At 37.8% G+C, this 208,983-nt stretch overlaps 4 protein-coding genes and 2 pseudogenes across 7 annotated transcripts; 1 reads left to right on the top strand and 5 right to left on the bottom strand.

Moving 5' to 3' along the window:
• Positions 1–12,362: 12,362 nt before the first annotated feature.
• PIGY (phosphatidylinositol glycan anchor biosynthesis class Y) lies at positions 12,363–13,078 on the bottom strand (the record flags this gene model as incomplete). The annotated part of the gene is made up of 1 exon (XM_081304742.1): positions 12,363–13,078. The coding sequence occupies one exon, from the start codon at positions 13,076–13,078 to the stop codon at positions 12,863–12,865; it is 216 nt and encodes a 71-aa protein (XP_081160868.1). The 3' UTR covers positions 12,363–12,862.
• An 85-nt stretch (positions 13,079–13,163) lies between these two features.
• On the bottom strand, positions 13,164–15,265 carry PYURF (PIGY upstream open reading frame; the record flags this gene model as incomplete). The annotated part of the gene is made up of 2 exons (XM_081304741.1): positions 14,947–15,265; positions 13,164–13,305 (listed from the first exon to the last, which is right to left on the bottom strand). Exons 1-2 carry the CDS (start codon positions 15,147–15,149, stop codon positions 13,164–13,166), a joined length of 345 nt encoding a protein of 114 aa, XP_081160867.1. The 5' UTR covers positions 15,150–15,265.
• A 28,555-nt stretch (positions 15,266–43,820) lies between these two features.
• Positions 43,821–44,930, bottom strand: LOC308654425 (heterogeneous nuclear ribonucleoprotein A1-like; annotated as a pseudogene). The gene has a single exon. The product of its transcript is annotated as a heterogeneous nuclear ribonucleoprotein A1-like (transcript).
• Positions 44,931–72,851: 27,921 nt separating this feature from the next.
• Positions 72,852–208,638, top strand: HERC3 (HECT and RLD domain containing E3 ubiquitin protein ligase 3). 2 transcript variants are annotated; one of them, XM_081303807.1, is made up of 26 exons: positions 72,852–72,987; positions 75,333–75,393; positions 87,407–87,660; positions 124,124–124,283; positions 131,498–131,574; positions 132,340–132,561; positions 133,880–133,971; positions 135,324–135,454; positions 136,035–136,195; positions 137,756–137,832; positions 148,603–148,727; positions 150,230–150,289; positions 153,418–153,529; positions 154,791–154,980; positions 156,791–156,954; positions 157,079–157,192; positions 164,954–164,977; positions 165,070–165,159; positions 166,406–166,576; positions 168,384–168,527; positions 169,499–169,665; positions 173,734–173,800; positions 174,656–174,738; positions 204,256–204,439; positions 204,639–204,741; positions 206,883–208,638. In XM_081303807.1, the coding sequence occupies exons 3-26, from the start codon at positions 87,435–87,437 to the stop codon at positions 207,089–207,091; spliced, it is 3,153 nt and encodes a 1,050-aa protein (XP_081159933.1). In that variant the 5' UTR covers positions 72,852–72,987; positions 75,333–75,393; positions 87,407–87,434; the 3' UTR covers positions 207,092–208,638. The 2 variants fall into 2 exon arrangements, with proteins under 2 accessions (XP_081159933.1, XP_081159934.1); XM_081303808.1 differs by lacking the exon at positions 87,407–87,660.
• Positions 84,057–85,152, bottom strand: LOC308654428 (S-phase kinase-associated protein 1-like; annotated as a pseudogene). Its single transcript has one exon. The product of its transcript is annotated as an S-phase kinase-associated protein 1-like (transcript).
• On the bottom strand, positions 186,756–188,856 carry NAP1L5 (nucleosome assembly protein 1 like 5). The gene has a single exon (XM_081303809.1). The coding sequence runs from the start codon at positions 188,800–188,802 to the stop codon at positions 188,035–188,037; it is 768 nt and encodes a 255-aa protein (XP_081159935.1). The 5' UTR covers positions 188,803–188,856; the 3' UTR covers positions 186,756–188,034.
• Positions 208,639–208,983: the final 345 nt, after the last annotated feature.

Genomic DNA, 208,983 nt, shown 5'->3' with positions numbered 1-208,983 from the left:
CGCTGGAATGGATCCTCAATAAATCCCCTTCTGCAATTGCATGAGTCAGTCTCTTGGTGGTCTCTTCCTCCGACGTTTCGCCGGACCCTTACATTTGGTGCGTTGGCCAGGAATCGCGCATCACCAGACAAGGAGACCCCCAACGGACTCCTTTAGCGGGTAAGCAAGGCGCCTCTTCCTTTTTTTTTCTTTGCGATCACTCAGAGCTTTTTGTTCAGGTTCGGTTTTTCAGTTTGGGTTGGCAGAGTGCCTGCCAGCAGAGAGCATGAGTTCTCCCTGGCAGTGGTGGACAGGCGTGTCCTGAAGCCACAGGCCACGTTCTCCAAGGGACATGGATTGGGTTTTCAGAAAGGGCCACTGAGACAATCAAAATTACTTGGAAATCAGAAAGACCAGTGTGGGTTCCTCAGTGGCCCCTGACTAAAGAAAAGATACAAGTAGCCCATGACCTGGTCAAACAACAATTAGCGGAGGGACATATACAACCTTCCGTATCTCCCCATAATACTCCCATTTTTGTCATTAAAAAGAAATCTGGTAAATGGAGATTATTGCAAGATTTAAGAGCCATTAATAATGAGATGGTTATTATGGGACCTGCTCAATCAGGGATTCCCCGATTGTCTGCTTTACCAAAAACCTGGTATGTTTTAGCTACAGATATTAAAGATTGTTTTTTTTTTCAATTCCAATTCATCCCAAGGATAGTCCATATTTTGCATTTACTATCCCTGCACTAAATCATGAAGGTCCTGATCAGAGATATGAATGGAAAGTACTCCCTCAAGGGATGGCTAACAGCCCAACTATGTGTCAAATTTATGTTAACAAAGCAATCCAGCCACTTATAAATCAAAATCCTGAACTACAAATATTTCACTATATGGATGATGTGTTATTGGCACATAAAGATAAAAACACATTGCTAGAATGTTATGCCACACTTACAAATTTATTAGAAACTTATAATCTAGAGATAGCAATAGATAAAGTACAATTAAATCTTCCAATTAATTATTTAGGAGTTCTATTATCCTCAACCATGGTCCGTCCACCAAAAATTCAAATACGAGTAGATCAACTCAAATCACTTAACGACTTTCAAAAGTTATTGGGAGACATAAATTGGATAAGGCCTTATCTAGGCATACCAACAGGAGAGTTGGGACCTTTATTTGATATTCTAAAAGGTCCATCAGATCCTAATTCACCCCACATGTTAATGCCTGAAGCAAGAAAAGCATTAAAAATCATTGAAACATATATGGAAAATATGCATTTGGATAGAATTGATATAAGTTTGCCTTTATTATTTATTGTACTACCAAAAAAAAATATTCCTACAGGAGTATTTTTGCAAGAAGGTCCATTATTGTGGATACATTTATCTTATTCTCCTAACACTATTCTTACTAGATATCCTGAGGCTGTAGGACAATTAATACTCAAAGGAATAAAAGCAGCAAAGGGAGTGTTTGGGATTTCTCCCAATAAAATTATTACTCCATATACTATGGATCAAATTGATGAGTTAGCTAATGAGTTAAATACTTGGGCAATAATCATGTGTAAATCTAGTGTTTCATTTGATAATCACTTACCATCTAATCCTTTGTTGTCTTTTTGGTCTAAGCATCCTGTAGTTTTTCCAAAAATGACAAGAAAAACCCCTATCATGAATGCTCCAAATATATTCACTGATGGGTCAAACAATGGTACAGCAGCAGTAGTTACTCCTGATCAAACTTTTACATTTTTAGTACCCAAACAATCAGCTCAAAAGGTAGAGCTTAATGCAGTATTATAAGCTTTTATGATGTTTAAAGATTCTGTATTTAATTTATTTTCTGATAGTCAGTATGTAGTTAATGCTATAGTATCCCTTGAAGATGCTGGTAGGATTTCCCCTTCTTCTACTGTTTTCCCTTTGTTTTCTGCTATACAAAGTCTAATCTGGGACAGAAAAGATCCATTCTTTATAGGACATATCAGGGCACATACAGGATTTCCTAGAGCCCTTAGTTTGGGCAATGAACTAGCAGATAAATCTACACATGACATACATATTTTCTCCACAATAGAAGAAGCTATAAATTTTCATAAAAGGTTCCATGTCAATGCTAATACTTTACAAAAGCATTTTAAAATAACTAAAGAACAAGCCAGACATTTAATAAAACAATGTCAAAATTGTGTGACATTTTTACCACAAGTTAATCTTGGAGTCAATCCTAGAGGACTGATACCTAACCATATTTGGCAGATGGACGTCACACACTTGCCAGAATTTGGAAAATTAAAATATTTGCATGTTACAGTTGATACTTCTTCCGGATTTTTGATGGGCTCCCTTCATGCCGGAGAAAAAACTAAAGATGTTATAGCTCATTGCTTACAAAATTTTGCCACTGTGGGCGTTCCAAACCAGTTAAAAACGGATAATGGTCCGGGTTATGCTTCTACCTCTTTTAAACAATTTTGCTCATCATCTGGCATTACTCACATAACAGAAATTCCATACAATCCACAAGGACAAGGCATAGTTGAAAGAGCTCATCAAACTATTAAAATGTACTTATTAAAACAAAAGGAGGGAATTGGAAAGGGGTATATATCCCCCAAAGATAAACTTAAAATAACCCTTTTTACTCTAAACTTTTTAAATTTGGATTCATCAGGGCTTAGTGCTGCGGAAAGACATTTGTATCCAAAAAATGTACATAAGCCTAAGGTACTTTGGAAGGATATTCTAACAGGACAATGGAAAGGTCCGGACCCAGTGATAGTCTGGAGTCGGGGCTCTGTCTGTGTTTTTCCACAGGAGGAACAGCAGCCGATTTGGATTCCAGAGAGGTTAACCAAAACAATTTCTACAGACCAAAAGGAAGATGATTTGACTCAAGTCCATAACAGCTGATATCCAGAACTCCAGCTTGGCTATTCCTACATCTGTGACAGTGATTAACCAGGATGCTTTTTTCAATATCTATTTTATTATTGCTTTTTCCCACATCATAAAGTTCCATTTTATTTTTGAGCTCATACAGACATAGATTAATGTTTTTCTGATCAGTTTTATTTTTTGACTATGGAGTTTTTAAACATTGCAATAGAGATTTCACCTAGGTAAAACTACAAGGCCTTTACTATTGTTTTATGTGTTATATGTTACGTGTGCACATTTCTGTTTTGTGTTGTATGTCTGTATGTGCGTATGTCCATATATCATATATGAGGAGCACTCATAAAAATATGGATCCAAAATTTTTTTTATTATTCACGTGATTTTAATGGTTTAATTTGATTTGGGTAAACAGCTGTTGAAGACTGTTTTAATATGTGTACAAATAAGCAGGTTAACAGATCTGTTTGTTTATTTTCACCTTTCCTTTTCATTATATTTAATAATTCTGTTCAGGATAATATAAATTGTTCTAAATATTGTTTTCTTAATACCTGTTGAAATGTTACATTTTTTTTCCTTAACATCATTGTCAAAATCCCTATTTTCACCCCAGTGCCAGTGAAGACAAAGATGAAACCAAACTACAACTTCTTCAATAATTATCACAACAAACTGTATAAACTGATGCATCAATGAATAATAACTCAACAAGTAATGCTCAATCACTGAGTCGATTTATTTTGGGAGGAAATGGACATATTGATAGATTCCTCCGCTTTGAACTGCTTACAAAACTTGCCTGGACTATGTATCACTTGTATGCGCTGTGATCTATCTGTTGATGCAGTGAATTATGGTAATGCTGGCGTATCTTTGCTGATGTGTCACCAGTGATGCAATTTTTCCTCAAGAGCCGTCTGTTGACTTGATGTCGTGGCATTTCTGTATCCTCCTCCCTTCTACTAGTGATGGTCTAATTTTGGGGGCCAACTGAGGTGAGGCAAAGAACCTCACCCCCTCACCGGCACCAAGGCCAAATTTGGGGACCAAGAGAGGTGAGGCAAAGAACCTCGCCCCCCCCCCCACTGGTGCATAGGCCTATCCACAGGTATGGCTATATACTGGACTGGTAGTCAGTGACGGGTATGATTCAATTGCAGTGGTATCAACCTAAGACAGGAGGCTGATGCCTAGAGGTCAGTTTTCCGATGACGGGTAAGAACCATATGTTGAATTGGACAAACCTAACAGGCACGGTCCCTAGCCACATTGCCTGTTGCTTAATTAAAAAGAAGGGGGCAGATGCTAAGAGCCACAGCCAAGTAATATGATGCATGGCACTTTTGGTTGAAAAGTGATGCCAGCTAGCCATTGAGATGATATGATTATGTTAAGATTTGCATTCATATGGATATTGGACTCCTGCTGTTCACCTCCGCCGGCTACGGGACTCCTGGAGAGTTCCCATTGGTTGGGGAAGTACAGTAGGAGGGAATTCCGGGGGGAGGAACTTGTTCTGGGGTTCCGGTAGAACACCACTGCGTGTGTGGACCGGCTTGTTCCCGGACGTGTCGGGGTATTGGCGGCATTTTCAAAAATAAAGTTTGTTCCTGCTTGAGTGGCTCGTGATTCTGTGCCCAGCCAGACTGCGGCAGGCTGCAAAAGAGATTCTTAGGTAGAAATGCCTGATAACTATCAAAAGGAACTACCAGAGTAGTTTTAGCTTAAGGCCTTTATTTCTAACCAACGCAGGTAGGCTTAATGTTTGCTAGTATGGTTATCCAGCCCTAAGTAACAGAATTAAAGATTTCTATATTAGACACACAGGTACTAGTAAAAGGATTTTACAAGATCAGATGACATTAAATTATTAGACTATATCTTAAGGGAAAGGACATCTGTAAACCTAAATGTTAATTGTTATGTTTACATCCCTGACATTTCTGGCAAGGTGACAAATATCCTTAAAGATTTACATGCTCAGATAAAAAGCCATGTCCTCAGCAACTTTGTCATGGAAACAATATCTTAGCTCCTAGTTCTTGGTACTGCCTGGTGGAAAACATTGTTAGTCTTTGTCTTTGTCATCATACTCATTGGCATATTCCTGTGCTATGGGATTTATTGCTGCATCAATATGGTTCCAGTACTAATGAATTCTTGTTTCTCTTATAGACCACCCATCACTCAAATGGCCCTCCAGCCTATTACTTCTCAACCAGACTTTTATCATGGACCACTCAATAGACCCGATTTTAAAGGGGGACTCCAAACTGCTTGCCCCACGCCGTCCCTTTTCAGCCTGAAGAAGCCAGAAAGATCCTCTACGCCCCCCCTTCCTTACAGCAGTAAGGAGTTCCCAAATTAGAGGGGGGAATGAAGCCAGATTTAAAGTTAGGTAGTCAGTGTAGTTAGATAAATCGGGGTCTAATACGGAGTGAAATCTAAAATGGAGGCCATGCTAAAAATGATTCCAGGAAACGCAACTCATGGTAATCAGACAGCAATATGCTCCACTGACAGAGATGAAAAATGAGACTCCCCAATAATTACGATTCATCACTTTTAAGATTAAAAGTAGTCAGAAAAAGGAGTGGGGAATGTAAGAGTAAAAGAAATTGAAGTTAAAATGTAAAAGACCAGGCATTGTAAAGCTGCTTCTAAACTGCAAAGCCTGGGTTAAAAAGTAAAGGACTAGGTATTGTAGAGTTTCTGAACTGCATACAGAACCTAAAATTCCTGAGGCAGTTAAGACAATGCCCTATGACCATTTAGTTGATTAATAGCCTAGGACCCTGTGCAGCTTGTCACGTAGGCATTCAGGGCCCAAACCAATCAGTTTGAATGTAACCCCCTCCTTAGGAATGACCTATCACTCCAGCCCAACCTGTTCCCGCCAATGAATGTACTAATCAAGTCTAAGAATTGTTGTTTGATTTTCCCACGGTGTATGGTGATTTGTTAAAGGAGACTGTGATGTGTGTAAAGTCCCCGCCCTCCCCCAAAAGTGTATTTACGCACTGTTCAACCCCTGCCCGGAGCTCTGGGCTGCTCTCCCTTCTTGAGTGAGCCTGGAGACCCAGCGCGCTGGAATGGATCCTCAATAAATCCCCTTCTGCAATTGCATGAGTCAGTCTCTTGGTGGTCTCTTCCTCCGACGTTTCGCCGGACCCTTACATTGTGCATTCCAAAAATAACCTGAGCTACTGGAGGACGACCTGAGGTGGGTCTCCAGCCAGTTCTCTCACCAGCTCCCAAAGTCTGTGTGTTGATTCCATGTCTCTACACCCCCCTACCCCCCCACCCCCCAGTGACAAGGTAGCCGAGTGACCATAGATCACAAAGGGACTAGGAACACATTCACCCTGGTTTTGTGAAGTCCTCCAATTATTGCAGAGGAGGAATGGAGATGAGTTCCATTTAGTGAAGGAGTACCCTTATGGTGGGTTCAGTGCAACAATTGAAGATAATGAAGTCTATGTCTGTCACCAAGAAACTTGGTTTAGAACTCTAGAAACAAGTTGAAAAAATCTAAGAAAGGGTATCATATCTGAGAGGGTCACAAGAAGTAGCACAATGGAAACAAATCTAGAAGGTTCAAAAACTGCATTGGGCTGGGAATGTGGCTCAAGTGGTAACGTGCTCGCCTGGCATGCATGGGGCACTGGGTTTGATCCTCAGCACCACATAAAAAAAATAAAATAAAGATGTTGTGTCCACCGAAAACTCAAAAATAAATATTAAAAAATTCTCTCTCTCTCTTAAAAAAAACTGCATATCACTTTTGAACATGTCTCTAATTAGCAGATGTCTTGAAAAAACACAGACTTAGATATTGCACTTTTTAAATAATAGGTTTATTGAATTGAGTGCGATGGTTCATGCCTGTAATCCCAGCAGTTCAGGAGGCTGAAGAAGGAGGATAGAAAGTTCAAAGCCAGCCTCAGCAAAAGCAAGACACTAAGCAATTCAGTGCAACCCTGTTTCTAAATAAAATACAAAATAGATGTGCTTCAGTTGTCTGGTGCCCTTGAGTTCAATCCCCAGTACTGGTAACCCCCTCAAAAAGAAAAATAATAATGGTTTTTTGATATATAATCCTTGTAGCATATATTTACATACATTAGTCTCCCTTTATCCCCGGTTTCACTCGCCATGGTTTTGGTTACTTGTGATTGACCCCATCCAAAAATATTCTTTGTTTTGACTCTTCCATGCGAGAACAAACTCACTTAACTTTTATTATAGTATATATAGTATATTTTATTATTTTGGTTAATCTCTTACTAAGCTTAACTTATAAACAATTTTTTCATACATATGTGTGTATAGGGAAAAAAAAAGTAAGTGTATACTATCCCTATACTAGAGTTCAGTAGTCTTCGTGGTTTCGGGCATCCATGAGAGGTCTTGGAATGTACCTACAAGGGAAGCTACTGTCATCCAGACATGTAAAGTGTGCAACTCAGCGGTTTTTAGTATATCTATGGCATTATGCAACATTAGCTGGGCGTGGTGGCTCATGCCTGTAATCCAGCACATCGGGAGGGGGAGACTGAGGCAGGAAGATAGCATGCAGGTTCAAAGAAAGCTTCAGCAACTTAATGAGACTGTAAGCAACCTAGTGAGAACCTATCTCAAAATAAAAATAAAAAAGTCTTGGGATGTGACTATGTGGTTAAGTGGCTTAGGTTCAATCCCTGTACACACACACAACACACACACACACACACACACACACACACAGAATTATGCAACATCATCACGATCAAATTTTAAACCTTTTCATTTCTCTAAAGAGAAGCCCTACTACACCTCTGAGTTTAACCCCATAACCTCCTCTCACCCTAGATAATCACTACTGTCTGTTTCTGTAGATTTACCTCTTTAGTCAATTTTTTCGCTGCTGTGACCAAAATACCTGACAAGAACAACATAGAGAAGGAAAAGTTTATTTGGGAGCTCACAGTTTCAGAGGTCTTGAAGTACATCAGATACCCCCTCCCAGAAGACCCTTGTCATAACTAAGCTTCTTCAGAGACCCTCAAACATTCTATTTAGCATAATTGTTCTTAGACTATCAGCAAGAACTTTTATAACAGAGTTTTCAAGTGGAGGGTGTGTTTGCAGAGACAGAGTGGGACTCAAGGCCTCCAGCCTGGGTCTGGAGCATACACAGAGGTGTTTGCCTCTCACAGGACTATTGTGAGGTCCTTCAGAGCCAGCTGGTGGGAAGAAAGTGGAGGGGACTCTCCATTTCCTAGAGTCCTTGGCTTAAATTGGGTGCCCAGAACAGTGAAAAAGCTGCTTTTATGTGAATTTCTACAGATTGTGAGCCTTTGAGTCCCTCCACTTACACACTGGGTATAAAGTTCTAAAACTTTCTGAACTCGGGGCTTAGAGGGGTGATTTGATGGAAGCAAAAATCCCCACTTTGAACCTGGTTGTAGCCAATAAACCTGCTTCCTGCTATTCCTCCATGTCCAGCCTTGTCTGTCCTACTACAGCCTTAGTTCATAAATGGCCAACTCCATTCCTCAGGGCCTGAAGTGAGGAAAGGATATCATGAAGGAAAGGTGCATTGAAGGAAAACAGCTCAGGACATTACCAGGAAGCAGAGAAAGAGAACACCTCACCAGGGACAAAATATATAACCCAAAAATATACCCCCAAAGCCCCACCTCCTCCAGTTACACCCTACCTGCCTATAGTCACATTCAGTTAATCCCCATCAGGGATTAATGTACTGATTAGGTTAAGGCTCTCATCCCAATCATTTCACCTCTAAGCTTTCTTGCATTGTCTCACACATGAGCTTTTGGGAGACACTTAATATTTAAACCATAACACCTGTTATGGACATTTCATATAAATGATCAAATAATGTTATCTTTTATAACTGGCTTTATTTAGCATGTTTTCAAAAATTCATGTTATAATGAGAATTATTATTTTTTGTATTGGGGACTCAACTCAGAGGTACTTGACCATTGAGCCACATCCCAAATCCTATTTTGTATTTTTATATAGAGACAGGGTCTCACTGAGTTGCTTAGCACCTACCTTGCTTTAGCTGAGGCTGGCTTTGAACTCATGCTCCTCCCTCGTGAACCGCTGGGATTACAGGCATGCACTAAGGTGCCCAGCACTTCAGTCCTTCTTATTGCCAAATAATACTTCATTGTTTTCATACCACATTTCATCTATCCATTCATCAGTTTATGGACATTGGGTTGTTTCTATTTTAAGGCTATATGAATGATGCTGTTGAGAACCTCTGCATATAAGTTTTTGTGTGAAAACAGGTTTCATTTCTCTTGAGTAAACACCAAGGAGTGAAATTGCAGACCCAGACTCTATATTTAACCTTGTATAGACAGCTAACCATTTTCCTAATAAGTTGCAGTGTTTTATATTCTCACCAGCCTATGAGGACTGTTTGAGGTTTATTAAAACTGCAAATCCATTCCTAAGAGTGCAAGTGGGATATAAAAACATGTTATATTCTTTTTTCCCTCATTCTGTACTGTTGTTATCCATACTACGTTATAAATCCAACAATATTATAATTATTTCATATAATTTGATGTATCTTAGAGAAAAGGAAAGCAAGTATATATTTATAGCATTAGTTACGTTGTTTTCTGGTTTTCTTCATGTATTCCTAAGAATTCAAATTACCAACTGGTGTCATTTCCTTACTCCAAATATACTTTGCTCACATTTATTTCCTATAGACTATTAATATCGTGTTATATGTTATAGACCTTTAGTAAAATTGTATACTTACTGTTTTCTACAGTTTCTCTGCAAATCAGTTAAGAAGAAATATGGCCAGACATGGCAACATTCACTTGTGATCCGAGTGACTCAGGAGATTGAGGTAGGAAGACCCCAAATTTGAGGCTTGCCTTTAGCAACTTAGTGAGATTCCGTTCCAAAATCAAACTAGAATAAAAAGGTCTGGGGATGTAGCTCTGTGGTAAAGCACCCCTGGGTTCAATCCCCAGTATGGGGGAAAAAAAAAAGTTTACTGTCCAGATAGACAAAATATAGACACAGTACAAAAAAACTAAAATAAACCATGTAGTGTTTGACATGTTATACATATTTGGGGTCCAAGTATAATTCAACACATAAGTACAGTGTGATTATATGGGGTAATTAACATTTCCTTCTCAAACAGTTTGTTAGGGAGCTTCAGATTTCTATCCTAATTTTTTTTGTTGTTTTTAATATTTTTTAAATTGTTGATAGACCTTTATTTATATGTAGTGCTGAGAATCAAACCCAATGCCTCACACATGCCAGGCAAGTATGCTACTGCTGAGCCACAGCCACAGCCATAGATTTTTTTTACAAAACATAAATTATTATGAACTATAGTCACATTATTGTGCTGTTGAACATCAGAACTTACTTCTCGTAACTGAAGTATTTGCTACTTAGATAATAGAGGTCCAGTTTTGAGTAAGAATTAGAATCAAAGCATACGGTTCCTATTTTTCTCAACAGAAAAGTCCGTTCAAAATAAAGATGCACATTACAGAGTAGTTAATAGTAAAGCCGGATTCCTAGATGGTTGCAAGCTCTTATCTTGGTAAGTCATCTATACTCCAGATTTCTCTTCTGTACAGAAATGTTAATATTACCTACACTTTAGGTTATAAGATTAAAGCATACAGTATAATATGCCTAGAACTGAATCCAGTGGAGCTTGTATAAGTGAGTGCTAAATTGATTCTATTACTGAGACAATGGATAAATAATGAACTCTCTCAGGAGAATCATGTCAGTTTCCCCAGTTAAAATGCTTAACTTCCAAAAAGTAGAAATTGACTTCTCAAGATACAATGTTTATTAGCAAAACTGTAAAATTGTTCATATAATTTGAGGTCTCTTAGAGAAAAAGAAAGCAAGTACATATTTATAGCATTAGTTATATTAACTTTATAACAGTATAACATTTATACTGAGTTCTAAGGTGGTTAAATTTGAGATTTAATAAAATAATTTGTTAGGAAATGACCAAGAACTTCTAATCTTCCAGGTTCTTTAAATATTGTGTGATTTTAAAATGACTTGTGGGCTGGGGTTATAGCTCAGTGGTAGAACATTTGTCTAGCTAGCATGTATGAGGCACTGGGTTTGATCTTTAACACCTCATAAAAATAAAGGTCCATCAACTAAAAAATATTTTTAAAAAATTAATGTGATTTGGGGCTGGGGCTGAGTGGTAGAGCACTTGCCTGGCACATGTGAGGCCCTTAGCACTACATAAAAAATAAAGGTGTGTGCCCATTTACAACGAAAAAAAAAAGTGATTTGTACTATTCATTTACATTGAATTAATGCAATAGAAAACATATTTTAGGGTTTTTTGTTTTTTTGATACCAGGGGTTGAACTCAGGTGCTCTCAAATACGAAGCTACATACCCAGCCCCTTTTTTCAAATTTTGAGGCAGGGTCTCACTAAGTTGCTGAGGTTGGCTTTGAACTTGCTTATCCTCCTGCCTCAGCCTCCAGAACTACTGGAATTATAGGCATGCACACTATGCTTAGCAATCTAACATATTTTAATGTTCTCTTGATGGGGAAGGGGAAATCACTGTCTAAATTTTTCTAAGATGCTAATGAAGAATCATTAGGCTAGGACTGTAGCCTAGTGGTAAAGTGTTCGCTTAGCATGCAAGAGGCCCTGGGTTCAATTCTAAGCACAGTAAAAAAAAAAAAAAAAAAAAAAATTATATTCAATTAAGTTTTTCTTCTTCTTTTTTTTAATTCAGCCACTTTTATTTTTATCTTTTTGAGAGAGAGAATTTTTTTAGTATTTATTAGTTTTTGGTGGACACAACATCTTTGTTTGTATGTGGTGCCAGGCGAGCAAGCTACTGCTTGAGCCATATCCCCAGCCCTCAATTAAGTTTCTTAAGATAACTACTGGAACATTATTTATGCTATGCTTCTGAAATGTTTTGTACCATGCTCTTAATCAGTCCTGTTCAAAAGTCTAGAAAACTCAAGGCTCAAGCCCTTTGTGCCAAATAGACTTACTAAAGCAGGAAAAAAATAAGTATGCCTCAAAACACACTGTTAAATTCAACAGGACACAATCAACTATATCAAGTCTTCCCTCCCATCCCTAGCCTTACTTGCCAAAGGTACCCACTTTCCTGAGAAAATGAGTCTACTTTAGATTTTAAGTGCCTTTCTAAGCATAGCGTTTTTTTTGTTGTTTTTTGTACCAGGGATTGAACCCAGGGGCACTCTACCACTGGGCCACCCAGCTCTTTTTTATATTTTACTATTTACATAGTTTTTAATTTACAATATTTTCACAATTTCCCTTCTTTAGTACCATACTCATTACCAAAAACAAAACAAAAAAGAAACCCAAACCAAAACCCACTTTTTTATGTCAACTTCTTATTATATTTGAAACCAAAGAGATTAAGGTAATTTCATGAACTCAGAATTTTTTTTAAGTACATGAAATTTCCATTTTATTATACAGTTTTATATCACACTAGTTCAAATGCATTTCTCTAAAAACTCTTCCAAAACTTCTTTGGGATTAACTGAGTCATCTCTAACATGGCTGTGGCTTTACCACTGATGCTGAAGTTAAACAAATAAAATTCCAAATGATTGAATTTTTACATTAATAAGCTAAGAAATGGCTTCAGATTAATAGGGGTGTTAATCTCCATCAAGAAATGTTGTTGAAATGTTTCTTCTGATTCAGCAGTTATAAGTCAGAATCTTCAAGAAACAAGGGCAGAACAAAAGTACCAAGAAGCTTATGCAGCTTATACCTCCCACAGTCCTAAGCCCAAGAGAAGCAAGGCAAAGCAACTTTCCTGCAAGCTAAATGGGTCTCCAGTACTTGCATCTAATTGAGCTTTCAGAGATATATACCTATCATCAATAGGTTTATCATCTAGGCTATGGTTGCACTAATTATGTCTAAATAGTTTAATACCCATCCAAGTCCAAAGGTGAAAAAACACATACACTGGTATGGTAATCGGCAAGAGCAAACTATAAAAGCAAAGGCTAGCAGTACTGGTACAGCCCTGTGGGAAGTTTTCTTCCACAGACGCAGAGTAGAACAATCCTGCTAAAGAGATGAGTGGAATCAGAACAGTCAACGTTGGCAGAGACAGAAACATTCTTCTTTCCCACTTATTACCCGCCACCTTGTCTGAAAAGGTATATAGTATTAAGAAAATTTAATTGTTTTTAAAAAATTATGAGTTAGTGTTGCTCTGTTTCTTCTTGTTTCTTATTTTGCTGTGTCGTCCTAGCTGCTTGTGGTATCATATTAGGAATCCCATCAATGATTGGATAGGCTATTCCCAATTCTTCATTAATCAATTCATTTGTTGAGGCTTCATATCTGAGGGGGGGGAAAAAGAACAAAATGAACTGTGGAAACAAAATGCTTCTGAGCTTAATGTTCAATAAAAACCATTTATCCAATTTTTGATACTGTCAATTCCAAAGAGTATTAATTACAAAAGCAGCAGTAGCCAATTCAAGCATTTCTCTTAAGAATTTGTAATTATTTCCATTAGTTATTGCTCATATTATTTTTTCAGTTTATTCCCAAGTTTAGCCTTAATTCCTTTTTTTTTTTTTGGTACCAGGAATGGAACTCAGGGGCACTCAACCACTGAGCCACATCCCCAGCCCTATTTTGTATTTTATTTAGAGACAGGGTCTCACTGAGTTGCTTAGTACCTGGATAGGTTGGCCTCTGGAGCCACTGGGATTACAGGCATGCGAAACGACCTTAATTCTTAATTCTTTTCCATACCAGTTAGAAAATATCTCCCCCTTTTATCCAAATATTCCTTCATTATCTAGTCAATCCCAAAATCATCCCAGTTGATTTACTACTGGTACAAAAACTAGAGAAAGATTGAACTTCCTCCTTTTAGAGTAAATGCTAAATAGAGAATCTTAATTATACATTAGATGGAAACCACAGAAAAATCAAAATATGTAAAATAAAAGCTTGAGAAAATGTGAAGGCAGAAATGAGGAAACTTTGGAAAGCAGTGAGTCTCTAACAGTGGTCCACTTCATCATTTGAATGTAACCCTGAGGGACATATTTTCCTTTTCCTCTTCTCCCTCTCACTCTCCCTAATCTGGGGGTGGGGAACAGGATTACCTTGAGTTATCTACCATATTCTTATTATTGAATTGGCATGGGGAGAAGGACCAAGCTTTCGGTTACAAATCTTCAGTGAGCCAGTTATATAATTAGCTAAAAGGTAAATCAAATGATAATTTCGAAGTTTAAGAAAATGGGATAATACGTTGGAAAAAGCTAGAAAAATATGAAAATAAAAAACTGCTAACCATCTACCACCCAAAGATAACCACGGGTAACCTTTGGTGTTTGTGCAATTTGTAAGTGGTACCAATCAATATGCAGTGTTAGTAGCCTGGAACATGTAGAGCTATTGTCGCAACAACTAGGTTAGAGGTTAAAGACGCTTTTACAAAAACCAGCTAGCCCTCAACTATGTAGGCAGAACTATTAAAATTGTCAGCTATCAGTCTGTACGGAGTACTTTCACAAGAATCTGGAGATTACTGCAATTATTTATGCTTTGGCCCTGTCCTGAATCTCAATGACTCATAAACTTGGCTGTTCAGAATGTACCAATGCCGGGACCCTGTCGCCCAAGGGTACCATTCAGTAAGCCCGCGGCGCCGCCGGAGGGAATGGGGTCCTGTCTGGGAATCGGCGTTTTTAAAAAGGGCTGGGCTGATAAGAAAGCGCTGCCAAACAGAAAGCGAACCTCAAAACGCGAAGACCCACTTCCGCGGATGGGCGACTGGTCTCGGGATGTCTGAGGTTATCCTCGGGTCTACTCTCGCCCTGGACGCCGCAGCTGAGGTGCTAGGGAGCCCGGCCAGGCCAGAGTCTGGGAAACCACAGCGGATACGGGACAGACCGGAACGCCACCCCCCCCCCCCCAACGTATCCCTTCCGCCAACGTAAACCCGGGGCTGGCGAGTCGCACCTGAGCGGCTTCTTGGAGAGAGGACACACTAGGAATTCCAGCAGTGCCTGATCGAAAGTGCTGGACGGTTCTTTCGCCCTCTCGCTCCGATCTGCTAAGGACAGCGACCTTGTCGCGCGGAGGCACCTACGAGTGACCGCGGATGGCGGCGCTCGTGTCCTCCACAGCGTCGAGGCGAGCCTGCAGCGTACTCCGTTCAGCATGATCCGCCGCCGGCAAACTCGCCTCCCTGCACCCTACACCAGCCGGGTAGCGTCCCTTTTCTCCGCGCCGTCTCCTCACGCACCGTCGACCAGGCCCCGCCTCTGGTGCATCGAAAAATGCTGCCCCGGAGCACGCGGGCACTGGTACTTTGGTTCCGAGGGAGTACTTGACCCGACTGCTTTTCGCAGGGTTATGATCTCTGCCTGGGGTTGGAGGACTCTGGTGCTGCGCCCTCCTGTGTACAAAACTACAAACAAAACCTAGGCAAGGTGTATTTAGCACTACACCCACAGCCCCATTCAGTAGATTTGTGATCCCAAATTTACCTCTGACTTCCCAAGGAACCAAATTTGCCTCTGACTCTCCAAGGAATTGATGTCTGTTTGACCTTTTCTTATTGTGTAGTATAGAATACAACAATATAGGCTGTGAGGCCCATCAGCTTGGTTCCATATCCACAGTTTAACTAGATGGCTGAATTTTCTTGTGTGTATAATAAGATTATAATTGTACCCACCTCGTGAATTCCTTCATAATTACGGGGTTAAATGTAATAGTGCATGCACCAGCATTTAGAAAGGTTCTTAGCATAAATTCATGTCCAATTAATATTATCTATTTTATTCTCAGTGTTACCCATTGTTATTTTTATATCATCTAGTCTTTCCAGTTCAATACACTAGAATATTCCATTTTTTTTCCTTTTGTTGTGCTGAATATTCACTTAAATCTTTTTTGGATTATTAGGTTTTATCATTTCAGCATTGAGTTCCTGGGGGTTAAAGGTTAGTAAAGGTTAGTAAAGAATTTACAGATATAAATACAAGTTTATATTTTCAAACTTCTTTTGCGTTCAGCAATACAAATATAAACTGAGAAAAATATATTACTTGTTCATCTTATTTTAAAAACCCACCACATTATTTGATGCTCTTCCATCTCTATTTTTTTTTTAAAGAGAGAGAGGGGGAGAGAGAATTTTAATATTTATTTTTAGTTTTTGGCAGACACAGCATCCTTGTTTATGTGGTGCTGAGGATCGAACCTGGGCCGCACGCATGACAGGTGAGCGCTACCGCTTGAGCCACATCCCCAGCCCATCTCTAAACCTTAAAAGATCTCCAAATGCTAAGATATCTTATAGGATACAGAAAAGGAAACTCTTCTCTGTGTGAATACATATTTAAGAGATAATGAATCTTTGTCATTGCCAAGCCCGTCTCGTCTACAAAGAAATCTTTCACAGTCAGAACTTTCTGTTATTAGAGATGCTATTGGAATAGAGTCTGGGGACAATCATTACAGAAATATTCTGAAGAGGGACTGTTGTAAAGTTCCTAGTGTACCTTCACATTATTTCCTGTGAGGGCAGTAGCAGGAATTAATTTTTCAGTTGAAGTTAGTTGATACTTTGGGCTCAGGGGAGGTAGGAAACTATAGGAAAGATATATTTCAGCAGGGTGTGGTGAAGCAGAACTTGATTTCTGCCAGCACTGTGTGGGCCCAGCCTTTGGTCCCTTGTCCCTGGGACAAGCACTCAGGCTTAAAGGCCATCTTAGTTAGCTTTTCTGGCCTGACCAACAGATCCCTATCACCTGGGTTTTCTAACCAGTTATAAATAAATTAGTTTCACTTTACCTCCACATAGGTTTGAGGCAGATCATTTTACTTTAATTTGTTTTAGTTGGGGGAAGAATGGAGAGTGCCAACAAAGTATTGAAAAAATCCTTGAATCCACAGTATTAAAAAGCAACAACAAATATTTAAGGACTGGTTGAGTATATGACTATATTAGTCCAAACTATGTGAAAAATGTCAAAGCAAAATGTCCCTAAACAGCCCTTTATAATAAAGGAAGGTAACTGATTTCTGCATGTGGTAAAACTAAGCTGAATGTAAGTGACAGTAGAGAATCATGGGCCTGAAACAGTCTCTTTTATACTTTTTGCATGACTATGAATTTTCCATCACATAGACATGGGCATGTGTAATCACTTGATGGGTCTGAGCTCAGTTACAGTATTAGCTATATCATCTTGGAGAAGTTACTTAAACCCACTGCCTCTATCTTCTCATTTATAAAATAGGATAATAATATCTATCTTACAGTTTTTTATTTTGTTGTTGGTTTCATTTTTTTTGTGTGTGTGGGGGGGTGCTGGTATTAGGGATTAAATACAGGGGTGCTTAACCATTGAGCTACATCCACAGCCCCCCTTTTTTTTCCTGAGGCAGGAGTGGGGGGGGGTTGAGGGAAGATGGGGATTGAACTCAGGGGCACTCAGGCCACTGAGCTACATCCCCAAACCTATTTTGTAATTTTTATTGAGAGACAGGGTCCCAGTGATTTGCTTAGCCCCTCGTCCTTGCTGAGGTTGGCGTTGAATTCATGATTCTCCTGTCTCAGCCTCCTGAACCACTGGGATTACGGTGTGTGCTACCCTGCCTGGCCCTCAGTCCTTTTTATTTTTCATTTTGAGAACTCGTTGAGTTGCTTAGGGCCTTGCTAAATTGCTAAAGCTGGCCTCAAACTTGAAATCCTTCTGCCTCAGCCTCCTGAGCACTGAGAGGTATACCACCCCACCCAGCTGCCTCACAGTTTTTGAGTGGATTAAAAAGGACAATCACAAGTAAAGGAATTAGCACAGGGGCTGGTCCAATCTACCCATTTAAGGAATGTTATCAGCAACAAAATTGCTTCTTATGGTGAAGTTGTGAAAATTGTGATGAAAAGGGAAAGAACAATGTACCTCTGTTATACCTTCCTTTGAACCGAAATGGAATTTTTGTACTTTCCGGTATGGATATTATCAAAACCACCATTTCTGGACCATGTCATAAAGTGAGTTAGAAACCTCCAGGCAAAGGAGGAACCAGACTACATATTTTAGCAAAGTTCCATAGGTTCCAAATTTGTGAGCACTGAAATTTGGGAAACTCTAATCCTGAAAGGTAAGTCAGAATAAATTTTCCTCTAGATGGCACCATTCAATATTTGAACTAACACTTATCTATGCTTGCTCTTTTCTCTCTGTGATTACAGAGATTTACTCTCATTTTCCTAGTTGTTGTCCCAATTTAGTGACATTTACTTCGGGCACAAAAATTTCTAAAATCTTATTAATAAATTGAAATTATAAAGAGTTAATTGAAATCAACATTTAGTAGATAAAAGGACAAAATGTTTGAAAAGAAAAATGTACAAAATAGAAATGTATTCAATCAATAAACATATAAAATATTCATCCTCAGTACTGAAGTATGCAAATTTTGAAACAAAAAAGCTTCTGTTTTTCACCTACTGGACTAGTAAATATTTTTTTAAATGTAATTCTTAGTATCAGTCATTCACTTATCAGTTTAATGAATGCCCACTGTGTAGCAGGCAGGCACCATTTGTATGTATGATATTTACAATTAGTTATTTTTTAATATTTAAATATTTAATAGTTATTTTTTAGTTATAGATGGACATGGTATTTTTATTTTATTTTTATGTGGTGCTGAGGATTGAACCCAGTGCCTCACACTTGTTAAGCAAGCACTCTACCTCTGAGCCACAACCCCAGCCCACAACTATTATTTTTAACAGAGTATTTTTTATTGATTACAATTATTTTAAACCAAAAATATAGGCATGGAGAGAGAGAAATGAATAAAAACTAAAATATTGGATGTCTTTAGCTTTTTGGAATATTGCTGAATTATTCTTTCAATGTTTCTCTATTAAAATTTTTTTCCTCTACTGGGATTAAATGTAGAGGTACATTACCACTGAGATACATTCCCAGCCCTTTTTATTTTCTACTTTGATACAGTGTTTCACTAAGTTGTTGAGGCTGACAGTATGATACCAGTCATACTGAATCAGAGTTAGGTTTTAACAAGACTTCCAGGTGATTCATATGCACATTCAAGTTTGAAAATCATTGTCAAGAGAATTTGGATCATATTTATCTATTAGCAGAAGGAAAGTGGAGGAAGAAAGAAAAATAGGAGGTGAAAAGAGGGAGAAAGGGAGTAAAAGAGATTTAAAAATGTTAAAATTGAAGACATGCAGAACTTTAAAGTCAAGCATAACTTATCATTCTTTTAGTGAAAATTGTGACAAATTTACTAATGAGAAAGGTAAAGAAGAAACTTTTATTATTGGGATTGTATTCATTTAAAAATTTTTCTGGGTACTAGGAATTGAACCCAGGGAAAATCTACCACTGAGCTACATCCCCAGCCCTTTTTAGTTTTTATTTTGAGACAGGGTCTCGCTAAGTTGCTTAGGGCCCTGCTAAATTGCTGAGGCTGGCTTTGAATTCGCAGTCCTCCTGCCTCAGCCTCCTGAGCTCCTGGGATTACAGGCATGCCACCATGTCCAGATATTATTAGAATTTTAAAGGAGAAAAAAAAATGAAGATAAATTTAGGCTATATTAGGTTAGACATAACTTTAAATCATGAAGGCCTAAGAACAATGACTTTTAAGATGAAGGTAGGTAAAAGTCAAAAGACTTATGAAGAATCAAATTATAAGAAATGGCAGTCAGGTGGAAGGAAGAAAGAGATTATATAGACTTTCAGCATGCTGTTTCTCACATGGTCACCTTCCAAGCTAGGCTGTTATCCCAAGGAATACTTTGGAAAATGGAAGAGGAAGGCTAAGGATGAGTGATAGAGCCCATGCAAGCCTAACGCTCTGGGTTCAACTCCCAGCATCGCAAAAACAAAAAAGGAAAATGGTGGGGGACAGAACAATGAATACTACCAAATTACTTATTTAGATCTGAAGTAACATCATTTTGTCTCCTGTTGTCTGTTCAGTTTTATTAATAAAATCAGAATTTTGTATAGTATACCAACTTCTGTTTCCCCTTCTTTAAGCTCTACTTTGAACCCTTGCAGAAAGAAAATTTCCCAAACTGTTTTTCCTAAACATTACAATTTAGATCAAGAGGTTGTTTTGTTGTTGTTTTGTTTTTGGTTTTTTGTGGTGCTGGGATTGAACCCGGGGCCTCATGCTTGCTAACCAAGCACTCTACCACTAAACTAAATCCCCAACCCAAGAATGGTTGTTCTCATGAGTACTTCCTGGTACTCATACTCCCCACTGCCTTTCATAGTTCTGATGAGGGGTCAGCAGTTTTGTTCTGTAAAGGGTCAACACAGTGGTTAATTTTATGTGTCAACTTGACTGGACTAAGGTTCACCCAGATAGCTGGTAAAACATTATATCTGGGTATGTCTATGAGAGCATCTTTGGACTGAGTAAAGAAGGTCCACCCTCACCCATGAGGGCCAAAAGGCCGAAGAAGGGTGAATTTGCTTCCTGTTTGAGCTGGGAACATCTGACTTCTGCCCTTAGACAACAGCACTTCTTGTTTTCAGGGCTTTGGACTCAGGTGAATTATACCACCAGCTTTCCTCAGCCGATTCTCTAGCTACCTGATGGCAGATCATGGAACTCCCATCTGCTATAGTCATGTGAGCCAATTCCTATAATAAATCAATCTCTCTTTTTCTTTTTCTCCCATCCCTCACCCCAAGCTATCTCCTATTGGTTCTGTTTCTCCAAATAATCCTAACATAACTACATAATAAATACTTTAGGGTTTGTATTCCATTCAACCTTTGGTGCAACTATGTCCTTGTAGTGCAAAGGCAGCCTGAGATAACATGTAAACAAATAAGTGTTGCTGTGTTCCAGTAAAACTTTATTTAAAAAAAAACTTGCTGGATTTGACCTGCAAGCCATAGTTTTCAATCCCTGTTCTATATTGTTTTTTTTCCAGGTGAACCATCACCATAATAAAAATTTAAATAGTAACATGTATTAAGTAGAAAGTGCCAGGCATTGTTCTGAGTTATTTACATAAATTATTTTGTTTAATTCTCACAGCAACAGTTTATTCTCACAGACTAGTTTATCACTCAGGGTTCAGTGTAGGAAAAAGAAATTATGCTAGGTATTTCCAGCATAAAGGAATTTAAGCTAGAGAAGGGGAGCTTATAAATTCATTTAAAGGGCGAGAAGAGCAAAATCAGGGAACTTCCTCTGAGATTTGGTGTTAGGGTTATTCTCTCCTAGATCTGCCCCAGAGGACAGAAAACTACTGCTTCTACTACTGCTGTGGATGCTACCATGAACTCTTAAGAAGATGTGACAGCAGAGTGCAATGCTCACCCAGCTCACAGAAACTCATACAAACCTTGAGTCAGAACCAGCTTGTCAGCTTCCCATACTGCAGAAGTCTCACCTATACCTCCCTTTCAGTGTATGTAACTGGCTGAACCTACTCCATATGCAGAATACTAGCTGCAAGAGAGTCTGAAAATGTGCCTTTTAGCTTTCCAACTTCTCCAAATAGAAGGAGCAGGGAATGGAGGCTGAGAGAGCCACAGTAGCTGCCACAGAAGGGGATTAACGTTATCTCTATTTAAAAGTGAGTAGGAAAGACATTCTTGTGTTTCTTTTATTCAAAATAGATAAATTATTATCATGGGTAATTGTTACTCTAGATACTCCTTTGATATAGTTTTAATGAACTATTTTCTAATTTTTGAAATATTCCAAAATGTGTATGAATAGAACATTTAAAGAAAAAAATAGAGGGCTGGGGCTGGGGCATTGTGGTAGAGCGCTCACCTAGCATGCATGAGGCACTGGGTTCGATCCACAGTACCACATAAAAATGAAAGGGGGACTGGGGTTGTGGCTCAGTGGTAGAGTGCTCACTTAGCATGCATGAGGCACTGGGTTTGATACTCAGCACCACAAAATGTAAAATAAAGATATATACACACACACATACACACACACACACATATACACACCTCCTTTTAGGGTTTTACAGAGACTTCATTGCCTAGGCATAATTGCTCATAGACTATTGTCTATTTCTATAAATTGGGATTACCACAAACCTGTTCTTCAATTAATTTGCTTCAGTTTCTCACCAAAGAAATTTTTTTAAAAAATGAAATAAAGCTCTTGTATCCACCTACAAGTAAAAAAAAAAAAAGTTTAAAAAAAAGAACAAAATAGAGGTGATGAGTCCTTTATGAAACACTTTTCTTCTTTCCATATATGCATATGTTAGTTCTATTTAGCTTCTAAGCTTAATTTAAACCTAGTCATTTTTGTGATCAGTTTTGAAATCTGACAGTGTGACATTATGATCTATATATTTTGGTTTTCACCAGCAGTCCCTGGATTATAACTCCCTCCCCAAGGCAAGCCAGAGAAACTGGACTATCTCTTCCCCAGGCTGGTCACAGTAATTCTAATCTTCCCTTATCTTTCTGTCTTGAAGATGGCCATAAAGAAATTCCCAGACCTACCCTTATCCAACAGTAGGTCATAAAACCCTTTTCATTCCAGGGAGGCTCTGCTGCATGACCTGGAGGGAAAAATGATGCACAGAGAGTTCAAGAAGAATCAGAAATAAACAAGCTTTGCTGGGTTTCCTCAACCAGTCTATCAGCAATTATGTCTATGCAATGAAGTCTCTGTAAAACCCTAAAAGGAGAAGATTCAGGAGCTTCTGGATAGATGTACAAGAGGAGGTTTCTGGAGGGTGTGTCCAGAGAAGACATGGAATTCCATGCCCTTCTCCCATACCTCACCATCTGCATCTCTTTGTATCCTTTGTAACACCCTTTATAATAAACTGGTAAATGTGTTTCCCTGAATTTGGTGAGAAACTGAAGCAAATTAATTGAAGAACAGGTTTGTGGGAATCCCAATTTATATCCTATTAGTCAAAAACGCAGGTAAAGCAACATGGGGTTTGAAATTGTCATCTGAAGGTGGTGGTGGGGAGGAGTCAGAGACTGAGCATCATCAAAACTGAAGTGAATCAAAAGATACCCATTTACTGTCCACTGCAGCAGAATTGCTTGCTTGCTTGCTTGCTAATGGGGAGAAATCCCCAGACTTTTGAGGTCACAAAAGACTACTGTATTGATTGTATAAGAGTAGAGGGAAAACATACACTTTTTTTTTTACATTACTGATAGTTATACAGAAGCCATTTGAAATGTACATTTTAAATATTTATATTGTTAATATACAATAAGATGTTTATGAAGGTACAGCCCTACAACATCCACTCATGTCTATATTATTCTTCCTCTGAGCTCTTGTATAATTCTGGAGGTTTATCATTCTCATCTAAATTTTGTTCTTGAAGATGAAAAACTTTTGTAAAAGGAGATAAAATGGATGTCTCCTGAGGTCTCCGTAAACAATTTCCCGGTGCCACATGGCTCATACCAACACTCCCCCCAAACCTCCCTTAGCCACTGCCTTTATACTCCTCTTTGTGTGCCTGAGGCACAGTGTGAGTTCTGCAAATTTAAATGAACACATGAAATAATGTAGTATATGTAAGTCTGGATCACAAGTTCAAAGCCAGCTTCAGCAACTTAGCAAGGCCCTAAGCAACATAGAGATACCCTGCCTCAAAATAAATAATAAAAAGGGCTGGGGATGTAGCTCTGTGGTAGACGCCCCTGGGTTCAATCCCCAGTACCTAATTATTAAAAAAAAAAAAAAAGAAGAAAATCCCAAGAATAAGTTTCTTCTCTATCTTTCTCATTAGCAAATTTGTCACAAATTTCACTAAAAAAATAACTTATACTTAACTTTAAATTTTAAACATATTTTAACATATTTCTTGGTTTTTATTTTTTACTCCCTTCCTCTCTCTTTCCATCTCCCATACTTCTTTCTTCCCACTCTCCTCCTGCTAATAAGTAAATATGAGCCAAATAATCCGACAGTCTTTTCAAACTTGAATTGCATATGAATCACCAAAAATCTTGTTAAAATGCAACTGAGGGGCTGGGATTGTGGCTCAGTGGTCGAGCTTTCCTGTCATCTAGGGTATGTGAGGCCCTGGGTTCGATCCTCAGCACCACATAAAAATAAATGAACAAGATAAAGGTATTGTGTCCAGCTACTTCTAAAAAATAAATATTTTTTAAAAATGCAACTGATTTATCATGACTGGGATCATACTGCATAGGAGGCTTGAAATTCTCATTCCTAAAAGCTACCAGATGCTGCTGCTGAGTTGCAGGTCACAGTTTTAATTAGAAGACTCTAGAACAGTGTTTTTAAAGCTGAGATAATTTTGGCTCCCAAGGATATTTGACAACCTGTAGAGACATCTTTCTTTGTTATGACTGGGTGGTGCCACTAGGTAGAGACCAGGAATGCTACTAAGCACCTTTCATGCACAGGATAGTCTCTTACCACAAATAATTATCTGGCTCAAAATGTCCATAGTGCCAAGGCTGAGAAACCCTTCTGTAGAATGTTTTTGGTTTGTTTTATTTTGTTCTGGGTAACAGGGATTGAACCCAGAAGCGTTTAACACTGAGCCACATCCCCAGCTCTTTATATTTTTATTTTTATTTATTTTTTATTTTGAGACTAAATTGCTCACTAAATTGCTGAGGCTGGCTTTGAATTTGTAATCCTTCTCCTCAGATTCCTGGGATTACAGGCCTGCCCCAAGGATCAGGGCTCTAGAATGACCTTGAATATTAATTATAAACATCCAGTGGGTGTCTTCTATGAGCCTAAGTAAAAACTTTTCCTCTAAGGAAAAACTTCCCAGGAAGCTGCTACCAATTTTCTTACTTCTTAGCCGTACTGTGACTGAAAATGTTTTTTTGCTTGTACTGGCAAGACTTCTTTCTTTCAAAAGTCAACCATCCAGGCTGGGGTTGTGGCTCAGTGGTAGAGTGCTTGCCTAGCACATGTGAGGCCCTGGGTTCAATCCTCAGCACCACATAAAAATGAAGTAAAGGTATTGTGTTCATGTACAACTAAGAAAAATAAATGTTTTTTAAAAAAAGTCAACCATCCCTTAGGCATATCCTTTTCTAATTTATTAAATGAAAATTATGAATGGAATTTTTTAAACATTAATATGATTTTTAAAGCCTCATATTCTTAGAAAAAAATATAAATTTAAGGCAGAAAGTTTATAGCATTGAAATGTGTGATCCTAAGTGACTCGTATTATCCCATGTGGGCTCATGCATCATGAACCTTAGAAAATAACTGAAGCATTTCTCAAAATTATAATCTATTGGTGTTTTACATTATGCATGCTTTCAATAAGTCTTCAGGTTGTGTCAGTGTAAAAAGAAATGAGATTTCCATAGTGAAAAAAATGAGCCTCCAAATGGGGGCTCTTTAAAGGGTTTTTACGTTATTGTAGGAAGCTGTTTTTTTCCATAGTTGAAGAGATTTAGGAATTTGAGAACTCTAAATTGATTTGACTCTCCAGTGATGTAGTTTATACAAACATTATTACAATTCCAGCCAACTTGGGAGGATGAAAAAGGAGGATGGCAAGTTGAAGGATAGCCTTGGCAATTTAGCAAGACCCTATTTCAAAAAATAAAAAGGGCTGGGTATGGGGCTGGGATTGTGGCTCAGTGGCAGAGTGCTTGCCTCACACATGTGAGACACTGGATTCAATCCTCAGCACCACATGAAAATAACTAAACAAAGATATTGTGTCCCTGTATAACTAAAACAAAATATTTTTTAAAAAGAGGAGGATGGGTATGTAACTCAGAGCTAAAGCACCTTTGGGTTCAATTCCCAGCACCCCTCCCCTGCCTCTGTTGCATATGAAAAATAGAAAGATTTATTTTAAAAATTAGAATCATGATTACAGAAAAGTAAGGACTGTCCTGAGTAGTTTTCTTTAAACCGTGGTCACAATTTTATATTTTTGAAAGCTTGTTTTTTCTATTTTTCTAAGCCTGTCAGGCTGACTTACAGCCTAAAATTGGACTTACCTGGCCTGCCAGCACCTGGGGCACAGTCTTGGGAGTCACTCTGTCCTATTTTCTTGATTTCATTGCAAAACTACTGGATTTTTGAGTAGTTTGAGTTTGATCTAGCCACTGAGGACATTTTTTTAAATGTAAGGATCTCATTGAAACATACTTTATTCAACAACTTATAGAACTGATAAACTGAAAAATGTTTTATAAGGTGATTAAATTGGAGAGAATGATTCTCTTAAAATAAACACCCACCTCTCAACCCCACTCCCCACTACCAACTCTCTCTCTCCTTTTTTTTTTTTTTTACTGGAGATTGAATCCAAGGGTACTTAACCACTGAGCCACATCCCCAGCCCTTTTTTACATTTTATTTAGAGACAGGGTCTTACTGAATTACTGAGTGCCTTGCTAAATTGCTGAGGCTGGCTTTGAACTTGCAATCCTCCTGCCTCAGCCTCCCAAGCCTCTGGGATTACAGACATGTGCCACCATACCCATCTCTCTCTCCTCTTTTTTTTTTTTTTTTTTTTTTTTGTGTGTGTGTGTATGTGGTACTGGGGATTGAACCCAGGGCACTCTACCAACTGAGCTGTATCCCCAGTCCTTCTCTCTCCTCTTTACTAAGTAGAAGATACTGCTATCTACTGACTTGAAGGTCCCAAGTCTGAAGGTATCACAGAGTTTCCCTTTTCTCATCTCTCACATTTGATTTGTCACCAAGTCCTCTCATATGCATCCCCCATAGCTTCTGACTTATCTAAGCCCATGTAGTTTAGATATGAAGTGGCCCCCCAAAGCTCATGTGTGAGACAGTACAGGAAGGTTCAGAGGTAAAATGATTATGAAGACTGGAACATAACAGTGAATTAATCCATTTGATGGATTAATAATTTGAAAGAACTACTGGGTGATAACTATAGGCAGGTGGGGTGTAGCTGGAGGAAGTAGATCTCTTCTGGGGACATGTCCTTGAGGATTATATTTAATTCCTGTCTCTTCCAGCATTCATGTGTGATCTCTGATTTTCTCTCTCCCTCTTTCTGTCTCCCTAGCTCTTCTTCTCTCCCTTTCTCTCTCTCTTGCTTAGCTGCCATAACTGACAGCTTTTCTTTCTCTAGGGAGCAAAATTGCGACATATGCAGTCGAGGGGAGAAATAAAAAATGTCCACACTCTTCTGCCCCTTTCAATGCTTTATTCACTCAAATTACTCAATACAGTTCACTCTATAGGTACTTAAAAAAAAAAAATATATATATATATATATATATATATATATATATATATATATATATATTTAATACTTACAAAGAAGCCCACTTGATGGACACAACACAATGCCTTTATTTTCATGTGGTGCTGAGGCTCGAACCCAGGTCCCACCCATGCAAGGCGAGCGCTATCCCACTGAGCCACAATCCCAGCCCCCACTCTATAGGTTCTTAATCAAGAAAACTACAATCCTTAATGCTAGGCACTGCAATAGACATAGTCAATTCACAGCAAACAATTCTAGATTAATTCTAAGCACTGCAAAACACACTTAATCATGATAGGCTAATGACAGACATTCTCTCTGCATGCTAAGTTCAAAAGTCTTAAGGCTTAGCTTTATGTCCGGCAGATGCACACTCACTCAGACTGCGGTGATCAGGTCCAGAACCAAGGCAGGCCTTTCCTGGCGTGGAGTGGATGACCGGTTGAGGAGAGGGTCCTAGGGAGAAGTTGCAGCTCTCACCAGGGTCTAGACAAGGCAGTAGAGTTTGAGAGTGGTGAGGATAACGCAGAGGCTCAGGAATAAGGACAAGTGATGGGATGCCAGGTCCTCATCAGGCTCTCCAGCTCCCGTGCATCCTTGTTTTGTCTGGCTGAATCCCTGTTCATTTGCTCTATTATTTATACTAAATCTTGGAGCTTTTGACCCCTCTTTCAATCTTTATCAGCTACCACCAGATTTATCAGTGCCATCATTTACCCTGGGGTCAGAAACATCTGGTCTGGTGGTCTCCACCCTGATCTTCTTGCCTTTCCCTCTTATCAGGCGAGGACAGCCTGGCAGAGACTTCACTCTGTTTATTAGGGTGAGGGGAAGCAACTTGTTTGAGGCCATACTGGAGGGCTCTGTGAGTATGCTTGCAGGTTTCAAACTGGAGTTTTTAAAATGGAGTTGCTTAGGCTCAGGCCTAAGGCCATCCTAACATTTCCTCTGCCATGTCTTTCCACCATGATGTTCTGCTTTACCTCAGGCCCTGAGCAATAGAGTCAGCTGACCATGGACTGAACCTCTGAAACCATAAGCCAAAATAAACTTCTCCTCTAAGTTGTCTCGTCAGGTGTTTTGATCACAGTGATGAAAAGCTGACTCACACACAACCTTTATGACTTCCTTCCTACCCGTTAGTAGTCTTCTAACCAGTTCTGCCTCCAGTCCTGTCCTTTTCCAATTCTTCCCCTACAGCACTGACCAAATAATATTTTGAAGGGAAAATGAATCTGAAAACTCACCAACTAAAATCCTTTGCTTAAAACATAATGTCCAAACTCCTTAGTGGGGTTTCTTTAGAGAACTTTTTTACTTTAACCCCCCTGGTGGCCCCCAAATTTGTTTTTATATAATCATACATTTTTAATTAATAGTTTTGCCCCCAAATTTGTTTTTATATAATCATACATTTTTAATTAATAGGGTTTTTTTTTTTTTTTTTTGGTGCTAGGGATAGAACCCATGTAAGGCAAGCACTCTAGCAACTGAGCTATATCCCCAGCCTGAATTAATAGATTTTACTAACTTATGTTGTTATTATTATTATTATTTTCAAGTGCTGGGGATTGAACCCAGAGCTTTAGATATGCTGAATGAGTGTTTTACCATGGTAACTGAGCCTCACTCCCAAGTCTATTCCCACCCACATACTGCTCAGGTGGTGAAAGTGAGGTTCCTCTTCATGGAGCAGGCTGGCTGCGGAATAAAAGCTAAAAAAAAAGAAAATGGCAAAACAACCACCAGACACAGGAAGTAAATTTAAAAAGCAGGGGTTTCCACACTAGAGAGAGAGAGAGAATGGAACCCAAGCTTGCTTTATTTATATGGGGGAACATCAAAGGTTTTTCATGGAATGTTCTTTGCCAAATAAGGTAGGGGACTGTCCAGTTCCCAACGAGTTATGCCCAATTACACAGCGAGGATAGCTGTCTCCCTAGTAGAGGGAATTCAGAGATCTCATGCCTTGGGCAATCTGATGAGCACGGGAGAGCTGGGTTATTAGTTCCAAGGGAAAAACCTAAGTCTTCATGGCTCCATACCAAGTGAAGACCCTTCATGTAGCTTACTGGTGGCTCCCCACAGTCTAGTGTAGGGGACCGGCGAAACGTCGGAGGAAGAGACCACAAGAGACTGGCTTCATGCAATAAGCATAAGGGGATTTTTATTGAGGATCCTGATTCAGCGCGCTGAGGCTCCAGGCTCACTCAGGAAGAGAGAGCAGCCCAGAGCCCAGAGCAGGGGTTGAACAATGCTTAAGTACACTTTTTGGGGAGGACGGGGGCTTTGCATACATCACAGGCTCCTTTAACAAATCACCTTACACCTCGGGAAAATCAAACAATAATTCTTAGACTTGATTAGTACATTCATTGGCGGGAACAGGGTGAGCTGGAGTGATAGGTCATTCCTAAGGAGGGGGTTACATTTAAACTGATTGGTTTAGGCCCTGAGGTGTGTACGTGCTGGACTGCACAGGGTCTTGAATGCTTACGTGACAAGTTACATAGGGTCCTGGGCTATAAATCAACTAAATGGCCAGTAGGGCCTTGTCTTAACTGTCTCAGGAATTTAACCCAGGCTTTGCAGTTTAGAAGCAGGTTTACAATGCCTGGTCCTTTATATTTTAACTCAGGCTTTGCAGCTTAGAAACTTTACCCTTTCATCTAGCATAAGCTTTTAAGTTTCTTCCATGCTTTATTTATGTATTCATAGCTCATAATCCACTATATCTATATACCACAGTTTGTTTTCTCAAATATCTGTTGAAGGACATCTTGGTTGCTTCCAAGTTTTGGCAGTTATGAATAAAGCTGATACAGACCTTCATGTGGAGGTGTTTGTGAAGACACTGTTTTGAACTCATGGGTAAATACCAAGGAATCTGATTGCTGGATCTTATGGTAAGAGTATGTTTAGGTATGAAAGAAACTGTCCAGATGTGTTTTCGAGATTGTGTACCATTTTATGTTCCCCCAGCAATTAATGAGAGTTCCTTTTGCTTCACATCCTTGTCAGCATTTGGTATTGTCAGTAACTTGGATTTATCATTTGAATGGTATAAGTGGCATCTCTTTGCTTTAATTTGCAATTCTTTTTTTTTTGCAATTCTTAATGATGTATGATGTTGATCATCTTTTCATATGCTTAGTTGCTATCCATATATCTTCTTTATAAAATGTCTATTCAGATATTCTGCTCATTCTTAATTTTTTGTTTTTTTTGTTTTTTTTTTTTTGTTTTGTTTTTAGAACTGTGGGTTGAACCCAGGGGCGCTTAACCACTGAGCCACATCCCCAACCTTTTTTATTTTTGATTTGAGTCTGAAAAGGTCGGGCGAACATGGGAGGAAAAGACCACCAAGAGACTGTCTCATGCAACAGCAAAGGGTTTATTGGGGGTCCAGCATGCTGGGGCTCAGAGCTCACTTCAGAGGAGCAAAGAACAAAGAGCCCCAAGAACCACTTGAGCAGAGTTTTTATACATTCTTTAGAGAGGGTAGGGACTTTACATACATCATAGCTTCCTTCAGCAAATCAGCATACATCGTGGGAAAATCAAACAACAACTCTCAAACATGATTAGCACATTCATTGGTGGGAACAGGTTGGGCGGGGGTGATAGGTCAGTCCTAGGGCGGGGTATACATTCAAACTGATTGGTTTAGGCCCCGGGGTGCATACGTGCTGAGCTGCACGGTGTCCGGGTTGTTAAGCAACTAGGTAGTCATGGGGGGGTGGGGGATTTCAACACACATCTAATGGGCAGTTCCGGGAATTGTCTTAACTGCTACAGAAATTTCAGGCTTTGAATGCAGATTAGAAACTTTACAATACCTGGTCCTTTACATTTTAACTTCAGTTTCTTTTATCCTTTCAAGTCAGAGTCTCACTAAATTGTTTAGGGCTTAGCTAAATTGCTGATGCTGGCTTTGAACTTGCAATCCTTCTTCCTTAGCCTCCCACCCTGCTGGGATTATGGACACTCACCACTGCACCTGGATGCATGTGATAGTTTAACAAGTTTGATGCAAATAAGTGAGCAAGAAGTTCCAAACTGCTTTCACAGGCTTGTACAAAGATTCCTGGAACTATGGCTTATGAGGCCCTTAAGGAATTGCACCTTCTTCTCTCCAGCACTTTCTTTTATGGTGTCGACCTCCCATCTTAAATTCAGTCATTCTGAATTATTTGTTGTCGCACTAATACTCTAGGCTATTTCATAGTTCCATGTCTTTTGCTCACATCATTCTACCTACCCAGAATACCCTTTCCTCCTTTTGTTCATCTAAACTACTACTTATCTTTTAACTTCTAATTCAAACATAATCTCTTGTTTAAGGAGAGATTTAAGGAGATCCAACTCTCTCCTTTTCTCTGTTTTCTGTAAATTGGCCATTCATCCTTTGATAGTGGTAGATTGATATCTCTTTCTCTCTCACACACATACACACACAAATGCACACACTCACAAACACTTCAATGACTTTATTGCAATTACTCATTTATATATCTGTCTTCCCTACTGATCCATAAGATCTTTTAGGTCAAAAGACTACATGTATGTTTTATTTCTTTATCCCTAAATCTATCAGTTACTGGGTCAGAGCAGGTACTTCAAAATGTTTGTAAAATTAATGAAATATGTCCAATACCACATATTAGTTGTTCCTCTTGCCAACAGAAAAAAATATTACTGCTATGTTTTGAATATGGTTTGTCCCCCACAGGTTCAGATTCTGGAAGCTTGATCTCTAGAATGGCATGTTAGGAATTGGTGGATACTTTAAGAAGTGGGCCTAGTGGGAGGTAATTAGGCACTGTCTGCATGACCAGTTAATGCTGTTTTGTGGGAATTCTAGCTTTCATGGGATTAGATTAATATTACAAAATGGTTCCTATAAAGCAAGGCCACCCTACATGTTTGGTGCCTTCTGCATGTAGCCAATTCCCTTCTCTGTTACACAGTCAGAGGGCCTTCACCAGAGCCTAGAAGATAATAGTACCATACTCCATGCTCTTGACCTCCAGACCTGCAAACTAAATAAACCTCTCTTTTTTTAAGTATCCTACATTGTCAGCTTCTGCTAGTTTTTTAAAAATTGTTTGAGAATAACTTGTAGACATGAGGTTCACTTACACTTAACCACTTCAAAACAAAACAAAAAATATTTTTATATCACCAAGTATAATGATAAAAATCAAGAATTTTAATATCAGTGCACTGTTATTGTATCATTATTGGATTTAAATTTCATTGTCCCACTAAGCTAATGCTGTTGTTCTTTCCTTCCTTCCTGTCTTAGTCTCCTTCCTTCTTTCTTCCTATCTTTCTTTTTTTTTAATATTTACTTTTTAGGGCTGGGGATGTGGCTCAAGCGGTAGCACACTCGCCTGGCATGAGTGCGGCCCGGGTTCGATTCTCAGCACCACATACAAAGATGTTGTGTCTGCCGAAAACTAAAAAATAAATATTAAAAAATTCTCTCTCTCTCTCTCTCTCTCTCTCTCTCTCTCTCTACTTAAAAAAACAATTTACTTTTTAGTTGTACTTGGACACAATATCTTTCTTTCATTTATTTATTTTTATGCGGTGCTGAGGATCGAACCCAGGGCCTTGCACATGCTAGGTGAATGCTCTACCACTGAGCCACAATCTCAGCCCTCTTTTTTTTTTTTAATATTTATTTCTTAGTTGGACACAATATCTTTATTTGATTTATTTATTTTTATGTGGTGCTGAGGATCTAACCCAGGGCCTCACACATGTTAGGCAAGTGCCCTGCTGCTGAGCCACAACCCCAGTCTCTCTTCCTATCTTTCTTTCTTTGTCCCTATCTCCATTTCTCTTTTTCTCTTTATTTCTTCTTTTTTCTTTTTTGCTGTGTTTTAAACCCAGGTCCCCACTCATATGAGGCAAGCATTCTTCCACCCAGCTATACCTCTAGCCCCAATGTTTTTGTTCTTAATAGCTAAAGAAAAAAAATCCATATGTGGTCCAAGATCCAACCCAGGATCAACTACTGCACATTGCATTTCATTGTCTTGTCTCATTTGTCCTTTCAATGTGTAACAGTTCCTTGTTTTGTTTTTTCTTTTTCTTTCATGACCTTGTCATTCTAAAGCATACAAGAAGTCCATTTACAGCAAGTCAGTCCCTTGATTAGATGTGTCTGATGATATTTCTTATGATTAGGTTCAGGTTATTCATTTTTTGCCAGGAAAATCACAGAAGCAATGCTCTGTCCTCAGTGCATCGTTCTGTCTATACTAACTCTGGTTGTATTTTTGAAATGATGCCTGCAAGTTTTCTCCACTGTAAATTACTGTTTTCTTCTATGGAATGGGGATGAGTTTACACTTAAGGCTAAAAGAAAAAGCAAGAATCTCTAAGCAATCTAAATAAAAATTGTTTAGCTCTGTTATTTGGCCTTCCTAGAAATTTCACCAAAAAATTAGGAGGGTGTTTAATAAAATGATGATTTTCTGCTATTTCTAGTGTTTCTGTTGAAAAATTACTTACAAAACCAAGATGCAGCTCTGAATTCCACAGAGCTGAATATTAAAGCCTTCAGGAAATGGGAGTTCTGTGCCCATCAGTTCCTCAGCGAGCTTGAATACAAGAGAACTGTCGTTTCTATGATGCTCTGTGCATTTGGCTCACTGTTGGATCACTCTTCAAAAACCCTCTGACAAGAAGATAACGTCCTATGTTATTAGTCAGACTTTGCAGTCAAAAGAACAGGTTTATGTTGGTGTTAAAACCATGAGTCTGACTTCCAGCCTCTTTGTTTAAGCCACATATTCTTTAAGGAACTATATTGAAATTGCACCAGTGGTTAGAGGAATGTTTACTTAATTTCAGGAGCCATAAATCTAGCACAATAAATAGAATGTTCTTCAACTATTCTTTTAAATGTTTCTATGTCATAGGAAAGAAATCACTCAGTTCTACGGGCAGCATGTCTTTCCTTCTTAGCACCAGTTGCTGAAAGACCTCTTTCATGTTAGGATGCCCTTTGGGAGACCTTATACAACTTGGAAAGATCATGAGGGCTGAAGTCTGGGTGGACTAAACTACAGAATATCTGGAAGCCCAAGATCTAAGTGTCAGCATAAGGCTTTTTCCCCCTTGCCTTGCAAATGACCATCTTCTTCCATTGTCTTGTTGGTTTCCCAGACTCCTATTCTTCCAAGGACACAGTCATATTGGATTTGAGTGTATATCCATATTACCTCATTTTCCTTTAGTTACTTTTTTTTTTTTTTGGTACTAGGAATATAATCCAGCAGTGTTCTTAACACATCCTCAGCCCTTTTCATTTTTCATTTTAAGACAGGGTTTTACTAAGTTTCTTAGGTCCTTGTTCCGTTACAGAGGCTGGCTTGAACTGATGATCCTTCTGCCTTAGCCTCAGGAGGCACTGGAATTAGAGATGTGCACTACCGAGTTTAGGTAATTACCTCCTTAAAGGTCTTATCTACAAATATAGTCCAGCACATTTTGTGGCATTAGTGGGGGGGGACTTCAATAGATGAATTTTAGGGGAACAAAATTCACCCTGTAGTTATACTCTTCTAGTGTCATTGGCTTGGTATAAAAAGTTCATGATTATTCTACTGACTCTATATATCTGTAACTGATTTTGCATATTAAAATTTAATTCTTCAAAAGATGTAGTTCATTTGGAGAATTCTTAATGAATAAGGAATTATGGAAAACATTCAATTTTTTCTCTTTCCACATTTTTTAATTGGTGCATTATAGTTGTACATGATGATGGGATTTGTTGTTACATATTCTTACATGCAATACAACAATATAATTTGGCAAATATCACTCCCCAGCACTCCCCTGAAACATTCATTTTTGAAGTAATGATGGACCAAGAAAAGTATCTGTTTTCTCTTTTCATAATTGGATGTTAAATTGACTCTAAAGAACTTTTACAACTTGAGCTAAAAAAATTCAGGAAAGCAAGCTGGGATTGTGGCTCAGGGGCAGAACGCTTGCCTAGCATGTTTGAGGCACTGAGTTTTATCCTCAGCACCACATAAAAATAAATAAAATAAAGAACCATTGACAACTAAAAAAATATTTTTAAAAATTCAGAACTAAAACTAGATATATACAAATACATATATATACACACACACATATACACACATACAAACATAGGAAGTTTTCCTGATGTAAAGATGTACTCACTCAATTGCTCTTCTTATTTCATTACTCTATAATAATGGTATAAATGTGAATCTTGACCAAATAATTTAGAAGAGACTTTCCAGGGGCACTCTAACACTGATCTATATCCCCCAACTATTTTTCCTTTTTATTTTGAGACAGGGCTTACTAAATTGTTCAGGTCTCTCTACATTGCTGAGGCTGGCCTCTAATTTGTGATCCTACTGCTTCAGTCTCCTGAGTTGCTGGTATTACAGGCATATGCTACTGGGCCCACAGATAGCAATTTCTAAATTAGAGATACTTGAATTCATATGGATAAAAGGAGTCCATATCAGTTACGGATTAATTGCAATCTCTACCCCACATTATCCTTGAGAAGCATGATCTAACAGAGATTCTACCAGGTAGGATGCTGGTGGTTACCTTGGCAGAAGGAAAGGAACCTAAGAAAATAAGCACATGTCACTTAACACTCAACTTTTATTGGTCAAAAAAGTCACAGGACTCTAACTTCAATGGGGTGGGACAGTTCTGTACATGTACTTGGAAAGAAGTTATTGACTATCAAAGCTAGTGATATTTTTGTCAGTACTACTTAATAATGATTCTTTTATAGTTTTCTAGTTCTTTTATGTATTATGTAGCCAATTTAAAAGAAATCATGTGGCTTAATCATGCAAACAATTGTTAATACTTTTATTTGGTACACTAATCAAACTGAAATATCCTACGCATTGCATTGTTGATCTCAGATGTATCTGACGTTATTTAAAGAGGCTTTTTTATACAGTTTCAGAGATAGTTTTTGGATCTTATTATTCTTCAATAATGCATCACATTCCCCTGTAACATGTAATGCTGTTCCTATGCCAGCCTTTTTTGGGGTCTATAATTGAAATTCCACAGAAGTCACTAAAGAAATCATATTCCAATAGTTCCTTTATTTTATTTATTTCATCTCAAATTTGTAATATAATGATATAATTAGTGAAATATTTTAAACAATATTCATGTATAATGATAAAATAGCAGACATTTTGATAAAATTAATTGGTCTTATTAGTCAGATAAGAAGTTTCTAGTCTGGCGAACTTCCAGTTCTAATTTTATATTATTTCCTAGAGTAGTGTTATAAGAATTATCTTAGAATATATTCCATATATTTTTTGGATACAAGTCTCTTTCATATATGCAATTAGCAAATATTTTCTTTTATTCTATGGGTGGTCTTCTCTCTCTTTTTTATATATTTATTTATTTATTTTTGTGTGTAGTACTGGGGATTCAACCTAGACGTGCTCTACCAGTAACAGTGAACAGTGAACTACATCCCCAGCCCTGAATTTTTTTTAAGTTGTAGATGGACACATACATTTATTTTATTTATTTATTTTTATGTGATGCTGAGGATTGAGCCCAGTGCCTCACACATGCTAGTCAAGTGCTCTACCACTGAGCCACAACCACAGCACCCCGGAATTATTTTTTTTAATTTCCTTTTTTGGTTTGTTTCATTACCACTATATATAATTGATTTTTTTTTTTTGTACCAGGGATTGAATTCAGGGGCACTCAACCACTGAGCCGCATCCCCAACCCTATGTTGTATTTTATTTAGGGTTGGTCTCACTGAGTTGCCTACTGCCTTGCTTTTTTTGCTGAGGCTGGCTTTGAACTCCTGATCCTCCTGCCTCAGTCTCCCAAGCTACTGGAATTACAGGCATGCGCCACTGCACCCAGCTATAATTGATTTTTATAAATGGATCTCATGCCCTGAAACTTTGCAGAACTTACTTACTAATTCTGATCAGTTTTATAAATTTGATTCCTTGGAATTTTCTCTATGTAAGATCATATTATCTGGAATAAAGATAATTTTGTCTTTTTATTTTCAATCTAGATGTTTTTCATTTAATCTTCTCGCCTAATTGCCCTTTCTAGAACCTCTAGCGCAATGTTGAATAGAAATGGTAAAAACAGACATCTTTACTTTGTCCTTGAACTTAGGAGAAAAACATTCAGTCTTTCACCATTAAGTGTGATTTTAGCTATGGGTTTTTCACAGATGCTATAAATAATCTGAGATTTATAATTGTCATGTTCCTCTCTTATACAGCTTCATGACCAATACATGAAGGCAAAATGGAACTTGATGGAATTGGTATAAACATTAAGCAAGAAATAGGGTTACATCTTCTTGTTTCATCTGTAACTACTGGCCAGCTTTGTCTTTGTGCTTACCCTGTCCTTAAACTCCACCAAGGAAACTGACCTACCAAAGGACCCTATTGATTCAGGAGCCATAATTATTCTGCTGATATTTTCCTTCCTTCCTCACCTACAACTACCTCACCCACGAGCAACTCAACTTTAGGTGAGGCAGTCGTTTTCACTCTACAAGGCCAGATTTTAAAGGATTAATTTGACCAACTGAATGAATGATCTTTCTCAGAAATTGGATCTAAGGAAAAACAACAACAAAAATAATTTTTAAGTAACTAGTAGGAGCTTTAGCTGAAATTTTGTGAGAGAGTCAGGAGTTGGGAAACCATAATGGATCGAGTGCAAGCTAAAATTGTGGGGAAGCTGAAATGATACGTAAGCTGAAGTAGTTTATTAGAGCAGGAGAGAAAGAAGTAAATACACAGAACAGAGCTGAGTAACACTTAAGGAAAGATTCTAAACTCTTACCCCTAAGGTTTCTGGAATGAGCTTGAATCTAAAACAATTTCCAGTCCCAGTTCATAAACTCCCATGAAATCCTAATCTCCTTATTCCACCACATGCACTAAGAAGAGTCTCTTTTTGCTTGGGAACAAGTGAAATAACTAAGAACACCCAGCAAAAACTCATCACATTTGACAATGATTATTCTTTTCTTGAACTTTTAAGAGAAAGACATAGAAAAAGAGAATGAAAATTGTTTGGGATGAAATGCATGGAAATAATGAACAAAGAAAATAGGAAGACTTTAGGGTCCTTGCAGTTAAGAAGCCCACGGTATTAAAAATGTGGTTACCATTGCTGGGTACAGTGGCACAGGCCTATAATCCCAGAAACTCAGGAGGATGAAGCAGGAGAACCACAAGTTCCAGGCCAGCCTCAGCAATTTAGCAAGTCTTCAAGCAACTTAGCAAGACCCTATCTTTAAATAAGTACTGGGGATGTGGCTCAGGGGTAAAGTACCCCTGGATTAAATCCCCAGTAACCCCTCCCCACAAAATGTAATTCATATTTTGGAGAAATATTTGGTGTTATAAATTTAGATCTGGAATGTCCCCCCAAGGCTCATGTGTTGAAGCCTTGACGCAGAAATATTCAGATGCTCAATGTGGGGCTCACAGGAAGTGATTGGATCATGAAGCTGTGACTCATCAATGGATTAATCTATTGATGGATTCATAATCTGATGGCATTATTGGGAAGTGGGGGAAACTGTAGGAGGTGGGGCTTAGTTGAAGAAAGTAGGTCACCGGGGGTGTGCTTCTTGGCTGCCACCAGATAAACAGCTTTCCTCCTCCATGCCCTTCTACAATGATGTTCTGCCTTGCACCAGGCCCAAAGCAATGGAGCCAGCCAACCATGGACTTAAACCCATGAAACTGTGAGCCAAAATAAGTCTTTCCTCCTTTGAGTTGTTTTCTCAGGTATTTTGTAAATACTAACTAAAAACTGTCTAATGAAGCAGGGAGAGAATAATGAAATTATTAAAATAACAGTAGTATGTTGGATAAATTCTCAAGAATAAGGCAGTTAAAAAAAACTTTGTTAATGGCAAATATACCATAAGAATGTAAAATAGCATAGTGGCAATTCCAATTATAGATGAAATCAATGTCAAGAGGCTATATCTTGACAGCAGGCACAGACTTTTCAGTAAAGTAATCATGAAAATGAGGTAAATAAAACATTTGAGATTAATTAGTGTTGTGCTTTAAACAACAATGACTGCTATTTAGTCTTTGTAAACAACTGAGATATAGACTATAATTTTTTCTTGTTGAATTTAATTAAACCTTCTCATAGCTGCCAAATTGAATTAAGGGCTTTGCTAATGGAAACTAGGAGATAATGATGGGAAGAGTTAGTATGTAATTGAGATGGGGAGCAATTTTTGACATATTGGAAAAGTCTATGAAGAATTAAATGGGATGCCTTGGAATTTAATTGAAGTAGATGATGCCTAGCTCCATGAGTACGGTAAGAATTATGGTGATTAAGGTGTGGAGTTTACATTCCATTTATTGGCCTGATAATCAGGCCTTGTTAATTACAACAAATTACTAAACTGTACTGCTGCTTTTGTTGATTTTGGATGATGATTTTTACCTAAATGTTAACCTCAAGGCTTGTGCAAGTTAAGGTTTATGGAGAGATTATATCTAGAATTTAAATAAAACAATTATCATGCAGAGAAACTTTAGTAGAGAAATGATATGGTATTTGCCAACATTTCAGAGTGTGGGTCACCAGCTTAATTAACTGACTTCACTTAAATGTAGTGGGGTATGAGAGCAACCTTTTAATTCTCTCTTGTAGCTTTGAGTCCAAAATGTATTCCTTCAAAATAACTCTTGTTTTTCATATTTATGATTGCATATCAAGTTATTAGGAGACAGTTTGAGATATGTTAAAAATTTTGATTTAAGGTGGACATTAACATTTGATCATATTAATGTTAATTCATAACATTTAATTTGTTCAGAAGTGGTAATTGTGTTTGCTACAAGTAAGGATTTGTTTCAACTCGTGGAATTAGGGTATAGGTTTTATGTGACTAATTATGTTAATTGAGATGGGGTTAATATAAAGGCCCTTTAAAATAATATTTTGTAGGCTTATCAAAAATGATATTGCCATATTCTATTATTAAAACATTTCAAGTTCATAAGAAGATTTTTCTTTTTTTTTTTTTTTTGCTGTGGTACTAGGTATTAAACCCAGAGGTGCTCTGCCACTAAGATATACTACCCTACTCCTTTTTAAATTTTGTTTTGAGACAGACCTGATGACATACACCTGAAATCCCAGGGATTGGATAGGTGGAGGCAGGAGGATTGTTAATTTAACAACAGCTTCAACAATTTAGCAAAGTCCTCAGCAATTTAGCAAGGCTCTGTCTCAAAAAACAACTACAACAACAACAACAACAACAACAACAACAACAACAAAAAACTGGGGATCTCACTTAGTTGCCAAGGCTGGCCTTGAATTTGCAATCCTCTTGACTCTGCCTTCCAAATAACTGGCATTACAGGTGCATGTCACCATGCCTGGCAATATAAATCATTTTAAAAACATAATCTTAAATGTAAATTTACTTACTGCTCTAATATGATGATGGTGATTAAGGATGCATATAAATCCTAACATTATTAGAGACTGAGCAGGATTATTAGCTTGTTTGTTCTAACGACAATGAGGAGAGAAAATCATAGTGAATGTTACTCCACACGACTGTGTGTGTATTACTGGGAACTGAACCTAGGGACATTCTACCACTGAGTTATATCCCTAGCCCTTTTAATTTATTTTTAAAATTTATTTATTTATTTTAAAAATCTCTCTCAGTTGCCCAGGCTGGCCTCTAAGAATCTTCCTGCCTCAGCTTTCCAAGTAGCTGAGGTTACAGGTGTGCACCACCGCACCTGGCTACACCTCAGGAAAGTGGTGGTTTGTCATGCTCCAATGAGAAGCTCCTTTCCAAATGCCTGGCCGACTCCAGTAGGCCCATGCTTCAGGCCCATGTTAATGCCAGGGCAGTTCTTATAGCCCCAGGCTCTGATGGCCCTGTACACTATGTCTCTAAACCCATCCCAGTTCTACTTTGGCTTACACAAACTCAGTCCAGGGCTACTGCACTGCTAGGCAGTTTCTGTAGCCCTGCTCACTGGACTGGCATGTACAGACCCAACCCCTAGGTCCACTCTAGTGCCAGGGCAGCCTCTGTGGACTGAGGTACCAGGCCAGCCCCTGTGGATTTAAACTCCAGACTGGTACCCACAGACACAGGTTTCAGGCCTGTGCCCATAGTCCCATACTGCTGAGAGCCATAGCTGAGCCAGAATGGCATGGCATTTTTGCCAGAATGGAGTGGTTGAGAGGTGACGCCAGCAAGCCATTGAGATGATAATGGTTATGTTAAGCTGTGTATTCAATTGTATATTAGACCCCTGCTGTCCGCCTCGGCCTGCTACTTTGGAGTTCTAGCAGGGATTCCCGGAGAGTTTCCATTGGTTGGGGAAGTGCCGGAGGAGGGATTTCTGGAGGAGGGATTTCCGGTTGGTGTGTGGTGTGTCCCAGGAGAACGCTGCGTGCGTGCGTGGGGTTCGCAGGAGTGCAAAGAATAAAGGAGTTCCTGTTTTGAACCTACAAGGCTGTGTGGCGGCTCGGTTTTTTGTGCCCAGCCAGACTGCGGCACCATACTCCAGAAGACCCAAGGTCCAGGATAGTCCCAGAGGACCCAGACTCAAGAACATCTCTTGTGGATCTAGGCTCCAATGTAGCCTTCACAATCCCAGGACCTAGACCTACCCTTGCTGACTCAGCTATTAGGTCCATTCCAAAGCCAAGTAGGTCTCCAGGCCCCTGAGCTGCAGGCCAGTTCTCATGGATCTAGACACCAGATTAATATTCATAAAATAGGCTCTAGGCTGCCCCCCCTTCCCCCCCACAGACCCAGGCTGGTCCCTGTGGCCTCAGAAGCCATGGACCCAGGGTCTAGACCTGATTCAGTGAACCAGAGGTTCAAACCCACCCCAGTAGTCTCTGTGCCATGTTGGCCCTTATAGATTGAAGCTCCAGGATCATCCCAATGGACCCAGAATCCAAGCGAACCACATGAACTCAAGCTGTAGGCATGTCTCCTTGGGACCAAGTGCCAGTCTGACTCCTGTAGACTCAGCCTCAAGACTCATCCTCACAGAATGAACCTACCTTAATGGCCCTGGTATTAGGTCAGCCCTCAAGGACCCAAGATCCAGGTTCACCCACCTGCTTACCTAGAAGCCACACCTGCCTGCCTGAGATTCCAGTGGCAAGCCCATCCACAGACCACACCAGATGGCCTGTCCAAAATCTCTGTGTGGGACTGATTGCTGAGGGATTTCCCTGATGGAGCCAGACCAGAAAGACTGGAATAAGTAACTACTTCAAATGTACAGATATCCTCATGCCCAAAAGGATCATGATCAACCAGGAAAGCATTGCATCTTCCAAAGGAAAAGTAACTGACCCTAAAGAAATGGAGATTTATGGGGCTGGGTTTGTGGCGCAGCGGCTGGCTTAGCATGTGTGAGGCCCTGGGTTCAATCCTAGTACCACATAAAAATAAATAAAATAAAGGTATTATCTTCAACTACAATTAAAAAATAAATTTTAAAAAAAACTAATAAAAAAAAGAAATGGAGATTTATGTATTTCCTGATAAAGCACTCAAAAATAATCATCTTAAGTAGCCAAATATGGGTTGGAGATATAGCTTAGTAGTAGAGTGCATGCTTAGCATGCATGAGGTCCTGGATTTGATCCCAAAGACCTTAGGGAAACAAAACAAAACAAAACCCACTCAGGAAGCTGCAAGAGAATTATTGAGGTTTGGATATAAAGTGTCCCTCAAAACCTCCTGTGCTGATGCAAGAGGTAAATGATTTGATTATGAGAGCTGTCACCTCAACAGTCCATCCTAGTCTGAATGGACTATTTGGGTGGTAACTAAGCATGGGACTGAGTGGAGAAGGCATGCCACTGGAAGGGTTCATCTTCCTTGTAGCCCCTTCCTATGGATCTCACTAAGTTGCCCAAGCTGTCCTCAATGTGTGATCCTCCTATCTCAGACCCCCAAGTAGCTGGGATTACAAGCATACACCACCCCAGTCAGCGTGTTTTACCCTTTTAAAAATTGGGTTGTTTTTCCACTGTTGAGTTGTGTGAACTTTTATAAATTTTGGATATTGACCTCTTATTAGATATATGGACTGCAATTTTTCCCCCTTTCCCAAATGCTATCATTTCATTTCGTCAGTTGTTTCCTTTGCAGTGCAGAAGCTTTTTAGTTTGACATAGTTCTATTTATTTACTTATTTTTGGTACCTGGGATGGAACCTAGGGGTGCTCAACCACTGAACCACATCCCCAGCCCTTTTTTAAAAATATTTTATTTAGAGACAAGATCTCACTGAGTTGTGTAGGGCCTCATTAAGTTGCTGAGGCTGACTTTTTTTTTTTTAAAGACACATTTATTCAGCATCATGATCAGACTATTACACTTAGCAATCAACAGCATGGGTGCAAAACAAAACAAAACAAAACAAAAAAAACCCTACTTTAAAACCCTTTGTTGGAATGCTTTACACTTTCCACAGAACAGAAACTAAAATAACCTGTTGTACAATTAGTCACAAATACAGTCCTCGAGTTTTTTTGCCCATACACATGAGTATTGTCTAAACCATGTCTTCTTTGCAGCAGCTAGGCCCTGCCACCACTGTGCTTGGCTGAGTTCACAAATCTGTTGTAACCTGTAGCTTCCCTGTCACTTCTCTGGCTCTCCTCTCCTGCTAAGCTTTGTTTCCTGGCAGTATTAAAACCTCTGCCACTGCCAGAGCTACTGCTGCTGCTGCCATAGCCACCTTGGTTTCGTGGTTTGGCAAAATATTGGCCTCCACTACTGTAAGGTCCAGAGCTTCTGCCTCCAAAGTTTCCACCCTTTATGGGTCCAAAATTTGATGACTGATTGTTGTAACTGCCCAAATCATTGTAGCTTCCACCACCTCCAGAATTGCTTCCATCATTACCAAATCCATTGTAGCCATCCCTGCTGCCACCATATCCACCACCACCACGACTGCCACCAAAGCCACCACGACCACTGAAGTTCCCTCCACGACCGAAATTGTCATTTCCACCAAAACCACCTCCACGACCACCACCAAAGTTTCCAGAACCACTTCGACCCCTTTGGCTAGATGAGGCGCTAGCCATCTCTTGCTTTGACAGGGCTTTCCTCCCTTCACAGTTGTGGCCATTCACAGTATGGTATTTCTGAATGACAATCTTATCCACAGAGTCGTGGTCATCAAAAGTTACAAAAGCAAAGCCCCTTTTCTTCCCACGGCCTCGGTCAGTCATGATTTCAATAACTTCAATTTTCCCATACTGTTCAAAATAATCTCATAGGAGATGTTCTTCAGTGCCTTCTTTAATGCCACCAACAAAGATCTTTTTCACAGTTAAGTGGGCCCCTGGTCTTTGAGAATGTTCTCTTGAGACAGCTCTCTTTGGTTCCACAACTCTTCCATCCACTTTGTGTGGTCTTGCATTCATGGCTGCGTCCACTTCCTCCACAGTGGCATAAGTGACAAACCCAAAGCCTCTGGAGCACTTTGTGTTTGGGTCTCTCATTACCACACAGTTCAGTCGTGTGAGTGTTCCGCTTCTGACTCTCATCAGTTGTCTCAAAGCTCAGCCCGACGATGAATAGCTTCCGCAGCTGTTCGAGCTCTTTAGGGGACTCTGATTTAGACATGATAGCAGCAGGAAGAGAGACTTTAACGATGCTTTCTCTCGGGTGTCCATAGGCAGAAAGCTTTTTTTTTTTTTTAAATAGCTTCATTTATTTAATTTCTTATGTGGTGCTAAGGAATCAAACCCAGTGCCTCATACATGCTAGGCAAGTGTTCTAGCCTGAGCCACAACCCCAGCCCCTGAGGCTGACTTTGAATTCACAATCCTCTTGCCTCAGCCTCCCAAGCCACTGGGATTACAGGCAATCGCTATCACGCCCAGAACCCCATTTATTTTTGCTTTTGTGGCCTGTGCATTTGGTGTGATATTAAAAATAAATAAATAAACAAACAAACAAATAAATAAATAAATAAAAGAAATTATTGCCATCACCAATATTCAGTAGTTTTTCCTGTGTTCTCTTCCAGGGGTTGTATGGTTTTAGGTCTGACATTTGGGTCTTTTATCCATTTTGAGTAGATTTTTGTGTATATTATGAGAAATGGATCTATTTTCATTCTTTTGCATGTGGCTATCCAGTTTTCCCACCACCTTTTATTGAAGAGACTATCCTTTCACCATTGTGTCCTCTTGATGCTATCTATGGTCAAAAATTAGTCTATTAGACTGGGTGTGGTGGCACATGTTTGTGTTCTCAGTTACTCAGGAAGCTGAGGCAGGAGGATTGCAAGTTCAAAACCAGCCTCAGAAATTTAGTAAGATCCTTCCTCAAAATAAAAAATAAAAAGGACTCAGGATATAACTTAGTGGTAAAGTGTCCTAATACCATTAAAACAAAACCAAAACAATTTAGTTGATTGTATATGTTTGGATTTAGTTATGAGATCTCTATTTTATTCTATGGGTAAATGTGGTTTTGTGCAACCACCATACTGTTTTGATTACTATAGCTTTGTAATACAATTTTAAAACAAGAAATATGAAGCTTCCAAATTTGGTTTTCTATCTTAGATTCTTAGAATTGTTTTGGCTATTTGGTGTTTTTTAATGATTCCATTATTTTAAGATTATCCCATCCTAATGTGAAGAATATCATTGGAATTTAGATAGAGATCACTGATTGTAAGATTTTATGTGACAGCATTGACAATATTAAGATACTGAACTCAGTATTTTCTTTTCACTTCCTTCATTTCTCTCCCCTCCCCCGCCCCAGTCCTGGGAAGCTCAGTATTTTAAGATTTCTGTTTTTTTTTTTTTTTAAACTAATTGCCTTTGTTTTGATGATTGGTCATTCGTGGTCTTAAGTGCCTGGAGAATAATAGAACCTGAATGTTTGATAAATTGCAAATTTAATTTTCACTCAAGAAGTTGATGACTTGTCACTTCATATGTGTGTAATTTCTATCATTTCTTTTTTCTCCCTAAATACGCAATTTTGAAGGTTTTTTTTTAAATTTATTTGCCCCATTATACTACAGTCATCCATGTATCGATGAAAATCATTGTGTGTGCCCTAAACATTGAGCCTCTGTCCTCCAGGCCATGAACACCTATTCTTTCTGCCCTAAGGCTTTGACAGAAGATAAATTTTGATGTTTAAATAATGCCCTTTTGAACAAAAGGATCTATTTCAGAATAAAGTGTTATTTTTTTTAAAAAAAACTTTTAGTTGTAGATGGATACAATACTTTTCTTTTTATTTATTTGTTTTTATGTAGTGCCGAGGCTTGAACCCAGTGCCTCACACATTCTAGGCAAGTGCTCTACCACTGAGCTACAACCCCAGCCCAGAATCATGTTATTTTAGTTAGCATGTCTTTCTCTTTTTTTAGGGAGGTGGGTAAGTACTGGGACTTCAACTCAGGGACACTCAACCACTGAGGCACATCCTCAGCCCTATTTTGTATTTTATTTAGAAACAGGGTCTCACTGAGTTGCTGAGCACCTCGCCATTGCTGAGGCTGGCTTTGAACTTGTGATCCTCCTGTTTCAACTTCCAAAACTGCTAGGATTACAGGTGTGCTTCATTGCACCCCACTGGCATGTCTCTTTAGTCTCCTTCAGTCTTGTCTTAGTTCAGATGAGACAGCTGAAACAATAAACATTTATTTCTCACTGGAAACTAGGAAGTCCAAGATCAAGTGCCCACAGATGATGAGGTTATAGTTCTCATAATCCATTTGACCTATGAACATTTCTGCATTGCCTAACATGAGCTTTGTGTGGGATACCTCATATCCAAACCATAGGAACACTTTTAGTGCTTTTAAGAGGATGATTTTATAAATGATTTCCACCAGATATAACAACCTAAAAATTATAACAAAAATATTCATATTATAATAATAATTTTACAAATAGCAATTTGAATGTGTTAATATCAAGATGAAGAAATTTAGAAAACTATATTGAGAGCCTTAAGTAAGGGGAAAAAACACCTATCTATATACAAGAGGACAGTCTTTAAAAAATATTAATTTGTTCCGAATTAATATATAGTTAGTTATAATTACAATGTCAGAGAGATAAATTATTATTGTGTGGCTGATTGTTATGTATATGATTTTAAATTGTATTTATTTTTTTAAACAAGCAATGAAAGTGGTGGTATAGATTAGTGGCAGAGCACTTGCCTAGCATATGGAAAGCCCTATTTTCAATCCCTGGCACTGAAATAAAATTTTTTTCAGGCAAGGATAACCACAAAATTATGGAAGAGAAATAATAAATTAAAACATAAGCCTAATTCTGCCATATATAAATATATGGATGCCACCATAATAATAACATAGTCCTATGGGACAACAATCTAGGAAGCAGTATGATAGAGTGGGAAAAAATGGGACTGAGTTCAAATTATGATTCATTTCCTTTGTACTTAGCTTCTCTTTGTTCCTTTCCTATATATGAGAATTTACTCATATACTGTTGACTAATTACTGTTGCTAATAACACAATACCAAAGACTGAGCAAGGTGGTTTGCTCACCAATACTGGAGGTTGTTTGTCCTTCCAAATCTGACAGCTTCCGTTCACACAGGGCTGTGCATGCAGACAGGACTGCAAAGGGAGGTGAAGGGAGAGGGAATGCATATTCATTGAGTGCCTCCAGCTTCCCAGGAACTGGGTTCACCATAGTGACTGATCCAGATATGACTCCTGCCTTCATGGAGCTTAGTCAATATGTTGGCTAATATTTATTACATACTTTGTAGACAATTTAATACCATCATCTCATTTAATCCTCACATCAACCTTGTGATATAAGTACTATTATTATCCCTACTTAAGAGATAAGGAAGACCAGCCGTAGGGAAGTTAAGTATTATTGGGACAGGCTCCAAAATGGCTATCGTTAGGCTCCCTTGCTGAGACTTCCAGCAGGCTATGTTACATTTTTAGTGTGTAGCTAGGGCTGTAGACCAACTGTGTTAGGGTTAGTCAAGGCCAGAAACACTCTGATTCAGCATATATTTTCAAGGTCATAAACACTAACTTGTGAGCATGTGCCTCCTTATGTAACCTGTTGGCAGAGTGCCTTCTTCATTTGGCCTGCATATGGAAAGGGGCTAAATGGGGAGTTAAATGAATCGGCTGGAGGCTGAAGGTGAAGCCCAGGGTTGGCTAATAGATATGGCTGCCTTTGAATAAAGGATGACCAATATTCCACCGTGCCTCTCATCTTCTTCCACCTGCCAAACTTTGAATCTATTTCCTGGATCAGATGACATGACAAATATCATGACTAGTAAACAAGTTACTTGTGGGGATAAATAGATAATAGACAAATTAGTGAGGGGGAGTGTCCTATTAGTAAGTAAGTCCACATATTAGAGCAATGATAGCCTTTGTGGTCTTTGAACATCCATGCTTCTAAGCTAAGTAGCAGAAAAAGAAACTGGCCTTGGATTGGGGATTGTTAGACCACAACGCAAGAAAAGACCACTGACTCCAATTAAAATCAAATTAAAGCAAGCTTATTATTTCGACCGGCCGGGCTGCCTTGCCCCTCAAAATTGTGGGAGCCAAGGACAGCCCCGAGGCTTCTTTGTGGCCCAGTTTTATAGCCCAAAAAGTTACACAAAGGGGGGTTACAGATAACAACACTCTGAAGAGCATAACACAAGTTTACATTTTTGCTGGCCCCGGCATCAGAATTTATGGAGATCTTAGAGACTCAGAGAGGGTAGTTATCTGGCCAGGGAAGGCCAGAATTTATGAGGCGTCACTAAGGTTTAGGAAAGGGTTGTTATATGGTCAGGGAAAACCGGACCTGGGTGAGTTCAGGGCACGGGCAGGCATTCCAATCAGCTTCATAACATCAACTAATGGCCAGGCCATACAGACATCCTGATATTTTTACAGAAAACAGAAATGAATCCTTCATAACTTGTGACAAGCTGGCTTCTGATCTAACGAGATAACTAGGCTAGGTATATCAGGGATATTTCCAAGGATTTCTTCTGAATTCTCACTCACCCTTTCGTTTTTTCCTAGATCCTGAAAGGATGAACTTGATGAGCAAACTAGAGGGCCTAGGTACACCTTAGGTATACCTAATCCTGACCTTTACACTAGCATGTATTTAACTTCCTGGGACCCCATTATTCCTTGGAGGCTTTGATATCCTCAGGTTTGTGAGATTTGTTGAAACAAACATGTGCCATCCTTAAGAGTTACCATTTGGGAGCTTCCAAACAAAATTTGTATGTTAAAGTCTTAACCTCCAGTGTCTCAGAATGTGACTATATTTGTACATGGGGACTTTAAAGAGGTAATGGAGTTAAGATCATTAGAGTAGGCCTTGATCCAATATGACTGGTGTCCTTATAAGGAAGAAAAATTGGGACCCAGACGTATATACAGAAGGAAGAGCATGTGAAGTCACAGGAAGAAGATAGGTGCTCATCTACACACCAAGGAGAGAGGCCTCAGAAGAAACCAAACCTACCAACACTTATCCTCAGACTTCTAGCATACAGAATCATGAGAAAACAAATTCCTGTTGGTTGAGCCACTCCCTTTGAGGTACTTTATTCTGGCAGCCCTAACTAATACTTCTAAAAGGGTTTGACTTTTCAATTAGATATACTAAATGTAGATAATATAGTAGAAAAAAATAATAAATTTTCACAGTGTAATTTCTTGGTACTATCAATTATATTCCATTAAGGAGTAAGCATCCAGAAATTCAGCATCGTGGCCTTTGTACATTTGGTGGCAGTTGACAAAATGAATATGGCTTTGGGCCATCTTCTAATCAAAATCAATTTATCAATATGTAAAATGAATATAATTGCAGAGTTTTTCTTCATGAAACCCATAATAAAAGTTACATAAATGGAGAGATTTAATCATAAACTCAAAAGTCATAAATTCACAAAATCTGATTTTTTTTACCCAAAAAAACATTTTGGAGGTTCCTCTTCCTTGTGTATTAGATGCAGAAATTATGGAACAAGATTATATAGGGAAAAAAGAACAGGAAAAAGCATTCACTGGATTTTAATTAAGATGATATTTTTTGAGTGCTGCACTTTTCTAGAGGAAAACACAAGTATATGTTATAAAAACTAATTAAGACCACTTTTTGCTCACAAAGAGAAACATCTGGGTTTTAACACCTGGGTGTATTCAAGATCAGTGTTCACCGAGGAAAAGAAAATCCATAGCCATTTGGAGAATATTTAGCTTACTCATCAGCCATTAAAAAACATTCTCTATGTGCACATGGCACATAAAGCTCATCAAGTTTAAAATGTAGCCACTATTCCAGTTATTATGAAGCTTAATTTCTTGATTATATGCCATTTCAGCTGAGTAGCTTAAATTTGAAATTAGAAATTGGCACAGTGTAACTATTCATACTGCTACTGGGCAGGGTCACGGAGAACCCTTGAACCATGGATTGTTTTCCAACTCTGACTTCTGAAATCCTGAGGTAGGATGATAGGATAGTGAAACCTATCAGTGTATCCCTTCACCCCCCTCACCTCTTCACTGGTGTTTGAAATCTCATTGTAAACTTCTCTAAGAGTGAATCTGTGAAAAGTCAAATCTTCCTATGGCTTCACTGAGAATTCCAATGGAGATTCCCATGCCTTCGTCTGTCCTTTCCAAAATGAATCAGCAGAAAGAGTAGAGAAAAATTAATGATTTTAAACAGCACTTGGCCAGCATCCCTGACAGCTTTTCCTTTCCTAGCTGTTGGTAAGAAGACTTGTGATGTTCCAGAAAAGATGAGAAAAGATGGCTAGGATCTAAAATGCATTTTCATAATTCGTGAAGCAACAAAACGCAATTGGAAAAATGAGCACAGTTAACAAATCACCCATATTATGTTGCCAGAAACAAAATGACCCTTCCCAATTGGAGGTAGCTATAAAGACCCTTCATCCTCCCTCTCTGCCTTGCCTTGAATGTGCTGGCACTGCTCTCTGCAGCCAGACTGTAGGCTTACTTGGCCCTCCCTCCCTCCACTCCCCCAAATCAATCAATAACCATTTGGAAATTGCAACCTTCTGAAAGCAACTGGGAAATACTGAGGAAGAATCAAAGTGGCCTGCTACATTCCAGAATGTGTAAATCTCACCACACCCCCAACTCCAGAACACAATTAGAAGAAAGGACAAGGGTAGGAAGACTCCTTATGACAGTGTGCCCTGAGGTGACAGCTTTATGTACACATTTCATCTTTTCAGAGTAGGGCCCTAGAAAGTGAGGGAAGAAGAATGCACCACCCACCCTATTCCTTCAGAATTGTCAAAGATGGTTACTAGAAATGGGTCTAGGTCAGGATTTTTCAACCTCAGCACTAATGACATTTGGGGATGGATAATTCTTTGTTATGGAGGTACGGACATGTGAATCAGATGATGTTTGTCAGCATGTTTGCCCTCTCTCATTAGATGCCACTAGCACCTTCCTCACCAATTTATAATAATCAACAATGTCTCCAAATAATGTGAAATGTCCTTGGGGGCAAAGTCACTTCTGGTTAGAACTACTTATATAGCTGCAGAAAACCAAGACATAATTGAAGTACAGTTCATTGAGCAGAAAAAACTACATAGGTATATAAGTCAAAATGGATCACTGAGCTCTAGTCAAAATCTATAACTGCTGAACCAGGCAGGCTGGTGTGTGCCTGCAGTTCAGGGACTCACAAGGTAGGAGAATCACTTGAGTCCTGGAGGTCCCAGCCAGCCCAGACAATATAACAAGAACCTATTTTTTAAAAATGTAACTACTAATATTAATTGAGAGCTCTTTTTATGCCAGGTATGATTCTAAGTGCTTCATATTATCTCATTAACCTCAAATCACCCTCTGAGTTAAATACTACCACTATCTCTATTTTATATTTGAAGAAATGGGGGCTCAGAAAGGCAAGTCTCAATGTTAGGTGACAAGTCTGATTCATTCCCCTACAGTCTGACTCCAGAAGCAGCTTTCTAATCAGAAAACTATAACACACACACACACACACACACACACACACACACATACATACACATACACACACACACACACACTTGGGCTGGGGATGTAGCTCAGTGATACTCCATATATTAGGCATGTACTAGGCCCTGAGTTGGATGCCCAGCACCAAAAAACACAAAACAAAATAAACAAAAAAAACCCACCTGTATAAAAAACCCTTTATAAATTTCAGAGCATTTTCCTATTTCAGGTCTGTTTCCCAGAGATTTACTTACAAACCCTGATGGTTTCTTCCCACAGGTTTAACCTCAGGCATATAAGGAGCCTATTCTGACCAAGGCAGGCAGTACAATTGCAGCACCAGAACTATCAGCTGGAAACTGGTATTAATTTTAATGTTTTAAGTCTAAAATCTAAAAGGCCTAAGTAGAACCTTCCTCTGTCTCTTACTGTGTGGGTGTATATCCCTGGTCTCTGCCTCATTTTCTTCTTCTTTTTCTTTTTTCCCCTTTGCAGGGGAGGGGGGCTACTGGGGATTAAATCTAGGGCCATTCTACCTCTGAGCTATATGCCCAACCCTTATTATTTTTTTAAATTTTTAGACAGGATCTTGCTAAGTTGCTTAGGGCCTTACTAAATTGCTGATTCTGGCCTTCAACTTACAATGCCCATGCCTTGGCCTCCAGAGTCACTACTGCGCCTGGGTCTCCTTCTCAGGTGTTCCTGATAAACCTGAATCTATCCATTTGACTGATACCTCGACCACTCTAGGTCTTGCCAGCTGCCTGTTCTAGGCAATGCGTGAGAGTATATTCTGGAGGAATTGCTGCTGTCCTTGTGGGACTGAACCTTCATAGGTAGTACTCTGACCCTCATCAAGCCTGAAATTGTTAGGTCCTTGAACACACAATATTTGGGTTTTTTAACATTCCCTACCTGCTCAAGGGCAAGCTATACCACAGAGCCAGAGCCAGACTTCTGGTTCTTCTCAATTCAGGCATTTACTCACCCTCCCCAGGGCTTTTTCTCTTAAGGCTTATGTGTGACTTCTTGCCAACCAAGGTAGGGACATTGTTAGGCTTCTTGTTTTTTGTTTCTTGTTATTGTTTGTTTATGTTAAAATGCTATTTTGATCCTCCAAAGAACTTATGTAGCAGGAAGGGTTTATAAGACAATTCCATTTGAGCAAAGAAGCTAAGTGACTTCACCTAATGCCAAGTTGCTAAGTGGGCCAAGCCAAAACTTAAACCTAAGCAATGAAACCATAGATTTTCAGGACTTGAAAGGCTTTTAAAGAGTCATCCACTCCAACCTAGAAAACAAAGCTTGGCTCTGTTGCAAACATCTCCGCCAAGTAGTTAACTAGCCAGTGTTTGAATACCTTCTCCCAAGGGACAGCTCAGTTGTCTTTAGCCAGTATTGGCGGGCATTTGTTTAATCATTCTTGTACTCTTTAATTCGTTCAACAAATACTCCAGATCCCCATATGTGCTGTTTGGATGTTGAGGTAATTCCTGGGAGTAACTTGAGTTGAAGATAGAAAATGGAAAGTTCTGCAGGAAGGATACTGAGAAAATGCTATGGAAACTGTCAAAAAGTTCTGCTAATCCAAATCCTGCCTGTGTAGTTTTCAGTTTTTAATCTTAATTCTATTCCTGCCAGAAGAAACAAATTAACCTTTTTCATTGCAGCTAGTCTGTTGTCCTGTAGTTATTTTTCACAAAATGTTTCTCAGGTCTTTTTTGCCTCCTAATTGTGCCTCTAGGACCTGTTTCAGCCTAGCCATGTTTCTCCAAAAGGTGTCACTACAGCTGAACAGAATTCCGTGTGCACTGGTCAGCAAAGGAGGGGTGGACCACCTTTTCCTCATTCTAGATGATTCTAAGAGCACATTGAAACTACATTTGCTTTCAGGTGATTCCTTTTGTCCGTCTGGCTTACCATTAGCTAAAGCTCACTTGTGCCAGACCTTCAGAAGAGAGTGTTATAACCAGCACCCAAATCTTAATGCTTTATGCTGGCAGATTATTGCTGACATTGAGCTGGTGATGTAGCTCAGTAGTAGAGCACTGTCCTATATGGATGAAAGCCTTGGTTCAATCCCCAACACAATGGGGAGGCAGGGATAGGGCCAAAAGTACATGGGTTAACTCAAAGGGAAAATGGTTTATAATATTGCTGATATGTCAAATGAATTATTTCTTCATCAATATTTCTTTATTATTTTTAAAATTATGATAAAATAAAAAAACCTAAAATTTACCAGCTTAACCATTTCAAAATGTTATTAAGGACACTCACATGGTGTGACCATCACCAGCATCCATCTCCAGGATCTGGCAAAATTAAAACTCTACTCATTGGATAGCAACTGCCCATTCTGCTCTTCCTCCAGCTCTGGCAGCCACCATTCTATTCTATCTTCATACATTTATCTACTTTAGGTATTCCATACAATGGAATTGGACAGTATTTCTCCTGTGGTTGACTTCTTTCTCTTAGCATAATGATCTCAATGGTTTATCCATGTAGTAGCATGTGTCGGATGCTACCTTTCAAAGGCTGAATAATATTCCAGTGTATGTATATATACTACATTGTGTTTAGCCATTCTGGTGTATACTTAGGCTGCTTCCACCTTTTGGTCATTATGAGTTATGCTGCTATACATATACATGGGTATACAAATATCTCTTTGAGCTGGATGCAGAAGATTGCAACTTCAAAGCCAGCCTCAGCAATTTAGTAAAGCCCTGAGCATATTAGCAAGACCATAAGCAACTTAGGGAGACCCTGTCTCTAAATAAAAAATAAAAAAGGGCTGGAGATGTGACTTAGTGGTTAAGTGCCCCTGGGTTCAATCCCTGGTACCCAAGACAAAACAGAGCAAAACAGAAAAACAAACAAAAAGTATCTCTTTGAAACACACTGCTTTCAATTCTGGGCATACCCAGAAGTGGAATTGCTGGATTACATGAAATTAATAATTATTTTTAATACTTTCAGAATTAAAAAAATGTTTTGCTTGGTCATCCTGGAGTGTTTGTTTTTTAAAAACTCTCTCTCAGACGAGATATAAAATTTCAGTTCTGGGTATATTTAACTGAGCCTGAGTTCTCCTTGATCAAATTTCTAATTTTTCATTGGTAGTCAGTGCCAATTTTTGAAAAGTATTTCAAAATAGTAAAGACACTATATGCTAATTTCCTATTGAAAATTATTGAATCTGATAGTTTTTGGTGGAACACTAGCAAACATAGATTTTCAAATCCTTCTCTGTAGGATTTTTCCTTTTCGTACAATGATTATTCCATAATCTGGTAGAGTTGGGATATGCAAATAACAGGTTAATGTCATTATGCTAAAACAGTTTTGCTCTCAGAGGTTAAAAGCTGAATACCAATTTGGTCTTAATGTCAGTTCTAGAGCTCCTCTGTAGCCTGTCAAATCTGACAAGTGTCAACAGCTGACACAAAGATGATATCATTTGCTTTCTTATTTGCTTTGCCTTCTAATAAAAGCCAGTGGTAAAAGGCTGCAGTGCCTTTAAATGACCACTCTCTCAAACAAGAGAATTTAAAAACTTCAAGCAAAAACAAAAGAGTCTTTATCTATCGTGAAATTCTCAGGATTTTTTCCTTCCTGAAGTATCTGTTTACAGCATGAGACATTCTTTTTTTTAAAATATTTTTTAGTTGTCAATGGACCTTTATTAATTAAGTTATTTATATGTGGTGCTGAGAATCGAACCCAGGGCCTGTCCAGGCAGGAGGGTCACATGCAAAGGCTGTGAAGTCATCCCCACTGGACAGGAGGGCTTCAGGCTCGGTCCTAAGTGGAAATTCCTGTTCTCTCCCCAGTCTCTCTGGACTCCCACCCACGTGTTGCCGGTTTCTCTGCAACAAGTACAACTCAGTAAAGTTCTCTTTGTTCTTCAGGTGGCTTGGGTTCAGGCAACTAGGCAGATGTCCAATCTCTGTGAACTCTTCTATAGCAGCTCTTGATTTATATTCCAAACTTGTTTCTTTTCCCATCTACACGTCAGTAAAGGATGTCAGTACCTAACCAGCTGCTTAAGCAACTTAAAAGTTTCCATTTTCTATATATATTTGTGTGTGTGTGTATATATATATATATAGTATTTTATATATCATATATAATATATATATATATATATATATTGTATTTTATTCAGAGACAGGGCCTTACTGAGTTGCTTAGGGCCTCACTAAGTTGCTGAGGCTGGTTTTGAAGTCATGATCCTCCTGCCTCAGACTCCCAAGCCTCTGGTATTACAGGTGTGCACTACTGTATCCAGCTTCCCCATATTTTTTATTCGTGCTTTAAAACTACGCCTAATAATGGAATTTGTTTTGTATATTCATTCATAATGCACACAACATAACAATATGACTCAGTCAGTAATGGGATTCCCCAGTGGTTTCCCTTTCCCTCCTTCTTCCCTCCCTCTGGCCTCTTTCCTCTACTAATCTCTTTTCCATTCTCATGATTTCTCCCACCTCCATCTTTCTTTCCCTTTTTCCTAACTTCCACACATGAGAGAAAACATGACCTTTAACTTGGAGTTTGGTTTATTTCACTTAACATATGGTCTCACGTTCCATCCCTTTTCCTTCAAACGACATACTCTCATTTTTTATGACTGAATGGAACCATGTTGTGTATATATATCACATCTCTATCTGTTCATTTGTCTATGGACATCTAAGTTGCTTCCATAGTTTGGCTTTTGTGAATAATTCTGTTATAAACAGGGATACAGATGCATCACTATAGTATGATGTCTTTAATTTTTTAGACCAAGGAGTGGTGTAGCTGGCTCATTTGTTGGTTCCATGCCTCATCTTTGAGGAACTGCCATAGTGATTTCCATAGTGTTTGTAGTAATTTATAATTCCACCACCAGAGTAAAAGTATTCTTTTTATTTTATTTTTATTATTTTTCATATTCTTGATGGCTGCCATTCTAACTGGGGATGAAATCTCAATCTAGTTTTGATTTTTATTTTCCTGATTGCTAAAAATATTGAACATTTTTTTCATATATTTATTGGCCATTTGTATTTCTTCTTTTGAAAAGTATCTGTTTAGTTCATTTGCCCATTTATTGATAGGGTTATTTGTTTTTTTCATGGTATATTTGAGTTCTTTGTATATTCTGGATATTAATCTGTCTGAAGAGTACTGGGAAAGATTTTTCTCCCATTCTGTACACTCTCTTCTACACTTTTGTTTTCTTTTCTGTGCAGAAGCTTTTTAAATTTGATATCATCCCATTTATTAGCTCTTGGTATTATTTCCTTAGTTTTAGGAGTCCTATTAAGGAAGTCCTTTCCTGTATCTACCTATATGTTGGAGTATTGACCCTATATTTTCTTCTAAAAGTTGCAAAGTTTCTGATTTAATTCTTAATTCTAATATCCATTTTTAGCTGAGTTTTGTGCAGGGTAATAAGTGGGGATAGTCTCATTCTTATACACGTACCAGTTTTCCCAATACCATTTGTTAAACAGGCTTTCTTTTAACCAAAATATGTTTTTGGCACCTTTGTCAAGGATTAGATGACCGTATCTGTGTGGATTTATCTGTGTCTTCTATTCTGTTCCATTGGTGTATATATCTGTTTTTGTGCCAGTCCCATGCAGTTTTTATTTTTTTAACTGTAGCTCTGAAGTATAATTTGAAATCAGGTATTATGATGCCTCCTGCATTTTTTTTTTTGGCTTAGAATTGCTTTAGCTATTCTAGGCCTTTAATACTTCCAAATGACTTTTATCCATTTTGTTTTACAATGCAATATTGAAGCTTTAGAAAAAAAATAAGCTGTTTACTGATAACATCTACTAGTTGATGGAAATAAACACTTTGTTACTTTGTTTTGATTTTATGGATTCTACTATTTGGTTTATGAATATTGAAGTTTTTTAAAAATAAAAGTGTATCATGTCAAAATTTCCCTTTAATATAATAAGGCAATGGTCTAAGTCTGAATTTGATTAGTTTCGTATAAGTCTGATTGATTTGTCTGGGTCCTTGCCATAGAAATGAAGTTTTACCTTAATGTTCAGTCTTGAAAGTAAAATAATTACAAATATTTTTTCACCTTCTACTATTATAGTTAAATCAGAAAGGCTATCTGCTCTGCTGTAATATCAAGGCAAAGATAATGACTTGTCTTTGAAATGACTAGAATTTCATTAAGGTCAAGACTTACATAACTCCAGTCTTATAAATTTATATGCTTTCTAAGTGAAACGGGTATGGAGCTCTTATTTGACCAATACTATGACAAAATATCAGGTGGAGAGAAAGCACTATCATAAAACTGATTTGCTAACCTATATTTGCTTCCAAAGGATGTCGTGCTTGATGGAAAGCTTTTGCTAGAGAGTATATCCTGACTATGAATAGACTTCGTCAGTTTGGAAACAATTCTCTTTGATTGAAATGACACCTTGTGAAGAACACACATGGCACTCTCAGAGGAAGGGAACTGTGGACTAGGATGCCAGAGCAGTCAGTCAAGTCTGGCAATTAACCTGGTGACAGATGCTACAGCTGCTCTACATTAAAGCCTATAATAGATACTTTTTGTAACATTATCTCTTTTTTTTTGCACTGGGGATTAAACGCAGGGACTAGGCTTCATCTCCGTCCCTTTTTATTTTGAGACAGGGTCTCACTTAATTTCTTAGGCCCTCTCTAAATTGTCCTTGAACTTGAAATTCTCCTGTCTCAGCCTCCTGAGTTGCTAGGATTATAGGTGTGTATCACCACACCCGGCGTTGTAGCATCATTCTCACCTTCTCTATTAGTTTTCTAGGTCTGCTATATCAAAGGATCACAGTCTAGGTGGCTAAAACATCAGAATAGTATTTCACAATTCTATTGGCTAGAAGTCCACCATCATCAAAGTATTGGCAATGTTGTTTTCTGTTGAAGGCTCTTGAAGAATGTTTCATGTCTCTTTCTTAGCTTCTTCTGGTGGTGGTTTAGTGCTTTTTGGTTTGTAGATGCATCACTTATCTTAACTAATTATGTCTGGAAAGACCCTATTTCCAAATAGGTTCACATTCTGAGATTATATAGGTAGAGAAGAATTTGAGGGGGAAACCATTAACTGATCACACATTCTAAGTCATTTACCCATAGAAACATCAGCAAAACTCATGAGAACATAAAGCTAATAAGGCACAGGGTTCATGTTCTATTCCAGGTATTAGGCAAGTCATTCTAACTGGTTCTAGGCTGACAACGACATGGTACTAAGGTCTGAATGCTTTTCTTCTCCAAATCTCGTGTTGAAATTCAACTGCCAGTATCGGGGTGGGATCTTTGAGAGGTGATTAGACCATGAGGGCTTCACTCTTATGGGTGGTGTAAATGTTATTGAAAGGTGGATTTGGACTTCCCTTTGCCTCTTTGCTCTTCTGTCTTGTGAAGATACAGAGTTCTTTTCTTTTTGCCCTTCTGCCGTGTACTAACACAGCCAAGAAGGCCCTGGCCAGATGCCAGTACTCTGATATTGGACTTTTCAGCCTCCAGGGCTGTGAACCAATAATTTTCTAACCATCATAAATTACCCAGTCTGTGGTATTCTGCTGTAGCAGCAGAAAATGGACAAATACCTTCAACTTTTTTTCCCAGTCTGTCCAAAAGGGAGCTGGCAAGAACTTGGATGGAATAGTACAGTTCTGCCCCTAAAGGATATGTCTTAGTCTGCTTAGGCTGCTGTGACAAAATATCATACACTGGGGAGCTTATAAATAGACATTTGTTTCTCATAGTTCTGGAGGCTGTGAAGTCTAAGATCAAGGAACTGGGAGATATGATATCTGGTAAGGTCCTGTTTCCTAGTTCATAGTTGGTGACTTCTTGCTGTGTCCTTACATGGGGAGAGGAAATAACTAGCTTTTTTCACATCTCTTATAGAAATACTAATGCAAGTCATAAGGGATCTGAACTAATGACGAATTCATGTCTTAAACACCTCATCTTTTTAAAAAATTTTTTGTAGTTGTAGATGGACAGAATGCCTTTATTTTACTTGTTTATTTCTATGTGGTGCTGAGAATCGAACCCAGTGCCTCACGCATGCTAGGCGAGTGCTCTACCACTGAGCTACAGCCCCAGCCCCAACACCTCATCTTTTTAATATCATCACCCTGGGAGTTAGAATTTCAACATAGGACAGGGGGAAGGAACACAAACATTCACAAAGTCAAAGGCTACAAAATAAGTCTATCTTACAGTTGATAGTAAAGTGTTGTACCTTGTTAGGGTGTACATAGCAAGGTGATTGATGGTAAAGATGATTGGACCACAATGGATGTTATAAATGATACTACATTTGCTTTTTGAGAAATTGATGATAAAATGCCTTCTCTGGGGCTAAGGATATAGCTCAGTGGTAGTCTTTGTCTAGTAGAACTTGCCTCTGGGGTTCAATCCACAGCACAACACACACACACACACACACACACTCACACTCACACACACACACACACAAAAGGAAAAAAGCTTCTCTGGCAATTATTCTGTCAACGATGACACAAGTTCTTTTGTTTTTATTTTATTATTTCATGATTTATTTACAGTGTTGGATAACACAAATTCTGACACTGTCTGCTTTTCATTTTGCTAGGGAACTTGGTGAACCATCAACTCATTGTTATTGGCTTGTACAAGTGTACTGAAGATCAAAATGATTAACAACAGTTTGAGTTTGTACAGAACTTCCTTTCTGGAACCTTTATTTTTGGCAGGTATGTAGGAGGGCTGGGGAAAACACATGATATAAACAGAATTTTGGCAAAGGACCAACAATCCCAATCATAAATTTTTAGGCATTTAGGTAATTTTTGAAATGAATATTTAGAAACATTTTGCCTTAGCTAATTTTTTTTAAAAAATATATATTTTTTGTAGTTGTTGATAGATGACATACCTTTATTTTATTTGCTTATTTTTGTAGGTGTGCTAAAGATCAAACCCAGTGCCTCACACATGCTAGTCAAGCACTCTGCCACTGAGCCCCAGCCCCAGCCCTTAGGTAATGTTTAGATGTGTGCATGTTGCTCCTTATGGGAGATCTTATTTAATTTTTGTTTATGTTCCATATATTTCAGTAAAACTTCAAGTAACTTACAAAATTAATACAAAATATTAATAATTACTGGTTAGGAAGTGAGACAGAAGCCATTCATTCACATATTGGGTGTGTTTGGCTGCTACCACTCTTTATTAGGAAAATTTGCAAACTATAAAACCTTGAGGCTGTACCTGCCTGATCCAGCAATTCCACTTTTAGGAATTTATTTTGGGGAAATAATCAAGATTGAGGACAAACTTTTAGCTATATGCACTGTTTAACTATGTTGCAAAATTTTTTATAATAACACAAAATTAAAAACAATTTAACATGTGCCAGGGAAAAATAGATTAAATAAATAACAGTCTGTCCATTTTGTCAGATATCATGCAGTTGTTAAAAATGTTGATGTAGAAGCTGGGTGCAGTGATGCATGCCTGTAATCCAAGTTTCTCAGGACGCTAAGGCAGAAGGATCACAAGTTGGAGGCTGGCTTGGGCAATTTAGAGGAATCTTGTCTCAAAATTAGAAACAATAATAATAATAAAATAAAAAGGGCTGAGGATGTGGCTCAGTGGTAGAGTGCCCTTGGGTTTAAGCCCCTGTAACACACACACACACACACACACACACACACACACACACACACTCATTGTAGAATAGTATCTAATTCTAATTCTATTGAACATGTTCAAAGTATCTTGAAAACAGAAAAGATTATATATAGAATAAGATACTATTTTTTGTAGTTACTAAATATAAAATGATAGTATTTTGGTTTTGTTAACAAACAACATTCATTTGCATTTTCCAGTATGGTTTCCTAATAAATAAACCACTTTAAAAATTGAGTGTATTTGCATTGGGAAATGCCAAATTATTAAGAACTAAATGTGTTGGTGAAAGGATAGATTATTTCTTTTCTTTTTTTTCTTATAAATATATAAGATATAAATCCATATATTTGTTTTTTTTCTTTTTCTTTTTTTTATTGGTTGTTCAAAACATTACATAGTTCCTGATATATCATATTTCACACTTTGATTCAAGTGGGTTATGAACTCCCATTTTTACCCCATATACAGATTGCAGAATCACATCAGTTAAACTTCCATTGATTTACATATTGACATACTCATGTCTGTTGTATTCTGCTGCCTTTCCTATCCTCTACTATCCCCCCTCCCATCGCCTCCCCTCCCCTCCCCTCTCCTCTTCTCTCTCTACCCTCTCTACTGTAATTCATTTCTCCCCCTTGTATTATTTTTCCCTTTCCCCTCACTTCCTCTTGTATGTAATTTTGTATAACCCTGAGGGTCTCCTTCCATTTCCATGCAATTTCCCTTCTCTATCCCTTTCCCTCCCACCTCTTATCCCTGTTTAATGTTAGTCTTCTTCTCATGCTCTTCTTCCCTACTCTGTTCTTAGTTACTCTCCTTATATCAAAGAAGACATTTGGCATTTGTTTTTTAGGGATTGGCTGGCTTCACTTAGCATAATCTGCTCTAATGCCATCTATTTCCCTCCAAATTCTATGATTTTGTCATTTTTTAATGCAGAGTAATACTCCTTTGTGTATAAATGCCACATTTTTTTAATCCATTCGTCTATTGAAGGGCATCTAGGTTGGTTCCACAGTCTTGCTATTGTGAATTGTGCTGCTATGAACATCGATGTAGCAGTGTCCCTGTAGCATGCTCTTTTTAGGTCTTTAGGGAATAGACCGAGAAGGGGAATAGCTGGGTCAAATGGTGGTTCCATTCCCAGCTTTCCAAGAAATCTCCATACTGCTTTCCAAATTGGCTGCACCAATTTGCAGTCCCACCAACAATGTACAAGTGTACCCTTTTCCCCACATCCTCGCCAGCACTTGTTGTTGTTTGACTTCATAATGGCTGCCAATCTTACTGGAGTGAGATGGTATCTTAGGGTGGTTTTGATTTGCATTTCTCTGACTGCTAGAGATGGTGAGCATTTTTTCATGTAGTTGTTGATTGATTGTATGTCCTCCTCTGAGAAGTGTCTGTTCAGGTACTTGGCCCATTTGTTGATTGGGTTATTTGTTATCTTATTGTCTAATTTTTTGAGTTCTTTATATACTCTGGATATTAGGGCTCTATCTGAAGTGTGAGGAGTAAAGATTTGTTCCCAGGAGGTAGGCTCCCTATTTACCTCTCTTATTGTTTCTTTTGCTGAGAAAAAACTTTTTAGTTTGAGTAAGTCCCATTTGTTGATTCTAGATATTAACTCTTGTGCTATGGGTGTCCTATTGAGGAATTTGGAGCCCAACCCCACAGTATGTAGGTCGTAGCCAACTTTTTCTTCTATCAGATGCCGTGTCTCTGATTTGATATCAAACTCCTTGATCCATTTTGAGTTAACTTTTGTGCATGGGGAGAGAAAGGGATTCAGTTTCATTTTGTTGCATATGGATTTCCAGTTTTCCCAGCACCATTTGTTGAAGATGCTATCCTTCCTCCATTGCATGCTTTTAGCCCGTTTATCAAATATAAGAAAGTTGTAGTTTTGTGGGTTGGTTTCTGTGTCCTCTATTCTGTACCATTGGTCCACCCGCCTGTTTTGGTATCAGTACCATGCTGTTTTTGTTACTATTGCTCTGCAGTATAGTTTGAAGTCTGGTATCGCTATACCACCTGATTCACACTTCCTGCTTAGCATTGTTTTTGCTATTCTGGGTCTTTTATTTTTTCATATGAATTTCATGATTGCTTTCTCTATTTCTACAAGAAATGCCGTTGGGATTTTGATTGGCATTGCATTAAACCTATAGAGAACTTTTGGTAATATTGCCATTTTGATGATGTTAGTTCTGCCTATCCAAGAACAGGGTATATTTTTCCATCTTCTAAGATCTTCTTCTATTTCTCTCTTTAGGGTTCTGTAGTTTTCATTGTATAAGTCTTTCACCTCTTTTGTTAGGTTGATTCCCAAGTATTTTATTTTTTTGGAGGATATTGTGAATGGAGTGTTTTTCCTCATTTCCATTTCAGAGGATTTGTCGCTGATATACAGGAATGCCTTTGATTTATGCGTGTTGATTTTATATCCTGCCACTTTGCTGAATTCATTTATTAGCTCTAATAGTTTCTTTGTAGACCCTTTTGGGTCTGCTAGGTGTAGAATCATGTCATCTGCAAATAGTGATAATTTAAGTTCTTCTTTTCCTATTTTTATGCCTTTAATTTCTTTCGTCTGTCTAATTGCTCTGGCCAGTGTTTCAAGAACTATGTTGAACAGAAGTGGTGAGAGAGGGCATCCCTGTCTTGTTCCAGATTTTAGAGGGAATGCCTTCAATTTTTCTCCATTCAGAATGATGCTAGCCTGAGGCTTAGCATAAATTGCTTTTACAATGTTGAGGTATGTTCCTGTTATCCCTAGTTTTTCGAGAGTTTTGAACATAAAGGGATGATGTACTTTGTCGAATGCTTTTTCCGCATCTATCGAGATGATCATATGGTTCTTATTTTTAAGTCTATTGATGTGGTGAATAACATTTATTGATTTCCGTATATTGAACCAGCCTTGCATCCCAGGGATGAATCCTACTTGATCATGGTGCACAATTTTTTGATATGTTTTTGTATCCGATTCGCCACAATTTTATTGAGGATTTTTGCATCTAGGTTCATTAGAGATATTGGTCTGTAGTTTTCTTTCTTTGAAGTGTCTTTGTCTGGTTTAGGAATCAGGGTGATGAATTTGGAAGTTCTCCCTCTTTTTCTATATCCTGAAATAGCTTGAAAAGTATTGGTATTAGTTCCTCTTTAAAGGTTTTGTAAAACTCTGCTGTATACCCATCCGGTCCTGGGCTTTTCTTAGTTGGTAATCTTTTGATGGTTTCTTCTATTTCCTCAATTGATATTGGTCTGTTTAGGTTGTCTATATCCTCCTGACTCAATCTGGGCAGATCGTATGACTTAAGAAATTTATCGATGCCTTCACTATCTTCTATTTTATTGGAGTATAAGGATTCAAAATAATTTCTGATTTTCTTCTGTATTTCTGAAGTGTCTGTTGTGATATTGCCTTTTTCATCCTGTATGCTAGTAATTTGAGTTCTCTCTCTTCTTCTCTTCGTTAGCATGGCTAAGGGTCTGTCGATCTTATTTATTTTTTCAAAGAACCAACTTTTAGTTTTATCAATTTTTTCAATTGTTTCTTTTGTTTCGATTTCATTAATTTCAGCTCTGATTTTAATTATTTCTTGCCTTCTACTTCTTTTGCTGTTGTTTTGCTCTTCTTTTTCTAGGATTTTGAGATGAAGTATGAGATCATTTATTTGTTGGTTTTTTCTTTTTTTAAGGAATGAACTCCAAGCAATGAATTTTCCTCTTAGAACTGCTTTCAATGTGTCCCATAGTAAATCCATATATTTGTATAAAATGAATATTTATATTTCAAATTTTCTGCAGTGAATATACACTGTATCTGTAAAGAGAACAAGAAGTTGGTTTTATTTAAGAACATAAGTACTACAGGAAAATGACATGGGACAATTAAAATGAAACTTGAGGTTAGTTTTTCAAATGCATGCAACTGGATTCTGTATAAACCACTGACTTTGCTCTAGGCTTTTAGAGTCAATGGAAAGAGGGAAATAGAATCAACAGAATCAATATCTATAGTATCTGTAACATCAGAACAATCTGTTAATCAATAGCTTAAGAGTAAATATAATGACAGATTTCATTTGGCTTTTACTTACATGTAAGCTAAAAACAAAATGTTGAAGGCCAGTGGAAAATTAAATACCATTTTTTCAGTCCCCTTTTATGGTGAAGGGTAGCCACAAAGTCTGGAAAAGCAAGTGATATTTTATTTCTTATAGGTTTATATTAAGTATATTACATATACTATGTTAATTAGGTGATATATCAATTTTGCAGATTGAATCTCCTTCATTACTTACTTCTCTTAGGGTATATATTTATTCAGTAAAAATCAGAGGGAGAAATCTACTAAGGCAGCACATGGCAGCTGCTTTAGTTGGGATTGAGGGAAAGGAAGTGATAATATATCATGTTTGGGGCTGTGGCTATGGCTCAGAGGTAGAGTGCTTGCCTAGTAGGCATTAGGCACTGAGTTCGATCCTCAGCACCACATTAAAAAAATAAATACAGATATTGAAAGAACGAACAAGGCTTTTTGTCAGAGCAAATGCCCGTTTATTAAGGAACAGCTCTGCATATTTATAGAGCCAGGGGTGGTTCCACAATTGGCATGGGGTGCTTTTTGATTGGAGGGTAAGGATCAGGTGAGCCAGCAGGACTAGTCTGATTGGTGGGTAGGATCAGGTGAGCCAGCAGGTCTCTGATTGGTGGGTAAGGATCATGTGCGCCAGCAGGGCTCACCTTTGGACGGCTCTTCTTGGGGGATGGGGAAGTTAGTCTTTGGAGCCCTGGTGTCTGCTTTAGCTGGGATTGAGGAAAATGAAGTGATAATATAGCATGTTTGGGGGTGTGGCTGTGGCTCAGTGGTAGAGTGCTTGCCTAGTAGGCATTAGGCACTGAGTTCGATCCTCAGCACCACATTAAAAAAATAGAGATATTGTGTCCATCTACAACTAAAAAATTAAAAAATACATCATGTTTATTGTAATATGAACTGTGCATTGTTACAAGGGACAACACAGTTTGTGTAATAACAAACCATTTTTATATTGGCCTGTGTTTCCAGATTTTATGGCCAGCCTACAAAGCTGATTAGTTGTTGTAGGTATATAACATTTTCTCAGATCTAATAACATTCCTTAAATTTCATTTGGCCCAGATTTAGTAAAACTTCAAAGAAATGTTTTTTTTTTCCTTCTACTTTTTTTGATTTTACTTTCTTTAATCTAGAAGGATAAAACAGCTGCAGCTGCCTTCTCTTTGGCATTTAAAATATGCAAAAATAGCCAGGTGCAGTGGTGCACACCTGTAATCCCAGTAACTCTGAGGCAGGAGAATTGCAAGTTCTAGGCCAGCCTGGGCAAGTTAGCAATGCCCTGTCTCAAAATAAAAATAAAAGGATTGAGGATGTAGCTTGGTGGTAAAGTGCCTCTGGGTTAAATCCCTAGTAACAAAATATAAAATAAGTATTCGTGTATCTACACAGTGGAAACATGATCTTTGCTGCATTCCCCTGTGGAAGTAAAAATAAAGATGGCTGCAGTTTAGTCAAGAGTGAGCAGAATTTTTCTGTGAACCTTGGAGATCATATTTGACAGGCTGCAGTTTGCCTTGCAGCCAGAAGTCCCTCAAAATTTTGCCTCCAGATAGAGAATGTTGTTTGTAAAGAATGTGCTTGTAAGACCACAGATTTTGACAGTTTCTAATCATGGGACTTCTTGCTGTTTTAAAACTGATGATGCCTTCCAGATAGCCTCCTAGCAACCAATCATGTATATAGCTTAATGTGTGAACAGACTCCAGCACCAATCTACCAATCTAAATCATTCAAAACAACTTGTGTCATCATCAGGGCCAATAGAAAATTGTTCAGAACAAACTACTTCACCTTTTCCTATTGTTGCCCTGTTATCCCTTTAAAAATCTAGTCCTTATTACCCTTAATAGAACACTTACTTGGTTTCTAACTGAACCTGTTTCTTCTAATTTGCAAATCTATTTTGTACTTGAATAAAAACTGTCCTTACTTTTTAAAAAAAATCTTTATTCTCTCACTTCCTTTCTTTAGGCGTTTGAACCCAGGAGTACTTTACCATTGACCTACAACCCCAGTCCTTTTTGTTTTTTATTTTGAGACAGGGTCTGCTAAGTTGCTAAGGGTCTCACTAAATTGCTGAAGCTGGCCTCTGACTTGCAGTCCTGCCTCAGCCTTCAGAGTTGCTGGATTACAGGTGTGTACCACCATGCTTGGCTTTTTTTATGATTTCTTGGTTTGTACCCTCTAGTACTCATTTTGTTAGTTCTCGCATGGTGGATTTCTAGGAATGCATTTTTTGCAATATTTAGGAAAGAGAAAGCTTCACGGAAAATTTCACTTCCTAAAGCTCTATTGCATGAAATTGAATTTCAGAGACAAGCAGAAATGTTCATCCATCCAAATTCGGTAAACATTAATAAATTTTAACTTACATAATGACGAGTTTCTTATATTCAAGGTAAGGTTCTTGTGCTTCATCCAAATAGTTTAAGGGGAAAAAATGTGTAGGGAAAAAGGAGATACTTAAAATACGAAAGAAAGAAAAAAAAGCAAGAAGAAAAAATATTACTTAAACTTTATTAAATAGTTTCAAGGAAAATAAAGGAATAATCCTAATGGCTGCAAGCTCTTTGTAATCAGATATGATGCTTCTTATCTAGCACTACTACACATGGAACTTGTTCAACAGTATTTAGTGATTTTTTTGATGGATGGGAATATTGATTTACTGTGATGTTTTTCTATTTTTCACATTAATAAATTAAAGCTGTGTGTTATACAACAGTTTTTAAAAAGATTAGCTTGTTAGATGTAAACCTCTTGGATAGACTGTATTAACAATCAAAAACAGTGAAAAAAAGTTTTACAATTGGTTTTCCTTTCAAGTATTAACTATACTGAGAAAATCAGTACTTTTATTGAGGGGTGGCTAAGAAACACCTTTGTCAAAAGGTAGCCGTACAAAGTGTAAATAGTTTGCCTGTCGAATAGTGCCTTCCTCTCCTTTGAGCTGAAGAAAAATATTCTTCAAAAGTATATCTAGGGGGCTGGGGATGTAGCTCAGTTGGTAGAGTGCTTGTCTCACATGCACAAGGCCCTGGGCCCTGGGTTCAATCTCTAGCACCGAAACAAAAACAAAAAACAGAAGTGTATCTAGGAAGGGCTAGGGTTGTAGCTCAGTAGTAGAGTGCTTGCCTCACATGTGTGAGGCACTGGGTTCAATTATCAGCACCACATATAAATAAATGAGTAAAATAAAGGTCCATCAACAACTAAAAAAAAAAAAATTTTAAAAAGTGTATCTGGGGCTAGGGTATAGCTCAGTTGGTAGAGTGCTTCCCTCGCTCCAGCACACACACACACACACACACACACACACACACAAAGTGTATCCAAAGAGGGTAGTTTTAAATTGACAAATGGTGCATTTGACAAATGATAGCCAGGTACAGGGGTGGGGGCTCCTGCTTGTAATCCTGGTGCCTCCTGAGGCTAAGGCAGGAGGAGCACAAGTGCTAGGCCAACCTCAGCAATTTAGCGAGGTCCTAAGCAACTTAATGAGACCCTATCTTAAAATTAAAAATAAAAAGGGCTTGAACTGTAGCTCAATGGTAAAGCCCTCTACGTTCAATCCTAGTATAAAAAAAGTGTATTCGAGAGGCAGAATGTCATGATTGACCTATTTTTTCACATCAGTTTCAGCCATGATATCAGAAATCCATCTGTTCCTTTCTAAGTTTACTAAGTGAATATTTGATGTTTGTTTGCAGGACAAGCAAGATAAACAGAGTAGGAAGAAAAACAATTATCATTAAACAGTATTTGTACTCTACTAAAAATTTGCTTCAATTGAAAATAGGCTTATGCATTTTAAGAAGGGAGCTGTGAAGAATGGAACAAATCAGCACATATTCAGGTGGAAATGCAGCAGCCCTGGGCATCATTACTTTGTCAGGGGGATTCCTCACCTGTGTAGTTATGGAGATGGACCGTATGGTCCCTCCTCTATGTCAACAGTTATAGTTAGAATTCATTATCTTTCATTTAATAGGAATGCCTTTTTGGTTTTTGGTCCTAGAGATGGAATATCATGCTTCTCACATTGTAGGTAAGCACTCTACCACTGATTTATATCCCCACCCCTTTCTATTTAAGAATTTTAAATTTTGAGGTGGAGTCTCTCTGCTAAATTGTCTGTGCTGGTCTTCAATTTGTGATCCTCCTGCCTCAATCAACTGAGTAGCTGGGAATACAGGTATGTGTCACCATACCTTGTAAATGTCTTTTTTTTCCATAAAATTTATCATGGTTAACAACTACATACTTCTTGATGAAATTAGTAGGCTAATGTTAGCCTTCCCCATCTCCTTAATGGCAATAGGGACCGTGTGCCCTTTTGTTCACCAATGTATCTACAAGGAGGGATTTTAAAATAGATGCTCAACATGTATACAGTATGTATAGCAAGGGACTGGGGAAATAGTTCAGTTGGTAGAGCACTTGCCTTGCATGCACAAGGCCCTGGGTTAGATCCCCAGCAACACACACACACACACACACACACACACACACCCCATCAGAAAACACATGGAAAGGGCTAGGTTTGCAGCTCAGTGGTAGAGTGCTGCCTAGCACATGTGAGGCATTGGGTTTCATTCTCAGCACCACATATAAAATAAGTTAAAAGTAAAATCAAGGTATTGTGTCCATCTACAACTTGGCAAGTCAGCAAGATATGTATGGAAGATGGATCTATTGAAATGGAAAGAAAAATAAGTCATGCCCTCTTCAAACCAGTTTAAATATATGCTATTAAAACCATTGTTGGTGCTGGGACCATTTAAAACCATTTTGGTAAAGGGAGCGGGACTTGCTTACTGGGAAAATTGCCCTATTACAATGGTTCAAGTAGAAAAGAAAACGAGCCAGGTCCAGTGGTGCATACTCTAATCCAGCTAGTGAAGGCAGGAATTTAATTTAGTGAGACCCTGTCTCAAAAAAAAAAAAAAAAAAAAAAAAGGCCCCGGGTGATTTTCAGCAGTAGGGTTCAATCCCCAATATCAAAAGCTGTGGTATTGTCACCATTCTATGTGAGTATGTTCCCAGGGTTCCAGCAGACTGTTAGGTAAGGAAGCTTACAGTACCTGAGTGTTATTTAGACATCACTCCTACCCCACACCCAGGGTCTAATCTTTGATAACCAGCCTTTTTTGGGGGGGATACTGGGGATTGAACCCAGCAGGGCTTAACCGCTGAGCCACATTCCCAGTGGATTTTATTTTTTTATTTTGAGACAGGTTCTTGCTAAGTTGTTTAGAGACTTGCTAAATTCTTGAGGCTGACCCAATTGTAATAGACTGATCTTTTGTGGAACTTCCACACATCTGGAGCATAAGTGAAGTCTATTATTCTTGTCCCTGGGGTTTCTAAACATGGCCAATGTGAAATCAAATTTCAAAGGTTTGCATTCTTTTCTTTCTTAATAATTTTTAGTTGTAGATGGAACCAATAGCCTTATTTATGTTTATGTGGTGCTGAGAATCCAACCCAGTGGTTCACACATGTGAGCTACCCCTCCCCACCAGCTGCATTATTTTCTGAGATGATTTTAGCTACCTGATAATTGAGATGCTACTTTTTAAAAAATCTTTATTGTCTCAGGGGTATTTGACAGTTTGCCTTATTTCATTGAGGATTCACTTGAAGCCAACGTTGTCTCATCATCAGGATACACCACTCCTCAAAACTTTTTTTCTGCTGGGTCAATCTATTAGGTTCTCAGACCATGTGATTGCAGACCTGAGGTGATTGGTCCTTGAATTTTCCTGGTTCAAATGCCAGGGTATAAAAATTCTTCCACTAGGAAAGTCATCCCTTTGGGTTAAAGCAGTAATTTCTCAGTGTTCTGCATTTCATTCTCAGTGTTCTGCATTTCACATTTAAGAAGGGCTGACACATGAAGTCACCTCTGAGAATGTTTTCTTCAAAAGATTATCTGTGGATCAGATAAGGGCCTGGGAGAGTCTGAAAGCACTTGTGACCTTGGGGAGGAGGAGGAAGCTCTGAGATACAGTGCCAGAGAAAGTGAAGAAGGGCAAACTTCCGTTACTGAGTTTTAGGACACAGGGTATCTTTCAAATGACGATTTATGCTCAGGGACTCTGCTTTTCATGCTCTTTCAAGCTCTCTTTTCTTCAGCAGCACAGCTCTCCTCTCCGGTTTTCAACTCTCCAGAAGGGCGCTGGCAGCACTCTCCGCCGCAGCGGACCTCCTTCCCGCCTCTCTCACAGCGCAGCTCCAGATCCCACACGTTTCGGCTCTGCGCTTCCCGTGGTCCTCTGAAGACAAGTAAAACAGAATACTGCACTCACCCTCATTTATCACGCTCTAGCTTTTTTCACCCTGCTCCCAAGGCTTTCGGTTATCTCTGCAAAAATAAGAACCAGAACCTGAACCTAAATGAACCAACCGGCTGTCACTTCTTTCGCCTCCCCGCCAGGGGAAAACAGTCTTATTCCTGCTGAACGCTCTGTGTCTTGGAATCTGATCTCAGCTCACAAGCCCGCGGTGCTGTCCCTAGCTGGGTCGGCGGGTCCTGTCACCTCCAGCCGCCCGCGCCTCCTTCTCCGGCCTGGGCCTCTCCCCGCCTCCCTCCCGCGGCTCGCGTCGCCCCGCCCCAAGCCCGCGCTACCGCTACCATTATTGGTGCGCGTTCAGCCCAGAAGAACGTCCATTGGCCAGGTGCGAAGTCATTCACCCAGCGCATTCCGCCGCCCGCAGGCTTGCGGGGAAACTTCCTTATTATTGTGACGCCGAAAACGGAGAAACCCCGAGCCCGGCCAGAGGGGCTGTGACAGTCGGAATCCCGAGCTGCGGTTCGGCAGCTGCCGAGGTGCGCGGGGCGGGGGCCGGGGTTCTAGGGAGGAGGGCACCGTAGAGCTGCAGCCGTGCGGCCGCCGCATCTCGCCCGGCTCGGCTGTCGGCGCGCTGATCCCAGAGGGGCGGCTGCCGCTCTTCCCGCGGCTCTGGCGGCGCGGGCGGCTGCAGGACACCTAGCGCGACGATTTGAGACCCGGGCGCGGGCGGCGGGCCGCCTCCCTGCAGTTCTCGGGGGCTTGCCCTCTTGCTAAAGAGCCCAGCTCCGGGAAAGGATAGAAAATCCTTAAAAATGGGAGCGCCCCCTCCCCTCCCCGCCCCAATTCGGCTGCCCGCAGCCTGCGAGGAATTGCGACGCAGAAAGTCAAAAGGAGGCCCTTTTCCTTCCTCCTCCCCTGTCCCCATTTAAATTTTGGGCTCCAGCGACCTCCTTGCCGTGAGGGGCGAGGATGTTTCCTCGCGAAATGGGAGCCGGCGAGGCCTCGGCATTTCGGGGAACCTCGGCGGCCGCAAGGAGTTGGCGCTGAGGACGTGGGGCACAGCGTCCACGGTGACAGCGCCGGTGGGGCTGCGGCGGCCGGCACCACCCACCTGGCAGTGGCCGAGTCGGGCTCGCCTGGCCCCGGTCCGCCTCTTGGGCGGAGCCGGGCTGGAGGGTGTGTGTGGACACGTGTGCGCGCTTGTGTGTGTGTGTGTGTGTGCCGACACGTAAGTGCGGGGACCGGTACTGGGGTGTTGGCAGTCGGGACGGTTGGGGGCCAGTGGGACTTTGAGTCATTCGGAGTGGGCCAAACAGGACAACTAGATGGAGAATAGCATGAGCAACCTGAAACAAATGAACCTCTTAGAGACAGTACCTCCTGCAACTGTGCATTGATGCTGTGTATGCAGTGTGGGCTCTGGAGAATAAGTATTCGAACTTTGCTGGTGCTGTCTCTGTTTCTGGCTGTTTTTTGATTACATTTTAGATTTTAAATCAGTCCCATTAGAAAGTATCTTAAATTCTTAACTAAGCTTTCCAGGATTTTGCTTGCATTCCTCACACATGGAATGCGTTGGGAAAGAATATTCAAGCACTCTTCCATTTTGTGTGTGTGTGTGTGTGTGTGTGTGTGTGTGTGTGTGCGCGCGCGCGCGCGCGCCTTCTGGCTCCACAAATAGGAAACTATTTCTAGAACCTTCATTTGATGACTTGATAACATCAAGTGAGCTGATTTTTAACTCTAGACTGGGAAGAAAGAAAAATAAAATCAGAATTAACAGATAACTTTAAGTGCAATGATAAGAGACAGGGTATCATGTTTTAATAGATTACTGTGAAGTGTTCTCTCTTTTTTTTTTTTTTTTGTATTTTCCTTTACTGTGGAGGAGGAGGGAGTGACATTATGAATCAGAAAAGCAAAGTAGATAAATTACATATTTCTTGATCAAAATACATGAATTACAATTTCCACAGCATTGACCCCTATCCAGGCTGGAAACCTTCTGTAGAAGGTATAATGCAGAAATCAATGTTAGAAACCTCTTTGGCAAAACTCCATTGGCTAAGACGGTCTACTAGCATCCAGTTGTATTTGTTTTAGTGGGTAGTTGGGTTTTCTTTTTGAAAAAGAAGCAGGGATTCTAAAATGTTCCACATTCTGTGGTTAAAGCTTTTGGTTATAGCATTTCATTCTGAAGAACACATTTAAGTTGCTTAAGATTTGGATAGCCAATTAAAAACATTTCTAAACATAATGAGAGTAGCACCCCTAGTGGTGATACAAGATAGTTTTGCCCTCAGTTTCCGAATTAAAAGTAATCTGCAAACTGAATAGGATTTTCTATGTAAGAAGGTAGAAATAAAGTTATGACGCCTGTATGGGAAAACCATGCAGGACTTTTTCTTTTGAGAGACTTGAGGTGCCTCTTAGTCTCTTCTTTTTTGCATGATAGAGGGTATGGTAATGAGGAGGAATGAAAGGGGAAAAGTATTCATTTTCCCCCTACAGGGGCAAAGTAGTTATAATCTATGTGTTATACAGAAAAAGAAAACAGATGAAATTGAATTATTTTCCAGAAATTAACCTTCATAACCTAACCTAAATGGGTTAGGCTAATTAATAATGCTATTTTTACTACTCCCTATCAAATGGCAGGAATTTTATAAGGTGGTTTCTGTGGCTCAAGTTCACATTTATGTGATGTGAACTAATATCTTCAAGGTTGGTTTGAGGTTATCTGAACCAAATTACTGTCTTGAGACACAGTATTTGGGAAATATTCAAACTCAAATCATTGAAGATATCTTATTTTCAGAAGTTTACTCCTGCCTTTGTTGAGTTCTGTACAAATGTTAATTATTATTTCTTTAACTTGCAGCTCCCCAAGGTGAGGTGGAACAGTTCGGCTTCTAGTTCCAATGCCAAGCGTGTGATCTGTGGTGAGTTAACTTAATTTCTTTGAACCTCAGTTTTTCTTATCTTACAAGAGATAGTATCAAACTCAGAACTGATAAAAAGGATTAGACAAGATAATGAACGTAAAGGACTCAGGCAGATATAGCTGCCTAGAGAATAACCTTAAAAAATCTTAATGCCTTTCTTCTTCTGTGAGACAGTGCAAACAACAAGGTAAACCCAGGAGCTGGGAGACCTGGTTTCTGGTCTCTTCTTTAACCACTTACCTCTAGAAAACCAGTTACTTGGCCCATGAAGGCATCAGCTGCCATTAAAATGAGGTTAGGAATGTAAATCTCTTGCCTAGAGATTGGACCAAATGGACTGTTAAGGCCTCTTTAATAAGCTGATCTTTTTGATGATGTAACTTTGCTCCCTTTAACTTTTACTCCATTTAGAATTAATACCTCTTGGTGGCAGGGACACATGTTTCTGTGTTAGTGAACTAGTTTTATTGTGTCACAGTTAACCTAGAGGAAGGTCTGATTAACTCTGTTGAGATTGGGTCATCTAGGTCCTAGTTGTCTATAAAAACATCAACAGTGATTTAGTTAATATGAGCTTTCTGTTATGTACAACTTCCTCTTTAAAGTTTTATTTTCAAAATTAGAGACAGGGTATGGCTTGACCTCCTTTTATTTTAGAGTATAGTGCCACATTTAAGAGTATGGATTTTGAAGTCTAGTAGAAGAGATTTGAATTCTGCTTTTGATTTAGTAAGTTTCCATTTTGACTACTTATTTTATTTATTTATTTTTAAAATAGTTTTAGTTCTAGATGGACATAATACCTTTATTTATTTTTATGTGGTCCTGAGGATCGAACCCAGTGCATCACATATGCTAGGCAAGCACTCTGCCACTGAACCACAACCCCAGCCTTGGCTACTTATTTACATGTTTTTGAGTAAGTGACTTAATCTTGCTAATCCTGGGTGTTCCAAAGTGGTTATGTGAATTTTTACTCTTACCAGCAGTGTGTAAGAATTCTGGCTCTTTTCTATGTTTTGATTTGACAATGGGCAGATTAAATAATCTATATAAAATTTTTAGCACAGATCCAGGCACATAGTAGTATTGCTGTCATAGTATATGTTATTTTTCTTTATTCAGAAATTATTTATTAAGTCCTTACTGTGTGCTAGACACTAGTCTAACCTCTAGGGATAGAGAAAGGAACAAAAGAGGCTCAGTTCTTCCTTTTGGAGCTTTCATGGATAGCTAGAATTCCATCTCAATTTTAGCATGCTGGTGATTTTTTTTTCTTTCTTTTTTTAGCTAAGGATCACACCTCGGGCCTTCTTGAGTGCTAGGCAAGCACTTTGCTACTGAGCTACACTACCAGCCCATGCTGGTGATATTGGTCCACACCATTTAATGATAATTTCAGTTGTAAAAGGCATTCTATTTTTAGATCTGCTAAAATGTGGTGAGGCGTCAGTGCATTTCAGATGGAGGAAATACATTATTATTTTTTGTTACTGCATAGAGAGATTGTGGGAATTTGATTTTCTCAGATTGGCATTCAGCTCACTAGGTACCTGTCAAGCTTCTACTGTCCTCCTGCAGTCTGAGAACAGGAGATATAGAGGTGAATAAACCCCACCCCCACAAGCTTCCCATCTGCAAGGAGAGGGTATTAATGGAGAAAATGCAAGAAGTAGTGTTACTGTTTCAGCAATACTTTTCATTTTTTTATTTTGAAGTATTTGTAATTATAAAATAATGTATATGAAATATGCCTTAAGGAAAAAAAAAGACAGAAACAGAATATCAGCCTTGCTTTTGGAGCTCCTCTTTTTGTGCTCCTTCCAGTTTGTTCCCTCCATCCCTGCTGCCTCCATGATCATTGCCTTGTATTTTGTATTTATTTTTTTTCCATAGTTTTGGCATCATTAATGTATTTTTTGCCAAATAATGTTTGTTATATTTAAGGTTTGTAAAATACTCTGAATTCTGTGACTGTTTTTAAAATTTAAATATATTGATGCTTATAAATGGAGGGAATTTAATTTTTATTCATGTACAGTATTTTTTCTCTATATATACTGCAGTTATCTGTTTTTTTTATTGATGGTCATTTGGGTCTTTTAAATTTTTTCTATTTTAAATATGTTGAAATCAACATTCTCATATACATATATCTTGGTGTATATGTTCATGAGTTTTTCACTGCATGATATGGTAAGATAGCCACTTTCCATATGTGGGCACTTAACTTTAGAATTAAAAATAATTAAAATTAAGTATTATTAAAATTTTAGTTCTTTAGTTGTATTAGCCACATTTCAAGTGCTCAGTAGCCACATCTGGCTACTGACTACCATAGAGGACAAAATATATATATAAATATATAAAATTATATATAAAATATATAATATATATATATATATATATATATATATATATATATATAAATAAATAAAATTACTCTCATGGGCTGGGGTTGTAGCTCAATTTTATATATATATATATATATATATATATATACACACACACACACACACACACACACATATATACATATATACACACACACAAATAAATAAATAAATAACTTACCAGTTTTACTCATCTTTGTATTTCCACCTCTCAGGAAGTGCAGGAGCACCATAAGTTCTTAATAATTTGGATGGATTGGTTGTATGCCCACCAGTAAAATTACTATGCTATGTGGTATTCACATCTCCATCTTTACTAGATAATGCCTACTTGTTTTCCAAAGTTGTAATGACAGTTTGCACTCTCACCTGCTGTGCGTAAGAGTTCTAGCTGTTTATATCCTTGAGTTGCTGTTGTCAGACTTTACCATTGTTGCTAGGCTGTTTCAGTGTCTTTGAAGGCAGCCCATGGCTTACCCAAAATGCGAAGAGATCATTCTAGCTTCACAAAGCCCAACGCTATGTAGTGAAGAAGGTACAACCTATAAAGGGATGATCATGGGAGAGGCAGGATTGTTTGTGTTGGTTGAAAGGGTCAGAGGATCAAAGTCCAGCTAAGGTGAAGGAGAGGAGGAAACAGCAGGGAGTGGATTCACATTGTGGAAAAATTCTGTTTGCCTTTTATGTCACTTCTGCTGCTGGGAGTAAACAAAAAAAATTAAAAAAAAATTTAGTTACAGATGGACACAATGCCTTTATTTTGTATATTTATTTATATGTGATGCCGAGGATTGAACTTAGTACTTCACACATGCTAGGCAAGCACACCACCACTGAGCCACAACATCAGCCCTTGGGAGTGAAATTTGTGACAATAAAGCATGTTGTTAGAATGAATCTTTTTTGTAACTGGAGTTAATTCTGCATTGGCATTTTGGCTTCAGATTTATTTAAAGTTTAGATTTGGGGAGTACCTATAAAGTACTGAAGACTTTGACATTGTCTTTTCCTACAGTTGAAAAAAATCCCCTCCACACCTACCACCACTGAGGTATTTGCTTCTAAGCTTATTTGAAAGAAAGCTTATTTCTATTTTAAAAGAGATTAGAAGTCCTGCCTGAATGTTATTTAGGTTTCAGTGCCTTTCAAACAAAGGAATAAGAAATAGCTAGACTGTCATGTGCATATACTGATTATAAGAAAATGTTTAGGAGTTGAAGGTTCTCTTGTAGTATTCAACTTAGTAGGACTGGTAAAAAACTAGAACTACCTCCCTGTTTTTGCCCTCTTCAGAATTAAAAAGAAAATACATGCAAAAAACTTTCTCCTAGCAACCTCAAATCCCCTTCATGAAAATTATGGCAGATGGTGGAAAAGCTGTGGTGCAGATTTGGCGGAACATAGTTAATGCTAATTACTGTGAGGGAGAAAGGAGTCATATCCTCACCTTCTTTTGGGAACTGTCCTATCTGCTGAGATCTCAAAGCAGAGCACTAGGAGAGCAAGAGTAATAGTGATTACAACAGCTGACATTTATTGGTCACTTACTACTACATATCAAGTACCATACAAAGCGCTTTTTAAAAGTATGCATTTTCACATTATTTCCCACCCCATTCGCTATCATGCTTTTCTTCATTTTAGAGAAAGGGAACAGGCTTGCCCCAGGTTTTCAAGCTAGCATGTTAATTTGGGGCTTGAGCTTTAGTCCTTTTGGCCATTAAATGTATCTTGAATCTTTTGTCAAGAATAGATGAGGATGGGCTGGGGATAGAACTCAGTTGGTAGAGTGCTTGCTTCCAATGCACATGGCCCTGGGTTCAATCCCCAGCACCCCCAATAAATAGATGAGGAAAAGGATGAGAGAAATACCAAGTGTGATGTAAAGGGAAAGTCATCCTTCAAAAGTCATCTTTCATTTTGTTTTGTAATGGGAGAATAAGAGGCAGGAAATGGGGGCTGGGACTGAGGTGGTTTGGAACAGCTATGAGGAGTATAGTCCTATTAGAGTATAGTCCTAAGAAATCTGGGGCAGATTTCATAATTGTGTATTTTGAAAGAAAATAGAAGACTCTAGGAGCAAGGGAGAGAATAGTGAGTATGGGAAAGTAGATAAGAGAGACCAGGAGGTCAAGAATGCCCAGTGATATAGATCCTTGTTGAACTTAAATCTTTAATTTATGGACACCAGCAGCTACCAGATTTGTTTTGATTACAAGTGAAGGAAAGTCAATTTTTTGCAAACTTAAGCAACAAAGGTGGTTTATTTGACTCTTTCTCTCTCTCTCTCTCTCCACACACACAGTTGATTCTTATTATTTGCAGTTGTTATGTTCCATAAAGTTATTATGAACACTGCCTTAGTGATACAGGGCCATTGCTTCTTGACAGATACAGGGATAAATTGCTGCAAACCTCTGGTCACAACATTTTTGTCAACAATTAAAACATTACCTTGCTTTCTATGTGCCTTAGTCTAGGCACCTTATTCAGTATATGTTATTTACAAAATTGTATATTTCTTTAATAAAAAACGATTTGAGAAAGGTTTAACTTCTTCCTGACCCTGTATAAGTGACAATAAATCTTTTTAGCCTTTAGTTCATATCAGTGGTGTTTGCTGTGCTTTTTTTGTTTTTTATTGGCTCTGATCCATGAGTTCACAGATACAGCTGCTTTTCCATTTTTTCTTTAGCTTTTCTATAATTTCATCATGCCCTGTAGATGTTACTTTGGCACTTTCCTGAATGTCCTCATGTACATGTGGGCAGATTTCCCCTTCCTTTTTTGGATGTACCCATTACTTATTCATTAACATTGAGCTCACAGCCAATGCTATAATTCATGCATGAAGGAAATTTATCTAACACACATTTTCTCTTTAAGGCATATCAGCCTTCTTGCACCTAAGAACATTAGAGAACACTGTACTTGGGGTCCATTTTTTTAATTTAAAAATCAGCAAAACAGAAACACAGAAATAATTTAAAAAATGCAGCACTATTTAAATAGCCTACAAAAATATTTGTTTTATACTGTGAGAGTTGGAACAAGAGGGCAAGATTGCCTTGTTCACCTTTAGCCAGGAATGGGTGTGTAGGGTGATTCAAATTTTTAGCTTCTCTGTGCATGTCTGTGAATGACTGAAAAAGCACTCTAAATATTGGTTTTGGGGTTATAAATAAATTTCATTGAATACGCAAATTCACCAGTATGGAATCCATCAATAATGAAAATCAGTTAGACTTAAAGTAAATAAAGATGATGGTGCCTGGTACCAGGCAGGAGGAGGATTGAAGTTTGAATCATAAAGGAATTCTTTCTCTTATCTGAATGTCTGTGAATGGTACCATGATAATCTCCATGTGATGAGGAAGGTACTGGTAGTAGGCTACCACTAGTAGCCTCAGTTATCCTTCAGAGGCAAAAGGTAGTCTCTTGCTAGAGCTTCATAGAATGTAATATGGGGAGGACTCTAGTTCAGTTGGGAGTGTGAAGCTATTCCTGTACCAATTGCTATGACTTAGCGGTGGCATTCTTTTATTGGTTTGACATGGCCCATGGCTGTGTCCTAAAAATGGTAATCTCTGGTTGGTTGGATATGGGTTGTGTGCTAAGGCATAGGAGTGGCTTTTCTGATTGGCTTGGTCAGGGTTATGCCCCTCCCTGTTCAACAGGGGATTGTTTGACACTAAAGAGAGACTTGAGAGATATGAACAGAAAAAAACTAGTAGATAATATACATATGAGGAATTTTTTAAAAACTAACTTTGATTGTTTAGAAAGAGGAACCATATTAAGATGCAGCTTTCTTTTAAATGCATTTCAGTTTAGTCATAGGGTACAAAGTTTCAGTTAGACAGGAAGAATGTTTTTGAGAGTATTGTACAGCACCGTGACTAATTAATACAAGTATTGTGTACAGTCAGCTCTTTTTATCTGTGTGTTCTACATTTACAAATTAAACCAATAGTGAATAGAGAAGACTTAAAAAATAATTGTGTCTGAACTGAACATGTACAGACTTTTTCCTTCTTGTAATAATTCCCTAAATAAAACAAGTAATTTATGTAGCATTTACATTGTATTAGGCATAAGTAATCTAGAGATGATTTAAAGTATATTGGCGGATTGCTTTGGTTATATACAAATATTATATAATTTTTTATAAGAGACTTGAGGATCTGTGGATTTTGGTATCCTGGAGGTATAGTACTGGAACCAATCCCTCACAGATACTAAGGGATAACTTTATTTCAAAATTGTTGAGAAATTAAAATTCTAATGTTCTTACCACAAAAATGGTAATTATGTGAGATGATGGATAGGTTAAGTAGCTTGATTAACCATTCCGGAACATATATATGCATATATACACATATGCATATGTATATGTGTATATATATCCAAATATCACATTGATTATACCCACTAAATATATACAATTACTTTTCAGTCAAAAGCTCAGAAAATGCATTTTAGTCAGGGCCTTTTACAGTCTGTATATCTCTGCTTTTATTGGTTGCTGCCATTTTTGTTCAGTATAAATATGCCACTGTGGACATTATTTGCAGGTCTTTGTGTACACATACAGTCAGGGCTTCTTGGTACCATAGTTTTAGACATATTGTTTATACTTGGTTTAATCTTATAGCTGCCTAATCTCATATCTATAAATTCTGATGAATTTCACTCATAGAGGGCAAATTTATTTTAAAGTTTTTAGGACATTCTGGATTGTATACTGACTACAGCTTGGTCATTCCACAAATATTTGTGTTGGGGTATTGTAGGTGATATATAAATCTACTGGGTGACAGTGTAGCCCTGTGGACAAATGTGGACATTTATTTGCATCAGGCTTAGATTTACAGGCTCCTTCCAGCCAAGTGACCTTGCGCATGCTTCTTAATCTCTCTGAGCCTTGCTTTTTCTGAAAATGATGCTAAAAATAGTACTAATGGGTGCAGGGTTTTTGTGAAGATGAAGTGAGATAATGACATAAATTGCTGATTAGCACAATGATTGATGTAAAGTATTCTGTGATGTTGCTTATATAATTATTGGTAGGAGAGATAAGACAAACTCATGAAACATTAAGAATGAAGAAAGAAATTAGTGTGGATAACAGCAGTTGAGCAAGTGGGGAAAATTAAATTGTGAATAGATTATGTGATCTTATCCTTACACTACCACCCTGACAGTTTTATATTTTAACTTTCTTCCCTTCTCTTTAATTTTTTCAATTCACCCAAAGAAAAATGTTTAAGCGTAATACTTTTTTAGTCTAGAGTCTAGACAAGAAATTAAAATGTTGGGAAGAAACAGAATTTTCTGGTTAAGACACAAATTGAGATTCAGCTTTTATACTTTTATACTTGTGCCTTTTCCTATCTTTTCTATAAACCTCAAGAGTTTAAGAGTAAGTTAGATTGTTGTAATACAGTTGTGAAATTAGGTTGTACATACAAATTAATGTCATCAAGTTAAGGACAAAGTACTATATTTGTTGTTAAGGGTGGAAAGAATTAACTTCATTTGCATTTTAATTAATTTGTATACATTTGGGAATAGTTGTATGTTGGGAGAAGGAGTTTTCCATTTTAAAAGCTGAGTTTGTATAAGAAAAATCAGTTAGGGTTCTCCCTTTGTATCTTTAAATTCATAAAAATTAGAGAAAATTCTCTCCTGTAGATTGGATGATTAATGCAGTTTGGCATGTACCCCCTGGGTCCTGTAGTTCAAAGTAAGACTTCACCTTTCCTTTAGAATCCATCCTCTTTCATTGGCAAAGAATTTGCTAAGACACCCTGGAAGTTGCAGTCTTGCCTTGAAATGATGGTGCTTTGACCTGTAGAACCTAAAACTGTGATTCTCAATGTGGGGCAAATAGCAGTTTGAAGAAGTCTAGTTTAAAAAAATGATATTTAATATCATAGTTAAAATTTATATTTGGAAACAAATATAATTGGAATCCTTAAGACCAGTCCTCTGCACTGTTTCATTTTACCCAAATGAAGTGATTCGAGCCCAGGACCATGATGATTAGAAGTTTAGTGTACCCCCAGATTGCTAAGAATTCCTGAGGGGAAGAAGGATGTTTAAGTTATCCTATCATGACTCACCCAAAGCTCTTGTTTTTTTTGAATGAGGTGTCTTTTTTAATTGAAAAGCTATCAAACCGTCTAGTTACATTTCTCCCCTCCAAATCCACAAACTGGGTAATAACTGAGTCTCTAGGCAACATATTCAAAACTGATTAAAAAAACAAAAAACAAACTAACGAAAAACCCGAGTCCTTCGGTCCGATTAAGGGAACCCTGCTACATACAGGCAAATCAATCCCAGTGGTACTGCTCGACTCCAGGAGGCTGGAAGAAATCCTAACAACCCCAACTCAGAACATTTACTTCAAGTAGCCTTTTTCCAGTTTCCAACTCATGAATAAAGATAATATTTTGTTAATTCTATTTCAGAAAACTTTTTGCAAGTTGTTTTATTTACAACGCCAACTTTTAAAAGCTCACTAAAGTTAACTGGACAATAAACTAGGCAGAAATCGCTTTACAAAAGGAGGGAAAGCCCAAAATGCCACTTTCTACAGAGAACCCACAGTTCAGTTTTATTCAGAGTAAAGAAAAAAAGAAACTTTCTCTCACACTAAAAGAAATTCAACCATAGGTTTGGAGTCTGTACTCAAACTACACATGCAATAAGGACAATATTATGCTAATACAATTGATTTGCTGCTGCATTTGTCTACTGTTTGTCTAATATTAACAGTTATAAACAGAGCAGTGCAACTAGTATTTGGAACAATCCTTATAGTTTTACAGTGTCAGGTACAACATTTCACTTCTCTTCACACCACTGGTTCTCTTTGCGTACCTGGGCTTCCTCCTCTTCAGTAAAGTCATTTTTGATATTGAAGGTTTTGCGAATCTCCTCAGGAGTTTTCCCCTTGATCATATTGGCAACAGTCTTGCACGTAACATCAAGCAAACCTTTGATGTCTAAGTAGTTTGCAGCCAGAATAAGTTCAAAAAGTGTTCCTTGGTCAACTTTCAGGAATTCTTGGTCCCAAACAGGGATATCGTCTGTTTGCTTTTCTTTGTTCTCATCATCCTCAGGAGGAGGGGGGTCATCCTTGTGGTGTGTGTACCACTGAATGACCTTTTTTAATATTGCTGCATTAACATTTGGTAGAGGAACTGGGTCATCCATCATCTCTTTCATCATCCATTCCCAAATCTTCCAACATGGTCTTGATTGTCACAGATTGTTTGGCAATTTCTATGTCAACTTCAAATATCTCCCCATCAGAACTCTGCAGCTTAATTGAAGGCATGGTGTTTGGTCTCAAGAAAAACGGCGGTCTGGAGGCTGAAGGGAGCGGGGCGGCGGCCACACGAGGAAATAAAAAGGTGCTGGACAAGGCCACTCCAAAGCTCTTGCTTTTCATGCAATCATCAGTGTTTATGAGGGACTCTAGGGGCTTTTCCTCAAGATTCTTTTGATTTTACCCAGGCTAATAAAATACAATTATTTCAGGGTATTGTTTCTTCACAACAGAAAATTTGGGATTCTAGAAAGTAATTATAGGACAAACAACAACTTCATACTATGTTAGACATCACTGTTCTCAAAATTCATTTGTTCTTCCCTGTATTAGAGAATCTAGAGCTTACTGATCATGTTCCAAATTTGTAGCCATATTACAGGTTTCAATCATTTCCTCTTAATTTGGTATCTGAAAAAGGATCTTCTATTATTTTATGGCATACTTAAGATTCTCCCCTTTCTTTACAACAAGAGGGGCCTGTTAGGTGTTTTCTGGAACAAAGAATAACCTACTTGAGATTTCCAACTTTAGCAATAGAAAGAAGAACTTTGAAGTTATAGTACTTAAAAAGAAATTCTAATAAAAGCATTAGACAAAATTTTCCCTCTTCTTAAGTCTTTGTAAGCAGGAGGAGGCAATAGAAATTTGATATTCTTCCTCTTATTCATAGTAAACTCTTGGGATCCCTTGTTCTCTCTGTTCTAGGAGAATGCTTTTATCAAGCATTTTGTTCCTATTATTTTTGTAATGATAATTCCAGTAATTAAATTCAATAATGCTTTGGCTGGTATGGAGTCACAAAGGGCAGGGTATATATAGCAAGATAAAGGAGATTTAAAAAAAATGTAAACTTCTTTAATGAGATAATTTGTATATTATAAAATTTGCCAATTTAAAGGTAAAATTTAGTCTTTAAAAAATGTATTCACCAAGATGTATAAGGCATCCTCACAATCTGGATTTAGAACATTCCATCACCTACCAAAAGAAACAGGAACTTTTTCTTTCCCCTTTCTCTCACCAGCCCTAGGCAGCCACTAATCTGCTTTCTGTCTTTATATAGACTTGTCTTTTCTGTATATTTTGTGTAAATGTAATCACATGATATGTGGTCTTTTGTGGTTTCTTTCATTTGGCATAATATTTTGTGGCTTATCTGTGTTCTGGCCAAATATTCCATTGAATGTATATACCACATTTTGTTAATTCTTTCGTCACTTATTGGACATGTGACTTTTTTTACCTTTTGATATTATGAATAATGCTGCCATGAATATTTGTATACAAGTTTTTTTGTGGATGTATTTTTGGGGTTCTTTTGGGTATATACTTAGAGGTGAAATTATTGGATCATATGGTAACTCCATGTTTTAACCTTTTGAGTCCTGTTTTTGAAAGCAGGTGCCACTCTATATTCCTGTCAGCAGTGTAGGAGGGCTCCAATCTCTCTACATCTTCATCAGCACTACTTATCATTCCAGTGGGTGTGAACTGATTGATATGAGATTTTATTTTATTTTTTTTGTATGAACAGGAAGCATACATTTTAAAGGTCATGAAACTTTAAGCTAGTGTCTGAGTAGTAGATCAGTCAAAATTGACTACCTGCGTAAGAGAAGAAATCTGTGTTATACTGTGGTTTATAATGAAGGAGATTAAAATCTGGTGGCAAGTTAAGTTATAAAGGTATAAAGAGAGCTTGCTAGTTAAGGCAGTGTAGTAGCCCTGTCAGAAGGATGCAGTTTGATGGTCACCAGAATAGACATAGTCTCTTAGGCAGGAAGTGAAGCTTGACTCAGATGTGACTGATGGTAAGAGGGACAAGGAGACAACATTTTTTTCCCATTTCTCATTTTCCTTTCAAGTGGTGCAATACTACTAACCAAGGAAATAACAGGATTATGTAAAGAAGGTAATTGGTTTAAATATAATTTTAAAATATTAAGCAGAAAATTTAAATTTAAAAATTGTATAAAGTGGTGTCACAATAGTAATTTAAAAACTGTTGCTACCTTAATGGTTTGCAAAGAGCATTTCAGCCAGTCTCTGGTACTGAGCATCCTCAACAGTGACCTGCAAACTACATTCTGTGTTCATGAATTCATTTAAACAAGCAAAACTTGTTTAATATGTTTTATTTTAAGGTGCAAGATATCTGAAGACTATCACAGGAGGAGGGTTTTTTTTTTTTAAATGGTTACATTTATTACCTAAATTAATTTTCTCTGACCTGTTCTCTTTTAATCTTAATTTTTTTTTTAAACAAAACTTCTAGGCTACATGATTCCCTAAGGATAAGAACAATGTTATGCTGGGGATATTGGTCTCTGGGCCAACCAGGTATCGGCACCAACCTGCAAGGAATTGTGGCTGAGCCACAGGTGTGTGGATTCATATCAGACAGAAGTGTCAAGGAAGTGGCCTGTGGAGGAAACCACTCAGTGTTCCTGCTGGAGGATGGAGAGGTGTACACATGTGGCTTGAACACCAAGGGGCAGCTGGGCCATGAGAGGGAAGGAAACAAGCCAGGTGAGTGCACCTTGTTTGCCTTGATTATCAGGAATGGAAAGGGAAAGCAGGAGGCTGGCTGCAGCTTTCCTGACCAGGCGTTTATTTTTCAGGAAGTCTCTTGCTGTTTTGACCATTGCAGGATTCCCTGCAGTTTACAACTGTTGTGTCTAATTCAAGCCTTCTGATGGAAAAACAGACTTTTTCTTTTTCATCTTGTTACATAACATGTGATATCAGTTACCAGGGAAGGGGAGGTGACTAATGGGTTGATTTCTCACCACCCCCCTCCACCAGTAATTAAATGCTGAGACATTATGAAGGTTTTGTGGACAGGTAATCTCCAATGAATATCTGAAGTTTTTCTCCTGACTTTTGTAAAACATTTGGTGCGAAGTACTGTGCTGGGTCTTGTGAGTAGAAAGATGAGTGAGATACAGTGATGAGGTGGCTCCAGTGATTCCCTGTGGCAAGTGCTGTCATGGAAGTCTGAATGCGGTGAGGTGACATGCTGGGGTGGAGGGAGATTCATTCTGCCTTCAGGGGTTGAGTGGGAAGTATGAGTAGGACTCTGTGTGTGTGCAAGAGGGAGGGAGGGAGAGAGAGAGGAAAAGGAGGGAGAGAGGGGTGAGGGGGACAGGGGGAGGGGGGAGAAAGAATGTTCAGGAACACCAATTTATTGCACTGAGTATGCCCAGTAGTGTGACTACAGAAGTGCAGTACTGGGTCAGAGTGTGTCTAATAGTGTGCTGAGACTGGTGTTAGAGGGTAACTGGAGAAAAGAAGCTAGAAAGCTAGGGAGCTAACTAATTTCTTCAAATTTTAGTGCTTTCCATTTTTTTTTTTTTTTTGTGACAGGTGCTATGCTTATTTAAGTCTATTGGTTTGAATTTTTTTCCTCTTTATTTTTAAAGAATCTGTTTGACTTTCAGTATATGTAAAGCATGGATTTGTGAGATACTTTTAGTAGTGATGATATTTGAATGAGTCTTCTTTTGGTGAGAAGTAATACGTGGTCAGATTTAAGACCCTACCTATTTGCCACGTTAGCATGGCCCTTACCTGCTGCTTTGTTACCTGCTATCCTTTTCATGCAACACCGATCAAATCTAGACACTAAGGCTTCATTAAAGAACAGCATGGCTGTTTTTACCACACAGTGTTACTCATATGTGTTCATTTAGGCAAGTAAACTTGGGTGAGCTAGTTTTCTCCTGTGACACTGTTTCCTATTTTTCTCATTGGCTCTCATGATAAGTGGCTGGGCTCCCTAGTTTCCCTGCTCAAATGTCAGTATAATCTTTACTTTCTATATTGCTCATTGGAAAAAGGACTGCAGGGTCAGTGTTAAGAAAAATTATGAAGTATGTGAGGTGTTCTTCATAGGCTTCCACTTCCTCATTTTCTGCCCCCAGGTTCCCTACCTAAGACAGCCCTCCAGGCTTGTTCACCAAGAAGTAATACTCAGTGTCCTAGCCTGGACTTTCCTAGCCTGTGGGCCCCAAACTCGGGATTTCAAGGAGGGGGTTTGCTGAATCACCTATAGACTAATTCTCTTGTATGTACAATGCACCTAATACTACAGGTTTGTTTTCAGTGATCCTGCTGTTTACTAAAATAAAATCCAGTTGAAAGTGCCACTGATTCCTAAGTCAATACATCCTATTCATCATGTGTTTACTAATTAGGGCAATATAAATAGAGTATACAGCTAACATGAAAGTGGCAGGGAGGGTTTTGACTTTCAAATGGTCTGATTGGAAAAGATTAAAAACCAAGGTCTTCTTTTCCCTCTGCCTATTACAGCTCACTCTCCTAAACGTGCTCTGTTTCCCAGGTGAGAGCCAGATTCTAACAGAGGGGTTAATGGCAGGTCACAGCTCAAGAACCTGCTCTTTCCTGGGGTGACATCTACATTCAGGGAGTACTTGGAGACACTTTAGGCCCACTTCACTCCAGTGATTCTTGAAGGACTTGTGTTCACCCTGACCAGACTCTGAAGGGAGTATTTTGGGAACTGAGAGATCTTTCTAGTACTCCTGGAGATAACAGATTTAGGATGAACTTCAGTCAGGTAACATAACGGAGGCATTACTCTCTCTGACCTAAAATGAGGATTATAATAGAGGGAGCTAATCTGTGTCAGCATCTAATGCAGTGTCTGGTGCTTTTTTTTACCTCATGCCTTCCAAATCATGCCACTGAGACGTTTTCACCACCTGGCAGAAAGCCCAGTACCGTCTCTGGAGTTACAGGGAAGGATGCCTGGGATGGGAGTTTGAAAACTGAGTTCTTTGTCCACCAGGAAGTAATAGCTTAGTCCTGGGCAAGTTTCTTTCTATTTCTGAGTGTGAGTTCCTATTCCTGTAAAAGAAAGAGACTTCTGGTTTTAATATTGTAGTTCTTAATGAGTTAGATTCAGATGGTAAAGAAGACTTTACAAAGTTTCCTGCAGCCTATGAAGGCTGTCCTCCTCACCTCTTGTCCTCCTCATCCTTTGTTTTCCATAGCCCTGCCTTCTGGCAGGCAGCCTCACTGCAGAGCAAGAGGCTCCAACGTGCCTCACTACACACCTTTGTCTTAAAACCTAGGGAGAGAAGATTCACTTGGGGTAGCAAGTGGGAAAGGAAACAGAAATGTTGCAGTTCAACCATAGCAAAGTTCTGTTAGAGGCACCATGGAGAATACATGTGTGTGCAATCTGACATTTCTCTACTAGAGCCTCCTGACATAGCTCTGTGGCACTAGTAGTAAGCAGTTGGGCTCCTGGATGTGAGTGAGTCCTGTGGAGCAGCCACTCTGTCTGCTGCACACTGAGTCAGGCCAGCAGCTTGTCATCATGCAGCCACTTACCGTAGTAGTCAGGGCTGAGTGATGGCATGGAACCCGAGCTAGAGGGGTACTAAGGTTTTCTCATTTGGCCACAGAATCCAGACTGTGATCTAACTTTGGAATAAGCCAGACTCTAGGGTAAATTACAAGATTCCAGAAATTTCTGTTGGTTAAGCTTGTCTGTTAATTATAAACTCCATAGCAGCTGTGGAAGAGTGCCTCTTTGAATGAAAAGATTATGTAGGTGGGTGCCTTCCTTTCTTTTAACTTTTTTCATTGGTAGGTGTGTTCCAAATCTGGGTACCATTTGGGTCTATTTTTTTTTTTTTTAAAGAGAGAGAGAGGAGAGAGAGTGAGAGAGAGAGAGAGAATTTTTAATATTTATTTTTTAGTTCTCGGCGGACACAACATCTTTTTTTGTATGTGGTGCTGAGGATCGAACCCGGGCCGCACGCATGTGAGGCGAGCACGCTACCGCTTGAGCCACATCCCCAGCCCCCATTTGGGTCTATTTTTAATGAGTAGGAGGAGAAAAAAGAGAATTAGCTTGTTTTGTGTATGTGTGCTTATTGAGAACCCTGACCTGGAGAGCTGCTAAATATGGAAGGCAAGTCAGTGGCAGACAGGCTGTATGTTGCTGTGTTCTGCAGGAATGTTACAAGGAGCCTCTGGCATTAAGGAGGGAACTTGACAGAAAGCCCTTTCCCAAGGGGGCATTTCTGCGGCAGTGGGCAAGTCTGCAGTTTCATCATCATTATCCAAATCAATTGCCTTTGAGATTAAAGGATTTTAGAGAAGTGTGACTGATTCCTCCAAGGCTTTGAGAATGTGAAGAAGAGAGTTTTAGTAGATACTTTGGTGTGCCCTACTTCCAGGGGACATAGACAGTTGTGTCATCCCCACCCCCCACCATGCTGGGGATTGAACCTAGGAGTGCTTTACCATTGAGCTAGATCTCCTCACCTTTTTATTTTGAGACAGAGTCTTGCTAAATTGACCAGGCTGGCCTTGAACTTGCAATCCTCCTGCCTCAGCCTCCCAAGTAGTTAGGATTATAAATATGGACCACCACGCCCAGGAGGCATATACAGTTTTGAGCACAAGTGGAAAATTTTAAGATTTTCTAGTTTTACAGTATTCTCTGGAAATGGAGTAATGCCTGCCCATCAAACTACTGGATCTAAATTGATTCCTATCAGGACCTCCAGCAGCCTGAGTGTGGTTATATCGCTTTGCCTTAAAACTTTTTTTTCCTTTTCAAATGCAAATGACCCTGAGAGCCACTCAGTCTGATCTTGCTGAGGAGAAGGGAAATGGGAAGAAGTTGGTGTGATGTACCAGGATGAAAGTCCTCTACTTAACCACAAACCATGTGAATAAACAATTTGAATAAAGAATTTGTTTATTCACTTTGTCTCCAACTGGAACAGATAGAAGGCACATAGATTCATTTTTTGGACACATTCTGTAGATTTGACTGATCAGAGGTATAAAGTGCTCCACCATGATTTAAGGGTCATGGAGACCTTTTTTTTCCATCCTGGGTTATCAGACAGTTTCCTATTGCTGTTGTTGCCCCCAAGGCTCCTGTGTTTTCCTGAGACTCATTTCTGTACTGCTCACGTTCATAATGCCCTTTTGTGTCCAACTTTGTGTTTTTGTGTAGCGGGAAGGAGGCATTTAAAGGACAAATCAAATACTTCAACTCCTGGTTAGGTAGGCACTAAATATTTTCACAGTGTGTCAAGAGTTGTAGGATACTTGCTTAGGTATGTCCATGACTCATCCATTGTGCATGGGCCATGGGCAGAGAGGCCTGGGATTTTCAGAAACATTTTTTTTTTCTATGCAGAAAAGTCATATCTAAATGCAACGTTCAACTTTTTATTAATAAAATATTGGATAATAGCTCTTTTGCATATTCCTCTCACATGAATTTTCTCTCCTACCTTCTCACCCTCACATTCTGATAAGTCTCCCTCTTTCCAGTCAGGAGAATTCTAGGGATTAGAGGTTTTATAGGATTATTACTTTTTTCTTCATGTTTTTCTCCATGAATTCATCTCTTAATTTTGTAAGACCTAGTTACAGAGCTGGCATTATAGGAAGACTTGTGTGCTCCCTATCCACTCTTCAATAAAGCAGACAAACAAAACATGAATTTTTTTCTTTTTTTAAAATTTATTTTGGTACCGTGGATTGAACCCTGGGGTGTTTAACCACAGAGTCACATCCCTAGCCCTTTTTTATTTTTTATTTTGAGACAGGGACTTGCTAAGTTGCTCAAGGCCTCGCTACATTGCTGAGGCTGGCTTTGAACTTGCAATCCTCCTGCCTCAGCCTCCTGAGCCACTGGGATTATAGGTATGTTCCATCATGTCCAGCTAATAATATTTTTTAAAAGTAAAGTGATTAATAATTGAGCATTAAGTAAATCTAGAAATCTTTTATTAAGCTAAAATAGAAACCGATTGTCCATGAAAAAGAATTAAAATATTTTACTGTGCCATTCTTATTCTCACCCTACCACATTATAGACCCTAGTCTTCAACTAATTCACATTTCTTCTTTCCCCATACCTTCTGATTTTTAGTATTGGGATTTTAGCATAAACTAATCCTGTGTTATTAGGGATGTCTAAATTTATGTAAATATTCTCTAACCTTCCTTCCTATCTTGAATTGGCAAAAACTGGTGGGTGCAATTATTTAATCTAATTTGACTCTGCTACATTTGAAAAATTCTGCACAGACATCCCAGGAAACCTTTTAATAGCAAACCTCAAGAGTAACAATTTGTAAGCGGGCTCTAACACTTCTGTGCAACTCTGTTTGATTCATATCTATGATTGGTTCTTTTTAATTCCTCCTGAGTTAGTTTCTCTTTCTTGCAGGTAATTTAATCCAATTCACTCACATTTTGTATTCAATCTAAGCATTTCCATAATGCCCATCACCATATGTAGCAGCTATCCTGCTGTTTGATAAATGAGGTTTATAAAGCTAAAGTCCAAAACCTCAATTCCCAAAACTGTGGTTGCTTCCAATGGTGGTAGAAATAATGCTTTCAACTAGCTTATCTGGTTGCACTCGGGCATCTGAAGGACGCAATAACTGTCATTTCAATCAGCTCTTGCTGAAAAAGCAAACTAGCTGAGCTGAAAGGAAGGAAATAGGAGAAATCTTATAATGACTTCCTGTTATTGAAATGCATGTCTCTATGGGCATAACTCTGATATAAAAGGCAGAAAGTGCCATAGGAAACGTTCAGATCTTAACATTGCTCTTGTTAGTGCCCCATCCCTTACTCATTAGAAGTGGCAGGTGGCAGGAGGCTGCACACCCCTTTCAGATGTTGGTGATAATGGTAGCAATCAAACACAGTGGGATGTCTTGCCTTCTTTGATAGCTGGGTGGATAGCCTTATGGTTCAGAGGTCTAAGGATTGGGAACAGCATTTGCTTAATAATTTTGTTATCCAGTGTGATTATTTGAAAGTTACTTTTTTTCTGTTTATGGTACTCAGCCTACTTTCTGTAAAGACATTTGAGTGTTTTAGAAAACACATATTTGTTAATGAGCATTCTTCTTAATGAGAGGTGTCATTTGTGACTTTAAAATTTTCAGTATTACTTTTAAGTAATTAACATAGTGGTCTGGATCTTGAAAAAAGCTCAGTTCATTTGTTAATTGTAAAAGTTGTTAGGTATCATAAGCTTTCTTCATCTCTGTGTTTAGCTTTTTAAAGATGATTAATCCTCATGCTAGCTCTGTAAAGTAGTTCAGTATTATTATCTGGAGTGTATATAGAGGAGAAGTAAAGGGAGTTGAGTTTGAGTCTTGCTTGGAAACTGACAGTTTGATTTGGTAATTCCAGGATTTTGTCCATGGACATGTTTTTAGCCTCAGGCTGATCAGGAAGGCCTAATAGGATTTTATTCTCAAACCTTTTTCCTAATTTCCACTCAGTCCTCTTGGAGAAACAAAGAGGCTATCAGTTTGGCCACCAAGAAGTTGTAGTCTTTAATTTACCGGTTAAATACCAAATACTATCCAGGTACTTTTGATAAAAGGTATGTGAAACAATTTCCTGTTCACTGTTAGTATCATTGGACTAATGTTTGTCGGCCTACTTTTATCTTCTTTTGAGTATTAGATAATCTGGGGGCAAGTACACATGATAGTTCACATTTCATGTTGATATATTTTTGTCTCACAATTTGCCTTTTGTTCCTTAAAAAAATTTTTTTAGGTGTAGATGGACACAATAACTTTATTTTATTTATTTTTATGAGGATTGAACTCAGTGTCTCAATTGCACTAGGCAAGTGCTCTTCCTCTGAGCCACAACCCCAGCTCCTGCTTCTTGTTCTTTATTTCCTTGAATTATTTCATTACCATTCAGTCACTGAATAGATAGTGACTAGATTACTGGACTTCTCATTTGTTCTAGATACTGTTGGAATACAACAAATTTAGTCCAGTTCTATCCTTTGGAAGATATAGACTAGGTAGGAATGTAAGATACACCTGTAAAGATTGTATAATGCAGTTTACCATGTTGTAAGCAAGTGATAACAATTCTCAATGTGTCAAAATATGTTGTCCTGCTGTGAAGAGTTAGATCTAAGACAGTTCACCAATAGTGCTGTAAGTGTTGGATAGTAGTATCAATTTATTAGTGTAGGGAAGATTGAATAAATTCCATGTTAGAGGTTTGGAACAATGCCTAGCCTTTGATAAGCACTTAATCAGTGCTAGCTATTATTATTTATAGTAGTAGTAATGTGTGTTAACCTCCTCCATTGTAAGTTTAAAAAAAATTTTTTTTAGTTGTAGATGGACACAATATCTTTATTAATCATTAATTTTTATGTGGTGCTGAGGATGGAACCCAGTGCCTCACATGTGTGAGGCAAGTGCTCTACCACTGAGCTATAGCCCCAGCCCTATTGTAAGTTTTTCGATCCTGCTATTCCAGTATATTAACAAATTAATAAATTCATTATTAATGTGTGCATATAATTGTGTTGAACGTTTTTATAGGTTCCCTTAACACTGTATGATCTGACAAATGGTAGGTGTGGACATTCGGTGTAAGAAGATATTGTGCTCTAGGATTGTTAAGGAAGTGGTTACATTTTACATTTAAGTTTTCAGGGACAGTCTGTTTTCAGTTTTTTTTAGGTTCTTTATCTCATTGTTCCCAAGAAAAGTACTTTAACATAATTAATTGTGCGTTCTGCTAGGCAGAGGGTTTTAAGACTCTATCTTCTCTCTTTTCAGAGTCATATTAATGATAGCTGGGTGATGACTCTTTGTAATTAAAAAGCCTGTTTTCCACTTCAAACAGACTTGCGGTAAATCAGTGTACTTTACTTGAAAGGAATTTTTCACTATTGGCTTGAAATTGGCTGAGGGTTGTGTGCATTATACTAATAGATTGTGCTGACTGAGGCAGTTCTACATTCGCTGAAACACAGAAGCAGTTTGCACACAGTCAAAATAGGGAGCCCAGCCAGGTGCATGGCACACATCTCTAATCCCAGGGTCTCTGGAGGTTGAGGCAGGAGAATCGTGAGTTCAAAGCCAGCCTCAGCAAGTTAGTGAGGCCCTAAGCAACTCAGTGATACGGTTTCTAAATAAAATGTAAAAAGAGCTGGGGATATGGCTCAGTGGTTGAGTGCCCCTGGGTTCAATCCCTGGTACCAAAAAAAAAAAGGGGGGGGAGGGGTCGGGGGAACCCAGGAAAGTGGTGACCTTTATGTCCTTAGGCAGCAAGTACTCTGGTTTCCGTCAAAGAAGTGGGGGCAGCAGGCTGGCAGTCTCCAGGCCCAGCTGAGAATAAATTAGAGAGAAAGGAAAGATAGGAAATGGGGAGATAGTCCTGCAGAGCTCACCAGGGTAAAAAGTTCTTTTTTCCCTTTACATGAAGAAAAGAAGGCCAAATTAATTGAGTGTTTTTATTTACTTTGAGGTGGTGTGTGACAGGGACACTTTAAATCAGGTTAGTGGTGAATGAGAAGTTGGAAATTTTTGCGACATCTTTATAAGGGCTCGCCCATGCTTTCATCTTTTTGTTCCTGATTCTTTCCTAAAAGGAAAGCTTTTGAAGCAGAAAAGCTGTGGTGAATGTCTGTAGTATTTGCAACACGGGGACATGAGTGGTCAACAGTGTATAGTCACTGTGGCTACTCCATGTTCTCTCATTGGTCACAGTATGATTCACTTTAGTGGGTTGCCTGTGTCCTTTCTTCTTTTTGTTTTGTGATGCTGGGGATCAAATCCAGGGCTTCATGCATACTAGCAAGTGTTCTACCACAGAACCATACCCCCAAACTACCAGATTCTTCTTTACTATTCTCTATTTTTTGAAAAAGCCTCTTATAACCTCTTACAGGGGGCACTCGTCTTTGGTCAAGGTTTTGTAAATAGCTGTTTCTATATTTCTAAATTGACAACCTATGAGTAGGAGTGGGAGAGGGTAGGACAGTGCCCAGAGAGCAAGAGGGCTACATTTATCCCCTGCCTTCTCTCTCTGGTGGATGCCCACCACCAGACATAAATTAACTGTACTTTGTACACTGGATCTACAGAACATTTTTTTTTTCTTAGCATCATATGAGCTCAAGGAAAAGGAAAAAACCTAATTTCATTTCTTTACTGCCATCCGTTTGTTCAGTCACTTTATGGATTGCTATTTTACTGCTTGGATTTAGATATTTTGGGTCAGAAAACAACTAACACTGTTTCCAAGTTTGTTCTCAGTTTAAATGAACCATCAGCTTTGACAGGTGATGATCAGTTACATCTGTGCTAGCCAAACAGATGTCTGGGGACCTTCTTATGACTGAACTTTGCAGGTAGTGTGTGTGGATGGAACCATCCAGTAAAAGCTTTATGACAGGAAAAATTGGAGGGAGCCAGGGACTTAAAAATATATTAATCCTTTTCTGTTTTCAGTTTGTCTCCTCTGTTTCTTCCTCTGGGCTGGGCATCATGGCAAGGGCAGGGCCACAAATCAAGAAAAGGTCACGCTTCGGTCTCTTTTCACTTTTACTGTTATTCCTCTTCCCTTAATGCCTTCTTGACTCTGAATTTTATATGTCACTGTGTGGTATAAGTTGAATATTTTATAAAGTACTAGGGCACTTTGGCTTCATATGGAGTTGATTTCTGGTCAAGACTGTATGTCTGCTCAGGCCTGTTGGGCATGTGATGATGGGAATTTCAGTGGGAAAGGGTGATTTACTCAATCAATGGTGTTGATATAATTTGAGGCATACAGAATGAGACTCCTGGCTGAGTCCATATTCTGGAGTAAATTCTAAATGTATGAAAGATACAAATGTAAAAAATAATACAAAACTTACAAAGCACACCCCCTGATTTATCAGAAGAATGTGTTCGACCCTGGAGGATGCTAATATGAGACATGTGGTCTGGAAGCCATGAAGAAAAATGATTGACAGATTTGTATGAAAAATAAAAAATTTCCTATGGCACAAGGCATCCATAAACAAAGACAAAAGATGAATGATAGATTGAGATATAATTTCAAACATTGCTGGATAAAGTTTTCATATTTCTTTAAAAATATTTTTTAGTTGCTAGTGGACCTTTATTTTATTTATTTATATGCAGTGCTGAGAATTGAACCAGTGCCTCACATAAGCACTCTACTGTTGAGCCACAACCCTAGCCCCAAGTTTTTATATTTTTAATATACTAGAGCATTTTTGAGTTGACAAGGAAAAGATAAACAACCCTATAATAAAATGGACATTTTATAGAGGAGTGCTTATAAATGGCCAATGAATTTATGCAAATAAGTTAAGAGAAATGAAAATTAAAATGAGATACCACTCTTTCATCTTTTGATTGGCCAAATATTTTAAAGAGTAATACTTGTGCTCACTTACGTGGGAAATGGTTACTAGCTTGTGCTGACTGAGGAAGTATGAGCTGCTCCAATCTTTTTGTAAACTTAAAAGTATAAATTTAAAATGTTTCATACCTTTTGAATAAGTAACTCCATTCTAGGAAGCTTTTTTATGAGAATAAAAATGTTAATATATAGCATAAGGAAATATTTTTAACTGTGCTTATCATAGCAGTGTTAAGGGCAAAATAATGGAAACAGCCTATTCATCCTCTGGGGACTATGTTGGATAAATATAACTGAAAGTCATAAGATAAAGCTTTCCTTAAGTTCTGTCTTTGTATTCTTGACTCGCAGTTATTTCCAGTCTCAACTTCACCAAATTTCAAAGTTGATATCCACTTAAAATCTCTAGCTGGCCGTGTAATTGACATCTTAAACTTAATATCCAAAGCCAAACTGGGTTTTCTCCCCCAAACCTGTTTATCACCACATTTTCTCCTTATCTGTAAATGAGATCCTATTCTTTAGGCCAAATATTTGGAGTCATCCCCAGTTTCTCTTATTTTCCCTCACATTGCATATCTAATTCACCTAAAAAAAAAAAATCTTTGCAAAATCTCTGTTGAGAAGATGTAACCAGAATCTGACATCTCTTTCTGTCTCTCTGGTCCACGTTACCATTGTCTCTCCTCTGAATCATTGCAGTAGTCTGGTTTTTCACTGTTTCCACCGTTGACCCCTTCTCTACACACAGCAATCATATTATTCCTCTCCTCTAATTCTTCCAGTGGTTTCTTGCTCCATCTCTTAACTGTTCTTTCCCTTACACACTCTGTTCCTCTGGTCTCAATGGTCCCTCTTTAGAGCATTTGTACTTGCTATTCTATAACCCTGGAATTACTTTCTTTCTGTTTCTGCATGACTGATGGCTTTACTTCCAGTCTAAGCTCACATGTCAGCTTATTAGAGATACTTCCCTTTACCACTCTGTGTATTTCCTATCCTGCCCAGTACCTCAGCCCCTTTCCTTCCATTTTTTTCCTATAGCATTTATTTCTGATAACATACATACAGTAGAACTCGTTCTATCTTTTCCTCCCCTTCCCCTCTCTCTTTCTTGAATATATGCTCAAGTTTCATGAAGATCAGGGCATTGTTTTGTATCCCCAACACATAGAACATTGTACGACACATAATAAATGCAGCTTTAGCAAGTATTTTTAAAATAATTGACCTCCAATTCTATTTTATTTATTTTGAGACAGGGTCTTGCTAAATTGTTTAGGGCCTCAAATTTGTAATCCTCCTGCCTCAGCCTTCTGACTTGCTAGGAATACAGGGGGTGCCACCATACCCAGTTCCACAACTTTTAAAAATATTAAGTCCATTTGATTTTTTTTTTTCACATGAGTCGCTGTTAAGTGGAACTCATTTCTAGACAGGCTTACATAGTTTCTGCTGTTAGGCATTTGTTTAATGGCTTGTAATGATCTGCAAGATTTACATATATGCAAAGCAGATAGGAAGAAAAGGTCACACTAGAATTTCTGCCAGTATTCCTGCAGCAGGTTTGCCTTATTGAGTTTTTGGTTTGAAGTATCTGTGAAATAAGTTGGAATTATACTATTGGTGTTAGGTACCCAGATATCTTGAATGTTGATTCCCTACAGTGTATTAATTTGTTTACCCAAATATGTGTGAAATTTCTTTCATAATCCTAAAACTAAGTGTTCCAAAATTAAGAGAAACATGATGATTTGGGGTAGATGTGTGCACTTGTAAACCATGAAGCATTGCCTGTTTTTTTGTTTTTGTTTTTGTTTTTTTGGTACCAAAGATTGATCCGAGGAACACTTTACCACTGAGCTACATTCCCAGTCATTTTCCAGTCTTCTATTTTGAGACAGGTTCTTGCTAAATTGCTGAGACTGGCCTTGAATTTGTGATCCTTTTGCCTCATCCTCCTGAGCCACTGGGATTATAGGCATGTGCCACCATACCTGGCTCACCTTTGTTTTTATTTTTTAAAATTTGTTTAAATTAGTTATACAGGACAGCAGAATGCATTTTGACACATCATACATAAATGAAGTATAACTTTTTTTTGGTTGTACATGATATGGAATTACACCAGTCATGTAGATAGGGTAATAATGTCTGATTCATTGTACTATCTTTCCTAACCCCTTACCATCTCCCTTCCCTTCACTGTCTTCTGCCTAATCCAAAGTACCTTTATTCTTCCCTTCTCCTCCTCCCACCCCATTGTGAATTAGGATCTGCGTATCTGAGAAAAAATTTGGTCTTTGGTTTTTTGAGATTGGCTCATTTTGTTTAGCATGATATTCTCTATCCATTTACCTGCAAATGCCATAATTTCATTCTTCTTTAAGGCTGAATAATATTCCATTGTGTATATATAACACATTTTCTTTATCTAGTCATCTCTTGAATGGCATCTAGGTTGGTTCCATAGTTTGGCTTATTTGAATTGAGCTGTTGTAAACATTGATATTGCTGCATCACTGTGGTATGCTGATTTTAAGTCCTTTGGGTATAAACTGAGGAGTAGGATAGCTGGGTCAAATAGTGGTTCCGTTACAGGTTTTTTGAGGAATCTTCATACTGCTTTCCATAGTGGTTGTACCATTTTGCAGTCCCACCAGTAATGTAAGAGTGTACCTTTTTCCCCCATATCCTCGCCAACACTTATTATTGCTTGTATTCTTGATAACTGCCATTCTGGCAGGAGTGAGGTGTAATTTCAGTGTAGTTTTGATTTGCATTTCTCTAATTGCTAGACATATTGAACTTTTTTTTCATATATTTGTTGATGGATTTTATTTCTTCTTCTGTGAAGTATCTGTTCATTTCCTTAGCTCATTTATGGATTGGGTTATTTGTTTTTTTGGTGTTGAGTTTTTTTTAGTTCTTTCCTGGAAATCAATGCTCTATCTGAAGTGCACGTGGTAAAGATTTTCTCCCATTCTGTAGGCTCTCTTTTCACATTCTTTATTGTTTCCTTTGCTGAGAAGAAGCTTTTAGTTTGAATCCATCCCATTTATTGATTCTTGATTTTACATCTTGTGTTCTAGGAGTCTTGTTAAGGAAATCAGTTCCTAAGCCAACATGGTGAAGATTTGGGCCTATGTTTTCTTCTGTTAGGTACAGGGTTTCTGGTTAAATTCCTAGGTCCTTGATCCACTTTGAGTTGAGTTTTATGCAAGGTGAGAGGTAGGGGTTTAATTTCATTTTGTTACATACGGATTTCCAGTTTTCCCAGTACCATTTGTTGAAGAGGCTACCTTTTCTTTAATATATGTTTATGGTACCTTTGTCTAGTATGAGATAACTGTATTTATGTGGGTTTGTCTCCATGTCTTCTGTTCTATATATTGGTCTGTGTGTCTCTTTTGGTGCCAGTACCATGCCATTTTTGTTACTATTGCTCTGTAGTTTAAGGTCTAATATTGTGATGCCTCCTACTTCACTTTTCTTGCTAAGGATTGCTTTCACTATTTGGGTCTCTTATTTTTCCAGATGAGTTTCATGATTGCTTTTTCTAGTTCTGTGAAGAATGTCATTGGGATTTTGAGAGGAATTGCATTAAATGTGTATAGCACTTTCGGTGGTCATTTTGACAGTATTAATTCTGACATGGGAGATCTTTCCAGCTTCTAAGGTCTTCTTCTATTTGTTTCTTTACTGTTCTGTAGTTTTCATTGTAGAGGTCTTTCACCTCTTTTGTTAGATTGATTCCCAAGTATTGTAGTTTATTTTTTTTGAGGCTATTGTGAATTTCTCTTTTAGTGGATTTCTCACTGATGTATAGAAACACATTTGATTTATGGGTGTTGATTTTATATCCTACTACTTTGCTGAATTCATTTATTAATTCTAGAAATTTTCTGGTGGGATTTTTTTAAAAAAAATTATTTAGTTGTAGGTGGACACAATATCTTTATTTATTCATTTTTATGTGGTGCTGAGAATTGAACCCAGGGCCTCACACGTGCAAGGCAGGTGCTCTACCACTGAGCTATAACCCCAGCCCTCTGGTGGAATTTTTTGGATCTTCTAAATATAGAATAGTGTTGTGGGCAATTAGTGATAGTTTGAGTTTTTTTTTTCTATTCATATCCTTTTAATTTCTTTTGTCTGTCTAATTGATCTGACCAGAGTTTCCAGGACTATGTTGAATAGAAGAAGTTCACCTTTGTTTTTTTTTTTAATATTTATTTTTTAGTTTTTGGCGGACATAACATCTTTGTTTTGTATGTGGTGCTGAGGATCGAACCTGGGCCGCATGCATGCCAGGCGAGCACGCTACCACTTGAGCCACATCCCCAGTCCCTCACTTTTGTTTTTTAATAGCAAGTTTATTGACACATTGCATACCATACAATTTACCCACATTATCTGTTTCTCATAGATTCGCAGGTTTATTTCAGAGACATTGTAAGTTTGGTTTTGGACCACTGCAATAAAGCAAGGTACACACTTTATGTTTTGATTACCAGTTTGGACCATTGAAGAAATATTGTATGCAAACTGTCAAAAGTGTAAGACAAGGAGATAATACTAAAACAACAAGAAAAAGTGTCAAGTCACATATAATGGAATCCCTGTTAGAGTAACAATAATGGATTTCTCAAGCCAATGTCGACAGAAATTATGTACTCAAAATATACAGTGTGAAGTTGTAATATATACTGTTAAATAATTATTAGTGTGAACTTTTTAATTATAATTTTTAACTTCTTTAAAGAGAGAGGTCAAGTTATCTTTTCTTAGGTGACCTTTCTTTGCTTTTGTCTTTTGAGAAATTTGCCCACTTCATCTGAGTTGTCAAATTTATTGGCATAAAATTGTTTATTACTCTTTTAATGTTTGTAAGAACTTTTTTCCTGGGTTGGGGATGTAACTCAGTGGTAGAAATGCTTGCCTGACATGTGCAAGGCCGTGGGGTTTGGTCCACAGCACTGTAGAAGAACAAGATGGAAAACTGTTTTTCTGATGTAAGTTACTTGTGTCTTCTTTATTTCCTGATTAGATTGGCTAGAAGTGAATACATCTTATTGGACAAGTTTATTCCATTAATTCATATTTTTTGTTTTTTCATTCAGTGGTTTTTACCATTATATTTCCTTTCTTCTGTTTACTGTTTTTTTTTTATTTATACACGACAGTGGAATACATTACAATTCCTATTACACATATGGAGCACAATTTTTCATATCTCTGGTTGTATACATGGTATATTCATATTCATGTCTCCATACCTGTACATTATATGATTTGTTATAATATAGTTTTTTACTTTCTTAATGTGTAAGGTTACTAATTTGTAACCTTTCTATTCTAATAAGAACTTTATGCTAAAATATAATTTTAGCTGGATTTCATATCTTCTTCTTCTTTTTTTGACACTGGGGAGTGAACCCAAGGGCACTTTACCACTGGACCCTTTATTTTTTATTTTGGGATAGGGTCTCACTAAGTTGCTTAGGGCCTTGCTAAGTTCCTGAGGCTGGTCTCAAACTTGGAATCCTCCTGCCTCAACCTCGCGAGTTGCTGGAATTCTAGGTGTATGCCACTTTTGCTGGCTTTCATGAACTTTAATTGTATATATTTTTGTTTCTGTTTAGTTCAAAATACTTTGTAGTAATTCCTTCAGGATATATTTTTTGACCCATGAGTTATTTTGATGTGTTTAATATGTGGGGGATTTTGCTGATAACTTTCAATGATTGCTAGGTTAATCCCCCTTTGGTCAGGATACATATTTTAAATCTCTAAACCTATTTTTTTTTTTTTTTTTTAGTACTGAGGATTGTAGCTCAGTTCCACTACTGAGGTTTTACCCTTCCCTTTTTATTTTGAGACAGAATCTTCCTAAGTTGTCCATGCTGGCCTCATATTTGCCTTCCTCCTGCCTTAGGCTCACAAGTATCTGGGATTACAGGCATGTGCTACCATACCTGGCCCAATGTTCTTAAATTTATAGAGTATTTTCATTGCCTAGAATATGGTCTATTGGTGAATGCTTTGTGCACATTTGAAAAGAATAGTGTTCTGTTATTTTTTTTATTGTTGGTTGTTCAAAACATTACATAGTTCTTGACATATCATATTTCACACTTTGATTCAAGTGGGTTATGAACTCCCATTTTTACCCCATATACAGATTGCATCAGTTACACTTCCATTGATTTACATATTGCCATTCTAGTGTCTGTTGTATTCTGCTGCCTTTCCTATCCTCTACTATCCCCCCTCCCCTCTCCTCCCCTCCCCTCTTGCCTCTCCACCCCCTCTACTGTAATTCATTTCTCCCCCTTGTATTATTTTTCCCTTTCCCCTCACTTCCTCTTGTATGTAATTTTGTATAACCATGAGGGTCTCCTTCCATTTCCATGCAATTTCCCTTCCCTCTCGCTTTCCCTCCCACCTCTTATCCCTGTTTAATGTTAATCTTCTTCTCATGCTCTTCGTCCCTACTCTGTCCTTAGTTACTCTCCTTATATCAAAGAAGACATTTGGCATTTGTTTTTTAGGGATTGGCTGGCTTCACTTAGCATAATCTGCTCTAATGCCATCAATTTCCCTCCAAATTCTATGATTTTGTCATTTTCTAATGCAGAGTAATACTCCATTGTGTATAGATGCCACATTTTTTAATCCATTCATCTATTGAAGGGCATCTAGGTTGGTTCCACAGTCTTGCTATTGTGAATTGTGCTGCTATGAACATCGATGTAGCAGTGTCCCTGTAGCATGCTCTTATTAGGTCTTTAGGGAATAGACCGAGAAGGGGAATAGCTGGGTCAAATGGTGGTTCCATTCCCAGCTTTCCAAGAAATTTCCATACTGCTTTCCAAATTGGCTGCACCAATTTGCAGTCCCACCAACAATGAGCAAGTGTACCCTTTTCCCCACATCCTCGCCAGCACTTGTTGTTGTTTGACTTCATAATGGCTGCCAATCTTACTGGAGTGAGATGGTATCTTAGGGTGGTTTTGATTTGCATTTCTCTGACTGCTAGCGATGCTGAGCATTTTTTCGTGTGCTTGTTGATTGATAGTATGTCCTCCTCTGAGAAGTGTCTGTTCAGGTCCTTGGCCCAATTGTTGATTGGGTTATTTGTTATCTTATTGTCTAATTTTTTGAGTTCTTTGTATACTCTGGATATTAGGGCTCTATCTGAAGTGTGAGGAGTAAAGATTTGTTCCCAGGATGTAGGCTCCCTATTTACCTCTCTTATTGTTTCTTTTGCTGAGAAAAAACTTTTTAGTTTGAGTAAGTCCCATTTGTTGATTCTAGTTATTAACTCTTGTGCTATGGGTGTCCTATTGAGGAATTTGGAGCCCGACCCCACAGTATGTAGGTCGTAGCCAACTTTTTCTTCTATCAGACGCCGTGTCTCTGACTTGATATCAAGCTCCTTGATCCATTTTGAGTTAACTTTTGTGCATGGCGAGAGAAAGGGATTCAGTTTCATTTTGATGCAAATGGATTTCCAGTTTTCCCAGCACCATTTGTTGAAGATGCTATCCTTCCTCCATTGCATGCTTTTAGCCCCTTTATCAAATATAAGATAGTTGTAGTTTTGTGGGTTGGTTTCTGTGTCCTCTATTCTGTACCATTGGTCCACCCGCCTGTTTTGGTACCAGTACCATGCTGTTTTTGTTACTATTGCTCTGTAGTATAGTTTGAAGTCTGGTATCGCTATACCGCCTGATTCACACTTCCTGCTTAGCATTCTTTTTGCTATTCTGGGTCTTTTGTTTTTCCATATGAATTTCATAATTGCTTTCTCTATTTCTACAAGAAATGCCGTTGGGATATTGATTGGCATCGCATTGAACTCATAGAGAACTTTTGGTAATATCGCCATTTTGATGATGTTAGTTCTGCCTATCCATGAGCAGGGTATATTTTTCCATCTTCTAAGATCTTCTTCTATTTCTCTCTTTAGGGTTCTGTAGTTTTCATTGTATAAGTCTTTCACCTCTTTTGTTAGGTTGATTCCCAAGTATTTTATTTTTTTTTTGAGGATATTGTGAATGGAGTAGTTGTCCTCATTTCCATTTCAGAGGATTTGTCGCTGATATACAGGAATGCCTTTGATTTATGCGTGTTGATTTTATATCCTGCCACTTTGCTGAATTCATTTATTAGCTCTAATAGTTTCTTTGTAGACCCTTTTGGGTCTGCTAGGTATAGAATCATGTCATCTGCAAATAGTGATAATTTAAGTTCTTCTTTTCCTATTTTTATGCCTTTAATTTCTTTCGTCTGTCTAATTGCTCTGGCCAGTGTTTCGAGAACTATGTTGAACAGAAGTGGTGAGAGAGGGCATCCCTGTCTTGTTCCAGATTTTAGAGGGAATGCCTTCAATTTTTCTCCATTCAGAATGATGCTAGCCTGAGGCTTAGCATCGATTGCTTTTACAATGTTGAGGTATGTTCCTGTTATCCCTAGTTTTTCTAGAGTTTTTAACATAAAGGGATGCTGTACTTTGTCGAATGCTTTTTCTGCATCTATCAAGATGATCATATGGTTTTTAATTTTAAGTCTATTGATGTGGTGAATAACATTTATTGATTTCCGTATATTGAACCAGCCTTGCATCCCAGGGATGAATCCTACTTGATCATGATGCACAATTTTTTTGATATGTTTTTGAATCCGATTCGCCAGAATTTTATTGAGGATTTTTGCATCTGGGTTCATTAGAGATATAGGTCTGTAGTTTTCTTTCTTTGAAGTGTCTTTGTCTGGTTTAAGCATCAGGGTGATGTTGGCCTCATAGAATGAATTTGGAAGTTCTCCCTCTTTGTCTATTTCCTGAAATAGCTTGAAAAGTATTGTATTAGTTCCTCTATAAAGGTTTTGTAAAATTCTGCTGTATACCCATCCGGTCCTGGGCTTTTCTTAGTTGGTAGTCTTTTGATGGTTTCTTCTATTTCTTCAATTGATATTGGTCTGTTTAGGTTGTCTATATCCTCCTGACTCAATCTGGGCAGATCATATGACTGAAGAAATTTATCGATGCCTTCACTATCTTCTATTTTATTGGAGTATAAGGATTCAAAATAATTTCTGATTATCTTCTGTATTTCTGAAGTGTCTGTTGTGATGTTGCCTTTTTCATCCCACATGCTAGTAATTTGAGTTCTCTCTCTTCTTCTCTTCGTTAGCATGGCTAAGGGTCTGTCAATCTTATTTATTTTTTCAAAGAACCAACTTTTAGTTTTGTCAATTTTTTCAATTGTTTCTTTTGTTTCGATTTCATTAATTTCAGCTCTGATTTTAATTATTTCTTGCCTTCTACTTCTTTTGCTGTTGTTTTGCTCTTCTTTTTCTAGGATTTTGAGATGAAATATGAGATCATTTATTTGTTGGTTTTTTCTTTTTTTAAGGAATGAACTCCAAGCAATGAATTTTCCCCTTAGAACTGCTTTCAATGTGTCCCATAGATTCCGATATGTTGTGTCTGTGTTTTCATTTATCTCTAAGAATTTTTTAATTTCCTCCTTGATGTCTTCTAAAACCCATTGATCATTCAGTAACCTATTGTTCATTCTACAAGTGATGCATGATTTTTCCTTCCTTCTTTTATCGTTCATTTTCAGTTTCATTTCATTATGATCAGATAAGATGCATGGTATTATCTGTACTCCTTTATATTGTCTAAGAGTTGCCCTGTGACATAATATATGATCTATTTTTGAGAAGGATCCATGTGCTGCTGAGAAAAAAGTGTAACTGCTTGATGTTGGGTGGTATATTCTATATATGTCAATTAAGTCTAGGTTGTTAATTGTGTTATTGAGTTCTATAGTTTCCTTATTCAACTTTTGTTTGGAAGATCTGTCCAGTGGTGAGAGAGGTGTGTTGAAGTCTCCCATGATTATTGTATGGTGGTCTAGTAGACTCTTGAACTTGAGAAGAGTTTGCTTGATGAACATAGCTGCTCCATTGTTTGTGGCATATATATTTATGATTGTTATGTCTTGTTGGTGTATGGTTCCCTTGAGCAGTATGCAGTGTCCCTCTTTATCCCTTTTGATTTACTTTGGCTTGAAATCTATTTTATTTGATATGAGTATGGACACTCCTGCTTGTTTCCGCAGTCCATATGAGTGATATGATTTTTCCCAACCTTTCACCTTCAGTCTGTGTATATCTTTTCCTATCAAATGCGTCTCCTGTAGGCAGCATATTGTTGGGTCTTGTTTTGTGATCCATTCTACTAGCCTGTGTCTCTTAATTGGTGAGTTTAAGCCATTAACATTTAGGGTTATTATTGAGATATGGTTTGTCCTTCCAGCCATATTTGTTTATTTATGTTACTAAACATGGTTTGTTTTCCTCTTTGATTATTTTCCCCCCTTTACTGTCCTACCTCCCACTGTTGGTTTTCATTGTTGTTTTCCATTTCCTCTTCCTGAAATGTTTTGCCAAGGATGTTTTGAAGAGATGGTTTTCTAGCTGCAAATTCTTTTAACTTTTGTTTATCGTGGAAGGTTTTAAATTCATCTTCCATCCTGAAGCTTAATTTCGCTGGATACACGATTCTTGGTTGGAACCCATTTTCTTTCAGAGTTTGAAATATGTTATTCCAGGATCTTCTAGCTTTCAGAGTCTGTGTTGAAAGATCAGCTGTTATCCTGATAGGTTTACCTGTAAATGTAATCTGCTTCCTTTCTCTTGTAGCTTTTAAAATTCTCTCCTTATTCTGTATGCTGGGCATCTTCATTATAATGTGTCTAGGTGTGGATCTCTTATGATTTTGCACATTCGGCGTCCTGTAGGCTTCTAGGATTTGGGATTCTGTCTCATTCTTCAAGTCTGGGAAGTTTTCTCGTATTATTTCATTGAATAGATTGCTCATTCCTTTGGTTTGGACCTCTATACCTTCCTGTATCCCAATGACTCTTAAGTTTGGTCTCTTTATGTTGTCCCATATTTCTTGAATGTTCTGCTCATGGTTCCTTAACCGTCTTGCTGAGGTGTCTGTGTTCTTTTCAAGTTGAAATACTTTGTCTTCATTGTCTGATGTTCTATCTTCTAAGTGTTCTACTCTGCTGGTAGTATTCTCAATTGAGTTTCTAAGTTGGTTTATTGCTTCCTGCATTTCTAGGATTTCTGTTTGTTTGTTTTTTATAACGTCTATCTCCCTGTATAGTTGATCTTTTGCGTCTTGGATTTGTTTATGTAATTCATTGTCAAAGTGATCTTTCATTGTCTGATTTTGCTATCTCATGTCTTCCTTGAGACTCCAGATCATCTGAAGCATGTATATCCTGAATTCTTCATCTGACTTTCCATCTGTTGCAGCTATTACCTCTTCTAAAGTTGAGTTGACCTGTATTGCTTGTGGTCCTTTCTTTCCTTGTCGTTTCATAGTGCTCGCGTTTCTTTCTGCTTGGTGAAAGTGTTGTGTTTTTGAAATTATCCCCCTATATATTTATATTACTCTTGTATAGTTGAAAATTCTCCCTTGCAGGGCGGGCAGTGGCTGTGCTCCTCCTCCAGTTGGTGTGACGTGTCTACCATTGCCCGCGGACCCCTGGGGCTGTTCTGCTGGTCGGTCGCAGGTCTGCCTACCTTGCAGGCGCGGGCGACGGCTCTTCTCTGCCCTTACACCAATTGGTGTGATGTGTCTACCACGCCAGGGGTTCGCTGGGCCTGTTCCGGGTGCGGGAGGCGGCTCTGCTCTGCCCCTACTCCAATCGGTGTGACGTAACTACCATGCTGGCGGGCCACTGGGCCTGTTCAGGGTGCGGGCAGCGGCTCTGCTCTGTCCCTACTCCTATTGGGGTGACGTGACTACCACGCCTGCGGGCCTCTGGACCTGTCCTGGGCGCGGGCAGCGGCTCTCCTTTGCCCCTCCTCCATTTGGTGTGACGTGTCTACCACGCCTGCTGACCGCTGGGCCTGTTGTGCCATTCGGTCGCAGGTCTGCCTACCTTGCGGTCACGGGTGGCGGCTCTGCTCTGCCCCTTCTCCAATTGGGATGACGTGACTACCACGCCCGCGGGTCGTTGGGTCTATTCCGGATGCGGGCGGCGGCTCTGCTCTGCCCCTACTCCAATTGGTGTGACGTGTCTACCACGCTGGCAGGCCGCTGGGCGTGTCCCGCTGGTCGGTCGCAGGTCTGCCTACCTTGCGGGCTCGGGCGGCGGCTCTGCTCGGCCCCTACTGCAGTTGGGATGAAGTGATACCACGCCGGCGGGTCGCTAGGCCTGTTCCGGGCGCGGGCGGCAGCTCTGCTCTGCCCCTACTCCAATTGGTGTGACGTGTCTACCACGCCGGCAGGCCACGTGGCCTGTCCCGCCGGTCAGTTGCAGGTCTGCCTACCTTACGGGCTTGGGCGGCGGCTCTGCTCGGCCCCTACTGCAGTTGGGATGAAGTGATACCACGCCGACGGGTCACTAGGCCTGTTCCGGGTGCGGGCGGCGGCTCTGCTCTGCCCCTACTCTAATTGGTGGGACATGTCTAGCACGCCGGCGGGTCGCTAGGCCTGTTGCGGGCGCAGGCAGCAGCTCTGCTCTGCCCCTACTCCAATTGGTGTGACGTGTCTACCACGCCAGCAGGCTGCTGGGCCTGTCCCGCTGGTTGGTCGCAGGTCTGCCTACCTTGGGGGCTCAGGCGGCGGCTCTGCTCGGCCCCTACTGCCATTGGGGTGAAGTGATACCACGCCGGCGGGTCGCTAGGCCTGTTCCAGGCGCGGGTGGCGGCCCTGCTCTGCCCCTACTCCAATTGGTGTGACGTGTCTACCATGCTGGCATGCCGCTGGGCCTGTCCCGCTGGTTGGTTGCAGGTCTGCCTACCTTGCGGGCTCGGGCGGCAGCTCTGCTGGGCCCCCACTGCAGTTGGGGTGAAGCGATACCATGCCGGTGGGTTACTAGGCCCACTCCGGGCGCGGGCGGCGGCCCTGCTCTGCCCCTACTCCCATTGGTGTGACGTGTCTACCACGCTGGCAGGCCGCTGGGCCCGTTCCACCAATCAGCCGGTGGTCTGCCTATCTTGCGGGCTCGGGCGGCAGCTCTGCTCAGCCCCCACCGCAGTTGGGGTGAAGTGATACCACGCCGGCGGGTCGCTGGGGCTGTTCCGGATGCGGGCTGCAGCTCTGCTCTGCCCCTCTGGCCCCCACAGCACTCAGCAGGATCCGGACTGAGAAGCAGTCTCCGCGGGTTCCTCAGCCCTGGGTCAGAGCAGCTCCGGGAGCCAGAACTCGGCCGCTCTGGGCTCCGTGCATGCTCTGATAGGAGCAGGCTCCAAGAAGCAGCCTCCGCGGGCTCCTTAGCCCTGGGCCAGAGCAGTTCCGGGAGCCAGAATTCGGCCGCCCTGGGCTCCGTGTATGTTCTGATAGGAGCAGGCCCCAAGAAGCAGTTTCCGCAGGTTCTTTAGCACTGAGCCTGAGTAATTTGTCTGTGAGATGCAGGCGAATGGCAGCCTGAAATTACCTGTTCTATGGTTGAATGAGCTGCGATCAGTCGAAAACAGGGATGATGACGTCAACTCTCCAAGATGGTGGCCGCTGGCTTCCTCTGTGGTCTGACCCATGGAGAACCAAACTGGACCGCTTCCTTCCCCCGTCTCAATCCCAGAATTCAGCACTGTGTACCGTGATTGCACAGCTGGCAGGAGCCCACAGAATCCGCAACGCTGTATCTTTGTGTTGCTATCTCTTGCTTCCCAGCGCGTGCCGCAGATTCTAGCCACGGGGCAATTTGCTGAATAAGCGGCGTGACCCTCCGTGCGGACAAATCACTCGCGTTTGAGCCCCTGTAGCTGATCCTCGTGCGATGAAAATCCTTCCACTAGGTTTTGGAGCACCCCAGTTTTGCTAGAAATTCCTAACAAGATAGTTTTTAGCTGTTCTAACTCATCATTCTTCCAAACAGTGATGCGGTACACGGGAGTGATGCACTCCCTTCGCCGCCATCTTCCGAGCCAGTGTTCTGTTATTGATGGAGTGTCTTTTAAATGTCATTTAGGTCAAGTTAGTTGATACTGTTAAAATCTATATCCTTACTGATTTTGTATCTACTTATTTTATCAATTACTGAGAAAGTGGTGTTAATTTTTGATTACCATTTTGGGTTTGTTTATTTTCCTTTTTGACTTTATACGTTTTTGCTACATGAGTTTTGAAGCTCTGTTATTAGGTATTGCATATTTAACATTGTTAGGTTTTGATGAATTGATCCTTTTAACATCATGAGATGTCATTTTTAAAAAATCTGATAATAATCTATCTTGCATTATATGAATAACTTTTTTATATGTAAGCATGATAATCTTTTTAAATCCTTTCAGTTCTTTTTAGTTTACTGTTTTTTTTTTAAAAAAAAACACAATGTAGTTGGTTCTCATAGTCATCTAATCTGACTATCCCTGTCTTCTAATTGGTGTTTTTATATGTACATATTTTTTAATGTGGCTCAGTAGCTTCCTTCCAAGGAGGCCAAAGAGTATTACAATTTCAAAGATAAAATGAATGGATCTTAATACGGGAATATTTTTTCTAATGTGATAAAAAGTTTTCCAAATCCATAATATTTTTTTTCTTTCTTAGGGGCTCTTATCCACTCAGCCACATCCCCAGCCCTTTTTTTTGTATTTTATTTAGAGACTGGGTCCCATTGAATTGCCTAGGACCTCGATAATTTGCTGAGGTTGGCTTGGAACTCAGCATCCTCCTGCCTCAGCCTCTGGAGCCACTAGGATTACAGGCATGTGCCACCATACTGGGCCCAAATCCATAAAAATTTAATGGAATTGGTTCTTTTTAGGAAACTTCTTCAGGGGCATCTAATCTCATCTTGCATTATGATATATAGTAACATTTAAGACTGCATACAGTTTAAAATAATAAAAAATAATCTGCAGGCTTACAGATTGTTTCCTGTTATTAAACCATGTTGAATGAAAATACTTTGAGTAGTTGGAAAAAAAATGTGACTAGGAGAGGGAAGTAGTGAGGAGTCCTTTTAAAAACTTTTAAAAAAGTATTTCATGTCATGAAAGATATATATGTTTATTGCTCACAACTTAAATATCCATATGCAAAAGAAAATTAAAAATACTCTAATTTACCACCTGAAAAATTTTTTTACATCAATGTGATTATTAAAATGAATTAGTATCCTAAATACCATTTTCTAACTTACTTTTCCATTTTGTATCTCATGAATATTTTTCTATGATGATCATTTTCATACAGCTCTACATCAGTCTGCTTTTTGGGTCCTGGAGATTGAAGCCAGGGCTTTGTTTATACTAAGCATAAGATCTACTACTGAGCTTCATTCCCAGTGCCTATATTATCCTTTTTAATGACTGCATATTTGATTTTATAGTATTAAATTTCAATCTCTCTTTCCCTCCTTTTAATAGCAATGCAATGTATATTATTTCTTTAGATATGTTTGTAGAAATAAATCTCTTAGATCAAAGGTTATACAAAATTTTAAGGCTTATAATACATTGTCAAAATGTTTGCCTTAAAGTGTGTGTTGATTGATACTATATTAAGTTTGATATCTATTTTTTTGAAGGTATGGATTAGATTTATATCATAATTTCAATTTGCCAGTTTTTCCTTCATTCTTTTTCTAAAAGCTAATAAACTTATCTCTATCTTTTGGTCTAACCAAAGTTAATTTTTTAGGTTTACCATAATTTAAATGTGAAGTTAAAGATAAAGACTTTTTAAGTGGCCTCCTTGAAAAGAATTGGAGAGTGTTTTGTTGAGATTGCAGTTAAAATATGTCAACTTCTCAGTGTGTGTTTTGTGACTTGGCATAGAGGGCTTTTTTTATTCTCTTTGGGGTTGATCCATGGGTATTGGTTGCCTTCCACGGAGGCCAAAGTTAAAGATATTTGAGCTCTAAGGAAGCGGTTAGTTCCACTGGTTGAAAATTGTGAGGGGTAGATTTTCATAAATGTTCTAGTTATGATACTTTTCTAAATGGTCCTAACTTGGTTCTTTCACTTCTTATTGATGTGTAGTTTTTGTTTTCTCCCCCTTTAAACTAATTAATTTCCAAGTTTTTAATTCTGCACATATTTCAATTAAATTAATGTAAGTACATTAGAATAGTTTGGAAATAATAATCTAGAGCTTATATATTCTTTATTATATATATGAAATACATTTTTCGAATGCTCTAGTCATTCACCTATTGCTTTTCTCAAAAGAATAGAACTCTAAAAACATTTATTTCAAAAGTTACTGTAAATTTAAGTTTTTATAGGTGTTCCACGTCTTGGATGATGGGATTTACCAGGTTAATTAATATGAGTTACAGCACTGTAAGTTGCCTGTGAGCTCTTTGGTAATCATTCAAGACATCTTAAAACCTGACTTTTTTGTATTTTGGTTATCAAAGACTTTCTGAAGTCAACAGGTAGGTATTCCCTAGCATTTCTTTGATATTTCAGTCTTCCATAAAGATGTCTGAGGCCAGCTGACTGCGGTGGCACACCTGTAATCCCAGCAGCTCAGGAGACTGAGGTAGGAGGATTGAGAGTTCAAAGCCAACCTCAGCAAAAGTGAGGTACTTAGAAACTCAGTGAGACCCTGTCTCTAAATAAAATACAAAATAGGGCTGGGGATGTGGCTCAGTGGTTAAGTACCCCTGAGATCAATCCCCGATACTCCCCCCCCCAACCAAAAAAAAAAAAAAGTTGTGTGAGGCGGTCCTCTTGGAACTTCTAGTTTAGTTTTGTTTTTTTTTTTTTGTACTTGAGATTGAACCCAGGGGTGTTTAGCTACTGAGCCACATTCCCAGCCCTTTTTTATATTTTATGTAGAGACAGGGTCTCAATGAGTTGCTTAGGGCCTCAGTGAGTTGCTGAGACTGGCTTTGAACTAATGATCCTCTTGCTGCAGTCTCCAGAGCTGCTGGGATTACAGGTGTGCACCACTGCAACCTGCTGGGATTACAGGTGTGCACCACTGCAACCGGCTAGCCACTCTAGTTCTTGTAGATCCCCAAATAGGCTGTTGTACAGAAGCAGGTCATTGTATGGCAAAGAAAAGATCTATGAAGGATAAAGCATTCATGGTAGCATGTGAGCTGAACTTTGAGGGGATATGTTATGAGAAGTGCATAGTTAGGTAATTTCATCAGTGCATTGACTCAAGAGCAAAGTGTAGGTCCTCTTGTGGAAATGGCCCAGGCCTCCCAAAATGTTTAGACCAAAATAGTTAAGAAAGAAAATAGGAAGATAGCTTAGGAAAAGAACCTTTCAAGACACAAAAGCAAAGAAAATGGGGAGGAGAGTGCCTAGTCACTTTAAGAGTCAGTAGGGGCCTAGGAAAAAAATCAGGTACTAGGACATTCTCTGTGTTTGGGAACTGCTGAGGAACTTGGATGTATAATATTGTTTTGAGTGGCTTGAGGAAAAAAAGAAATCCTGAAAGAGTAGAATGCAGTAGCAGGAGGTAAGAGGTGCAAGAGGGTGAGAGTTTCCTGCAAATAGGAAATCAGAGCTGGGGGTCACTGTGAGGAGTTGGAATCTACACAGCGGGAGGGCAGAGAGCTGGGTTTCCCACAACAGGTTTCTTATTCTGTATTATAGAAAAGTGTAGCTTTAGAGTAGACAATTGGGAAACCAGGAAAGAGTTTCTCCAAATGATGAAAGTTCAACCCCTTTTGTCATACCAGCTGCAGACAGTTAGTTTACTTTGTTATGGTTTTATTAGTTAAAAGTTCAGAATCAAAGATTGATCACTGATTTTGTATATTCTGTATACTTTCCACCCAGCTGCTCATGTTATTAACTTAAATCCATTAGGGGTCTTTCTCATTAGAACAGACAGTGAGGGAAATGAGTTAATTTCCCATTATCCATGAATAGAGTATTCACTTTATAGGTTGTGTTTTACTAATTTAAAATCCAACTAGTTCTTTCCCACAAGGGCAACCAATATAGCTTAGTGGGCATAATGGGCTTTGAAGTCAAACAGGTCTGGTATTCATCCTAGCTCCCCACTATTAGTTGTGAACTGTGCCAAATTAAGTATCTTGAGCTGAGAATAATCATAGTTAGTGCTCTTGGGTCCAGATTGTTGCAAGGAATAAATGTCGGAATCACCCATCTATCCTCTAGGCTCAAATCATCCTTCTCTGTTACCATACCCTTTGACACTTAATACCAAATATTCCATTAACTACAAAAATTTAAAAAATTAGGATGCACTCAAAAATCAAGGAGAATTAATCCCTATAATAGAAGTCATTGAGCTGCTGACTTGCTCTAAGCAGCAGTTTGTATTTGTCCCTACCACCCTATTACTGTGATTCCTTCAGAGTTGGTAACATTGCTGAAGACTACAAAAGACTTAAAAAGTGTTTCCATCAGAGGATCAGAGAGAAAATATACTTTTATCCTCAAAAAATGCTGAATGTTTCTTTTGTGTGTTTAATTATGTGGGTTGTGGTTTTTTTTTTGGTCACCGTCTGTAAAACATAGCATATCAATCAGCAGAGACTGCAAGTGAAAATGTGCACTGCAACCTGACTGTTCCCGTCTGGGACAATGGAATATTCAGGGAAAGAAGTAAATGGGGGCAACCATTGGCAAGTTGGCTTAACCTAGGGAGTAGATTCTAGGAGAGTGGTTTACTAGGACAAGTCTCTAGCCTCAATCAGATGGGTGCAGTTTTTTGGCTTTTAGAACACGGAGAATAAATTGGTTATGTGTAACCATGGTTTAATTTCCCTGCAGTCTTTGCATTATTGAACAGTACTTATGCCTTGAGGCTGAAAGATTTCTTGTGGTAAGGGTGGTTTTTGATGTCTGTTTGATGGTTGATATGTGATGGGACAGGAATTGGTTTGCTTAGAGCTTGATCAGACTGGGAGTAAATGATAATTGGAATCTAGACGTGCCCTACTAAGCTCTGGTTAAAAATAAGACTAAGAGTGATGATATTAAGATTTTGGGGTGAGAAAATAACTGTCAGGTCAGCTAGCTAGACAGTTCAGTGCTCATCAGGACAGTGGAGAAACTGTTGATAGTGTCATTTTAGGGGGTGTGCTAACATTTAGGCAGGAGAGGGTACCAGTTGGCAGCAGGAAGATCAGGTGTGGAGAGGCAGGCTTCAATCATGAGTGAATGAGGCTAGGTCCCAGGCCCAAGGGAATGGAAAATCTGCCCAAGTCCTGCAACTGGTACAAGTTGGAAATTTGGTTAGAAAAATAATTTGAGTCACCTGAGTTCCTCTAGTAGGGGTTCCTTACACTTGCAAAGTGAGTTGAGACTGTTTATGCTTGGGGCAAGACTGTCTTGAGAAATAGCTTTCTGAGAAAAGCCACCACATAGGTGTTAAATATTTTGACAGCCTCACATGCCTGAAAGTGGACCCTTTTTTCTTCTTGTCGTCATATTTGAGTCATGCATTTGTGGTTACTGTAGCTTTGGTAATATGTTTTGAAGTCAGGTATGGTAATACTTCCACTTTTCTTCTTTATCTCAAGATTGCTTTGGCTATTTGGGTTTTATGTGCTTCCATACAAACATTTTAGGAGTGTTTTTCCTATTTCTATGAATATCATTAGTGTTTTATTAGAGATTGGATTGAATCTGTAGATTACTTTGGAGTATGACATTTTAACAATATTAGTTTTCCAATCTATGAACATGGGAGGTCTTTCCCTTTTTGGGGATGTCCTTTTCAGTTTCTTTCATCAGTGTTTTTGTAATTTTTCTTTTTCTTTTCTTTCTCTCTCTCTCTCTCTCTCTCTCTCTCTCTCTCTCTTTTTTTTTTTTTTTGGTAGAGTTCTTTTACCCCTTGGTTAAATGTTTCCCTAGTGGTGTTTTTTGTTTTTTGTTTTTTAGAGCTATTGTAAATTAGACTGCTTTCTTGATTTCTTTTTCAGATAGCTTGTTTGTGAATATAGAAAAGAAAAAGCTACTGATTTTTGTATGTTGATTTTGTATCCTACAGTGTTACTGAATTCATTTATCAGTTCTAATGTTTTTTTTAGGGGGGGTCTAAGTTTTTCTATGGATAAAATCATGTCATCTGTGAACAGAGGTAGTTTGATTTCCTCATTTCCAATTTGGATGCCCTTGTTTACTTTCTCTTGTCTAATTGTTCTAGCTAGGAATTTTTGTACTATTTTGAAGACAAGTGATTAGAGAGGGTATCCTTGTCTAGACCTACATCTTTTAGGAAATATTACACGATTTTCTTGTTTGGTATGATGATAGCTATAGGCTTGTCATATATGACCTTAATTTTGTTGAGATAGGTTTTTTGATTTTAATTGTTTTGATTTTCAATTTGTTGAGAGTTTTTATCATGAGGGGATGTTCAGTTTGATTTAATGCCTTTTCTGAGTCTGCTGAAATGGTCATATAGTTTTTGTTCTTCATTCTGTTGATGTGGTATATCATTTGTTGATTTTGTATATGTGGAATCATCCTTGAATCCTTGGGATAAATTATATTTGATCATGGCATATAATCTTTTTGATGTGGTATTAGATTTGGTTTGCTACTGTTTTAAAATTTTTACATCTGATCATCGGTGATATTAGTTTATAGTGTTTTTTAAAAAAATATTTATTTTTTAGTTTTAGGTTGATACTGTATCTTTATTTAATATTTAGGTGGTGCTGAGGATAGAACCCAGTGCCTTACGCATAGTAGGTGAGCACTCTACCACTGAACCACAACCCCACTCTCGGTTTATAGTGTTTTTGTTGTGCCCTTATCTAGTTTTTGTATCAGGGTGATGCTGGTTTCATAGAATGCATATGGAAGAATTTCATTCATTTTATGTTTTTTAATAGTTGAGAAAAAATTGGTATTAGTGGGTTTTTTTTTGTTTTGTTTTTTTTTTTAAGTTTGGTAGAATTCAGCAGTGGGGCCATCTAGTCCTAGGCTTTTCTTTTTTTGGTAGACTTTTTATTACTGATTTCGTTTCATTACTGATTATTGCTCTGTATAGGTTTTCTGTTTTTTCATGTTCTTTCTTAGTAGGTTAAATGTGTCTAGATATTTGCCAGTTTCTTCTAAGTTTTCCAGTTTGTTGGCATGTAGTTGTTCATGATAGGTACTAATGGTCCTTTGTATTTCTGTGGTATCAGTTTTAATGTCTCTTTGTCTCTTGACTTTATTTATGAGTCTTCTCCTTTTTCCCCTTAGTTTAACTGGAAGTTCTTCAACTTCATTTTTCCCCAAACCAACTTTTTGTTTCATTGATTGAGTTTTTTTCACAATACCTTCATTTTATTTATTTGTTTTTATGTAGTGCTGAGGACCAACCCAGTGCCTCACATTGCTAGGCAAATTAGTGCCTACCACTGAGCTACAACCACAGCCCGTTTCATTGATCTTTTGTTTTGTTTTGTTATTTTATTTCTGCTCTCATATTTCTTTCTACAAATCTGGGGGTGGATTTACCTTTGCTTTTATAGTTTCTTGAATTGCCTTATTAGATTGTTTATTTAGAGTCTTTTCTCTTTTTAATGTAGGTGCTTATTGGTATAAATTTATCTTGTTAGTACTGCTTTTGCTGAATCCCAAAGATTTTGGTATGTTGTGTTTCTGTTTTCATTTGTTTGAAGAAATTTCTTGATCTCCCTTTTGATTCCTCCATTAGCCATTCAGGAGCATATTGTGTAATTTCTATGTATTTGTAGAATTTTCAAAGTTTGTCTTTTTCTTTATTTCTAATTTTGTTCTATTGTGGTCAGAAAAGAAACATGATGTGATTTAAATTTTTTGAATTTGTTGAGATTCTTTTGTGGTCAAACATATGGTCTCTCCTGGAGAATATTCCATGTGCTGATGAGAAAAATACGTATTCTATAGCTGTTGAATGAAACATTCTATATATGTCTGTTGGGTCCATTTGGCCTATAGTATAGATTAACTGTGTTGCCTAGTTGATTTTTCTGTCTGGATGATCTGTCCACTGATGAAAGTAGGGTGTTAAAATCTCCATCTATCTGTATTGGTGTCTATCTCTCCTTTTTAGATATAATATTGTCTTTATCATATTTGAGTGGTTTGGTATTGGTTTTATATATATATATATGTATGTGTATATATATATGTTTATATTTCATTCATTATGTGTTTTTACTGGTAAAGTGATTTTCTTATATGCAGCATATAGTTGGGTCATTTTTAAAATTCTTTCAGCCAGTCTGTATCTTTTAGTCGGGGGATTTAATTTACATTCTAGGTGGTTATCAATCCATTTATATTCAGCCGACTCCTGTAATTTCATTAATTGCTTTCTGGTTTTTATGAATAGCCTTTGTATTTTCTTCTCTCTTATTGTTTATCTTTGTGGTTTGGTGGTTTTCTGTGTAGTCACAAAGTTCAATTCCTTTCTCTTTGTTTTTTTATTTACAGTGAGTTTTGTACTTCTGTGTTTTCATGATGGTAGTTATTGGCCTTTTGCTTCTAGATGTAGCATTTCCTTAAGCATTTCTTTTTTTCCCCCCAAATAATTATTTTTTTATTTCATTTTTTAATTTGTTCTAATTAGTTATACATGACAGAATGCATTTGACACATTGTACACAAATGGAATACAACTTCTCCTTCCTCTGGCTGAATATGGTGCAGAGTCACACCATTGTGTAATCATACATATAGGGTAATAATGTCTGTCTCATTCCATCATCCTTCCCCTCCCCACACCCCCTCCCCTTCCCTCACTCCCCTCTGCACAATCCAAAATTCCTTCATTCCCCCTCTTCCCTCCCATTATGGGTTAGCATCCGCTTATCAGAGAAAACATTCAGCCTTTGGTTTTTTGGGTTTGGCTTATTTTGCTTAGCATGATATTCTCCAGCTCCGTCCATTTATCTGCAAAAATCATAATTTCATTCTTCTTTAAAGCTGAGTAATATTCCATTGTGTGTATGTACAACATTTTCTTTATCCATTCATGTGTTGAAGAGCACCTAGGTTGGTTCCATAGTTTGGCTATTGTGAATTGAACTGCTATAAACATTGATGTGGCTGTGCTACTATAGTATGCTGATTTTAAGTCCTTTGGGTATAAATTGAAGAGTGGGATAGCTGAGTGAAATGGTGTTTCCATTCCAAGTTTTCTGAGGATTCTCCATATTGCTTCCCATAGTGGTTGCACCAATTTGCTGTCTCACCAGCTATGTAAGAGTATACCTTTTCCCCCACATCCTTGCCAATACTTATTGTTGCTTGTATTCTTGATATTAGCCATTCTTACTGGAGTGAAATGAAATCTTAGATTAGTTTTGATTTGCATTTCTCTAATCACTAGAGATGATGAACATTTTTTTCATGTTTGTTGATGGATTGTATTTCTTCTTCTGTTCATTTCCTTAGTGTATTTATTGATTGGGTTATTTATTTTGAGTTCTTTATACATCCTGGAAATCAATGTTCTATCTGAGGTGCATGTGGTAAAGATTTTCTCCCATTCTGTTTCTTTTTTAAAAAAAAAACATTTTTTTTTTTTTTTTTTTTTTAGAGAGAGAGAAAGAGATTTTTTTTTTTTTTTTTTTTTTTAGTTTTTGGCGGACACAACATCTTTGTTTGTATGTGGTGCTGAGGATTGAACCTGGGCCGCCCACATGCCAGGCGAGCGCGCTACCGCTTGAGCCACATCCCCCGCCCCCATTCTGTTTCTTCACATTATTGTATCCTTTGCTGAGAAGAAGCTTAGTAGTTTGATACCATCCCATTTATTGATTCTTGATAATACTACTTGTGTTCTAGGAGTCTTGTTAAGGAAGTTAGTTCCTAAGCTGACATAGTGGAGATTTTGTCCTACTTTTTCTTCTACTAAGCATAGGGTGTCTGTTCTAGTGCTCCTTAGGCATTTCTTATACTTCCAGTTTAGTAGTTAGGAATGCCTTCAGTTTTTGTTTGTCTGCTACAGGCTTTGTTTCTTAATGATAGCTTTTGTGGTATATAGTATTCTTTTTTTTTTTTTTTTTGATGCTGGGGATTGAACCCAGGGCCTTGTGCATGCAAGGCAAGCACTCCACCAACTGAGCTCTATTCCCAGCCGTGTATATAGTATTTTTGACTGTCAGTGGGTTTTCTTTCATCACTCTGAATATCATTTCATTCTCTCCTGGCGTACAAAGTTTAATCTTCTGTTACTCTAGTGACAATTCCCTTATATGTATGCATTTTTGATATTTTTTTTGTCTTCATGGTTTTAGAATTCTCTCTGACTTCTGATAGATTGATTATAATATGCCTTGGAGAGAACCTCTTTTGAGTTTAATTGGAGTTCTGGATATGCATATCTCTCTCAAGACGTGGGAAATTTTCAGCTATTTATTTGTTAAATGTGCATTGTGCATGTTTCTCCATCTCTTCCTCCTCTGGAATTCACATAATGCAAATATTTGTTTACTTAATCTGTGGGACCTTTGAGATATGGTTGTCTTTCACCTCCTGTTTGGGTTAATTAAAATGACCAATTTTCACGTTCAGAAATTCTTTCTTCTTCTTGATCTAGTCTGTTGTGGCTCTCAGTTTTATTTTTTAATTTCATTCATTTAATTATCCACCTATAAAATTTCTGGTTCTTTTTTAATGATATCTATTTGTTGTGTTTCTCATACGATGACATTATTTTCCAGATTTTATTGGATTGTCTGTCTGTATTCTCTTATCTCACTGAGCTTCCATAAGATCATGCTTCCTTTTTTTTTTTAGGGTCTGTTATTAGAGAATTATTGTATACCTTAGAGTGTCATCTTTCCTTGCTTTTTAATTCATCTCTAATTGATGCCTATACGTATATTCAGTATACCAGTCACCTTTTCCAATTTTTATGGAATAGAAAGATTCTAGTATATAGGTTGTCTGAGGCTATGTTAGTATCCTAGGCTGTAGGTGTTTGTGACTGTGGTGGTATGGTGTTTTTGTTGGGATTGGGGCTGCTCCCTGGCTGTATGTCAGGTAGGCATGGGCATGTTGGGCTCTGTGTCTGCTTTCCCTTTGTTCAAGTCTTCTGTTTCCTGGGGAATGGGATGCTGCCTGGGTTTTGCAGCTAGAATCTCGGCCTTTCTGCTAGGCCTAGGCTCTGAGCAGTTGGGGTTGTAGTGCTGCAGCCATCCATGTGAGTGTGTGGAATGAGGGTACAGATTTAAGAATGGAGATGTGCTATGGCTACTAGCTTTCAGGATAGGATGCACTGTAGTAGTAGGTGTGGTTATAAGCCCATGCCCATTTGGGCAAATTTTCCCAGAGACAGATCCTCCTGTCTCCCAGGGTATATACAAGAATATGTTCTGGAACTGATGGGAGAAAGGTCTTTAGAATTCTGGATATTTTTGTGGATAGGAGGAATGTATATGGCGGTGTGTTTCATTGTTCCAGGCAGAATTTCACACAGTGACACTACTTACAGGAATGTGTCTCATTCCCACTTAAATCTGGGCTTCTTTTGTTAATCATTTTCATTCAGTCTTCTCCCTGGATAGAGAAGCACAGGCACATGGCTTTATAGGTTCAGAGAACAAACGGGATGTGTGTGCTACTATAGGCATGTATGCTACCTAGTGTAGCTAAATCTAAATTGATAACATTTGGAAATATGTAAAGTTTATAATCTCTGCACATATGCAGATTTAGTGGTTCTCTTTAAAAACAAAAGTCCTTAGTTCCAGAATGGGAGTGGAGAACTGCCCTATTAGGGTAATTCTGTGGAAGGGTAGCAAAATAACCTGTTTCTAAGATATACATTTTCTTCCTTTGGTTTGATCTCTTTCAGAACAAATTGGAGCTCTGGCAGATCAGCACATTATTCATGTGGCATGTGGTGAGTCCCACAATCTGGCCCTTAGTGACCGGGGCCAGCTGTTCTCTTGGGGTGCAGGGAGTGATGGTCAACTAGGACTCATGACTACTGAGGATTCTGTGGCAGTGCCCAGGTAAGAATGCCACAGAAAGGAATCTGGGCTTCAAGTCTCAATTGTTTTAAAAATTACTTTCTGCTTGTTGCTATGGCAGACTCCTTGTTTTTGTCTGTTTTCTTTATTGTATTGCTGTTTCCTTTGTGCTACTGCTACTGCTGTGCCTTTATATTGCTGTAGCACAAAAATTGTGATTATTTGCAGAAATGTCTGCCTCTAGTTCAAAAAGTAAGTTGGTCAGGAACCGCATTTTATTCTAGTAGCCTGGTTACGAGCTGACTTCCTGGCACTCGATAAATATTTGAATAAAAAAGGCATCTTTTCACATCTTAGATTTATCAACCTTCATAAGATTATAAAAAATCTGAATTATTCAGTTAAGTACTTTAAAGTAGAATCATAAGGCTGACTCTCATATGCCAAATTACCTTTAGCATTAAAATTAGCTAAAATATCAAATGTAGATTCTTTTATTTTTTGATATTTATTTTTTAGTTATAGTTGGACACAATACCTATGTTGTATTTTTATGTGGTGTAGAGGATCGAACCCAGGGCCTCACATGTGCTAGATAAGCGCTCTACCACTGAGCCACAACCCCAGCCCCAAATATAGATTCTTTAATGCAAAAATTAATATAATTAATGGTTTTGAATCTCTTAACTATTTATTTATTTTAGTTGAATGGATCACAAAACAAGACCCAACAATATGCTGCCTACAGGAGACGCATTTGATAGGAAAAGATATACATAGACTGAAGGTGAAAGGTTGGGAAAAATCATATCACTCATATGGACTGCGGAAACAAGCAGGAGTGTCCATACTCATATCAAATAAAATAGATTTCAAGCCAAAGTTAATCAAAAGGAATAAAGAGGGACACTGCATACTGCTCAAGGGAACCATACACCAACAAGACATAACAATCATAAATATATATGCCCCAAACAATGGAGCAGCTATATTCATCAAGCAAACTCTTCTCAAGTTCAAGAGTCTACTAGACCACCATACAATAATCATGGGAGACTTCAACACACCTCTCTCACCACTGGACAGATCTTCCAAACAAAAGTTGAATAAGGAAACTATAGAACTCAATAACACAATTAACAACCTAGACTTAATTGACATATATAGAATATACCACCCAACATCAAGCAGTTACACTTTTTTCTCAGCAGCACATGGATCCTTCTCAAAAATAGATCATATATTATGTCACAGGGCAACTCTTAGACAATATAAAGGAGTACAGATAATACCATGCATCTTATCTGATCATAATGGAATGAAACTGAAAATGAACGATAAAAGAAGGAAGGAAAAATCATGCATCACTTGGAGAATGAACAATAGGTTACTGAATGATCAATGGGTTTTAGAAGACATCAAGGAGGAAATTAAAAAATTCTTAGAGATAAATGAAAACACAGACACAACATATCGGAATCTATGGGACACATTGAAAGCAGTTCTAAGAGGAAAATTTATTGCTTGGAGTTCATTCCTTAAAAAAAAGAAAAAACCAACAAATAAATGATCTCATACTTCATCTCAAAATCCTAGAAAAAGAAGAGCAAAACAACAGCAAAAGAAGTAGAAGGCAAGAAATAATTAAAATCAGAGCTGAAATTAATGAAATCGAAACAAAAGAAACAATTGAAAAAATTGACAAAACTAAAAGTTGGTTCTTTGAAAAAATAAATAAAATTGACAGACCCTTAGCCAGGCTAACGAAGAGAAGAAGAGAGAGAACTCAAATTACTAGCATGTGGGATGAAAAAGGCAAGATCACAACAGACACTTCAGAAATACAGAAGATAATCAGAAATTATTTTGAATCCTTATACTCCAATAAAATAGAAGATAGTGAAGGCATCGATAAATTTCTTCAGTCATATGATCTGCCCAGATTGAGTCAGGAGGATATAGACAACCTAAACAGACCAATAACAATTGAGGAAATAGAAGAAACCATCAAAAGACTACCAACTAAGAAATGCCCAGGACCGGATGGGTATACAGCAGAGTTTTACAAAACCTTTAAAGAGGAACTAATACCAATACTTTTCAAGCTATTTCAGGAAATAGAAAAAGAGGGAGAACTTCCAAATTCATTCTATGAGGCCAACATCACCCTGATTCCTAAACCAGACAAAGACACTTCAAAGAAAGAAAAGTACAGACCAATATCTCTAATGAATCTAGATGCAAAAATCCTCAATAAAATTCTGGCGAATCGGATTCAAAAACACATCAAAAAAATTGTACACCATGATCAAGTAGGATTCATCCCTGGGATGCAAGGCTGGTTCAATATACGGAAATCAATAAATGTTATTCACCACATCTATAGACTTAAAAATAAGAACCATATGATCATCTCGATAGATGCAGAAAAAGCATTCAACAAAGTACAGCATCCCTTTATATTCAAAACTCTAGAAAAATTAGGGATAACAGGATCATACCTCAACATTGTAAAAGCAATCTATGCTAAGCCACAGGCTAGCATCATTCTGAATGGAGAAAAATTGAAGGCATTCCCTCTAAAATCTGGAACAAGACAGGGATGCCCTCTCTCACCACTTCTGTTCAACATAGTTCTCGAAACACTGGCCAGAGCAATTAGACAGACGAAAGAAATTAAAGGCATAAAAATAGGAAAAGAAGAACTTAAATTATCACTATTTGCAGATGACATGATTCTATACCTAGCAGACCCAAAAGGGTCTACAAAGAAACTATTAGAGCTAATAAATGAATTCAGCAAAGTGGCAGGATATAAAATCAACACGCATAAATCAAAGGCATTCTTGTATATCAGCGACAAATCCTCTGAAATGGAAATGAGGACAACTACTCCATTCACAATATCCTCAAAAAAAAAAAATACTTGGGAATCAACCTAACAAAAGAGGTGAAAGACTTATACAATGAAAACTACAGAACCCTAAAGAGAGAAATAGAAGAAGATCTTAGAAGATGGAAAAATATACCCTGCTCATGGATAGGAAGAACTAACATCATCAAAATGGCGATATTACCAAAAGTTCTCTATAAGTTCAATGCAATGCCAATCAATATCCCAACGGCATTTCTTGTAGAAATAGAGAAAGCAATTATGAAATTCATATGGAAAAACAAAAGACCCAGAATAGCAAAAACAATGCTAAGCAGGAAGTGTGAATCAGGCGGTATAGCGATACCAGATTTCAAACTATATTACAGAGCAACAGTGACAAAAACAGCATGGTACTGGTACCAAAACAGGCGGGTGGACCAATGGTACAGAATAGAGGACACAGAAACCAACCCACAAAACTACAACTTTCTTATATTTGATAAAGGGGCTAAAAGCATGCAATGGAGGAAGGATAGCATCTTCAATAAATGGTGCTGGGAAAACTGGAAATCCATTTGCATCAAAATGAAACTGAATCCCTTTCTCTCGCCATGCACAAAAATTAACTCAAAATGGATCAAGGAGCTTGATATCAAGTCAGAGACACGACGTCTGATAGAAGAAAAAGTTGGCTATGATCTACATACTGTGGGGTCGGGCTCCAAATTCCTCAATAGGACACCCATAGCACAAGAGTTAATAACTAGAATCAACAAATGGGACTTACTCAAACTAAAAAGTTTTTTCTTAGCAAAAGAAACAATAAGAGAGGTAAATAGGGAGCCTAAGTCCTGGGAATAAATCTTTACTCCTCACACTTCAGATAGAGCCCTAATATCCAGAATATACAAAGAACTCAAAAAATTAGACAATAAATAACAAATAACCCAATCAACAAATGGGCCAAGGACCTGAACAGACAATTCTCAGAGGAGGACATACAATCAATCAACAAGTACATGAAAAAATGCTCACCATTGCTAGCAGTCAGAGAAATGCAAATCAAAACCACCCTAAGATACCATCTCACTCCAGTAAGATTGGCAGCCATTACGAAGTCAAACAACAACAAGTGCTGGTGAGGATATGGGGAAAAGGGTACACTTGCTCATTGTTGGTGGGACTGCAAATTGGTGCAGCCAATTTGGAAAGCAGTATGGAAATTTCTTGGAAAGCTGGGAATGGAACCACCATTTGACCCAGCTATTCCCCTTCTCGGTCTATTCCCTAAAGACCTAATAAGAGCATGCTACAGGGACACTGCTACATCGATGTTCATAGCAGCACAATTCACGATAGCAAGATTGTGGAACCAACCTAGATGCCCTTCAATGGATGAATGGATAAAAAAAAATGTGGCATTTATACACAATGGAGTATTACTCTGCATTAAAAAATGACAAAATCATAGAATTTGGAGGGAAATGGATGGCATTAGAGCAGATTATGCTAAGTGAAGCCAGCCAATCCCTAAAAAACAAATGCCAAATGTCTTCTTTGATATAAGGAGAGTAACTAACGACAGAGTAGGGATGAAGAGTATGAGAAGAAGATTAACATTAAACAGGGATGAGAGGTGGGAGGGAAAGGGAGAGAGAAGGGAAATTGCATGGAAATGGAAGGTGATCCTCAGGGTTATACAAAATTACATACAAGAGGAAGTGAGGAGTAAGGGAAGAATAATACAAGTGGAAGAAATGATTTACAGTAGAGGGGGTAGAGATAGAAGAGGGGAGGGGAGGGGAGGAGAGGGGGGATAGTAGAGGATAGGAAAGGCAGCAGAATACAACAGACACTAGAATGGCAATGTGTAAATCAATGGAAGTGTAACTGATGTGATTCTGCAATCTGTATACGGGGTAAAAATGGGAGTTCATAACCCACTTGAATCAAACTGAAATATGATATATCAAGAACTATGTAATGTTTTGAATGACCAACATTAAAAAAAAAGAAAGTACATGTATGAAATCACAATCTGGTGTCAATATCCTTTATATACAACCAGAGATATGAAAAATCTTGCTGTATATGTGTAATAAGAATTGTAATGCATTCTGCTGTCATTTATTTTATAAAAAGTCAATAAAAAGAACTAAAAACTAAAAAAAAATATTCAAAATAGTGAAGTTATTTTCAGATGATTTTTGCTGGGGTGGTTATCTGTCTGTTGAGGTTTTTTTTTTTTTTGTCATTTTACTTTGTTTATTTTTTATGTGGTGATGAAGGGGATTGAACCCAGGGCCTCATGCATGCTAGGCAGGTGCTTTATCACTGCGCTATCTCCCCAGTCCTGTTGAGGATTTTTCATGATCAGAGAAGCTGTTAATTTTCTTCATTTAATGCCAGTTCTTTTATTCTACATACCCCTTGTAACACATGCTTGGTATACTGCATATTTCTATATACTAGTACTTGTTATGTTCTTTGTATTTGTTTCTTTTAATGTCTGATTTTTATTTCAAAACTTTGACTTCTTGTTGGCAGGAGACCTGGATTATTCATTTTAATATTATCATTTCTAAGGGTGCCTGGCCCATACATTGCTCAGTATTAGGTTAATAAATGGCCTGTTTTCCCCTTCTTATCCCGTTTTTAAGGACAGTGTATCTCCCTCTTCCTTTTTGTCTTTCCTAAGTTTTTCTCTTTAATTAAAAGCTGTTTTAAGGGAAAAAGGAACATGGAGGTGAGATCGATTTGATTTATTTCCTGATAAATTCCAGCCAGTAATGTCTTAGATTATTTTTTCCAAAAATTAATTTGGCAGTAAGAAAAGAGGATTGCTCTATTTTAGTTACATCGTGTGTAACATTAGGGAAAAATTTTGATAACATTAATGACAAAAATATTTAATTTGTTGGTGACCAAAGACTCAATTCAAGTTTTTAAATCGCATTTCTTTTCTAAAAACAAAGTAATCTGTGTTATAGTAACAATTTAATTAATTTAATTAATCATGTTTAAACTATGAATGACTTACAAGAATGATTTGTATAGTTTTAACTATATAATTTACTTGAAATAAATTATTAATACCATGGTATTTTGGGAAGTAACAGTTTTGAGAACAAACAGCCTTGGATTTAATATTGGTTCTGTTACTTACAAGGTGAATGACTTTGGGCAAATTGAACTTTTCTAAGCTGCATTTTCCTAACTTCAAAATGAAATTTTATATTTTTTACTTTATGGAGTTATTGGGAAGATAGAACGAGACGAGTAGGTAAAGCATAGTTTATGTTTGTATTGTATTTACCCCTCCTCTCCACCTCCAGGGTGTAATTTTTTGTATTTATATTTGTTCTTTTGATCTGTTTCCCTTCCTAAATGTGATCGTGAGGGTTGTTTGAGAATTGATCCAATAAGGGGACAATTTGTTCTGGGGATTTTGTATGGAAACTAGACAGGAAAAAGGGCCGTTGCTGCATTGTAACTCCTAAAACACTTGGTAGTAATGCATTTAAAATTTTTTAAAATCAGCGAGATTCTATAAACTATTCATATATGTAACAACTTTGAATGTCCAGGGAAATATTCTGAGTTAAAAAAAGCTAATCCCCAAGAGTATGTAATTTGATTTCTGTAACATTCTTAAAATAACAGCATTTTAGAAATAGAGGCTAGGATAGTGGTTTCCGGGGGATAGGGTTGGGTAATGAGACAGGGGAGGAGTGATTATAAAAGTGCACCATGAAGAATCCTTGATGATGATCTTTGAACCAACACACATGATAAATTAATACATGACTGCAGGTGTAGCTCAGTGGTAGAGCACTTGCCTACCATGTGTGAGGTCCTGATTTCTGTTCCCAGCAGAAGGAAAAAAAATAGTACATATCTTAATTTTTAAAAAAACATTATTGCAAAAAAAATAATGCTAATAATCATCTGAGTATTTGGAAAACAAATGGTGCCAATAGATTTGCAGAATACAAGATTGCATCTTTTGGCCATTGTGAATAATGCATCTATGAATGTAAACATAAAGTATCTCTTTAGTAATATGATTTCAGTCCTTTTGGATATATAACTAGAGGTAAAATTGCTGGATCATGACAGTCCTGTAGTTTGTTTGGTATGGGGGATTGAACCCAGGGACATTTTACCACTGAGCTGCATCCCTAGCTCTTTTAATTTTTTTTTTTTTTTTGAGACAGGGTCTCACTAAGTTGCTCAACTGGTCTTGAACTTGTGATCCTCCTGCTTCAGCCTCCCTCGTAGCTGGGGTTATAGTTCTGTGCCACTGAACCCAGTGGGAATATTTGCGATAATTGTGTTTGTATGTGAATGTTCAATCTTAGGAAAGCCTTTTCTGTTTTAGGTTAATACAGAAGCTGAACCAACAGACAATATTACAAGTTTCCTGTGGCAACTGGCATTGCTTGGCTCTTGCAGCAGGTAATGTAGCATTAAATATATGCCAATGCCGTGAAATTTTGAAAATATTTTTCTCCTGCAGTTGCATTAATTTATCTCCAAACTTTAACTGCATTGGTCTTGAGCAGTAACAGTTCTCAGACAGCCTTTGCATATCTCATCCTTTCTCCAGGGTGTGGATGAAATAGGTGCTAATCATTGTTACCCCAGCACACGCAGGGGAAAGATGAATGAGAAGCAGGATGATACCTAAGTGTTCTTGAGAATATAGAAAATTGGTTTGTTTTGTTTCTTATGGCTATAGCCTACTCTTAAGTTCCATTTTACTGTCAAGATCCCAAATAAATGTAAAGGAAGGAGTTAAGAGAAACCTAAGTCAGCAAACAACACTGTACTTTGTTAGAAGACATCTGCCCTTACACATCCTCTTCAATCATTTGTTTAGAAATTGGTGCTCTTAGCCTGGATCTCCTGAAGTTCTAGGTCTCTTAGTCTTAATATGGTCACAACCAATTGGACTTGCTTAATAGATCTAAGCCTGGTAGTTGGCTTGTTCAAAATTGAATTTATTTACTTAATGTGTTCTTTGCATAATAGTATTGTCATGTCAAGTGGGAGTTTTGGTTTTGATAGTCTTAAAGCATGAAGTGTCTTTGTTCCTTTGCTCTGGGGTGAGCTTGGGGTACGTGGGAGGGCAACTAACAAATGATCCTAATAACGTGATTATTTTTGTGCATGAGACTTGTATCCATTTTTGTAATATTAGTTATTCTGTTCTTTTTTCAGATGGCCAGTTCTTCACATGGGGAAAAAACAGCCATGGTCAGCTGGGGCTGGGGAAGGAGTTCCCTTCTCAAGCCAGCCCGCAGAGGGTGAGGTCCCTGGAGGGCATCCCGTTGGCCCAGGTGGTAGCAGGAGGGGCTCACAGCTTTGCCCTGTCTCTCTCAGGAGCTGTTTTTGGCTGGGGGATGAATAATGCAGGACAGCTAGGACTCAGTGATGAAAAAGGTTGGTAAACTACATGTACCTCTTTAGTTCAAAAGCACATTTGTTTAATACATACTTCTTGAGGTTCTAGTATGTGTTGGCCTCATGCTAAATACTAAGGGAGCAGCAATGAACAAAACAGAACATCTGTGGCTCAGTGGAAACTATTCTAATGGGCAAACATAAACAACAAACTCATAAATATATGGTATGTCAAGGATTCACAAACAACAAACTAGTAAATACGTAGTTCTGGTAGGAACTTGTTTGAGCAGAGCCCGTCGGAAGTGGGACATTTAGATTTCTGCAGAAAGAATATTCCAGCCAAAGTGAACAGTATGTGCAAATGCTGTGATGTGAAAAGATGTATGGTCTAGAGGGAGAAATGGGAGGAGGGACAGATGGAGGTCAAAGAGGTAGTACCAGGGTGAGGATTTGGCTTCATCTGTTAGTGAGTCTTGCTCTTGTTAGCAAGACTAAGTGTTGGAGGAGAGAAGTGATCCTGTTTGACCATTAGCTGCCATTAGCTGCATAAGTGGGTCAAGGGGGAAAACCAGGTTGGAGTTAGTGAGAGTAAAGTCTGATTTTTGTGCAGCATTTGAAGAGGACCTATTTGCACATTGTTGAATGTGTGGTTTAAAACAGGGAAAAGTAGAAGGATACAGTTATTTTGTGGAGGGTTAGTGGGCAGAGTAAGAAAGTGTCAGGAAACCATGAGTTAGCTTTGGGATACATTAAAATTGAGATCTGTTGGACATCTGTTTTAGTCAGCTTTTTCACTGCTGTGATTAAAAGACATAACCAGAACAATTGTAGAGGGGAAAAAGCTTATTTGAGGGCTCATGGTTTCAGAGGTCTCAGTCCTTAGAAGTCCATTCCTTGAGTTTCAAGGTAAGCTGAACATCATGGTGGAAGAGTATGGCAGAGGCAAACAGCTCACATGATGATCAGGAGGCAGAGAGAGAGTCTCCATTCACCAGATACAAAATATATTACCTCAAAACCACTCCCCCAATGCCCACCTCCTTCAGCTACAACCTACCTGCCTTCAGTTACCACTGAGTTAATCCCCATCAAGATACTAATAAATTGATTGAGTTAAGTCTCTCATAACCCAATTGTTTCTCCTCCAAACCATCTTGGCATTGTCTCACACATGAGCTTTTGGGGGACACCTCACATCCAAACCATAACAACAACCAAACAGAGATGCAGGTAGGAAGTTGCATATGTGCCAGGAAACCAGGGGAGACCCAAAATTCATGCTATGATAGTTGTGTGTATTTCATATAAAAATTAATGGTAGTGATATTCTAATGCTTCATTGATCTTATTCTAGATCGAGAGTCTCCTTGCCATGTAAAACTTTTACGAACCCAGAAAGTTGTCTATATTAGTTGTGGAGAAGAACATACAGCAGTCCTCACAAAGGTAAGGGCATTGGAGAACTCTGCTTTGGTTCAGGTTATGGGATAGGCAATTATAATAGATTATTTTAGAGTAGTGATTATGTTTAATTACCATATTGTGGCTTGAACTTGAATGCTGCCTTTAGCTTTTGTTTTATTGTTTTCCAAAGAAATAGGAACGAAATTGCTTTCTTGTATCTGTGTTTACCTCTTTGGTAAATTTCTACCAGTTAAAAATATTTCAGTATAAAAATGAAAAAAATAGTTCAATGAAATACCTTTTAAATATATATACATAAATGTGTATGTGTGTGTGTATAAGTAAATAAATAACAGAATCCTGTGTTCTTTTAAAATAAGTTATTTAAAAAAAAAGCCAGGCACAATGGTATTCACCTGTAATCCCAGGAACTTGAGAGACTGAGGCAGAAGGATCACAAGTTCAAAGTCAGCCTCAGCAACTTAGTGAGGCCATGAGCAACTTAGTGAGACACTGTCTAAAAATAAAAAAGGCTGGGGATGTGGCTCAGTCATTAAGAGTACCTGGGTTCGATCCCTGGTACCAATAAATAAGCAAGTAAGTAAATAAATAAAATATGTAAAAAAGAAATAGCAATTTAATTGTTTTAAAATCATTAATCTGTTTCTTTTATTTCTAAATAGTTACATTCTAGAAAGAAAATTTGTATTTTCATATAGAGCAAATACCATTATATATTCACTTTAATTAAATAGGTTAGCATTTAATCTAATACAACTTTTAAAAAACCTTACTTTTCAAGGAGTTTGTGGAGTACTTAATTTATTTTCTTCCTTCCTTCCTTCCTTCCTTCCTCCCTCCCTCCCTCCCTCCCTCCCTTCCTTCCTTCCTTCCTTCCTTTCTTATTTTTAGTACTGAGAATTGAATTAGGGGTTCTCCTACACAAAGCTACATCCCCAGCCTTTTTTGTTTTTTTGAGGCAGGGTCTTGCTAAGTTGTTCACGTGACCTCAAATTTGTGATCTCTCTGTCTAATCCCTACCAACTGGGATTACAAATGTACCTCACCACACCTGTTCTCTTAATATCTTCTTGTTTTTCTTTAATTTTGCTTCCTAATATGTCATTGTGCTTTAAACAGTTTCCAAAATTTACAAATGGCACACATTCCCTTGAGAAGGGCTTTCTATGTTCCTTGAAGACATAGTCTTAAATTTCTTTTTTATTCTTTTTGCTATTTAAATAATGTTCTCAGGAGGTGATTTTGGCCAAGTATTAAGTGAACATAGTATCTTGCATGGACCATTCTGATGGGAATTTTGTATACAGGTTTCAGAGGAAGGTTCTTAAATTTAGAGATACAGTAATGTCACATTGATGTTTGTTCTTTGTTAGAGTGGAGGTGTGTTCACCTTTGGTGCTGGTTCTTGTGGGCAACTTGGACATGACTCCATGAATGATGAGGTTAATCCAAGAAGAGTTCTAGAGCTGATGGGCAGTGAAGTAACTCAGATTGCTTGTGGCAGGTGAGTGTTCCTCAGAGCTTCCTGCTGGAAGACCCAGAAATGGATCTTGTTCTTATAGTGATGGAGAATGTGATGACACCTAACCTCCATCATTTTAGGAAATCTTTACTGCATGCATACCTACAGTGAAATTTGGAGAAAGTCAGATTCTGGGATGTAGCAAGGAAGGGTTTTAGGTAAGTAGAGAAATAGGGAATAGTAGGCCTCTTTTGGGACAAAGAGTAGCAGCATGTGGGGAAGAAATGAAGAAAGGAGAAAGTCCCACAGAGCCTTTTGGAAATTTTGACTGGGCCTACACTGCTTCTTCCCTTTCATCCATATGGCAGCAGGTTTATTCAACTTTTTCCACAAGTTACTATCCTCCCCATTAACTGGAGTGTGAGAGAAGGAGAATATTATGGAGAGCCAGTCATTCTAAAAAAAAAAAAAAAAAAAAAAAAGTCACATATTGTCACTGGGGAGGTTCCATGGGGCACCCCTAAGGACTCCTATGCTTTTATTTGGAAATTAAAGGTCAGAGTCTGAGAGTGTGTCCATGTTAGTAGATACTTTGACCATGAGTTGTTTAATTTTTCCACAGACAACACACTCTAGCCTTTGTGCCTTCTTCTGGACTCATCTACGCATTTGGTTGTGGAGCTAGAGGTCAACTAGGAACTGGACACACTTGTAACGTTAAGTGCCCATCTCCTGTGAAGGGTTATTGGGCTGCCCACAGTGGACAGCTTTCAGCCCGAGCTGGTAAGATTTGCACTAGAATTTAATTATATTTTAAATGACTAAAACATATATCTATATGTTTGTTTCCAACATATTTTGAATTTACATCTCTTATATATCTTGAAGTCTTTTGAAGGGAATTAATATGAGGTTTTTTAAAAACAATAATGAACAAATATTTCAGTTCTTGCTATGCATGAAACTCTGAAATCCTAGAAAATAAATAAAACACAAAATGTTAGCACCAAGAGTCTTGGTGATAGTGTATAAGTTTTATGTTGTTAATACTGATGGTTAACTATTTATTGAATGTTTAACCAAATTCATTATTATGCTAAGCCTCAGAACAACCTATTAGTGGTTGTCATCTTTGTAGAGGTGAGAGAACTGAGTCTTCAAGAGGGTCAGTAACTTTCCTAAAGTCACAAGGATTCTGGAGGCAGGACTGAACCAAGATTGGCCCCATTTGAAAGCCTATGCTCTTAGTGCCAATTCTGTGTTATTCTCTACTTTACTATTGGTGTTTTGGTCATAGCATGACATGATCTCTTTTCATGCCTTTTTTCCCCTTCTCTTAAAAATATTCAACAGAGTATTCATTTGTTTGGAAATCAAAATAAGGCAGTCATTCATATTGAGTGCTGCCTCGTCTTTTTTCCTTTCTTTTGTTTTGTGGTACTACTGGCAATTAAACCCAGGGGTGCTTTACCACTGAGCTACATCCTCATTCCTTTTTATTTTGTGAGACAGAGTCTTGCTAAGTTGCTGAGGCTGTCCTTGCTTAGATGTTTGACAAAATGATTTTATAAAAGTGTAAGTTTGAACTTATGTAAATGCTGTGGCTTTAGGAAACCTCATGGAAATATGCGAGCACAGAAGACGATATGAAAGAGTATTTTGGTTAGAGGAAGTGTGAGCTGTGTTGGACAGGGTGATTTGGAGTTAGTCAGATAGAGGACTCTGAGTAGCAGTGGCAGTCCCATGGAGTGGCAAAATTCCAGGAGCACCATTCAGACTCTGCCCTAGGAGGTATCCCTCGGAGAATACAGTGTGTGCTGGGGTGTAGAGGAAAGAGGCATGGAGAATGAATAACATTGTGTGGGATATTAGCAATAAAGCAATATCATGGTATCAGTGTTTATGAAGGTGCATGTAATGGGGGATAAACCAGAGAGCAGGAAATAGAAGTCCTTATGTTGCCAGATTTATCCTGAAGTGGCTAGGGTCCGCCTCAGATGCGGAATTATTTGTTAGGCATATGTTACCATTTATAGTAGTGCCCATTTTAGATTTCAGGTCAGTGCCATGATAGAGTTAGCATGAAAATAGAAATGAGGTCAGGATTAGCTGGCAGTGAAGCGGGGGCAGGGGCAGAGCTAGAATGGAGGGTACTGTTTTATATATTTATTTTTAATTGCAGTAGAAGTAATACTGGGCACTGAGCCAGGAGATTTGGTTTCTTCTCTAATGTGATTAAAATGGATAAGAAGCCACTCTGATGCATATTTTGGAATATTAGAAAAGGGATCAAGAAGAAACTTCAATTATTGAAAAATATGCTGTTGGAAATTTTTTTGGCAGATCGCTTTAAATATCATATTGTTAAGCAGATCTTCTCTGGAGGAGACCAAACTTTTGTACTCTGCTCCAAATATGAGGTAAAATTTTCTTTTGACTATCACTTTGGGGTGAAATTTTGGTAAACCAATGTTTATTTTAATAATTATATTAAAGTGGTATTGGGTCTTTGTTTTTACCTGTTTTATTAATATAAGCAAACAACCTTAAAGAAGTTATCTCCATTTGGTTCCTTTGAAGTGTTAATAATGGTCCTGGTATAATCATAGAGTTCTAATTTACAACTTATTTTTTTTTGCCCATATTTTTTTCTAACAAAAATTTAATGAGGCATAAAGAATTTTTGCTTGCTTTGGCATTATTTGATTTTTCATTTCTTCATTGTTAAGTAGCAACACATTCTAGGTATTTCAGAACTTGGTGGTTTCTTTGTTTGATGTGATTGAGTGTAACATATAACTGATACCACAATAGTCATATATCTTTTATTTATAATCTGTTCATGACACTGCACCAAAATTTCCCTCCTTTTTCTTGCATGATTGTAGTGGGTAAGCCAGGAGAATGATGATAGTGTCTTTTCAGGTTTACAGTAGAGAGTCAAGTGGGAATCCAAGAATCTGTGAGAGGATCTGTTACACTTCTTCAGAGGCACTCAGTCTAAGAAAAGCCCCATAGATTTGTTTGCAGCCCTCCACTTTTTCCCTGTTCATGTGCTTCTCTCCCCCTCCCCACTTTTATTCGATAAGCATTTTGGTAGGACCAACTCTGTTGTGCGTTGAAGGGGCCCTGACTGATGATAAAGGAATCAGGATTGCTATGGGAAAAAGGGTCCTGTCCCCATTTGTCTCATATGTTGCCATCTTTAAATACATAAAGTTCTTGTCCTCTAGTTATTATAATTATTATAATTTTATGATTCTGGTAAAAAAAAAAAAAAGGTTCTGGTGAACACTGAGGCTGCAGGCTGGACATCTGGAACTTAAAATTTTCTAGGTCTGGAGCCTGAGGAAGACTGTTTAGTGCTGCCCTCTGGGGTGATGTGGAATTGCTACTTTTGGCTTGTTTAGACATCACAGAGAAATCCTGAGGGAAGTGGAAGTCATTCTTTGTTTCTTCTAGATGCCTCAAAAGCAAAATTGAAAACATAGGATTTTAGTGTAGTAACTTTTTTTGTCCATGAATAGTTAGAATTTTGAATATTCATTTCCTTAACAAACTGACTTGAGTAATAGTTTACAACTTGATTTTTCTGTGTTATTCAACATAAAACTTAGTTTCACTCTTTTTATCAATATAGAATCTGATCTATAGTTGAATTTTAAATTGATTAACATTGTTGGGTATAGAAAACAATACTTTGATGAAAAGAAAGTAAAGTATCATAAGGCAATATTAGAGAAATAGGGCAGGTTAAATAAACAACTGGTGTTGGTAGCAGTGGTGCATGCTTGTAATCCCACTGACTCGGGAGCCTGAGGCAGGAGGATTGCAAGTTCAAAGCCAGCCTCAGCAACTTAGTAAGGTCCTAGGCAAGTTAGCTAGACCCTGTCTCTAAACAAAATACAAAAAAGGGCTGGGGATGTGGCACAGTGGGTAAGCACCCCCTGGGTTCAATCCCTGGTACCAAATAAATAAATAAATAAAATAAACAATTGGTAATAGAGGTATGCATTGAAAACTCGAGATAAAAAGATAAAAGCAACTATAAAATGGAATATTTCTTAAGGTGTTTTTCTTTTTAAAATGGAAACCTATGCACATATACTTAAACTATTAACTGTAGATGTTTAGATATAAACTGATAAAATTAATATGGTTACCTAATTACCATTATCAAAGACCAAGAAAAGCATTTGAATAGTGACAGCCTCCATTTTATATTTATATAGTGCTCATTCTTTAATTCAAGCCTTAAAGTGGAAGAAGGGAGGAGAGGAGATAATAGATTGAGTGTCCCTTACCCAAAATGCTTAGGAATAGAAAAAACATTTCATATGTTTATTTATATATTTATTTATTTAGGAGTCTGGAATATTTGTATGTATATAGTGAGATCTTGGGGATGGGGCTCAAGTGTAAACATGAAAATCACTTGTTTTAGATATATGAAATTAGGTTCATCTCATCTTGCACAAAAGTAAAATAAAAATGCATCAAAGACTTAGGAATTAGACCAGAAACCTTACAACTGCTAAAAGAAAACAGGTTTAACACTCCATCATATAGGTAGGCACTACCAGCTTCCCAAACAAGGTCTCTAAACCTCAACAAATAAAACCAAGAATTCTGAGTGGATGCTCTCAAATTAAAAAGCTTCTGCATAGGGAAGGAAATAATTACAAGTTTGAAAATAAAGCCCAGAATGGGAGAATCTTTGCCAGCTGCCCCTTTGAGAAGGGATTAATATCCAGATTAGATTAGATAAAGAACTCAAAAACTTAACATCAACACTAAATTTCTCCATCATCTGGGAAGGACATTGGTGTGGAGGACAATAACTGCCATGGCTCTGATCCTTTGGCAGAACCTCTGATGTGTGGGGTCTTTTGGCCAATCATATGAGGTTTCAACTGGTGGAGCATTCATGGTTGCCCTGGGGGTTGAGATTGGTGTGGCTGAACCAAGAAAGAAGTCATATGCTGATTTCTACAAAAATTATGATTTTATGAAAGATTTTGAGGAGATGAAGAAGGCTGAAATATAAAGAATTTTTGGAATATAAAGAATCTCTTTAGATTGAGTTCCTTAGAAGCTGATTACTGACTTGTGTTTCTGAACTGTAAAGTGTTCAGGAACACGTGGGCTAAGGAATAGTTTTTCTTAGTAAATAAACAATTAACAAATGATGTGGGTGGGAGGAACTTAAACCAAAATAACCAACCTAATTAATAAATGGGCAAAGGAACTGAAAACTTCTTTAAAGAAAAAACGCAACTGACCAAGAAATACATGAAAAGATGTTCAACATCTCTAGCAACAAGGAAAATGCAAATCAAAACTGTACTAAGGTCCACCTCTAGTCGGAACAGCAGTTATCCAGACTACAGTGTGGTAAGGATGTAGGGAAAAATGTACCCTCTTACATTGTTGATGGGACTGAAAATCAGTACAAACACTTTGTAAAGCAGTATATAGAGTTCCCAAAAAACCAGGAATGGGGGATGGAGGCAAGATGGCAGATAGCTGGACTTGGCTTTTCTCACAGCTCCATGACTCAGGACACAAACATCGATAAAACTTCCTATCTGTGAGGTGAGTGAGAAAATCACTGCACTGATACTCAATATTGGACAGAGAGCCTTGAAGACTGGGAAATTTGGGGTACATCAGACAAGGAGAAGGAACAGAATTGGCGCTAAGCTCCTGGCTGGAGTGGGGAAATTTAGATCTGTGAGTTCAGGGCTGAGTCCAATACATGAATATGGTAGACGCCAACCGCAAGATCTAAACTGAGCCTAGCAAATCAGGAAAATCTGGCACAGAAAATTTCTGGCATAGAGACCATTTTGCCTGGGAGTAATATGGATCAGAGAGGCTGGGTAAAGCCTGCTCTCCCCCTCTCTCTTGAACCCAGCGGTGCTTCACAGGACTAGTGGCAGGCAGCAGCTGGAGAATCTGAATGGGCCCAGTGACAGCTCAACGAGAAGACAGTCCTTGGGAAGCCAGAAAGAGTGGAATCCCCAAATAGCAAGACTGACTCCCCCTTCCCATGAGTGGTTCTCTGGATAGAGTAGTGGGGTACAATCTTAGAAATGCGTTGATTCGTCAACACCCGAGAATTCCCCATGCATTAAAACACTTGGGGCAATACTAGACACGAGCCCTGCCCCTGGGATCTTCACTTCCAGAAACTCAACACAGAACTCGGGACAACTGTACCCTGGAAGTGAAGCTGAAAAGGCTGTTCCACAGCTCCTTACAATATCCCGGTGAAAAGGGAAGCTAAGAAGTGGAAAGACATTTTGGCACAGACAGCATGCATATACTCTTACTGATAATTCTGTTGTTTCTGTTTTTATTTTGTTTTTTGAATGCATACTTATTGATACATGGTGGACACTTATGTATTTGTACACATACATGTTTGTTTCTGCTTTTTTTTTAACATTTTTTAAAGGTAGTTATTTTTCCATGCTCTGATTTTTGAGGATTAGGGTTTTTGGTTAGTATATTTTGGATTGATTTTCTATTATCTGTTTCACAACTATTTCCCTTTGTTTCTATTTCTCTTTTTCTTGCTAACAGCCAAACTATTTTCTCTTTCACTCTTCCTTTAATAATTTTATTTTTTTCTTCTCTTCCCTCATAAGCATGTCCTACATTGCCTCTGAATTTGTCCTATTCACTTCTGAATCTACAAACCCGTTTCTACCCCTGCTCCTATCTCTTCTTTCCTCTTAATGAACTCTTTCTTTAACAGGATATTTATACATATTTGTATTAGTTTTTTCTCATTTCTAGCATTTTTTGAAGACAATGAATTACTTTTCATGGATCAGTATTTTGAGTACTAAGATGTTTGATTAGTATAGATTGATTTTGTTCTTGTATTATTTTAAATTTTATTTTATACATTTTTTCTCTCACTTATCTGTTTTCCACCACTCTTTCTCTCTTCTTCTGCTAGCAGCCAATCTCTATTGATCTCTCTTTCATTCTTCCTTTAATTTTTTCTGTTTTCTCTCCTCCTCCTTCAAAAATCATCAAGTCGTACATAACTTCTGTTCTATCCCTGTTCACCACTTGAAATTTTAAGCCTTTTTTAAATCTATTGTTTTTACAATGGACAATAACTGGTCATATCATATCTGATTATCCTGATAATCAACATTATAGATATCATAGCAAGAACTATTGGATTTAATGCTGTAAGTTGTTTGCATTGGTTGTTGTTATTATCTGTCTCCCCCTAAATTGTGAGGTACTGGAAACCTTCAGGGACACTATAAGTCCACAGGTAGAAACTCTGCTTCCTCAAAACCAACTGTTAGATGGGTAGACACACAAACAACCTGATAAAGCAAGGGAACAAATCACCCCAAACAAACCAAAATACTTCAATAATAATCCATTGATACCACAGTGGGACAAATGTCAGAGAAGGAGTTTAGAATGTTGATAGTTAAATGGAAGGCATTTATAATGTTAATAGTTAAATTGACCTGTGAGGTAAAGGACAATATAGGGAAAAAATACAGGAATGAAAGATCACTTTAGTAAAAAGATAGAGATTCTGAAAAAAATCAAGCAGAAATCCTCAAAATGAAAGAATCAATAAATAAAATTAAAAATTCATTGGAAAGCATCATCAACAGACTAGACCACTTGGAAGACAAGAGTTTCAGGCAATGAAGACAAAATATATAATCTTGAAAATAAAGTTGATCATGGAGAAAAGATATTAAGAGACCATGAACAGAACTTCCAAGAAATATGGGATAAAACTGGGCTTGTGGCTCAGTGGTAGAGTGCTTGCGTAGCATGTATGAGGCACTGGGTTTGATTCGCAGTACCACATATAAATAAATAAACTCTATTGACAAAAAAATAATTAAAAAAAGAAAGAAAGAAATATGGGATAACATGAAAAGACCAAACTTTAGAGCTATTAGGATAGATGAAGCCTTGGAGATACAAACCAAAGAAATGCACAGTCTTTTTCAATGAAATAATATCTGAAAAATTTTCAATCCTTAAAAATGAAGTGGAAAATGAAACACAAGAGGCTTATAGGACCCCAGATATACAAAATTACAACAGACCCACACCAAGGCACATTATTATAAAAATGCCTAACATGTAGAGTAAGGATAAAATTTTAAAGGGTGACAGAGACAAATGATAGGTCACATTTAGAAAAATGATAGGTCACAATCCAGATGTCAGCTGATTTTTCAACCCAGACCTTCAAAACTAGGAAGTCTTGGAATAATATATACCAAGCTCTGAAAGAAAATGGGTGCCAAATAAGAATATTGTACCCTATAAAATTAAGCTTCAGAATTGACAATGAAATCAAAACTTCCCATGATAAACAAAAGTTAAAAGATTCACAACTAGAAGGCCTACACTACAAAACATACTCAATAAAATGTTTTATGAAGAAATGAAAAATAAAAGTGAAAACCAGCCAGGTGTGGTGGCGCATACCTGTAATCCCAGTGTCTCAGGAGGCTGAGACAGGAGGATCACAAGTTCAAAGCCAGCCTCAGCAAAAGTGAGGTGTTAAGCAACTCAGATCTTGCCTCTGAATAAAATACAAAATAGGGCTGGGGTTATGGCTCAGTGGTCGAGTGCCTCTGAGTTCAATCTATGGTACCCCCTCTCAAAAAAAAGAATTCAAACTATCCCTATTTGCCGAAGACATGATTCTATATTTAGAAGACCCCCCCAAAAAATTCCACCAGAAAGTTCTTAGAACTCAACAAATTCAGCAAAATAGCAGGATACAAATTAATACCCATAAGTCAATTGTATTCCTATACACCAATGATGAATTACCTGAAATTAGGAAAACTATCCCATTCACAATAGCCTCAAAAAAAAAAAATACTTGGGAATCAATCTAACAAAAGAGTTGAAAAACATCTGTAATTAAAAACACAGAACACTAAAGAAAGAAATAAAAAAAGACCTTAGAAGATGGACAGATGTGCATGTTCTCGAATAGGCATAATTAATATTGTCAAAATGGCCTTACTACCAAAAGTACTATACACATTTAATGCAATTCCTATTAAAATTCCAATGACATTCTTCATAGAAGTAGAAAAAGCAGTTATGACGTTCATTTGGAAAAATGAGAGGCCCAGAATAGTCAATCCTTAGGGAGAAAAGTGACACAGGAAGCATTTAAAAGACCAGATTTTAAATTATACAATAGAACTATGGTAACAGAAAAGGCATGGTATTGGTGCAAAAAACAGACACGTAGACCAGTGTACAGAATACAAGACAGAGACAGACCCACATAAACATAGCCATCTTATACTTGACAAAGGTGTTATAAACATACATTGGAGAAAAGATAGCCTCTTCAACAAATGGGAAAACTGAAAATTCATATGTCGCAAAATGAAATTAAACCCCTATCTCTCACCCAGCAAAAGACTCAATTTAAAATGGACCAAGGACCTAGGATTTAGACCAGAGACTCTGCATTTACTAGAAGAAAATGTAGGCTCAGTTCTTCATCATGTTGGCTTAGGAACTGACTTCATCAACAAGTCTCCTATAGTGCAAGAAGTAAAATCAACAATGAATAAATAGGATGATATCAAACTAAAAATCTTTTTCACAGCAAAGGAAATAATCTAGAACATGAAGACAGAACCTAAAAAATGGGAAAAAGCTTTGCCACTGGTACCTCAGATAGAGCATTAATCTCCAGGATATATAAAAAACTCAAAAATTTTAACTCAATTTTGGTGTTAAAAGAACCCAATCAATAAATGGGCTAAAGAACTGAACAGGTACTTCACATAAGAAATATGGTTGATCAATAAATATTTGAAAAAAATATTCGACAATTTTACCAATTAGAGAAATGCAAATTAAAACAATAGTAAAGTTGGGTCTCATGGTGCATGCCTGTAATCTCAGTGGCTTGGGAGGCTGAGACAGGAGGATCATGAGTTCAAAACCTGCTTCAGCAAAAATGAGGTGCTAAGCAACTCAGACCTGTCTAAATAAGATACAAAATAGGGCTGGGGATTTGGCTCTGTGTTTGAGTGCCTTTGAGGTCAATCCCCAGTACTCCCCCACCAAAAAAAATATATATATATTGAGATTTCATCTCCAGCCAGAATGGCAATTAAGAATACAAGCAACAATAAATGTTGGCAAAGATGTGGGGAAAAATGTATACTCTTAGGCTGCTGGTGGGACTGCAAATTGTGCAACCACTATGGAAAGCAGTATGGAGATTCTCAGAAAACTTGGAATGGAACCACCATTTCACCCAGCTATCCCACTCCTCGATTTGAATCCAAAGGATTTAAAAATCAGCATACTACAGTGACACAGCCACATCAATGTTTATAGCAGCTCAATTCACAATGACTTAACTATGGAACCATCCTAGGTGCCCTTCAGTAGATGAATGGATAAAGAAAATGTGGTACATATACACAATGGAGTATTACTCAGCCATAAAGAAGAATGAAATTATAACATTCACCAGTAAATGGATGGAAGTGGAGACTATCGGGCTAAATGAAACAAACCAATCCCCTAAAACCAAAGACCGAATGTTCTCTCTGATATGCAGATGATAACACTCAATAAGTGGAGATGGGCGAGGGTGGGGGTAGGGGTGGTAGTGGGGGGAGTGGGGTGGGGGGTAGGGGGGTGGGAAGGAAGAATAGAACTACTTTGGATTAGACAAAGGGGAATGAAGGGAAGTAGGGGAAGGGAATAGGAAAGATAGTAGAAGGAATCGGGCATAATTTTCCTGTTCATATAGGAATATGCGACCAGTGTATTCCACATCATGTACAACCACAAGAATTCTGTCATGTATAACTAAAAAGAACAAATAAAAAAATTGAAAAATAGCAGTGGGATGGAGGATCATAAATATATGGGGAAGATCATTGGAGTATGGGGGAGGGAGAAGGGGAGGGAAACATGGGAGAATGAGGATTGAGATACAATTCCATGCATTTATGATTTTGTCAAAATGAATACAACTATGTATAACTATAGTGCTCTAAAAAATAAATCACTTTAATATAGATCTTGTACATATAGCCTGAAGGTGATTTAGTACAGTATTTTAAATTTTGTTCATCAAACGAAGTTTCATGGTGTTTAATTTTTCACTGTGGTATCATGTTGGTGCTCAAAATTCTGTATTTTGGAGCATTTCAGATTTTGAATTTATGGATCAAGGATTCTCAACCTTCATTCAGATACTCATTTGCTACATTTGGTTCTTAATCTTGGCAATTTAGTGAATATAAACTGTAGCCTCTCTTTTACCTTTCATCTAGTCCTCTAGATAGGATTGAAAAGGGAAAAATGTTGGGAGTATGTATCTGTCTCTCATAGCCTCAAAGCCTGTTGGATGACTTAATGCTTATTATTATTATTGTTATTTAGTAGTAGTAGTATTAGACAATAATTTTCAACCTTGGCTACCCATTGGAATTACTTGGGAGCTTTAAAAAATACACCTGTAGAGATTCTGATTTAAATAATGTGGAGTGTTACTTGGTTAACAGCAATTTTTAAACATCCTCTGGTGATTCAAAGTCCAGCCAAAGTTGAGAAACACTGATCTAGAGCAATTTTTTCTTTTTGGCCTGAATGTATAGAAGGACCCGAGGGCTGGGGTTGTTTCTCAGAGGAAGAACACTTGTTAGCATGTGGAAGGTCCAGGGTTTTGACCTCCACACTGGGAGGGAGGGCATGATGCTCTTTCTTGGTTAAGTGATTTTAAGATTGTATTTCACCTAAGGCATCTGTGGTTTATTTGGAAATGTAATAAAGAATAAGAAAATAGTTCCATGTCAGTGTTTTTGTAAATATTTTGTTTCTGTTGCCCCTTTGAATGGGGGAATTAATTAAAATTTACATAATAGTGATTTTAAAACCACAAGTGGAAAGAAAAGCAGTGTGTGTGTGTGTGTGTGTGTGTGTGTGTGTGTGTGTTTTCCCCTTTGGCTTTCATGTTCTTTCTGTTGTATTTCAATATTATTTTGAGTTTCTCAATATGTCTGTGGCCATTTTAGTATAATGGTTAATAAGATCCAACTGATCAAAAACTTTGTCAAGCATCTCTAATGAAGTACATGCCATTTTTTTTTCTCCCTATAGTGGTATCTTACAACTATAGGAAAGTAACCAGGAAAATTTATTTTGAAAGTTATGTTTTATGTTTAAATACAAAGAAGAAAAAAATGATAGTTCTGTGAATGAATGGATATTTGCTTTGCTCTTACTTTCCCCCTCTTTGTTAGTGTCAAGTATAGAAGGTATAAACACCCCATCAACAGCTTTTTACTTCTAGATCATGAACAAAATTGGGGAAAAATAAAGCTGAAAACAAGCAATTTTAGAAAGTGAAAGTTCTTTGTCTTTTTAAGCCTCACTGGATAAAGCTTGTACAGTGCTGGGATTTTTAAGGCCATTATTAACATCCTTTTTGACACTTTTCTCATAAGCTTACAGCTGTATACTTGGAGCAAGACATAAAAATGGGCATTAAATTTTCATAAATTATTTGCAATATAGGTTCAAATTCAACTGACTTTTTAATAATGTATTTTACTGGAATTTGGCCAAAAAATCATAATTACTAAGCCTTAGAAGCCTTGATGTTATAGTGATTTAAAGCAAGGGGGGAAAATCTGTAAAAGTCATATTGGGTTGGTTTTTTTGGGAAATAGACCTTGAGGCTCAAAGTTTTAGGGGGTATGCTCACTCTCTAGAACATTTATTCAGGGGTGAAAGAGGCAGGGCTTGGCAGAGGGAGAAGTTGACCTTTAATTCTGTTATAGCAGAAGCCTTGGCCAGTTCTTGCGGGACTCTAGAGTTAGGATGGTCCTTCAGCCAGTCCTGAGTTGAGGGAAGGAGGTTAGGCTCTTATACCACACTTCACTCTGGCATTGGATGTATCAGGGGTGAAGCAATAGCTAAGGGTAAGCCCAAGTGGGAGCAGTCAGGAGCCTGCATACCCTGCAACTGGGGAGTGAGTGCCTCCTTCTGAAGTGGGAGCGATCTGGGCAGTGCTCCACAGCTTTCAGCTCATGAGTGGAACCAAAGCGGTGAGTGTATGGTGGGGGGGGGGGGAAGAAGAGGAAAAATCCATGCTACATAATTTTCTTTCACTGTTTAATTTCCAGAATTCTTCTCCTGCTGTTGACTTTAGGACCATGAACCAAGCACATTATACCAGTCTAATAAATGATGAAACCATAGCAGTTTGGAGACAAAAACTCTCAGAACACAACAATGCAAATACAATCAAGTACGTGATTGCTTGTCTTTAGTTTTTCCATGTTAGAACTTTTTAGCTTAGTGATTTTTTTCCCACCCTACTTCTATGTTGAGGCTATGAATATAGATGGAGTTTTACATTTAGGGAATCCTCCCCCAGCCCCATACACATTTATTCAGGGTTTAGTCTCATGAGGCCCCAGTAACGGTGATTGCTTCCCATTTTTCTTACAGAGTATACTTTTCAGCCTGCCTTTTCCAGTGTAAGGTCTTCCTGACCAAAGAGAGCCTAAGTCATCCTTTGTGCTCAGTATTATGTTGTATAACCCTAATGGGTTTCTTCACATTCATGTTCTGAAGCATTTTCTCTTATTTAAAATGAATAGTTTCTAGCATTTTCCTCACTCAAAATGATTAGTTGAAATGGGAATTCGTTGTCATATAGGGAAAAAATGTATAGTAAAAAGTATTGAGGCCTTTAATCAAGTTTGTTTTATTATCAAACTAGAATATTTTCTGCATCATTTTATATACCTTCATTGGCTTTCCTTAGCATTTCCTTTTTGTCATAGAGTCTAATGTATACTAAGATTAGAAATGAGCATAGTAATGGAAGGGGTGTAGGGGTGAGAAGAGGACCAGGCTGATTATCAGCAGGGGGAGTCAGAGACCCTGTGTTTCACCAGTAGTAGAGAGGGAAAAAGTAATCTCTAAAGATCTTTCTCTGATTAACAGAAATTACTGACGTCTTCTCCCTAGCCATATATTTTTATTTCTTCCCTTCTCCTTATACTAAATAAGAGTATCCAGGATCCTGATATGCAGTTTTATTCTGGATCCTCACACTACTTTCTGAGAGCCTATATAAAATAGGTAACAGAAATGCTCATTGCACTAACTTTTAGTTTCTTTCTCAATAGGGCAATAAAATACAAGGAAATGGTTGATTAATTATTAATTTGCACAAATAATTTTTGTGGGGGAAATAACAGCCCACGCTTTGTTTTGTTTATGTTTAGAGGTAAAGTAGGGCATGTTTTAAATGGTTTGTGGTAGGAGAATGTTCAAGATTGTTATCAGGAGCAAGATTCATTCTTTTTTTTAATATTTATTTTTTGGTTAGACACAATACCTTTATTTTGTTCATTTATTTATTTTTATGTGGTGTTGAGGATCGAACCCAGGGCCTCGTGCATGCTAGGTGAGCGCTCTACCACTGAGCCACAACCCCAGCCCAAGATTTATTCTTTTAAGAGCTTTGATATTTTTATTTTTAAAAAATAATGTATGGAAAATATAAGGTTTTGCTCATTTTAATATGTGACACACTATTTATCTAAAGCAAATGTATGTTTTTCAAGGTTAATCTAAGAGCTGCCATAAATGAAATCTGTTCAGTGAGGGTGTGAAATAAATAATGACTAACTTATTGCTGGTGCTCAAATAACCATATTTTTAAAAATTATTAAAGACTTCTTTTCTCTCTCTCTCTCTCTCTCTCTCTCTCTCTCTCTCTCTCTCTCTTTTGAGCAGTGGCGTTGTTCAGATATTATCTTCTGCAGCCTGTTGGAATGGAAGTTTTCTTGAAAAAAAGTAAGTGACTTAGTCTGAAAAAACCCACATCTGATGCAAACACTTACCAAAAGGTGAAAAAGACTTTTTCTTTTTGACAGTAGTTGGGTTTAATTCAGTGAAAAAACTGATGCTCTCCACAAAAATTGGATTGCCTAAGAATGATGAATTAGAGGAGATCAGGAAGGACAATGCTGAATCACGCCTGTTTGGCAGAGAAGCAGATTACTAATGAGAAAGACTATATCTCAGGAAGAATTAGTGTAATTCAAAGTCAGAATTTCAGGATATTCTAAAATGTTAGCCCCAAGATCTGTGCTTTACTGTTAGTGAACTCTTAATCTTTAAATAATTTCCTTGTTTTCTTTGGTTTGCTTTACCATTTTGTTTTTTCTTTTCTCAAAAGGAGTAAGTTTAGGGAAGAGTTCCAAAGAAACTTAGTGGCTTCTTGGATTCCAGTTCAGCCCAGCTCACTGGGAAATTATATTTGAGGCTGAGCTCCACAGGCAACAAATAGAACATTTGTTTGGTTGTATTCCTTCTGCAAATATCCCTCTCAAGAACATAATTCATCAAAAGAGTTTTGTCATGGGTTTGGATCTTTGATGCTACCAAATCCTGATCATCTGTCAGTCCTTTTCTGCCAGTAATCAGACTAATGAGACTTGAAGATGAGTATGTTGGTCAGCTGTCCATTACTGTAACAAATACTCAGTAGTCAAACTTAAAATAGGAGAAGTTTATTTTGACTCGTGGTTTAAATGATTTTTAGTCCATGGGCAGTTGGCTACATTGCTTTTGGTCTCATGGTGAGGAAACATAGTAGGAGAGTGTAACAGAGGAAGCTACTCAGTACCTCTTGGTGGCCAGGAAGCAAAAGAGAGAGAAAGGAAGGAGTTGGGGTCCTAATATTCTCTTTAAGGGCATGGCCCCAATGACTTAACTTCATTCCAGTTGACTTCATCTCCTGAAGGTTCTACCACTCCCAATAGCACCACAGGCTGGGGACAAATATTCAATGCATATATCTTTGGGGGACATTCTCAAGATCCACACTGTAGGGTTCAGAACAAATTGGATGGATGGATCAGAGGGGATATACTGTGGAAATTGATTCATATGATTATGGAGGCTGAGATGACATTCCTGATGTGCCTTCTGCAAGCTACAGAACTAGGGAAGCTAGTAGACTGGTTCAGTCTCAGGCTTTAGAACCAGGGAAGCTGATGGAATGATTCTTAGTCTGAGACTGAAGGCCTTACAACCTCGGGGGCCTTTAGTATAAGGCCCAGAGACCAAAGAACCTGGAGTTCTGCTATGGAAGGGAAGAGGAAGAAGGTTGTCTTAGTTCCAGAATAGAGAGACAGTGAATTTGCCTTTCTTCTGCCTTTTTGTTCTGTTTGGGTCCTTAGCCAATTGGATGGTGCCTGCCCACATTGGTTGAAGGTGAATTTTCCTTACAAAGTTCATTGATTCAAATGCCAGTCTCTTCCAGAAACTGTTACAAACATACCCAGAAATAGTGCTTTACCAGTTACCATCCCATAATCCAGGCAAATTGACATCTAAAATTAACCAGACACAACCCAACAAATGGTCACTTCAGAAATTCTCTGCAGTTACAGTTAGATATTTCAGTCAGTTACTCATATATTAGGGCAGCTGGAATGGGATCATTCAATTCATTTCATGTTTAATAATTAAGCTTTTCTTCTAGTGAAAGGTATTCTCGATTATGCTGATGTTGGTCTTTTAGAGCAGCAGTTCTCAACCAGTGTGGCTTTGTTCCCTAGGGGACATTTGGCAATGTCTGCTGATGTTTGTGGTTGTTGCAGTGTATTTTCTTGGATGTAGTGGGAAGAGGCCAGGGATGCTGCTAAACATCATACAGTCCCACCTGACCAATGCAGAGTTGTTTGGCTCCCAGAGTCAGTGACAATCAAGGGTGAAAACCCTGTTCTAGAAGGATAGCTTTTATGAAGATTGGGAATAGCTTTTGGCCAGACTTCTTGGGTTATTCATTCATAGATCATGTATTCATTACAGTTGTGGGTAAAGGTTTTTAAAAAACTGACATTTGTACTATTTCAGAAAGGCTGCTCTTCTATTATATGCATAGGAAACCAATTTCATAAATCAGTATATACATATAGATAAAGGATTTTGTTTTTTCTTAACAGCATAGTAGAAAGTACCTCTAAGTATATGGAAGGTTACATTTGGAACACCAGAATTAGTTTGGGACAGACTTATTTTTAGAACAATAAAAAGTCCAACAAAGAAAGTCCAAGAAACTCCTCTTGGTTTGACCGTTTAAGTTGCAACATGTATGATTTTCTTCAGTGTTAGAAAACATACTTGTATCTTCAGAAATTGTAACAGAATGTCAGAAAAGTGCTAAAACTTTCTGAATGTGATTATTAATAAACAGAAGCCTGTTTTCAAATATCTCTCTTGTAAATTAATAAATGCAGTATGTTCAAGAGTAGGAATTTGAGAGACATTCTCTAAGTCTCTGAAAGGCTGACTGTTTAAGGTTGGAAAAATGATTTCATTGCCAGGAAGTTAAAAACATTTGCTATGAAATTAGTTTTTGGGTGAACGTAATTGATCCCTTCTGTTAACTGAGAGAGACAATAACTTTGCATTTGTTGCAGATCAGATTCTTATTTTAAATGCATTAAGGAATTTCAGGAAGAAGGTAGTACTTGCCATTTGTGGTGAGTGGGCCAGTTTGCACAGGCAGTGTTTTTCTTCATCTAACCACAGCATCTACAACTAGACCAGAGATAGCACAGTTACAGAGAAAGATTAAAAAACACAAAAAGTAAATCCAGGAATTAATGTTTGTTTATGAACTTCAAGGTTGTCTCAGCCTGACATGGTTGTTCTTATTCTTTGACTTGTAGGGAAAACATTCCTTGAAAATTTAAAATCATTTTGAAAAAGGTATTCTTGTGAAGATATTCTGTTGGGCTTCCCCAAAGTATGATATTCTTTTGGATTTTGTCTGCCAGGTTAAATTTAAAACTGATCAAAATGGCAAAGCATTTTATATACTTATTTTATGATTTTTATTAGTGTGTTTGTTATGGGATGATAATAATGACGATGATGATGATTATATTTTTCTGTTCTGTTTTGTTTAGGATTGATGAACATTTTAAAACAAGTCCCAAAATTCCTGGGATTGATCTGAACTCAACTAGGGTATTATTTGAGAAATTAATGAACTCTCAGCACTCCATGATTCTAGAACAGGTATGTTTCTTACATTTATAAAGTGCATTTAAAAAAAAAATTTAAATTTGTTTTAATTAGTTATACATGACAGTAGAATGTATTTATGCACTTTGATATATCATACATAGATGGGATATAATTTCTCATTTTTTCTGAGTGTACATGTTGTAGAATCATACTTGTCGTGCAGTCACATATATACATAAAGTAATAATGTCTGTTTCATTCTACTGTCTTTCCTATCCCCACATTCCCTCCTTTCCCCTTCCTTCACTTCTCTCTTCTTAATCTAAGGTAACATCATTCTTCTCTAGTGCTCCCTGCTTTATTGTGAATTAGCATCTGCATTTTAGAGAAAATATTCGGCCTTTGGTTTTTGGGGATTGGTTTGTTTCATTTGCCTGATAGTCTCCACTTCCATCCATTTACTGGTGAATGTTATAATTTTGTTTGTTTTTTTTGTGGTGCTGGGGATTGAACCCAGGTCCTGTGCATGCAAGGCAAGCACTCTGCCAACTGAGATATATCCCTAGCCCGAATATCATGATTTTACTCTTCTTTATGGCTATGTATATGTACCACATTTCTTTATCCATTCATCTGCTGAAGGGCCAATCTAGGTTGGTTCCATAGTTAAATCATTGTGAATTGAGCTACTATAAACATTGATGTGGCTGTGTCACTGTAGTATGCTGATTTTAAGTCCTTTGGATTTAAATCAAAGAGTGGGATAGCTGGGTGAAATGGTGGTTTCATTCCAAGTTTTCTGAGGAGTCTTTATACTGCTTTCCATTGTGGTTATACCTATTTGCAGTCCTACCAGCAATGTATGAGTATACCTTTCAAATGCATTTTTTTTTCAATTGAATAATTGAACTTGTAAGAAAAAAAAATGGACTGCAGAATATATTTAAGTGGTAGAATGCTCGCATAGCATGTGTGAGGCTCTGGGTTTGAACCCCAGCACTGCCAAAAAAAAAAAAAAAAAGTTATGATGAAAAGACCAAGTATTGAACACACCTTAATTTTGTATAAATATTCATTTTGGGAATTTGACCTACATTTTGCTTTCTTTTTGCCTTTAATCTTTCTGAGGAATTGTCCCTTCAGAATATTAGGTCTGCATAGGTAGGAATTTTTGGCCTTTCTTTTCCCTAATGTATTTTGAGAGCCTGGACCAATGAATAAGAGTTGAGTCTATCAAATAGCTTAAGAATTTAGAGATAAGTTAACTAGATATCAGGGATATTTGAATTTCTTATTCTTTTCTGTCATACAGATCTTAAACAGCTTTGAAAGTTGCCTGATTCCCCAGTTGTCAAGTTCACCACCAGATGTTGAAGCAATGAGGATCTACTTAATACTACCTGAGTTTCCCCTACTCCAGGATTCCAAGTATTATATAACATTGACTATTCCCTTGGCAATGGCCATTCTGCGACTGGATACAAACCCTAGCAAAGTATTAGGTGAATGTGCTAAAATTTAATACCAGTGGTTTTGTTCTTGTTTATTTTGTTGGTGTAACCACTGGCTCTCAGTGGATTGAGATTCAAGAATCTATCTGTTGTCATTTTAGAGCTTTAACATTTAAACCTTTCTTTCTTTACCATTAAGTTTTAACTATAACCCTGTTTGCAATTTGAGCAAATTGAACCGTTTATTTAGTTTATTTGAAGTGATTAATGCCAGATTAATTTGATTTTAAAATACCACAAAGTCAGATTATTCAACTTTAAACTACTTTTTTCCCCTCCCACTTGTGTAGTTAATAGTGCCTCAAGAATTAGTATCTCTCCTTCTTTAGGGGGTGGGAGTGAAATGAACAATTTTGGTGATGCAGAGATCTCCAAGAAAGGAGAGGCAGAAAATGACCTAGTGGGGACTTACCAAATGTTTGTTTTGTTTTTCTTTTTTAGGACAGTTGAGTCCACACTGATTTTTGCAGGCTCCGGACACTTTGCTGAGATAAGAACCTTCCGTTCCTCAGTGAATTGGAGAGTGTCTCTCATGGGAGTAGCGCCTGAGATGTTTTTATTAATCAAGTACAGAAAGTCTGTCACCTGAGATGTTTTTATTAATCAAGTACAGAAAGTCTGTCACCCGACCGGCTTTTTACTTTTTTCCCCCACTGGTAATTTTTTTTTTAGGTGTTTATTGCAACTCAGTAACTTCTGTGTTCCAGATGGACTGGGATGTTACTTGAGCATGGTCTCGGTTTAAGTGAAGAGACCTGTTTCTGGCTTTTCCATATTGCTTCCACGTTTGCACAAGAGATAAAAACAAATAATGAACGCATTATTAATATGTTAGTAGTGAATTTTTTTAAGCTCAAAATCCTTTGGGGGCACATTTCCTCAGGAAATGAGCTAGAAAGATGGTAGTCTCTGAAGAGATATTACCTGACTTTTAAGTTTTGGGGTTTTAAAACTTCTTTTTCCAGGTCTAATGACATAAAAGAGATGAGAGTTGTTCAGTGTTATGCTTAATTTATTGTAAACTTCTGATTATTGACATTTAAAGGAATACCTTATAGTAGAGAGAACAATGCAGATACTCATCACATAAACTGAACAGTTATCGATACTTTGTCCTTTCTATTTTGTACCCCCAACCTACCTTTTTATATTTTAATGGGATATTTTATTTTTTTTCGATGGGATATTTTAAGGGAAATCCCAGGTATCATATTATTTCATTGTCTAAATATTTTAATATGGCTGGGTTTTTTCCTAACAAAATAGAAGACAGCAGCATAATCTTTTTGTTTGATTATGAGAAAGCAATGTTTAGAGAGAAGCAAATGTAGTTTTTCAATTAATTATGCTTGTAGAAGGGAAGGAATGTTTTCTGTGTTTCTGTCACTTTTAAGGCACATCATCATTTACATCCCTGGTGTAGGATTGAAATGGCTGAGAATAGTGCTGACATAGCACGAGGACATATGAACACTGTTTGGAAAGATACAGTAGACATGCTTCCTGCCCCCAATATTTGTTTCTTGTTCCCATGCAGTCTTGGAATTGAATTTTTATATAAGCCTTTGAAAAAAATCAGATCAAGCTTTACAAAAAACAAAACAAAACAAAACAAAACTCTAGGGAGTCTTATACAACTGCTGCTCTCTCCAGAAATGTTTTAATGGATTCTTTTTACAGTCAGTTTGGGGAAACTACATTTAGTCTAATGTGTATCTTTTAGCTATAGGAATTTTTAGTTAGCAGGCAGAAAACTTGCTCAAGGTAATGAATTAAAATGTTATTTTCTTTTTTTCTTAAGATAACTGGTGGTCTCAGGTATGCCCAAAGTATTTCATGAAGCTGATAAACCTCTATAAAGGAGCAGTCCTTTATCTACTGAGAGGGAGAAAGACGTTCTTAATTCCTGTACTGTTTAACAATTATATTACAGCAGCTCTCAAGCTCTTGGAGAAATTATATAAGGTGAGCATAGGAGGAGCCAGTGTGGAGATGGGGTGAATAGGTAGAAATGTAAAATATCCTACTGAGATGTTCTCTGGGAAGCTGTTTTTCCGTTCTCTGGGTTAAATTGTTCTTTGTTCTTCAGGTAAATCTTAAAGTGAAACATGTGGAATATGATGCATTTTACATTCCTGAGATTTCCAGTCTCGTGGACATTCAGGAAGACTACCTCATGTGGTTCTTGCATCAAGCAGGGATGGTAAGAATTCATGTAAAGCATATTTTAAACCTTTAGTCCTTTTTTTTTTTTTTTAGAGCACAAATAAGGACATGAAAAGCACAATGGAACCATATAATTTGTCTGACTTTGATAGTGTCATATCTGTCTTTTACCTAGTTGAATTTTGCATTCTGGAAACTTGGAAGCGCTTTAGGTAATCATAATTATCATGAGGAGTCATAAATGAGTAGTCACCTAGAATGTTATGAATTTTATTAGTTACCAACATTTAAAAAATCAAGGTGTCTGAGGCTGGAGATCTAAGTTAGTGATAAAGTGTGCAAGCATGTGCAAGGCTCTGGGTTGGATCCCCAAGACCACATTAAAAAATAAATAAATAAATAAAACAAAAAATCAAGTTATGTGAAGTAATCAGAATTCATAGAAACAGAAAGTATAATAATGGTAGCCAGGGGCCAGTGGCGGGGACAATGGGAGTTGTTATTTTATGGACATGGCACTTCAGTTTTATAATGAGAAAGTTCTGTAGATCCATTGTATGACAGTATGCATAGTCTCAGTACTGTGAACTTTTAAAAATGGTGAATATGGTAAATTTTATGTGTTTATTTTTTATCACAATTTTTAAAAATCCAGACATATGAAAATATGAATTTCCAGCTTTTTTTGAAACTTGGAAGATCTGGCAACGCAGCCTGTCGTCCCAGATGGCACCAACTGGCTAGAGTTCAGTGGTGGCTCTTTAGATGAGGCTTTATGTGTACCACAGTTCCCAATGCAGATTGATTTATCCCTGACATTGAGGAACGTATCATTTGCTAATTATTGTCTTCTGACAGCCAGCCTACTTTAGTTGTCATGTGCCAGTTGCCTAGACCCTGTATGTCTCTGATTTAGGACTGTTTGTGTAAGAATGTTGCACATCCCTGACCCAGCTTTCACATATGTTAGACATTTGTTCAGGGGACTGTGGATTCCTGCCTACCATCCCTGGCATTGAAGGAACTGCTCAGTTTGATTGCAGACTGGCTTGGTATATGTGCAAGGCTCTTCAGGAGTCCCCATCTGTGGCATATGTATAAATTTGAGTTATGTCAGAAAACAGAATGATAATTTGGTTATTGTATTTAGTGAAGCTATGTGCAACAAATACATCTGAGGTGAGTCTTTTTTGAGTTGAACAGATCAATGAGCAACATTAGGGTGATATTTTCCCTGTAGAGTTTTGGAGTTCAGCAGTGGTCTCCAAAAGCTAGACATTTAAATAGGTTTATTTAATTAAACAAACAGGGTTGTTTTCTTTGTCAGATAATATATGACCTGTGCTGAACATAAAGTTGTATTTTTTTCTGTGGAGAATTTTAAAAATTGATGGTGTTATAATTTTAAAAGATTTTATGATTACCCTGAAAAAACAGAATATTTTTAAATATTTAGTATTCTAAATGAGTTGACATAGGAAATTTAACATGGAGGTAGCAATGAACTGTGTTCTCACTGAATTTAGAAGTTGTGAAAGATAAGCTTTTCTGTTTTATCATTTTGTGATTTTTTCCATTAAATAATAAAATGCTAAGCATTAAAATAAGCCTTATAAACTATTTAGGTCAACTGCTTTGTTTCCAGGTGAAGAAATGGATACCTGGAGAATTTTCAAAATAAACAATTTTCCACCAACTCAATAATTTTTTTGTTTTGATTAGTTACACATGACAGTACAATGATCTTGACATATCATACACTTGACCAACTCAATAATTTAAAAAAATTTTTTTGATCCTGAAAAAGAAGTTGCTCATGAAAAAAAAATCTAGATTATCATGACTATAGTCTCTGAATGGAGGTACTTAGTAACTTTTACCATTTGTTATAGTTCCTTTCTCTCAAAATGTTATAACCAAGTATCAGATCTTGGATAATAGATGCCCATTTCCTCTTCAGTAATTAATGTAGTTATTATGGAAAGACAAAATTAGCTGTACTTGGTGTGTGACAACCCCAGCCCTACAAATGGATTTTTAAAATTAGTTTTTTAGCGTTGTACCAGAGAAAGCAGTATATAGCACAGACCACATATTTCCATCAAAAGAACTGGATTCAGATCTCAATTCTGGTCTACTGGCTATGGCTTAGATAAGTCACTGAATTTCTATAGGCCTAGCATCCTTATTTGTGAATGAAAATTATAATAGTATTGTGAGAATTCAGTGGGAGAAAGCATGGAAAGAGGTCCCTATTGGCAGAGTGCTTGGCATTATAATGAGCCCTTAATAACTATTTTAAACAGTTCTTCAGCACCTCATGAATGTCATATGTCTGGACTGGTTACTAGAGATGGAGACCTGACCTGGATAAGGTGTCTGTCTTTGCTAGTGTATTCAATGCAGAGGCTACAATGAAAAAATATAAAGGGTTAGAGCACATTTGTTCAGATATAGCATTCTAAAGTGGCTGAGTTTTGCTCATTTTAAGAAAAGGTGATAATGGTTTATTTCAGTTAATAAGTTGCCATCATCTGTGCTTGAAAACCAAATAGCACAGAATGTCATTGTAAGCTCCCATAGAGGGCAGCACAGGTAAGGAATTCATAAATCCTTCGAAAATAAAAGCTGGAAAAACCTTGACATCTTGCTGTATTAAAGGAGATGCAGCTCAAGGGGGCAGTACCTGTCTTCTACAAGTGTTAGACAAGGTAAACCCTAAGAAGAGGTGGCTGGGTTTCCTCCCCAGGACTGCAGGTTTTATGTAAATGCGTACTGCCCTAGTCACAGCCACATTTAGGAAACATTGGCATAAAAAAAAGAGTTACTCTTAGTTTTTCAGTTCTATACCATTTTCTTGCTAACTTGCTTCTATTTCATACACTTCAAAAGTGGATTTAGGTCACAGTGCAACCCCATTTTGGGTCAGAATCTGGAAATATGGTCCACTAACTTTGCTTTAGAATGATTTTGGGGCAGTGAATGAGAAACAGCTTTGTACGAGGTGATCAAATATCCGATCAGCCTGTGTATGTGTCTTTCTAGGTTAGAAACAGCAGTAGTGGCACAAACATCATTCAGACTCATTTCACATAATAGAGAAATGCCAGTATTAATGCAGTTTCTTAAAGTCAATCTTTACAAAAGAAAATCAGTAAAATTATTTTTCAAATATAAAAATTCATAGACTTATAAAAAATTATAGAGTATAGAGCGACCTTCATCTAGATCTGCAACTTCTTTTGATTGAGTACTCTTCCTTCCTTTGCCTTCCTTAGAGTTGGCACCTTGACTCTCTGCCTGCCTTGGTAGATCCCCTGCAGACATCTCTAGATCACCAACTCTGGGTAGCTTCTCTCTGGCCTTGGCTCTAGCTCCTATCTGAGGAAATTGGAATTTCATTCCAGCCAACCCACCTCACTGAGAGAATGGTGACCCTGCCTCAATTTAACACCTCTCTTCTGTAGTAGACAGATCAACCTTCCAACTGGATTCTTTGGCATTGGGGAATAGGGAAGAATCAGTGAGGGATGATGAGAGGGACTAAAAGTGCCAAATGTGGGTATTAAAGATGGGCAGGGAGGCTTGTGGTGGGCTTGCACAGGGAGAGGATGGTAAAGAATCAGAACAGGAGTGGGACTGGAGAGAGCCAAGAGATAGAAATAACTCCTGCTGATGGCTGAAGTAATATATTACACCAATAAAAATACCAGTACTTACAAATGTGAGGTATTTAGGACCCTGTAATGCCACAGGTATTTTTGTAGTTAATGTTAGTGATATCCAAGCATGGGCTCAGTGTCTGATGAACATAGAAGCCAATATCATGGCACCAGTTTTGTACACACACACACACGCACATGCACACACAAAGAGCTTTATCGTACATATAACTAGGAAGGAGGTTAGGAGCTGTAAGCTCAGATATTCTGCCCTGATAAGTTGGTATGTGGAGTTTATAGGGAGTGAGAGGGGAGAAGCTGGCTAGAAGGGGAAGTTTTAGGGTTCTTTTGTGCAGATGCATACAGTCCTCATTCCTCTTCACGGGTCAAGAGGACCTCTTTTGGGAGGAATTATGTTTGGCATAGGGGATTTTGAACATGTGATGTCAAATGTCATTGACTAGTGAGCTGGTAGCTTTTGTGCATGTCCATTCTTGAAAAGATGGCTTTGCACTATCCTTGAGTGGATTCTGGAAAAACAACTTGAGCACTTTGTTATTTAAGGAAATTATGCATAGTTATGTCCTCACCTTAGCCAATTTCATTATCACTTCTCCTATACATCACTTTTTACATTCAAATTGTTCAAATATTTACCTTGTCTTATATACCAACATACATTCAAGATCGTCTCCCTTGAGAATAAACAAACAATGCTGATAGTAAACTGATTTTTCTTGAGAAGAATTAGAAAATCCTAAATATTGGTATCAGTTTCAATTGAATTTCCCAGGATCTTTTGTAAGTACCTAAACTTGAAGAATTTTATTTTCCATGGTAGTATGTTATAGCACAGTTGTTGTTTTTAAGTATGCCCAGTTCTTAAATTCAAAGTAATTGGATATGTAGGGTATGAGAGTCAGTCTGATTGACCTGGATTATATAGGCAAGAGTCTGTACCTGGTCTCACTGGACTGGAAGTGTCTGTGATGATTGTTTTTTAGTCTAAAGAAATGTTCCATGATCCCTAGAGGCATCTAGTTCTAAAGGATTAACTGGGTAGATTTTAATTAAAATTGCCTTTAAATGATCTTATTTAAATATGCATAAATCTTACCAGAGAGTCCTTGGGCAAAAGCCCCAGCCCTGGTAGTCCCAACAGACTAAGCTTGACCACCCATCTCAATGTGCCAATCAAAGTGCAAGAAAGGAGCTTTAATCAGTGTGGTCTCTCTGGGAAGAACAGAGAAAGGGGTACGGTGACCAAAGATTTGTCATCAAGGACTTGACAAACTTTTTGAGGTTTTATAGAAAAGGAAAACAAAGCAGGGTTGTAGGCTTGTGTGGCTGAGTGGTTTGCCTAGCTGGTAGCATGTAAGTCATTCAGGTCAGGCCATGGCCTGGTTGATCATACATGACCAGGCAGGCCATGGAATGGTTTTGTGAGGTGGCTGGTTCCCTCGAGTAGGCAACCAGGTTCCTATGAGGTGACTACTTCTCTTTAGAGGGGCAGCCTTTTCCTGTAATGGGGTAAATGCTCCCATTTAGGGGGGTGATCTCAATATGGAGCAGTATGGCCCCAGGGCTTTTCTGTTCCTGGAATTCAGTGTGATTGCAGGTTTAGGGAAATGACTTAAGAGACTTCTAGGTGCCACTGCAAAGGTTGGGCAGTGACACATCCATGCAAATTCTGAAAATATTTTACTCTTATCTTGGTGTCCTCCGACTAGAAAGGAGAATAAGATAAGTTAGGTAAATTTCAGCTTCATGACCTTGTATAATACTCCATAAGTCATTAACATGCCCACATGCAGAGCTGATCAGGGACCTGTGTTCAAGTAATCAAGGAGACAGATACAAAATGAAGGTAGAAATGTCCAGGTTTATCTTTTCTTTTTTTTTTTTTTTTTTTTTTTTTTTTTAAGAGAGAGAGTGAGAGAGAGAGAGAGAGAGAGAATTTTTAATATTTATTTTTTAGTTCTCGGCGGACACAACATCTTTGTTGGTATGTGGTGCTGAGGATCGAACCCGGGCCGCACGCACGCCAGGCGAGCGCGCTACCGCTTGAGCCACATCCCCAGCCCAAGGTTTATCTTGCTTTTAGTTTCCCATTGGCCTGCAGGCCAGTGTCATTGCTTTTGGCAAAAGCAGCCTAAATACCTTTGATATAAACACAAAAGGAAGTTTACATTTCTTATTCACGTGGTATTTAAACAATTATTAACCTCACTGACTTCATGTGGAGGGTAAAACCTAATCACTCTTGCATTGTGGATGGGGAGCACCTGCACTCTCAGGTGTAGCTCCTAAATTTCACTGCCTGTCGGCCTGGAATGACTCAGCTCCTTCCTCCTCTCATCTGCTGTTAAACCTCATTCATGCAGCAAGCCTGGCCTTTTCTTTGAAAGTGAAGCATTTCCCTGGCAAGACTGCTTTTTTCATTACCCTTGAACAATTAAGTATTTATGTGGCACTGTCGGTAGACACTAAAATAAATGTAAATTGTGTGGTAACATAATTATGAGGAAGTCATTCAGAATGTGTTTGTATTATGTTTAGGAAATCATTTTTAAAAAATCCACTTTTAGGCCGGGCGCTGTATCACACACCTGTAATTCTAGTGGCTCTGAAAGCTGAGGCAGGAGAATTGCAAATTCAAAGCCAAAGCCAGCCTCAGCGACTCAGTGTGAGACCCTGTCTGTAAATAAAATACAAAATAGGGCTGGGGATCTGGCTCAGTGGTTGAGTGCCTCTGAGTTCAATCCCTGGTACCAAAAAAAAAAAAAAAAAAAAAAAATTCACTTTTAGATTCCAGAACAAATCCATGGTTATGTTTGTTGGAGAAATATTGGTACAGATCAACATATGGTCTATGTTGTCAATATTTTTGTTGTTGTTTCTGTTAGATTATGTAACAAATATTACCAATTTGACAAATTTTCAGAATAGATTTCTCTTTTATCTGACATATGAAATTATAACATAACCTGTTAGATATACTTTATTGTGATCGTATTTGTTAAGTTCTTTACCCACAAAAATCCATTCACATGTTCATGGAGTATCTTCCACAGGCAAAGTACTGGTCTAAGTGCTGAACCAGGGTATCTTTTCTTTCTACATTCGTGGTTTCTCTTACGTGAGTGTGATGGAACATGCAATATGCTAAAAGTAAAATGTAATTTTTATCACAGGTTGAGCATCCCAAATCTGAATAAATAGTTGCTCAAAACTATGAAACTTTTAAAGTGCCAACATGATGTCACAATTGAAAATTTGGCACTGTGAAACTTGTACACAATTACCTCAGGCTAGGCCTATAAGATGTATCTGAAACAAACGAATTTTATGTTTAAACTTGGGTACCATCCCTGAGATTTCTCATTTATATATGTTTAAATATTCCAAAGCTTAAAAAAATTCAAAACATATTTTTGAAATGTTTTTCAAATAAGAGATAACTCAATTTACCCAGCAAAATTAACCTGTGAAGTCAAGGTTGTAAATCACCTGTTTATTAATGCTGTGAATTATAGACAGTTAGTGAAATGGCCTTTAAAGATCCTTTAAAACTTTTAAAAAAGTTTTAAACTCTTTTTCTGTGTCCATCAAAGCATCTATTCTTTTCTATTGAAATGTAGCCAGCTGTTGAAGTAGTGTTAGTTCGATGGCTGAATGGTCAGATAGGTTATTTATTTATTTATTTATTTTGGGTACTGGGGATTGAACTCAGGGGCACTTGACCACTGAGCCACAACCCCAGCCCTATTTTGTATTTTAGAGACAGGGTCTCATTGAGTTGCTTAGTGTATCGCTGTTGCTGAAGCTGACTTTGAACTTGAGATCCTCCTGCCTCAGACTCCTGAGATGCTGGGATTACAGGGGTGTGCCATTGAGCCTGGCTATATATTTTATTGTTTTAGTTTTACATTTGAGGGGTTAATACTTGAGGTTTTAGGGGTTGGGGTTGTAGCTCAGTGGTACAGCACTTGCCTGGCACATGTGTTCTATCCTTAGACACAATACCTTCATTTTATTTTTATGTGTGCTATATACAACTAAAATAATAATAATATATGTTGCTTAAAAAAACAGGTTTTATAATCCAAGTAAGAGACTTTTTTTTCTTTACACAGAAGGCTAGATCATCTATAATACAGGTAAATGATTCTTTTAAAATTTACTTATATATTTTTCTAATAGTATTCTCTGTACAATACTATAATACTGCCAATACTATGTCTTATTTTAGGATGCTGTAACACTTTGTTCGTATCCTTTCATTTTTGATGCCCAAGCTAAGACCAAAATGTTGCAGACTGATGCTGAACTACAGATGCAGGTATCATGTTTAAAAAAGTTATTTCCTCTTTTTACTATGTGTGTGTGTTTTGTTTAAGTTCTAGACATCGTTGTAATTTTCCTAATAGGAATATCTGGGTGGGATTCCATTATAACTGTTTAAAAAGTTCTACTTTTTCTTTCAGTAATTTTATTTTGACTGTAATACACATATATGAATGCACATTTATATAGATCAGGAGTGGCAGATATTTTCTGTAAAAGCCACATAGTATATATTTTAGACTTTGAAGGCTCTGTTACACAATTCATCTCTGTTATTACACAAAAGCAGTGATAAACAATAATAAACGAATAAATATGAGTAAGTGGCAATATTTGAACAAAACTTTACACTGAAATTTGAATTGTATATTTATTTATATGAGAAAATATTATTCTTCCTTTGATTTTCTTTTTTTTTCTGATCACATATAAGTTTAAAAACCATTTTTAGTGGGAGAGATATGCAAAAAACAAGCAGCAAGCTTCATTTGATCTGTGGGACCATAGCTTATTGACTCCTGACAGAGAAAGAAATAAGTGGAGTTTGGTGATCTTTATTAAATAGAAACCTAAGTTATAGGGATTTATTTAATTTATTTTAATACTTTTTTTTTTTGTAAAACAAAATTGATTTTGTAAGTCTACAAACATGTTTGTGAAATAGCGATCAAAATCTTCCAGTTCCTACTATTGGTGGATATGTACCTTCATTTATTTTTCTGTCTCCCCTCCTTTGTCTTTCTGTCTATTCATGTGTGTCTGTATTTGTGGTGATATATCCATGACATTGACAATTTAAAGCCTTCCCAGAAAAATGGATGCCTTTATCAAAATGAAAACTTTTTAACCTTCTAGTGATTATTAGGTTTCTTTCCTGCCATGTTTAAAAGTCATGGCTTTACCTGTTCTGCCATGTTTCTTTAAGCACATTGGTATTTTAGTCTTAATCAGTTAATCTAAATCATTCCTCTGGACCTGGTTATAGATCATAGGATTCATAGACTGTTTCAGTTAATCTGAGCCAGGTAAGAAAGACTTGTATGTTGTGTGAACATAAGTAACTTGAAAATGTGTAAGTGAAGGGGTGGGTGGGAGACAAAAGAATGCAGTCAGCCTTCTCTGGTTCCAAGGCACAGCTTGCTCTATGGCTGTACCTCTTCGAGCATGCCAAGGCATAGCAGGTTGTTCTTCCCACACACAGGGGTACTCTGAGTAATTGTGTTTTGGACATGCTGTTCCAGGTGGCAGTCAATGGAGCCAATCTGCAGAACGTCTTCATGCTTCTCACTCTGGAGCCTCTGCTGGCCAGAAGCCCCTTCCTGGTCCTTCACGTTCGCAGGAATAACCTCGTTGGAGATGCCCTAAGAGAGTTGAGCATTCATTCTGATATTGATTTGAAAAAGCCTCTCAAAGTGAGCTTCTTTAGTGTATTTCTCTAAATACCTTCATAAGTTTTCTTTAAGCAGTGAAAAAGCAAAGATCTTATTAAAATTGTGAAGTGAAATCATTATTTTCTTTCATTTTACAAGAATTTTATCACTTCCTTCTGTCAAATCACCAAACATCTCAATGTAACATCAGATTAAAAATACTAGTGGATTATTCTAAGAATGATAGGACTTTGTTTCTGCTGTCTTTCTTATACTCTCTTTAGACTAAAAATAAGCCAAGAAAAACAACAACAACAAAAAAATAAAGCTTCAACTGGGTACCTAGGAAGATTTGATTGTTAGAGATTTAAGAGAAGATAAAATAGGAAAATGTAAAGGTGTGAAATTGTGTACAAGACTTATGAAGATAGGCAAATTTAGCAATCTAAACTTATTAAATGAAGAAATTATCTTTTCCCCTTAGATCATACATGTTTGTATTACTCCTTATTGTATTACTAGGGCTTTGCATGATGCTTGGTATAAGTAGATGTTCTAGTTATTTCAAGTTGTTTAAAAGTATCTCCGTATCTTTATTTCCACTCCTGTTGTAAACACTGGTTTTAGAAACATAATAGGCAAGAAATGAAACTGATTATTTCCATAATATTTTTATGCTTTTCAAAATATCTAATAAGTCCCACCAATTTGCCTAGTTGTTCTTCCTACAACTTTTGGTTTATATTTAGATGCTGCTTTTCTTCTTATTGCTGTTTTCAATCACTAACCCAGATGGGGCCGTTCTTGCTTTGTAGTGTGTGTGAGTTGTCTCCTGCTGGCATCTGTGCAATCAGAGTCCTAGTATTTGTCCCTACCGTTATTCTTGTCCTGCTTTAGAAGAGTTGAATACATCCACAGTATAAGCTATTTCAAATATTGTTGTTAGCTCTGAATCTGAGCTGTTATCTGTAAAATGGGGATGATGATAATTTTTATACATAAGGTTGTTTTGAAGTTTAGGTTAATAGCTTTTTAAGTCCTGGCATGTGGTAAACTCAGTGTCATTTGTTGGTTTGCTGTAGTTGTTACTCTTAATGACCATTATGGGTCCAACATGCCTATTTATAGCCATTCATGGAGCCCCTCATTCTTTCTGTTTACTTTGCCCTCCTCCCTTCCACATGCTTCAGTGACTTCAAGAATCCTGTTGAGAGTATTTCTTTCAGAAAGTATTCTTTTACTCAAGTTTATCATTGTTTTTCTCTGTGTTCCAGAACATTTACTTCTTACTATATATTTTACTCTTTGAAAATAAAATGGCTTTTTTTTTGAGGTGGGGAGATACCAGAGATTGAACCCAGGGGTGCTATATCACTGAGTCACTTCCCCAGTTTTTATTTTGAGATAGGGTCTGGCTAAGTTGCTTAAGGTCTTGCTAGTTGCTGAGGCTGGCCTTGAACTTGCGATCCTCCTGCCTCAGCCACTTTTGTCACTGAGATTACAGGTGTGCATTACTGTGCCCAATTCAGTGCTTCTTTTATGTTTATCTTACTCACCTTAAATAGGTGGTAGACTTTCTGTGAACATGTGCTAAACTTCTGAGTTTCTTTGTATCTTAAAGACCACCTAGTAAAAATTGTGTGCATCTATAAGTGCCTTGTTAAACATTTATGCTAGCAGCTGTCACCAGCAGATATACCTTGGAGTTTTCCTTGCATTGGTTATAGCCCATTATGTCTTCCTTCTGTGTCCTGACCTTCGAAGAGAATCTTCCTGAAAAAAGAGGAAAAAATGATGAAACTTGTTATAGATTTCCCTGAAATATTAACTCTGTTTTCATGATTTTAAGGTAATCTTTGATGGGGAAGAAGCAGTTGATGCTGGTGGTGTTACAAAGGAGTTCTTCCTTTTGTTGTTAAAAGAACTTTTGAATCCCATCTATGGAATGTTTACCTACTATCAGGATTCAAATCTCTTGTGGTTTTCAGATACAGTAAGTTCATAATGTCGCAAATGGATTGTGTTAAACTTTCTTTGTTTATCATTTGTTTGCTTTTTGAAGTCCTCCTGCATGCTAGGCAAGTGCTCTACCACTGAGCCACATTCCCAGCCCTGGTTTCTAACTTGGAAAGGGAAGCATAGTAAAGAAATAATAATTTAAAAGAAATAAATTTTCAAGAAAAGAACTTAAAATATCTAATGTATCCAATCTTTATTTTTTGCCTGTTTTCTGGACCTCATATTGCATTTTGTCAGCCATGAACCCCATTGCCATTTCCAGTAAGTAAGATTCAGGTCTTACTACCCATGAGGGGAAAAAGGAATATGGTGTGACAAAGAAGTTGGTTTTGTGATGTGTGAAAAGTCAGTACTCAAATGTTGTATTTTAATAATGTGTATTAATTAACATGCACACATAGACACATTTTATTTGTAAAAATTTAGTAGGAAAGCAAAATTTTAAAAGCCATTTTCATTCAGTCTATTATTTATTTATTTATTTATTTATTTTTTCCGGAGTTTTCTCCCCAGATCTTCACTGTCCCAAAAGGTAGTCACTAGCCATATGTGGCTGTTTAAATTTAAATTTTAATTAAACTTAAATAATAATAATTCATTTGCTTTTGCACCAGCTGCATTTCAAGTGTTTAGTAGCAAGTGGCTACCATAACAGGCAGCATAAAATAGAATGTTTCCATCATTGCTGTGAGTTCTGTGGATAGCTGTGCTCTAGATAACTGTAAGCTGTTCTCTTTATCACTAGAGGATCCATAAATGCTTGACTTTGTCTGCCTTGCATCTTTTGGGGATAGTAGATGTCAGGTGTGTTTCTTTGCCTTGAAAGTAAATATGAATGTGATCTTTTATTACTTTATGCTGAAACTTTTCAGGTAAATAGTAGTGTGTTTTAAGGGCTGCAAATGCTGCATTTATTTTTTAACACATTTATGTACATTCTAAAAGTGTTTTGTAGAGCACAACTGGTTTCACTTGATTGGCATAACCTGTGGATTAGCTATCTACAACTCCACCGTGGTTGATCTCCATTTCCCGTTGGCTCTTTACAAAAAATTACTGAACGTAAAACCTGGCTTGGAAGATTTAAAGGAACTGTCACCCACTGAAGGAAGGTACAAAGCTAAAAGATATGCAGATGGGTGTGAGGAACTGATCTAATTGCCTTTGGCACAGGGAGTAAAGGCTGAAAGTACCATATGCATAAGTTTGAGTTTATGGAACCCTCATAGTCCACTGTATGTGCTTTGCTTAAGCTATATCCACACAGCTAGTTTCTGGAAGCACTGTTTTTATCACTTTTAAGGACAGAGGAAAAAAATAAAAGAGGTTATAGCTGCCCAGAAAGACAATATCTCTGCTTCCTTATCCTAAAACAAATATTTGAACCTTTTTAAACTTGTCATAGTACAAGGAAAACAGAGGGAGTATTGAAAAAGGAGACTTTAAAACAAAAGTTTATTGGCATGTAATTCACTTACCATACAGTACCCATTTAAAGAATACAGTTCAGTGACTTTATTATATCCAGAGTTGTATGACCATTCCATAGTCACTTTTAGAATATTTTCATCACCCTACAAAAAAACAACAAAACCTGGCACTCCTTTGTCATCATCTATGAGCATCTTCATACTCCAGCTCTAGGCAACCACTAATCTACTTGCTGCCTTGTCAACTTGCTTGTTCTGGCTATTTTACAAAAATGGAATCATATAGTATGTGGTTCTGCATATATGCATACACACAGCACAATTTCAAGGTTTATCTATGTTGTAGCATGAATTTTTATTTTCATTTTAATTTCCAAATAAATCAGTTGATGGACATTTATGTTGTTTCTATTTGGGGGCTATTATAAATAATACTGCTGTGAACTTTTATGTACAAGTTTTTGTGTAGACATAAGTTTTCATTACTATTGGTATATACTAGGAATGGAATTTTTGGTTCATAGTTCTATATTTAGCCTTTTGAAAAATTATCAGACTATTTTACAAAGTAGTGAGGCCATGCTCTTATGTCATTTTCTTTCTGAATCTTAAAGCCCCCTGTATTCTTGAGTTTCTCTACATTGATTCTTTTGGTACCAGGTTTTGAACCTAGGGGTGCTTAATCACTGAGCAACATCCCCAGCCCTTTTAATATTTTTTTTAGGGAGAGAGTCTTGCTGAATTGCTTAGAGAGTCTTGCTGAATTGCTCGCTAAATTACTGAGGCTGGCTTTGAACTCAGATCCTCCTGTCTCAGTCTTTCAAACTGCAGGGCTTACAGGTGTGTGCCACCACGCCCAGCTCTATATTGATTTTTAGTCAACATAAGATCAAGTACATAAAAAGACAGCTTTAGCAGGGAGAGAACATCATCTTTTATGGCAAAAGGAAGGTGGTCTTTAAGGTAAAAATGAGACTGTTAACATCTCTGGTACAAACACCAGAACTGAGAAACCATCAAGGGTAGGAGGGGTTGGAACACTTAGAAAGAGAAAATTTAGAAGGAATAAAAAAAAAAAGGCAGAGAAGAACCATGCAGTGTTAATTTTTTGATTACTAAAAGAGAAGGCTGGAGAATGACAGAAGTGTGTGCTATTTGCTTTGCCAGATTGGCTGAGAATTATGTATTTTAAGTAATGATTTTGGCTGGTTAACCTGATAACAGATTTAAATTCCACATTAGGAATTTTCATTCTGGGCAACTCTTGATGGAATTGCAAGAGAGAAGCTCACTAAAGAAGAAAGTGTGAATGAGGTCTAGTTTTAAGAATGTATTCCCTTGGGAGTTGGGATATGATTACTATTGATATAAACACATTCTTCTTTTAAGAGTACATTTTTTTTTTCTTGCCAGAGATGGTAGCACACTTCTGTAATCCCAGAAATTCAGGAGGCTAAGGCAGGAGGGTGGCAAGTTTGAGGCCAGCCTGGGCAACTTAATGAAACCTTGTCTCAAAATAAAAATTAAAAGGGGGTTAAGGTTGTGGCTCAATGGTAGAGTGCTTGTCTCAAATGCATGAGGCACTGTGTTTGATCCTCAGTACCACATAAATAAATCAAATAAAGGTATTGTACACATCTACAACCAAAATTTTAAAAAATATATTAAAAGGGCTGGGGATGTAGCTTAGTTCTAAAATGCCTCTAGGTTCAATCCCCAGTACTACCAAAAAAAAAAAAAAAAAAAAAAAAAAAAAGGTACGTTTCTTCAGTGTTCATTAGTGTTACAGATAATAAAGTGTCTTTATGATATAGTGCCTTTTGCATTAATAAGCCATTAAGTGGTGCCAACCATAATGCCAAAAACTATAAATATGAATGGTAAAGTCCCCAAAGTCCAAAATTCTGAAAATGTCAGTACTCGAAGATTGAAATCCTGAAAACCACAATTCCTGTTGAGGCCCCCCCCCAAAAAAAAAAAAAGAGAGAGAGAGAGAAAGAAAGCCATATAACAGGGATGGGTAGAAATCTAGATTCTGGAATATAATTAGTGCATTTACTTTCTCTCTCCTACTGGAGATTGAATCCGGTGCCTTGTGCATGTTAGGCAAGCATTCTGTCATTGAGTTACATTACTTGTATTAGGCATAATGAATGCCTAGGAACCTGGTAAAGGTGTGTCTGTGAAGGTGTTTCCAGAGATTAATGTGTGTCTGAGTGGATGAGGTGGAAAAGATATGCCCTCAGTGTGGGTGGGCATTGGCCAAGCCAGCCACTGGTAGGGATGGGCCCTGGAGAGAACAGGTACTGAGAGCCAACTGTTCTGAGATGGAACAGTAGAACTGTAGGCTCACTGGCCTCAGGACTCTAGGACCTATACCTGCAGCCCTCAGGCTTTTTTACCCCCCCCCCCCCCACTATTTTAAGTTGTCAGCATGATTTTCTTTACAATTCTCTATGCTTATGTATATTTCATCATTGCATAATTTCCAATACTGTATGTATAAATCATGCAGAGACTTCGAGAGTCTATTCATTTTATGCAATTTTTGGTAAATTGGACTCCATGAAAGTATATTATCACAATATTGACACTGTGTTAGCATTCTGCATGTACATAAAAAATCTTGAAATTTCCTCAGTAAATGAAGAGATCTCCTTTTTTTTCACCCACATTTGTAAATTTCTCAAGGTTTTAGTTCTTTGGGTTGCTGTAAATGCAGTGATGACCCATTGTAGTTTTTGATCCATCTCCTCAAAAGACTTAGGTTTTCTGTTACCATAGTTTAAATGGCTGCAGCTAAAAAGCTGGATGCTCATAATTACCAATCATAGTAATCTGTTTATGTACGTCATTTTTTTATCTATATCTTTATAAATGTTTTGTTTTCTTGTAACTATAATACTTGTACAAATTTTTTTTGTTTATTTGAGTATGAGTGCTTGCAAAAATATGAGCATTATTGCCAATTTTTTTTGTCTGTCGTAAAGTGTGCTGTTTTTGTTTCTCAAACAAAAAAGTGTAAATAAATATCTTAGATTTTGGAGTTTGTAGTTCAGTGGTAGAACACTTTCCTAGCATCCATGAGGCCCTGGTTTCTATCCCCAGCACCACAATCAATCAAATTGTCTTTTTAAAAATGTGTGTGTAAATACTTTCATTAATTTTTTTTTCCTGCAGTGCTGAGGATCAAATCCAGGGCTTGTGCATATGCTAGGCAAACATGTTTACTACTGAGCTATACCCCAGCCCTAAAATTTTTAAAATTATTTTTTTCAGAATTATATTTTTTGGAATTTTAGACATTAGAGATTTTGATCTTTCAGGATTTCAGTGTTAGAGATTACAGTGTTTGGGATTGTGTCTTTTGAGATTATGGCTCATAGCCACCATTAATATTCCAAAATGGATGAGGTAAATTTCTGGCTTTTTTTTAAATGAAGGTTGGATTATTTTACTAATGCAGATGGGCAGAAGGCAGTCTTTAGGACCATTTAGTATCACATCTTCATGTATATACTTCCAAGCAATACCAGGGTTAAGAGAACACAAGTATGTCATATAAAAATCCATCTGAATAATTGTCTTCAATTCATAGGTACATAGTTTTCTGTTAGTCTGAACTCGATGTTCTGTCTAGAATGTTCTTGCTTAGTTTTTCCTCACAAACATTCTGGACATATAAGTGAGTTTAAAAACTCTATTACAATGCCTGATATGCCTCTTTTCCTTTTGTTATTCTATGATTAGGAGTCTTCAAGAGCTTTTAGATTACCCTGGTGAAGATGTTGAGGAAACTTTCTGCCTCAATTTCACGGTAAGCATTCCTATACTTGGGTTGGGGCTGTAGCTCAATGGCAGAGCACTTGCCTAGCACATGTGAGGCACTGGGTTCAATCTTCAACCCTACATAAAAACAAATAAAATAAAGGTATACTTTTCATCTATAACTACAAAAAAATTTAAAAAGAATTCCTGTATTTAGCAAATGTGGCTTAGTGACGTGGTACATGCCTGCAATACCAGTGACTCAGGAGTCTGAGGCAGGAGGATCACAAGTTCAAAGCCAGCCTCAACAACTTCGCAGGACCCTAGGCAATTTAGCAAGATTCTGTCTCAAGATAAAAATGTTTTTAAAAGGACTGGAGATGTGGTTCAGTGGTTAAGTGCCCCTGGGTTCAACCACCCAGTACAAACAAAAAACAACAACAACAAAAATTATGTCTCTCTTTCATCATGCTTAAAAGTCATAGTTAACATTAGTTCCTCTCCAAATTAAACAACAAAGTTAGATTTCCCTGAATCAAATTATTTTACTCATAGTATCTTGTATTATAGGAGTTCAGTAAGTATGTTGGATAAAGGGTTAATCTGTCCACTTAGGAAAATTATAAAAGCATTAATTCTCTTTACTTCAGACACAGCCAATGTTTTTTTTCTAGAGTGCATGCCATTTTCTTATAGATTACATTTATTGTCAACTCTTTAACTTAAAAATTGTTTTTAAAGGTGCTGACACTTTCTGACTCGTATTCTTAATCCTCTCCTATGAATTTTCTGAGATAATAGCCACTAAGTTAAAGTTGTTCTGAAGGCGTGTCTCAGTAATTTGGGTTCTAGAAAGGTAAGAGGTAAACAGAATTGAAGCATGTCTTTTGTGCCTTGAATGTAGATCTGCCGAGAAAGCTATGGAGTAATTGAACAGAAGAAGCTGATACCTGGGGGAGACAAAGTGACTGTGTGCAAGGATAACAGGTTAGTCCTGACCTCAGACCAAAAACATGGCTGTTTTATTTTTCTGCAGTTTGACTTTTAGTTAAAAATTATGTTTTAATCCCTTTGCAGAAGAGATAAGGGTGATAGAACAAGAGTTTGCAGATTATGGTGAATTTTTAATAGCAAAGCAGACACCAGACCTGGATTTAGGGAATGACTGTTTAGTTCTAGATCTAAACCTTATTAACTTTGACCCTGAGCAAGTCATGTGAACTGTTTTCTCTTTCATCTATAAAATGGGAATTATAATATTTGTCCTGTCTACCTCATGGAATAGTTGTGAGAATAAAGCGAGATAGTTTACAGAAAAATATTTTGGAATGAATGAACTCCCAGTATCTATCCCTTGGTTTCTAGGATTTAGCAAAGTACTTGATGCAAAAATGTGTTGAAAAAGTAAATGTCATAAAAATTTGGGGATATAGAGGAAAAAATCAACTCAAACTGTTTTATCCCATTATATTTTCACAAGTTACTTTTGTGATCCTAAAAAGTATGAGAGTTTTTCCCCTTACCAGTTAGCAAGCAGCTAATTCTGCATCAGATACCAGCTGTGTGTCCTGTATTTCAATTGAATTCTGACACTTTCTACCTGGAGATATTGTTAGATCCCATAGGTTAAGAGCTCATTCCCCAAAGCAGCCCTCTGGTCCCCACTTGAGAAGGCAGTCACAAGCCCCCTGTAGTTTTATCTGTGCTTCTGATTCACTGCTTTATAAGTCAGAGTTCCACAACCTCCTTCTTGGGTTTGATGAATTTATTTAAGCAGCTCATAGAGCTCAGAGAAATAGTTATGTCTACTGGTTTATTATAAAGAATATTACAAAGGATGGTGATGCATAGTGTGAGTTATGGGAAAAGTGAGCTTCCATGCCCTCTCTGTGTTATCTTCCAGTAAGCGCCACATTTTTAGCTATCTGGAAGCTCTCTGAACCTTGTCCTTTTAGATTTTTTGGAGACTCCTTCACATATATAATGCTGATAGACTGGGTAGGAAACTGAGCAAGGCCTGTCTGTTCATATTTTTCTTGGTCTGTCTGCAGCATTCCATCCTCCCAGTTAGGAACAGAACCCCTTATACATAGGGATATTAACGTGTACTATCAAACAAGGTAGGTCAGAGAAAAGCAGCAAAAATTCGAGTTTTTATGATCTGCCTTAAGGAACTAGAATTTGTAAACAAAACCCAAAGTGTGTATTTATCATATCACAAAGTACTTACTTATTACTGTTATCCTTCTAATGGAGAATGTATAATATAGGTTTTAAATTTAGTTATTTTTTGCCTCATGAAAATTCAGGATTGATATTTTCAGGATGATTCACAGTCTGAGTTATCCCTTTAGAGGGATAACTTAGAGGGATAAGTTACTCAATTTTGTTTACTTTTGTATTAAACCAGTTATCTGCATACACCTTAATTAATTCACTTTATAAACACTTGAGAGCCTATTGTGTGCCTGGTATGTTGCTGAATATTGGAGATGAGTAACTTCTGTCCTTGAGAAGCTCAAGATGAGATGGGAAGGGTGGATGTACATGAATGATTATGATGGATTATGATATGTGTGACAGGATTTATAGGTCAAGTGCCATGGAACTAAGGTGAGAGGCTATAATGTTTTTACTCGATGTCGAAGGATTCAAGTGTGAGGAATAATTTTAGGCACAGGGAATAACATGAGTCAGGACTCTTAAGGTCAACACATGATAAAGATTGTTCAGTCCTTGTGGTGTGTGGGATAAGACTTGGATGGATGATGGTTGTGATAGTGTCAGAGTGAAGGTTATCAGGAGGTTGGATGGGTCTGGATTGGGTTTATATAAGTTTTAGAAAGATAACTTTAGTGGCCATATGGACATAGAAAAATAACTTTAGCTATATGGAGATAGACCATGTGCATGGAAGCCCATAGGAGGCTCTTAAGGTAACTGAGGTAAAGAATGGACATAGTAGGAATATGAAGTTGGATATATAATCAACAGGCAAGTGTCTGATTATACATTGATTGTACAAATGAGGCGTGTTTTGATAACAATTACGAGGTTTCTAATTTGGACAACTTACTAATAGGGAACAGACTGTAAAGCAGGTTTGAGGGGGGAAAAATTCCATTTAGAATGTTGCTTTTGATATATCGGCTTGATACCAAGGTGATTATACTTAAAACTGAAAGCATATATGTATTTTAAGAAAGAAGTCTTATATGATTATTTTGTTTAGTTACTTACGCCATTCCCAATCACCAGTGAATTTGAGGTCATTTACAATGAGAACCACAAAGAAAGAGGCCATGAAGGGCTGGGGTTGTGGCTCAGTGGTAGAGTGCTTGCCTGACACAGGCAAGGCCCTGGGTTCAATCGTCACCACCACATAATAAATAAAGAAAGAAAGAAGATCAAGGTATTAAAAAAATTAAAGAAAAAAGAAACCATGAAGCAAAATAAATAAAAAACAAGGACAAAGAAAATGTGCATTCTCAAATGAGCTGTACAATTAGAATAAAATGCAGACCCTTTAGTTGAGAATTTGAGCATTATAGGCATACAGGGCTGAGGTAACACTTCCTGGCTTAGAAAAAAAGCATGTGGGGGAGGATGGGTGTATGAAAGAATGTCAGTCTCCAACAGGAAGGGCTATGAGTGAGGAAGCCTTTACAGGGGAAAGCAAAAGATCATTTAAACTGTGATGCAAGTACAGAAACTGGGTTCTATTTGTAAGCATGTTAGGGAATTATTTTTTTAATTTCTTTTTTTTTTTTAAATATCTTTATTTATTTGTCTTTATGCGGTGCTGAGGATCGAACCTAGGGCCTTACACATGCGAGGCAGGTGCTCTACCCTGAGCTACGGCCCCAGTCTCTATTTTTTTTAATTTCTAACACTGATCTTTAGTTGGCATCTTACTCTAAATAATTGCAAGGATATAATTAGAAATCCTGTAATATTCACTGTATCCATATTTACTCTTGAGTCTTGGTTTCCTTCTATAACTCTTTCCTTTTGAAAATAGAAATGATAGAAGAATGGGTAGACTTCTTTCATCCTTTGACAGTATTAAAAATAACTAGAAGCTAGTGCAGATTCACTATCCTGTACCTGAAATGCTTCAGATCAGAATTTCAGATTTCTAAGTTTTCAGATTTTAGACTATTTGCAGGCACTTTACCAGCAGAGCTACCTAATCCACAAATCTAAAATCTGAAACTTTTTGAACATCATGTTATACTCAAAGTTCCAGATTTTGGAGTATTTGGGTTTCAGGTTTCTAGGTTAGGGGTACTCAGCTTGTATGACCTAATGTAACTTTAGTAACCATTTTTGTCCTGTAAACCTTCTAGACTATCCAGGAAGCCTTGGCTTTGTGGTGGGGTGGGGGGGTGGAGTGTGAGCAATTGTACCAGTTTAGTGAGATGGTAAAGAAGCTACCGGACATCCAACAAAAATGGCTTCAGATGATGAAATTATGTTGGTTCTGGAGACCCTAATGTAGAGGCTTGTCTTGTCTCAATTAGATTTTGCCATAAAAAATCTTTATTTGATAAGAATTTCTTAGAGCTAAAAGCAGTTTTCTTTACATATGTAACACTGGTAGTTTTTAGAATAGCAAGTAATTTATTTTCAGTTCTTTATTTTCTTAATAAGAACAAGCCCATTATCCCATATAGTCTGAAAATGTTTTTAGAATGAGAAGATATATGGCGGATTTATGAAATGGCTATGTTGGTTTAGATTATTTCTTTTCCTAATTTTGGTGATTGCATTATAGCATATGTACCAGGTACATATGTAGATATGTAGTCGTGTGCCACATAATGACATTTATTTCAATGACTGATTGAATATACTGTGGTGATCCCAAAAGATTATAATAGACTGACAGATTTCTATTATCTTGTGATATTGCAGCTGTCATAATGTCATAGTACAGCACATTACTCACACATTTGTGGAGATGCCGTGTATGAGAAGCTTGCTGTGCTGCTGCCAGCCATATACAATTACATATGAAACATAATATGCAAATAATAAACAAGTATGTTACGGGTTTGTGTATTACTATAATTTTTATCATTATTTTATACGGGCTCCTACTTACAAAAAAAAGGTTTACTGTAAAAGAGTATGCCACGTTACACTTGCAGCAGCTTCAGGCATTTCATGTTTACCATGTCTCTTGATTGTATCAAGAGGTCATGTCAAATGACTGTCTTGGCTTGTGTGAGAATACTTTGATATTCGCTCAACAATGAGCCCATCTGGTGCATTATGTTGAGCATCTCCCTGTCATTAAGCAGAGTGTGGCCTACAGCCTCAGTCTTGCAAAGGATGTGTTAGCTTTTGCATCAGCTTTTAGAAAAGATAACATGTATATCATTTGAAAGATTCTAACAATGGGATATGCAAACAGTCTGAAGAAGCGAACACTGAGAATGTCTTCCTACTCTGGTGAGTCAGTGTGCTCTGTGACAGTGCACTGGGTGGGGAAGAGAGTGAACTAGTGCAGGTATAGGCAATTTGTGACATAGTCTGTAATTGAGATATTTCTTGGGTCGTATAATTCCTGTTTGTATCTTTACCATGTTATTTCTCTTAGCTTACTTTTGTCTCTGTTATTTTTGCTATGTTTTGTCTTTCTGAGTTTTTCCTCTTTGTCTCTGCTTCTCTCTCTCTTCCTGTTACTCTCAGTGTCTCTCTCCTTATTCAACAGACATTTCTTTGAATCAACAGTTGAATTGACTCAACAGTTGGAAGACAAACTATGCAGGAATACTGAAATATAACAGTTTATTTAGGGTGATAATCTCGTTTCATGCAACCATAAATGGAACATGAAGACTAAATTGAGTGGTCAAATCTGAAGGCGTTCAGAGAATTCAACTTGAACAGATGCAACTAGGAGAACAGATTGTGGATAGAGCTAGGTTTAGAAGCCTACTAAGATTTGAATGCTAGAAAGTAGAGAAATGGACATAAAAATGAAAGCTTTGTAAAGTGATGCATAAATCTGGGTTGCTATTTTAGGCAGAGAACAGTAAGTTAGAGATGGGTGTTGGGCAGGAACTTTACTGGCAAAAGCTTTATTTGAACAACTGACATTGGCTTAGCTGCAGGATTAGAATGAGACTTCAGTCAGCAGATAATAAGAAGCCACCATTATTTGCTAAGTTTAGGTGTTACACTATAAAACCTTGTTCATGGATCTTTTTTTCAATCTCCACTATTGCTGGCCTAAGTGTGGTCACGGACATTGCTCAACTCTGCTTTCACTGACTCTGAGAATTTAATTTTTTTTTTATTATTATTTGGTGCTGGGGGTTGAACCCAGGGGTTTGCACATGCTAGGCAATTTTTTTTTGTTTTGTTTTAAATTCAATGGAATTAATGATCACTGGCCCAGCATGTTATTTATTTAAAAGGCATGCTGATTTTCTTTTCTATCCCTTTTCAGTTGTATGACTTTAGAACTGCTCTTACAGAGCATCTATGATAAAGATGTTCTGCTAACACATATGTTTTTTAATGATAATACATAAATAATACATATTTTAATTTAAAAATTATACATAAATCAAAAAGTACTTTTAAGGCAACAGAAAGAAAAATAAGCTCAGTTTAACCTCTTGTACTCTCACAACACAGATTACTTATGTGACCCCAAAAGGTGTGGGGTTTTTGTCCCATTAGTAAGCAAGCAAGCAAGCAATGAATTCTGCAGCAGATACCAGCTGAGCACTCTGTAATCCAAGGAGAGAGTGTCAGATCCCACAAGTTGGGGGGCTTCTCTGTCAGGTGCCAGTTGCAAGCCCCAGATTGTTTTACTTGTACCCCTGACTGACTAGCTTATAAGTCAAGGTTCCTACAACCTCCTACTTGGGTTCGATTAATTTACTTGAGCAAGTCATAGAACTCAGAGAAACACATATGCACATTTACTGATTTATTATAAAGGATGTTAGAAGGGATATAAATGAAGAGATGCATAGGATGAGGTGTGAGACACAGTGTGGAGCTCCCATGTGTTCAACTGTCCAGAAGTTCTCTGAACCCTGTCCTTTTGAGTTTTGATGGAGACTTCATTTATTTTATTTATTTTTATATGGTGCTGAGGACTGAACCTAGTGCCTTGCATATGCTAGGCGAGCACTCTTCTGCTGAGCCACAACCCTAGCCCTAAGACTTCATTATATAAGCATGACTGAAGCATGGTCAACCACGTAGAAATGTGATTGGATAAAAAGGGTATGATTTCATGCCAAGAGACTGAGTAGGGAAATCCAGCAAGGCCCATCTTCTTGCCTGTCTGAGCAATATTCCCTTCTTCCAGGAATGGGGTAGGACCCTTTCTGGAATCAGGGTCTTATGGTTTACTATTAGATGAGTCAGAGAATTTTTTCTTCCTTTTTTTGTTTTTGAGGCAGGGTCTCCCTATGTTGTCACGGTGGTCTCAACTCTTGAACTCGAGCGATCTTCTTACTTTAGCACTGTGATTATAAATTTGCGCATCATGGCCATGTTTGTTTCTTTCTTTGTATGAACCTGCCTTGGGAGACAGAAATAATTCCTTAGATGGAAAAAGGGCAGGGGAGGGACTGTGACTGTGGCTCAGCGGTAGAGTGCTTGCCTTGCACTTGTGAGGCACTGGGTTCAATCCTCAGCACCACATAAAAATAAATAAATAAAATTTATTTTTGTGTCCATTAAAAGGAGGGGGGGGTGTAGGGGAAGGCCAGAGAGAGATTTTTTTTTTTGTTCTAAGGCTTGCTTCTACAGACTAAAGCACTATAACATTGTGGTCTTTAACCTTTTTTCTCTAAAACTATTCTGAAGCTGTGGCAGAACCAAGGACAAAAAAGAAAAAATCTTTTAATCTTATTATACTAGTTATTTAGAAAATATCTAGGGCTATGAGCACTATACAGTGACTATGAGCCAAAACCAAAATATATATAAGATCACAAAAAGGAGCCCATATTATTTATCTTGTATTAGAAAACTCCATATTTTTTTGTTACTGACTTACTAAGTAATAGTTTTCGAAAGTTTTAAAAGTCTTTGTACAATAAAATATGTGGTTATGTTACATATTGCCAAGCAAAATAGGGATTCCTGATACACTATATTTGAGATTAACATATGTAACGACTTCTGTGTTAGGTAGAAATTTAAGTTCTGGCTTTTCAGGGTCACTAGCACTCACTAAGCACACAATGAGCTCATCCATACTGTGTTAGTCACTGTTTACTTGTTCCTGTGTCACTTGGTGACAGATCCTGTTGCTTTCAGTAATCTGTTTATCGTAGTCCAGATTGCTGTAACAAAGTACCATAGATGGGGTAGTTTATAAACAACAGAAATGTGTTTCTCATGGTTTTGGAGGCTGAAAGTCCAAAAATCATGGTGTCAACATTGGTTACATTCTAGTGAGGGTCCTCTTCGAAGGCCAACTACTTATATTCTTGAATGGTGGAGGGCAGTGAGGGAACACAAGCTCTCATGGCTCCTATAAACAGTCCCCTTCAGGAGGGCTCACCCTCATGACTTTATCTGGTCCACATTACCTTCCATAGGTTCCACTTTCTTACTACCATCTCTTTGGAAGGCAGTGTTTCAACATATGAATTTGGGAGTGGAGGCCACAAACATTCAGCCCATAATACTGTTGAGCAGCTTCCAAGAATCTAATATGGTTACTGCCACACTACCTAATTCAGCTGTTTTCATTAGTGGCAGCCAGAAGAAAAGACATTTGATTTTTATCCTCATTTCATTTTAAGCTGCACAAAACACATCAGCAAAGTACCTTGAGATCCTGGTAAGAAGGTTTATGAAGTGATAAAAGATTAATCGTTATAGCTGCATTCCTTTGCTTGCTATATGCCATAATCTTGTCACCAGGGGTCCTGTATGATATGAATAAGATAAGAAATGAAAAAACTATAGGAATAATATCTGTTGGATTTTTAATTTAGGCATCTGGGTACACCGATACTATTGACATTGAAGCTGTTTTCATTAACAGTAAGATATTTGCTGTCATGGCTGCCTTGGAGGGCAATGCCAGAGGAATACCAATTGTGGATCCATAATTTATTTCATTCTATTTGGTCTTAAAATTGCTTTCTATCCTTGGACAAGAACTACACAGTCAAATAAGTTATAGACAGCCAGGTAAAGGAATATCTGTGGTTGATGCTGGTATCTGCATCATAGCTAAATCTTGCCACCGCTGTCGTCACATCTAGATAATACTATATCACATGACTACTCATGTTTAAGTATTTATCATATGCTATATTGGTGTTATTACCACTAGTTAAAAAAATATGCTATATTGGTGTTATTACCACTCACATATTGTTATAGATCCCCCCAAATTTACTTTGATTTGATATGATTAAATTAATCACAATTGCTGTCCTTCTGTATGTTCCCCTGTATGAGGGAAATGGGGGAAGAGTGACAATAAACAGTAAAAGGACTAAACACTGAGAAATGCTAGACTTAGTAAGGTAAATGCTCCAAAGGGTACCTGTGAATAAAACTTAACGCATGACAAACACTTGTTTCTCCTTAAGATCTGGGGCTGTAGCTCAGGGGTGGAGCACTTGCCTAGCCTGTGTGAGGCGCTAGGTTCGATCATCAGCACCCCATAAAAATAAATGAATAAAATAAAGTTATTGTGTCCATCTATAACTAAAAATATTTTTTTAAAATGTATTGAGGTTAGAATTCTGGTTAACTTCAGTTAACCTCTCATGAATAGTATATGAAAGGTGCAGTCTTTAAAGTCTGCATTAACATTTGTACTGGATTGTTACAGGAATAGCAGATAATTAAGATGCCAGGAACACTTCCTTAGTGCTTACCATGTGTCAGGCACTATTCTAAGTGTTTAACAGGTAAGCCTCCCCACTTCACAGATGAGGAAACTGAGGCACAAAGAGGCATAGGTTACTTGGTCAGGGTTACACAGTGGGAAGTCCAGGATTCAAAACCAGCTGTTCAGCTTAGTGCTCCATGAGCAGCGGTGTACTACCACTGAGAGCCTGAGGCTGGGGCTCCAGAGTTCCTGTATCCTTCTCCCCCGGGAAGAAAAATTATTGTAAAGAATTTGCTGTTTTACCAAGTAGGCTATGTAATGTTTTGAAAACAAGGTTGGCTTAGTTAAAACATACTGTATGTGTATGAAATTGAATGTCTGAATTTTTAAACAGGTATAGGGACAGTGCTTATATAGTATTAAAATGTTACAAAATATTTATGGACATCTTAATAATAGTTGTACAGTCTGCTGTGTTAATGTGTTATTGTATTTGGATATTTGGCTTGTATGTTTTTTTTTATTTCCCTTTTTTCTCTTTTATGTGTAAAGGTGTTCTTTTTTTTTTTTTTTTTTTGCTTTAAAAAAATTTTTTTAAGAAGATTCCAAGGATGAAATAAAATGTATAGCATTTTGAATGTGTTGACAGATATTTTTGCTAAATTGATTTTGCTAATGAATTGTACCTTTTTATACATCATCAGTGTATGAAAATATCCATGTCACTAAAACCTTATATTGTGGTATTCTTTTTTTACCAAAAAATAGATAAATTCAATTTCATTAATTTTTTTTATACATAGGATACTTTACATATTCTGCACAACATTGATCCCTTTTTCTGCTATGTCTATTTCTAAAATATTTTTTTAAACAAATAAGAGGTGGTATCCATGCAACATCATTCAATGTGCAAAATGCCCCTGAATTTTTTCTTTAAAATGGCTAATTTTATATTAAGTGGATTTCACCTTAATAAAAGAAGAAAAAAGAAAAAAAGCATTTGTGTCGTGTGTGTCCAATGCAGATGTATCTGTGTATGAAACTTGCAAGCAGAGAGAGCTGCTGTGCCCTGCTTCCACAGTAAGCATCCGAGTGCTGCAGTTTTACATGTAATGCATGCTGCCCTTCTTTCTGCTGTTTTGTGTTTTGTTGACTAAGTTTGGCCTAAAATGGGTTAAAAATGGTTTATTGATTGATAGTATTTGATTGGCTTTGAAGGGAGGGTTATCTTGCTAGCTGTTAACTTGCAGGTTTTATGACTGACTGACAAACTATCAAATAAGTACTCCAGGATCAGCCGAGTTAGGAAATGGTGGAAACATTATGCATTAAGAACTGCATCATAAACATCCCCGTATCCTTGAAGGAGTGAAAACCCAAGAGCTAAAGCCTTATAAAAGAAAGACTGCTGATCAGAGCACACCCTGGGGAACTTGTGTCTCAAGAGCTTGCTAGAGCCCTGTTTCTCCTAGTGCTGCCGCCATATAGGAATGCATCTTTCCATTTCAGTATCTTATTTCCTCCTTTTAAAGTAACCTACTTATATCCTTTATATATTTTTATAAAACACCTGATTTTCATATGGTTCATATGAACTATTACATTGACTATAGCTCTTTTTGAGCCCATTGAAATATAATTATAGATTTGAATATAAATCACATTGAATATAATTATAGATTTTATTCCCAGTTTGTTATTTGCATTTGAAAATGTTGAGTATATGTATAATTTTTTATAATTTCCTAATTTCTGTGTTGTCCTTTTGGTTTTATGCCACACTTAGAATTTACATGTCCAGTAATTGATAAATATTTTGTATATTTTCTTCAATTAAAATTTTTTTGTCCATTAAAGTCTATATTACTAAGTTTTCTTAGCTATTCTAATGAGTAAGCATGAAGGGTATATGTTAATAAGTTCCACATCAAGTTTGAGTTTTGATGGATTGTGACAAATTAAAGGTTAATTTGAGAAGAACTAACATATATATTTTATTTCTATCTTACAATTCAAAGGCCTATGTTACATTTGTGAAGGCCAATGTTTATTCTTTTCACATAGGTTATATATAATTTTTTATCAGAAGTTGATATAAATATTTTTTGTCTTGCTATTTCTACTGTGAAATCCTTTTCCATATATTTTGATTATTTTTAGTAAAAATTTTTCTTTGTTATCTGATAGCCAGATCAGTTATCAGACGATTATCTAATAGTTTTTCAGCTGATTCTCTGGGTTTTCTTTATATAAATAATCATATGCCTGCAAAATTTTTTTCCCATTATTAGTATTTCAATAATGTTTTATCTGTTTTTCAGCTGAATGGGTTTTCTTTATACAAATAATCATATGTCTGCCAAGTTTTTTTCCCCTAGTAAGTAGATCCTTTATTAGTATTTTAATCAATTTTGCTTTTTACTGGATCTATAAAAATATTAAATGAGAATCTCTCATTTCTAGAGATAAGAAATGAATATTTTATTAGTTTTTTCTTTGCTTTGTTAAAATAATCATGATTTAAGATAATCATGACTTATGTTATTTTAATTTTCTTTTAAATTAAAAGGAAATTTTTAATTTCTGGCTATCGGGAAGATTAACATTACCCTAGGTGTTTGTATTCACTGTTGTCATTAGCAACAGGTCAGAGCTGCCTTCCATTTCCTACAAAAACAGTCAGCTTTTGCTTCTGCGTAATTTTAACCCTTAAGAAATGGAAGAGATTGGCATCTGATTTTTAAAAATTTTTTTGGAGCCTAGTTTTTTGTTTTGTTTTTTTCTTTATTCGGAATGTCCAAACATAAAGTTGAAGATAACCATTTTTGTATATTCATAATGTCATGTTAAAGTCTTTTATTCTTAGAGGAAATCAAAACCTGATTTTATGTTGAAGAAATCAAGTTTATTGAATTTTCTGTATTTCTGAATTAAATGGCAAATTCTTTTCTGATAATAAATAATAAGTAGGGATATAATGATGGCTGTGTTATCCCCTTTTGTAATGGGAGGGTTAAATTTTTCTGTAACCATATTGATAATAGCTGAAAATTATCCAGCACTTACTGTTCTATAGGGTTAATGTGTATTAACTCATAAGGGACCATTCCCTTTTATAGATGAGAATATACGCAGTAAGAATACCAAGTCCTTTTTTTTTTTTTTTGAAAATACTGTTTTATTAACACCACAGTGGTAAACAACTTTATGCTTATGGTTTTTTGTAGATCACTGACTGACACATAATTCAAAACCCACAAAGAAGCTGAGAGTCTTTACATTAAATGTGTTCTTTCCTCAAAATCCTTTCTGTATGCCAGTCTATCCTCAAGCAGTAAAATTTGATTATGCACCATTTTATATTTAATATGTCACATTTAAATAGCAAAATAATGAAGGCACAGCTAATACAAGCAAACTTAAACCCTTTCTACTTCTGAGCTGGGGATGGGGGCACACACTTGGATTGGTTCTTCAAGTATATATTTTTTTCCCAAACATTAGCTTCAGTGAGGAGTTCTGATGATTTTCACAGCTACACCCTAAAAGCTACATGACAAAGACTTCACAAGGATCAAACTACATAACACTGGGTACACATGCTTTACAGAATTTGCTACATTCTACATCTCTTCAAGTAAATTAATATTTCTACAATTCTAGGTAAAGTGACTTAAAACATTTAGGGTAATTTTTACGCCTTTGTAAAGACACTACCAAGAAAACACTTAAACATGAAACTGTAACTAATGAATACGTATGTTGACAATATTATACATGTTATACACTCTCCTTCTTGAAACCATGTTTTGCTCTAGATTCAAATATTCAGAACATTTTTCAGAAATTGAAACGGCAGTTTTCCTGGCCTCATTAGCAATAGTCTCATGATCTCCATCGCAGGCTTCCTCCACACAGTCTCTCACCGTCTCTCCTCTGACGTGGTAAAGCTGATGTCGGGGTTGCAAAAGCAAAGTCTTAAAAGATGACGTCTTTCTTGCGTTCGCTTTCTCTGCATTGGGAAATGTAAGGACTAAAGAAGAATTAGCATGGAGAATGCAGTACAGTTTGGCTTGGGTTGTTCCATGGGTAGGGTAATGGTCGCGTTATGAACGGATTTCAAAGTGACGTACTTTCTTTTACATCTGCTGACACCCATTGCAGCCTGAATCCCAGTCCTCACAGATCATGAAAAAACCATTTTAAGCCTAATTTGGTATTCTTCGACATCTTTTGATACCTTTGTTGTGTTCAAAATGAAAGTCAAATTTGAAATGGGCTGACCAGAATCGAATTGCTTCAATTTAAATTATTTTAGGAATGTCAGAATAGATTCACATTGTATTTTTGGTCAAAAACCTGAGCCTTTTACAGTCCTCCAATATTTAAAAGAAAAAAAAATGGGTTGTCGTTTACGGCGACTTTCTCCGGGTGATCTCTGCCCCCTCTTATTTCTTGGCGTCATCGGGCATCTCGGCATAGTGACTGTCATCTCTCACCCGCGCGGCCGCCCCCGCGGCTGCCGCAGCCTCCTCCTCCTCCTCCTCTTCGCCCTCCTCCTCCTCTTCCTCGTATTCCTCCTCCTCCTCTTCCTCCCCCTCCAGGGTCCATGCACAGCCCTCCATTTCTCCGGTGAGCTCCTGGATCTTGGCGAGTAGGGGCTTATAGATGTCATTATACTTTTTCTCCAGAGCCTGAAATTCCTTATCAAATTTGGCCTCAATCTTATCGCATCGCTTCTGCAGCTTTTTGAGCGCCAGGACGCGGCATTTCACCGAATTAGGCAGGCTCTCAATAAAGTCATTTTTAGGCTTTGGAGCATTCTCTGCGGGGGTCTGGGGCTCCTCAGCCATCTGAGCAGCCGCGCTGTCACTGTGGCCAGCGGCGCTGTCAGAATCTCCACCCTGCGCACCGCCTTCCGCCATTACCTCCTCAGTTGCCTCAGCTGCCGCCGCTGCTGCCGCCGCTGCCGCCTGGCTAGGCTCCGCAGGTCCCTGGTTCTCCGAGTCGGCCATGATACAGGAGTTGCCGCAGAGGTCTAGGCTGGCTCCCGCAGAGACGCGTGTGCACCCGAGCTGGTCCAGAGAGATCTTGTGGATGGGATGCGGCAAGCGCGGGTGACGAGTGCCGCGGTGGTGACGTCGGCTGCAGCCCCGCCCTTTTAAATCGCGGCACTTGACTGGTTCCTCGCTATCAGCTGATGGTTGTGCGCTCATACTGCACCAGATTCCTCCTGTTGCTACCCTACCATCTCCTCGGCCTTCAAAACCCTCCTATTGGACACCCAGCTCCCAGTTACGCAGATCCCTGCCCCCTACTCTCTGCAGAGCTGGACTGCAAAGGCCAGCGGATGCCTGAGACACTTTTTCCAGGAACTGCGTATTGCCGCATCCTGGTTTTGGCGCACTTCTTTTTCCCTATCTAGGCTCTTGGGTACATCTATCTGCCAGTACACCTGTCAGCTTTTGCATCTCCCCATTACTGGTGTTGCTCTGTCTTGGTAGTGAGTATATGCCCAGTTCTTCCTGAGGCTGCCTTGATCACGCCCTAAATCCTCTGAATTCATTTCTGGAAAGTGGAAAGCATGGGAGAGCCAGCTCCCTTCTACGTGTGGTATGTGTATGGACTATATCTCTCCATCTAGCTGTCTCTCCATCTAGCTGCCTCCCCATCTCTCACATCTGGTAGCATTTATCCTTGTGACAAGGTAGTCATGGGATGGATTTTGGAAGCGGTTTTGGAACTGTTTGGGTGGAAATCTCAGAGCTTCCGGTATCTTGGTGGATGTTCTAGAAAGTTCCACACTATGGCCTATGGGGAGGAATAAAACTGGAGGAGAGCCAAAGAAAAATAAGACTCTCTAAAGCATGGGGCGCAGGAAGAGGACCTCCTCTTCTCTCTCTTGATTTATGTGTTTAATACTGCTGTACCTGTGTGTACACACACACACAGTCATTGTCCCCAAGACATAACACAGTTCAGCACTGCTCTGTGGGTCTTGCTGGTGGTTCGTATCTGAGAGCATTTGAAAGATCTTAAACAGCAAACTCTTGTTCTCTGACAGCAGAGTGAGTAGCATTTTAATTTCTTACCCTGTTATATTTATAACCCAAACCAGAGCTTCTTGAATAAGGATTAGCACACAAAATTTAGGCATAGTAAGCAAAGGATCCTTCCAAGCATTCTTTTTTTTAAATTTTTAAAAATTTGTTTCTTTTTAGATATACATGACAGTAGAGTATATTTTGACATACACACATGGAATATAACGTATTCTAATTAGGATCCCATTCTTGTGGTTGTACATGATTCCTTAGGAATGCTTTCATTGCTGATTTAAGTGCTTTTTGGACTTGCTAAAGCTTTAAGCAGTGAATTTTGAAAATCGCTTTCCATCTTTTGATTCTTGTGACTATTAAATTAGTTAATATGTAAATCATTTGGTGGTGATATGGAGCAAGCACCTGATAATGTTTTACAAAATGATTGCATTAACATGCAGAAAATGACATGTATAATAATCTTTCAGAAATGGACATTTTTTGTGCCATATTCCAAAGTAAACATTTATAAAGGCCAATGTTATTCCCATTAGTCAATATCCTAGCTGTTTAATGTACTTGTGATTCCCACTAGCTGTGCTATTTTTTTTTTTCCTTCTCTTTTTGGTGCCAGGGATTGAGCCCATGGTTTTACCAGTATTAGTTGTGCTTCTGCCACTGAGCTAAACCCTTAGCCCTTATTTTACTTTCTTAATTCTGTTCCAGAAAATTTGCTTTCTCCCTTCCCTGTTACCATTTATAACAGAATTTTATTGTTAAGGCTGAAATTTCAGCCTTAGCCTTGACGGAATTTGATGTATTCATGCATTTACATTTGGTTAGCTGACGCTGTATGTATTCTGTCTCTCTGCGAGTATTGTATTTATCATCTTTGATGGCTGCAGCCATCTTGAGAATAGGAGTGATTTTTCTCCTTTTGTAGATATCAAGCTTAGAATCAGAAACACAAAATATTCTCTTAATGCATTTATCACTTGACAGAAATGGGTAGGAAGTAGGCCTTCTGATTCTTGTTGTATGGAAATTGTGACAGACTTAAACAAACCAAAAAACAATTTTAATCAAATCTGTTGACTAACTTAACTTGTTTTAGATATTTCCTTCTCAGCAGACTTTAAAACTTGATGTTAAGCCAGGCTGTTGTTTAAAAGTCTATTTTATTGAGGTATAATTTACATGCAGTAAAATTCACCCTTTTGGAGTATGCTTTCACAAATGTAGCTATGTAAGCAAGATTTATTGTTATTAAGATAGAGGACAGTGGGGCTGGGATTGTGGCTTAGTGGTAGAGTGCTTGCCTAGCCTTGTGAGGCCCTGGGTTCCATCCTCAGCACCACATAAAAATAAATAAACAAAATAAAGATATTGTGTACAACTAAAAAATAAATATTTTTTTAAAAAATAAAGAGATAAAATAAAGGTATTGTGTCCAACTACAACTAAAAAATAAATGTTAAAAAAAAAGAGATGGGACAATACCATACCCCCCCCCCCAACACAATTCCCTTATAGTTCTTTCTTCACTCCTGGAACTGTTTATTGTTAATAATTCTGTTTTTTCTAGAATGTCAGAAAATGGAATCCTGTAAATTTTTGAGTTCAGCTTTTTTCACTAGCATAATGCATTGGAGATCCATCTGTATCGGCATGTACTTTAGTAACCTAATTATTTCTCATTAATCTTAATACCCTAAAATTCATTCAAAGGGTTACTTTTGAATATTCACTGAGATAATATGTATGTATCTAAGAACTTCTTGCAAGGATTAGTACCTGGTAAGTACTGTTAGTGGCCATTATTAAGGAAAAGAATATTTTGAGAGCAATGATAATTGATGTGTTAGAGATGAGAATTTATATGTTAATTTGCTAGGGATGCTGCAGCAAATTAACTACAAACTAGGTGGTCTAAACAATAAAAATTTATTGTTTTAATAATTCTTGAGGTTAGATATCCAAAGTCAAGGTATTTTGTCCGGGTTGGTTCTTTCTGAGGGCTGTGAGGGAATGTTCTGTTCTAAGCCTTACATCTTTTCACATTCTTTTCCTCTAGGTGTGTCTCTGTATGCAGTTTTTCCTTTTTCTAAGGGTACCAGTCATATCATGTTAGAGCCCTCCCTAGTAACCACATTTTAACTTGGTTATCTTTGTAAAGATCCTATCTCCCAGTAAATTCTGATTTACAGGGAGTTGGTACTTGAATATATGAATTTGGTAGAACACAAAGTTTATGATGTTCTACCCTGTAGGTCTCCAGAATTCATGTCTTCGTCCTCTTTTGTTTGTTTGTTTTGTACTGGAAATTGAACCCAGAGATGCTAAGTTGCTTAGGGCCTTGCTGAGTTTCTGAGGCTGGCTTTGAACTTGTGATTTTCCTGTTTCAGCCTCCCATGTTTCTGGGATTACAGGCATGCAACACCAGGCCTGGCTACCATGTCCTTCTTAAACACAAAATATGTTCACCCCATTCCAGTATTCTTTTAATACAGTCAACTCTGAGTCCACAATCTCTTTTGTGATGGCTGACTTTATATGCCAATTTAACTAGACCATGAGATGCCGTGATATTTGGCTAATTGTTATTCTGGGTATGTCTGTGAGACAGTTTCTGGATGAAATTAACATATAAATGTGGAGATTGGGTAAAGTGATCATTTTCCCTAATATAAATGGTCTTTATCCAATCAATTTAAGGTTCAAATAGAAAAGAATTGACATCAGTGTTTTCCTGCCTTAGAACTGAAATACACCATCCATTCTCTTGGGCCTGCGGCTTGCAAACTGCAGATCTTGGGACTTGTCAGCTTCTATTGCATGAGTCACCTCCTTATAATAAATCACATACACACAGAGCCCACCTTATTGGCTCTTTTTCTCCAGAGAACCTTGAGTAATACATCATCTGAACATCATTTAAGTCAAGCATGAATCATACTCAAGGTATGATTCATCCTGCGGCAAAATTCTTCAAGAGCTTTAAACTGTGAAGCCACACAGTTTTCTGCTTCTAAAATACTGTGGTGGGACAGGCATAGGATAGACATTACCACTCTGAAGGGGTCACAGGCTCAAAGCAAGTCTGGAACTTGGCAGGAAAAATTCAATTAGGTTTCGAGGCTTGAGAAGGCTTAAGGCTCCATCCTCCAGCTTCTAGTCCACTGGGGTGATAGACCCCCTGAAGTGGCATCACCACTCCTTCAGTCAGGCTCCTGGTGGCAGTGGCAGTCTTGATAGCCTTTGAACTATCTTTGTGGTCATTCTTCCTGTTTCTTAAAAAGAGAATACATGTTTACAGCCAGACAACTCTATTGTCCATTTCCTGCCTGTGGAATTTCAGAAATCTCAACAGCTCGACTTCATTTTATCTCATCTCAGTCCCTTTGATCCAAGCTGGCAGTGCTTCTGCTAGTTTGAAATTCTCAATAACCTTGGTGGGATCCCACACAATTCACAGGGGCCCAGTACTTATACAAGAAGGCTCCACAGCTTTCTGTATAACAGCATCTTTATGCCTGACTTCGGCTGAGATAGTTCATTGATCTATGAGCCATATGCCTAATCTCTGTAGCAAACCATTGTTAAATCACACGGCCCTGTTTCCAGAACATGCTATTGGTGTTAAGCTACAAATTGTCCCAATATCCAAGTTTCTAGTTCCTTTTTGTTAGCAGTTTCCTCTTCAATTTACGTCTTTCCTCTTCTTCTTTGCTATGAGCAGCAAGGAGAAACCAGGTCTCACCTTTTAATATTTTGCTTAGAAATCTCTTCAGCTAAATATCTAACTTTATTGCTTCCAACTTCTACTTTTCACAGAACACTAGCACCCATAAGTGGGCCAAGTTCTCTGCTACTTTATAATAAGGATTGTCTTTTCTCCAGTTTCTAATAGCATATTGCTTATTTTTATCAGGGACCTCACTGGAAGTACTTTCTTTTTTTTTTCTTTTTTAATGATACTTTTAATCTTTTCATTCACAGATCTACATTTAATTTGATTAGGAAATATTTGCAGAATAAAATATGAAATATGACATATATATTTCCCAAATCATAGAAAAGATCAAGAATACCTGAGTAATGAAAAAAATACCTGAGAAATTCAGGCTATAGTCAGAACAAAATTATTGTGATAAATCAGATTATTATTCAAATTATTCCTCCTTCATTCCCCTACTTTCCTGGAAATAGTGTACTTTTCTACTCTTAGACTTTCTGTTAGTTTGTATAATTTGTTTTTTTTATTTATTTATTACATACATGACAATAGTGGAGTGCATTATCTCACCGGAAATACTTTCAACATTGGTATTTCCAGCAGCATTCTGTCTATAACAGTATATTTTCTAGTTCAGTAAAAACTTCTTTACAACTTCCCTCTTTTTTCTTTCTCTCATCAGAATCTCCTTTGATGTCCATATTTCTAACAATAGTCTTTAAGGCAGTCTATTCCTTTTCTGTCAAGCTCCTCATAACTTTTCTGTGCTCTTCCTATTTCCCAATTCTAAAGCCACTTCTGTATTTTTAAGTATTTGCTATAAAGCACCCTGACATTTGTATGCTGGGGTTATCCAGAGAAACAGAACCAATAGGGTATGCATAAGTATGTGTATATACATATGCTCTTTGACTTAGAATGGGCTAGTCCTGATAAACTCATTGTAAGTTCAAAGTGCATTTAATATACGTAGCCTACCAAACATCATATCTTAGCAATACAGAACACTGTTCTGTAGACCCTCTGTTGTTGACTCTTGCAAGCCAATGGATAACTGGGACCTATGTGGTTTGCTGCCACTTTTTAGTTTTCTGAAGAATCTCAGTATTGTTCTCCATAATGTCTATATTAATTTATATCCCTGCAAGCAGTGTGTAAGAGTTCCTATTCCTCTACATCCTCACTAGCATTTGCTACTTTTTTTTTTTTTAAATGCTATTCTAACTAGGGTCAGATGGTATCTCATTGTAGTTTTAATTTGTATTTACCTAATGGCAAATGATATTGAACATTTTCTCTTACACTTATTGGCCATATGTATTTCTTTTGAGAAGTGACTCTTGAGATAATTTGCCCATTTTTAAAGTGGATTGCTTGGGAGGTTTTGTTGTTGCTGTTATTAGTTTGGTTTTTGAGTTCCTTATATATTTTGGAATGTTATCCCTCTGTCAGATAGATAGCTGGCAAATATTTTCTCCCATTCTGTAGGTTGTATCTTTCACTCTGTTGATTGTTTTCTTTGCTATGAAGGAGCTTTTTAATTGGATATAATCCCATTTGTACCCCACCCCGCCCCCATTAGTTGCCTGTGCTTTTGAGATCCTATCCAGAAAATCATTGCCTGTACCAATGTCTCAAAATCTTTCTGCTAAGTTTTCTTGTAGTAGATTCAGGTGTTACATTTAGGTCTTTGATGCATTATTTAAAAATATTTTTATAGTTGTAAATGGACCTTTATTTTATTTATTTATATGTGGTGCTGAGAATCAAACCCAGTGCTTCACACATGCTAGGCAAGCGCTCTGCCACTCACAAACAACCACGGCCCCATTTGATCCATCTTTGAATTGGTTTCTATATATGGTAAGAGCTAGGGGTCAAGTTTCACACTTTAACATGTAGATATGCAGTTTTCCCAGCACCATTTGTGGAAGAAGCTGTCTTTTTTCCAGTGTATGTTTTTGGTGCCTTTGCCAGGAATCAGTTGGCTATGGATGCATGGGTTTATATTTCTGGGATCTCTGTTTTGTTCAGTTGGTCTGTGTGTCTGTTTTTATGCCATTACCATGCTGTTTCTGTTTCTGTGATTCTGTAGTATGTCTTGAAATTGGGTATTATGATGCCTCTAGATTTGTTCTTTTTGCTCAAAATTGTTTGGCTATTTGGGCTCTTTTATGGTTCCTTATGAATTTTAGGATTGTTTTTTCTAGTTCTTTGAAGAATTTCCTTGAGATGCAGTGTTAGATGCCAGTGGTACATGCCTGTAAATCCCAGTGACTTGGGAGGCTGAGGCAGGAGGATTGCAAGTTCAAGACCAGTCTCAACAATTTAGCAAGGCCTTAAGCAACTTAAGTGAGACTCTGTCTCAAGAAATAAAAAGAGCTGGGGATGTAGCACAGTGGTAGAGCGTCCCTGAGTTCAATCCCCAGTACCAAAAAAAAAAAGATCATTGGTATTTTTGATTGGAATTGCATTGAATCTGTAGATCACTTTGGGTATTATGGACATATGAACAATATTTTTTCAATCTACGAACATGGGTGGTTTTTAAAAATTTCTTTCATCAGAATTCTGTAATTTTCATTGTGTATATCTTTCGTGTCTTTGTTTTAAGTTTGTTCCTAGATACTTTCTTTTCTCTCTCTCTTTTTTTTTTTTTGGTAGCTATTTTAATAGGATTGCTTTTGTGATTTCAGCACATTTGTTATTGGTATATAGAAAAGGTACTGATTTTTGTATATTGATATTGTATTCTGCTACTTTACTGAATTGATAAGTTCTAACAGTTGTCAGTGGAGTCTTTGGGTTTGTCTACATGTAGAATCATATCAACTACAAGTAGGGGTAATATGATTTCTTCCCTATTTATAAACCTTTTATTTCTTTCCTTTTTTAAAATTTTCATTTTGGGGTACTGGGGATTAAGTCCAGGGGTGCTTTACCACTGAGCTATATCCCCAGTCTTTTTTATTTGTGACAGAGTCTAAATTGCCAAAGCTTGTCTCAAACTTGTGATCGTTCTGCATCAGCCTCCTAAGTTGCTGAGGTTATAAGCATGCACCACTGCACCCTTTTCTCTCTTTTGCCTAATTTCTCTGTTTAAATGTTCTTGGACTATATTGAACAAAGTGATGAGATAGCTACTTTTCCTTCTTCCTGATCTTAGAGGAAATACTTTCATCTTTTCCCCAGTCAGTAAGTTGTTGGCTATGGGTTTGTCATATATAGTCTTTATTAGGTTGCAGTATGATTCTTCTATACCTAATTTGTTCAGGGCATTTATCATGAAGGGATGTTGAATTTTCTCAAATGCTTTTCTGTATCTGTTTAGGTGATATGATTTTTATCCTTATTTTATTGTTATGTTACATTTATTAAATATGATCACAAATGTTGAACCATTTTTGCTTCCCTGGGATAAAACCAAATGATTGTTATGAATGATTTTTTTATGTGCTGTTGAATTGAATTTGCTAGTAATTTGTTGGAATTTTTGCATCTGTGTTGACCAGGATATTGCTTTGTTATTTTCTTTTTATTGTGTTCTTGTCTGGTTTTGGTAACAGAGTAAAAGCTGGTCTCATGGAATGAATTTAGAAGGATTCTTTCCCTTTCAATTCTAGGGAATAGTTTGAGAATAATTGACATTTTTCTTTAAAGTTTGGTGAAATTTTAAGTCATTGGGTCCTGGGCTTTTGCTTTCTTGGGGCACTTTATTACTCATTCAGTCTCATTACTTGTTATTGGTCTGTTCATGTTTTGTATGTCCTCATGACCCAGTTAAAATTTTTTTTTTTAGTTGTATGTGGACCCAATGCCTTTTTTAAATTTTTTTTGTGGTGCTGAGGATCAACCCCAACACCCTGCACCAGGCAAGCACTCTACCACTGAGTTACAACCCCAGCCTCTCATGATTTAATTTTGATAGATCATATGTGTCCAGAAATTTGTTTCTTCTAGATTCTCCAGTTTGTTAGCATATGATTTTTTGTAAAAATCCTTAATGATCTTTTGTATTTCTGTGGTATCAATTTTAACATCTCCTTATATACATCCCTAATTTTATTTTCTTTGGGTCCTATTTTTTCCCCCTTGGTTGATCTAGCAAAAGCTTTATCAAGTTTTGGTATGTTGTATTTCCATTTTCTCTTCTCCTTTTTTCCAGTAGTGGGAATTAAATTTGGGGGCACTGTACCACTCTTTTTATTTTTAAAGTTTTGACAGGGTCTCACAAAGTTGCCAAGCTTGACCTCAAGTTTGCGATTCCCTTGCCTCCGCTTTCCAAATAGTTGGGGTGACAGGTGTGTGCCACTCTACCTGGTTTTTGTTTCCATTTTCATTTGTTTTAGGAATTTTTAAATATTCTAGGACTATATTGAACAAAGTGATGAGATAGGTACTTTTCTTCCCTTCTGACTTCTCAATGAACTACTATTAGTTCAAAAGTGTAGTGTTCAGCATTTGTACGTTTGTATGATTTCTAAAATTTCTTTTGTTGACTTCTAATTTTATTTCTTCTATTTTTATTATGATCAGAAAAGATGCAGAATATGGTTTCATTTTTTTTTGAATTTTTTAAGACTCATTTCATGGCCTAATGTAGTATATTCTAAAGAAAGTCCCATGTACTGATGAATGTATTCAGCTGTTAGAGGAAATGTTACCTAAATGTCTGTTAGGATGGCTTAATTCCATTGTTTCTCATTGATGATGATGATGATGATTTTGGTCTGCATGATTTGTCTGTTGATGATAGTGGTGTATTGATATCTTACATTATTATTGAATGGGCACCTGCATCTCCCTTAAGATCTAATAGTGTTTGTTTTATAAAATTGAGTGCTTTGTAATTGGGTTTATTTAGATTTGAAATCATTTTATCTTCTTGTTGAACTGATCCCCTGATCATTATATAGTGATCTTTATCTCTTCTTGTGGTTTTTGTCTTAATGTGTCTTATCAGATATAAGTATAGATACTCCTCACAGGTTCCATGTGCTTGAAATATAATTTTCTATCCCTTTACTTTCAGCCTGTGTGTGTGTCTTCACTGATGAGGTGAGTTTCTTATGGGCAGCATATTGTGTGTGAGTGTGTGTGTGTGTGTGTGTGTGTGTGTGTGTGTGTCTGTGTGTTTTAAATCCATTAAACCAATCTATATTTTAACTGAAGAATTTAGTCCATTTACATTCCAGATTATTATCTATAGATGAGGATTTGTTCTTGTTATTTTGTTGATTTTCCTCTAGTTGTTTTGAATATTCTTTGTTCTTCTTTTTGCCTTGTTTCTCTTTGTGATTTAATGGTTTACTATATTGATAATGTTTGAATATTTTCAGTTTTGTGCATGTCTTCTTCTAGGAGGATTTATATTTTAACATATAATGATTGTAGTTATCTTTCTGTGATTTTTTTTATGTAGGATTGCCTGTAGCATCTTTTGTAAGGCTCGTCTGGTTGTCATGGATCCCTCAGGTTTTGTTTGTCTTGTAATATCTATTTATCTTTCATTTTGAAGGATAGCCTTGCTGGGTTTAGTAATCTTGGTAGGCAGTCATTTTCTTTCAGGACTCAGAATGTGTTATTTCATTTTCTCCTGGCCAGGAGGGTTTTTGCCAGGAAATTTGCTGTTAATCTAATGGAAATACATTTAAATGAGACTTGGTGTTTTCTTTTGCAGATTTCTAAAATTCTTTGTTGTTTATACTCTTGAAAGTTTGGCTATAATATCCCATGGTGAAGATCTTTTCTGGTCATGTCTATTTGAAGTACTATAAGCCTCTTGTATGAGATGTTCATATCTTTACCACAATTAGGGAAATTTTCTTTAATTTTATTGAATACATTTTCTGTGCCCTTAACTTTATTCTTTTCACCCTTGGGTAATCTGAAAACATAGATGTTTGTTTGTTTAACGGAGTCCTATAGTTCTTAATTACTCCTTTCTCTCCTTCCCTTCCTCCCTTCCTTCAGTCTTTCTGTCTTTCCTTCCTCCCTCCTTTCCTCCCTCCCTCCCTCCCTTCCTTCCTTCTTTCCAATTGTAATATTTCAAAAGACCTGTCTTCACATTCAGATATTCTTTCTTCTCCTTGACATAGCTTGTTCTTGAGGCTTTCAACTTTAATTTTTGACATATTGAGCTCTGAAGAATTTAGTTCATTTACATTCCAGGTTATTTCTAGGATTTCTTCTTGTTTCTTTCTAAAAACCTGTGTCTTGTTGCTGAATTCCTCATTCACATTCCTCATTGTCTTTCTAATTTCATTTAGCTATTTATCTGTATTTTCTTGAATATCACTGAACTTTTTATAATCATCCTTTAAAATTCTTTTTCAGGCATTTTGCTATTTTGATTTTTTTGGAATTTATTGTTAGAGAGTTGTTATGTTCTTGGGAGGCATTATATTACCTTAATTTTGCATATTTCTTCTGCTCCTGAGTTGATTTTTGCATCTAGTAGATGATAAAAGGGCCCACCTTTTTTGGAGTGGCCTTTTTAGCAAGTGACTGCATTCATCAGCTTTTTGTCACTGTGACAAAATACGTGAGATCAATCAGCTTAAAGGAGAAAAGGTTTATTCTGGCTCAGTCCATGGTCACTTGGTCCAGCTTTGGACCAATGGAATGGCAAAAATTCCTGGCAGAGAGCATGCAGCAGAGCAGAGCTGCTCACCTCATGGTGGCTGGGAAGCAGAAAGAGAAAGGAGTAGGGAGAAATATGCTTATCCAACTAGGCCCAACATCCTAAAGTCTTTACCACTCCCAGTATTACTATCAGCTGGGGACCAATCTTTCAACATGTGCACTCTTTGAGGACATTGATGATCCAAACTGTAAAAGTGACTTTCTCCTCAAGATGGATCTTGAGTTATCAGTTTGTTGGACAATGTTGTCTCTGATTCTAGCTGAGCACCTAGTATAGTTTCCCTATATTTTCTTTGGCTATGACTGACAACTTTAGGCATGGTGCATATTGTGGTAGAGTTGATGAGACCCACTGTCTCTGCAGACCAGGCAGACAGCAGTGGGTGTGGGGTGTTCATTGTGTGGCTACTCCTACAATGGGAGTGGTAACCTCTGTTAGACAATGGGGGTTTCCTCAGACACTGTTGATGCTAGTTCTGCCACTAGCCAGGACCTCTGGGACTGGCAGTCCAAATAGTGATGAGAGAGGTCTGAAGCAGTTGACTTCTAGCCAGTCCAAACTGGTCCAACTGAGGAAAGTCGGTTGTGGGAATCACAGCACCCCTGTGCAGTATCCACAGTCAGACTGGGTGCAGAGTTGCCGCAGCAGCAGGAATAGTGTAGGTGTGGTGGTAGCAGAACTGTTGTGTTTCTCTCTGCTGGTTCAGTGACAATCCCTGTCTGGGAGGCAGGTACAGCTGTTCACATCTGGTGGTGGGATGAGAGCTGGAGCCATAGAGTTGCTCAAGGTCCCTTCAGTGCTTCCCTGTGGGTGGAGCAGGAGCAGCAGGGACTGCTGTGTTTCTTCTCTACTCTGTTAGTAGCAGGTGCCTGAATGCAATTTGGGAGTTCTGTCCTGGCACTGGTACAAGGCCACAAGTAGCTGGCAAAGTTGTTTGCCTCCATCTTGCAACACTGTCCTCTACGGTATAGGGCACACAGTGCACTTAGATTATGGTCACTTTGTTGGACCAAGTTGGGTTCATTAGGAAGACCGTGCACTAGAATATTTGTGTAGTTTGAAATGGAAGTATTCAAGGGTTTCTGACCCCAGAACATCCCAACTCAGACAACAGTTTACTTCTGAAGACAGCTTCTGACTACCACACCCTGTGAGAGGGGGTCTCTGGGAGATAATGTGAGCTCCTTTTCCAAAGCAAGGTGGCTGTACAGATTTCAGATTACTTATTTGAGTGGCTGCAAGCCTGTGAGGAGTATGAAACTTTGTAGTCTCTAGTTTCTGCACTAGTAAAGATTATTGGGGCTTTCTTTGACCTTTACCCCTATAAAAGGAAGACTTCCACTCTCCCAGCAAGCAGCTGGGGTAGGAGATGTGGAGTGTTTTGTTTCTCACTGTGCTGTTGGCCCAGGTGTCTGAATCTTGTAATGTTCCAGGCTCCCTCTTGCTGATTGCCAATGTTCTCCCATGGCCACTCACCTCCAAATGCAGTCAGTTGCTTTGGTTCTTCTTTATGGAGGAGGAAGTGAGTGCTGGGTGCCTCCTTTCTGCATCTTGACTCTAATGAAGACTGGTTTCTACTGAAATTTCTACTTTTGGCACCATGATAAAATGTATACCAATCTTTTTATATCATTTTCAAAATTGAACACTTGTCCCATTTTAAAAATGAAAAAAGGTTTTATAGTTAGAGGCAGAACGTGGCAGAGCCTGGATTTGAACCCTTCCCTGTCTGGTCCACATATCCACTATATTACACCATTTGTTAGTGGTATAGTGACTATGTACAAAATATGGTCCTGGAAGAAGCCCAAGAGTTCAAAATTTTATGAAATATTATCTAACAGTTATTGGTAAGTAGAAAGTGTCATCTTCATGATATTACTAATTTTTTTAAATTAAAAATTACAAATAAATACAAATAACAATCATATTTGTATCTATGATCTGGAATAAGTAGATTTTTTTTAAATGAAAAAAAATTAACTGATACCATCCCCCTTTTCCTACCATTCTTTATTATGTAGACAAAATTCTTAATTTGATGTGTATCTTTTCATGTTTTTATACTTTTAGAACTAATGTGTAAGAGAAAGACCAATGAACATTAATAATGTTTTTTTAAAAAATTAACACTTGCACATCACGTATCATGTGTAATTTCATATTCAAAAGCAAAATATTTTATCTGTAAACAGTATGACAATGATAGCTAAGACTTATGAAGCAAATTTTATATACTAGTTTGAGTTCTAAACTGTTTTGCATGTATTAACTAATCCAAACAGCAGTGTTGTATGTCTTCCTTACCCTTCCCACTTTACAGATGAGGAAACTAAGACAAAGAAAGAATAAACAACTTACCCAAGAATCACAGCTGTAATCAGCAGAGCTCATTGTTTTGGGGATAAACAAAAACTTACATAAGTGCTGGCATATTGTACTTAATATTCAAAAACTTGCTTTTCATACCTTGCTCTTGAGATTCTACTTGTTTTGACAAATACAGATCTAATTAGTTCCAGTAAAGTGCACTGTTTATGGTTTATGTATGACTCTACTACCTTTTCTCAGTCAATTCTCATGTTAATGGATATTTAATTTTGTTTCTCTAAATTCTCTTTATTATAAGAAGGTGCTGCAATCAGGAATCCCTATGCTTATGTGAGTCTCTCTGGATTTACCCCCTTTGCTAGTGGAGTGGCTCAGGCAAAGGGTGTTTCTATTTTCAACTTTTCTAGATATTGAGCAATTTTCTTCTCAAATGTTTATGCCTCGTGTCACAGTTTATATTGTAAGAGACTGAATATACATGTGTACAGCACTCTGGCCATATTTAAAAGTTGAGCTCTGTCCCATAATCTGCAGCAACCTGCCAAACTTTTATCTACAACAAGCAACCCAGGAAGCCAGCCTATTGAAACTCAGGATTGGAGGAGGCCTCATTGCCATCTTTCTCAATCAGCTCAGAATGGCCAAGATTTTATTAATAGCCTATAGTTCTCCTAATTTTTCCCCACTTCTGACATAGAGCCAATCAGAGAAAGCCAAATATACACCCCAAATATAGGATGCTTCACTTCTAGGTAGCCTATCTACAGCATTCTTATGCCTACAGCCTCCCTTTTTTACTATAAAGCATTCCCACTTCTCTTGCCTGTCTTTGAGTCTCTGCCAAATACAAGCGATAGTGGCTGACTGCCTTGCTATATAGGAAGCTTCAATTAAATAGCCATTGCTTTTCTCATTTGGTTGCTCTTCATTTATTTTATGATAGCTATCTGTGTTTCTTATCATTTCATAGTGTATCTTCCCCTTTGCTATGTATGAAATTCCCATTTCCCCTATGTCTTCACCATCTGATCTTTATATTAATGTCAACTTACTGTTGTCTTCATTTGCGTTTCATTATTAGTGAGATGGAGCTATTGTTTGAAATAGTTTTTTTTTCGAGGTACTTAAAGGATGTATAAGAAAGACAGGACAGAATTCAGAGTTCTTGTCTTGTCTAAAGGCTTCTGTGGTTGAGTAGGATTTAGAGGTCTTCTACATCTCAGTAGTTATTTCATAGCCTCAAATGCAAATGGTACAGTGTCTTCTATAATATCATTCTTATTCTGTAAAATGTACTTTTTTTTCTATTGGACCTCTTTGGACAGAGTACCATTTATAAGGTGATTCCTTTTTTAAAAAAAAAAATATTTTTAGTTGGAAATGGACACAATACCTTTATTTTTTTATTTATATGTGGTACTGAAGATCAAACCCAGCACACATACTAGGCAAGCGCTCCACCACTGAACTACAACCCCAGCCCAGGGTGATTGCTTTTTAATATACACAAGGATACAAATATCAAGTTGTTTAGCTTTATCTGTTTCCAAAGATAGGGGAAATGGCTTACAACTACTGTTGCTTGAAAGAAAAAGTCTTTGTTTCCTAAACAAAATTTTAAGCAGGACATTAAACAAGGGAGAAACTAGAAATCTTCAGGTAATGTCAGCAGCATGGTTCTACCTGCCTGACCTTCTCCCCTTCCCATTCCAGGTCACCTGAAACACTCCATGGAATCATAGGGATAGAAGGGAATGCACAGAGGGCCAGTGGCCTGGGTGATGCCTTTAGCATACCACCTGGTGTGGAATTTGATGGAATTCCATTTTTTCATCACTCTCAAGCTCAGAGTAGAAGGGCAACTTCATAATTTACACAGGCTTGAGCTAATTCTATTTCTTTGGTTTTCTGGCAGGCAGGAATTTGTGGATGCCTATGTCAATTATGTCTTCCACATCTCGGTTCATGAATGGTACACAGCATTCTCCAGTGGCTTCCTAAAGGTGTGCGGTGGCAAAGTACTTGAGCTCTTCCAGCCTTCAGAACTGAGGGCCATGATGGTGGGGAACAGCAACTACAACTGGGAAGAACTAGAAGAGGTAAGCTCAAAAGATGCTAGCTTGAACCAGCAGCTGCCTGGTAGGTGTGCCCAGGGCCTGGCCTCCCTTCAAAGTATACCGTGGTTGAGTAGGATTTGGAGGTCTCTGCATTTTGGTAGCTATTTCTTAGTATCAAAGAAAATTATTTCCATGACTACTATAATATTCTGTAAGATAATTTTTTTTCTTTTATGGACAGACTGCCATCTACAAGGGTGATTACTCAGCCACACATCCCACTGTGAAACTATTCTGGGAAACATTTCATGAGTTTCCATTGGAAAAGAAGAAGAAGTTTCTCTGTAAGTATCAGTAATATCAATATGGTGTTTATCCACATTTTAGTTTTGGGTATAGTGTAGGGAAATATACCCCATAGGTAGGGTTTAACTTTTCCAAGAGGTAAAGAGTACGTAAGTAAATATGCTTATTTTTGTTTTGTTTTTTGTCCAGTGATTTCAGGCACAACGTACATTATTCATCTATATATTTTGCCTAAAGGGAGGAAAAAAGCTTTTTATTGATTTTTTTTTTCAGTTGCTTTAAAAGTAAATAGTTATTTAAATGGGTGTGGTGATGCCCACCTATAGTTCCCATTAGTCAGGAGGCTGAAGCAGGAGGACCCCTTGAGCCCAGAGTTTGAGCCTGGCCTGGACAACAGAGAGAGACCCTGTCTCAAAAGCAGATGAATAAATGAATGTAATAGTTATTTTATATGAAAGTGATTCCTTGTCAGGTGTGGTTGGAGCATGCCTATAATCTTAGCTACTCAGGAGGTTTAGGCAAGAGGATTGCAAGTTTGAGGTCAGTCTCAGCAACTTAGTAAGACCCTGTCTCAAATTAAAGTAAAAAAGAACTGGAAATGTGGCTCAGTGGTAAAGCACCCTTGGGATTCAATCCTCCATGCCCTACCCAAAGAGAAAGTGATTCCTTAAGTATTACATTTAGGGAAGGAAATTGTTTGGACTAGCCTCCCTCATATCTGCAGGCTTTAAAAAATATTGCTAAGTATAAACAAAAAACTAAATTAAAATTTAAAAAGTACTGTTAAGTGCCTTTGTAGATGGAAGTGGGGAGGTATGATTGATAGCCCCCCATCATTCTGTACTATGAATTTACCTATTATGGACATTTCCTATGAAAGGAATTATATAATATGTGATTCTTTGTGACTGGTTTGATGATATCAGAGAAGGGTAATATCCTTGGAAAGGAAAATGAAGTTAGTTTACATGAACAAATTCGGCCTTTTAAAAACACCTAAAATCTTTCCTTTATTCATGTCTATATATAATCAAAGTCAGAAATTAGCCAATGAGTAATATAGAATTTTTATTCATATAAAACAAAAAAATACAAGCTGGGATTGTGGCTCAAGTGGTAGAGTGCTCGCTTAGCACCTGTGAGGCACTGGGTTCAATCCTCAGCACCACATAAAAGTAAAATAAAGATATTGTGTCCACCTAAAACTAAAAAATAAATATTAAATAAATAAATAAATAAATAAATAGGGTTTGAAAGGGAAATTAGTTTTGCTTTATAAGAATGAGCACATATTAATATTAATGTAGGACGTAGGTGCATGTTCTGCTGCTCACATGCAACAAAGACGAAGAAGTGGAGATCTAACACCAGAACTCTTCCAAGAGGCCCAGCTCTGCTTTGGCTGGTGATGTTGGGCTGTTGAGAAGCAGTGGCATTAGTTGGGTGACAGGATAAGTCTTGCTAAATGATGTGGTAAGGCATTCAAGAGAAGCCTATTATGGCCTTGGGGATTTCCATAGAAAAAGACATTTTCTGTTTAGGAACCATTATACTTGGGGAAGTTTCTATTAATTCTGGATTAATGATGTCCCTACATCATGGCCTCAGGTTATTTGAAAGTGCTTCTTAAGTGACAATTTCATTATAGTGATTTCCAGCATTTCTACTGTGACAAAGTTATCCTGTACTAGGAGGAAGGAAAGACAAGCTCCTATGGCCCCACCCCACCCCACCTCCTGCCCTGACTTTTGTCAAATCAGAGTGATGTTATAAGATTGAAATGACTTATATGGTGCCTGGATCAGCTCTTCTGGGTTTTGAAGGAGGGAGTAGACATCAGATCCTAAATGGAAGCTCACGCGTCAGATGGCATCAGACACTTGACATGAGAGGAGATTTGAGGTCATAGAGTCTTGGTCTTCCTGGTTTCCCCTGAGGGCATCTCCTCTTTTTCTATGTCAATCACTCCTTTTGTCTTTGGTTTTGTGAAAACTTAGGAAGTTTATGAGGGCATACATTTAATGACATTTTTACTTGAGGGTGGTTATAAGCATCCATCATTGCTCTGGGTACATATTGGCACATGAATGGAATTGTACTTCCCATGGGAGCCACAGGGTGTCATTCCATCCTCTGTGTTGCTGAGAGAATGATAATGCCATTTCACTTTCTCCCACAGTATTCCTGACTGGCAGTGACCGGATTCCCATCTATGGCATGGCCAGCCTACAGATTGTCATCCAGTCCACGGCCAGTGGGGAGGAGTACTTGCCTGTGGCCCACACTTGCTACAACCTGCTCGACCTCCCCAAGTACAGCAGCAAAGAGATTCTGAGTGCACGACTGACCCAGGCGCTTGACAACTATGAGGGGTTTAGTTTGGCCTGAATCTCCCCAGCTCGTCCTAGATGCCCCTTCCTTCCTCAGTGTCCACATTGAGGCCTATATAGAAAATCATGGGGAGTGATCTATTTTTTTATTGTCTAAGTGGATTGGGACTTTTGAATCCTGAAAATGGTTGATGTGTTTCTGGGGTTGTAAGTAGCTAACAGCTTGGTCAAAAAATCAGGGCTTGGGGATAGGATGAAAAATTGGCTCTGGTATGGGAGTTGGTTTGGATTTTTGTTTTTGTTTTAAACCAAACTACCCAGTATTCTTTTTACCTGTGAATGTGTTGCATTCTGCTGGATAAAATGGCAGTAGACTTTTAACCTTTCATTTCCCAAATGTCTCTCTCAGCTGGTTCTTTCCTTACAATGCTTCCTTTTCCTTCTCTTAACTTCTCATTCCTCTATAAGAATGACTTTGATCTGTTCCTTCCTACCTGCGCATGCAGACTGCCTCCTTTCTCTTCAGCCTTGGAAATGCCCTGGCTTGTTGCAGCCCTTCTCTAATCTACAGGAGGAAAGGACTACTTCAGAAACTCCCAATCCCCCAAAGCTGAGACTGGATCCATTACTTCGGCAGAGCTCTTGAGTTTCCAGGAGCCTTTATGAACACAGCTTGCTTAAAAAAAAAATTAAAAAGTTCTTGAGGGAATAGCAACCTTCCCATGGCTGTGCATATTTCCTAGGCCTCCTTAAAGATATGCAGAGCAGCTTCAAGTTGCAGTTGAGCCTAATTTTTTTTTGCTCCTCAACCATGTCCCTTTGACAATAAGATGAATTGATAGGCCTCCCACCCCTTCCGTTATCTAGCTTTTGGAGCAAGTTGTGTTAATTTTTTTTTTTTTAAAGAGAGTATATTGCCCAAGAAAAGTAGAAACAATAAATTTCTCGTCCCTTTCTCTGTTTCATGTCATCTTTCTTCTCTTTTCTCCTTTCCACCTCTCCCTAACTTTGCTTTCCTCTCTTCTCTACTGCATTCTCTTCTTTGTTATGATTTAATTCTCTCTTCCTTTTCCTCCTGGTGGATGCATGATGTTTTTCTTTTTGTACTTTTATTTAAATTTCAAATTTTCTATTTAGATTTTTTTTCCTCCTCCCTAATCGTTAGATTTATGGACATTCTTTATGATGGAATTTTTGTTTATCACATTTGAAATGTTTGTTTACAGTGGGATTTTGAGGGGATTATGTTTAAATCAAATATATGTATCTCAAAAATGACATGTTCAACCTTCTTCATCATGGGATAAGAGAATTCTACATGATCAAAGAACCCGTGTAAGCCTAATTTTAAATTCCTAGTAACTACAGAAAAATTATTTATATAAAATGAAGTATTTATGAACCATGATACAGCTTCAAAATGATGAAGGATCGTGGACTTTTGCTTTTTGTTTTTAAAACTTACTCCAATTGCTAAATTGGTAGTTTTTCAGTCTTTATAAATACAATATTAAAAAAGATATACAGTTATATTAAATGTTTATTTTCTATGTGTGTGTGCATATAGTTCAATATTATGCAATAAATTCGTGTTTTAACTTAAAACTATTTCTTACTGTACTTGCAGAATGGTCCACTTGCTTTCAGTAGAAGCATCAGGCCATATAACCAAATAATCCAATAGAAGGTGAAATTTGGTCCCTGCCATAAGAAAGTAGAACCAAGTGCTGCAGAAATAAAGTAAGCAGGGGCAGGAGCGTGGAGGAGGGATAGGATTTCTGAAAGTTCAATGAACAAAAAGGTGTTTCCCAGAGAGGGAGAAGCCTCAGCAAAGGCACAAACAAAGGGAACATATTTTAGGGAAGGGTATGGAACAGTTTGAAGGGAGCATCAGAGGAAGTGGAGGAATGATAAATAAGATTAGAAAGAAAGATGGGAGACTTGGACCCA

The sequence above is a fragment of the Spermophilus citellus genome (genome assembly GCF_964194105.1).
Source record: "Spermophilus citellus genome assembly, chromosome: 8".
Taxonomy (NCBI): Eukaryota; Metazoa; Chordata; class Mammalia; order Rodentia; family Sciuridae; genus Spermophilus; species Spermophilus citellus.
The sequence above is the reverse complement of the archived record's forward strand: the minus strand, read 5'-3'. Positions and strand labels throughout refer to the sequence as shown.

Coding starts and splice junctions, on each gene's coding strand:
- NAP1L5 (XM_081303809.1), bottom strand. CDS start 188,802: ATGAGCGCACAACCATCAGCTGATAGCGAGGAACCAGTCAAGTGCCGC.
- HERC3 (XM_081303807.1), top strand. CDS start 87,435: ATGTTATGCTGGGGATATTGGTCTCTGGGCCAACCAGGTATCGGCACC. Junction 133,972..135,323: donor ATACAGCAGTCCTCACAAAG/GTAAGGGCATTG, acceptor GTTCTTTGTTAG/AGTGGAGGTGTGTTCACCTT. Junction 154,981..156,790: donor AAACCCTAGCAAAGTATTAG/GTGAATGTGCTA, acceptor TTTTTTCTTAAG/ATAACTGGTGGTCTCAGGTA.